The 282,016-nt window shown below is 41.4% G+C and overlaps 10 protein-coding genes across 10 annotated transcripts in view; 6 read left to right on the forward strand and 4 right to left on the reverse strand.

Moving 5' to 3' along the window:
- The window catches only part of asic1b (acid-sensing (proton-gated) ion channel 1b), a 500,510-nt gene extending 442,870 nt beyond the window's left edge, over window positions 1-57,640 (reverse strand). The window contains exons 1-2 of the mRNA XM_079579290.1: window positions 57,059-57,640; window positions 27,577-27,772 (exon numbers count right to left, since the gene is read on the reverse strand). Of these exons, the coding sequence (XP_079435416.1) occupies window positions 27,577-27,772; window positions 57,059-57,420 (558 nt within the window). The 5' untranslated portion in view covers window positions 57,421-57,640. The remainder of the gene's footprint in view (window positions 1-27,576; window positions 27,773-57,058) is intronic.
- Window positions 57,641-119,471: 61,831 nt separating this feature from the next.
- On the forward strand, window positions 119,472-139,713 carry LOC306979505 (transmembrane protease serine 9-like). Its single transcript, XM_079578463.1, has 16 exons — window positions 119,472-119,553; window positions 121,187-121,284; window positions 122,507-122,607; window positions 123,194-123,319; window positions 123,414-123,550; window positions 123,705-123,847; window positions 125,614-125,763; window positions 125,845-125,849; window positions 132,457-132,503; window positions 133,617-133,714; window positions 134,436-134,536; window positions 135,420-135,545; window positions 137,639-137,775; window positions 137,930-138,072; window positions 139,370-139,519; window positions 139,609-139,713. The coding sequence occupies exons 1-16, from the start codon at window positions 119,514-119,516 to the stop codon at window positions 139,618-139,620; spliced, it is 1,614 nt and encodes a 537-aa protein (XP_079434589.1). The 5' UTR covers window positions 119,472-119,513; the 3' UTR covers window positions 139,621-139,713.
- A 7,097-nt stretch (window positions 139,714-146,810) lies between these two features.
- LOC306980103 (elastase-1-like) lies at window positions 146,811-153,184 on the forward strand. Its single transcript, XM_079579343.1, has 8 exons — window positions 146,811-146,917; window positions 147,153-147,253; window positions 148,185-148,285; window positions 148,367-148,492; window positions 149,220-149,356; window positions 149,570-149,712; window positions 150,536-150,685; window positions 153,089-153,184. The coding sequence occupies exons 1-8, from the start codon at window positions 146,878-146,880 to the stop codon at window positions 153,098-153,100; spliced, it is 810 nt and encodes a 269-aa protein (XP_079435469.1). The 5' UTR covers window positions 146,811-146,877; the 3' UTR covers window positions 153,101-153,184.
- Window positions 153,185-163,569: 10,385 nt separating this feature from the next.
- On the reverse strand, window positions 163,570-181,725 carry gls2b (glutaminase 2b (liver, mitochondrial)). The gene is made up of 19 exons (XM_079578424.1): window positions 181,680-181,725; window positions 181,274-181,421; window positions 179,210-179,309; window positions 179,004-179,125; window positions 177,581-177,710; window positions 176,150-176,229; window positions 175,683-175,846; window positions 174,884-174,942; window positions 174,448-174,480; window positions 174,310-174,368; window positions 173,047-173,113; window positions 172,652-172,702; window positions 171,028-171,204; window positions 170,811-170,942; window positions 169,047-169,139; window positions 168,910-168,971; window positions 168,764-168,840; window positions 165,888-165,951; window positions 163,570-163,848 (listed from the first exon to the last, which is right to left on the reverse strand). Exons 2-19 carry the CDS (start codon window positions 181,408-181,410, stop codon window positions 163,704-163,706), a joined length of 1,752 nt encoding a protein of 583 aa, XP_079434550.1. The 5' UTR covers window positions 181,411-181,421; window positions 181,680-181,725; the 3' UTR covers window positions 163,570-163,703.
- Window positions 181,726-183,680: 1,955 nt separating this feature from the next.
- rdh5 (retinol dehydrogenase 5 (11-cis/9-cis)) lies at window positions 183,681-191,575 on the reverse strand. The gene is made up of 5 exons (XM_079579331.1): window positions 191,441-191,575; window positions 189,530-189,852; window positions 187,174-187,432; window positions 185,339-185,502; window positions 183,681-183,970 (listed from the first exon to the last, which is right to left on the reverse strand). The coding sequence occupies exons 1-5, from the start codon at window positions 191,470-191,472 to the stop codon at window positions 183,750-183,752; spliced, it is 999 nt and encodes a 332-aa protein (XP_079435457.1). The 5' UTR covers window positions 191,473-191,575; the 3' UTR covers window positions 183,681-183,749.
- Window positions 191,576-196,019: 4,444 nt separating this feature from the next.
- bloc1s1 (biogenesis of lysosomal organelles complex-1, subunit 1) lies at window positions 196,020-200,379 on the reverse strand. Its single transcript, XM_079579365.1, has 4 exons — window positions 200,174-200,379; window positions 199,602-199,674; window positions 199,073-199,205; window positions 196,020-196,368 (listed from the first exon to the last, which is right to left on the reverse strand). Exons 1-4 carry the CDS (start codon window positions 200,238-200,240, stop codon window positions 196,258-196,260), a joined length of 384 nt encoding a protein of 127 aa, XP_079435491.1. The 5' UTR covers window positions 200,241-200,379; the 3' UTR covers window positions 196,020-196,257.
- A 6,200-nt stretch (window positions 200,380-206,579) lies between these two features.
- Window positions 206,580-227,669, forward strand: LOC306980032 (E3 ubiquitin-protein ligase Itchy-like). Its single transcript, XM_079579246.1, has 24 exons — window positions 206,580-206,717; window positions 208,494-208,553; window positions 208,774-208,915; window positions 209,205-209,329; window positions 209,818-209,949; window positions 210,384-210,420; window positions 210,502-210,680; window positions 213,465-213,765; window positions 214,119-214,214; window positions 214,653-214,827; window positions 214,915-214,987; window positions 215,057-215,141; window positions 217,079-217,207; window positions 217,298-217,370; window positions 219,015-219,086; window positions 219,158-219,246; window positions 219,395-219,554; window positions 221,093-221,226; window positions 221,377-221,517; window positions 223,742-223,862; window positions 224,009-224,113; window positions 225,000-225,096; window positions 225,191-225,263; window positions 226,228-227,669. The coding sequence occupies exons 2-24, from the start codon at window positions 208,529-208,531 to the stop codon at window positions 226,325-226,327; spliced, it is 2,664 nt and encodes an 887-aa protein (XP_079435372.1). The 5' UTR covers window positions 206,580-206,717; window positions 208,494-208,528; the 3' UTR covers window positions 226,328-227,669.
- A 7,211-nt stretch (window positions 227,670-234,880) lies between these two features.
- LOC306979506 (protein-glutamine gamma-glutamyltransferase 5-like) lies at window positions 234,881-243,322 on the forward strand (the record flags this gene model as incomplete). The annotated part of the gene is made up of 14 exons (XM_079578464.1): window positions 234,881-234,900; window positions 234,940-235,122; window positions 235,812-236,045; window positions 236,543-236,661; window positions 236,980-237,108; window positions 237,446-237,623; window positions 238,538-238,673; window positions 239,384-239,487; window positions 240,084-240,323; window positions 240,411-240,461; window positions 241,104-241,319; window positions 241,420-241,577; window positions 242,789-242,925; window positions 243,160-243,322. The coding sequence occupies exons 1-14, from the start codon at window positions 234,894-234,896 to the stop codon at window positions 243,320-243,322; spliced, it is 2,055 nt and encodes a 684-aa protein (XP_079434590.1). The 5' UTR covers window positions 234,881-234,893.
- A 9,840-nt stretch (window positions 243,323-253,162) lies between these two features.
- Window positions 253,163-256,940, forward strand: pxmp4 (peroxisomal membrane protein 4). Its single transcript, XM_079579346.1, has 4 exons — window positions 253,163-253,298; window positions 253,483-253,545; window positions 253,635-253,833; window positions 256,336-256,940. Exons 1-4 carry the CDS (start codon window positions 253,186-253,188, stop codon window positions 256,600-256,602), a joined length of 642 nt encoding a protein of 213 aa, XP_079435472.1. The 5' UTR covers window positions 253,163-253,185; the 3' UTR covers window positions 256,603-256,940.
- Window positions 256,941-269,759: 12,819 nt separating this feature from the next.
- LOC306980040 (protein-glutamine gamma-glutamyltransferase 5-like) lies at window positions 269,760-281,169 on the forward strand. The gene is made up of 14 exons (XM_079579257.1): window positions 269,760-269,780; window positions 269,865-270,047; window positions 271,286-271,519; window positions 272,981-273,099; window positions 273,404-273,532; window positions 273,952-274,129; window positions 275,252-275,387; window positions 276,536-276,639; window positions 276,750-276,989; window positions 277,077-277,169; window positions 277,914-278,129; window positions 278,227-278,384; window positions 279,773-279,909; window positions 280,779-281,169. Exons 1-14 carry the CDS (start codon window positions 269,774-269,776, stop codon window positions 280,930-280,932), a joined length of 2,088 nt encoding a protein of 695 aa, XP_079435383.1. The 5' UTR covers window positions 269,760-269,773; the 3' UTR covers window positions 280,933-281,169.
- The last annotated feature ends 847 nt before the right edge of the window (window positions 281,170-282,016 follow it).

Genomic DNA, 282,016 nt, shown 5'->3' on the forward strand with positions numbered 1-282,016 from the left:
GCCGTGTTTCAATTGTCTTTTCTACTGTATGTTGTGTTGATAATGCACGCATGGAGTGTGTCAGGTGAAATTAAGAAGTCTATTTTTGTTCATATTATTGCTAGCTTCACCAGCAGGAAGGGAAGGCTCTTAATTAGAACGGTGCTCAAAACATCTGTAAGCCCTGTGCGAGTAATTAGGTGCTTCCTATACAACATTGTATAATCTAAAAACACACAGTCGCAAGCTGGATTACCTTTTGTGGTCCTTCTAAGTCCAAATGCATGGAGATGATGAGCCAGGAAGCGCATGCCAAATCAATATTGATATCTCCACTTTCTAGGAATCTGATGTCATGTCGACAGCAGAGGTGAATTTCTGCCAGAGATCAATTATATATTTGTAAAAGCAATCATAGAGAATGTGGTAGGTTAATATGTAAGTATGAAGACCAGGGCATGCCCACGGCTCCCTGCATATATATTATGTAATGTTTTACATAGAAATCTGACACCTGTATGATACGATGTGGCGCTAGTGTATCTTAGCAACCGAGCAACTGGCAATATTGTGTCTATTGGTTCCAGGCGACTGGTAAGTGGTAAATTGCCCACGTCCCAAGAGGAAAAATGCCTTGGAACGCCGCTCGAAGTGGTAATTACAACTTGTAAACTCGGAGAGCTCCAGACTGCTCCAAGTTCGTATACGAGATGAAGACAGTAATGGCGGCCCTCCCGTGGAGGAGCTCAGCTAATGATAAAACTGTAACAAAACCACTGCACCGGTGGTGAACGTTACTTATAGTCATAGGCTTTAATATAATTTTATTTAACATGCTTTGAATTATCGGTTTGTGGAGAAACATTCATGTCATGTTAGCATCGTATTAGCCAACTCATGTAGCATTAGCCACTTTGAAGAAAGAAAGAAAGAAAGAAAGAAAGAAAGAAAGAAAGAAAGAAAGAAAGAAAGAAAGAAAGAAAGAAAGAAAGAAAGAAAGAAAGAAAGAAAGAAAGAAAGAAAGAAAGAAAGAAAGAAAGAAAGAGAAAATGGAGTCCAATTGGCAGTTTTGTTTTCTTATTTCAAACATATGTCATCAAACAAGCAAAGCAATTCTGGTCTAATTGGGGAAAATATCTAAATTAGTGGAAACCACTCAAAACAAGATAAATATTCTCGATTCAAGTGATTTAAACACATATTTACTTTTTGCATTGTGTTGGGGGAGATTTTTGTGTTAAATGACACATTTATTTTAGTTTGAGCTGAGGTTTACTCATCAGGAACTATATTGTCTTTGTTCAGGAGTCATAACAGTAGAAACGTACTGCTGCTGAATTATCATTTGTAGTTGACTTAAAATGGCTGAAAGTAGGACAGAAGTCATGGTTAATTATTCAGATGTTCATGTCACTTTGAAGGTTATGATTTAAGGTATACTTCTTTGTCTATCTTAACACATTTGACACATCCTTCAGTGCTGCTGGGGCGATAGGAGCAGTGGGCAGCCGCAGTGCAGCGTCCTTGGACCCATGATCTTCATATAGGTTCTCGCCCTCAGATATCGCCCACTGTAAACCACACAGGGAGAACATGCAAACCCCCACACAAATGTTCCTTGAAACAAACCCAGGACGTTCACGTGGTGGAGAAAAGAACCCAAACCACTCAGCCACCCGACTGCCATGTTGCACAAATTGAACACACTGCGAAATATGAAAATGGTGGCACATACTTTCAAGTTGATGGATGTACCCGGGAGACAAAAAGACACAGGAATCATCAAAACATCCACAGTGAGATGAAAACACGTTCATCCATCTGGGAGTGACGGCTTCTTGAACTTGTGTTCTGTCTGTGTATTCCCTAAGCGGCAAAGCTTGGCTCATCAACGTGAAGTCAACTTAATTTGAAGTATCTTAACGGGTACATGTCAGTCTCGACCAACTTTTAAAACTTTTATCCATATTATAATGTTTTCCTCCAGAATCACATGCTTGTGTTTTGTTTCATGCATGTTCGAGTAATCTGCAAAAACCTTTGTAAAACTGCTCTTATTGCACAGCATGACAGCTATTGTTTTAACCCTTATTTTAAATGGGAACTGGTCTCGACTTATATAGTGTTTTTATCCAAAGCGCTTTAAATCAAGAAGCACAATAACTGTGAGCACCTTCAGGAGTGAGGGATTCGAACTCCCGACCTTCTGATTATAAGACGACCCGCTCAACCATCTTCGCCACTGTCGCCCAGTTCATGTCCCCTCTGCTGGTACAATGATCTTTTTATCCATAAATAAACATCACTTTACTGAAAGCCATTCTGTGTAACGCCTTGTCCGATAACAGTCCAATAATCCAATCACAGCCCCAGCGTCTCATGCTTTCTGATTGGTCGAGCCTTTGGGTCTTCTTCCAAATGCTTTATTCTGATAACAACTGTAAAAGTAGCATTCGAAGTGTCCAGCTGATACTAGGAACATGTTATGATATGTCTATTTTCAGCATTTCAGCATGCAGTAATAGTCAAGGTTGAAAACGCTTTTCCTTTATTTCAAGATCATTTACACTGTAGATTTTCTCTGAGGGCATTCATTTATGAATGAACATAAGGAAATATATTTCACCAAAAAAAGGAAATAGTTTATTCAAAAACGACTTTATGAAGCTCACTGAGAAAGAATAAAGGGAGGCAATTTAGATTTTTTTTATACAAAACATAGTTTGAGTTACTGCCTTGCACTTTTGACATTTTCTCAATGAGCTTCACGATAGTCACCAGAAATGGTTTCAAATGGTTTTCACTTCACAGGACTGTTGGAGACCATTGATTTTGGATTTTGATTTATTTTCACATAATCAAAACAGTAGCATGATTACATCTGGTTTCACAAATGGGGCTTAATGAGTGGCAACCTCCATAAGTTAAAATTAAAAGCAAATGTGAGGCATGCAATTGTCAAAAAAATAAAGTAAATTAAAATACATTGTCAGAAAACACAATCCAACGCACTTCAATGCTGGGTTTAGAAATGGATCCCAAGAGGAAAATGGCAATCACTCAGAAGCAAAGATTTAGATTTTCTAAACTGACCATCTCTGATGACGACTTTATGAAGCTCACTGAGAAAGAATAAAGGGAGGCAATTTAGATTTTTTTTTATACGAAACATAGTTTGAGTTATTTCACCCTTTTTGTTTCCTATAATCCCATGTGTTCATTCATAGTTCAAACTCTTCAAAGAGAATCACACAATGTAAATAGTGTTGAAAATAAAGAAATGCCTATACATTAACTCATTGACTGCCAATGACGTATATCGAACGTCAATTGAAATCCTGACGTTCACTTTCTACGGACGATTACTAAAGAATTGAATGAGGTACAAACACACTTTTTTTTTAGATGAAAGAAGCGAGTCTAGTCTTTGTCTCGGTGGGTTTTGAATTGACATAGACCTAGACCTACATTTTCTGTGGGTCTTGAAAAAACAGTCAAAATCTTGAAAAACCTCTGGTAGTGGGGAGCTCTGATTTGAAAATGGCTGGCAGTCAATGAGTTAAAAGTGTTTCCAAACTTTTGACCGGTACTGTACATAACCTAGAACGCTCAGAATGGCTTTTCATATTATAAACAAAATAGGCTTGCCATTGCTAAGGTCTCATACCTGCGAGAAATACTGATTATCATATAACAGGATCTTTAATAATACTGTTCAAAGAAACCAACACCGTACAGTAAGAAAAAGCCGGCTGCTCGCTCCTCTGCTCTCATCAATCATCTCCTGTAATTATGGGCATCAACTTTAAATGCCAAACCCATTCATCATGTTTCCGGAGAGTGCCCTCGGTGGATTCGGATGTGCTAATGAACTGAATCCTGGGCGATTGTTACAGGTTCATGATAAAACGTGTTAAATGACAAGGAAAGGGGAGGGAAACGCCTGCCTAATGCGACTCCAGATGCTAATTAGCTAACTAAAGCAGCAGAAAGCGTGGCATGAGCGATCACTGGGATCTGCGCTGGAGAATGAATCGAGAGGTATCGGTGACTCTCAAAACCAATGTTAAGGTCAAAGGGGTTAGAATGCACTTGGAATTAACGATTAAATGGAACTACATTGCTTGACTATTAATGAGTTCGTGAAAATACAAAACGATGGTGTAACATCTGCAGTTTTGGCTGAATGTATCAAAATGTCACCCTCATTCCTCTGTTTAATGGAATGTTTGCAAATCTCATCCATTTTAAGACCCATATATATATACTAGCTGAGTCCCGGCCTTCGGCCGGGCCTCGCTAGTCTCCACATTTGATATTCTGAGATTGTGAGTGATTACAAAGAAATGTCCAACCCGTCACACAGTTTAGCTGTAGACCAGTGGTTCCCAACCCATTCCAAAAACTATGGCCACTACAAATGTGTAAAAGAATGAAGGCAAAAAACAATTTCAAACAAACTGCAATTGGAGTGTTTGATGCACCCGTGCTCCTTTCTTACAAACTACGACAATATGTGTGCTAAACTCGGGGAACAGGATTCAAGAGACAGTGGAATAATTATTGATAAATATTAGGGGTTCAGCTTTAAGAGTTTGGGTCGCGGTGCAGGACCCGTGGTTTGGTGCATCACAGTAGTGTACAATAAAAAAAATAATGAGTAGGTTTTGAACTGAAATAGCCTAATGATCGTTATTAGACAGTATTTATAACCTTACAATAAAATTGGCAATGCTTTCAAAGCTGCTTTAGAATGAAATGTACCTCTGGGCTCACAATACGTGAAAGCAAAATAGAAAACAAATGGTACAGCAGCAAGGTAAAAAAAAAAAACTACGCAGTGCAGGCCATGCGCTCGTGAAGTTGTAGTGTCATTTTGGCTTTTACTCACACGGAGGATAAATCAGTCGGAGCAGCGCGTTTGATTAGAGGCTCGTGTTAGAGCAGGTTTTGGGCACGCACGCACACGCACACATACATACACACACGCACGAACACACACACACGCGCGCACACACACATCGCCCTGTTTGGATGCGCGCACACGCACGGCTGTCAGATCGCGTGCACTCGCGTTTTTGTGACAGCGGGTTGTCCTCGGACAGCAGCACCACCAACCACGCACACACTCAGTACTGTCGCCAGGCTTCCTGGTCTTCCCAAACGGTCTCCCATCCCAGTCCTAACCAGGCCCTTCCCTGCTTAGCATCGGAGGAACGGTCTCCCATCCCAGTCCTAACCAGGCACTTCCCTGCTTAGCTTCAAAGTCGGTATGGGAAATAAACATGGCGGCGCCCAGGCGGCGGCCATTGAGATAGCGTTTTCTATAATAGATACAGTGGGGAAGAAAAGTATTTGGTCGGTTTCACATGGACATTCTATTGGAGTTTGGCCAAATACTGTATATATATATATTTATGTACCCCTCCTGGAACCGCCACCTTAACGTGGTGGTGTGGTTTGAGCACCCGAATGATCCTCGGAGCTATATTGTCGGGGGCTTTGTGCTCCTGGTAGGGTCTCCCATGACAAACAGGTCCGAGGTGATGGCTCAGACAAAGAGCGGTTCAGAAGCCTCTTATGAGAGACCAACAGGCCCGGTTAGAACCATGAGGCCGTCCTTCTGTGAACCCACCACCTGCAGGAGGAGCCATAAGGGGCTGGTGCAATGTGATTTGGGCAGCCACGACCCGGAAACGGACAAGTGGAAGAAAATGGATGGATGGATATATTTATGTATATATATACTGTATGTGCTGCAGCCTTATCCACAAGGCCTTTGTCGAGCGCCTATATCTCTGGATCTTGGGCTCAGTTTGATTAGGATTATCCAGCTACCCATCCGATTATTTTCAGTCTTTCTATATGTGAGCTTTAAAGCACTGTAATGACCTGTTTCTCATTCTCGGCTTCTCGTGCTATAGTCTCCTCTCTGCTCCCTCTGTCCACCTTATCCCTCTCCACTGCTCGCTCCCAGGATTCACCCGCCTTTATCTCCCCTCCTCGGCCAAAAGCCACCCACAGCCTCTAATCTCAAGCCAACCATTCATAATTGATTGTCCAGGGGCTACATCTCCCATCTCTCCCTTTCCTGCCACACAATTTATCAGGAAACATATTTTTTCACAGACGTTGCAGAAGGGAATAAAAAAGGACATTAAATGACTTTGAACTGTTCTATGCTGTAAAGCCATTGTTTTCTCGTCATAACCAGACTGTGTGTATGATGAACTAATCTGACGCGGCTCCCCAACAAAATGTGTTTCATGCTGAAAATGGGATTGAACCACCAACCACCTGCACTGCTGTTTTCCCTGTTTGCACTTTTACAAGTAGGGTTACTCATTCGGTTTGAAACATATACTTTTGCTTTGAAAGATAGCAACCACTGCAGAAAAGGCAATGCGTTTCCTGTCAATTTTGAGCAAATCCTTACAGATTTTTCTTACTTCCAACGTAGCAAAGTAGGGAAGTGTGGAATGCTGCTTTTCACTCTCTCGTGCCGTATAGAGCTGCTAGTTAGGGCAGCCATTCCCAAAGCCCAAGGCATTAAGTATATCCAAAGATCCAAGGAAGGCCCCCAACAATATATTCCCTCTTAGGACGTGTAGAATACAGGCAACCCTCCTCTCTCTTGGTACAGCTGCATTTTTTGCCTTTTTCTGTGAACTGCATTTGTTGTTTCTGTGTTCCACATTGTTCTACTGGAAACTTTTGCATGTCTTTGTCGTGTTTTTGTGAGGTTCAGTGGATTATTTTCATTGCAGAGTCCATAATGATCCTGAAGAAAGCAGCTTTTTAAAAGTAAACAAACAGCTAGTTTATGAGTAAAAGACATTTGAGATCTACACATTTCTTCTTCTGAAGCACTGAAGAGGCACCAAGAGCCCCCCACACCTGCAGCACAAGAGGCACTACAGGAAACAAGGAAGGGACAAACGAGGAGGTATCCGTGCAAGACTCACAGCTCAGCCACACATGCCTTCTGTCCCTGCTATTGTTCTGGCTAATGGACGTTCACTAGAGAATAAAACAGATTAAACTGCTAAACTCTTCCAGATGGTGAAAGATTGTTGTGGAGCGGAGGGAGCTGCAGGAGGAAGAGGAAGGAGGAGGTGGAGCTGACCAGTGCAGGACACCACGCTCTGAAACAGGGACAAACCCAGGAGGCACCTGAACAATGACAAATAAAGCACTTACTTACTTTCTTCCACAAATAGGGATTAAAAACAGACACATTCAATTAACCTTTGGATGCCCTCAGATTGGAGAATATGGGGGCCAATGTCCATATCGTGAACCATGATGGTCAGGAGTACCTGGCCGGAAGGATTAGCCTGCAGTGTACATGTTTTATGTTGATAAGAGTAAGCGGACCAAGAGAAAACCTACTTGTAAATTGCTTTGAATCGCAATGGGCCATTCCTGCGGCCATCGCCCCTCTGGACCCTTCTTCATTAGCGATGCATCCATTACTCAGCTCTCAGTCAACTGATCCCTGTCTTTAGGGGCTCAATAGTAATAGTAAGTTGATTGATTTCCTCTCAGCAGCCACAAAGATGGAAGATAGACAAATTAGCAACGAGCCAAGATGGAACTTTTAATGAATCAAAGCATGCAGTGATCAGTGTGAATTGTTGTTGTGGGCCATTGTTGTCATTAACTAAGGTTTCTCTTTACATCGATATAATTCGCTCGTCTTCAACATTGTCAGGCTTTCACGTGAAGTGGGATATTATGACTTATGTATGTCAATGTCACAGAGGAGTGTCTTTAGTAGCTAGCACTTGTGTTACATAACAAGGTCATATCTGGGCCGGCTTGACCTTCTGCTGTTACTCTCTACGGGCTCGTCAGTTCCCACGTGAGCAGGCCCAGGTGAAAGGAAAGGGATGATGGGTTTCTGGATATGATAAAGGGCAATAGTGTGTTACTGTAAATATGCTCAGTACACGTCAAGAGCATTGATCCCTGCTCCGGATTTCTACAGTTCTCAACAAGCAAAGGAAGGGAAGAAGTTGAATTTACGCTAGACACGTCCAAGTTGTTTAAAATTTGAATACATTTCGCCTCTCAAAAAATAACCTTCTTTAGTTCATGGTCCTAATGTGCCGCATCTTTGTAAATCTTCAGTTCTTTCCCACTTTAAGCTTAGAGCAATACTTGAGCTGCGGATATAATGCAATATGAGATAGTGAATGGGTGCAATATGTTTCCAGCTGAATCGCTCAGGAAACTGGTGTTTGTTCAGCCTCTGTGAAATGTTTATGGAGCTTCTGTAAATCTGTCTAAGGTTATCCCTGCTCCAAGACAAATATCTCCTGATAAGGCAAGAATGGATGATCATATATTATTTTCATGGAACCTAAAAAAGGGGAACAACAAGGTGGGGCAAGTGACAAGTCTGACTTCTCCTCACAGGACGGATAATTGAAAATGTAAATGTCGTATGTCCTAAACAACCCTGTACAGATGAGTAAGTTTGAAAACCTTAGCTTCCACGGAAAGCACCTGTACAACCTTTACACTACTGTATTCTTTGCTCACCCGGTCACACTAACATACTCATGCCCTAAACACTTTTACACGTGCCTCTTGAAAATGAATTGGGTAAAGAAGTTAGGACTAAAGTAAAAAAATCATCAATAATAAATGAATAAATAGAACAAGAAGGACGAGAACGTCGTCGTCCCAGTCCTGGCGAAAATGTATAGTTTCAGTAAAGTTCCAGTCCGCAAAATTACCCATGTAAATTACATCGATCAAATCCAAATACTCAGTCTCCGTGAGTCTTCGTGAACTCCCGGAGACCTCATGAGCCACTTCCAACTCAGTTCCAGTCCAATTTACAGGCGGCAAAAATATCACACTGACCAAAATGCCATCAGAGATTCACACAGCTCAATATGTATTCATATCAGCATTACATACATTTACATTGGCAGTTTTAAAAGTTATGGATGGCTTTTAACGCCGGGTGATTTTTACCTGAGAAAATACACCTGATAAAAAGTACTTGTCATCAAAATATATGAAAACATGACAAATTTGAGTAGTGTTTTGAGTAAGTGCGTTTTATTTTAAACTGTGTCATGTCAACAAAATGAAAGAAAAGCATCATGAGGGGACCATATAAAAATGCTCCAAAATTACTGAAAAGCTAGGAATTTGGTAACAAAACATCCTTAATAAAATAATAGTAATGAAGATGGAAACTTGGTTTTTGGTCCACCCATTCCTGGGATATTTGAGACTTCCCTGGTGAAGGCTCTACCCTAACCCTGGGTAGAATCCACCTGAAACCGACTTTACCTTCTATCACTATTGCTGTGTGAGAATCACCCAAACATGTGCCTGTAGGAAAAAGTGTGTTTTGGATTTGGAAAACACCCAGGCCGTCAAAGATGTCAAAGACAATGCTGAAGCTGCCCAGAGACCCATGACACTCAGATAAACGCAGCATAATGAAAATCACACACATTTATTTGCTTGGGTGAAAACCACCCGGCAATGGTGTTCTATTCTTAACATGAATTACTATCCAGTATAGTCTCAATGTATAAATCTATTTGATTTCATTTTTAGACTAAACTTATACTGTTAATTTTATCTTAGATTCTGTCATAGTTTTAGTTATTTTTCCATTCCCATTTGATAAATCCCCACTTTAAAGGGGGCTATACGGAGTTCAAAAATGTTAAAATTATGTATTTTCCTCCCCCTACATGTTCCAGCAATGTGCTAATGTGTGGAATAAGCTCAGACCTGTTCACCACAACTGCCTCTAAAATCCTGCACTGTCACTCAAAAAGGTGTCATGCACGAGCTTAATATAGAGCCTGCAGTTACGCGTAAGACCTGAGGTGGCAGTAGTGGGTTTAAAATGAGCAACTTGCATCTCATCCCTTTTAGATTATTTATATTCCCCCAAACATGTTGAGTATTCAATATCAAAACCGTATAGCTAAATATAGAGATGCAATAAATATGGAGGGGAAAAGTCATTGAATGTACATACAAACTAATATAACTTCAAACTTGTAAAGCGGTGAAAAATGATCCCATCACTTTATATTTCCGTGACTGTCTTTCAGCTGTCAGGTCTTGAATGCGTGTTTGCTTTGGCCCTTCCAGACAAAAGCAGTTAGCTGGCAATACATTTCTATTCTATTAGGCTTTATATGGAGACGGATTGAACGCTGCCTGTCCGTCTCTTCCCCGCAGTCCGAGATGGTGCGCTCTCGTGGTGAAACGTGATCCAGCTTCAGCGGGCCCTCGCAAAGGCTCTTACTATCGATTCCGCCTATTTAGCGACACTTCAGCGTATAGCACCAAAGCCGCCCCGGAGAAGGTCAATGGAGAGCTGAAAAGGAGCCAATAGTTCAATCGAATTATCTCGGTAATTACGTAAGCGTCTGGGTTACGCTCGGATGGAAGGGGGGGGGGGGGGGGGGGTGACTAAACGGGTGGATGGGAATTACTTAAGGATTTGCAGTAATATATTCAACACGTCACGCTGCAGTCGGCCGGTGCTTCGTTTAAACAGCTTTTAACCGCTCCATGGATTTGTGCAAAGACATAAAGTCCATACCTCCCCTGCCATGCCTGAGGTTCGCCGCAGGAACACAATCAGCTGTAATGACATGTCTCGAGTGGACAGGAAAAAAACATCACTTTAAAATCCACTGCCGTCGTCAAAATGGATTTTCCTTTGTGGGGCGACCGAATCAAATCATCTTCCTCCCGTACAGCACAAAGCCATTAGAATATTATTTTGAAATGTGTTTAAGAGATTGGAGACGCTGCAACCAGGTGCTCGTCATATAATATCATGAAAAAGTGCATTTACTTCTGTTATTCAACTTAAAATGTGAAACTTATATAGGATATTGACTCATTACATGCAAAGTGACCTAATTATGTCAAACCTTTGTTATAATTTTGATGATTATGGCTTACAGTCCATTTTCAAAATATTCTAATTTTCAGAGATTTTTAGTTTGGGTTTTTTAGAAGTTCCCCCTGGAGCCGCCACCTTAACGTGGTGGAGGGGTTTGAGCACCCGAATGATCCTGGGGGCTCTGTTGTCGGGGGCTTCGTGCCCCTGGTAGGGTCTCCCATGGCAACCAGGTCCTAGGTGACGGGTCAGACAAAGAGCGGTTCAGAAGCCCCTTATGAGAGACCGGTTAAAATCATCTTCTGTGGACTCACCACCTGCAGGAGGGGCCATAAGGGGCTGGTGCAATGTTATTTGGGCAACTCCAACAGCTGCCCCCACGACCCGGAAACGGACAAGTTGAAGAAAATGGATGGATGGATGGTTTTTACAAGTTGAGCCATAATAATCAAAATGATAACAAAAAAAGGCTACACATCTCACTTTGCATGTAATGAGTCTATATCTTATATAAGTAAACAGAAGTAAATACACTTTTTCATGATATTCAAATTATATGACGAGCACCTGTATGGCACCTAATTGGTTTGGACTCTTGTCTCTCCAATAACACATTTGGTGGTAGGTTTGTTGTGTTCTTAGGCAAGAAACTGCATTCGACTAGTGCAGCAACTATCGATCGCTTGAGTAGTTGACTAGTCAGCAATTTGGAATGAAACGTGTCTAGCAATTAGAACTTTTTTCTCTCATGTTCCTAAGATTAGATGGTGCTGGGATCCCGGGCCGGACAGGGCATTTCCTGGGCCTGGGATAAAATATTGTTTTGCAATGTATCACAGTACGTCTTTATTGTGATGCGCGTATCATATTGGAAGTCATGTATCACAATACTTTTGATACTAGACTCAGTTCTAGAAATACAAACACACACAAATGTTTTTGGCTTAAATCTTCAATGAAGGTTCTTGATTACTAGCTGAAGTGTAGGACGTTTGGCTTCTCATTCAAAAGGCTTCGTCAGCAACACGTAAGTTTCCAGCTCAGATGGTGGACAAGGAAGAGGAGGAGCTTAGCTTGACTCAGTCCCTGCCCTTTATTAACAGGTACTCTCACCTGTGGGTAAACCACTATGTAGTTCTAAGTCCTAACGACCGAACTCACACCTGAGTTTCAAACTGAACGGCCCTACTCTCCCCTGATCACTGCTAATTACCTGCCTTTTAATGTGTCCTGGGCTGAGTTTCAGCCTCATCAGCATGACGGCGCCCTCCAGGCCTGGGGCGCAGGAGGCTGCTGTACACAGAGGACAGGTGGAATCTCAGACCTCCATTCCTGTTCCTGGAGGGGTTTTGTTTCTTCACAAAAGTTGACTCCTCTTTCAAACCTCCCTGCCCTCAGAGGAGTGGTTGGTGGCTTTGAGGTGGAGGTGGACAGCCGGCCAAGCTTCAAAGCCTTAGAGTTATTTTCTCCAATTATGCATATCCACATCTCAATGGTATTGACAGAAGCGCTTACAACCTATGCCAGTACCTCATTTCAAAGCCAAGACCTTTTAGTTTTCTAAAAATATGTGTACGATCTGTGTGAGGGAAACACAAGTTACATCACATTTGCCGTTCCAAATCCTAATCATAACCCCTGACCCTAAACCTTACCCTAACCCCTAACCCCGTGATCAGGGGGATGGTAAGTAACAGGTTAATCTCAGTGGGACTAGTTATTTTTGAAGGGAATATACATGTCCCTTTATCCATTGTACTGTCCTCAAAGATATTTGGGTGAAAGCTTGGTGGTGGCTAATAATAATAGTGCTCATGAACTCACCATCAATCAAGGTCAAGAAATGTGTTAGGAAATACAGTGCCTTTTATTGGTGCTACAGACTAGTATTATTTTATTCTTCTTACTTCAAGGGACGTCTCTAAATCTCTAAAGAGTCTGAATTGGTTTCCACTTTCCTCCATCACTTAAAACATGAACAAAGCTAATCCTCTTGCTGTGGGTACTACTAACCAGAATTGTGCCATTGTGCTTTTACTTTTTTTTTTGGGAAAAACTGTCAAAGACATTGTAAAACTGCAGGGAAACGTGGACCAATTTCTCTCTATGGCCCTTTGAGGTTAACAAAGCACCAACCTGTGCGCCTTGAGATAATCGTGTCATTGTAGTAACAAAAACAGCTCCTATTGTGTTTCTTTGGACCCCTATGCGCCATTTGACCATAACGTTAGCTTACCACTGTTCATATTTCTATCTGTCTCCACCACACGCCGACTCCTTTGTTCTCCGAGCGAGTCACGTGCTCCCGGTTTCCTATTCTTCGAGTGAAAAGTCTCCCGAGTCTCAATTTGAAGTTTCTGTCAGAGTTTTTCCTGGGGGATTGGAGACAGCCGCGAGTCGGTTCGCGGCTTCGAAAAAGGAATAACTTAAAGGTTGCGACATCAATCACACATCAACATTATCTACATCGGGTCCGCGGAGACGGGAGGCGGGTGAGGCAGACAGCTCAATCACTTTCCGCTCATAGATCCAATCTGTGTTTACCAGGCACACGTGGTGCACAAGGATGTACCAACCAGATGTCCCTGATCCAAAAACAATATATGTGCCTCTCCGATAGTATCCAGCCGTGGTCTCATACGAGTGCTTACAGCCTTCCTGCAGAACATTACATCCTGCTGGTTTGAACACAATCATCTATTGTTTTATTAAAGGTGTTTTTAACTGGTGAAAAGTATCTAAAGAATTAATTAAAGGGACTATAGGGAGTTTAAAAATGTTAAAATGATGTATTTTCCTCCCCCTACAAGTTCCAGCCATGTCCTAATTTTTTTTTTTTTAATTTATTTATTGGTTTATTTGGTCGGGACAGTGCATGTTAATGAACATACATGCATGTAAACAAGCCACACCGGATTGTAGCCTTGGGCTAATTTCCATCCGTCGTCCCCCATGCACACTCTCAAACACACTCACATTCATCATGGCCTATTGTACATGTTTTTAGTGGTAGGGGAAACCGGAGTACCCGGAGGAAACCTACGCAGACACGGGGAGAACATGCAAACTCCACACAGAAAGGCCCTGTCCCTGGTGGGAATCGAACCCGGGACCATCTAGCTGTGAAGCCCGAGCGCTAACCGCTGTGCTACCGTGCCGCCCATTCTAATGTGTAGAATGAGCTCAGACCTGTTCACCACTGCCTCTAAAATCCTGCACTGTCACTCAAAAAGGTGTCACTTCGGGTCCGAATTGCTGTCATGCACGAGCTTAATATAGAAGGTGCAGTTACAAATGTGACCTGAGGTGGCGGTAGTGAGTATAAAATGGCGAACATGCATCCAGCCCCTTTGAAGGAATAGGCCACCGTTTTTACATACTGAGATATGTTCTTACCTAACCTTAGATGAGTTAATATATACCTGTCTGGTCTTTGTCCGTACGCTCTGCCAGGCAAACGGAGCACATACGCAGCCTCTCCCACATGTCATATAGCTCCAAAAAAGCTCACGATAGAAGCTACCAAGCTCTTCCACGTGATCCCTATTTAAATAAAGTTACGTGAAGTGTTTTCATGCGAAGTATATTTACACAGAAATGTAACATGTCGATCTTTGCGTGACAGAGCGCACGGACAAAGACCATGCGGGTATATATTAACTCGTCTAAGGTTAGGTAAGAACATACAGTATCTCAGTATGTAAAAACGGTGGCCTATTCCTTTAAGTACCTTTACTGTGTTCCATGCGGCTCCCTTCTCCTCAGACCTGACTCAAAACTCTGCTGGAAGCGAGACTTCACCAACTCATCCAAGGAGATGTTTCTAGACTTTATGACATTATGAAGAAAAACAAGATATTCAGAATTTCTGCATTTATGTTGCTCTTGTGACATTGTAGAACATTATCTGGAATATTCAGTGTGGATTTGGAAAAAAACAATGGTGCAAGAGAATATACCGAGCGATCCCACTTCAAATTCAAACATAGAAATCATAAAGACAGTCAAAGTGGCCAAATGGGTTTAACTAACTCTGATCTGGGGCTGCAGTTGCTCAGGTCTAAGTGCAGCAACACTGTGTGCCCAAAGAATGAGATCATCTGACGACTTCAACATCCTGAATGACCAGGCTCTTCTTCCCTGATGGCACGAGCCTATTCCAAGATGACTATGCCAGGATTAATCGGGCATGAGATTACATTTCCAGATGTTAACCACATTGAGAATCGTTGGGATGTGTTGGAGGAGGCTTTGCACAGAGGTCACACTTGGACTAGTGGATCTTTTGATATTGGAAAAAATGCCACAGCGAATGTGTGCTGTGATCAAAGCTAAAGGTGGGCCAACGAAATATCAGAGCAGCCGTGGTTCTCAACTGGTACAGCTTCAGGAACAACTATCACCTTATTTTGACAAGCCATGACCAAAATTACAATTTAATAAACATTAGATTGGCTTTTAAAGAGGAAAATTATCAAAACAACAACTGACAAAAGAGCATTTTAAAAGGGAATATTGAAAGAAATGCTCCCAGGGAAAGCCTTGTTGTGACCCACTGAACATGGTTCAGCAACCCACCAGTTGAGAACCAGTGTATTATACTATATGACAGTCCCTCCAGGATTACATTATGTTACGATCGCAAATATTAATCAAGCAAACTCTGCGAAATCAGTGCGGCGTTGCAACTTTTACAAAAGCCCACAACTTTCCTGCAACTATTCCAATAATCCGCAATTTCCTTCAGAGCTATTCCTGAACTCCGCAACTTCTAGTGAGTTTCTGATAAGTGTAATCCATTTTACTTGTTATATTTGCAGGTAGGAAGTCCCAGCACCTCTGGGGACAGTGGTTTAAGTCATTCGGATTGAAAGCGAGGGCTGCTGTTTCTGCTCCTGCACTCCGCTCACTTGCCTGGGTCCGCCGTGTGTGTCTGTACGAGTTTCGTTTCTCTGCTCCTGGATCTTTGCAAACTTTCGGAGTCACGGTTCTTTTGAATGGGAGCTGTAGATCAACATCGGTGTGTGAAATAAACAGTTCTCCGTGCACATGGTTATACTTTTTTTTTTGACTATTTAAATAACGGCCATTTCATCCCCAGAGTCTCTTTGGTTAAAACTGATGTAAAATGCAAAGAAGGGAGAAAATATTGAAACTTTTCCTCGCAACTTTTCAAAAAATGTCCTGCGAAATAAGGCCTTTTAGCCCGCAACAATCACTAAAAATGCCTATGAAATCCTGGAGGGACTGATAGGACTTTTTTAATTGTGGCAACATTTTTCAGATCAGGCAGCGTAAGGCAAGGCAAGGCAAGTTTATTTGTAGAGCACAATTTATACACAAGGCAATTCAAAGTGCTTCACAGTTGCATAAATACAAGAAAACAAATAGAATCAATAAAAACATCAACATAAAATTAATCAATTACAGTAAAAGGCAAGAGTGCAGATAAAATACTGTCATATGCATCGGTAAAAAGAACTGTTTTCAGCCTGGATTTGAACATTGTCAGAGTTTAGGCCCGTCTCACATCCTCGTGAAGACTGTTCCAGATTTTAGCTGCATGAAACTGAAACGCAGCCTCACCGTGTTTATTATTGACTCTGGGAACCACCAGGGGACCCCTCGCTGAAGTTCTCAGGGCCCGAGATGGTTCATACGGCTGTAACATGTCAGAGATGTACTTTGGTGCTAAACCATGAAAAGACTTGTACACAAGCAGAGCTGTTTTAAAGTCTATTCTCTGAGCGACAGGAAGCCAGTGCAGAGACCGGAGCACTGGACTAATATGGTCTTATTTCCTGGTTCTTGTCAGGACTCGAGCAGCAGCGTTCTGGATGTACTGTAGCTGTCTGATAGTGAGCAGGCCGTTACAGTCGTCTAACCTGCTGGAGACAAACGCATGGATCAGTCTCTCTAGGTCTGGTTTTGACACTATTCCTCTGATCTTAGCCATGTTTTTCAGATGGTAAAAAGCTGCCCATGTAGATACATTCATCCCCAGTCCCCCTTAGTTCTGATGTGTCTCCTCCATCAAAAAGGTCGGTGCAGCTGATGCCATCGCTCGGTACACAGTCCAAAGGAAAGACCACAATACCGCCTCTGTCAGAGATACATCTATAAATAGCACCAACTGTTTACATTCTGCCTTTGCTTCTCCCGGTGCACTGACAGGAGAAGAATTCAGCCAAGGAAACGGCGGGCGGAACACTGCGCTCGCTCTTTTAGCCAACAGTCTAATCTCCTTAATTAATATAGCAAAAGAAAAAAAAAACAGCCTCATATTTTCATTTGCTTCTCTTCAAGTCAGTCCAAGTTAATCATCATTAATCTTTCACTGTACTGAATGTTCTCTAATAAGTCCCAGAGTGCTTCCCTCGGCCCGAGCCAAAGTTTGGAGCAAGCTACAGCCAGCACCATGCAGCTTCTTAATCTGCTAAAACCATCCTATAAGAAGACAAAACAAGACAAAAGAATCCTGTTTGGTTTTAATCAATTACTTTTAGACAAGAGTTCATGCTTTGAAGATCTAGAAGCTGTGTTTAATGTGTGCATCTGTTTTCCTTGAGAATACAAGACAAAACGAGGCCAGTATTCCTAGTTTTACATTATTTGGGTCACACCTTAAAGGCACACTGCGTAACATTTTGGACTATACTGTACCATCAACACAAAACGTGCTCTCAATGACCAGCTCAACAGATCTACCTACCTGGGATTCTGAGCCACAGTGCTGCGTTGGACCCTCTCTATAACTGCCTTCACACCATCAAACAATGGCTATCCCAGAATTTCCTTCACCTGAATGAAGGAAAGACTGAGTACATCCTGTTCACCCATCCTTTTTTGACAGTTGTGAAAGCAAGCTTTTACCAGCTAGGGCTACTTAGTAAGATCAAGTCTTTCTTGTCCCGAGCTGACCTTGAAAAGGCCATCCATGCCTTCATCAGCTCGAGGATAGACGACTGTAACGCCCTCTACACTGGACTTAACCAATCACTCCTCGATCGGCTTCAACTGGTACAAAACGCAGCAGCTCGTCTCCTCTCCAACACCTCCAGACGCTCACACATCACCCCAGTCCTCCGCTCTCTCCACTGGCACCCGGTGGCGTTTAGGGTGGACTTTAAGGTCCTGATGTTTGTGTTCAAGGCCATCAATGGTCTGGCCCCGGCCTACCTTGCCGAATTAGTAACGGTCTACGAACCAGCCAGAGCTCTGCGCTCCTCTGAACACACCTCCCTGGTCACTCCCAAGTTCAAATACAAAAAGTTTGGAGGCCGGTCATTTGCCGCGCAAGGCCCAAAGCTGTGGAACGCACTTCCGGTACAGCTTCGAAACATCACAGAGTTGAGTGTTTTTAAATCACAGTTGAAGACACATCTTTTCAGAAAAGCTTTCGATACATAACCACCGACTCGACTGCTGTTTTTATGTGTTTTTGTATTTATTGTTGTCTACTGTGATTTTTGTTTTTATCCTGGAAAGCGCTCTGGGCACCTTCTGGTTCTTGTTGGGCGCTAAACAAATAAAATTTGATTGATTGATTGATTGAACACAGAAAATGATATTTTTGCAGTGGATAATGAAAGAATTGATCTGGATCATGGCCTAACCTGTTTAACTCTCAATTCTGCTGACTTTAGTCGACGTCTCCATGGAAACGAGCTGGAGCCGTACCCACTCCTGGTAAAGTTATAGTCATGTTTTAGTAGAGGTGAGCTGCTCAGAGCAAAAGCACTTGTTTGTTTGAGGGATTTTTCAATGGTGAAAATATCTATCATAAAATAAATGCTTGTATTTCAGTTTTGTTTTTTGGGTAAAATCTTGCGCAGTGTGGCTTTAAATGTTCATCTCAGTTATCAAGCCCTTTATTATCTGCATAAAATTACCTGGTAGGGTTGTTCCGATGACGAACATCAGAAACAGGCACTGATCTTCTGTAGGTCTAGTAAACCTAAAACCTTTTTAGGGCTTGCACTGCAGACTGCAGGGCTTAACACTCAACTCCAATTTATTGAAAAGAAAGTAGTGAGGAAGTGAACAGAAAAAAGCGCAGCGGATCTGGCAATGTAAAAGAAGCTAACGGAGCAAGTACATCAATAACCGATTCATTCTGAGAAGGAAGAGAGACGTTTTTTTGGACTATGGACTTTTGTGGAGCAGAGACTTTAACAAGAAACGTGCCGCTTTGGATTTCAGCCATGAGCGGTGAGCGGCTTCACACACGATGAGTTCATCATAACAAGTGCACGTGTATAGTTTCCCTGTCTGCTTTACTTTACAGCAAAATGAATGGTACTTGTAGCGCATCGATGACGTGTAGGTCAGATAAATGCAACCTGGGCGTCCAGACTGATGTAGCATTGCAAAAGATCAGAATTGGGGTCGTTTCAGCCTGCAGTCTGAACATACATCAGTGTTAATTTTGACAACATATTTTAATTTAGTTTTAGTCTTTTGCCTAAAATGCAAATTTTAATGTCAATTTTAGTCTAGTTTTAGTCGACTAAAATTGCAAGTAAATTTAGTCGACTAAATTTAAGACTAATTTAGTCGACTTTGCATTTATAATATTCATTATAATCATATTTAATCTGGTTCCTCTGCTTCATGGAGCTGCTCCACATGAACAAAGCTCAGAGCTGCTCCTTTAGCAGTGAATTTACATGATCTGAGGCTCTTTCAGACGGTCAGAAGAAGTTTGGATGATTTTAGTCTCATTCAGTCATTTTTATTTAGTCTTGTTTTAGTCGGCTAAAATATCTGGACATTTTAGTCATAGTTTTAGTTTTAGTCCAATTTTAGTCGTCAAAAATATCACTTTGACTAAAATTAAGACTAAATATTTTTGGCGACGAAATGAACACTGACATACATGCTAGTTTAAGTGGCCTGCCAGAGACACAACGTGTTAGTCTGTGAAAATACCATTCATTCTAAGCAACCAAAGCCCCCACCCCCGACATCCATCATACGAGTCCATCACAATGATTCTGTAAACACGTCAACTGCCAATTAAGCGGACATCGCCCAACCCCATTCCCCTGACCCACAAACAGTAACAGGGGAGTGAACCTTCTTAAATAGGGTTAAACATGATAATTGATATCTAATAGATGCAGTAGTGGAAGCAATTTAAGTGCTGAAGGTCTAGTGTAGTTGCTAGAATTGAGAAACACAGAGGAGCACAACGTGACATCAGCAGGTGTGTGCGAGTGTGTTTTCAGTTATTGAGAGGAGGATGGACTGAATAACAAAATATTCACTCAGCACGACTCAGGGTATGTTTTTTATGAGTAAACCACATTATAAGACTGTTTATGGGATGATTCCCCTGGTGTCTCTGGCCAGAAAACCACAATTGCAACTTCGCTGCCACTGGGTCGTAGCCACCAATACACACTAATGGAATCACAAAGAAGAATCTAACAGGTTAATGGGCAAAGCTAACTGCGGGCTAGCGCCACTTAAACAGTATACAGCCAAGTTTGAGTGAAAAAAATGGTCTCCATTGTGTATTTGGATATACAATATCCCTCTCTCCCTTTGTCTTTTCTGTCAGCTGTTGTGACAAGTTTGGTTAAAGTTAAGGCCGGTAACCAAGTTGGCTCAATGCGGGCCTGGCTCCCTGCAGGGTGACCAGACCGGTTTCTTCCTGTATCCCAGACGGACAATAGACAAGGTGGGCCATCTCCTAACGTATCACAAAAGATCCTGGGCATGGTCGTTTTGCAACTAAAAGACAATAGGCCAAGGTGGCCCAGCTTACAAAACATGACAAAGATCTCCTTCTGTCTCCAAACGCCACCTTGATGCATTACCATGCAAAGCGCCTTTTGGTTGCCTGCATTGACATCCCCAACTGTATTACCATTTCTATGTGTTTCTGTGCTTCCCTTTGTTGTGTATGACCCCTGTCCTGCTGCTCTGTCTTTGGTGCTCACCTTATAAAGGTGATGCCAAAGCTGACTCGGGCAGAGCTTACCATGAACTTGCGTCATGCGTAACCCTCTCGGCAATGCATTGTGTAATAAACTTCACATCTTGACTAGACAAACATCTCCTAAGCTTTATTAAGCCAGAAAATCCACAACACAGCGTAGTATTTATTTCCACGGACAATTAATAAGTAAAAAAAATGCAACATGCTACGACAGCTGCAGTGGCGCTTATGGCCTCTAGGGGCATGAGTTACTTAGTACTGCTTTAACTGTTCTGATCTGGGGTTGCTGCAGTTGTTCAGGTCTAGGTTCAGCAACACTATTTATGCCCAAAGAAAAAGATCAGTTATTCAATGGATTTCCTCTTCCCTGATGGCGCAGGCATATTCCAAGATGACAATGCCAGGATTAATCGGGCTCACATTGTGAAAGAGCGGCTCAGGGGAACGTCATTTTCACACATGGATTGGCCGCAACAGAGTTCAGATATTAACCCCACTGAGAATCCTCGGGATGTGCTGGAGATAGCTTTGCGCAGTGGTCACACTCTCCCACTATAAATACTTGGTGCGCTCGGCTCAGTCTGTAGACGAGTTTAAAACCAAATTAAAAACTCATCTTTTTGCTTTGGCCAGACCAGACAGTTTGTGCCTTTATATATTACCTGTGTTTAAGTTTTTGTGTGTTTATTGTACATATTGTTACTGTTCTTGCACAGCACTTTGGTCGACAATGGTTGTTTTTAAAATGTGCTTTATAAATAAAATTGACATTGACATTGACATTGGTGTTCTTGGTGAAAAATCAATGCACCACTGGGTCTATTGACATTGCAGAGGCTTATGAAATATTGCCACAGTGATGTACGCTGTAATCAAACCTAAAAGCACTCCAACGAAATATTAGAATGTGCAACCTTTTCTTAAGTGGCGATATTTTTTATGCGCCCAGTGTCCGTGTTGTTTCCTTATCGTCCAATAGCCAAGGGTTTGAAAATCCTAATAATGTATTTTTTATTTTGCATTTATTTTGTCTGGACAATAACAACAGGTTAATTTGACATTTTGATTATCAGCGCGCTTAAGTGTACTTCCACAAAGGACAAAATGAAATGGATCGTAATGACAATGGGGTCAGCGACAAGGAGAAAGGCATAATTGGTGAACATTAGTAATTCAGCGGCGTGTCCTTGGGGAGTTTGTAAGACGTTTGATAAAGGTAGTTCTGAAAAGAGTGGACATGCCGCAGGCTTGTGATTGGGTAATGCACTACACAATGTCAGATGTGCCCCGACAGAGCAGACGGTCCCCAGTCCATTCATTCAGCCGGAGATTAGATAGCTTTACTCCAGGGAGTCTCCAAAACTCACAGGAGAAAAACTGGCCATAAGTCAGTTTATCTCTGGGCTTTATTTTTCATCTTTATCAATGCCCTGATGAAATGATGTTGTTCACACAGACTCCTTGAAGCTTTATGTGAAACAAGGCAATGCACACAGTTGGTGAAAATAAATGGAGTCAATATTTATTGACTAGGTTCGGGAGCAGGACCTCGCCTCAGCCAATCACCTTCTGCATACCAACCACTCCTGCTTTCACCTTGCCACGCCTCTAATTACCCACAAGCCTTATATACACACCAGGCCAAGTCTCTTCATTCATGTTTGCTCGAAACTGTCGACATCAATAAATTCTTCAACTGCAATTTGTTGTGGCGTGGTCCTTGCTAGTGAATATACCTGTATATTCATTCATTTTAAGGACAATTTTAAGGAAAAAAAATCAGTATTTATGATAAGCAGCACTTGCCTTATACTTTACAGTAGAATATTTGCTGCTTTATTCAACCTTTTTATTTGATGAAATCTATGACCAGATTCTGAAAATGAGATCTGGGTAATGACCAAAAGGACAAGATTGCGGATACAAACGGCCAAAGTGAGTTTCCTTCCTGGCTGTGCACACCCTTCGAGATGGGGTGAGGAGCTCAGTTACCCAGGAGGAGCTCGGAGTGGAGTCGCTGCTCCTTCACGTCGAGAGGAGCCAGCTGAGGGCATCTGTTCTGGATGCCTCCTGGTCGCCTCCCTCGGGATCCTATTGGGAGGAGGACACACCCCGATCCATGCAGGAAGTCTGCATGGAAGCGTCTGGGCATCTCTGCTCAGACTGCTGCCTCCACGACCCGGCCCCGGATAAAGTGGAAGAAAATGGACGGAAGGATGGACATGTTCTTAATAATAATAATAATGAAAACAATAGTCTTATATAGCACTTCTCCAGACGCTCAAAGTTGCTTTATAATTTTGTGCATTATTAATTCACACCATATTCGGTGATGGTAAGCCACAGCTGCCCCAGGGGTAGACTGATGGAAGCGAGGCTGCCAATCTGCACCGTCGGACTTTCCAACCACTAGGGCTGAATGATTAATTGCATTTGCAATTTTATTGCAAAATTACACAATGTGATTTCCAAATTGCAGCGCTAATCACTCCATTCACAGTCCCTCACTGCTGCTACACGCTCTGATGCACTGATCACAGAAACTGTCTCACCTCAGACTGTCTCTGCCTCCACAGAGATGAAGGTGAGTCGTGTGCTGCTTGTAAAGAGTCGTTTGCAGCTCAGAAGGGACCTTTTAGAACCTAAAAGGAGGCTTATGTTTGGGAATGTTTTGGATAAAGATAAGAACTTATCTCATAAGCACTGACAAAAACACAATTAAGAGGCAAATAGCAAGAAATTATGTAAATGGATATAAATAATGTAGCTTACAAGATGCAGTCATCAATCGTCTACAGATGGCCAATTAGCATTTATTTCAGAGATCTAGAGTGTTTTCTAAAGATGTATCCTCAAATAATATATCTCAAGACTTGACCCTCTGATCAGACAGACCTCTGTGCCCCATCTGCAATTCCAGACGCCTGCCTCCCAGGTCGTAACTACAGCACTACAGCGCTGAATACAAGACTATCTCCCTCAACAGTACTCCGTTTAAAAGCCCGCTGTGAGCCCCAGGACCTGAGACCAGCGGATCTTCTCTCTCCCAGGTCTCTTTCCACGCCATTAGCCCTCTCTGCTGAGCTGTTTCCTCCCAGTCCACTGAAGAACCTAACACAGCCGTGCCCCAAAGACCCACCATCTGGCACCAGCACGAGTAACGACAGCAAATGTGGGCACATCAGCACAATAGGGGGGTTAAACCATGTATGTTATAGCCCGCTGCAGTATCATAGCCTTTTATGGGCGACACGGGACAGAAGGCAAGGCTATACGGAGGACACAGGATACATACAGAGTAATGGATTTTCAATTTAAAATGGCCTTGTGCAATAAAACAGCAAGATTGCAACGACACACTAGAGTATTTACACATATACAGTTGGGCACAAATGATGAATGAATGAATAACTAATTAAAGTTGGAATAGTGTAATAATGGTGTTACAACAACAATTCAAGATTACAACATCCACAAGTGAGGTGAAGAATTTAAAATTAATCCATGGGTTATTGCCCGTATCAGTGTTTCCCAGCCTTACTGAGCAAAGGCACTCTTTACACAATAGAAAAATCACCCCAACAAACAAAAATATCACAAAAAGTGTATTTATTACAATGAAGTGAACATCTAATCAAAATCTAATTACTTTGAGTGAAATTGTGTGGGTGCCAAGTTCAGTTTGGTTCATATAGTTTATACAGTGTTATATTGCTAATCATATCTATTGTGTTTATAAGTAATTGAATTGGTAAATTCACAGTGGGCAAATTAAGCTAAAAACTATTTTACTGCATTTGGGTTCATTTGGTTAATTAATTATGTGAATAACATTGTTTTAGGAGCTGATTTGTCGTTGTGGCTTTATGCAAATGAGTGCACACCAACGGGAGCAAAGAAACAGAAAGGAGTTTTGAGCCGACACGAGGCGCGGCAATACAGATGTAAGTTACATGGTTTTCCTGAGGGAAGAACTAGGAAGAACCTCCTCGAAGAAGTTTGACAAACTGTGGGATACATTTTTGTTTGAAACTGTCGGAGTCCAGTGGACGTTTTTTCCTCATTGAACAGGAGTTACGCACGGGAAACTCGCTCACACTGTGCCTGCACCACACATGCGGGTTCCAGTTACCAGAATGCATAAGTAGGGCTGGGTTCAGTTTTTTTTCCGATACCTCTACTTTAACGACACAACGTGCAAATTTCCACCCTAAAGTTGGGAAACGCTGGTCTAGAAGAAACAGCAATGCGATGTGAAATTAGGTTTTGACGAATATTTTATATTAGTTTCAATATGAGTGAGAAACTTGCATTTGCACAAGTAATAAAATTCCAATTCCATAAGAAATGACATTTTGCAATGAAAAATTCCTGTAAGATGTTACATATCATTAGCCACATAGCCTCACTCACTTATTTGCTTATTTACTTATCACTTATTGCCATTTTAACAATACAAAATGACTTAGGCAGTTATGCTATGTGGCTACCGACATATACCGTAAATGCTCTAATATAGGCCGGGGCCTTTATTTACTCAAGGGCATCTAGGACCAGGCCTTTATTGGAACCAGGCCACAATTAGAGACAGGCCTTTATTTCTATTTGAGCAAAACGGACGACCAGGAAAACGAAGAAAATAGAGATTTGTGTCCATTTGCACCAAAAATATTAGGTTCATTTATTAATTAACATTTCAAACCCTCTCCCAGCGGCTGGAAAATTGACGCCTTTTATTTTGTCGAGACAACAGGAAGTGTTTCGTTGCTGTTAGTGGAGCATTGACATCAATGTCACTGCAGGTTTCTGTTTCGTTTTTACCGCGGACCAGATTATTTGTTGTTATCTTGTGTAAAAGTTGAGTTTAGTCGGAGCTTTTGTGTTTGTGATCAATCATAAAAGACTCGAGAGAAGACGAGACGCTTGCGCTGATCGGAGGAGTTATTTTGAGGCGTGGGACTGACCTGCACATGGAGCAGCTGGACGTGCTTTGAAGACGCGATGGTGACTTTATTAAAACCCTGGAGCTTCACACAACATTTGTTGTTTGCCCTGTTTCCAAATATAGTCACAGGAGGTTTGAAAAGTGGCTAAATCTGTGTCAAAGTTACGCTCGGATCAGCTCCTCCGCAGCGTCCCCCATCGGCCCAGGTCCCCGTTTGTTTACTTCCTGCACGTGAGTTTTCATTTACACCAGTATGAGACAAATTCCGAACATGGGGAATATTTCTACCGCTATAGTTTCTAATAAAAGCCCCGGCCTGTTTTAGAGACCGGCTTTAATTTGCCTCCGCCAGCCGCGAACTCGCCACTGTTAGAGACCCAGCTGCTAATGGAATACAGGCCAGTACTAGAGAATTTACTGTCAGGAAGCCCTGTGTTCAATCCAACAGAAACATACATACTGAAGTAGCAGAAAGGCACAAGACACTGTAGTATAGATAGCTTGACCAAAGGTGCACTGAAAAGTTTTCTTTTTGTTTGTTTTTGTTGTTGATTTTTCATAGCTGCACAGTGCGTATCAATATACATGACCTTTCCATATTTCTTTAGGTACACAAGGTGGTGTTAGCATAAACAAATGGAAACGCATTCTTATGACATCTTTGCAACACTTCATTATAGCTTTGTTTCTCTTTCAACACAACTTAAATGTCAATCTTATAGGAGTACACCTCACATACCATCAACGGCCACCAGCAGAAGAAAAATCACTAATTGCAGCACTAATAGAAGTGCCATTCCACTTTGTGTTGCCAGCTCTGACCTTGTGCTCTATTCTGCTCGATGCCTGCACAGTCGGGTCAAGAGTGCACTTTCTATCTGCGCCTCCATCCCATGAAGCTGTGTACAAGCGTGGAGGTCACACAGGCTGCACGTAATAACTGGATATGTGCAACAGTTGACAACACTCCCGGGCAATCTCCCAAGCAACTCAGCTTTGAAAATAAAGCGAGCGTTGTAGCAGAGAATGCACGAAATTTACATACCGGATTCAAGCGTACAATAGTCTGCCTTTTACAAGATCAAAAGTAGACATAGAAAACATGAGGATTAAGTGTGCACTGAGCAGCTTTTAACCTGCATATGCGCTTGAAATAGGGGACCATCTAAAGAAAGATAGAGGCGCAGCAGCAGCCATTATAGTTAACATGAAGGTGGAATTTAATCATGTGTTGTCAGTTTTGTTTTTTTCAAAGCTTCTTTTCAAAGCCATTCCTACAAGAAAAGGGCTAGAAAAGACCACGGCATATCTTTCTCACAATGTGAATTCTGTATGTGACATGAATAGGGCTGAAATTTAGATCCAGCCCTGACAAAGTAAACATTCTGTAGACCACATGAAAATCCAATGAATGTGTAAAAAATGGAAAATAAAGGTCAACTCTATTGAAACAAAATGATCCTCTAATGGTGCCCATGACGGATTGTAGGAGCAGCTAATAGGCTTTGAACAATTTTACTTACATTTAATCTATTCCATTAATAGTCAAGTTGCTGTTTAGGCAGACAAATATTCAGAGATCATGTGTAGGCCGACAGGGCAAGTGTGATGCTGAGCAGTCATAGACCAGGAAGTGTTTTTTACCAAAATTAGCAGAAGATATTTGTGAGACACAATGTTCTATGTTCTTTCTTTCCTCAGTGAAAATGCTGAACCACTTTGTCACAAGCAGACATGTTATCATTCCCTCAAAACAGCCACAACTCGCTGAACATCACAGGAAACCGAACTTTCTGAAGATGAACTCACCACTTTGAAGTCTTCTGCGTTGCACTCGGCGCCTCTGTAGTAGCAGGACAGCAGCATGTCCTTGATGTCGTGGCCCGTCCTGTCGTAGAACTCGCGCATGTTGAAGGGGCGGGGCTTGTAGTTGTCAAAGTCGGCGCGCTCTTTCAGAACCTGCAACACGTTCTCCTCCACCATGTGAGTGTCACGGATCTCATACCTGCAAACAGTAAGACAATGCATGTTTGAGTAATTTACTTTGGTCATTACTTTTTCTACGACACAATTGTGATTCTTCTGATTTTGTCGTGTAATAGATAGAAGTCTGAAGTGTCCTCACTTTTCAAGGCCCCAAAGTTTTACTGGGCCTGTTCTGAGCAGTGCTAAAAATGGTGGCTTGTATTTTTATGTCACCCCTGCTGCCGGAGAATCCAAAACAAGAGGGTGAAAGAACTACCTTTTCTTTTAGTTATTTTACAAATTTTACATTGCTATATACATTTGCACATTGTCCCTTCAAGGAATGGCATGGAACTATTGAAAAACTATCTGAAAAAAATTACATTAAATGCCTTGATAAGTCTTGAAATTAATGTATGAATTAATTAATGAAATGCATAGGAATCCCACAGGGCTAAGTCATTGGACCCATATTATTCTCATTATAATGTACAAGTTGCTTATTGTGAGGTAGGTAGGACCAATACATGAATGTACAGTTATTGAACTTTTTTCCCCAGTGCCATTGGAGGCCAAACACAGAGGACTAAATTAAGATAATCATGTCTACCTTTGTTTACTTTAGGTTACCATGACGACAAAACCTTGACAATGGGCCTTCACCTCTGGAAAAGGGCAAAGATACTGGTACACTACCAGACAAACTGGCTACATTATACATAAATATATATTTTGAAAAACAATATGAAGCTTGTATTTGCTCATTTGTTCAGATCATTTTGCAAATGGTAAATAACTCTCCCCAACACTGACTAAATGTCAAGTCAAACACGATGTTGCAAACCAATTATGCTATGATTTCCATAAATTCCAGATGTTATTGTGGAAAAAAATGACTTCAATGCCCCCCACCACGTCTCTGACTCTTTCCATCATTGTAATATGTTAACTGAGCCATGTATTCTGCTACTTATAATCACAACCATTACTCCTACGTCCCATTACTCAAAGGCTGTTATAATTCAGCCGCATGTAGCTGCAGGGAGAGCCACAGTGTAGATTTATCTATGAGCAAAATTATTTGACTCTTTGTGTTTAGGAGCCGGTAAAAACTGCAGTGTTTGTGCGTGCAGACAACCCGTTTCATTTGTCACACGTGCAAAGAACGTTAAGCTTTAAATCAAAAGGGGAAGCAGAATTTAAAGGGCTTTTAGTACCTCTGAACAAACACAAAGTCATTTCTTTGATTTGTTCGAGAAACTGTGTATTGTGTCCTTGTGCAAGACAAGACTTTGAATGCGTACGTATAAAGGGTAATGTTTAATCACAAAACAGTGAGTTTGGTCTTTGTCTTTGGCCATATCCCCAGATTAGAGTCTTAACACATTAGTCTTTTATTCAGTTTATAAGTCTTGGAAAATCTGCACAAATTAAGCCGATTCCTGAGTCCACTTCACGACGTAGACCAAGCCTGAACAACCTATGCAGGGTTTAAACTTGAATATTTGCATACTAAAGTTCTCGCTAAAAGAATATGCTATTTTTGGAACAATATAATTTCAGCGCATTGTTTCCCCTCCTCTAGTGCTTGAACACACTGAGCGCGGCGCATAAGTGTGTGACTACAGTCTCATTAAAATTCAGTGTAAGACACAGAGAGCGCCCCGCACCTGCTCATAGTCATTCACAAATACAAATTAACCTCAATTAACTGCGGCGGCTCGGTTTGGAGAAAAGACAGGCCCCGCACCGACCTCTCCTCTCAACAATGGGCCATCAGCGCAGCAGTTCCCAAATTATGGAGGGCCAAGATTAACAGCTACTGACAGACACTTATGAGCCTAATTTGTCATGACATTCAGCGTCTGCCTATCACTGGCAATAGTCCTGTTAACGATTGTAAATGGCTTGGTGAATTTAGCAGGTAAATTTGTCATTTTACCTAAAAGGGGTCCATGATGATTATAGGTACTAGATCAGGGGTAGGCAAGTTTGCGTCGTGGAGGGCCGATTTTCATCATTGCCAAAACACCAAGGGCCGAACCTCACCATTATAGCCTGAAGTAAAGAACTTTTTTTCTGCAAATGCCAAGTGTTTCTGGCTTCGGGACCCGCCATTACACTCGGATGACAAGCCAAGACCCAAATACAACTGTAATTTGTCATATATCGTATAAAATATTGTATTTTAAACGGTTGATATGCTTTTAAGAGATCAAAACAACCCAATATTATTCATTTTAACAGACTCTGGTGTGTTTCCATGCAGGTTCAGATGGAAAATATGGAAGAAAAAAAAAGGTTCCCATGACCCACTGAAAATGGTTCCGCGACCCACTTTTGGTTCACTGTTTTACGTTATATATGTCTAAGTGGGATGTTCAGTCAGGACATTTTAACCTCACCTGAACCGAGCACATTTTCTCCAGTTCGGCTTCTAAAAGCTTCTTTAAAAAAGTGGCAAATAGTGGCAAAAATGAGACAAAAACGAGTATGAAAATGCAACAAAAGTGCAATAAAAAAAGTGACAAAAAGCTATGAAAATTAGGCAAAAATGTGTAAAAATCCCAACAAAAAGCAATTAAAGAAAGGTCCAAAAAGTGACGTCAACGCGAGGAAAAATATCCATTTATATGAGTTTTGTAGGTCTTAGCTTTTAAATGAGGTGTTACACATGGCTTATAGGCTGTAACCTTTTAGATATGGGTAAAGCTGAACCGGAGAAAATAACCTCGGTTAAGACGGGGGTTAAGAGGTTAATAATACTGCATTTTTAGAGTACTTTATCATGTATTTGATCTCTTATTTGCATAATCATATTTCTCAAAATCATCTTAGGGGCCAGAGGTTCTGTCCTGGAGGGCCAGATTTGGCCCCCGGGCCTGACGTTGCCTACCCCTGTACTAGATCATATTACCACCTGGACTGGTGTAACGGACACTTTAATAACCAACAGTACAAAATAACAAGATATCGTGTTAGTCCGCTTCAGACACATGCAAATTTGAATATACGCCTCCGGTCCAATTCTAATAATCTTAGACTACTCGATTTACATTTGCAAACACTGAAAATGATCTCTCGACTGAAGACAAAGGCAGTGCTTCTTCTTTCTCCATAAATTCTGGTGACTTTGTTCCTGCCGACAGTTGCTCCTTACCAGTATATGGGCACTATTTCAAGCCATAATTGGTGTTAAATCTTAATGTGAATTTCCCTGTTCTTCTTCACAAGGTCGTACTTTGTCAGTGCCGGTGAGCGGGATGGCGTCCCCCGGCTGTAAGAATAATGTAAGAACCTCCATGAATAATAAATGAACGATTGCTTTAATTCTATGGTGCAGGAGAGCGTTAATATGCAACTGGTGTTAGGTTTCAGCGGACGGGGAATATACGGTGGGATCCCTCAGCTGGTTTTACTGTTTACATATAGATATCATGGTTGAATTTCTGGAGAACGATCTTCGGAATGACAATGGTCAGGTCTTGCGGTGCTCTCCCAGAACAGAGAGCGGAGAATTGTCATGCATCGCTTGTTTGACAGAGACGACTATTTTGCTATTCCAACAAGCTACGCTCAAATTTTAAAGGGATACGTGCCAATTTTATAGCCGCTGGGAACAAGATTTTTAAAACAACATGACCACATAAAGTGAAAGCAAAAACACTAGGATTAATATATAAATTACAGGATTGCAAGCCAAGAAAAAGGCGAGTCGGGAGGTTATATTGTGTGGTTGTGGTACACTGTTGCATGCCGAGGAAAGGATGATTTGCCGAAGGCCAATATGAGAAGATTATCAGGGATTTTATGTAAGGTGTTTACATGTGTTTGGACAATATTGCTGCATGACATTTGATTTTTAATATAGTCTGCTTTATTGCGCATTAAATGTGCAGTGTAGATAGATGTTTTTGACACATGTAATGTCACCATGTATTTTTGAATCATCTGGAGTCGCCTCGAGTGACAAGGGCAGACAGAGATGATCCTTTTTATTTGAAAGTAATAATTCTACACAATCCTAACATAACAGCTAACATTTTATTGTGAGACAGAGCTGGCATGAAGGGTTTAAAGGGATATTTCAGGATTTTTGACACAGGGCCTCATTTCCTAGTTATCCAGAGTGTTGCTGGTACCTGGAGATATTTTTTTTGTAATTCGTGCAGTTCTTGTGTTTGAAGAGTTTCGCGGCGCTAGGCTAATGCAAGGCTAGCGCATTTCTACAATGTCAGCTAGCCTGCATTAAAAACAGTCTTACACACTCCACAGTGCACCTGAGGCAAATCACTTATAACGCCAGACTAACCATATAAATGTCTGTGTCGATAGAATCATTTTTGGAATATAACTGACCTAGCATCACATGAATGATCGCATTTTGAGGGACTATTTTCTAGCAGATCACTCCGCCTCTGCATAGCTTATACAACCACGAAGCTGATGCTGCTGAAATATAAGGTATTTTAAATGCAAAATGGTTAAAATTATTCTATCGACACAGACATTTATATCGTCAGTCTGGCGTTATAAGTGATTTGCCTCAGGTGCACTGTGGAGCGGGTCAGACTGTTTTTAATGCAGGCTAGGTGACATCGTAGAAATGCGCTCGCCTTGCATTAGCCTAGCGCCACAAAACTCTTCAAACAAAAGAACTGCATGAATTACAAAAAAAAATATCTCCAGGTACCAGCAACACTCTGGATAACTAGGAAATGAGGCCCTGTGTCAAAAATCCTGAAATATCCCCTTAAGTATGAATAAAGGTATAGGGCACAATTTAAGGTTTTGTAGTACTAAAGGTTTTGCAGTATTGACCAACGATCTATGTTTAGTACTGCAAACCATAGATCGGTGGTTTTGCAGAACTAACCACCGATCTATGGCCCTTCTCCCTGTGTACACTTCAATATGCAGCGTGGTACCGCAGCAATGTCAGCCCCCCGCCACTAGGACCAAAGAGAAGCGCATTCCTCGCTCATAAAGCGTAACCGTATCGAGTCCAGACTTACAACTTCTTGTTTCAGATTGTCTGAATTAAGAAGTGTCCTGCCGTCTTAATTCATCTGCCTTTGCCTTTTCATCTCCCTGGTTGTCTGCTAATTCATATTTAATTGAAGTAGAATTTGGCAGAGTTTGACTGTGGGCAATCTTCAACACCTGACCGTGAAACGCTGGCTGCCTGAATCAAGAAATGTCCCGCTGTTTGATGACAAAAAAATGAAATAAAAATGACCTGTTCTACACATGTGGATGTATTGTTCACCGTGCAGGTATCCCTAGCGCATGCAATGACCTACTCCTGCTCACCACTCTCAATTAGACTCCGGTCTAGACTTAACAAATCAATAATGAAACATTTAAAAGTACAGACCTGCGCTTGACATTTTAAATCACTAAAAATAGCCCGCCGTATTGCACTGGGAGCAAAAAAAGCGGCGTGTTTTTACATTGAGGGACTACATTTCCAAATTGTCATGCTTTATTCTAATAAGGCGACGCAGCTTGTTGTGGCTTTCTAAACTTAATTGAATTGTGTATCTTCTAAGCAACACAGAGCTGCCAGGAGAGCACTTAACTGGGGTCCCAGAGTCTTGGAGCTTTAGCGGAGGAGCGTGCAATCACAATAATACAGGCCACATTTTTAATATCGCCCCACCGCCGCTCCCTAAAGCAATCACAGACGGCTCACGACACAGGGGCGGGGGGGTAGGAATTGGATTATGGGCCACAAGCACTTTAATTTTCCTCACAGAAACACAAACGAAGGAAGAAGGAGCATCTGGAGAAGTTTGCCTTTTCATGAGCAGGGTGAGGGAACACAGCGAGATAGGAATCTGTCGCCAGAGCGAAACACATGTTTATAAACTGCGCATAAAGACAAAATGATCACAGAGCAAGCAGAAGGAGCAAATGAAAGCTTGTGCGCAATTTGACAGGCTTTCAATTGACTTTCCTTAATCGACAACAACAAAAGAGTCCCACAAAACACGACAGCGAATGTATTCCACGTGTGCTCTTTCTTTTAAAAACCCAATATGCTCCAGAACATTTCACACCTGAACACCGTGCCCAAACAGACGTCTTAATCTTAATAAATAAACAAGCTGATGTCGTACTAATCAAATATGAAATTAGATCTCATTTAACTTAATATGTTTATGCTGCATCCTGAAAAAGAATTATCCCAATTATTTCATCACACAGATTAAATGGCTTTTAAATTACGCTGCACCTGGGACAGTTAATGCGGTACTTTTGGAGGCAGACAGAAGAGAGATGAGAGCAATTGCAGGTCCTATTTGCTTTAATCAAGTTTGAAATGTATGAAAACATTACAATGCCATTATTGCCAGCAGAGTTAAGGAGAATGAACAGTGATTAATCTTTTTTAAATAGGGCTAAAGGACAGGAAACTGCATCTCGGACAAAATTGCCATGAACTGTGGAGTCCCCCAGGGGTCAATCTTGGGACCCCTCTTATTCAACCTGTACATGCTTCCATTGGGTCAGCTAATTAAGAGCAATAATGTGTCCTACCAATTAAAACAGCTCTCTGGTTTAGCACCAAAGTACATTTCTGACATGTTAGAGCCGGATGAACCATCTCGGCTCCTGAGAACTACAGGGAGGGGTCTCCTGGTGGTTCCCAGTGTCAGGACTAAACACTCTATTTTCTCCACTTTTTATACTGTTTTAGCTCATGTTATGGTGCGTTCCAGGCAAATGGTAACTGGTAAATTTCCCACCTCCCACTTGGAAAAATGCCTTTTTCCAACGCCGCTCGAACTGGTAATTACAACTTGTAAACTCGGAAACCTCAAGAGCGCTACAAGGTCGTATATGAGATGAAGACAGTAATGGCGGCCCCATTGGTGGAGCGCAGCTAATGTTAAATCTGTAACGAAACCACTGCATCGGTAACATGACCATTACTTTTGGTCACAGCTTTCAATATAACGCTATGTTGCATGTTTTTAATAATATCTGGTTTGGAGAAACATTCATAAAACGCTAGCATCGTATGAGCTAACTGTTGTAGCATTAGCCGTTTCATTTACATACTAATTTAATCACCTAGAACGCTCTGAAATCATAAGTAATGTGGGAAAAGTGCACTGCAAAAAGTATTTAACTAGATCAGTATAAACATCTCAATTTGAGCATAATAATCCAAATTTTAGTTGTTTTGACTAATTAAGAAGTTGTTGGGCATTTGTCCTAGATTATTTCACTTGTTCTGAGATGTTTCTGACTCGTTTCGATACATTTCGTCCTTATTTCAGGTAATTTTCTTTGCCAATGGGGTAAGAAAATTGGTCTTATCTCATTGGCAATTTCACTTTCTTATTTCAAGCGAGATTTACCCTAGAACTGGTCTGAAATGTCCTCAAACAAGCAAAGTAAACTAGGTCCGATCAGGAAAAGTTTCTAAATGAGTGAAAACCTCTCAAACCAAGATACATTTCCTCAATTCAAGTCCTTTAAGCCAATGCTTGATATTTACTTTTTGTAGTGTGGCAGTTACCAGTTGCCTGGAACGCACCATTGGTCTACGGGAAATGTTTGCTAGCGCCCACAAACAGGGCAGATTTCCTCGGTAACAGTGAATAAATTGCATTCCATCCCAAACTCTATATGTGAAACTCTGCTGCCTTGCACTTTTAATACAACTCTCTGCTGAGACGCTGATGTATGACATGGTCAGGACATTTCGCAGTCTCAAAAAAAAGCTTGTTCGCAAACTCAGGAACTTATGTCCTAGAACTTGTCTAAGCAGAAGTCTCGCCTGCGTGATTTTTAGAAGCTGATTTCACAGTTTAAGACGGCGCACATGCATTTCACAAAAAAGTCTGTTCTCTTTCTCTTGATTATCACATAATTGCCTTTGCCATAGAGTAATAATAAAGCTAAGCTGTTTACTCTTAGTGTCATGCACAGCGGAGTGTGACTTCGTTCACTGAAAATGCAATTACAAAATAAAGCGAAGGTGGAATAGTATGGACTTGGAATGAAGCGCTTGGCTGGTTTTCCTATTGCTGGTGTCAAGTTTCCTTTACATTATTTTTGCCTTTTTAAAAGACTTTACACCTCTGCATTGATTTTTCCCAAAAGGTAATGTTTATATATGGGAATTAAGTCTGAAACAAGACAGACATGGAATAAAATGTTGGTAAAAGTGCATGGATTTTAAACACGCAAGCAGGAGCACTTCTACAGGGATTTTTTTTGCTGATCAAAGATGGACTCGCAATTATTATTATTGTGAGAATGAAACAAACTCAACAATGCCTTCTAAAACCTTACTCTTGATAGAAGACAACAGCTAGAATAATTTAAGATTGTGGAAAGGAACCAGAAGCAAACTCATTCTTCTTTAAACCCCACTCATCCGACTGCTAGATGGTGTGGGGCCTCTCTGTGGAATTTGCATGTCCTCCTCGAGTGCGATATGTTTCATCTGTCTCGGCTTTGCTTTTTTTTTATCATAAAGTAATAGGCAAATCTTCCAGTACTAGCCAAGACAGCTCAGAATCGGAAGAAGGATCAATGGGCGTGAAGAAAAGCACACATTTATGAGTAGAGCTGCGGTACAGTTAAACTATACTTGGTTTACAATACCAATACCTGAATTCTACTTTTTTTCGATAGCTATGCAACAATATTTGTCATCTAGAACCAGAAAACAGAGCAAATTTGTATCATTCACTTGAGCTGAAAGGGTCCCTGGACCAACAAAATTCAAGTTTTGCATCAATGACAGCTTGGAGTCTTTTGTGATAATTGTGGAGAAGGTTCTGTTTATAATCTAATAGTAAAGCGGCCCCTTCTTCTTGTCAAAAAGCCTCCAGTTCATCTCCAGTGGCACCAGAGAAGCACCTCTATATTTCACAGTAGGTATGGTGCACTTCTCATCATAGGCCTTGTTGTCAACTAGGCCTATTTTCATGCAAGACAGCCCTGGAATTTACAGGAACTGGAGGCTTTTTGTCAAGAAGAATGTTCCGCTTCACCATCATATACAGAACTTTCTCCACAACTACCCAAAAAGACTCCAGGGGGCAAACCACGATATTAGGAACATGTGTAAACTTTTCAACAGGGTCATTCTGGTACTTTATTTTGTTATGGTGATTGAAATGAGTTCACACATTTTTTTTTTCCACAATAAATGGCTTCACAACATCACTGACCATGAGTGAAATTTTATGTGTGTGTTTTCATTCATATTCTTTGAGAAATGGCCACATAGTCAAAATAAAAACCCACCAGGCTGTGTAAACTTATTGGCAACAACTGTACATGTTTTCGGTACCTGCTTTCAATGCTTGTATTTTTTTTTAGATACCAGTAGAACCTAAACTTTTTTTTTTTTTACAGTAACCCATTTACGAGGAACTGTAAAGAACCTAGATCCCATCTAAACCATTTCAATCTGGCAACTCTGACTTTCTTTTCGAAACACATAACATTAGCTGTCAATCTGATGTGCTCGTGTCTAATACTATCCTTCCTTAGGACAGGATAAAAAGAACAGAAACATCCACAACTCTTCACGTTTCCCCCAACCCCATTTTCTCTCCCGTACAGAGCTTTTACAGAGTTGCAGTTTAATTTCAAGTCTATATATTTATCGAGTCTAATTCTTTGACTGAAATTCACCTTTAGGGTGTGGCTCGCTCCTTCATCGATATCTTTTGACGTTTGAAAATCAGCACTTGTCATTTCCAAACGCACCGGGGGCATACCAATGAACTGCCTTAAATCCAATCAATGATTTATTGTGAGACTCTGTAAGCTTTAAGTACTTTTTATCTCAACCCACGGCCTTCCAATTACTCTGGTTTTCCCCTCTCGGCTCTTATCGCTCCGTTCTTTTCCTTTTTTTAAATCGGAACGGCTGTCTCTAACAAACAAAGATTTCTGACTTCTTCTCCTACTGTTTGTGGATTTATGGGCTGTGTCCTCTCGCACTGATCACAAAGGCAGGGGAACGGGAGAGCGGAGGAGATGGAGAGGGCGCTGATCAGAGAGACAACTGTGTAGCTTAACAAACAGTGCTAATTACAAAAGGATAAGGACGTGCTCATCAGCGGGCTTACGCAACACAAGTTAATTGCTTCTCTGTGCTCGGCCCGACGTTTAAATTCGGGCAATGTCACAGGGAGCACCGGCTGCGCTCCTGTTGCTTCCTCGTCGTGTCTTTATTCAACTTAAAAGGTCATATTGACTTAATGGTGGACAGTTTTTTAATTACTTTTAGACATTTTTGCATCATAATTTCTCAGTTTTTTTTCTGCCTAATGTCTGGTCTGCCCAACCAAAAATTAAAAGCAGGGTCTGTCCATATCTAAACAGACTGCAAATAAAAAAATGTCCACCTGGATATAGCTCACTGTTCTGATCTGGGGTTAATGCACCATAGACAAACACTGATGCGCAGATAGTTTCTTTATTCCAGGTCTCCACTGATTAAAAGTCTGTATGATAAGATGCAGACAGAGCTTTGATATTGAGCTGTACAAAGGATACAGGAGAGTATGACTAATCTTACTTTACTTAAAGGAATAGGTCACCGTTTTTACATACTGAGATATGTTCTTACCTTAGCTTTGACGAGTTCTTTAGGACCTGTCTGGTCTTCACCCGTGCCTTCAATCACGTAAACACAGCGCAGACGGCGTTAGCATTTAGCCTCTCCCTCTCTCCACTATAGCTCCAAAACTGGTCAAGATAGAAGCTACTAAGCTCTTCCACGTTTTCCCTATTTAAATATGGTTACGTGAAGTGTTACACTACAAAGTATAATTACACAAAATTAAACAATGTGGATGTTCTAAGCGGATAAAAGGGGGAACTATATTGTAAGGCGTAGTAATACCAGGAGTAATTTGGCATCCGCACAGTAAAGTGAAGATTACTGCGCGGATTAAATGCTAACGCCGTCTGCGCTGTGTTTACGTGATTGAAGGCACGGGGGAAGACCAGACAGGTCCTAAAGAACTCGTCAAAGCTAAGGCAAGGCAACTTTATTTATACCGCGCATTTCGTACACAAGGCAACTCAACTAAGGTAAGAACATATCTCAGTATGTAAAAACTGTGGCCTATTCCTTTAAAGGAACAGGCCACCGTTTTTCCATACTGAGATATTTTCTTCCCTGAGCTTAGACGAGTTGATGCGTACCTGTCTGGTCTTAGTGGGTGCCCTCAGTCACGCAAAACGACCAAAGATGTTGTTAGTATTTGGCCTCTCCCAATGTATTCCTATAGCTCCAAACGGGGGTGAAGTTGGAAGCTACCACGCTCTTCCACGGGCACAAAGACCAGACAGGTACGCATCAACTTGTCTAAGTTCAGGTAAGAACATATCTCAGCATGGAAAAACGGTGGCCTGTTCCTTTAACCTTAACCGAGCACATTTTCTCCAGTTCGGTTTCACCCAAATCTACAAGCTTCTCCACTGGAGTTTACGGCCTATAGACCAGTGTGACGCCTCATTTGAAAGCTAAGGTCTACAACACTGATAGTAACTTTTTTTGTCATGTTTTGCATATGTTTCACTTCTTTTTTTGGGGGGGGGGCTTTCTTGTTGATTTATGCTGCTTTTTCATCACTCTTAAGTCATGTTTTTGTCATTTTGTCATTGTTGCTTTTCCTGCATGTTTTTGTCACTCTTTTTGGCCATGTTTTTGTCACATTTTGGAATTGTTTTTGTCGTGTTTACTTCTTTTTTAATCGCTTTTTGGTGTGTGTTTTTGTTGCTTTTTCATCACTCTTCAGTCGTGGGTTTTTGTCGCTTTATTATTGTGTTATTGTTTTTTCAGCTCGTGTTTTTTTTTTTTTTTTTTTCGCTCTTTCGACACATTTTTGCTTTTAACTGTAGAGAATGTGCTTGGTTCAAAAGGGGGTTAAGAGTTAGTAACAGGGCTTCCGTCTTTTATAGAGACATGGACATGAGTGTGGATAGTGAATTTTTCAAACCGTAAGATTCAGATCTGTTTCTGTGTTCTGGCTCGCAACACAGTGGGGAAACTAAGGTGGACAACAAAATAATAAATACAGCAATCTTAGAGCTGAAAAATTATTAAAATGATCTGTTTTGGTAGGCAACTCAGCATGTTTGCACAACACTTTCCTAATGGGTCAGCTTCTTGTGCGTAAACAACATGGCCTTAGTAATGGCCTGGTAATCCGTCTTATCCAGAAAATCATTTGCTTTGTATAGTTCATGCTTAAAACTATAGATGATTTAAGCACAAGAGACAACAGACCACTCCACTTCGCTCACATCAAACTCCACAGACGTCTCTCTCTCCTCGGGCTCAGATCCACCTGTTTGTGTGGCGGATTCGGCGGAGTATGACTCATATGACGTGGGACCAGCTATCAGGCAAATGTCAAGGACTGTTAATCTGACTTCGCACTTCCAGTTTTTGCTCAGAGTAAAATCTGTCCCACAAAATCAAGCAAATGTCTCAAACCGCAACCGACTTCTTCTGTCAAACTTTTTTTCTCACATTCTGGTGAAGTTATTTCATTTAATTTCAACAATATGAGTAAAAATAGACCATAACATTGCATTTTAAGGTGAGACACTGCAGGTAAAGTCACAATTTAAACGGATCCCTGGAACTGGTTACGGCACCGTTACTTTCGAACACAGTGGCCTCTACAACGATCCAGGGTCAATTGTTTTGTTTCTTGTGGGTGGGTCCATCGGCAGTGAAAACATCCAAGAAACTGATTTATCCTGGAGCCACCATGACGGAAAGAAAAGGGGCCATGCAAACTAGAGGCTAACCGATATAGCGCAGGAAAAAGACGATATTTCCAGGACTGAATATGATAGAGACTTGCGTTTTTTTGCATTGGAAAGAGCAAAGTCAGAAGTCACAACTCTTTAGGGCTCAGGGGAGGTGAGAAACATCACATGAAAATCGGTTTGCTTCAAGTTTGTTGAACACAAGTTTCACTAAACCTCCGTCAATATGGACATGCTGCTTGTCATGTTCAAGTGCAGAATCTGGAGAATTCAATCGCTTAGTTAGTTAGTTCGTTTTAACCTCCACTATTGTATTTTTGATTGCCGCACAAAATGCCCAGGGTAGTAACAAACATAAGTAACATATTCGGCCACTGCTGGAGCGGCCAAGTATTAGAAAAATCATAAAATATCGGCCAAGCATATTAGCATCGGCCAATTAACATCCCAAAATATCGGCATCGGCCTTAGACAAAGCCATATAGGTCGGCCTCTCATGCTAACCACTCATGCATGGGTCATGCTGGGTCACTAAAAGGTTAAATAAGCAAGAATAAACCATTTTTTTCTCACAGAAATGTTCCATGATGCGCCTTCAAAGTGGCCAAATTAGATGTATGAAATAAGCCATGGTTTAATTTCCTGACAGATACAAAATTAAGCAAAGCTTTATGTTAATGTTAAAAAATAAAATACATTTGCCTGAATTTCTTGGCGATTAAAGTTCAATAAATCAAGCTCGGAACTAGATAGTGGATCGATACTAGATAGGAAGTTCGGAAAAATCCACTGTTACCATGGAGATCCGCCATGTTTGTGGGTGTTATATTTTCCATAGACTAATATTAGCTAAAAAGTGGAGAAAAAAGCGGTGGAACAACGAGCTGTTGAGTCACAGCTGGTAAATACATCTAACACACAGTAGCGTCCAAGTGTTTTTATGTGAACAATAACTTTAGTATATTTCCTTTTAAAATCTCCATCAACTTATTATTGCTGCAAATCTCATGATGCTTAACGATACGACATCCCAGTCCTGAACTCTATCACCTTAATCCTGGGGTGGCTCATTGGTTTTCTAGGGTGAGTCTTCGTTTCCCATAGCGTTTTATTTAAACATTTCAAGATGATTTTCTAAACAATCGGCCTCCGTAACATTTCAAAACATGTCCTTGCGAAGCTCAGGAACATCTTTTGCTGTTCGCGGATGAATTAAAAAACAGATAAAACGGCATTTGTGGCTCTGGAAGATGGAGTGTTTGGAACATGCGCCTGGACTAAAGCTGGGCTTACACTGTGATACGATTGGGCCGATTTTGAACATGCTAAACGCGACTGACTCTGATATGAGGAGAGCCTTAGGAGGTGTTTTACACTTTGAAGAGACTGACCTGCTCACACTGTAGGAGTCACATTAATAGAGCCCCGTGAGGCAATTCAAGCTGAGCTGGGTCTGAACACATTTTACATGTCTTAGTTATGAAAAGAGAATTTAAACAATTTTCTGGTGGTTTTGGTACAAGGCGTGTTTCCGCCTAATGCGCTGCATGTAATGAAGCTTCATAAACAGACTGTGGCTCAGTTGTAATATGAAAATGTGAAGATCTCCACAGATATTTGACCAATCAACAGGAAACAAAAAGTGTTTTTATGCTGAAAATCAGGGGCGGACTAGGACTAAAAAAACGGCCTTGGACTGACTTGTTGTCACAATCACAATTTTGCTTTTTCATTCCTTTTTTTGTGGCTTTTTGGCATGTTTTCATCACGTTTTTGTTGTCACTTTTTGTTGCTTTTTTTCATTGCTTTGTTATTGTGTTTTTGTCACATTTTTGTCACTTTTTCATTGCATTTTTGTTGTTTTTTAATCATGTTTTTGTTGCTTTTTCATTGCTTTTTTTTCATGCGTTCATTCTCATTTTCGCCGCTATTTGATGCTTTTCTTTTAAGCTTCAGATTTGGGTAAAGCTTGGTTAAGGGGAAAATTTAAATTCCAGACCAGTGGCCCAAGAGCCAGTGGCCCTTCTGTGCTCTTCCAGAATGGACATATTTTCAGTCCACCCATGCTGACAATCCATTCTCTAAGCCTAAAGTACCACATCTGAGTAAAGTCTTTGTGAAAGATCGCAGAATTAGAAGATATCCACAGAGGTTAAGTGGAGACAACTTGGCCAACACGCCCACGGGTCAGAAAACTCATCAACGGTGCCATTTTCATTCATGAGGTTATTCTGAGCAGCTAATCGCAGCTTGTAGTTTAGCTTCGGCTCGTGTTCCCACATCGTTTACTTCTCGAAAGCTCATAAAAAGTGGATTATAGCGAACGGTCTACATGCAAACAAACAGCGGTCCCGGCCATTCCTAGCCTGGTCTTACCATACCCTCATACTCACTTTGTACAGAGGGTCTGGATCTTCACAACTGAGCTCTGTTTTCAGGTGGGAGGGGGGAACTCCTTTTAAAGCTTGAAATGATTAGCTAGCATTTAGTCGTGACTTATGTAATGCGCCTGAGTGAGTGAAGCAAGCTGTCAGAACTCTTGGGGGGCAGCAGCCTTCGATTTCAATTTCTGGATATTTGGGAGCCGAGCCAGAATGGATTGAAGAGCTTCCTTTACTTTCGCATCCGCCGCCATTTCCAACCTACAACCAGCAAATCCGGCGCAAAAGTTTGACGTCACCTACAACACCTGCGCTCCCTGAATGGTAGGCTGAAATTCAACCGATGTAACACGGATACTGAGATCAGACCCAGACGTAACATGTAGGGAAATGATAATTGACCAGAGTTTCCAGATGGCTAAGGCCAGGCTAGGTCATTCTAGAAATCCGTCCGATACTTCACGCAAAGGCTCATAGGGCGAAGGAATAAGGTGTATAGGGCCTTTTAACCAGTAGTTCTCAACTGGTGAGAACCGTTTTCAGTGGGTCATGAGCCTTTCCCATGGAATTCAATCTCCCAAGACTTCCATCTCTCCGTCGATGGCCACACAGTAACCACCTCTCCCCAGATCCGAAATCTTGGTTTCATTTTCGACCCCACACTCACTTTTAAGCCCCACATCCGCCTAGATCACCAAAACTGCCTTTTTCCACCTCCGTAACATTGCTCGCCTCCGGCCCACCCCTCTCCACATCTGCTGCTGAAACACTGATCCATGCATTTATTACATCCAGACTCGACTACCGCAACAGCCTCCTGTACGGTCTCCCCTCCTCTGATTTACAAAAACTGCAATATGTTCAAAACTCTGCCGCCTGCCCGCCTCCTCGCCCACACCCGCTCCACAGACCACATCACCCCCGTCCTCCAACAGCTTCACTGGCTCCCCGTAAAACAGCGCATCCACTACAAAGTTCTGCTCATCACCTACGAAGCCCTCAATAACCTGGCCCCCCCCATACCTCACAGACCTCCTACAACGCCACCGCCCATCCCGTCGCCTCCGCTCTGCCGACTTAAACCTCCTCAAACCCATCACCAAATCAAAGCACCGAACCCTGGGGGACCGAGCCTTCGCCATCGCCATCGCCACCCCCACCCTCTGGAACTCACTCCCCATCCACATCAGAAACTCAGAGTCACTGGCCACTTACAAAAAACTGCTCAAAACCCACCTGTTTCAGCTCACCTACAACCAACAATAGCTCTGCCATCTTTGTTTGTCTGTCTCACTTGTAAAGCGTCTTTGCGTCTCCTGAAAAGCGCTATATAAGACTTATGTATTATTATTATTATTATAACACCATCTGAGTCTGTTAAAACACCTGTCATCAGCTTATTTTCATCATGATGTCAATTTTTTAGGCTTATCTAACGCTTATTCAACAATAATGTGTGGGAAAAATTCAATATTTAGCATTTTATGAGAAAAATTCTATTCTTATTTGAGTCGTAGATCGTCTTCCTTGCGTGATATTGGGTCCCGCAGCCAAAACAGTTGAGAGCCACTCCTTTAAACAGCCTGAAGTGAAGCACCATGATTCTACCTTTCTCATAATCTCATATTATCTCTATTGTTTGCTGTTATGTTTTGGAAATTGGGGACATAGTTTCACTTTTCGATGTGTTTTTGGACATTTGAGAGTGTGCTTGAATGCGGATGCTCTTGAATATGCTGTTGTGTGTTTCAGAAATGGGTGTTATTGTCCTTTCACAGTAATCTAGCCTTCTCAAATCCTCCCATATCAAATTCTCTCAAATGCTTATAATACAAATGCATTCGTTCTGCAGAAAAACAAAAGCCTCCTGGCCAATATTCCCCAGCACTAGCAGGTGCCTCAATACTCTGTGTCACTCGCTTCACCCGGTAACAATCACAATGCTATACCCGGCCTGCGCATAGTTACAGTACACTATTCCGTCCCCCAAGTCCCTGCGATTCCTTATCCAGAAAATGTCACAGGGAGACATTTCTCATACAGGCTGAATGATACAGGAGGAGCAGCGAAAACACAAGCCTAATACAACCGCCCCGGGCTATACTCAGTCAGCTGTCATACAGAGCAGTCACGGGCCAATACAACACAGACTGGAAGTGAGACATTGAATTTATGCCATTCTAATTTGTTCCGCTGAGACTTTATTTAAGTGTGCCCCAAGCTCCAGATCAATATGCTAAAAATACACTGGATACAATGTGGTACAGCCAGTGCGCTTGGATGTTTTAGCACGTTGTCACTGCTGTTGCATTCAGATGTTGTAAGAGAAATGGAATCGGTGTGAAAAAGTAACTCTTAAATCGAAAAGGCCCCAAAGCTTGCTGTGTTATTGACTCATTCCATCTACTGGTGTAACAAAGCTCTAAAATCAGTTTGAGTCAGGGTTCACGACAAAGCTGCAGATGGAATAAATGCATGACTGACAGGATTATATTAGAAAACAGATACAAGGTGACAGGTTTTTTCTCCCCCGAGAACTAAATGTTGATTAAAGGAATAGGCCACTGTTTACGTACTGGAGTCGAGACGAGTTGATGCGTACCTAACTGGTCTTTGTGTGTGCGCTCAGTCACGCAAAAAGACCAAAGACGTTGCTAGCATTTAGCCTCTCCCAGCATATTCCTATGGTTCCAAACTGGGGTGAAGTTAGAAGCTACCAAGCTGTTCCAAGCTGTAAACGTATTTAAATAGGGAAAACGTGGAAGAGCTTGGTCGCCCAGTTTGGAGCAATAGGAATATGATGGGAGAGGCTAAATGCTGACAACGTCTTTAGTCTGTTTACTTGACTGAGCGCACGCACAAAGACTAGACAGGTACGCATCAACTCGTCTAAGCTCAGGTAAGAACATGTGTCAGTATGTAAAAACAGTGGCCTGTTCCTTTAACAGAATAGACTCAATTTGTTATACACCATTTAGTGCCTCTGCTCTTGATTTTTCAATCCTAACTACTTTTACTTTAGGGCTGGGACGATACGCTTTTGTCACGATGCGATATGTATCACGATACTCAAGGCCCGATCCGATGCGGATTGCGATACAGTAAGTAACTATGATAAATAATTTGAAATTTATTCAAGATTGAAAAGTGCATGAACACAAACTGTAACAAAGTGTTGTGTTACTGGAAAACAATATAGTGCATGATAAAAATGCTTCCAAACACAAGTATTGAAAGTATTGCAACACTTGATAAAGTATCAATACTTGGTATTACAGCAAAAAGTATACCGATCCAATCCCATATTTTGTCCCAGTAGTTTACATGTTGTCAATACTGAGGTTAAGGTCAATATTCCAGTTTATGAAACATTGGGAACAGCACGTTTATGAGCAGAGTTACTCCTGTATACACGATAATTGTGATCAACTGGGATACAGGACGTCATGAAACAAATACAGGCCACTTCCACTTCCACAACAGCAACAACAACAGCACAGCGGATAATGAACAGTCCTGGGCCGAAATCAGTCGCCTTTGTTTGGTCTTTAGTGCTGGTCCTGACCCACCAGCAGGTCTTGACACTACTGTGCCTCATGGTCTTCATTAATAGAGGGAGAACAACTTGCAGAAGGCGCATACAAGTACTTTGTATACTCAAAAGGAGCTGGCCTTCCATGGGAGGTGCTCAGTAAAGCACACATGCACAGAGTGGAGGAGAATGCGCTCTGGACCTGCCTTTCTCCCCAGCACGCACAGAGGAGCCACCATAGAATCACTTTTATGTTAACCGGGGAGGGCATACTGTGCGTGCCCCCGTGTGCCAGAGGAGCAGGTTCTCGTGAATGTGTGGCCGAGCGCGCTCACGCCACAATCTCCCCCGACACCGTGCGTCCTTCAGCAGCTTCTATACGACCAAGTCGGCTTTCAACGCTGAAGCTGTAAATGTTAAAGCTGAGCTGCGCCTTAACCATACAGAGAAAAGTGGAGCTCAAACATATGGAGCACACATGGTTAACCTTGAGCTGCCTGATGAGTTCCCGTGAGATTTGTGATTTCACAAACTCACAAAAATACATCTGGAAAGAGTCCAAGTGGCCATGCGTGTTTTTAAAAGCTATAGCGCTGCGGAAGAGGCAACCTTAGATTGAGTAATAACAAAATCTTCTTCCAACAGATATTGTTTCAATGAGCACTGAACACTCCTTCAACTTCTTGTCCACAGCAGCATCCTTTATAACTGAAATGATAAATGGAAAGCTGAAACAGTGATGAGAAATCTTCATGTCAGTTGCTAAAAGACTAATGGATTCATCTGTCAGAGCACCATATGCTTGCTCTGAATGCACCAGCCTCCATCATGCCTCTTGACTGGTATAAATGGCAGCTCCAACAAAAACAACGTGGTATTTTAATTTAAAAAAATAAAACCTGCAAATGTTTTACCGACTTATTCTAGTAACACAAACACAAAAGCCACAGGTGATAGAAAACATGTTTATGATCGGGTCCGTTACTGTCAAATGTCTATATGCATTGATAAACCTTTTTTTATTGAAGCTGGAGTAGAAGAATCCTGTCAGTGTTACTTTGTTCTAGCTTTTAGATTCCTGTAGACAGTAGAAACTAGACTTATCAACAATAAAATCCTACTGTACTTCTCGCCATCATGCCTATTGTTAATGGGGTGGGGTACTACGGTTTTACAGGTATTGAGTGATCCATTAAATGCATTTTGTTTTCAATATCTTACATTTTGTTTGTTAGAAGTAGTTTCTTTCTTGTAAAAATATCCACGCCATGTTCAATGAAGGTTCTTGAGTCATCTTCTGTACTCTGTAGTTGAAGTGTCGAACGTTTCGCCTCTCATCCAAAAAGCTTCTTCACTACGGTTCAGCTCGGCCCACAGCCCAGATATAGACCACAGGGAGGAGTTCAGCTTGGCTTAGTTACTCCCCTCTATTAAGAGCTTCTCTCCCCTGAAGGTAAACACCTTTGCAATTTAAGTCTTTGTAGTTCTAAGTCCTAATGACCTAACTGACATCTAAGTTTCAGCCGGAACGACCCTAATCACAGCTGATCACTGCTAATTACCTGCCTATTGATCTGTCCTGGGCTGAGCTCAGGTGAGAATAGCTCTTAATAGAGGGGGGGGGGGGGGGGGGGGGACTAAGCAAAGCTGAACTCGTCCCTGTGGTCTATATCTGGTCTGCGGGCTGGGCCAGGGGCGGACTGCGACTGAAAAACAGCCCTGGACTCTGACCAGCCTGGCCCAAATTAGCGCAATTGTGCACTTCCACAAATACATATTTTAACCTCTTACCACCCGCCTTAACATAAACAAGTGCATTTTCCCCAGTTCGGCTTTTTATTATTATTTTTTTGACTGGTATCATCAGCAAAAACGGCGGGAAAGGTGGTCGTAGAAACAGAAGCAAAATCATTAATATAAATAATGAATAATAACGGTCCCAAAATTGAACCTTGTGGCACACCATACTCCATGGAATTACTTTCAGATTCATGTTTTTTTATACTGGGCTTTACCCAAATCTAAAAGCTTCTTGACTGGAGATCAACAATGTAACGCCTCATTTGAAAGCTAAGACCTACAAAAGTGATGGAAACTTTTCGTCACGTCGCCACATTTTGTCATATTTTTGTTGTTTTTTTCTCACGTTTTTGTAGGGTTTTTTGTCTGTGTTTTTCTCACGTTTTTGTTGACTTTTCATCCTCTTTTTCTCGCTATTTTGATGCTTTTCTTTTTAGCTTTTAGATTTGGGTAAAGCTCGGTTGAGGCGGGACTGGTGGCCCTAGAGCCAGTGGCCCTTCTGTGCTCTTCCAGAATGGGCATATGGCCAGTCCGCCCCTGGGCTGGGCTGAACCTTAGTGCGCTGACAAAGCCTTTTGGATGAGAGGCGAACCATTCGACACTTCAGCTACAGAGTACAGAAGATGACTCAAGAGCCTTTATTGAAGGTGGAGAACTCCTGTACGACTGAGAGCCTACATACACACATACCCACACTATGGTGAGTTTGCTTATTAGCCTCTGTCGTGCCTTTAAACTCTTGGGGATTTTTACTTCTGGCAGCCGGAGGAGGCGGAACAGTTGAGCTCCATTGCCTCCGTCACTGCCCACTTTCACCCTCAGTCAACCCTCCCTCCCACCCGAACTTGACTGATGCCAGACTCAAAACACAACTGCATGTTTTATATGATGGAATAACCAGCTCTAAAACATTACTTCTGCATAAACACCACCCTTTAATGATTTCAACACGATCACATTTTCACTGTCGCTTCAAACCCGTGTTGCTTGTTTACGTTCGATTACCTGGAAGCTGCGTGCCCGAGTCCAGTGTGGCGGCTGTGGCCCTAAAAGCTTTTTCCTGCTGAGCCCGAAGCCCCCACGGTGGAACAACAGTGACCAGGTGCAGACAGGTGTTAAAATGTGACTGCACTCTGCGCTCCACTGTGACAGATGAAGCCTCACCTTTATGGCATTTCAAAAAAAACAACCTACGAAAGGGAGTTTGGTGTAATACGAGGGTGGCTGCACAAGAATTAGAGGCACAGGGTGAGAAGCTGAATGATAGAATTGCACTAAATGGTTTCTGACCTGGCACGAGTGAAGAACATCGAATATATATAGAGAGAGATTATTCAAAACCAAGGTGTGGGTGGAGCAGTTTCTGATATAATTATGTGGGGGTGGGGGTGAAGACACAAGTGTTCTGTCCTTTAATGTTTTCATATAGAAACAAGACATTTCTTCTATATGGGGGGGGGGGGGGGTCAAAGCTCAGTAAATCAGGCTGGGGATTAGATATTAAAGAGGGGGTATTATGCTTTTTTCAATCACATAGCACCAGTCTATATCTCACTGCATTGATGACGAAACCTTCTGTTGGTCTGTAAATGCAGTAAATTAGAATAACTGCCTTGTATAAAATTGCTCTCTCAAAATGGCTGCAGCGAATGTCTTGAAATAGGCCTCTGTCTCTTTAAGAACCTCTGACCCTTTCCGACACGCCCCCTCCACACGCTGTCTGTGGCATCAGTGGGGAGGGGGCTCTGCTGAGGAGCAGTGGTTGGTTACTCGGCTGGTTACGAAAGCTCGGAGGCGTCTCCAGGAGGTGGGGGCGTTCCTAGGAGGACTCAGGCAAACCTAACCCTAAAATGGCCGCCATCAGAGTTTTTACAGATCACTCAAAAATACGTGAATGTGCCAAGGCAACACTTCAGGCATGTTTTTAATGAGGGAATGACATAACAACATGATGTAAAGTTTGAAAAAGTCGATTTTGCATAATACCCCCCCTTTAAATAATCCTCAGAGGAATCCTCGGAATATTCTTAAAGCTACTCTATTGTTAAAGCAGTACTAAGTAACTCTTCCCCCCTAGAGGCCATAAGCGCAACTGCAGGTGTAGTAGCAAGTTACGATTTTTTAACTTATTAATTGTCTTGGAGAGTAAATACTACGCTGACAGAAAAGGCGAAGGGAGCGAGGGATATTGTGCATCCAATTATACAATGGAAACAATTTTTTTCACTCAAACTTGGCTGTAAATAATAAATGATGTTAGCCCACATTTAGCTTTGCCCTTTAGCATGTTAGCTTCTTCTTCGTGATTCCATTAGTGTGTATTGGTGGCTCCGGACCGGTGGCAGTCAAGTTGCAAACATGGTTTTCTTGCCAGAGACACCAGGGGGAGATGAAAGACCCTCCAATCATCCCATACACACTTGTATTACCCCCACAGGGACTACGAAAAGGATTTATTAAGGTAAACACGTTACTTAGTACGGCTTTAAAGCTACAGCGAGCGAACTTTTCCCTGCAAAAGTAGACAAGCGCCACACCTCCTCCTCCTCACAGGACACCCCCGACACACCCCTCACCATGTAAACACCTTTCCCTGCTTCAGGCACTCGAAGCGCTTTACATAAAGGAGCCACTCACCCATTCACACTCTCATTCATACAGCAGTGCGCAGACACTGGAGGCAAGGTGAGTGAAGGGTGAGCCTCCGACCCTTCAGTCACAAGACGTCCTGCTCTACAATCTGTCCTGAAAGACGCTACTGAGTGAGAGGAAGTTTAGATCGTTTGAGCGCTATGAAAGGCCATTTACTTCCTCCACTTGGTTATATAAAAAAACTAAGCTGGAAGTTCATCTGATCAACGTATAAGTTCAGATGAGGATGAGCCGGAACCACACAGAGAAATCAGAAAGAGTTCCATCATGTGCCTAATGAACTGAGCATTACAGCCCTTAATGAGAGATGAGAGAACGTCTAAACTTAGCACCGAACAACACTTATTTCTATTTAAAATTTGAGTGACACACAGGTACTGTAAACAACAGGGATTGGACCGTGCTAAAATGACATTGTGGAAAGCATTGGCTACGATTCCACAGGGCCAACCTTCAAAAGGAAAGTAGAAGCGGCCACATTTGCCCTGGGACTGACCGTCAATCTGTGCCGACAACCTCTATTACCTCTACAACCCACACCACTCACACATCGCTGGCACAGATGATTTCTTTATTGTTGGGCACTACTATAATTGGTTCAAATCATTTTGCTGAGATTAATCGGCCCTGACTGACCTCAGGCTGATGTAATCCCAGTTTTTGTTCATAAATGATGCTCTTGCCTCACTGTACATTTTATCATCTCATGGAGTTTAGTGTACTTGACATGAGCGCGTGTTGCAAGCTGTGGCGGTTTGTTCTGCAGTGGTCCAGTCAAAAGGTGCGTTCACACAGATGGGCTGCCCTCAGGCTACATGCTCATCGCTCAGCACCCAGAGGAACTGTTTCAGAGCCTGCTGTTGTACCAATGGCCGCTGGCTGCCCTGCTTTTTGACCACAAACGTGGGGGCCGCCATTGCTCCGCCGTTGCTGTAGTACCTCCATATCGCCGCTAGGCCCCCATTGAAAAGCATTGGACTTTAGACACGTTAAAAACTACTTTAAAGCCTGGTTTCAATTGTTTCAACACTAGACTAGGATAGATATTCCTCCTGAGATAACGCTGGGTTAATAACAATATATGAAACCAGGCTGGTTTTCGTAATATGAATTTTTGAAATCTCGTACTTAATGAGGCTCGGACTGTTAGCATTGGAGCAGCGCGAGCTACACGTCGCGCAAGGGCCGAGTCTACGGTGAAAATCCCGCCCGTATGTCCTTTTTAGGAACATGCTTCGTCAGAGCTGGGGAGGGGGAGCCTGTAAATCCGCCATGAATTGCCCCACGGCCGTGGTCAATCTGGTAAACGGGGAGAGGTGAGCATAAGACGTCCATTTTTTTTTACAGTCTATGTGTTGTACACAAGTGGGGGACGCTGGGAGTTTTGGATGACACAATAAGCAGGTATCACAAAGTATCTTCACAACAATCCTTGACCTGAGTAACATATGTACCCTATGAACACAGTGATTCTCTTATGTATTTTGCTAGATACATTTTGACACATTTAGAAAGTCCACAGTTCAATTCCCTGATGGTGTCCTTCTGTGCATGTTCTCCAAGTGCCTGCATAGGTTTCCTCCGCTTATTTCTGTTTCCCCTACCACTAAATACATGTTCAGTTTCAGTTTATTTCAGTCAGTATCTTCACACAGACATAATTGACTACAAATGTCATTTACAATAGGTCAGGTTGAGAGGAAATTAGTCCATAGCTCTAAAATTCGGCGTGGCATAATTACATGCATGAGAACCATGCGTGTTTATTAACATACACTGTCCTGACCCAAAACAATTAATTTCCCACAAAAAGAGCAGCCCTGATGGTCTTTGATTTGAGGTTTGACATAAATTATTAACGTTTTTAAGACGAATTAAAGCAGTACTCACAAATAACTTGTTTACCTTAATAAATCTTTTCCGTAGTAATACAACTGTCAATGGTATGATTGGGGGGTCTTTCATCTCCTCTGGCCAGAAAACCATGTTTGCAACTTGACTGCCACCGGACCGGAGCAACCAATACACACTAATGGAATTACGAAGAAGAAGCTAACAGGCTAACAGGCAAAGCTAACTGTAAATACTTAAACAGTATTTACAGTCAAATTTGAGTGAAAAATTATCTCCATTGCGTCATTGGATGTACAATATCCCTCTCTCCCTTTGTCTTTTCTCTTCAATGAATGAGTAAAAAAACGCAACATGCTACGACACCTGCAGTAGCGCTTCTGGCCTCTTGGGGCATGAGTTACTTAGTACTGCTTTAACATGTTTCATAAAAGTATTGATATTGATAAAATATCGATCCCTGGTATCACGGCAAAAAGCATCACAATAAAATGTGGTCTATATCTGGTCTGAGAGGCAAAACATTCAACACTTTGACTACAGAGTACAGAGGACGACTCAAGAACCGAAGAACTGAAGATCAACAACTCCTGTACGACTGAGAGCCTATACAGACACAATACAAAACAATATTTTGTCCCATCCCTAGTAAATAGCATATGAAATTACACTTTGATGACTGAAGGTAATTAATTCCTGATGCATCCAGTACTTCTTATATGGAGTACAGGTGCTGCTGTCTGTGTCACCTCACTTAAGCCTGGACACGCATGGATAGCTGCATTGTGAATCTTAATTGCTTTGGTAAGAGAGTGAATGGTCTGTCAGGGCTATCCTATTATTGACTGATTATTGTCAAGGATGCATCTCTCCGGCTCACAATTAAAGGGTACGTGTTCAATGGTTATTGCAATCATAATGAGTCATAATGAAAATATTTGAGAGCATCAAGTGCCCTATTCAAATATTTACTGATGTCACTGAATCCCTAATCGCCGATGATTGGAACCCACAGACATTGTGTGATTCAAACATGTCTGCGATTTGTAAAGTCAAAAATCTCCCTGTATTTCTGCACTCAGGAAGAGTCCTCGGGAAACTCTCGTCCTGCGAGAATCCCCATGTCTGTGATTTGGGCTGTTTTTAGTTTGTGTGATGAAGGCGACATCAAAATTTATGTTCCTATTTAAACTACGATAATAAAAAAAGCCTTATGCCATGCCAAGAATAATGTATTTCCTCAAATATAAAAGCAAATTAGAGAAAACAATCTATAATAAGCAACATAGAGGTGTTTTTCAAGCAAATGTGGATGCTTTTGGTGCAACATTAAGATGGAGGGGCTGTACCTTTAGCAAATGGATTAAAATTAAAGGGTTAAAGGTTCTTGGAGCAAAATCTGGAATGCTTCATGTGAATGCCTTTCATCTATTCTAGCCTGCCATTCTATAGTCAGTAAAAAAAAAACGACATTGCTCAGTCCTAGGTAATTCTGTGTCTTTTCAATGTAGATAATTTTGGAAAGGGTTATATTTGCAATAGCCACTTAAATCGGAGTCGATTTTGGTTCAAGTTCGTGAGTCGTTCAAAGGCAAGTCTAGACTGATTGTTAAGTGCGTTTATCCACCTATGCGATTGACAATCATTGTGAAATGGTTCAGTCCATTATTGTAAATGGTGATGGTAGACATAATCAAGGTCTTATGAAAGCAAGAGCTTTTATGTGTACAGCACAATACAGTAAGTGGGTGATAGAAAGTCAACCTTAATCTCTAAACTCAAGCAGGCAGGCACATCCTCACAATAAGATAAAATCTCAAAAGTATACGTTTAGCAGCCGAATATGGCCCATAAACTCCAAATATAAAATAAACTCAAACATAATATACAGCAGTTCCAAGATTTTGTGGGTATTGCGTTATTCTTTCAGTAGAGGAGATAAAAAATGGCTAAGCAACAAGTATGTCACTCTTATGTAGGCTGCCAGAGGTAGTACTGAGTTACATTTTGGAGAAACTGTACTTGTTAGTAGTTATATCACTGGGTCCTTTTTACTTCTATATGAGTAATATTGTAATGAAGTATCTTTGCTCTAACTTGAGTAAAAAAAATAGTTACCTGTGGCACAATGAGTATATGTTAAAGTTACAAAAGCTTCAAGTTGCCCTAAGATATACTGTATGTAGTTTGTGTTTTGCGCCCACTTTCCTTCATAAATATATACGTTTTGTAAATTTTTATAGCGTTGTGTTTGGAAATATAAAAATTTTCACGTTACAAGTTATATTTCTCATAATGTTTAGTTTAGTTTCTTATTTGCTGTCTGATGTATGCCACAACTGAAACAAACCAGACTTTTACACTCAAGTACTCAAGTAACATTTTCCCCGAGCACTTTTTTTTACTTTTACTTGAGTATTTATTTGGGCCACTACTTTTCTACTTGAGTAAAATGATTTCAAACTCACGTTACTCTTACTTGAGTAAATATTTTGGCTACTCAACCCATCTCTGCTGCCTTTTGAGATACCCAAAACTGACTTCTGTTGTTCACTGACTCTGCCCTGGAGTAGACTGACAGAGACATGGCTGCCCATCTGTGCCAACAGCCACTCCGACAACCCCCCAAATCCTTCTCTCACATCACATGCATGCATAAGTGTCTTGCCCAAGGACACTGTTCTGGGGACAAATGCTCTTCCCAATAAGATGCTGTTGCTTTGGAAGGGTGCTAGGGTGACCACATCGTTTCTGTTTCACACAATTATGTATCCAATTTACCAAATATCCAAATGTAACTCCATTCCTCTGCTTAATCTATGGTTTCCAAATGTTGTGAAAGGATAAATGTTTAGATTTGTTGCATTTGAGGCATTAAAAAAACCTTAATCTTGCATTGATGTAGACTCTAGTGTCCTACAGGGGCGGACTGGCCATATGTCCAGAGGGGCCACTGGCTCTAGGGCCACCGGTCCCGCCTCAACTGAGCTTTACCCAAATCTAAAAGCTAAAAAGAAAAACATCAAAATAGCGAGAAAAAGAGGATGAAAACAAAACAAAAATGTGCTGGAAAAGTAACAAAAAAGTGACCAAAAAAATTTGATGAAAAGGCAACGAAAACATGAGGAAAAACACGGACAAAAAAAACTACAAAAACGTGAGAAAAACACAAACAAATAAACAAAAAAATAATGAAAAAAACAACAAAAATATGACAAAAATGACGTGACAAAAAGTTTCCGTCACTTTTGTAGGTCTTAGCTTTCAAATGAGGCGTTACATTGTTGCTCTCCAGTCGAGAAGCTTTTAGATTTGGGTAAAGCCCAGTATAAAAAAACATGAATCTAAAAGGAATTCCGTGGAGTATGGTGTACCACAAGGTTCAATTTTGGGACCATTATTATTTATTATTTATATTAATGATTTTGCTTCTGTTTCTACGACCACCTTTCCCGTTTTTTTTTGCTGATGATACCAATCAAAAAAATAAAAAATAAAAAGTCGACCTGGGGAAAATGCACTCGGTTAAGGCGGGTGGTTAGAGGTTAAAATATGTAGGGCTGCAATTAACGATTATTTTGTCATCGATTAATCTATCGAATATTTTTACGATTAATCGATGAATCGCTTGGCTGTGAATGGTGCAGGGAAATTTGATTTTTAAATTTAATTTATCACATAAAGCTAAAGTGGCGCCGCTTGAGGACGTGTTGATGGAGGAAACTTAAAGTAAATGTTTTTTGGAGGCTCTTGGCGCTAATTCTGCTTCTGATTGGATGAGACACAAACGGATATTTATGAAATCTACAATGTACAAAACACTACAGACCCTTACTATGAAAAACAAAGTAGGTTTTCATCAAAAATACTATACATTTTCATGTCATTTTTGCTCTATTTGAGTCTGTGTGAACCAGAAAACGATTAATCGATTACTAAAATAGTTGTCGACTATTTCAATAATCGATTAGTCGTCGATTATTCGATTAGTAATTTGGGCCAGGCTGGTCAGAGTCCAGGGCTGTTTTTCAGTCTCCTGGTCTCCTGGTGTCCTATAACTTTCCGGATTTGAACATTTTGTCGCCCATTTCTGTCTGTGTGATTTGGATCAACATAGTAAAGGAAAGGTTTCAGCGCTGATCATGCAATCTAAGTTTGAATTCCTCATGTCCGTCCCTCCTTGTCCCACTTCCACTATTGAGGTGGTCACTATAGCTGTAGAACTTCATACAGACATCCTCAGAAGTGTACAGTGCAGCTCTTTTGCAACACTCAAACATGAAACATTCTGACTTGACGGGCGCTCACTCCTTCCCCCCTCCATCCATCTTCCTTTACCCACCTGCCGTTGAGCAGGGCCAGCAGCTCCCCGGCGTGGTACAGGTCGTTGCGCGTGACCCGGCTGAAGCGGAACGAGTTGAGGTTGCAGAAGGTGACGGCGGGGAACTGAATCAGCGCCGCCGCCACCTCGTCCAGCTTGGTCACGTGGGGGTACTGGAAGTAAAACTGCACGCGGTCCACGCACACCAGCGCCAGCACCCCGAGCGAGACGAGGAAGAACACGATCCACAGGGTGCGCTTGATGCACATCCGCTCGTACGTGAACATGTGGGAGATGCCGTGCAGCGTGGAGCGGCTGGCGAAAACTTCGATCGGAGCCGGGCGCTCGTATTCCGTCTCCTCCGCGTCTGCCTTGATATCCATGGTTGTTATTCCCCACACAAAAAAAAAAATCGTAATGAGACCAAAACAAAAAAGGAGCCGAAGTGAAGCAAACTGTCGCTTCTACTCAAATGAAAGAAGCGCTGCGAGTTCACGCCCCTGCACGCCTGTGTTTCTCATGCAGTCTGGGGAAGAAGAGGTTGCGTCACTGACAGCTGGACAAGCACCAAAACAGCCGGATCATTTTACACGGGAAATCGCCCCCCAAAGCGCGCTCGTGCTTTTTCCTTTTTGGAGGAATAAGCATGTGTTGCGGGCTCGAGTACCTCAGCTGGGGTCACACATCCATAATAAATTGCCCGGCTTTGGAGCGCGCGTGGACAGATGCCAACGTTGTCCTCTCCTCCTCCTCCTCCTCCTCCTCGCACACTTTCTGGTGATTATACCCGAGTTGGTGTGCAGGCGACTCCACGCTCCAAAAAAGCAAAACAAAAAGGATAAACTCACACGTACACGGGGGGTCGCTTTTTACCAACAAGACAACGCAGCGTAGAGAGAGGCAGATCTATCCATTCATCTGCGGTGCCTTCACGCATCCACAATACACGTCTCCAACAGCGTCTCCTCGCGTAATCCAAAAAACACACGTGCGGAATGCCAAATATCCCCGGTCGAGTGTTGCCGTAGCGTTTTGTGAGAGAAGCGTTCGCCTCCGGGGTCCCGGCTAGTCCACGTTCTCGCACAGCTGCATCACACACGAGCCTCTGTCATACAGCCGCCGCTGCGCGCCTCTGCCTCGCATCCATCTCTCCTCCGCGAGCTGCCTGTGCCTGGAGTGGGGTGCCCGCCGCCGCTCGCGCTTCCACAACGATGCAGGCTGATTCTTCCTTCTCCCCCCTTTCGCCTTTTCTGTTGTTCTTTCGCGAGTGCACGGGCAGATAAACAAGGCGCTGGAGGCAGCAGGACACCATGCGCCTGAACGTCTCTCTATGCGCTGGGAGTCCAATAGGAATCACTTCAGTGTCGCGGACGTGGTTTTTGCGCGGATCAATTAAATTCGCCCCCGAAAGAGGAGAGAGGACGCCGTGTGTGGACTGCTGAGCAGGCTGACATGGGCCAAAAAGCACTATCCAATGATTGTATTACTTAAGAGTCTAGCACAACGAACATAGAAGTAATGTCCGATATGGCGAGGATGTTGATGGTGCTTAATGCATTTCTCGAGGCTCTGTATCAACTTGCAAATAGTCAGATAATAGCATAGTTCAAGTATGACAACATAACCGAGTAAAGTGCGGCTTCACTTGTATCAAATCACTGGTGTGGATGCGTCACAACGCTGTAGATACTGTCCGACTGTACGACATGTGGCTCAGGTTGACAACCAAGCCTAGGATGAATTAAATTAGGGGAGACTACAATATTAGGCAGATTATGTTTTAGTTGTAATGTGACAAGGCAAGTTTATTTATAGCAGATTTCATGCACAAGGCAACTCAATGTGCCTCACCAGCAACACCATAAACACTAAAAACACAATAAACAAATCCATCAATACAGGGGCGGACTGGGACTGAAAAACGGCCCTGGACTCTGACCAGCCTGGCCCAAATGAGCGTAAATGCGACACTTCCACAAAGGCGTTTTCGTCACATTTTTGTTTTTTCATTACTTTTTTTGTGGGGTTTTTGCTGTGTTTTTGTCGCTTTTTGTCATGTTTTCGCCATATTTTCTGTCACTTTTTAGTTGCTTTTCCAGCACATTTTTGTTCTGTTTTCATCCTCGTTTTCGTCCCTATTTTGATGCTTGTCTTCTAAGCTTTTAGATGTGGGTAAAGTTGGTTAAGGCGGGGGGTAAGAGGTTAAGGATAAAATTGAGAGGACCGGTGGCCCTAGAGCCAGCGGCCCTTCTGTGCTCTTCCAGAATGGACATATGGCCAGTCCGCCCCTGCATCAATATAGGTCATAAAAATATAACAAAAAACACAAATATGTCTAGGGGAGACTGGTATGGTTGTAACACTTTTTGCTTCAGCACCTGTAACTCACTGATTTTTTTTTTGCTACAGTTCTCAAACCGTTATACAAAGTACCCACATTTGTTAACAACAAATGGCACCAATTCAAACCTCTGCAAGAATATCACAGACCTCGTGAGCTGATGTCAAATACATGGTGTTCCTGTGTTACAACCTACCGGTGTAGTTTGTAACACATGCTGGGGTAAGTTGTAACAGACCAAAGATGTGATACGTGATATGATTCAAACAGAGGTTTATTTAAATAAAAGAACCATCCAGAACAATGTCTCTCTCTCTCTCTAACCTGTCATATGCTAAACTTCACGTGGAGTCAGTCCATAATACAGGTCTGCTGCCGGAGTCAAATAGTCCGCCAACACTTCCTCCTGCACCTCAGAGAAAACTCTGTTGATGCTTCAGTGACCGACACTGGGATGATCACTGGACTGGACTGTATCTGCTCAGTTTTACATGGCAGATCCCATGTGCCTTCACAACTGATCTGATTTGCTCTTCTTTCTGACCAGACGCTTTTGTTTTAAAACATGAGCTGGCACAAGTCTGTAAGTCTTTCTTTTCCACTGCCTAGGCCTTCTGTGAAAGTATTAAAATCAAGTAAGTGCTATTAATTGTATATAGGGGATGATTGTGTTACAACCATCCCAAGCCATTGTTTCACTAGCTGTATCAGCATAATTCTTTGAAATTAGCAGGGGAAATGTGCATCACATTTTGTACTTTCTTACCCCAAAATATTTTTTTTCTCTATAGAATCTGCATGCACCTTTTTACAACCTTGACAAACACCATGTGGGATCAGGGAGGAAGTGGGTAAACTCTGATATGTTCATTTGCCTCCTATTTTTCTTTTTTTTCTTTTTTATTGAAAAGTATGTGAATATACAGAGTATGCCAGGGGTAACAGAATTGTACAATACAATTATTCAGTTACAAATATATTGTATTTTGAGCAAATACTGATAGTTTTTAGAGCCTTTTTGTTATCAGAACCTTCCAAAATCTTGATATATGAGAGAGTATCACTAAAAAAATGTATAATGTTGGGTTTCTGCTTAGAATATTTACATTTGTGAATATAAAATTTGGACAAAAGGATAAGTAAATTAATAACAAAATAGACGAAACAAAATTTGCCTCCTGTCTTACCCCTGGATGGTGGAATTGGCGGTGTTATAACTCTGCCCATGTTACAACCATACCCAGTCTCCTATATTAAAATTCTATATTAAAATTAGTTAAAATACCGTCAATTGCCATAGGCAGCAGTAAATAGGCATGTTTTCAGCCTGGACTTAAACACAGTCAGGGTTGAGGCTTGTTTCACATCCTCACGTAGGCTGTTCCAGACCTTTGCTGCTTGAACCTGACATGCAGCCTCACCGTGTTAAGTGGTGACTCAGAGCCCGAGGTGGTTCATATGGCTTTAACATATCAGAGACAGACTTGTACTCAAGCAGTGCTGTTTTAAAGTCTATTCTCTGAGCAACAGGAAGCCAGTGCAGAGACCATAGCACTGGACTAATGTGGTCGTATGCCCTGGTTCTGGTCAGGACTCGAGCCACAGCATTTTTAATATACTGCAACAGCTCGTTTAGAGAGGCCAGTGAGCAGGCCGTTACAATAGTCTAACCGAATGGAGACAACCGCATGAATTGATCTCTCCAAAGCTGGTTTAGACACTATGTTTTTTTTATTTTAGCACTGTTTTTATATTCTTTATTCTAGTGTAACCTATAGGAGCTAAGGTTAGACTCAACTCTGGATCCCCTTCTGTAAAACGTAATTGCCATTTGAAATTTAAGGAGCAAATCATTCAAAATCTGAAATATTAATGTATGTTTCAATACTATCTTTTGATATTTGGCTTAATTACGCTAAAATATACTGTTCTCAATCATTAATACACCAAATTCAATGTTACAAATGAACAACCCCCACTTTGGGATCCCCGGTTTAGGACAGACCTTTTCAATCGGGTACGGAGACCCCTGGGGGTACTCGAGGACTTAGAATGTACTTGGAATGAGACCTTTTTAAATTTATTTTTAAGGTGAACTTGTCAGAAGCCCCTTATGAGAGACCAACAGGCCCGGGTTGAGTCATGAGGCCGTCCTTCCGTGGACCCACCACCTGCAGGAGGAGCCATAACGGGCTGGTGCAATGTGATTTGGGGAGATCCAACAGCTGCCCCCACGACCCGGCAATGGACAAGTGGAAGAAAATGGATGGATGGATGGATGGATGGATGGATGGTGAACTTGAATGCATAATTCATCATTTTAAAGGGAAATCTATTTCAATGATATTTAGCAGTAAAAGGTATTATTTTGAACAAAAAACATTAACTAGTTTTAATTGACTATTTTTGTAGATGATTGTGAACACCATTTAGGGGGTACAAGGGATACAAATAGAAGTTCCAAGTCGAGTATAAGACACACCAGCCAAAATATGTGTAACATAAGTCGCTCAGGAGTAAGACGCACTAGCCAAAAAAAAACAACAGGCTGAATAGGCATATGGTATTCACCTTATTCCGTCCCGCCCACTTTTGTCTCTTTTTGCTTTGTCTCGGCTATTAGACTTCCGTTGTACAGACACTTCCGGTGTAGCGCAAAGCCAATATTCTCCGCTCAAATCTGATGTTTAGTCGATTGATTTGTGTAAAATGTCCAATGTTCATTTGCACCAACATGTCAACACTGCACCGTTTTTCTCCGCGGCCGAAAAACGGCTTTGTTTTCGTGTAGTGAACTGATTTTATCTGGACTTCTCCGGTCCCACGTTAACAGATGGGAGAAAAGGGGCGGGCACAATTCATGGCGGCGCCCACGCGAACTTCCGGAATAAGGTGAATACCATACTTAACGCAACACATTGATGGTTAGCTACATGAAGTGTAAACAATGAACTAAATAGGTGTCTGGTATGTTAACGTTACATAAACAGCTCAGATAATTATAGCATAAAGAAAAACATACATACATGAATCGCCTTGGCAACGACCTGGGCGGAGACGTAACTGCCCCGTTGACAAGTCTCCCGTTCCTCAAGCTGTGGCCATCTAGCTTTTGGCCCGTCATATGTTTTGTTTGTGGTGGAGTAACATCCGCTTTGTCGCTCACTCCAAACTTTCTTACTGCTGCTCGATTAGCCTGTAGTGCCCTCTGGTGGCATGTGAAAAAAAAAGAAAAAAATCACATAAATCGCTCTGGAGTATAAGACGCACGTGACTAATCCACCGTTTTCCTACGCCTCATGAGCCTTTGGGTGAAAGATGGGGGGGGGGGATTTCTGTGGTGCAACAATAGGTGTGTTTGAGATGCTGTTGCGGCTCGCCTGGATGGTCGGCGAGAGTAGCCGGCGCAACGGGGGCGGAGAAAAAAAGTCTGAATTCAATCCGACCACTCCACATGCAGAGAAGAGCGAGAGTGGCCTCAGATCACGCAGCGTCTCGTTCAGATATCGCGTTCATTTAAAGTTTATCCTAAATAAAAGTCATTCACCTCCTGCTCTGTTTCCTTTACTCCAGAGACATCATTCTTCATCAGAGGAAACTTTCCCATTCGTTTGTTTGTTCAAGTTTGTGAGATAAAACACGTCCTTTTAAATAATTAGTTTGTTCTGTAAGAGCATCAGACATGAGCTCTATTTTAGGGGGCGATGCATAACTTTAATAGTTTCAGTCATAGTTTATTTGTTCAGATCTAAAGAGGAGAGGGGAGGGGGCGAGGAGCACGTTTCTGATCACACAGACTCGTATCCAATCACCTGAGCGTGAGCCGCGGACAGGTGGGTGTTTTCCCGTCATGCACGGGGCCGTGGAGCCGCTGCAGTTGCCTCTGGAGAGATGCAGCGGCTGATCAAGTCGGCTGCTCTCGTTGGGGTCTCAAGATCTTTCCGTGCCCCACGTGCCCGTGACATCAGAGCCCGTCTGGAGCAAGTCGGACAGAAATCTAACCGGCATGCACCGTGCGTCTGCAGTCGGCTGTCAAAACTGCGTCCGTCTGGCTCATCTCAAACACACCTAATGTTTTTCCTTGGATAGTTGGTAGATCAACCAGTCACAAGTCATGACAGTGAAACGTCACATCAATCAATCAATCAGCTTCACCCTGACCCTTCCCTAGCCACTAACCTTAAGGATAGTGGGCTGGCGCATAGTCTTAATACGTCTCTGATTGGATGATGAATGTCCACCGTTTAACTATCCTAGGAAAAATATTTTTCAGCGACCGGCACTGCTGTTTGTTTGCATGGAGACCGTTCGCTTTAATCCACTTTTTATGAGCTTGAGGTGTCACAGCTGAGACGAAACTACGAGCCGTGATTAGCTGCTCACAATAAACTTTTGACTGAAAATCGCTCCGTCGAAGAGTTTTCTGACCCGTGGGCGTGTTGGCCAAGTTGTCTCCACTTAACCTCTGTGGATCTTGTTAATTCTGCGATCTTTCACAAAGGCTTTACTCAGATGTGGCACTTTAGGCTTAGAGAATGGACTGTCAGCATAAGAAACAGTCTTTTTGTTTCGTGTTTACAAAGCCTCATTACATTTGCAGCGGAAACAGGCCATATCTGTAGTTTAATTAGGTGAAAGGACCCAGTTCAGCTTGTGTCGCCACACGGGGCTCGGTCCATATCACTCGTACATTGTGAGCAGGTCAGTCAGTCGAGTGCTGAAAGTGTTTGTTTACCTCCGTGTGAGTCAGTAGCATTGAGCATGTTCAAAATCGCCCGAAACATGTCAAAGTTTAAGCCCGGTTTTAGCATGTTCCAAACACTGCTTGTACCGAAGCCACAAATGCCACTTTCTCTGTTTTTTTTTTTTTATTTAAACGTGTTCCAGAGCTGCGTGAGAACATCTTTTCAAATTATACGGAGGCTGATCGTTTAGAAAATCATCTTAAAATTCGGAATTAAACCCCTATGTAAGAAGAAAACTCACCAGGGAAACCAATGTAAACCAATGGCTCAGAGCCACTTCCGGCATCTCACCGGAAATTCAACCCGTCCTCGTTCCTACACGAGCCATCCCAGGAATAAGGTGTGTCCGGTAAATACGGTACGTAAGACAAAAACGTTGAGATCACTGATTAATAGTATATATTCTATTAATATTTATTTGCCTCTAATATCCATACTGTACTGTGTGTACTATACATGGAGACAGTACGCAAGCACTAACCTTTAATGTATTTATTTTTGATTGTGTTTCTTCTTCTAGTGATTCTACAGATGTTGTGGTTAATATATAACACAATTAGTAGCTCATATATGCATACTGTGTATATATACATCACACATCTTATTTACACAATCATTCAGTGACAAGATATTCTGCTGTGTGGGCGACACCATAGTACAGCGGTTAGTGCTTGAGTCCTGAGTTCGATTGACACCTGGACGGGGCCTCTCTGTGTGGCGTTTGCATGTTCTCCCTGCGTCTGCGTAGGTTTCCTCCAGGAACTCCGGTTTCCCCTAAAAACATGTACATTAGGTGAGTCCTTCAGCCAGGTGATACTGACCATCAGGGTAGGATGCAGAGGACACATTTCCCATGGGGACAATAAAGTAAACCTTAGCTTTTTACCATATAGGTGCAGTATGCAGGGGCGGACTGGGACTGAAAAACAGCCCTGGACTCTGACCAGCCTGGCCCAAATTAGCGTAATTGTGCACTTTCACAAATATATATTTTAACCTCTTGCCACCCGCCTTAACAATAACGAGTGCATTTTCCCCAGTTCAGCTTGATTTGATCAGTATCATCAGCAAAAAGAACAGGAAAGGTGGTCGTAGAAGCAGAAGCAAAATCATTAATGTAAATAATAAATAATAATGGTCCCAAAATTGAACCTTGTGGCACACCATACTCCACGGAATTCCTTTTAGATTCATGTTTTTTTATACTGGGCTTTACCCAAATCTAAAAGCTTCTCGATTGGAGAGCAACAATGTAATGCCTCATTTGAAAGCTAAGACCTCCAAAAGTGATGGGAACTTTTCGTCACGTCGCCGCATTTTTTGTTGTGTTTTTCTCACGTTTTTGTTGACTTTTCATCCTCTTTTTCTTGCTATTTTGATGCTTTTCTTTTTAGCTTTTAGATTTGGGTAAAGCTCGGTTGAGGCGGGACTGGTGGCCCTAGAGCCAGTGGCCCTTCTGTGCTCTTCCAGAATGGACATATGGCCAGTGGCCTGGCAGTATGCCACTTTTTATGTGAGAAAAAAAAGTTGATGTTTGTGTGTGTTTGACCTTGTAGTGACCCAGCGGCTGTATGAGTGATCAGCATGTGCAAACCTTCCAAACAATTGATCCTGGAGCATCCTAGAGAACACTGTGATTGAAAGTAAAGGTGCCATGCTGACCATTCATACAGCCACTGGGTCACTGACAGGTCAAATACATACAAATAACTTTTTTTTTCCACATAAAAGTTGTATAATGCACCTTTAATCTTAACCTGTGTGCACTCAGGCCACATACACACACATAAAATGTATATGGCCATAAACTCACATATCTTTTCTTCCATTACATCGTATTACGTTCGTATCAGTGGCAGCATTCAGTGTTGCATCGAACCACACTGTTGAGCTTTTGTGATTAGTTCTGGTCTATTTCAGATTTATAGTCATACGAGTGTTTACATACTGCTTATGTACAATTTCACACATGCATACTCCACTGCAGACTTTTTTTTTCTTTTTTTTTTACCGTATTTCAGTTTGTTTTAGGTTTTATGTATAATTTATGATTATTTACATGAGTTTAACTTGCTCACAGGTTAACATAAAAAGTAAGATAGATATAAATGAGAACCCACCTTTAAATGAGTGAGCTGACGCACACTGACTATATTAAATATAATCACACAATTTGTCAGAAGCGAGGTGTAGATATTAACTCGGAGGGAAATTATGACTATGATGGATGTCTAATTTATATTTGTGCCACATCATTATGCACCCATTTCAATGTGTATTTTTGTTCAAACACTTGGTACAGTAATGCCAAGACGTTGGGGCGGCTGCTTAAGGTTTTGGTGAATAATTGATGATGTTTTGTAGGTGACCAGGCGTGTCCTTGAGGTCACAGCCCCCTGAGGAGCTGAGGAGGAGGTGACTTTGTAAAACTGATACAGGAGCAGCTGTGGCTCAGAGTGATCCACGTGACTCAACCTTAAAGCTGTTACACCCCGGGGTACAGATAACAGACTGAGAATTATACTCTCTCTCATGGTGGGGGATAAATACTCGAAGCGTGTACAGCACCATACACAAATGCTAGGCTAACACCCTAAAAGCTTTTGATTCCTGTAAAATGAATCAAATAAAGAATATTGTATTATAACCTCTTACGATACATGAAGGCTCTGTTTTCATTGTCCAAAAACGAAGCAGCAGCAGCACATTTTCTCCTTAATCACCTCTCTAACCATTCCTTTAAGATTCTTTCTTATCTCCTTTTCTCTTTTTTCCCCCTCCAAAATAATTTGCTGTTGAGGTGCCAGCCCGGCGAGATTCAAGGCTTCGTATTTCTTTTCAGTAAAGTAATGGCTCGCGCATCATTTCCTAAGAAGTTTCTGCGTCCTTGTTGCAATAAAAGTATTCTTCATTTCCAATTGATTGGATGCGTTTTCATTTGCACTCATCATGTCGGTGCTTGAATGTAAGACCTCAAGAAAAAAAAATCCTGATTGCATGGAAATAGTCCAAGATAATGGAGCCTGCAGCATCATTTTCACATTTATACCCTTTACATTCTCCACATAAGCGAATGTAGTGTGTGTGTGAGTGAGTGGTTGGTGGTGGTCGGAGGGGCCGATGACTGGTTGCCTCGCTTAGTCTACCCCAGGGCAGCTGTGGCTACAGTAGTAGCTTACCACCACTGAGTATGGAGTGAACGAATAGTGCAATGTAAAGCGTCTTTGAGTGTCCAGAAAAGCGCTATATAAAACCAATGCATTATTCTTATTATTATATTAATCCCTCAACAACAAGCTTTCTTTTCCTTTGATATAAGGTTGGCTGTTCAGGCTGACGTGTCTTTCTATTCATGATCCTGAATAGATCCAATGTCTTGCCTCTTTACATTCAGGAGATGTGTTCTTTTTTAGGTAATGTAATAAAGGGGGATGCATGTAGGCAATGTGCGGGATGCTGTCATGACCGAAAGGACAAGATCACAGATACAAGAACTGACTTTCCTTCGCAGCACCCTTAGAGACAGGATGAGAAGGACCTCAGTCACCCAGGAGAAGCTCTGAGTAGAGCCACTGCTCCTTCACCAGCGGAGCGTCTATTTCAGATGCCTCCCTGGGTTGTTTGGGGCATGTCTCTGAGAGGGCCTGGAAGAAAATGGATGCATGGATGTTATATATTTATCTCAGTACAATTACACCTGTGTTTATGCTTTGAGGACAGATGGAAAAGAAACATAATCCTCATAAGAACCTCCAGAGTTCAGTCAGCATTAATTTGGCGTTAGCTTGACCTTAATGTTTATTTCTACACTGGTTTTGCCATTTCTTTATAAAAGGTTCATACTGTCTTCATTGGTTAAGACTATTATTGTTTTGTTCTTTAAGTAAGACAAAGTTTACCTGCTTTACTAGTTTCGATCACTTCCTGTGATCTTCCTCGTCACCTGGTGGTGGAAAGTAACAAGTACCACTGCTGGAGCAGAGAAACCATCGAGATCAGGAAACGTGCAACAACATCTATGAACCGGGACGACGGAGTGTACACCTTATCCCACACCTGGGATGCCGTCCTGGAGAAGGCTCCAGTCAGTAAGGGGAAAATCCATGTAAGCCGCCTGCGACAGGTCACCTCCACCACCAGGTGACGCTTCTGAGGAAGATCACAGGAAGTGATCATAAAGCAGGTAAACTAAACCTTCTGTCTTACTAAAAGAACAAAACAATAATAGTTTTGCCATTGATAATCATCCTGACTGAAAATCAAAACAAACATTTGTTGCGCTGTTGACAGAGCTTTCCAACATTTGTCTAAAACAACCTCCTGTGACTGAAAGCTTAAACTAAAAAAGCATCTAAGCAAACAACTTTTACATCATGTAAAAAGTTTTTGTTACCGAGAAATCATTACAGCATTACTCATCAGGATGAACAATATTTGATTTGAATGAAAGTCGAGAGACACAAAGAGTTGGATTTTTTGGTAGATATTTCACATATATCAACATAACCTTCACTGTGTTCCCAGGTACATAGTATAATGTTTCCCTTATACACCAATAGTGTTTAAATGAAAAAGGATTTCAATGATTAAATTACAATGTAGATATGTTCTTAATTACAGGAACATATTTATATTTTCTTGTTCAGAAAGAGTCTTTGGGTTGCAAGTTTTCAATAATTCTAAAAAGACGTTCATAGTTCAGAAATTGTCTCTAATCAAGCAGGAGTAAATCACTGTGACTCCGTGAATGACCCATATTGTTTTTGCGTCCTCAATATGCAGCTTAAGGCAACACAGGACGATCACACCCCACATACCCGTCCTTTTTAAATGAAATGAACACTGCACACGTGGCTCACTTCTCCAGAGCACAATTTCCCTCAACGTTTCCTCATTTGCTTTACAAATATTCCATTCACGTCACAGATGGTTGAGTGAATCCCCTCGTATACGCAGAGAAATCCCCAAACAAATCACCCCGTCTCCCTGACCACCTCTCGCTCGGTCCACTTGAGTTGGAAGCTCCACGTGGATCAGCGTGAGTAAGTGAGCCAAACGCCGGCAATAAGGCAGATGCGTCGCCGGATCGGTGCTGCCAGATCCGTCACCGAGACCCCAATTGCCAAGAGGCGACGCTTGCTCACCCGTGAAATTGTCCATAATGCGTACATAATTGCAATTTGCCATAGTATCGACTGCAACGATGTGGTAGTCATCTCTAAAACCCTCGCATCTCGTATTGATCGGCGGCACCGGGAAAAGGGATGAGCGTTTTCTTCTGGGTAGAGATGGCGCAGTCGTGACACATGTGGGTTTGATATTACAGGGAGTATTAAATGACTGAGGTGATCCAGGGACGTACGGCATGCTTACTCGATGTTTTATTTTAGTGGACTCCTGGAAAAGCTCACCGACAGCAGACGGAGCTACAGTACATTGCGAGAGAAAAAAAAATAGAAGCCGTACGTCTTTGCAGCATATATTTTTTTCTGCGGTGCCCTTGAAAATAGACACCATGAGTCAGCGTTTCAGTTCTCTTCCAGGAGATTCTTTTGACTGTTTACGCCAACTGTTGAAACAAACTCCACCTTATTACTCAAAAAATAGCTATAATGAGAAAGAGTTAAGTCACAATCGCACATTACTCCTTTTCGCCTACAGTGCATCTGGAAAATATTGACAGCCTCATACCAAAATATAAAAGAATCAATCTACACACAATACCCCACAAAGGGAAAAAAGTGTACTCAAGCATTGGCACCCTTTGCAAAACTGAGCTCTGGTTTTTCCACTGATCGTCAAGTTGTAGATGGTTCTTAATTTGACTTGTGGTAAATTAAATGGATTGGAGGTGACCTAGAACCCGATGGCCACTCTGACAGAGCTCCAGCGTTATTCTGAGGAAATGGGAGAACCTTACACGACGGACAACCATCTCCACAGCACTCTACCCGTATCACTAAACCGTGGACAATAGGTGAATCCCAGCATCAGCTTCGTGGTTGTATAAGCTATGCAGCGGTGGAGTGATCTGCTAGAAAATAGTCCCTCAAAATGCGGTAATTCATGTAATGCAAGGTCCAAAAATTACTCTATCGACACAGACATTTCGTTAATCTGGCGTTATAATTGATTTGCCTCAGGTGCTCTGTGGAGCGGGTCAGACTGTTGTAATGCAGGCTAGCTGATATCGTAGAAATGCACTAGCCTAGCGCCACAAAACTCTTCAAATATAAGAACTGCTTGAATTACAAAAAAAATATCTCCAGAAATCAGCAACACACTGGATAACTAGGAAATGAGGCCCTAGGAAATGAGCTGGTGATCAGACCTTTCATCACCAGCTGAGGACTGAGGCCTATTTCAAGACATTCACTACAGCCATTTTGAGAGAGCAATTTTATACAAGGCAGTTATTCTAATTTACTGCATTTACAGACCAACAGAAGGTTTGGTCATCATTGTAGTGTGATATAGACTTGTGCTATGTGATTGAAAAAAGCATAATACCCCCTCTTTAATGTTTAACCTTTATATTGTTATGCGGCCACAGCCCCTCCAAAAGTGTCTTTCCTATAAGGACTTCATTTTAGTATACAGTCTACTGGTCCAAGGAATTGAACCGTCAACATTAGGGTTTGAAAGTTATAGCTTGCTGTCATAATAAATTGCTTGCATTTTTGATCATAAAAGGCCATTGTTATATGACAACATAAATTACATTGTTTTTTCCTCATGTTTATTCCAGTGATCTACAGCAAAAGTTTCAAAATGATATCTCTAAATTTAAAACATTTCCCTGCAGCGCAGCTTTTAACCATGTTGTGATACTTCATTATCTGTCATTATAACACGTCTGAGTTTGCTGTTGTTTGAGTTTTTCCTTGCCGTGTCGGAGAATCTAAGGACAGAGGACGCCCACGCTCTTCACCACCTGCTGCCAACGGGCTTTCGGACATTGTGTTTGCCTGGATACTTCATTTGCCTGAACTTTACACTGTCTTGTTTGTTGCTTTTTTTTTCCGTTGTTTTAATGATTGCACAGTCAGGGTAGGCAACTTTCATTGGACTACACAAAAATGTATTGATTGATTGATAAAGTTCCTCTGTTTTCACACACATTTCCCAAACTCTCTGATTAGCATTACTTCGCTCTGCTGCCCTCTGCTGGCGTGTTGTTTAACTGTATTTTATGACATTTTAAAATCTAGGGGTACTTCCTCGACGGATACACCACAAAAACAAGGCTGAGGTTTCAAAAGTAGAGGAAATTAATGTACAAATGATGAACACTTTCAGGCCATAAAAGTTGTTGTTGTTTATAATAAGACAAACAAGCTCATTGTACAATCCATATGTGACGGTGCACCTTACATCTTGTCTTCATGAAGCGTAATAACTGAACATAATGTAGGTCCATGCTACTGTTTGATGCCGTAGTTTGGCATCCGCACAGTAAAGTGAAGATACTACTGCGCGGATTTCGAACTACTCCTGGTATTATTACGCCTTACAATATAGTCCCCCCTTTTATCCGCTTAGAAAATCCACATTGTTTAATTTTGTGTAATTATACTTTGTAGTGTTACGCTTCACGTAACCATATTTAAATAGGGAAAACGTGGAAGAGCTTGGTAGCTTCTATCTTGACCTGTTTTGGAGCTATAGAGGAGAGAGGGAGAGGCTAATTGCTAACGCCGTCTGCGCTGTGTTTACGTGACTGAAGGCACGGGTGAAGACCAGACAGGTCCTAAAGAACTCGTCAAAGCTAAGGTAAGAACATATCTCAGTATGTAAAAACGGTGGCCTATTCCTTTAAGCTAAAACTACAAAGAGAGAACTAAGAAATTGGTAAATGGTCTTAACTTATATAATATACCTTCATTAGGCCCAAAGTGTGAACCACTCACTCATTAACTCTCTCATTCATACACCAATCCATGTAGACACTGGAGGCAAGGTGGGTGAAGTGTCTTACCCAAGGACACAAAGACAGTGTGCATCTTCAGGAGCTGGGATTCGAAACCCCGACCTTCCCATCATGAGACGACCCGCGAAGAAAAGGAAAATAAGAACAAGAAAAAGAGAAACAATATACAAACAAATAACATATTTAAAGAATGGAACCTGCCTTTGTGTTCATAATGACTTACCTGTGTGCGTTTGTGTGGTTAACCTCGTAACCCCCACCTGAACCGAGTGCATTTTCTCCGGTTTGGCTTTACCCAAATCTAAAAGCTTCTTGAAGAGCATCAAAATAGCAACAAAAAGGAGACCGAACAAGGATGAAAATGCAACAAAAGAGCGACAGAAAAAGGACAGAAACGCGACAAAAATGTGATGAAAATGTGACAAGAATGTGAAGAAGATGTGACGGAAAAGCCAAAAATGGAACCAAATAGCAACAGAAAATGTCAAAAACGTAACCAAATAGCAACAGAAAAGTGTCAAAAATGGAACCAAATAGTAACAGAAAAGTGACTAAAACGCAAACCAAATAGTAACAGAAAAGTGTCAAAAACGTAACCAAATAGTAACAGAAAAGTGACAAAACCAAAACCAAATAGTAACAGAAAAGTGACAAAAACGTAAGCAAATAGTAACAGAAAAGTGACAAAAACGTAACCAAATAGTAACAGCAAAGTGACAAAAACGTAACCAAATAGTAACAGAAAAGTGACAAAAACGAAACCAAATAGTAACAGAAAAGTGACAAAAACGTAGCCAAATAGTAACAGAAAAGTGACAAAAACGTAGCCAAATAGTAACAGAAAAGTGACTTAAACGCAAACCAAATAGTACTAGAAAAGTGACAAAAACGTAGCCAAATAGTAACAGAAAAGTGACAAAAACGTAACCAAATAGTAACAGAAAAGTGACTTAAACGCAAACCAAATAGTAACAGAAAAGTGACAAAAACGTAGCCAAATAGTAACAGAAAAGTGACAAAAACGTAACCAAATAGTAACAGAAAAGTGACTAAAACGCAAACCAAATAGTAACAGAAAAGTGACAAAAACGTAGCCAAATAGTAGCAGAAAAGTGACAAAAACGTAGCCAAATAGTAACAGAAAAGTGACAAAAACGTAACTAAACAGCAACAGAAAAGAACCACATGGCTGTAGCGATGAAAATGTGAAAAAAAATGTGATGAAAACGCAAGAGAGAGCAATGTCAAAAAAGTGACAGAGCGTAGAAAAAGATCAGTCAAGATGAGTCTTGTCGGTCTCAGCTTTCAAATGAGGTGCTACACTGGCCTATAGGCTGCAACCTCTGAGATTTGGGTAGAGCTAAACTGGGGAAAACGCACTTGGTTAAGGTGGGGGTTAAGAGGTTAATGTAAAAAAAACAGCTATGGTTAAAACAATACAGTATATCGGTTACACATATGCGCCGGCTCTCGCTGAAGTCCTCACTGCTGACTTGCTACATTACATGCCACACTTTAGATCACGCACTGTGGAGCTCTGTGTCTCTGCATTTTCCACACTTATTATTTAAGACTCAAGCAGCAAAACCTCAAAAACCAGCGCGCCTTAACCTGTGCCTTTCAAATCTCACAGCAAACGCACTATGGGCCAGAATCAATAGTCTCACTTACAGAAGTCCAATAGAGCCGTCAGTCAGCCATTTATGTTTAAGTTGAAATAAGCCGTTAAAAGTGTACCTGGGAAAAACGCCAACTTCGCAGCTGTTTCTCTGTAGCCAATACCTCAAACAGCAGGGTCTGGTGACTCAATTCCTACTCGGTAAAACACTCGGATTGTTGCACTGATCGGCTGCCACATCCCCATCAATCTGCCTCCATGATTGTGAGGAAAACCGCATCCCGCCACCGTGGCAACACAGACCATCCTGCGGTGGTTTATTAAGCGCTAATGTCTAATTAAATGTCTTTGCGCGGCTAACCACATCCCCCACTATGCGAGAGAACGTATATAAATCTTCAATTTCACTGTGCGCTACAGCTATATCATTAGGAAACCACAAAGGCGTACTGTAATAGATAAGATAGCTCCATTTCCCGCCTTATAGCTCCCCCGCGTGAAACTTTTACCTGTATTCTCATTTGCCTCTGTCTTGCACGACCGATCCCGCTCACTTTTTACTGCCCTCAAGCGCCGGCGCTCCATGAGATATCCGCAGAAGTGGGGAATGCCAGACCTTTGCACCTTGCGCTTAATGGTGTTGACATTTTAACAAATTGAGGCGGCGGGCAAAAAAAAAACGTGTTAAAAGGTTTTTCTCGCTAATGTGCTGTTGCAAGTGTTTTGCCTCACAGCGAGATCTTACGTCTCGTGTTGAGGTTTTGGAGGAACGCGGCTACATTCGTGTTATATTAGACGGTAATGACGCTTTTGGTTTGTTTGTCGTTTTCAATGGCGACTAATTGCACATTTGCGTTGTGCCGGGAGCTTGCTGTTTTAAGTGATTGGCCATTGTCCGCGGAATGGGAGCAGCGTTGTTGAGTGAGGGGAGTTCATGGCACTGTCCCATGTGGAAGGCATTCTCGTAATAACGTTAGGACAAGCTTTAAGAATAGTAATCCAAATGACTCTTTAAAATATAGTTAACAATTAAAAACTTAAACCCATAGAGGCCACACTGCAACAACCTCTTTTGCAATAACCATTTTCTATATAGTGGGTTAAACATGTTGGATTAGCCCACAAGCTCCATGTGTATAAGGAACAAAAAAGTAAGTACAGGTAATTACACATTAAAGCAATGCTTTAAGGGATATTTCAGGATTTTTGACATAGGGCCTCATTTCCTAGTCATCCAAAGTGATGTTGATTTCTGGAGATATTTTTTGCTTTTAATCCATGCAGTCCTTATATTTGAAGACTTTAGTGGTGCTAGGCTAGTGCTAGGCTAGTGCATGTCTATGGTAACTAGTAGCCTGCATTAAAAACCTCTTCAAAATCATTGGGTCGTCCTCCAAACGTCGCCATATCTGATTTGTAGAAAGCTCCTTTGTGAATTCCACGTGTAGTAATGCCGGCCACAGGTAAACAAACTTCCCTCGATCCGGTAAACTAGCACAGTGGCTCTCAACCTTTTGGGGCCGCAACCCCATTAAAACAGTTAAAGGGGAACATTAGCCTACATAATTCTTAACAAAGAACAAAGAAAAAAACAAATGGCTAAAACAAAATTCAACAAATTACAAACATATAATGGCACTCTGGTAAAATAGCACACACATGCGACAATAAAATCAAGCTCTAGATAGTTCCAAAAAAATTGGGACCAGGCTTTAAAGTTGTTTTTAACGTGTCTAAAGTGCAATGCTTTCCAATGGGAGACTAGCGTAGCGGCGATATGGAGGTACTACAGCAGGGGTAGACAAGTTTGTGTCATGGAGGGACGATTTTCTTCAATGCCAAAACACCAAGGGCCAAAACTCACTATTGTAGCCCAAAGTAAAGCACCTTTTTTCTACAAATATAAGTTCTGCACATAATATATTACCTAATGGCGTGTTTTGCTGGGAAATGTGAAAATACTGACAGTATTTTCCACATTTTAGAGTCCTTTTCACGTATTTAGTCTCTAATTTATAAATAAATGTTTCTTCAAAATTCTCTTGGGGGCCAAATTTGGCGCCCGGGTCTGACGTTGCCTACCCCTGTACTACTACAGCAATGGCGGCCCCTAGTGTCGTTGTCAAAAAGCAGAGCAGCCAGCAGCCATTGCTTACAACCAGGAAGCTCATGCTGCTCAAAGTTCTTTCAGATGCCAAATGGTTATATTTCATCATGTTTTTTCGTCACGTTTATTGTCAAATTTTTTATGTCATGTTTTTGCCACGTTTTGTGGCGTCATCCAAGTTACATTACACGAAATGTAGCCAAAGACCTTACACCTTAGCTTTCAAATAAGGCCAATATGCTGTAAGCTCCAGTCGAGAAGCTTTTATATTTGGGTAAAGCTGGACTGGAGAAACTGTGCTTAAGGGGTTAACAAATACCTGCAGAAAACACAATACCCCCTCTTTGAAAGATCCCCAAATGCTTCTATAATGCATACAGAATGTCACTTCAAGAACATGGAAAATGAGCATCTCCATCTCTTCAGGCTTGGATGGACTTTGGAGTTATAGCCGTCTCTTCCACATCGGCTTCATGGTCATTTCCTGATCCGTGAACCCATTCTTTACATGTGCGGCCACACACTAACAAGGTTAAGTGCACTCCATGTGAGCGATCGGTTCCAAGTGTAGGTTTGTGCATTGATTTGCTGCCAGTCTGTGAAACAACTGTCTCATTACAGACCGAGCTCCCCTCTGCAGTGCGGCTGCCTCTCTTATCTAACTTTTTTTATTTGGCAAATACACACGCATTTTGTTGTTGTAAAAGACACCAAAACATCACAGCTTCTCTGGCTTTTCACGGTATGAAGACTGCAGTCGGACATGAAAGCAGCACTGCACAGACGAGAGAAGCTTTGAGGTTGCGTTTTTTTTTTGGCTTCAGAGCTAAATTGTGATGGAAAGAAAAGACACAATGAACGCTTTGTCTAATAATAGTGTCAAATGATATTTCATTTTCATCAAGCTGCCGTCCAAAATGGCCTATTATCTTACAAAGCATGATTTAATACAGTACATTCATAGCCAAAACGTTTTCCACTCAAACCTTACTAACCCGCGCATTAACCCAACACATTTTCTCCAGTTCGGCTTCACCCAAATATAAAAGCATCTTGGAAGAAGCTTTAAAACAGCGACAAAAAGTAGACAAAAAAGCCTCACAAAATTGATGAAAAAGTGACAGAAACGTGGCAATATAAGCGTCACAATAGCAACAAAAACTAGATATAAATGAGGCTCAAAAGAGTGACAAAAAAGCAAAGGTGATTAAAAGCGACAAAAACTAAAGCAATATGCAACATAAAAATTGACAAACGTAGCACAAATGTAGCAAGACAGGTGACAAAAAGTGGCAAAAAATACATCAAAAATATGTTAAAAAAGTGACGACAACACAGCGACAACGTGAGGATGAATGTTAGATCAGTTTTGTAGGTCTTAGCTTTCAAATGAGGCGTTGATCTGGCCTATAGGCTGCAAACTCCATCCTGTGCGGAGTTATGATTTTTTTTTTTAAATGACCAGAATGCTCACTCTAGCCAGTAGGGGGCAGCTTAAATAAAAATAAAAGGAAAGAATTCCACAGTCATCCAGCAGAGGGCACTGACACAATAAGAAATCAGAATATAAACAACACATTGTAGTCAAGTGGGAAATGGACAGTCTGCAGTCCTATTATTATTCATTTATTATTGTTATTGTTGGTGCGGCCCTCCCCTGGTCTAGAAACTTTTAGATTTGGGTTGAGCCGACCTGGAGAAAATGTGCTCGGCGAAGGCGTGGGTTTGAAACATCCACAGTTTTACTCCAGCTGACCGTGAGTTTATCTCCAGGTCCAGGGCCGGGTCCCTGGGAGCTGCAGAGTGGTCGCTGACTGTTTCTGACATTGTCCCCGCGGCATCGAGGGACAGGTCAAATACAGAGGACAACGTTCCCTCAGGGGACAATAAAGTGCACCACAGACTTAATCTTAACTGATGGACTAGGCTGCATCCACACGGTGCACTTGCAGAGGAATCACATGCTTACTTACTGTAGGTGTATGTAATAGGATATTTAACAAAGGACTAGTCTTGAAAATAAAGCTGTATCTGATATTAGACCTGGAGATATCAATAATAACAGCAAGGCTCTATGAACGCAGGTGACATGTGACATTCGAGTGCGATTTTCCGCTGTCCTCGCTGTTTTCCCAGTTAGAATTAACATGTCTTGCATAAATCACTGAAAAATAAGAAAAAACCTTATGGACATTGAGTTACTGATGGGAAACCTTACGCTGCATGAACATTACTGTCACGTAGTGATGGCAAGATGAAGCCCCATGAAGCATTGAAGCCTCACAGCCAATTGCATCACACATGGTTCGAAGCATCAAGGTGCTTTATTTGCTCCACTACGCCATCATGACAAGAAATGTATCAATCAGTAAAAGTTTATTTATATAGTACTTTACAACAACACCAGGAGGACCAAAGTGCTTCACAGAAAGATAAAAACAATTAAAAAAAAAACACACCAAATGTTTACAACCTGGACACAATTCAGTGTGCTCTAAGTATTAAAAGCAAGTTTGAAAAGATGAGTCTTTAATCTGGATTTAAAAAGTGACAGGTCCGCATGTATAACATGCTGAGTGCTTACAATAAATGGTGGGGCTGAAAGACTAAATTTGCAAATGTATAGAGTTGTGATGGAAAATGTGCTTGTGTTACTTTGTTTATGTCCAACCCAAACACACAAAATGTCACTGTCGCTTTTGTTTTGAATCGCGCTTCAAACCCGCGAATCATTTCCTGAATCAGTCACGTGGTACGGCCACTTCCCGAGGCTTCGAACGCCACCACACACCTGATCAACACACGCATCGATACGAGCTTTAATAGACACACCTCTAGATTACTCGGCACACGCTTCGAAGCCTCGACACGATCGGCACATCACTACTGTCATGGTTGTGGTGGAGTGAAGAAAATAAAACCCAAAATGCAGGACTGCAACAAAACTAGTGATGTTTAATGGACGAAAACCAAAATAACAAAATCCAGAGATAACCAAAAACCGGGGCTGACGAAGACAATGACGCGACAAAGGACAAGCGAAACACTGGGGTATAAATACAAGAGGAAACATTGCACAGGTGAAACACATCAGGGCGGGGCAGGCAGGTAACGAGGGAAGTCGAGCAAAATCACAAGGACAGAACACATGTCAAAATAAAACACAGGACGAGACCAGGAAACAAACTAAAAACAGGGGACAGAAGACAGTTCATGACAATTAAAGCAGTATTAAGTAACTCTTGCCCCTAGAGGCCATAAGCGCAACTGCAGGTGTCGTAGCAAGTTACGATTTTTTAACTTATTAATTGTCTGTGAGAGTAAATACTACGCTGACAGAAAAGGTGAAGGGAGAGAGGGATATTGTGCATCCAATTATACAATGGGAATAATTTTCACTCAGACTTGGCTGTAAATACTGTTTAAAGCGACGCTAGCCCGCTGCTACCTTTGCCCGTTAGCATGTTAGCTTCTTCTTCGTGATTCCATTAGTGTGTATTGGTTGCTCCGGTCCGGTGGCAGTCAAGTTGCAAACATGGTTTTCTGGCCAGAGACACCAGGGGGAGATGAAAGACCCTCCAATCATCCCATAAACACTTGTATTACCCCCACAGGGACTACGAAAATGATTTATTAAGGTAAACAAGTTACTTAATACTGCTTTAAACAACTAAAAAGCATTTATACTGAAGACAGGTCGATTATTTTTGGAGCGGCTCATTCATAATCTTGGTGCTATTTAAATGTTTAATTCAAGACAAAAACATCATGATGTGCATGGAAGTATTCTCTAGTGCAGCCATTCCCAAAGTGTGGGGCCTCGGAGGCACTGCAGGGTTGCCTCCAAAGGTTGACCACACATTTAAAATGGTAAATGGTTTCAACTTATATATATATTTCTACCTTCATCAGGCCCAAAGCGCTTTAAAGCAAGGAACCAGTCACCCAATCACGCTCTCATTTACACATCAATGTACGCAGACACTGGAGGGTGAAGGGTCTTCCCAAGGACACGACGACAGTGTTCGCCTTCAGGAGGTGGGATTCAAAACCTCCGACCGTCTGATCATGAGACGACCCGCTCTACCAACTGCACCACTGTCGCCTTGTCAACCTTGAAAATGGCTGCTGAATTCTTTGCTCCTATGCGCAATGTTTTAACATGATGCTGTGACTGTAGACCAGCACCAGTAGTAGTAACTCACTGCCTGCCATGGAAACTTTTTTACTATTTTGGACAAGACACCGCTACAAACTCACAGGGGAATAACGGGACAGGCAGAGCGGCGCCCCCTGAGGATCCACTCGCCCATTGTCGACTTTACACCACAGTAGAACAGGAACCAGCTGCAAAAAGTCTTTGCACTGAGCCAGGCCAGGATCTTTTTTTATACGGTATGTTGTATCCCGTTAGAGAATGACAATGGCATAAGATTTTCTGTAGCAATTTTGATCCCCTGTCTATGCCCCAAATGTAGAACATGTACTATTGGTGTTAGTAGCCGTGTGACCATGTCTGCGATAGGCACTGTACAAATAAAGTCCTTTCCTTCTTTTCCTATCATTATCATCAATGGGGATTGTATGAGGAGAGAGATTTCCACTTGGCAAGAAGAACCGATTTTGGATCTTCTGTTGTTGTCGTGGAGCAAAAAGAAGTTTCGAAATGATCAGGAAATAAGACTTTTCCTCTTGTTTTGCGGGTGTAAATGCTTTCAGTATCAGCTCTGCCAAGGAAACCTAAAGGCAGTGAGTGGTGAGAAACCTATAGCTACCGGCATTATATCCTTGGGCACTACACTTCACCTCTGTCTTCTCCTATATCGATCATTTTTACTCTGGAAAAAGCCCTGCGAAAACCCCTGAAGGGACAGCGAAAAGGCAAAATGTGTTAGCACTCAATAATTCATCGCGTTTGCACATGATTTGTAAGCCATTAGATCCATCTTCCCACAAAGACACTGGTGTTGTTACAAAGCCATGCTAATTGACACATAGTTTTGCCTGCGCTCCTCGGGGGAATAATTAGCTCGACAGTCAGTGGCAGGTATAAATGTGCTGCGCTCTGAAAACATGCGTTGCCAAACAGCTGCATAGGCCCCGCGTGCTATGTGCAAAGAGGATTAATTAGTTTTCTTCCCGATAACACTGGCAACAATGCGTGCGCCGTATCCGGGTTTATGCTTAATAGGACGATACGTAACACTTGTCATTTATATATTCGTTTTATAATGCTTGTGCTTGCAGGTTGCTAAAGATTGGAGCTATTCCCAGACATTTATGGGGCGTAAGGAGGTCTGACACAGCATGCACCTTGGAATATGGCCAGGTAATTTCACTGCTGACACGCAACAGCATTCAGATCGATCATAGGAGATGTGGGGACAATTTCACTTATCTGACTTTAACCATTCTGCTAGATTTACCAATATGTAACTCAGTCATTTGGTTCATGAAGATGAGACTTGGCACATACACGAGCGGCCAGGACTGCAACAAAATAAAGTGACGGCCTTGCAGAAATGGACTGGAGGTTGGAGACCTCTGCCTTAAGTTAATTGGCCAGCGCTTTTTCCGTCACACAGTGCTAAAATTACATAAGTCTCCTAACCACCATTTCTCACCGTTACAAGCTACAACCCATTGAGTATGTCTGCCTCTGTAGTGTCCTTTTCCACTCCAGTAGACCTCGCGAGTGGAGCGGAGGGCCAGGACCCTGCAGCAGGCTGGCAGCTGTGGCCCAGAGCCGTGAGAGGAGTCTGGGCAGGAGCAGCTGGAGCGTGGGCCACTGGAGGAGGGAGATGGATGAACACTAGTGCACAGGATCAATCAGCCACTCCAGGCACAGCAGATCATCTTTCTCCAGTAACAGCAACCAGAGTGCCACTGCAGCAACTGCTGCCGCTGTGATGGAGAGGGTGAGAACTCAGCTCTGTTCAAAGGCACACTAATAGGTCGAAGAAAAAACACCTGGAAACAAAGAAATAGCATCTTCACAATAACATGTTTAGTTATTGCACTTGATTTATATGGGAAGTTGTCATCTCAGGGGACATTTTCTTAAAAGTTATTATTCTCACATTGGTGTAACAATATCTCCATGTAAGTAGCTCTTTTTTTAGAGATGTAGAGATATAGAGATGTTTTAATCTATTTTCTAGCTTGATTTATTGAATATTGATTAAATTTCTTTTTTTTTCTTTTACAGATTTTTCCCATTATTAAAGGAATTGGCCACCACCATCCAGAGAATTGTTCTCACTTGAGCTTAGACGAGTTGATACGTACCTGTCTCTGTGCGTGCCTGTGGAAGAGCTTGGTCGCTTCTATTTTCAACCCGTTTGGAGCTATTGGAATATGCTGGGAGAGGCCAAAACATCTTTGGTCTTTTTGTATGACTGAGGGCACACAGTATCACTTTATGGGTTTCTTTTTGTCAGACACTAGGGCTAGAGATGTTGAAAATCTTTTACCTTTACATGTTTCAGCCGCCATCTGCAGGCCGTCATCAGAAGTATCACCGGCTTGCGGTGACGTGTCTCTTATCAGCTGTTCTTACTTCCGAGGCGTGACCAGTCTGACGGTCCCAACAGGTACGACAGACTGGCCACGCCCCCTGCTGCCCGGTGGATTCAGGGCGACAGGGGGCGTAATCATTGGAGGAGGGTGTCCCAGGTGTGGGACAGGAGAAACGCTCCTTCGTCACGGTTGATGGTGTCGGTGCTCCGTTTCCTGATTTCTATGGCTTCTTTTATCCAGCGCTTGAATTTGTTGGTTTCCGATCTAATGACCCGAGCCTCAAGAAGTAAGAACAGCTGATAAGTGACACGTCACCGCACGCCAGTGATAGTCCTGATGACGGCCTGCAGATGGCGGCTGAAACATGTAAAGGTAAAAGATTTTCAACATCTCTAACCCTAGTGTCTGACAAAATGAACCCAAAAAGTGATACTGTAACACAAGTAGACACAATGAACGTTACGAAGTTTATACTGTTCTTACCTGAGCTTAGACGAGTTGATACGTACTTGTTTGGTCTTTGTGTGAGCCCGTGGAAGAGCGCGGTAGCTTCCAATTTCACCCTCATTTGGAGCTATAGGAATACATTGGAAGAGGCTAAATACTAACAACATCTTTGCTTGACCAGACAGGTACGCATCAACTCGTCTAAGCTCAGGCAAGAACATATCTCAGTATGTAAAAATGGTGGCCTGTTCCTTTAAGCAGCTTATTTGAAAACTTAACTAAAGATATCTAAAATTCCCTCTGATAAACCATACCAATAAAAGCATACATTTAACCCTTGCTTGCTCTTTAATTCAGATTTTGTCGCTGAAAATATGGGAAAGGGGCATTTTTAGTCATGAAAGGCCTTATTTTTATATGAAAACATAAAATGACAGAAAACTTGCAATACATTTTTTACTCATATTTATGCCAATAATCTACAGCAGGAGCTTCAAATTGATATCTCTAAATTTAAAAAGTTTACTGATTCACCTGTAGCGTCTCACAATGTGTCTTGTTTTTGTCACATCATGTTACTTGAAACAGTATGAAAACTTGTTCAATGGCCTGGCCCCGGAGGAGACACTATTGTACATGTTTTTAGCCGAGGCCAAAGCATCAAAAGCAGAACCCTTTTTCCTCTGAGGCAACAGCTCCAACCCACTGTGCCGCCCACATTGTTTCATTGTCCCTCTCTCTCTCCTCTGTTCCATCCAGCTCCATCTACCTCCGGCTTGCCACTGTTTTGCCAGATGTCTGGGTGCCGACGTGCAGAGCGAGGGAAACCGGAGAGTGCCACTCATTTTGTAAGAGGAGAGTTGGGAGTTGGGAGCTGCCCGGGCCGCAGTGGCTGAATGTATCGATTGTTTTCACTGTGGCGTGATTGCAATTAAAGGTTGCAAACAGCTCAGTGGATCAGTTTCGCTCCCGTCACGCAGCAGGGAGCACACACAGAGATCAGCTAATACACTGGAGCACCCTGAAGAATGCTGCTGGGGATTAGTGCCACTCTGGGCTTCGACACTGGGGAAAATAAACCACATGCTATATAGATTTATTTTTGTGAATAGAAATCTCAGACTGCGGTTTGCAAAGTTCTCAAACTTTACCACACGCCGAGAACTACTGATCTCAGATAGAGTTTTTGACTTGGAATTGTCAAAATTACATTGCTGTTTGGTGAAAGTTCACATTAGGTATCATTTGTTCAATGAATATGCGTAATTGCTAACCCTAAAATGGCAGGTAACAGTGTTAAAGGGTGGGTATTATGCTAAATCGACTTTTTCAAGCTCTACATCATGTTATTATGTCATTCCCTCATTAAAAACATGCCTGAAGCGTTACCAGAGGGCCATTATTTGTTTGAAATTTTATGAAAAAGTGGCAAAAATGTCACAAAAATGTCACAAGAAATTGACAAAAAATGTACGAAAAATGTACGAAAAAATGACAAAAATGTGACAAATAATGACAAAAATGTGACAAAAATGTGACAAAAAATGACAAAAATTTGACAAAAAGATACAAAAATGAGTTGAATACCCAACAAAAAAATGTGATGACGTGAGGAAAAAGATCCTCTCAGTTCAGGAGGGAGTTAAGAGGTTAAGAATTATGTAGGCTACTATTTCTATTTCTCACGGTGTGACCCGAGCGAAGGTCACGAATCCCTTTTACTGTTAAAATGGGGGTTGCGGCGCCAAAAGGTTGAGAACCCCTGCTATAGACTGGTGCTATGTGATTGAAAAAAGCACAATAATCTTTAAGTAGTTTTCTCTTAGAAATCCTGTGCACCCTATAACAGTGGTTCCCAATCTTTTATGTCTTGTGGACCCTTTGGACATTTCATTTATAACCTGTGCACCCCATAGGGCGACACGGTTGGAGCTTGTGCTTCACAGCTCAAAGGTCCCAGGTTCGATTCCCACCTGGACGGGGCCTTTCTGTATGGAGTTTTCATGTTCTCCCCTTGTCTACGTAGGTTTCCTCCAGGTACTCCGGTTTCCCCACTAAAAACATGTACAATAGGCCAGGATGAATAAGAGTGTGTTTGAGAGTGCGCATGGGGGACGACGGGTGGAAATTAGCCCAATGTATGTTCATTAACATGCTCTGTCCCAACCAAATAAACCAATAAATAAAATATATAGATAAATACCACCAGGGTGTTGCATATCAAGCCTGTGTAACCCTGTAGTCATTATTCATTCACACCATCCTCGGTGGTGGTAAGCTTCTATTGTAGCCACAGCCGCCCATTAGGGTAGACTGACGGAGGCCAATCTGTGCCATCGGTTCCTCCGACCACCACCAACCACTCACTCATTCACTCTCATTCATTGTACATGTTTTTAGTGATAAAGGAAACCAGAGTCCCCAGCGGAAACCTACGCAGACACAGGGAGAACATGCAAGCTCCACAAGACCCCTCCGGCCGGGGATCGAACCCAGGACCTTCTAGCTGTGAAGCACGAGCTCTAACCGCTGCTCAATCTGAAATCAATACAAATACTCCCTGCTCAGTCTTAGCGCAATCTCATGGGTCCCCTGGTTGGGAAACACTGCCCTATTGCAGCTCCAGGGGTAACTTTATATGTGGAGCTTCATCCACCAGGCAGTCAGGAAGAAGCTGAACTCTTCCCCTTCCCTCACTCCCTCTGGGCTAACTGTGATCCACTGCAGCCCCTCAAAGACCCCAAAGAACCAGGACAAAGGCTTGTAGATCACTTCTGGGAAATGAAACAAAACCGACCCTTTGAACGGATAGATTATTATTCATGAGAAAACAAAGCCTTCTGTGTGATACTGTTAATTAGAAACATATGGTTGACAAAGCATTTGAAGAACATTCACATAAGGTTGAAAGCATGGCCACATCTTTTCACATCTCAAGTGTATCAACAAAACCAAGTTATTTTGACTGGTAACTTGAATGAGTATTACCACAATTTTAATACCATGCAGCCCTTCACAGAGTCGAGAACGATGAGGCCCAGGTCCAACAGACCCCACGCCAACAAAAACATATCACTCTGAGAGGATATGAGCTGTTTCTTCTACTGATAGTACTGTTCATCTAATGTTCACTTTAATCTATTTTATGTAAATGATGTGGACAACGTTTGGAACCACCCCTGAATAGTGCCTTTAGGACCTTGTAGTGTTTCTCTGTCTCGTCAAAGTGTGTAAATCGTGGATGGTGAAAATATCATGTTTAAATAGCCACGGCTTGTCTCCTCACTGGACGAGTTATAGCCACACCCTAAACCAACACTCAGCCACACTGAAGGCTTTACACCAGGAAACTAACTCGGCCCATTTTTGCTGTGTAGACAGATTGATAAATGTCTACTATACATTTCACCTCTTCTGGACGTGAAGACTTTGGTGCGCTACAGGTGTGCGCTTAGTACTTCCCCCTCCCCGAACAGTCACAAATCCGTCCTGGTCTTGTCCCGGCTGCACGGGACCCGCTGCGGGGCTAGCCTCAGCCTGGCTAACCTCTCTGGCACTGTCGGAGCGGACTGGGCCTACGGTCCCTGTCGCTATCTGACTGTAGCTAACGCTAGCCTTCACCAAAACTCCGGCCAGCCTTATAACTTGGACACCCTGGCCTCCAAAGCTACCACTACACTACACCTAACGCAACTACTCCTATCGTCTTTGAAAGAGGCAGGGTTCTGACTCGACCTACGGCAAACTGAGCAGAACAGCACTAAAGAGGCAGAAGTAGACGGGGCAGCCATGGCTAGGTTTAGTTTAGTTTAGTTTGTTTATTTGAGCAACAGATGCATACAGGTATAGTATACATATAGCATACAGAATTATTCACAACATAAGAGGTTAGTGCTGCTCAAAGGGAGTAGGAAGAAGTTAAGAAACAGGCTAGTGGGCCAAGCGAGCCAGCGAGCTACCACGTTACGGAGAAGAGAGAGAAGGGAAGTGTTGGTTCAAGCAGAGAATTGGGTCCGCGGAGATAATGGGTCAAATTAGATCTATAACAAGCTAGAGTGGAAGCTGCGTTTAATACGTGGATTAACAATAGTAACAGAGAGAGCTAAAGTTCTAACTTGCTCACAACGAGCGTCAACACAGAATACACTCACCGGATGTGACGTTGACCAGCGACGTCGATTTCATTTTTCTTCTTTGTTTTCCCTCTGGCTGCCTCGAACATGACCATATATGGGCGATTCCAAAGCTGTTTCTATAGAAGCACAAACTTAGCTTGAACATTCCGTGCACGGTCTACTTCCTGTATTCTGACAGTGTTGCCAGGAGCAACGGTGAGGTCATCATTCCGTCATCACCCGACACCTTTGAGATTGAACACATCACACGTCAGTTCGAAACAGCCTTTCCAAACGGACACTGCTTTCACAGGAACACTCGCGTTTTACAAACCGATCTCAGCTAAAGACATTCTTTGCTCGTTCTGCCTTGTTCAAACTCGTTAACATGGACGCAGGCAAATACTTCATCGCCCTCGTCACACGGGCAAAAGAGTGCAATCTCACCCTGCACTTAAAGGAGTCGTATGAGACGACCGACTCATATAACCTCTTTTCTCGTATTGAGGCCGGGGATTTCTGCGTAGAGGCACGAGGGACGAGCCTAACGGCTGCCCGGGAGGAGGCCTCTATCCAGATGTTGGAGAAATTGGAGAGTTTCGCTCCCATCTCCAACAAAAACACTGTCGACAAAAGCCCCACAGAACTGGAAAGGTCTTCATCTGTCGACAAAAGCCCCACAGCACTGGAGAACGGCACGGTTAACCCAAAGCCCCACGATCGTCCAGACTTCGGCTTAGGAAAGGACCCTTCGATGCGTCTGTCCGAGCTACAAATGGCTCGTAAAAAGCCGTACGCGACGTATCGCCAGATCCATGGGCAAATTAAAGGAGCAGATTTGCTTTTCTCCATCGAGGCCGCCTTAGACAAGGTCAGCGCTGTCGGCACTGGCTCCACTAAGAAGGAAGCAAAGAGACGAGCGTCCACAGCTCTGCTCCAGAAGATGGGCTATCAGGTCCCAGAAACAGACCTTCTGGACTTGACTGCCCCACAAACCAGCTCCCCTCTTCTCCAGACGCTCAGAGAGGAGCCAACTCCAGTGGACAGGTCACTACAGAAGCAAGATAGAGCGAACCAGCCCCAAACAACCGCCCCACCAACATCCAAGAGGAACAAGACGCCTGTCCACATTGGGCCGGACTTTGGTTTAGGAAAAGATCCGTGTTCTCGTCTGTCAGAACTTCAAATGCTCCGCAGGGAGAAGTACGCTGTGTACCGCACGCTGGAGGAGAAAGCGTTGGAAAACAACAGCTATATGTTCACCATCGAGGCGTCGCTGAACCAGTTCAGAGCGACGGGAAAAGGCTGCACAAAGAAAGAGGCGAAAAGAAGAGCTTCCACAGCTCTGCTCCTCACGATGGGCTTCACAGTCCCAGAGGAGGAACTTCTTAGCGAGAACGTTAACCAAATACATAAGGTCACATCTGAACCCCCCTCTAGAGAAGAGCAGTGTTCAGAAGACACATCACCTTCACAAGAGCAAGCAGAGAACCTCGACTGTTCAGAGGTGAACTCCCAAGACCACCAGGATTCAGATGAACACATCGAGAGCCAGGCAGACAAAAAGCTGAGTCCACTACACGGTTCAGAGTCTCAGAGTGAGCAGCAGACGCTTGAGGAGAGAGAAATATGCTCCTCTGAGAACAGACTGGATGACGTTACGGCACCAGAGAAACCAACAGAGGTCAAAACGCCAGAGGGACTCAGAGACGATGTGGATGAGTCTGTCACAGAGGAACCACATGTCGCCCCACTGTCCACTGCAACATCAGACGACTCAGGCACTTCAGAAGACTCTCAGACTGGAATCCTCGACCAGGGTCCCGAGGAGACCAGTCCCGGAGTAGTCCACACTTTGGGAGACAGTTTGAACGACACTGAATATCCTGACCAAAGCCCAGTGCTCTGGTCAGACTCTGAGACCAGCCCAACCTCAGAGGAGCCAAGTTCAGCAGATTTCTCCTGTTACCCAAACAGTTCCAGATGCGCTGACTATCTCTGGTTAGACGGGATTTCAAAAATCTTCCAAAGCCCAGAGGGGAGCCAAATATCGGAAGAACTAGAGATCTTGATCTCATCCGAATCTCGCTGGTTAGACGGCCTGTCTAACATCTTCCAAAGCCCAGTGGAAGCCCCAGAAGGAGAGATTGTGGTGAAAATACCAGAGACATCAGACAGCAGCTCTGATGTTCACCAAAGTCCATCAGAGACCCAAAGTGTAGGGGAACAAGAGAATCTGGATGAAAACACCCAAACCGCAAAGGATGCCACAGTCCCAGAGAAAACACAACTTCCAGAAAACTCTACAGAACCAGAAGGTCAGGAGGAAGTCACAGAGACCACTGAAGCTGGAGAGATTCTCCCAGACCACTCAATGGAGACAGACCCTGATTCTTCAGTAGACTCGGAAACTAGACTTGATGTCGGAAGTCTAGAGGAGACAAGTCAGGAAGATCTCTCATGTCCAACAAACACCATCTCTGACGGCCACCAGATTCTGCAGGAGATCTTTAACATCGCATTAAACAGTCCACTGTGGGCTGAAACTCGTGAAGATATGAATGAAGATCTTGCCACAAAACACATAGATACAGAGATCCCTGAACTCTACCACAAAGATGATTCAGTGGACAACATCTCTGACATCTATGAAGACTCTTTGGAAAGTCCAGAGGAGCCTTCATACCCTGAAGACATCTGCTCTGTGGACAATCAAAGCCCATCAGAGACATCACGTCCAGAGAAACAAGACATTCATGACGATGACACAAACTATAAAAGCGCAGAGAGTCTTGTTGAGACTCAAAACGAGACCAGGCCCAAAGACACCATCACTGAAGGCCACCAGATTCTTCAGGAGGTTCTAAATCTCGCATTAAACAGTCCACTGTGGGCTGAAAGTCTAGAAGATGTGGATGAAAACATCACAACAGAGGAACCAGGTGAAGATTCAGAGCTCAAAGAACTCTTACACACGGATGATTTCTTTGACATCTATGAAGACTCTTTCGAAAGTCCAGAGGAGCCTTCATGCCCTGATGACGTCTGCTCTGAAGGCCACCAAAGCCTGGATGAGAGCCAAGATTCCGCCTCAGAAAATCAAATTGAGACCAAAATCCTACATGATCCCAGAGAAGATCTGTGTGACGAAGACTCCATGGAAGCTCCAGAGACCATCTCCGACCGCACTTTGGAGAGATCCGTGATCTGGGTCATGGTGAAGAAACTTCTCAAGGATCGGCCGGCCCACCTGAGGTACTACCATGACAAGCTGGTGGACCTGCTGGTGAAGGCCTCCCTGGACCACTTCAAAGTCCCTGAAGGAGTCCACCTCAAACCAAAGAACGTGGGGAAGCTGGGCAAGGCTGCCGCCCGGGACCTGATCCACGAGTACGGAGGTTCCCTGGAGGTTCTGCTCGCTGCTGTGGGAACAAAGACCTTGGAGTTCCAGGAGGATGCTGTGAAACACCTCAACATCCGCCTCAGCGCCTTCAAGAACCGGCCAAAGTCTGGACTGAAGCGATTCTTCTCCAAATGGGACAAGCCGTATTATTAGACAGCGGCTCAGAGCTTTAATTTATTTTTTTCCCTTTTTTCCTTTTCTTAGCTCTACATGTTGTTTGGTTTATTTAATCTCTATTTAATCTATTTCATTTAATTTGGATTGGTTCGTCTCTGTAGAGGTTTTCTTAATTATTAGTTTAGTGTAGTTTTTCTTAATTTAGTTCTAGTTTCTTTGTTTAAGTTTATTTTGGCAGATCCAGGGACCTTCTTCAAAGTTACTTTGGGGGAGACTTAACCCTGTGTTCTCTGAGTTTTAACACTTTATAATTAACCTTAACCTTATTTAGCCTTTATGACTGATGAGTTAGCACTTAATTCATCGTGAACATTCACTCATTATTTATTAGTTAAGTGTGACTGACACTTCATTACTACTTAACAATATATTTGTAAAGTATGTGGAGAACTATTCCATTATTAGTTAGGCATTAACTGCATTAACTGTAGTGGTTTAGTTATTGTTAGTCATACTTCACTAATGACTTATGAGTGAATGTTCACGATGAATTAAGTGTTAATTTGTCTTTTATTAAGGCTGAAAAAGGTTTAGGTTTTTATAAAATGTCAGTTTTCTTTATTGTTATTTAGTTTGTTTGTTTATTTGGTTATGTTTTATTCTAGTGTAGTTCAGGTTTAGGTTTAGTGTAGTTTTTTTTCTTAATTTAGTTCTAGTTTCTTTGGTTATGTTTATTTTTGGCAGATCCAGGGACACTTTATAATCAACCTTAACCTTATTTAGCCTTAATGACTGATGAGTTAACACTTAATTCATTGTGAACATTCACTCATTATTCATTAGTTAAGTGTGACTGACACTTCATTACTACTTAACAATATATTTGTAAAGTATGTGGAGAACTATTCCATTATTAGTTAGGCATTAACTGCATTAACTGTAGTGGTTTAGTTATTGTTAGTCATACTTCACTAATGACTTATGAGTGAATGTTCACGATGAATTAAGTGTTAATTTGTCTTTTATTAAGGCTGAAAAAGGTGTAGGTTTTATAAAGTGTTTCCGTCTTCTTTATTATCATTTAGTTTCTTAGTTTATTTGGTTACATTTAAGTCTAGTGTAGTTATTTATTTAGTTCCAGTTTCTTTGATTAAGTTAATCTCGGCAGAACAGGGACCTTAATTTTTTATGAACATTGAATAATTCTTACTTTTTTACTTCATTACATTTCTTTTTATTTACCTGATCATTCACAAAATAAACAATAAATAAATAAATAAATGAATGTCATTTTTGTTTTTCTTCTCTGAACTAATAATTGAAAAGACTTTGTTGTCGTTGCAGACACGTACGGGCGCCTCTCGCTCCTGAACTCCATGGGGCAGGAGATCTCTCACTGTAAGACATCAGTGCGACGCGGACAGCCCAACCCTGTTTACAAGGAGACCTTCATGTTCCAGGTCCTGAATCCATCCATCCACCCGTCCATCCATGAATCGATCCATCCATCCACCTAGTGCCAAAAACTCAACAAAATGTGACAAAAATGTGAAAAAAAAGGAAAAAAAAAACATAAAAGGTGACATAACACAGCAACAACGCGAGGAAAAAGATACGTTTTGCGGGTCTTAGCTTTCAAATGAGGTGTTACACAGGCCCATAGCCAAAGAGGACAGCATGCATTCGGTTTAGGCAGGTGGTAAGAGGTTAATATAGAAGCTGCAGTTACACATCTGACCTGAGGTGGCAGTGGTGAGTAAAAAATGGCAAACTTGCATCTAGCCCCTTTAAAGGAAGTTTATTAGTTGTTTCACCTCAAACAAATGATACAAATGCAAAAGAAATTAAATGGAAGTAAGTCATGTTTATTTATATAGCACCTTTCACAGACAAAGAGTCCTGGTTTCAGCCCCGCCCCCGAGTCCTGGTTTCAGCCCCGCCCCTGAGTCCTGGTTTCAGCCCCGCCCCTGAGTCCTGGTTTCAGCCCCGTCCCCGAGTCCTGGTTTCAGCCCCGCCCCTGAGTCCTGGTTTCAGCCCCGCCCCTGAGTCCTGGTTTCAGCCCCGCCCCTGAGTCCTGTGGTCCCACGGAAAGCACCTTTTGTACTGAGTTGTTGTTGCAAATAAAGATTCTACTGACTTTACTTTACGGCAGTTTTCACATCATTTTTTATCGCACAGACGGGACTGCTCTTTTTAGAGATTCCGGCGAGTTCAAAGTTCAACTTCTGTAACATCTATCCACATCAGTGCCACCAAAAGAGGCAAAAATGTGAGAAAAATGTGAGAAAAATGTGAGAAAAAGTGAGAAAAATGTGAGAAAAATGTAAGAAAAATGTGGCAATAAAAAGACCAACAAAAAAAAGTAAAAAAAAAAACAAGTGGCAAAAAATTGAGTAAAATGTGACAAAAATGCATCAAAAAAGTGACGAAAAAGTGAGAAAAATGTGGCAAAAAAATGTAAAAATGTGGTAAAAAAGTGACGAAAAAATGGCAAAAAAGTGATGAAATATGACAAAAACTGTGACAAAAATGCAACCAAAAAGTCAGAAAAAGTGACGGAAAAGCAGGAATAAAAAATATCATCAGCCCTGTATGTAAAACAGCGTCACATTAACTCATTTCCACATGCAAATAAAGGGAAAGGTCACTTTTCCACAGAAACATCCTGCACATAATGAGGACGTATTAAGATGGGATTAGACTGACTATAGAGACACAAAAATGTGACAAAATATTGACAACAAAAGTGACAAAAATGCATCCTAAATGTTCAAAAATGTGACAAAAAAAATAGGAAAAATGTGTGAAAAAGTGAGAAAAATGTGGCAAAAAAATGACAAAAATGTGTTAGAAAAGTGACAAAGAAGTGTCAAAAAGTTTAGTAAAATGTGACAAAAATGCATCAAAAAAGTGACAAAAATGTGGCAAAAAAATGTGACAAAAAGTGGCAAAAAAGTGATGAAAACATGACAAAAAATGTGACAAAAATGCATCCAAAATGTGACAAAAAAGTGACCAAAAACTGGCAAAAAAATGACAAAAATATCGTAGAAAAGTGGCGAAACAAGTGACGTAAAAGTGGAAAAAATGTGTGGAAAAAAAGTAAGAAAAAGTAAGAAAAATATTGACGAAAAAGTTATGTGGCAAAAAAAATGCAAAAATGTGAGAAAAAGTGAGAAAAAATGGCAAATTGAAACAAAAGTGGCAAAAAGGTGAAAAAAGTGGCAAAAAAAAGAGAAAAACTGACAAAAAAGTGATGAAATTTGACAAAAAGTGACAAAAATGCGACAAAAATGTGACAAAAAGTGATGGAAAAGAAACATCATCAGCCCTGTATGTAAAACCTCACATTAACTCATTTCCACATGCAAATAAAGGCAACGGTCACTTTTCCACAGAAACATCCTGCACATAATGAGGACATAATAAAACCTATTTGTCTGGGATTAGACGGACTATAGAGACCTCCGGTAAAAAACAGGAATGACTGAGCTCCTCAGAGTTTCTGCACATGTGAAATACGCCTCCAACGTAAAACCTCAACACAAAGGTGTTTTTTAATGTCTTTAATAAGAGTAAAAACAAAGGTCATTAGAGCCTCAGAGAAACAATAGCCCTGTATATAAAACACAGAAAGTCTCTGCATGCAAATAAAGGCAAAGATGTTCGGGAAGTCAGTCTGTGAACGAGCTTTTTGATTGGATGTCAAATTGAGACGAGAGGCGGGACTAACAAGCAACTTATGTGAATGTGATAATGGTCCCCCCCCCAACGGCCCAGGCCGTCACACCATCTGACCCTCCCTTTCCATACGGGGCAATAAAGTTCACCGTCACCTTAAACCTCCGCCACCAAAAGCTCTTTATATAAAACAGCCTCAGACAAACTCAGCTTTAACTTTAAAAGTAAACTGCTGGACTATTATGAAGAATATACTAGTGAAACAAGTGAGGAAAAGAAGAAGGAAATGGAAGAGGAGGGAAAAAAACATAATAAAAATAATGTTCAAATAATCGTGCCACAATCTGAAGTATGAAACAATTTCACTTAATTTAAATTGAATCTCATTTTATTTTCAATTTACATAAAAACTGGAGATGAGATGGATTTAGAGGGCAATGTTTCATACAAGGAGGCGTGGCCTAAGACTCAGCGTTTTTATTTTGTGTGCTTTTTTTCGCTGTTTTGTGGCGGACTATAAACATTTATCACAGTAAAATAAAGTCAAGTCAAAATCGGGCCCATGTGGATGTTTTATTCTGCAATCCTAGTTAGCGTTAGCATGTAGCATAACGCTAACGTTAACTTCCTGGTTAGCATAGTCAGTTTTTGTTTATGTATTTATAGGCTGTTGGCCCTCTTTGCCCCTCTCAATGTGTCTGTATCTTTGTTTTATATATTATTTGTTTTCCCTCTGGCTGCCTCGAACATGACCATATATGGGCGATTCCAAAGCTGTTTCTATAGAAGCACAAACTTAGCTAAGAACATTCCGTGCACGGTCTACTTCCTGCATTCTGACAGTGTTGCCAGGAGCAACGGTGAGGTCATCATTCCGTCATCACCCGACACCTTTGAGATTGAACACATCACACGTCAGTTCGAAACAGCCTTTCCAAACGGACACTGCTTTCACAGGAACACTCGCGTTTTACAAACCAATCTCAGCTAAAGACATTCTTTGCTCGTTCTGCCTTGTTCAAACTCGTTAACATGGACGCAGGCAAAAACTTCATCGCCCTCGTCACACGGGCAAAAGAGTGCAATCTCACCCTGCACTTAAAGGAGTCGTATGAGACGACCGGCCCCGATAACCTCTTTTCTCGTATTGAGGCCGGGGATTTCTGCGTAGAGGCACGAGGGACGAGCCTAACGGCTGCCCGGGAGGAGGCCTCTATCCAGATGTTGGAGAAATTGGAGAGTTTCGCTCCCATCTCCAACAAAAACACTGTCGACAAAAGCCCCACAGAACTGGAAAGGTCTTCATCTGTCGACAAAAGCCCCACAGCACTGGAGAACGGCACGGTTAACCCAAAGCCCCACGATCGTCCAGACTTCGGCTTAGGAAAGGACCCTTCGATGCGTCTGTCCGAGCTACAAATGGCTCGTAAAAAGCCGTACGCGACGTATCGCCAGATCCATGGGCAAATTAAAGGAGCAGATTTGCTTTTCTTCATCGAGGCCGCCTTAGACAAGGTCAGCGCTGTCGGCACTGGCTCCACTAAGAAGGAAGCAAAGAGACGAGCGTCCACAGCTCTGCTCCAGAAGATGGGCTATCAGGTCCCAGAAACAGACCTTCTGGACTTGACTGCCCCACAAACCAGCTCCCCTCTTCTCCAGACGCTCAGAGAGGAGCCAACTCCAGTGGACAGGTCACTACAGAAGCAAGATACAGCGAACCAGCCCCAAACAACCGCCCCACCAACATCCAAGAGGAACAAGACGCCTGTCCACATTGGGCCGGACTTTGGTTTAGGAAAAGATCCGTGTTCTCGTCTGTCAGAACTTCAAATGCTCCGCAGGGAGAAGTACGCTGTGTACTGCACGCTGGAGGAGAAAGCGTTGGAAAACAACAGCTATATGTTCACCATCGAAGCGTCACTGAACCAGTTCAGAGCGACGGGAAAAGGCTGCACAAAGAAAGAGGCGAAAAGAAGAGCTTCCACAGCTCTGCTCCTCACGATGGGCTTCACAGTCCCAGAGGAGGAACTTCTTAGCGAGAACGTTACCCAAATACATCAGGTCACATCTGAACCCCCCTCTAGAGAAGAGCAGTGTTCAGAAGACACATCACCTTCACAAGAGCAAGCAGAGAACCTCGACTGTTCAGAGGTGAACTCCCAAGACCACCAGGATTCAGATGAACACAGCGAGAGCCAGGCAGACAAAAAGCTGAGTCCACTACACGGTTCAGAGTCTCAGAGTGAGCAGCAGACGCTTGAGGAGAGAGAAATATGCTCCTCTGAGAACAGACTGGATGACATTACGGCACCAGAGAAACCAACAGAGGTCAAAACGCCAGAGGGACCCAGAGACGATGTGGATGAGTCTGTCACAGAGGAACCACATGTCGCCCCACTGTCCACAGCAACATCAGACGACTCAGGCACTTCAGAAGACTCTCAGACTGGAATCCTCGACCAGGGTCCCGAGGAGACCAGTCCCGGAGTAGTCCACACTTTGGGACACAGTTTGAACGACACTGAATATCCTGACCAAAGCCCAGTGCTCTGGTCAGACTCTGAGACCAGCCCAACCTCAGAGGAGCTCAGTTCAGCAGATTTCTCCTGTTACCCAAACAGTTCCAGCTGCACTGACTATCTCTGGTTAGACGGGATTTCAAAGCTCTTCCAAAGCCCAGAGGGGAGCCAAATATCGGAAGAACTAGAGATCTTGATCTCATCGGAATCTCGCTGGTTAGACGGCCTGTCTAACATCTTCCAAAGCCCAGTGGAAGTCCCAGAAGGCGAGAGTGTGGAGAAAATACCAGAGACATCAGACAGCAGCTCTGATGTTCACCAAAGTCCATCAGAGACCCAAAGTCTAGGGGAACAAGAGAATCTGGATGAAAACACCCAAACCGCAAGGGATGCCACGGTCCCAGAGAAAACACAACTTCCAGAAAACTTTACAGAACCAGAAGGTCAGGAGGAAGTCACAGAGACCACGGAAGCTGGAGAGATTCTCCCAGACCACTCAGTGGAGACAGACCCTGATTCTTCAGTAGACTCGGAAACTAGACCTGATGTCGGAAGTCTAGAGGAGACAAGTCAGGAAGATCCCTCATGTCCAACAAACACCATCTCTGACGGCCACCAGATTCTGCAGGAGATCTTTAACATCGCATTAAACAGTCCGCTGTGGGCTGAAACTCGTGAAGATATGAATGAAGATCTTGCCACAAAACACATAGATACAGAGATCCCTGAAATCTACCTCAAAGATGATTCAGTGGACAACATCTCTGCCATCTATGAAGACTCTTTGGAAAGTCCAGAGGAGCCTTCATACCCTGAAGACATCTGCTCTGTGGACAATCAAAGCCCATCAGAGACATCACGTCCAGAGAAACAAGACATTCAGGACGATGACACAAACTATAAAAGCGCAGAGAGTCTTGTTGAGACTCAAAACGAGACCAGGCCCAAAGACACCATCACTGAAGGCCACCAGATTCTTCAGGAGGTTTTAAATCTCGCATTGAACAGCCCACTGTGGGCTGAAAGTCTAGAAGATGTGGATGAAAACCTCACAACAGAGGAGCCAGGTGAAGATTCAGAGCTCAAAGAACTCTTACACACTGATGATTTCTTTGACATCTATGAAGACTCTTTCGAAAGTCCAGAGGAGCCTTCATGCCCTGATGAAGTCTGCTCTGAAGGCCACCAAAGCCTTAATGAGAGCCAAGATCCCGCCTCAGAAAATCAAATTGAGTCCAAAATCCTACATGATCCCAGAGAAGATCTGTGTGACGAAGACTCCATGGAAGCTCCAGAGACCGTCTCCGACCGCACTTTGGAGAGATCCGTAATCTGGGTCATGGTGAAGAAACTCCTCAAGGATCGGCCGGCCCACCTGAGGTACTACCATGACAAGCTGGTGGACCTGCTGGTGAAGGCCTCCCTGGACCACTTCAAAGTCCCTGAAGGAGTCCACCTCAAACCGAAGAACGTGCAGAAGCTGGGCAAGGCCGCCGCCCGGGACCTGATCCACGAGTACGGAGGTTCCCTGGAGGTTCTGCTCGCTGCCGTGGGAACAAAGACCTTGGAGTTCCAGGAGGATGCTGTGAAACACCTCAACATCCGCCTCAATGCCTTCCAGAACCGGCCAAAGTCTGGACTGAAGCGATTCTTCTCCAAATGGGACAAGCCGTATTATTAGACAGCGGCTCAGAGCTTTATTTTATTTTTTTCCTTTTTTTCCTTTTCTTAGCTCTACATGTTGTTTGGTTTACTTAGTCTCTATTTAATCTATTTCATTTAATTTGGATTGGTTCGTCTCTGCAGAGGTTTTCTTAAGTATTAGTTTAGTTTAGTTTTTCTTAATTTAGTTCTAGTTTCTTTGGTTAAGTTTATTTTGGCAGATCCAGGGACCTTCTTCAAAGTTACTTTGGGGGAGACTTAACCCTGTGTTCTCTGAGTTTTAACACTTTATAATTAACCTTAACCTTATTTAGCCTTTATGACTGATGAGTTAACACTTAATTCATCGTGAACATTCAGTCATTATTCATTAGTTAAGTGTGACTGACACTTCATTACTACTTAACAATATATTTGTAAAGTATGTGGAGAACTATTCCATTATTAGTTAGGCATTAACTGCATTAACTGTAGTGGTTTAGTTATTGTTAGTCATACTTCACTAATGACTTATGAGTGAATGTTCACGATGAATTAAGTGTTAATTTGTCTTTTATTAAGGCTGAAAAAGGTTTAGGTTTTTATAAAATGTCAGTTTTCTTTATTGTTATTTAGTTTGTTTGTTGATTTTGTTATGTTTTATTCTAGTGTAGTTCAGGTTTAGGTTTAGTGTAGTTTTTTTCTTAATTTAGTTTTAGTTTCTTTGGTTATGTTTATTTTTGGCAGATCCAGGGACACTTTATAATTAACCTTAACCTTATTTAGCCTTAATGACTGATGAGTTAACACTTAATTCATCGTGAACATTCACTCATTATTCATTAGTTAAGTGTGACTGACACTTCATAACTACTTAACAATATATTTGTAAAGCATGTGGAGAACTATTCCATTATTAGTTAGGCATTAACTGCATTAACTGTAGTGGTTTAGTTATTGTTAGTCACACTTCACTAATGAGTTATGAGTGAATGTTCACGATGAATTAAGTGTTAATTTGTCTTTTATTAAGGCTGAAAAAGGTGTTGGTTTTATAAAGTGTTTCCGTCTTCTTTATTATCATTTAGTTTCTTAGTTTATTTGGTTACATTTAAGTCTAGTGTAGTTATTTATTTAGTTCCAGTTTCTTTGATTAAGTTAATCTCGGCAGAACAGGGACCTTAATTTTTTTTGAACATTGAATAATTCTTACTTTTTTACTTCATTACATTTCTTTTTATTTACCTGATCATTCACAAAATAAACAATAAATAAATAAATAAATGAATGTCATTTTTGTTTTTCTTCTCTGAACTAATAATTGAAAAGACTTTGTTGTCGTTGCAGACACGTACGGGCGCCTCTCGCTCCTGAACTCCATGGGGCAGGAGATCTCTCACTGTAAGACGTCAGTGCGACGCGGACAGCCCAACCCAGTTTACAAGGAGACCTTCATGTTCCAGGTCCTGAATCCATCCATCCACCCGTCCATCCATTAATCGATCCATCCATCCACCTAGTACCAAAAACTCAACAAAATGTGACAAAAATGTGAAAAAAAAGGAAAAAAAAAACATAAAAGGTGACATAACACAGCAGCAACGCGAGGAAAAAGATATGTTTTGCGGGTCTTAGCTTTCAAATGAGGTGTTACACAGGCCTATAGCCAAAGAGGACAGCATGCATTCGGTTTAGGCGGGTGGTAAGAGGTTAATATAGAAGCTGCAGTTACACATCTGACCTGAGGTGGCAGTAGTGAGTAAAAAATGGCAAACTTGCATCTAGCCCCTTTAAAGGAAGTTTCTTAGTTGTTTCACCTCAAACAAATGATACAAATGCAAAAGAAATTAAATGTAAGTAAGTCATGTTTATTTATATAGCACCTTTCACAGACAAAGAGTCCTGGTTTCAGCCCCGCCCCTGAGTCCTGGTTTCAGCCCCGCCCGAGTCCTGGTTTCAGCCCCGTCCCCGAGTCCTGGTTTCAGCCCCGTCCCCGAGTCCTGGTTTCAGCCCCGCCCCCGAGTCCTGGTTTCAGCCCCGCCCCTGAGTCCGGCGAGTTCAAAGTTCAACTTCTGTAACATCTGTCCACATCAGTGCCACCAAAAGAGGCAAAAATGTGAGAAAAAGTGAGAAAAAAGTGAGAAAAATTTGAGAAAAAGTGAGGAAAAATGTGAGAAAACTGTGGCAATAAAAAGACCAACAAAAAAAAAGTGGAAAAAAAACAAGTGGCAAAAAATTGAGTAAAATGTGACAAAAATGCATCAAAAAAGTGACGAAAAAGTGAGAAAAATGTGGCAAAAAAATGTAAAAATGTGGTAAAAAAGTGACGAAAAAATGGCAAAAAAAGTGATGAAATATGACAAAAACTGTGACAAAAATGCAACCAAAAAGTCAGAAAAAGTGACGAAAAAGCAGGAATAAAAAATATCATCAGCCCTGTATGTAAAACAGCGTCACATTAACTCATTTCTACATGCAAATAAAGGGAAAGGTCACTTTTCCACAGAAACATCCTGCACATAATGTGGACGTATTAAGATGGGATTAGACTGACTATAGAGACACAAAAATGTGACAAAATACTGACAACAAAAGTGACAAAAATGCATCCTAAATGTTCAAAAATGTGACAAAAAAAATTGGGAAAATGTGTGAAAAAGTGAGAAAAATGTGGCAAAAAAATGACAAAAATGTGGTAGAAAAGTGACAAAGAAGTGTCAAAAAATTTAGTAAAATGTAACAAAAATGCATCAAAAAAGTGACAAAAATGTGGCAAAAAATGTGACAAAAAGTGGCAAAAAAATGATGAAAACATGACAAAAAATGTGACAAAAATGCATCCAAAATGTGACAAAAAAGTGACCAAAAACTGGCAAAAAAATGACAAAAATATCGTAGAAAAGTGGCGAAAAAAGTGACGTAAAAGTGGCAAAAATGTGTGGGAAAAAAAGTAAGAAAAAGTAAGAAAAATATTGACGAAAAAGTTATGAAAATGTGGCAAAAAAAAATGCAAATATGTGAGAAAAAGTGAGAAAAAATGGCAAATTGAAACAAAATTGGCAAAAAGGTGAAAAAAGTGGCAAAAAAAAAGAGAAAAACTGACAAAAAAGTGATGAAATTTGACAAAAAGTGACAAAAATGCGACAAAAATTTGACAAAAATTGATGGAAAAGAAACATCATCAGCCCTGTATGTAAAACCTCACATTAACTCATTTCCACATGCAAATAAAGGCAAAGGTCACTTTTCCACAGAAACATCCTGCACATAATGAGGACATAATAAAACCTATTTGTCTGGGATTAGACGGACTATAGAGACCTCCGGTAAAAAACAGGAATGACTGAGCTCCTCAGAGTTTCTGCACATGTGAAATACGCCTCCAACGTAAAACCTCAACACAAAGGTGTTTTTTAATGTCTTTAATAAGAGTAAAAACAAAGGTCATTAAAGCCTCAGAGAAACAATAGCCCTGTATATAAAACACAGAAAGTCTCTGCATGCAAATAAAGGCAAAGATGTTCGGGAAGTCAGTCTGTGAACGAGCATTTGGATTGGATGTCAAATTGAGACGAGAGGCGGGACAAACAACAACTTATGTGAATGTGATAATGGTCCCCCCCCCAACGGCCCAGGCCGTCACACCATCTGACCCTCCCTTTCCATACGGGGCAATAAAGTTCACCGTCACCTTAAACCTCCGCCACCAAAAGCTCTTTATGTAAAACAGCCTCAGACAAACTCAGCTTTAACTTTAAAAGTAAAGTGCTGGACTATTATGAAGAATATACTAGTGAAACAAGTGAGGAAAAGAAGAAGGAAATGGAAGAGGAGGGAAAAAAGCATAATAAAAATAATGTTCAAATAATCGTGCCACAATCTGAAGTATGAAACAATTTCACTTAATTTAAATTTAATTTCATTTTATTTTCAATTTACATAAAAACTGGAGATGAGATGGATTTAGAGGGCAATGTTTCATACAAGGAGGCGTGGCCTAAGACTCAGCGTTTTTATTTTGTGTGCTTTTTTACCTGTTTTGTGGCGAACTATAAACATTTATCACAGTAAAATAAAGTCAAGTCAAAATCGGGCCCATGTGGATGTTTTATTCTGCAAACCTAGTTAGCGTTAGCATGTAGCATCAAGCTAACGTTAACTTCCTGGTTAGCAAAGTCAGTTTTTGTTTATGTATTTATAGGCTGTTGGCCCACTTTGCTCCTCTCAATGTGTCTCTATCTTTATTTTATATATTATTTGTTTTCCCTCTGGCTGCCTCGAACATGACCATATATGGGCGTTTCCAAAGCTGTTTCTATAGAAGCACAAACTTAGCTAAGAACATTCCGTGCACGGTCTACTTCCTGCATTCTGACAGTGTTGCCAGGAGCAACGGTGAGGTCATCATTCCGTCATCACCCGACAACTTTGAGATTGAACACATCACACGTCAGTTCGAAACAGCCTTTCCAAACGGACACTGCTTTCACAGGAACACTAACGTTTTACAAACCAATCTCAGCTAAAGACATTCTTTGCTCATTCTGCCTTGTTCAAACTCGTTAACATGGACGCAGGCAAATACTTCATCGCCCTCGTCACACGGGCAAAAGAGTGCAATCTCACCCTGCACTTAAAGGAGTCGTATGAGACGACCGACCCCGATAACCTCTTTTCTCGTATTGAGGCCGGGGATTTCTGCGTAGAGGCACGAGGGACGAGCCTAACGGCTGCCCGGGAGGAGGCCTCTATCCAGATGTTGGAGAAATTGGAGAGTTTAGCTCCCATCTCCAACAAAAACATCGACAAAAGCCCCACAGAACTGGAGAACGGCACGGTTAACCCTAAGCCCCACGATCGTCCAGACTTCGGTTTAGGCAAGGACCCTTCAATGCGTCTGTCCGAGCTACAAATGGTTCGTAAACAGCCGTACGCGACGTATCGCCAAATCCATGGGCAAATCAAAGGAGCAGATTTGCTATTCTCCATCGAGGCCGCCTTAGACAAGGTCAGCGCTGTCGGCACTGGCTCCACTAAGAAGGAAGCAAAAAGACGAGCGTCCACAGCTCTGCTCCAGAAAATGGGCTACCAGGTCCCAGAAACAGACCTTCTGGACTTGACTGCCCCACAAACCAGCTCCCCTCTTCTCCAGACGCTCAGAGAGGAGCCAACTCCAGTGGAAAGGTCACTACAGAAGCAAGATACAGCGAACCAGCCCCAAACAACCGCCCCACCAACATCCAAGAGGAACAAGACGCCTGTCCACATTGGGCCGGACTTTGGTTTAGGAAAAGATCCGTGTTCTCGCCTGTCAGAGCTTCAAATGCTTCGCAGGGAGAAGTACGCTGTGTACCGCACGCTAGAGGAGAAAGCGTTGGAAAACAACAGCTATATGTTCACCATCGAAGCGTCGCTGAACCAGTTCAGAGCGACAGGAAAAGGCTGCACAAAGAAAGAGGCGAAAAAGAGAGCTTCCACAGCTCTGCTCCTCACGATGGGCTTCACAGTCCCAGAGGAGGAACTTCTTAGCGACAACGTTACCCAAATACATCAGGTCACATCTGAACCCCACTTCAGAGAAGAGCAGTGTTCAGAAGACACGTCACCTTCACAAGAGCGAGCAGAGAACCTCGACTGTTCAGAGGTGAACTCCCAAGACCACAAGAATTTAGATGAACACAGCGAGAGCCAGGCAGACAAAAAGCTGAGTCCACTACACGGTTCAGAGTCTCAGAGTGAGCAGCAGACGCCTGAGGAGAGAGAAACATGCTCCTCTGAGAACAGACTGGATGACACTACAGAGAAACCAACAGAGGTCAAAACGCCAGAGGGACTCAGAGACAATGTGGATGAGTCTGTCACAGAGGAACCACATGTCGCCCCACTGTCCACAGCAACATCAGACGACTCAGGCACTTCAGAAGACTCTCAAACTGGAATCCTCGACCAGGGTCCCGAGGAGACCAGTCCCGGAGTAGTCCACACTTTGGGAGACAGTTTGAACGACGCTGAATATCCTGACCAAAGCCCAGTGCTCTGGTCAGACTCTGAGACCAGCCCAACCTCAGAGGAGCTCAGTTCAGCAGATTTCTCCTGTTACCTAAACAGTTCCAGATGCACTGACTATCTCTGGTTAGACGGGATTTCAAAGCTCTTCCGAAGCCCAGTGGAAGTCCCAGAAGGCGAGAGTGTGGAGAAAATGCCAGAGACATCAGACAGCAGCTCTGATGTTCACCAAAGTCCATCAGAGACCCAAAGTCTAGGGGAACAAGAGAATCTGGATGAAAACACCCAAACCGCAAAGGATGCCACGGTCCCAGAGAAAACACAACTTCCAGAAAACTCTAGAGAACAAGACGGTCAGGAGGAAGTCACAGAGACCACTGAAGCTGGAGAGATTCTCCCAGACCCCTCAGTGGAGACAGACCCTGATTCTTCAGTAGACTCGGAAACTAGACTTGATGTCGGAAGTCTAGAGGAGACGAGTCAGGAAGATCTCTCATGTCCAACAAACACCATCTCTGACGGCCACCAGATTCTGCAGGAGATCTTTAACATTGCATTAAACAGTCCACTGTGGGCTGAAACTCGAGAAGATGTGAATGAAGATCTTGCCACAGAACACATAGATTCAGAGATCCCTGAACTCTACCACAAAGATGATTCAGTGGACAACATCTCTGACATCTATGAAGACTCTTTGGAAAGTCCAGAGGAGCCTTCATACCCTGAAGACATCTGCTCTATGGACAATCAAAGCCCATCAGAGACATCACGTCCAGAGAAACAAGACATTCAGGACAATGACACAAACTATAAAAGCGCAGAGAGTCTTGTTGAGACTCAAAACGAGACCAGGCCCAAAGACACCATCGCTGAAGGCCACCAGATTCTTCAGGAGGTTTTAAATCTCGCATTGAACAGTCCACTGTGGGCTGAAAGTCTAGAAGATGTGGATGAAAACCTCACAACAGAGGAGCCAGGTGAAGATTCAGAGCTCAAAGAACTCTTACACACGGATGATTTCTTTGACATCTATGAAGACTCTTTCGAAAGTCCAGAGGAGCCTTCATGCCCTGATGACGTCTGCTCTGAAGGCCACCAAAGCCTTGATGAGAGCCAAGATCCCGCCTCAGAAAATCAAATTGAGTCCAAAATCCTACATGATCCCAGAGAAGATATGTGTGACGAAGACTCCATGGAAGCTCCAGAGACCGTCTCCGACCGCACTTTGGAGAGATCCGTGATCTGGGTCATGGTGAAGAAACTCCTCAAGGATCGGCCGGCCCACCTGAGGTACTACCATGACAAGCTGGTGGACCTGCTGGTGAAGGCCTCCCTGGACCACTTCAAAGTCCCTGAAGGAGTCCACCTCAAACCGAAGAACGTGCAGAAGCTGGGCAAGGCCGCCGCCCGGGACCTGATCCACGAGTACGGAGGTTCCCTGGAGGTTCTGCTCGCTGCTGTGGGAACAAAGACCTTGGAGTTCCAGGAGGATGCTGTGAAACACCTCAACATCCGCCTCAACGCCTTCCAGAACCGGCCAAAGTCTGGACTGAAGCGATTCTTCTCCAAATGGGACAAGCCGTATTATTAGACAGCGGCTCAGAGCTTTATTTTATTTTTTTCCTTTTCTTCAGCTCTATATGTTGTTTGGTTTATTTAATCTCTATTTAATCTATATCATTTAATTTGGATTGGTTCGTCTCTGCAGAGGTTTTCTTAATTATTAGTTTAGTGTAGTTTTTCTTAATTTAGTTCTAGTTTCTTTGGTTAAGTTTATTTTGGCAGATCCAGGGACCTTCTTCAAAGTTACCGACTTTTGGAGGAGACTTAACCCTGTGTTCTCTGAGTTTTAACACTTTATAATTAACCTTAACCTTATTTAGCCTTAATGACTGATGATGACTGCACTAAATTCATCGTGAACATTCACTCATTATTCATTAGTTAAGTGTGACTGACACTTCATTACTACTTAACAATATATTTGTAAAGTATGTGGAGAACTATTCCATTATTAGTTAGGCATTAACTGCATTAACTGTAGTGGTTTAGTTATTGTTAGTCATACTTCAATAATGACTTATGAGTGAATGTTCACGATGAATTAAGTGTTAATTTGTCTTTTATTAAGGCTGAAAAAGGTGTAGGTTTTTATAAAATGTCAATTTTCTTTATTGTTATTTAGTTTGTTTGTTTATTTGGTTACGTTTTATTCTAGTGTAGTTCAGGTTTAGGTTTAGTGTATTTTTTTTTTAATTTAGTTTTAGTTTCTTTGGTCATGTTTTTTTTTTTTGGCAGATCCAGGGACACTTTATAATTAACCTTAACCTTATTTAGCCTTAATGACTGATGAGTTAACACTTAATTCATCGTGAACATTCACTCATTATTCATTAGTTAAGTGTGACTGACACTTCATAACTACTTAACAATATATTTGTAAAGTATGTGGAGAACTATTCCATTATTAGTTAGGCATTAACTGCATTATCTGTAGTGGTTTAGTTATTGTTAGTCATACTTCACTAATGACTTATGAGTGAATGTTCACGATGAATTAAGTGTTAATTTGTCTTTTATTAAGGCTGAAAAAGGTGTAGGTTTTATAAAGTGTTTCCGTCTTCTTTGTTATTTGTTATTAGTTTCTTAGTTTATTTGGTTACATTTAAGTCTAGTGTAGTTTTTTATTTAGTTCCAGTTTCTTTGATTAAGTTAATCTCGGCAGAACAGGGACCTTAATTTTTTATTAACATTGAATAATTCTTACTTTTTTACTTTATTACATTTCTTTTTATTTACCTGATCATTCACAAAATAAACAATAAAGAAATAAATAAATGAATGTCATTTGTGTTTTTCTTCTCTGAACTAAAAATTGAAAAGACTTTGTTGTCGTTGCAGACACGTACGGGCGCCTCTCGCTCCTGAACTCCATGGGGCAGGAGATCTCTCGCTGCAAGACGTCAGTGCGATGCGGACAGCCCAGCCCTGTTTACAAGGAGACCTTCATGTTCCAGGTCCTGAATCCATCCATCCATCCATCCATCCATCCATCCATCCACCCACCCACCCACCCACCCACCCATCCATCCATCCATCCACCCACCCACCCACCCACCCATCCATCCAGCCATCCATCCATCCATCCACCCACCCACCCACCCATCCATCCATCCATCCATCCATCCATCCATCCATCCATGTCAGCGTACTATTTACTCTCACGGACAATTAATGAGTAAAAAAAGGTAACATGGTACGGCACCTGCAGTGGCGCTTATGACCTCAAGGGGCATGAGTTACTTAGCCTTGCTTTAACCCCGCTGCTCCGCTCACTCTAGACGCTCCTCGTACTTTGTTCGTGTGCAAAATGTCAAAGTACCACCGGCTTTTTCTCACATGTGTTTGTCAAGGGCTTTTGAGAACTACCGATCTAAGAAACAGCTTTTGAGATGGAATTGTCAAAGTTGCATTGAAGAAACTTCGCATCATTAGGCGCATTTGTTCAGTCAATTGTATTTAATGTTTTGCTTATCCCTGTATGCCTTAGCGAAACTATGAGCAGTTTTTGTCCCTCCAGACTTTCTCCTGGCAAAGTGTTACATTTCTCTTTCTTTTTACAGCTGAAATAATTACAAATACCCCCTGCTCAGTCCGAGAGAGAAGAAGCTGAACTCTTCCCCCTCCCTGCCCTCCCTCCCTCGGCCTCCATCTGCAAAGTGTGATCCCCTCCAGCCCCTCAAAGACTCTGAACTCAAATGCACTGACGCTTGTGTTATTCAAACTTCAGAACATAATGGTTTCCTCAGCATCCTTTGACCCAGAGATACTTCTTTAGGGAATATGCTAACTTTAAAGAAAAACAAATGCATCCTGTGTTTATTGGAACCAGGACAAAGGCTTGAAGATGAATGAAATGAAACATAACCTCCTTTGAATGGATGGATTGTGATTCATGAGAAAACAAAGCCGCCCGTGTGTTACTGGTAATTTGAAACATATGGTTTACAAAGCATTTGAACCAAGAACATTCACATAAGACTGAAAGCATAGACGCATCCTTCAACACTTCAGTTCAACAAGTACTGCATCAAGAAAACCAAGAATCAACAAAACCAAGGTATTTTGACTGACAACTTCGATTAGTGCTGCCGCAATTGTAATACCAAGCAGCCCTCGCAAAGTGGAGAACGATGAGGCCCCCCAAGTGATCCCACCCCAACAATAACATATCACGCTGTTTGAGAGGATGTGTGATGTTTTTCCTTTATACATGGGTTTCCAATGACATCACGCATAGTTCCGGCGGCCATTTTGAATACCGAAGTATCATTATGCAGTACTACAACATGTAACAATATCTCCACTCAGGATGAAAATGAAAGACAGGCATATTTATGTGATATAACCAGCAAATGTGGCACAGACGTAGCAGCGCTGTATGTGGAGCTACAGCAGGATTTATTTCAGACTAAATTAACCCATCAAAGAGGAAACAGAAAATCTTTCCCTGTCATTTCTAAAGTTTGTCATGTCAACAGAGTCTCAGTCTGAATCAGTGTTTAAGCTGCTCAAGATGTTAGCATGCTACCGGTTAGCAACTGACATTGGCTTCAACACGATACACCCATGTGTGGCTCACATCTATGACAGTGAGGGAAATACTACAGTAACAGCTCTGACCTCTGTCACATGTTGCAGCCAAGGCGAGATGTTTGTGGATGTTTGGAGAGGTCGGCGCTGAGCTGTTGAAGCTAAATGCTAACCGGTAACATGCTAACCCACTGGTTTGTAATAAACGTGCGTCTCTGGGGCCGTGTTGGTATTCTTGACATCTATGTTACGTTCAATCAGTTAAAGGCAAAGGTGAAGGCATTACCAAGTATAAAAATGTGTAGCATTGTGAAAAAAAGTTACAATACAAATTTGGCATTTTCATGTCTGTTGTGAAATCCTCTGTGCCCAGTGATGAATAGTGTTCACATTGCAGTGAATACATTTGTTTTAATTAAAAATCCTGTTTTTGAAGAGGTCTTATTTGAAGATAATGTTGTGAGCAAAAATGTCTTACGCTTTTCTTGAATCTAGAAAACTTTGCTTAGATCAAGACTTAGATCAAATTATTCAGATTTTCTTTCCCAAAATAAGAATCATTTCCTTAAATAATAGTATTTATTAAGAACATTTTGCTTAGAAATGTTATAATTTACATGTTGCTTAAATCAAGCAACATTTAAGTAAAATACCCCACAATTTTTCCCTAAATAAGAATGTTTTTCTGAAATTATTCAATTTTCTGAGGACATTTTGCTTAATTCTAGCAATTTATTTGCTTAAATCTAGTTTTTCTTTCTTGTTTTATAACAAGAAAAATATTCTAGAAATAAGAATTCTTAGCAAGAAAAAAAATGCTTACCCCATTGGCAGATTTTTTTTGCTTAAAACAAGACAAAATGTCTTATTTTAAGATTCTTTCCCCTGTTTTTAGGAGGGTACTTTTTGCAGTGATCTTCTTGAGCAATGATTATGAGTACATAAAAATGCCACTGTCAATCAGCTGTCTTCTTTTATATCCTGACTAGAGATATTATTGTTACATGTTGCAGTACTGCATAATTCTACTTCGGTATTCAAACTGGCCGCCATAACAACAAAAGTCACATGACAGACAGGCATGTATATAATGTTCACTTTAAACTAAATGATGTGTACAACCTTTGGAACTACCAGTGTGTCTCTGAGGACCCTGGAGCCCTTTTTAAACATGCATGTTCAGACTTACCCAAGCCTCCGCAGTTTTCCCGCCCGGGGGAGATACTTCCAGGTCCCTATAGTGCCGAGTGCCGCATGGACCATTGTTTGCCTCCTCACTGTGCGTCACTGCCTTAGAGAGGAATAAGCTCTTTGTAAAACCCTGTGCGCTGCACCACGTGTTTGTGCATGTTAATTGTGTGGTTAAAGCTGGTAGATCGGGGATGTTTGGTGAAAATATCAGCGCTTAAATCGCCATGACACTGAAAAGCGTTGCTAATTTCTTTAATTAGCTGTGAATTGCTTCCACCGCACTACTGAAGCGTCATCCCCCACATCTCTATTAACCCCGCTGCTCCACCTGCAGGCGTTCCTCGTTTAAGCTTAGTTACATTCATTGTGTCTTCTTCTGTTACTCGTATGACTTTCAAGGTTCATTGAGGCAGACACTAGGATCTGAGATGTTGGAATCTCTGACTAATTAAACCTTGAAAGTTACATACAAGCTCCTCGTGTGTTCATGCAAAAAACGCAGGATTTTCTGGCATGCTTGAATAACAAAAGGAGGAGAATAGCAGCAGGCAACACAAAAGCCACAGATGAACCTTTTGATAACTATTGAGCTAAACGAAAAAGCTTTTGAGATAGAATTGTCAAAGTTTCATTGAAATTTGGGAGCTACTTCATTTCTGCTTTCTTTATGCCACTTTATTTTCATGCCGGCAACCAAGTAAGTTAGTGATTTGAGGCAGGAACCTCGAGCCAGATCAAAATTTCTGAATTCGTATTGTTAAAATCCTTCTCCTTGAAAATGTTCTTGTGGTGGGTTAAAATGTGTTTTTTCTTGCCTCTGTGGAGTTGTTGCAGCTTATTGAGAAACTCACTTAAAGTCACTTAAACTAGGACTATTTGTAAGTAAAAAGACAAAACCTAAAGTACTCCCAAAACGACACATTTACTGCAAAAATATAGCTTTTCCTTTTGATGTTATGTTCGGCTCCACTGTCTTGTTAAGTAAGGGCTAATGCACTCCGAGGTGTCCATTATCAGAAATAACTGGATGACGCGGAGGCGAAGCTTCTGACGCGAAGCTTCTGCAGAGTCCAGTCATTCTGATAATGGACACCTCGGAGTGCATTATCCCGCTTATACCATGGTACCGCAAACTCTGTTCATTGGGGCCTGTTTGCTTATTTATTCATTTTTTTAAGTCCAGGGCAGGTTATCTCACTTTTTAAGCTGTTTTACCTGAAGCTAGTTCCAGCTCAATTGTTTATTGTTGCTATGGAAACAGCTGCAGTGGAGTGATATAGGACGAGATGTCACTGTTAATTAACTGTTGCCGGACTAGGTGTACATCATGTAAGGGATAATGTAGAACGCTGGTCATTATCGGGAAAATAAGTACCTACATGGCGAACTGTCTTGTTCCGCCCTGAAGGAGCTTATTTTCCCGATAATTACCAGCGTTCTACACATTATCCCAACTGTGTGTTGCTAGCCTAGCTTCTTAGCTGAAGGTTGTTACGACCCGGCTCAGCTAGTTAAAGGAAGTAACAAAAACCAAGATGTAAAATGGATAAATAAAGTTGTAACTTAATAAAAGGAGTGTAAAAGGTAAATTTAACAAAGGAGCGACAAAAATAACCAAACAAAGGCTATTTTTCACAGTATTTACAAAAAGGTTAACCAAAACAATATTTGTCAAACTAAACAGACAAAATCAGGCCTAACAAAACCAAACAAAGTCATGACTAGACAACGAGTGTCACTTGATTCCACGTCACTACATTATAGTGAACATCCCAAGAAGTGACACAAACGAAACACAACACACAGAAGGAGTGGTCCCTGGACACACAACATCCTTAACTACACAAAGGGACACAACACAAAATGGCATACTGGCCACAAAGACCAGCAGCCAGGACTTTCAGTGCACTCCAATCACAGCCCAGAACCATAGCAGCAAGTGTACATGATGGGAAAAAACAGGTTTAGGCCACACAAACAAAAATATGCAAAAAGGAGGGAACCTGGAGGCCTGGGGCTGTAACAAGGTGCAGTTGGAGGAATGGTGGTGAATCTCTGGGTAAGTTGAAAGTCGGACTCACGTTAATTCCCTCAACTTCTCTCGCAGGGACGGGGACAGAGATAGTGTCCTCTACTACGTACGTGCGGAGTGATATGAAAGACCTGTATTACAAACACGAACTCCGTTGCCATTGGTAGCGGTCATTATTTTTTTCAGAGGTCCTCGATCAGAAAATAATGACCGGTAGAACGTTGGAAAATCCCATTCAAATCAATGGAGCGTTGTGAAGAGCCATAGATAGCCTATAGACGGGTTCTCTGGAATCACCCATATATGTTTGAAAACAGTTAAGGGGGAAAACAATTTGGAGAAAAATCTAAACTTTCTCTAATTATTCAAAAACTACTTTAACAAATGCTGGATTATGAATAAAGTTTTCTACTAAATAAAGATAAAAAGACATGGGAAGGAGCAAAGTGGTTAAACAGCCCATAAATACATAAAAAAAAACGGATAATGCTAACATGATGCTACACGTTAGCATCGTGCTAGTGCTAACGTGAGCTAGCGCTTGCTATGACTGCCATTTTGTCACTTCCACAGAACAATCTGTTGTGAATAAACATCCATATGGACCCGATTTACACTTGGCTTTATTTGTATGTGATAGATAAGTTCATATTCCACCAGGAAATGGCTAAAAAGAGTGAAAAATTGTGTTTCCCAAAAGATTCTATTTTCCTCCTTGGCGCGGCCACACGAGATGCCGTCTGTATCTGTATAACATTTTTATACAGACACTCTTCAGCCGATCAGAATCGAGTATTCACCCAGACCATGGTATAAAACTGAAATAGTTCCTGGTACTCCCTGCTAAGTCAAGTCCTCCTATTCGGTTCCCGTACCTCTGCTTTAGCATATCGTAAAAGCAACATTTGTTATGGAAGATCTCTGTTATTTGCGCCGTGCAATTATAAAGCCTTTTAATCAGTTATGAATTAGCAGGCAATTGTTGTTCACATTACCATGCTCCATTACCGAGTTGTAAAGCGTGCTTGCGAGCTCATCCCTGTGACGAATTGGAACGATAGAAAAGTGTTAGGATTCGCTGGAGTTTGGACACGACAAACAATTTAAAAAGGTTTAGATATAGGGCTGTTAAAACCGTTCCCACAGAATGCTGATCCATCTCAATTAAAATGAATGTAACAATTATAAGGTTAACGTTGAGACCGTCGCGAGAAAACCCTCTGGTCTGTGACTCGATTAAAACATTTCAGCAAACCAGCGTATTCTGTTTCGGAATGAGCTGTATCTGCCACAAACGACTGCATAATCTGGGTTCGAGAGAGACGCATCTGCAAACACTCGTCAACAGCATGACTTCCCACTGTCAGCTGCTAAATTTAACCCAGCAAAAGGGACCCGATCGAGTGACACTGACATCTTTCATAAACCCTTTTTCTCAGATCCAATCACAGCGGCTTATTAATCGCTTTTTTCTGGGTGGGTGGGGGGGTTTTCAATTTCCTGACCCAGCACGACGCGAACTCAAATCAACTTTTCATTAGCGTGTCACTAATCAACATCTGTAATTAACACATCCATGGCGTTTCCTGCTCCCATTTGATTTGCGCGTCGTTTTGAGCTGGCACAAAACATCGGAGAGCGTTGGACCTTAGGCTTAGTCATGGGATTTGTGCCTCTTTAATGGCAGCGGGATCTTTTGGGAATCCGTTCATTCAAAGCCCTCATGTGCGCACAGAGGGACCACAGGAAGTCAAGTCAGTGCTGCAGTCAGGCTGTAGGGGCCAGAAGGCGGGGCGTCACGGGACACTATGGTGGGGGTCACGAGAGGATTTCAAGATAACATGTATTTTTTTTATTATTATTAGAACTGTAAGTAAGACATATATATGAAACTATCAAACTTTAATAGGTCTATTTAATAGGTCATTTTTAAAGAGGGGGTATTATGCTTTTTTCAATCACATAGCACCAGTCTATATCACACTACAATGATGACCAAACCTTCTGTTGGTCTGTAAATGCAGTGAATTAGAATAACTGCCTTGTATAAAATTGCTCTCTCAAAATGGCTGTAGCGAATGTCTTGAAATAGGCCTCTGTCTCTTTAAGAACCTCTGACCCTTTCCGACACGCCCCCTCCACACGCTGTCTGTGGCATCAGTGGGGAGGGGGTTCTGCTGAGGAGCAGTGGTTGGTTACTCGGCTGGTGACGAAAGCTCGGAGGCGTCTCCAGGAGGTGGGGGCGTTCCTAGGAGGACTCAGGCAAAGCTATCCCTAAAATGGCCGCCATCAGAGTTTTTACAGATTACTCAAAAATACGTGAATGTGCCAAGGCAACACTTCAGGCATGTTTTTAATGAGGGAATGACATAATAACATGATGTAAAGCTTGAAAAAGTCAATTTTTCATAATACCCCCCCCTTTAAATATTTTGCACCTGAAATTTTATAAATGCTAATTCCATATTACAATACGGGGTCCCAAGTTGTTGAGCTGATGATTTTGGGACCCCGCATTGTAAAATGTAATGAGAATTTACTGTATAATCATTTATGGTGCAAAAGATGCTTTTCACTAAAATATACTGTTTTCATTCCACAATACATCATACATCATCATCATACATAATATTAAACAAATAAAAAAAAAGTTTTGTTTCTTATAATTTGTGTCACTACTGAAACATAAATCCGACTTTTAAGGCATCTCCTCCTGGTGTCTCTGGCCAGAGAACCGCAATTGCAACCTTGCTGTCTCAGGGTCGGAGTCACCAATACACACTAATGAAGAAGCTAACAGGCTAACGGGCAAAGCTAACTGCGGGCTAGCGCCACTTACACAGTATTTACAGCCAAGTTTGAGTGAAAAACAATATCTCCATTGTGTATTTGAATGTATAATATCCCTCTCTCCCTTTGTCTTTTCTGTCAGCGCAGTATTTACTCTCATGGATGGAATTAATGAGTAAAAAAATCATAACATGCTACGACACCTGCATTGGCGCTTTTGGCCTCTAGGGGCAAGAGTTACTTAGTTCTGCTTTAAGTACTAAGTTGTTGTTTTTTACTTGAGTTATTATTTGGTCCACTACTTCTTGCTATTAATGTTGCTTTTACTTGAGTTAATATTTTGGCTACTCGACCCAACTCTGGTCCCGACCCCCACCTTGAGAACCACTGCTCTATCTCACTCTAATGTAGATCACATCACACAAAACATTTAAATCTGGCTTAGTAGTGTGTATTTTCATTGTTTACTTGTTATTTGAGGCCTGGTTCACTAATGTATGCTGTTTTGTATTAGAAGAAAATTGTTATGAAGTTTATTTTATCTCTTGAAATGATCTTGGGACCCGCAGCTCAGCGTTCGCGACCCCCACATTAGAGCCAATAGTGTGGAGGGGGCTGTGGAGTCTTCGGGTCAGGTCCAGCTGACTGAGGGACAGTTTAATCCACCAGGGCGCCAGGAAGCTGAACTCTCCTCCCTTTTACTGGAAATCTAAGACAGTTTGATTTATTCAATTGTGACATCTGCTCTGGCAGTTTCTTGTGCTGGTTTGTTCTGATTAAAATTGCATAAAAAAAGAGAAAGAAGAGCTGTTGAAACTGTCCATATTAAAGAGGAGGCGAAGGGTCCGATTTAGTTATGATTCATGCACGTCACATCACTAAATCCTGCTGCATAAGGACCTTTAGCTCTGGCGTCGTGGGGCCAGCTCAATTACAAGTCAGCGCTGCTATCTCTGTAATAGCCCGATAAGGCAATAATCCAAAATCCATAGACTTTTAATGACTTTCCCACTAATTAAAGCGCCTTTAAAAAAGACAGACGCATCAGCGGGATCACTCCTTTGTCCAGCGGGCCGTGGTTTCAAGTAGAGAATGGCTTTTATAAGGAAAGTGTTCTGGCGTCGACATATCTTTTAGTGATCAATCGGTCAATGTCAGCGGGGTCGCGGTGAGGCAGGGAGAGAATACTCCTCCAAGGCAGTTCTCACACCAGATTTACATATTTCCATTTGGAGAGATTGTGCAAGACTCCCTCTATCCCTCTGAATGTTTCCACGCCGCCCGCTCCGTCAGGTTAAATGGACTGTTTTGCTGATATTTAAATGAAAATCGCATGGGTGTATTTCATGTGGGTTTATTTCACGTGTCTGCTGTAACAGAAGAAATGCTGGTGAATGGTGGCCCTGTAATGCCTGTATCATCATCATCATCATCATCATCATAGCACAGTAGGGAAGCATGAGACTTTAGCACCACCTGGTGTTGGGACGGAGAGCTGCCCACGTTATGCATGGATTGGTTTAATGCAGGGTTGTCTCGCACAGTGGCTCTACAAGCGTGAGGCAAGTATTCATTTCAGATCATGATATGAAAATGTTTGTCCTTTTAGTCAAAATGTCGAGTTCTGTTCATTCAAGCTTTGACTAAAAAACTATGAAAACAATGTATTGATCGTTTTGACAAAGGTCTGCCACAGCACAGACTTTTGGGTCCCATCCCACCAGTTGAGAACCACTGATTCAGCATAAATATGTATGATTATTATTATTTTTACAGTAGAACTGATTTTAATATTTGTTAAATACTTGCCCGATTAGCATTTGTTCATCAAATAAGTTTTTCTGCAGTGTCTGGAGGAAGGAGGAGGAGGAGGAGGAGGAGGAAGAGGAGAAGAAAGAGAAGAAGGAGGATGAGAAGGAGGAGGAGGAGAAAGTGAAGGAAGAGGAGGAGAAGAAAAAGGTGAAGGAGGAGAAGGAAAAGAAGAAGGAAGGGGAGAAGGGGGAGAAGAAGGTGAAGCGGGAGGAGAAGGTGAAGGAGGAGAAGAAGGAGGAGAATCAGGAGGTGAAGGAGGAGGAGGAGCAAGGGGAGAAGGAGGAGAAGGAGAAGAAGGAGGAAGGGGAGAAGGAGAAGAAGAAGGAGAAGATGAAGGCGGAGAAGAAGGAGGAGAAGAAGTTGAAGTTGTTTCATTCATATAGCACCTTTACATTAACATAGAAACCATCATAAGCCATTGTCAACTAAAAGCTCGTTCAAACAGTGCCACCTTGACACTTTAATCGCCCCCCATAATCATTTGTTTGTTTTATTTTGTTGCACTAATGGATTTTGGGCTCCTTTAAAAAAAAAAACTATTTAACTGTCCTTTTTAAATACTCATCGTATATAACATAATATCCCTCGTTGATTACAGACACTTTATCTTACTGTCAGTCTGTTCTTTGCAGGAATATAGAGCTGCCTTTATTAAAAGATGTTTATACTTTATCTTAATCACATCAATTAGCACCACATTCCCACATCTGTATCACAAATCCACTATAACACAAATTATTTCCACAATGCCCGCCGAGCAAAACCTTGTAAGATAGGTGTTTTTATAACTGTTGCACAGCATTGCCATATTACCGGGGCTTGATCGACTAACAGTCAAAGTGTCAGTATCCCCCCCCCCTCCTCACGGCAGTACAGACTCTTTACTTTGTTTACTGACACTGTGTTGACCATGGCAGCCTGTTCCTCTGACACAGAAGAGGCGACAGCAGAGCGTTTCCCACGCCTCCTCCATATTCATGCCTCTCGTCCACACATGATCCGACTGTGAGGGAAAGTGCTCATAACAAGTTGCATTCAATTACATCAGACCGGCATTTTCCACTGAGCAGCGCAGGCAATAATCGCTCCATAGGAGAAGCTTAGTCTGGTCTTTACGTTTGAAGAAAATTACATCACCTTCAATGATGCGAGATTGATATCACTAACTAGGCCTTCAACGATTTCTTCATACATGCTTTTCATACATGGCTTTAAAGTCTTATGCAAGTACTGACTATCACTGTTGATATCACTTTGACTTGTTCCCCTACGATACTAGTACAATCCCTAGTTAATACTTGACTAATGAACTCTGGAACGGTGACTCAGCACTTAGAGCTCTTTCATCTCAAGAAGGTCCCAGGTTCGTTTCCTGGACCGGAATTTTAGTCGAGATTTAGTCAAAAACATATCTTCAATTTTAGTCTTGTTTGTCGACTAAAATTGCAAGTAAATTTAGTCGACTAAATTTAAGGCAAATTTAGTCGACTTTGCATTTGCATCGGTGCTTGGATGGGAGACCGTTTAGTAACACCAGGAAGCCTAGCGAATGTAGTGTGTGAGTGAGTGGTTGGTGGTGGTCGGAGGGGCCGATGGCGCAGACTGGTTGCCTCGCTTCCATCAGTCTACCCCAGGGCAGCTGTGGCTACAATAGTAGCTTACCACCACCGGGTATGGAGTGAATGAATAATGCAATGTAAAGCGTCTTTGAGTGTCCAGAAAAGCGCTATATAAAACCGATGCATTATTATTATTATTACTATTATAAATAAAGCATGTTTAAGCATGCTTTATTAAACATGCTTTATGCTTAAAGCATGTGCTTTGTTCATTTGTCCCACATGAACAAAGCTCAGAGCTGCTCCTTTGGCAGTGAATTTACATGATATGAGGCTCTTTCAGACGCTCAATAGAAGTTTGGATGATTTTAGGCTTTCATTTTCATTTTTATTTAGTCTTATTTTAGTCGACTAAAATGACACTTTAGTCATAGTTTCAGTCTCATGAAAAATGTTTAATTTAGCTCTAATTTTAGTGAGCAAAAATATCACTTTGACTAAAATTAAGACTAAATACTTTAGTCGACAAAATTAACACTGCCCCTGAAACATCAAAGGATGAGTCAAATGAGGACAAATCTCCCTTCAGGGACAGTGAAGTTCACCTTAACCTTTTGTGCGGAAATAAAAACTTGATATTTGTGCGTAATTGACCTATTGCCTTTACTTTCTGTCACAGTGGCCTCGACTCTCCCGAATCAATCGCTTTGTAGGTTTTCTGAGAGGGTCCGTCAGCAGTGAAAACCTGCAGAAACTGTAAAAATAATTGATCTTGGAGCAGTAGAGGCCAGTGTGACGGTAAATAAAGACAAAATGAAGGCTGCTGTTTTGTTTTTTCACGTAAAAAGTTGCATAACGCGCCTTTAAAATACAGATACAAAAAAGCACAATTTACCAAAGTTGTGGGGTACAGAGCAGGGGGTCGGCGAAGTCAGGCCTGTGGACCAACTGGGATCGACTATCAGGCCTCTCTGTTTCCCATGACAAGCCTTTGCTCTCTCAAGACATATACCCTAATGTTCCTCTTACAAGTTTTATGTTTTAGGAAATTCACTGAACATGTAGTAAGCGTCTGACTGAATATTGTAATCTTTGACGTGTTTTTTAGTGATACGCTTGTGCTTGGCTCCGGTCAAACAGGGCTGATAACAGTGGGTATGTGAGAGAGACCACAGGTGCATTCTTGGCTTTTGTCGCTCGCACCGCCTCCGTTTTTTTTTTTTCCATGTTTCGAAGGTCGCACTCAGGTATAAGAGCGCGAGGGGCTTTCTGGCTCGTCGCTGAAGTGTTTTTTTTGACGCAGTGCAGACATGCTCAGGTTCCTGTTGTTGACGAGCCTCGCCGCCTTAGGTAAGACCGACAATCGCAGCCGCTGATTTCTGACTGTCAAACTTCAGCCACTCGCTTTCTCAGCCGACGCTTCTCATCAACGAATGCATGAATTTTCAAAGATGATTCACGGGTTTGACAATAACTGCACTGCAAAAAGTAAATATCAAGCATTGGCTTAAATGTCTTGAATTGAGAAAATGTTACTTGTTTTGAGCAGTTTTCACTCATTTAGACTTTTTTTCCTGATCCGACCAAGTTTACTTTGCTCTTTTGAGGACGTTTACGACTAGTTCTGAGGTAAATCTCACTTGAAATAAGAAAGTAAAACTGCCAATGAGATAGGTCCTATGTTCTTACCCCGTTGGCAAAGAAAATTGCTGGAAACAAGGACAAAATGTATTGAAACGAGTCAGAAACATCTCAAAGCAAGTAAAACAATCTGGATCAAAAGCCCAACTATATCTTTCCCTGTCAAAACATCTCAAATTCTGATTATTATGCTAAATTTGAGACCTTTATACTAATCTAGTTCATTAGTTTTTGCAGTGTGGTTCTAAAAGCTGGCACGTTCACAGACAGAGACAGGAAATGGCCCAGGAGTTGTTGCTAAGGAGCTTCCAGTGCAGCCCTTTTCAAGTGCAGTTCCCTCAAAGGCTTTCTACGTTTCTACATGAACGTGATTGATTATGCTCTTGGCAGAACAACTCTATGTAGTATCAAGTCACATGTACAGATGCATTTTTTTCCTTATGCATCAAATGAATTAGTCATGAAGACACTGAACGCAATCTAGAAATGCATTTTTTTTCCTTGGTGTTGAAAATGAATTTGTCACTCGCGTATATCCTCATAGCATATTAAGTAGCTCTCTGCCTTTTTCTATGTTGTAAAATAAGATCACAGGAGAGGCAGAGCTGACTTACCAAGAATGAAAACAAGACTGAACAAGCTAGCATTTGAAATCAAGTGTGTAAAGGAATACTTCTAAAATGCATACAATAGGACAGGGGTGGGCAACGTCAGGCCCGGCCAAATACCTCTTACAGTAAAATGCGAGAAACAGTGTCCTTTTATAGTTTATTTTTTATAGTTTATTTTTTAAAAGTCCTTGCAGAACATCCCACTTGGTCATATTTAATGTAAAACAGTGATTCTCAACTGGTGGGTCAGGACTCAAAAGTGGGTCGTGAACCTATAGGGAACTTTTTTTTCCAACATTTTCCATCTGAAACTACATGGAAACACTTTGGAGTCTGTTCAAATTAATGTTATTGGGTTGTTTTTTATCATAATTTCAATCTTAAAAGCAAATCTACGTCTTGAACATGAATGGTAAATACAATATTTTATACAATACATGATAAATTACAGTTTTATTTGGGTCGCAGCTCGTCATTAAGGTAATGGCGTCTCGGAGCCGGACCACTTTAGAACCACTGAACTTTGGCATTTCCAGAAAATGGTTTGTAACTTTAGGCTACACTGGTGAGGTTCGGCTCTCGGTGTTTTGGCGGTGATGAAAACCGGCCCTTCATGACGCTTCAACTTGCCTACCCCTGCAATAGGATGTGAATTCGCTTTTCGCGTCTCAATTTCGCATCTAATTCAAGTCCTTTACTAGGCCCTATTTCGATGTTTCTTTTGTCTTTAGTGCTGGCTGAGCTGCATCCCGAGCCCAGGTATCTGGAGGAGGTGAATGAGCGAGTGGTGGGAGGAGAGGACGCCAAGCCCAACTCCTGGCCCTGGCAGGTAATGTCCCTATAGTAGTTTTTACAGTCTGCAAGCAATAATAAAGCAAAAACGACAACTGTGGTGTGATGTTGTGGCAGACTGTTCTTTCATGTTATGTGACGTGTTCTTTGGTTTGCCTTAAAGAGGGGGTCTTATGCTTTTTTCAATCACATAGCACCAGTCTATATCACACTACAATGATGACCAAACCTTCTGTTGGTCTGTAAATGCAGTAAATTAGAATACCTTCCTTGTATAAAATTGCTCTCTCAAAATGGCTGTAGTGAATGTCTTGAAATAGGCCTCTGTCTCTTTAAGAACCTCTGACCCTTTCCCACACGCCCCCTCCACACGCTGTCTGTGGCATCAGTGGGGAGGGGGTTCTGCTGAGGAGCAGTGGTTGGTTACTCGGCTGGTGACGAAAGCTCGGAGGCGTCTCCAGGAGGTGGGGGCGTTCCTAGGAGGACTCAGGCAAACCTATCCCTAAAATGGCCGCCATCAGAGTTTTTACAGATTACTCAAAAATACGTGAATGTGCCAAGGCAACACTTCAGGCATGTTTTTAATGAGGGAATGACATAATAACATGATATAAAGCTTGAAAAAGTTGATTTTGCATAATACCCCCCCCTTTAAAGGTGCGTTCTGGAACTTTAAAACCTTAATATTTGTGCGTAATTGACCTGTATGTGACCCAATGGCCTTATGAGTGGACATCATGGCGCCTTTACTTTCCATCACAGTGGTGTCTTGGACGCTCCAGGATCTATTGTTTTGTTGGTTTTCTGGTGAGAGGGTCCATCACCAGTGAAAACCTTCTAAGCAATTGATTCTGGAGCGTCCGGGAGCCCACTGTGATGGAGAATACAGGTAAAAGTGTCATGCTGACCACTCATAGAGCCACTGGGTCACATACAGGTCAATTATACACTTTTCTTTTTCTCGCATAAAAAAATAAAATAATGCACCTTTAATAAGACGATCATCAAACCATATAGACAGAAATGTAGACAAGGGGATATATTCAAAGAGTCCCTATCAAAAACAGATTATGAAATAGAAGATGAAAAATATCCTTCCTTTGCATTGACAACAATAAACAGTGTAAAAAGTGCATGGGATAGAAACGTCCAAAGTGCAGTCTGTTTGCCTTTCTTCACCACTATTGCCATCATGTCGATGTCTTCTGCTTTATTCATTTTACTTGCAACTTAACAATGATGAATAATTGTCCTTCCAGATTTCCCTTCAGTATCGCTCCGGCTCTAGCTACTACCACACCTGCGGAGGCACCCTGATCGCTCCTGGATGGGTCATGACCGCCGCCCACTGTGTCGACAGGTATTAATAAATATCAGTCTTTTTTTCCCCTATGGATTACTGTCAGATGCATTAAAGAAAAGAACTGTAAAAGTTCTGTTTAAAGCAGAACTAAGTAACTTGTTTACCTTAAAGGTACAGGAGGATTTTGCCGAATTTTAGGAAAGAACCGCCCTCTCCACTTTTAAAAAAAAATGCGCATGTGCAACGCTCTACCTGCCTCCGAGGAGGAAGAATCTCCCAAAAACACTCTGGTCTTGTTTCTCTCTTCTGAAGCCTTTCTCTTCTTCTCATACACTTCGAAGACACTTTTTCTCTTGCGACCCTCTGGCATTTTCAAACAACTCGGTGCGTTCTGCGTTTTTTTTAACCTCTGAAATCAGTGTCATGTTAGGAAAACAGGCTTCAACTGTCTTACCACGTCATTTATTTGTGCAAAAGACATTCACTCGTGGTTTCTGCTCTGTTCTTGTGCGGTTTTCTTGTGTTTAGTTACAAAAAGACCGAAAAAACATACAACTCTTTTCAATAACGAGATCCAGTTTTGAACTATGTCAAAGAGCTGTTCAAAAGAGATCACCGTTTCCTGCTTGTTCTTTCCCGTCAGTGGCATGACCTACCGCGTTGTGATTGGAGAGCATAACCTGAAGGTGACCAGCGGACACGAGCAGATCAAGTCAGTGGCCAACATTCACATCCACGACAGATGGAACAGATACAACGTCGCTGGCGGGTAAGTTACACACACGAAAATATACATTTGTGTTTGGATTTTTGGGAGGTGGTTCCTTGAGTCTCTTGGTATGATGTGTTGGCGTTTTCCACAGGTTTGACATTGCCCTGCTGGAGCTGTCTTCCGATGCCACCGTGAACGCCTACGCCCAGCTGGGATCACTGCCCCCTAATGACCAGATCCTGCCTCACAAGAACCCGTGCATCGTCACCGGCTGGGGACGCACCTACAGTGAGTCACAACTCTATGCCAACAATTAATTAAAACTTTTACACCTTGATACTTTTCAAACCACCTTATAAAGTATTATTTTGTTTAACTTTGATGTATTTATTACTGGATGAATGGACCTTGTTCTGACCGAGTTGTTGATGTTGATGTGTAGCTAATGGACCCCTCCCCAGCATCCTGCAGCAGGCTGAGCTGAACCTGGTGGGTCACAAGGAGTGCACCGCCTCTGACTGGTGGGGCAGCACCGTGAAGGACACCATGGTGTGTGGTGGCGGCGGAGACAAGGCTGGCTGCAACGTGAGTCCATCCGAAATAGTAAAGAGTGAAATCTTTCCGTCATTATGAAGAAGCAAATGGTTTACAGTGACAACTCAAGTTAGAAAATAGCAACACGTATAACATGGAGTCTTAATCCATGTATCCTGCACTTAGAGGGTCCACTACAGCCCAGTAGAGAGGACAGAGAGCTCATCATCAAAACAAAGTGTGTCTCTAACCCCACATACTTCCCATTTAAATGCGCTAAGTCTGGAGTGGCAAAATGTTACGCTATAGCATGCATTTTGAGACATAAGATCAGGCCCACAGTCTGTAAGTTTAAACGTTTTACAAATGTAATTCACCTTATTCCGGAAGTTCGCATGGGCGTTGCCATGAATTGTGCCCGCCCCTTTTCTCCTACCTGTTAACATGGGACGGGAGAAGTCCACATAAAATCAGATACTACACAAATACAAAGCCGTTTTTCGGCCGTGCAGAAAAACGCTGCAGTGTTGACTTGGTGAAAATGAACATTGGCCATTTTACACAAATCAATCGACTAAACCAGTGTTTTTCAACCTTTGTTGAGCCAAGGCACATTTTTTTCATTGAAATAATCACGAGGCACACCACCAGCAGAAAATGTTCTCATCAAAGTGTCTTGGCTAGGAACACCGTATAGTCTCACTAGCCACAACGCCCCAATGCCTCACTAATTCTCTTGTCTCAAAGAAATTAACTACCTGATATGGAAGACTATAATATGGTTACTCTGCTGATCACTAGACAGCATAGACACTCGAAAACGGTACATTATTTGTGGATAATAATGCATTTGTTTAAAAAAAAAAAGAACTAGGTGAGATTGGATAATTTCCCAAGGCACACCAGACAATATCTCACGGCACACTAGTGTGCCACAGCACATTGGTTGAAAAACACTGGACTAAATATCAGATTTCAGCAGAGAATATTTTCCCTCATTTTCCGTATAAATGAACGGGCTTCGCACTCGACCGGAAGTGTCTGTACAACTGAAGTGCTGAGACAAAGCAAAAAGTGGCAAAAGAGGGGCGGGATAATATACTTGACTGCTTGGGTCTGAAATTTGACGTAGCATTTGTAAACAATTACATATTTTCTTTAGTCCCTCCCTTTGTTGATTTCAGCAGCTAATCAGAATTGCCTGGCTATCACTTTGACCAATGAGGCGAGCTTTCCTGTGAACCGACCTGTCAGATCCAACCAGGAGAGCTGGAGGGGGGAACTTGATTGTTACTTTTTTTTTTAAATGTTCTCTCTCTCATCATTTTGCAAACTCAGAAGTACAGCAACCTTGACTGAAGGAACTTGATTGTTCACTTTCCATATTTCACTCCAAGTCTCGCCTCACTTTGCAATCTTACCGACTATCACTCAACAAACAGGAGAAATGGCAACATCATAAATCCCTATAAAAGAGGAACAAACTGGTTACAAGAAGGGAGAAAAATCCTTCTCTTAATTGAACCCGAAAAGTTGTCTCTCCAAAGGCGTAAATCCAAAAGGTTTACCTACAGTACAGATATGTTTTAGAATCCAACTCACCTTTGTGTATTTTTGGAATTGGGAATTGCCAATTTTTTTTGAAAACTAGCCACTGGATTTCAAAGCAATCAACTCGACTCACCGAGTACACACTCACTTTCCTCTGACTGGTTTCCACTACCCCTGTTAGCCACACCTTGAAATTACATCCAGTGGAAGCAGCACCGGGCGACATCATTCCAAGCAGAATAGCACTGACTAATGTGTTTCCTCAGGGTGACTCTGGCGGCCCCCTGAACTGCATGGTCAATGGCAAGTACGTGGTGCACGGTATCGCCAGCTTCGTCTCTGGTTATGGATGCAACTACCCCAAGAAGCCCACCGTCTTCACCCGCGTCTCCGCCTACATCGACTGGATGAATGCGGTCAGTTCACTGCTCTCATACATAAACATGTCGTTCAGCCATAAAGTGTCGGAGTAAAACAATGTCTGCTCTTCCCTACAGATCATGTACTAAAGAGCATAGAGGATCTTCTGCAAAACAGATCTTCACAGCTGCACATCTGGCTGACTAAATAAATCACATCAAAAATTGACCGCTGAATGTTTATTACTTTTGACCTGGGTTTAAAGGGACTATGCAGAGTTTAAAAATGTTAAAATTAAGTATTTTCCTCCCCCTACATGTTTCAACTATGTCCTAAGGCAGGGGTGTCAAACATACGGCCGCGGGCCGAGATGATTTAACCCTGCCCTGTAGAGCATAAATTCCAGAGTATCTAAAAAAAAAAAGTAAGTCTCGAGCCCATTCCTGTGCGGAGTTATGAATTTTTAAATAATAACCAGAATGCTCATTCTAGCCACTAGGGGGCATTAAATAAAAAAAAAGGATAGAGTTCCACACGTGTCCAGCAGAGGGCACTGACATAATAAGAGCTCAAGATATGAACAACACATTATATAGCCATGTGGTAAATGGACAGTCTGCCCCAGGGCGGCTGTGGCTTCAATAAAAGTTTACCACCACCAAGTGAATGAATAATGACGACTGCACTTTCAGGAACTTGTGACACAGGCTCGTAAAGTGCAATACAAGTGTAAGCCGTTGTCATTGATGAAGCTACAGTCAAGTTGGGGCTTTGATCAAATCACAGCTTATTATTATTCATTTATTGGAAACATTTTCTCTATTATATGTGGCCCGCGACCCGCCATGGGAGCTGAATTTCGGCCCGCGACCCAAAATGAGTTTGACACCTCTGTCCTAAGGTGTAGAATGAGCCCAGACATATGCACCACAACTGAAGCACGAGCTTAAGATAGAAGGTGCAGTTACGCGTATGACCTGAGGTGGCAGTAGTGAGTATAAAATGGCTAACTTGCATCTAGCTTTGACAAGAAAGGAATGTAGGGATATTTTGCTGCATTTTTGTCATCAGCAAATGTTCAAATAGAGATATCTGAACAAATGCAAATACTCTGAATCTGGAAAAATATGTTTTCACCAGGAGAGCCAAAGCTACTGCCATAACAATATGAGGAAGCTCTAGAAACAGAATGTGTTATAAAAAGACTTCCATCTGGTGTATTTTTGCAGCTTTTTGTTGTTTTATTTTATTGTGTGAAAAACCTTCTTTGCGACGTATTGTGACAAATTCAGAGAAAGTTTTGTGCCAGTCAGATTCAATTGAAAGCAGCCTTTAGTACGTCAACGTCAATTTATTTATTTCGTCTGTAAATCAAGCCGGAGGCCACATCCTCTCTAGCTTATGACTGTGTGGTCTGTGAAGGATGGACCGCCAGACTGTTGCTGCTGAGCGGCCGGTCCTTTCAGAGAGGGAGGTCAGCTGAGGATACACCAGACTCTAAACGCCCCCTGAGCACATGCACTGAGCTCTGTGCTGTTCTCTGCAGACACACATGGATGACACTTTGCTCAATAGCACTGGGTGATGGATGGTTCAAATATGGAGGGCACCTTTCTTAATCAAACATTTCAAAATAGACCCTGCACAATGACCTGTTCTGCGTATGGGTCAAATACATTCAGTCGACTTTACTTCCCTTCATCTTCTCACAGAAAGTCACATGGACAGGCCAGTCATCGGGAGAATTCATAGTTTGCGATGTCAAGCAACGTGTTTACCTTAAAGGTCCTATATCATGCAAAATCGACTTTTTGGAGCTTTTAGCCATGTTGTTATGCTATTTCCTTCTCAAAAACACCCCCAGAGTGGTTTGTGGCTTCATTCACGCAGCTCTCAGTAATCCTCCTGAATCCTGCTCTCTGAGCAGCTGCTCCTCCCTCTCCTGGTGAACGACTGAGTGTTCAGTTGTGTCGTAACAGCGGAACGGAAGTGCTCGACGTCTGTAAAGCAATGTCTTGCAGCCTGATTTTAATTTGTAAAACAGCTTTTTCATTATTTCTGTCGTAAGAGAGATGAAAGAGAAAAAAAAAAGGAAAAAAAAAAGATGTGCCGAGGTGCTTCCAGGTCAGCTGTGGCCAAAACAAACACATCCCCTGAGTGTCTGAACAGATCAGTCATGTTTGCGCTGCAGCTGTGAAGATGGAGCTCGTTATAACTGGACACACCTGTTCTTTACTCTTACCTAACGATAATGTCACGGACGGAGAAAAAGAAGCGCGTTTGGCTACGAGGACGGGAGTTTATTCAACTTTTTTCAAGAAGAGGCCAATCGAAGTTGTTTTTTTCTCTGGGATTCAGCGACTATCACCAACATATTATTTCTCTGTAACTGTCTCTGATGGATGTTTGGTGAACCTTCACAAAAGTGGATTAACTTTTATAACCAACGCGAGTCCCACAATGTAAACAGCGATGGACCAGAGGGTGAGTCAATCCAAACGTGTGTTAGCTTGTGTGTTAGCATATTAGCATGTGTGTTAGCCATTTATCAAGCTGTGTTGCAGATGTCAACTCCGTATAACTGCATCGTGAAGTAACTTCACTTATTGTTGTTTATTTATATTACAGTAAAGTTGTATGCGCGGAGAGAGGGGGCGGAGTTAACTGAATCGAAGCGTTTTGTCTTCCGGGTTTGAAAAATACCTCCAGAAAACACTTATATTTATCACAAAAATGAGTGCTCCATAATGGTAGAGGTACAATATATCATATAAATGCCTATACTTAACTTTGGAATGGCTAAAATAGCATGATATAGATCCTTTAATAAATCCTTTTCGTAGTCCCTGTGGGGGTAATACAAGTGTTAATGGGATGAGTGGAGGGTCTTTCATCTCCCCCTGGTGTCTCTGGCCAGAAAACCATGTTTGAAACTTGACTGCCACCGGACCAGAGCCACCAATACACACTAATGGAGTCACGAAGAAAAAGCTACCTGCGGGCTAGCGTCACTTCAAACAGTATTTACAGCCAAGTTTGAGTGAAAAAAAAATATTTCCATTGTATAATTGGATGTACAATATCCCTCTCTCCCTTCACCTTTTCTGTCAGCGTAGTATTTACTCTCCGAGACAATTGATAAGTTAAAAAATTGTAACTTGCTACGACACCTGCAGTTGCACTTATGGCAAGAGTTACTTAGTACTGCTTTAAAGCCATAACATAATAGTTTATACTTTATTGTGCTTTACCAGTGTTGGGGGTAACGCATTACAAATGTAACACATTACAAAAGTATAATACTTTTTTCAGTAACTAAGGAACATAACATATTACACAAAATACGGGAATATATTAGTCATTACATTTCAAGTAAATCGAGATACAAGAGCATTTAAATGTAAGGGGAAAAAAACAAACTCCCAACCAAAAATATAGAGTATAGCAGCACCAGATCAAGTTGGACACTGGTGTATAAGATCTGCAGTTGCATGTAGTTAATGTCCTCAAAACAAAATATAGGAGAATGAAATCTCTGATTGTACTTTTGCTCTGTGGCATCATTACTACTATATTCTGTTTATATTTTGCCAAAAGTAACTCAAAGTAACTCAAAGTAGTGTAACTCAGCTACATTTTTGAAACAGTAATATGTAATACAAACAATTACACTTTTTAAAGCTGTAGCTACTACTATAGACTTTATTAAAATGTTTAAAGAGGGGGTATTATGCTTTTTTCAATCACATAGCACCAGTCTATATCACACTACAATGATGACCAAACCTTCTGTTGGTCTGTAACTGCAGTAAATTAAAATATCTGCCTTGTATAAAATTGCTCTCTCAAAATGGCTGTAGTGAATGTCTTGAAATAGGCCTCTGTCTCTTTAAGAACCTCTGACCCTTTCAGACACGCCCCCTCCACACGCTGTCTGTGGCATCAGTGGGGAGGGGGTTCTGCTGAGGAGCAGTGGTTGGTTACTCGGCTGGTGACGAAAGCTCGGAGGCGTCTCCAGGAGGTGGGGGCGTTCCTAGGAGGACTCAGGCAAACCTATCCCTAAAATGGCCGCCATCAGAGTTTTTACAGATTACTCAAAAATACGTGAACGTGCCAAGGCAACACTTCAGGCATGTTTTTAATGAGGGAATGACATAATAACATGATGTAAAGATTGAAAAAGTCAATTTTGCATAATACCCCCCCCTTTAGGTAACTTTCCCAACACTGTGCTTTACAAGCCTGTATCACAAGTTTTTCAAAGCGGGACACTCATGATTAGCTGCTAATGTAGCCTTAGCTGCCCGCGGTAGACTGACGGAAGCGAGGCTACCAATCTGTGCCATCGACCACCACCAACCACTCACTCACAAACACGCACGGCCGCCATACAGGAGGTAGGTTACAGAGCATATTAATGAATAGTTGCACATGTGTACGAGTAATATGCCGGATTATAGCAGAGATGTCCCAATGTCATGTTAATTCTTCTGTTAAAGAGGGGGTATTATGCTTTTTTCAGCCACATAGCACCAGTCTATATCACACTACAATGATGACGAAACCTTCTGTTGGTCTGTAAATGCAGTAAATTAAAATAACTGCCTTGTATAAAATTGCTCTTTCAAAATGGCTGTAGCAAACGGCTTGAAAAAGGCCCCTGTCTCTTTAAGACGCTCCCTGACCCTTTCCGACACACCCCTCCACACGCTGTCTGTGGCATCACAACACTCCGCTCGTGGAAGAAGAAGGAGGAGACGGAAAAGGAGGAAGGGGAGAAGGAGAAGAAGGAGGAGAATCAGGAGGTGAAGGAGAAGAAGGAGGTAGGGGAGAAGGAGAAGGAGGAGATGAAGGAGGAGAAGAAGGAGGAGAAGAAGAAGAAGTTGAAGTTGTTTCATTGATATAGCACCTTCAACATTAACATAGAAACCATCATAAGCCATTGTCAACTAAAAGCTCGTTCAAACAATGCCACCTTGTCACTTTAATCGCCCCCATAATCATGTGTTTGTAATCTTTTGTTGCACTAATGGATTTTGGGCTCCTTTTTAAAAAAAAATCTATTTAACTGTCCTTTTTAAATACTCATCGTATATATATATATATTTCAGAAGTTTGGATGATTTTAGGCTTTCATTTTCATTTTTATTTAGTCTTATTTTAGTCAACCAAAATGACATTTTAGTCATAGTTTCAGTCTCATGAAAAATGTTTAACTAAGTTTTAATTTTAGTGAGCAAAAATATCACTTTGACTAAAATTGAGACTAAATACTTTAGTCGACAAAATTAATACTGCCCCTGAAACATCAAAGGATGAGTCAAATGAGGACAAATCTCCCTTCAGGGACAGTGAAGTTCACCTTAACCTCCATCCATCCATCCATTTTCTTCCGCTTTATCCGGGGCCGGGTCGCGGGGGCAGCAGTCTCAGCAGAGATGCCCAAACTTCCCGATCCACACACACCTCCTCCAGCTGTTCTGGGGGGACCCCGAGGCGACACCAGGCCAGCTCGGAGACATAGTCCCACCACCGTGTCCTGGGTCTTCCACGAGGCCTTGTCCCACTAGGACATGCCTGGAACACCTCCCGCGGGAGGCGACCAGGACCTTAACCTTAACCTTAACCTCACCTTAACCTTTTGTGCAGAAATAAAAACTTGATATTTGTGCGTAATTGACATTTTGCCTTTACTTTCTGTCACAGTGGCCTCGACTCTCCCGAATCAATTGCTTTGTAGGTTTTCTGAGAGGGTCCGTTAGCAGTGAAAACCTGCAGAAACTGTAAAAATAATTGATCTTGGAGCACTATAGAGGCCAGTGTGACGGTAAATAAAGACAAAATGAAGGCTGCTGTTTTGTTTTTTCACATAAAAAGTTGCATAACGCGCCTATACACATACAAAAAAGCACAATTTACCAAAGTTGTCGGGTACAGAGCAGAGGGTCGGCGAAGTCAGGCCTGTGGACCAACTGGGATCGACTATCAGGCCTCTCCGTTTCCCATGACAAGCCTTTGCTCTCTCAAGACATATACCCTAATGCAGTGTTTTTCAACCTTTTTGAGCCAAGGCACATGTTTTTCATTGAAAAAATCACGTGGCACACCACCAGCAGAAAATGTTTAAAAAATGTAACTCTGTAGCCTATATTCAGTCGTTCTCATCAAAGTGTCTTGAATAGGAACATCGTATAGTCTCGCCACAATGCCTCAATGCATCACTAATTCTCTTGTCTCAAAGAAATTAACTACCTGATATGGAAGAGTATTATATGGATACTCTGCCGATCACTAGACAGCACAGACACTCGAAAACGGTACATTATTTGCAGATAATAGAGCATTTGTTTTCAAAAAGCCAACTAGGTGAAATTGGATAATTTCCCAAGGCACACCAGACAATATCTCACGGCACACTAGTGTGCCATGGCAAAGTGGTTGAAAAACACTGCCCTAATGTTCCTCTTGTTTTTCCTAAAACAAGTGTTTTAGGAAATTCACTGAACATGTAGTAAGCGTCTGACTGAATATTGTAATCTTTGACGTGTTTTTTAGTGATGCGCTTGTGCTCGGCTCCGGTCAAACAGGGCTGATAACAGTGGGTATGTGAGAGAGACCACAGGTGCATTCTTGGCTTTTGTCGCTGGCACCGCCTTCTTTTTATTTTCCATGTTTCGAAGGTCGCACTCAGGTATAAGAGAGCGTGAGGGGCTTTCTGGCTCGTCGCTGAAGTGTTTTTTTTGACGCAGTGCAGACATGCTCAGGTTCCTGTTGTTGACGAGCCTCGCCGCCTTAGGTAAGCCCGACAATCGCAGCCGCTGATTTCTGACTGTCAAACTTCAATCACTCGCTTTCTCGGCCGACGCTTCTCATCAGCGAATGCATGAATTTTCAAAGATGATTCACGGGTTTGACAATGATTATTAATTATTAGTGACCGAAAGGACAAGATCGCGAATACAAGCGGCCGAAATGAGTTTCCTTCGCAGGGTGGCTGGGCGCACCCTCGGAGATCGGGTGAGGAGCTCAGTTACCCGGGAGGAGCTCGGAGTAGAGTCGCTGCTCCTTCACGTCGAAAGGAGCCAGCTGAGGTGGCTAGGGCATCTGTTCCGGATGCCTCCTGGTCGCCTCCCGCGGGAGGTGTTCCAGGCATGTCCTAGTGGGACAAGGCCTCGTGGAAGGCCCAGGACACGGTGGTGGGACTATGTCTCCGAGCTGGCCTGGTGTCGCCTCTGGGTCCCCCCAGAACAGCTGGAGGAGGTGTGTGTGGACCGGGAAGTCTGGGCATCTCTGCTGAGACTGCTGCCCCCGCGACCCGGCCCCGGATAAAGCAGAAGAAAATGGATGGATGGATTCACAGGTTTGACAATAACTGGTTCTAAAAGCTGGCACGTTCACAGACAGAGACAGGAAATGGCCCAGGAGTTGTTGCTAAGGAGCTTCCAGTGCAGCCCTTTTCAAGTGCAGTTCCCTCAAAGGCTTTCTACATTTCTACATGAATGTGATTGATTGGGCTCAAGGCAGAACAACTCGTATGTATCAAGTCACATGTACAGATGCATTTTTTCCTTATGCATCAAATGAATTAGTCATGAACACACAGAACGCAATCTAGAAATGCATTTTTTTCTTGGTGTTGAAAATGAATTTGTCACTCGCGTATATCCTCATAGCATATTAAGTAGCTCTCTGCCTTTTTCTATGTTGTAAAATAAGATCACAGGAGAGGCAGAGCTGACTTACCAAGAATGAAAACAAGACTGAACAAGTTAGCATTTGAAATCAAGTGTGTCAAGGAATACTTCTAAAATGCATACAGTAGGAAGTGAATTAGCTTTTCGCGTCTCAATTTCGCATCTAATTCAAGTCCTTTACTGAGCCATTTTTTGAATGTTTCTTTTGACTTAAGTGCTGGCTGAGCTGCATCCCGAGCCCAGGTATCTGGAGGAGGTGAATGAGCGAGTGGTGGGAGGAGAGGACGCCAAGCCCAACTCCTGGCCCTGGCAGGTAATGTCCCTATAGTAGTTTTTACAGTCTGCAAGCAATAATAAAGCAAAAACGACAACTGTGGTGTGATGTTGTGGCAGACTGTTCTTTCATGTTAAGTGACGTGTTCTTTGGTTTGCCTTAAAGGTGCGTTCTGGAACATTAAAACCTTGATATTTGTGCGTAATTGTCCTGTATGTGACTCAATGGCCTTATGAGTGGTCAGCATGGCGCCTTTACCTGTACTGGTCTCTTGGACGCTCCAGGATCTATTGTTTTGTTGGTTTTCTGGTGAGAGGGTCCATCATCAGTGTAAACCTTTCAAACAATTGATCCTGGAACGTCCGAGAGACCAATGTGATGGAAAGAAAAGGCGCCATGCTGTCCATTCATGGGGCCACTGGGTCACATACAGGTCAATTACGCACACTTTTTTTTCTCGCATAAAAAGTTACATAATGCACCTTTAACAAGATGATTATCAAACCATATAGACAGAAATGTAGACAAGGGGAGACATTCAAAGAGTCCCTATCAAAAACAGATTATGAAGTAGAAGATGAAAAATATCCTTCCTTTGCATTGACAACAATAAACAGTGGAAAAAGTGCATGGTATAGAAACTTCCAAAGTGCAGTCTGTTTGCCTTTCTTGTTGATACCACTATTGCCATCATGTCGATTTTCTTCTGCTTTATTCATTTTACTTGCAACTTAACAATGATGAATAATTGTCCTTCCAGATTTCCCTTCAGTATCGTTATGACTCTATCTACGAACACACCTGCGGAGGCACCCTGATCGCTCCTCGATGGGTCATGACCGCCGCCCACTGTGTCGACCGGTATGCACATGGAAAATAAATAAATATCTTTATTTAGGGAACCAAATATGGTGACTCTTAACTATTTTTTCCCCCATGGATTACTAGCAGATATATTAGAGAAAAGAACAGTAAACTTGTTTAAAGCAGAACTAAGTATCTGGTTTACCTTTATAAATCCTTTTCGTAGTCCCTCTGGGGGTAACGCAAGTGTTAAAGGGGTGATTGGGTAATGGTATCACGAGGAAGAAGCTAACAGGCTAACGGGCAAAGCTAACTGTGGGCTAGTGTCACTTCAGCAGTATTTACAGCCATGTTGGATTGAAAAAAAAAAATCTCCATTGTGTAATTGAGTTGTGGCACAATGACCAATATCTCTTTTTCTCTTTGTCTTTTCTGTCAGCGTAGTATTTACTCTCACGGACAATTAATGAGTTAAAAAAAACGCAACATGCTACGACACCTGCAGTGGCGCTTATGGGGCAAAAGTTACTTAGTTCTGCTTTAATATGATCTAATGTCATGTTCCATTACAAGGGCCAAAATTTTGCTTTTAAATCTATTGGAACAAAATGTATAAGGGAAAATATCTTGAACATACTGTTAAGGAATAGAAATGTGGTGTGTAAGGGAAAATATTGTCCCCAAAGTGTGAGTGTCTTTTTAACCTCTGAAATGGGTGTCATGTAAGGAAAACAGGCTTCAACTGTCTTACCACGTCATTTATTTGTGTATAAAATATTCACTTGTGGTTTCTGCTCTGTTCTTGTGCGGTTTTCTTGTGTTTAGTTACAAAAAGACCGAAAAAACATCCAACTCTTTTCAATAACGAGATCCAGTTTTGAACTATGTCAAAGAGCTGTTCAAAAGAGATCACCGTTTCCTGCTTGTTCTTTCACGTCAGGCGCTTCCCCTACCGCGTTGTGATTGGAGCGCATAACATGAAGGTGACCAGCGGACACGAGCAGATCAAGTCAGTGGCCAACATTCACATCCATGAAAGATGGAACAGATACAACGTGGCCGGCGGGTAAGTTACACACACAAAAGTATACGTTTGTGTTTGGATTTTTGGGAGGTGTTTCCTTAAAGGGGGGGTATTATGCAAAATCGACTTTTTCAAGCTTTACATCATGTTATTAAGTCATTCCCTCATTAAAACCATGCCTGAAGTGTTGCCTGGGCACATTCACGTATTTTCGAGTAATCTGTAGAAACTCTGATGGCAGCCATTTTAGGGATAAAACGCCTGATTCCTTCAGGAAACGCCCTCGACCTCCAGGATACGCCTCCGACCTTTCGTCACCAGCCGAGTAACCAACCACTGCTCCTCAGCAGAACCCCCTCCCCGCAGTGTCTAGCCCTAAGATGTAAACAGAGTCACCATGGAGGATTAGCTTCATGTGTTGTGAACCGGAGCCACAGCAGACTTTTACAAAGACACACATCAGTGTTTCTGTTACCTAAACACCCAGGATTAAAACCGATGACAAGAACACTTATTTCAGTGTCTGGTTCTGCGCTGGGCCTTGATGATGCACAGAGCCTCCGGAGAAAGCTAATGCTAAGCTAAACCTCGAGTCATCACGTGGAAACGAGAAATATGCACACATAAAGTCAATAAAACCACCACACACATAAAGAACCGTTTAACAATGATCACACACGGAGCCGGGCTTGTTGATTTCGTAGTTTATTGCTCACATTTCATCTACAGTGAGTCGTAGCCGAGTGGTTTTCTCCCGGAGCTAAGAAGCTAGCCGCGATAAGCTAACGGGGAAAATTCACTGAATACAAGCAGCATATTATGCATTGAAAACGTCACTAAAACAGGCAACTGCTTGAAGCAGCCTTTATGATGATGACACACGGAGCCTGGCTTGTTGATTGTGTAGTTTATTGCTCACATTTCATCTACAGTGAGTCGTAGCCGAGTGGTTTTCTCCCGGAGCTAAGGCACTATTAGCCGCGACAAGCTAACAACCTTCACCTTCACAACATTCATTGAAAACAGGCAGCATATTATGCACAAATAACGTCAATAAAGCAGCAACTACTCGAAGCAGCCTTTACGATGATCACACAATGAGCCTGGCTTTACACATTTGTGGTTTATTGCAGACTTTTCATCAACAATGAGCTGTAGTCGATTATAACAAGCTAACGGGTAACCTCGAAAAACCATTGTCCACCTGCACAGATAATGTCCGTCTTTTGAATCGTATGGGCTCCTGCAGATCCTGGTGTCGTCCATGGGGGTATAGTTAGAGATCCATAGGGCATGGCAGATGCAAAGAGAAGCCTCCAAACAGCAGTTATTTTTCAGGCAAGAGCCCCTTCCAAGCGTCCGGTGTGGAAGGTTCGTCTTCAAATAATATCCTGTGTGGCCATTGTTCACAAAGTGATAAACAGTAGCTCCTTTCCAACAATAAAAATTAAAATGCACCGATCGTAGTTTCAATACTGTTGAGACAACGAGCGCAGTGTTGTTGTGATGCCACAGACAGCGTGTGGAGGGGGCGTGTCGGAAAGGGTCAGAGGTTCTTAAAGAGACAGGGGCCTATTTCAAGTCATTTGCTACCGCCATTTTGAAAGAGCAATTTTATACAAGGCAGTTCTTCTAATTTATTGTTTGTTTGTTTGTTTGTATACTTTATTGTCCCCGTAGGGAAATTTGTCCTCTGCATTTAACCCATCCTTCGATGCCGCTGGGGCAACCCGTAAGGAGCAGTGGTCGACGGCAGTGCCGCGCCCGGGGACCCATCTCCATGATGTAGAGCCAGGCTGATGGTCAGAATCACCTGGCTGGAGGATTCACCTATTGCACATGTTTTTAGTGGTAGGGGAAACCGGAGTACCCGGAGGAAACCTACGCAGACACGGGGAGAACATGCAAACTCCACACAGAAAGGCCCCGTCCTGGTGGGAGTCGAACCCGGGACCTTCTAGCTGTGAAGCGGAGGCGCTAACCGCTGCGCTACCGTGCCGCCTTTACTGCATTGACAGACCAACAGAAGGTTTCGTCATCATTTTAGTGTGCTAGAGACTGGTGCTATGTGGCTGAAAAAAGAATAATACCCCCTCTTTAAGTCTCTTGGTATGATGTGTTGGCGTTTTTCACAGGTTTGACATTGCCCTGCTGGAGCTGTCTTCCGATGCCACCGTGAACGCCTACGCCCAGCTGGGATCACTGCCCCCTAATGGCCAGATCCTGCCTCACAACAACCCGTGCTTCATCACCGGCTGGGGACTCACCTACAGTGAGTCACAACTCTATGCCAACAATTAATTAAAACTTTTACACCTTGATACTTTTCAAACCACCTTATAAAGTATTACTTTGTTTAACTTTGATGTATTTATTACTGGATGAATGGACCTTGTTCTGACCGAGTTGTTGATGTTGTGGTGTAGGTAATGGACCCCTCCCAAGCGTCCTGCAGCAGGCTGAGCTGAACCTGGTGGGTCACAAGGAGTGCACCGCCTCTGACTGGTGGGGCAGCACCGTGAAGGACAACATGGTGTGTGGTGGCGGCGGAGACAAGGCTGGCTGCAACGTGAGTCCATCCGAAATAGTAAAGAGTGAAATCTTTCCGTCATTATGAAGAAGCAGATGGTTTACAGTGACAACTCAAGTTAGAAAATAGCAACACGTATAACATGGAGTCTTAATCCATGTATCCTGCACTTAGATAGTCCAGTACAGCCCAGTAGAGAGCACAGAGAGCTCATCATCAATACAAGTGATTTTCAAATACCCAGAAGAACATCTATACTGTACAATTAAATGTAGATGCACACGGAGTGGGGCAGGCTCTTGGCGAATTATTTTCTGAGTGGCGGAGCTATGTGCTTTGCATCTTTGCCTCTTGTGAGAGGGCGGTACGAGAGGAGGTGACTGCTCTGATGGGAGCACCGCTGACATTCATTTCCTCGTTTACGTCGCGCTGCCTTGTTTTCTTCCTTAAGCCTTAGGACCACAGGCCACAGGTCAAACTAAAAACTTGATTTACCCATCGTGAGCTAACACCCCCATAACCCCTCTCCAGGCCACGCAGTCGATCTGGTTGGGGGAAAAAGTGTGTGTCCAACCCCACGTACTTCCCATTTTAGTCTGGAGTGGCATAATGTTACGCTATAGTCTGCATTTTTGGACATAAATTCAGGCCCACAGTCTGTAACTTTAAACATTTTACAAATTTAATTCACCTTCTTCCGGAAGTTCGGGAGAAGTCCACATAAAATCAGATACTACACAAAAACAAAGCCTTTTTCGGACGCGCAGAAAAACGGTGCAGTGTTGACTTGGTGCAAGTGAACATTGGCCATTTTACACAAATCAATCTACTAAACATCCGATTTCAGCGGAGAATATTTTCCCTCATTTTCCACATAAATGAATTTTTTTTTAAATGTTCTCTCTCATCATTTTGCAAACTCAGAAGTACAGCAACCTTGACTGAAGGAACTTGATTGTTTACTTTCCATATTTCACTCCAAGTCTCGCCTCACTTTGCAATCTTACCGACTATCACTCAACAAACAGGAGAAATGGCAACTTAATTAAAGAGTTGTCTCTCCAAAGGCGTAGATCCAAAAGGTTTACCTACAGTACAGATATTTTTTAGAATCCAACTCACCTTTGTGTATTTTTGGAATTGGGAATTGCCTTTTTTTTTTTAAACTAGCCACTGGATTTCAAAGCAATCAACTCCACTCACTGAGTACACACTCACTTTCCTCTGACTGGTTTACACTACCCCTGTTAGCCACACCTTGAAACTACATCCATTGGAAGCAGCACCGGGCAACATCATTCCAAGCAGAATAGCACTGACTAATGTGTTTCCTCAGGGTGACTCTGGCGGCCCCCTGAACTGCATGGTCAATGGCAAGTACGTGGTGCACGGTATCGCCAGCTTCGTCGCTGGTCATAGATGCAACTACCCCAAGAAGCCCACCGTCTTCACCCGCGTCTCCGCCTACATCGACTGGATGAATGCGGTCAGTTCACTGCTCTCATACATAAACACGTTGGTCAGCCATAAAGTGTCGGATCACCGGAGTAAAACAATGTCTGCTCTTCCCTACAGATCATGTACTAAAGAGTATAGAGGCGGAAAACAGATCTTCACAGCTGCACATCTGGCTGACTAAATAAATCACATCCAAAATTGACTGCTGAATGTTTATTACTTTTGACCTGGGTTTAAAGGGACTATACGGAGTTTAAAAATGTTAAAATTAAGTATTTTCCTCCCCCTGCATGTTCCAGCCATGTCCTAATGTGTAGAATGAGCCAGGGGCGGACTGGCCATATGTCCATTCTGGAAGAGCACAGAAGGGCCACTGGCTCTAGGGCCACCGGTCTGGCCTCTCACTCTACCTTACCATTACCCCCGGGCGAAACCGACCTTTATCCAAATCTAAAAGCTTAAAAGAAAAGCATCCGAAAAGAAAAATGTGCTGGATAAGCAACAAAAAAGTGACAAAAACACAACAAAATGTGACGAAAACGTAATGACAAAGCGATGAAAAAAGCGATGAAAAAACAACAATAACATGAAACCCCCCCCCCCCCCGAAAAACAAGAGACGAAAACATGACAAAAATGCAGCGACAACGTGACAAAAAGATACCATCATTTTTCTAGATTTTAGCTTTCAAATGAGGCGTTACAATGTTGCTCTCCAGTCAAGAAGCTTTTAGATTCGGGCAAAGCCGAACTGGAGAAAATGCTCTCGGTTAAGGCGGGGGGTAAGAGGTTAACATATGTATTTAAGGAAGTGTCACATTTACGCTAATTTGGGCCAGGCTGACCAGAGTCCAGGGCTGTTTTTCAGTCCCAGTCCGCCCCTGGAATGAGCCCAGACCTGTTCACCACAACTTCCTCTAAAATCCTGCACTGTCGCTAAAAAATATGTTAATTCGGGTCCGAATTGCCGTCAAGCACGAGCTTAACATAGAAGGTGCAGTTACGCGTATGACCTGAGGTGGCAGTAGTGAGTATAAAATGGCTAACTTGCATCTAGCCCCTTTAAGGAATTTGACAAGAAAAGAATGTAGGGATATTTTGCTGCATTTTTGTCATCAGCAAATGTTCAAATAGAGATATCTGACCAAATGCAAATACCGTGAGTCTGGAAAAATATGTTTTCACCAGGAGAGCCAAAGCTACTGCCATAACAATATGAGGAAGCTCTAGAAACAGAATGTGTTATAAAAAGACTTCCATCTGGTAGATTTTTGCAGCTTTTTGTTGTTTTATTTTATTGTGTGAAAAACCTTCTTTGCGACGTATTGTGACAAATTCAGAGAAAGTTTTGTGCCAGTCAGATTCAATTTAAAGCAGCCTTTAGTACGTCAACGTCAATTTATTTATTTCGTCTGTAAATCAAGCCGGAGGCCACATCCTCTCTAGCTTATGACTGTGTGGTCTGTGAAGGATGGACCGCCAGACTGTTGCTGCTGAGCGGCCGGTCCTTTCAGAGAGGGAGGTCAGCTGAGGATACACCAGACTCTAAACGCCCCCTGAGCACATGCACTGAGCTCTGTGCTGTTCTCTGCAGACACACATGGATGACACTTTGCTCAATAGCACTGGGTGATGGATGGTTCAAATATGGAGGGCACCTTTCTTAATCAAACATTTCAAAATAGACCCTGCACAATGACCTGTTCTGCGTATGGGTCAAATACATTCAGTCGACTTTACTTCCCTTCATCTTCTCACAGAAAGTCACATGGACAGGCCAGTCATCGGGAGAATTCATAGTTTGCGATGTCAAAGCTGAAGGAAAATTACAAAATAATAATAATAGTAATAAAGCAAATCTGCAATTAGTTATAGCATCTGATTATAATTCAGTCAAATGTTAGCAGCATTTTTCATTCACTTTGTAATAATTAGTTAAAACCGCACTAAGTAACGTGTTTACCTTAATAAATCCTTTTCGTAATCCCTGTGGGGGCAACACAAGTGTTAATGGGATGATTGGAGGGTCTTTCATCTCCCCCTGGTGTCTCTGGCCAGAAAACCATGTTTGCAACTTGACTGCCACCGGATCAGAGCCACCAATACACACTAATGGAGTCACAAAGAAAAAGCTAGCTGCAGGCTAGCGTCACTTTAAATAGTATTTACAGTGAAAAAGAGTGAAAAAAAATATTTCCATTGTCTAATTGGATGTACAATATCCCTCTCTCCCTTCGTCTTTCCTGTCAGCGTAGTATTTATTCTCCAAGACAATTGATAAGTTAAAAAATTGTAACTTGCTACGACACCTGCAGTTGCGCTTATGGCCTCTAGGGGGAAGAGTTACTTAGTACTGCTTTAAAGCCATTACATAATAGTTTATACTTTGTTGTGCTTTACCAGTGTTGGGGGTAACGCATTACAAAAGTAACACATTACAAAAGTATAATACTTTTTTCAGTAACTAAGGAGCATAACATATTACACAAAATGCGGGAATATATTAGTCATTACATTTCAAGTAAATCGAGATACAAGAGCATTTAAATGTAAGGAAAAAAAAAAAAACTCCCCCCAAATATAGAGTATAGCAGCACCAGATCAAGTTGGACACTGGTGTATAAGATCTGCAGTTGCATGTAGTTAATGTCCTCAAAACAAAATATAGGAGAATGAAATCTCTGATTGTACTTTTGCTCTGTGGCATCATTACTACTATATTCTGTTTATATTTTGCCAAAAGTAACTCAAAGTAACTCAAGGTAGTGTAACTCAGCTATATTTTTGAAACAGTAATATGTAATACAAACAATTACACTTTTTAAAGCTGTAGCTACTACTATAGACTATATTAAAATGTTTAAAGAGGGGGTATTATGCTTTTTTCAATCACATAGCACCAGTCTATAGCACACTACAATGATGACCAAACCTTCTGCTGGTCTGTAAATGCAGTAAATTAGAATAACTGCCTTGTATAAAATGTCTCTCTCAAAATGGCTGTAGTGAATGTCTTGAAATAGGCCTCTGTCTCTTTAAGAACCTCTGACCCTTTCCGACACGCCCCCTCCACACGCTGTCTGTGGCATCAGTGGGGAGGGGGTTCTGCTGAGGAGCAGTGGTTGGTTACTCGGCTGGTGACGAAAGCTCGGAGGCGTCTCCAGGAGGTGGGGGCGTTCCTAGGAGGACTCAGGCAAACCTATCCCTAAAATGGCCGCCATCAGAGTTTTTACAGATTACTTAAAAATACATGAATGTGCCAAGGCAACACTTCAGGCATGTTTTTAATGAGGGAATGACATAATAACATGAGGTAAAGCTGGAAAAAGTCGATTTTGCATAATACCCCCCCCTTTAAGTAACTTTCCCAACACTGTGCTTTACAAGCCTGTATCACAAGTTTTTCAAAGCGGGACACTCATGATTAGCTGCTAATGTAGCCTTAGCTGCCCGCGGTAGACTGACAGAAGCGAGGCTACCAATCTGTGCCATCGACCACCACCAACCACTCACTCACAAACACGCACGGCCGCCATACAGGAGGTAGGTTACAGAGCATATTAATAAACAGTTGCGCATGTATAGGTGTAACATATCAGGTTAATTCTTCTGTTAAGGTTATTTTATTTTCACAATTTCACGCATACAATCAGGGATACAACTTAAAAACCGCCATGTAACGCTGCATTGTGAACAAAATGGATGCCCAAAATGCTTCAAGCTTATCAACAGGGGCATAGATATATATAAAGGCTAGATGTCTCATATGCGCTGCTAGCCAATGGAGGGCGACGTCATTGTGTTTAATGGTGCATGTACTTTTAAATAACCATAACTTGCTCAATTTTCTACGGATTTTCGATCGGTTTGGTTTGTCATAAACCTCAGAAACGTAGGTATGACACTGCATACATATGGGCAAATCCGTGAAGATTTGAGCGAGATTTGTGTTTGTGTTAACTTACTTACTTACACTTACTTGAGCTTGCCAGAAAGCTTCCCTGTGGCAAGATGGCCGACCGTTTTCCCGGAAGTGACTCTGCCTTAAGACATCTAGCCTTCATATATACCTATGAACAGGGGTACATCACCCCCACAGCTCTGGGCAAACTCACTTTACACAATCTGAACCTAGGACAGCTCACAAACCGAACTAGCTCAATTCAATGTCCCACTAAAATAACTTCCCCAAACACAATCTCAAATCCATTCTTTATCTTCTTTTTGGATAATTACCGTTTTCATGCGGTTGATAAATATGCTGACAGTAAATTCAATCAAAACATGCTTATCATGAACTGAAGCCCTCATTTTGAGTTGTCATATAAATGATAATGATTTACAATTGCAATCATGGCTGTTCGTGCCGTAGTGACAAAGAAACCAAATTGTTTTCTCGATTTGTTTTTGTTCGCGTCGCTCGTCAAAGTTGTCATCAAAAACATTTCTTCAAAGCCGCGTGAAAATGATTCGTCTCCCTTGTCTCCGCCTGTCATATACATATCTCTCCTCGGCACTAACTGCTCTCCGAATCTCTTACAGGAGTGACATTTTAGTTTACCGCGCTGAATAAAACAGCGACGTTAAAGAAAGCCGTGTCAACCTGTGGTGGAAATCACATCACAGACAAATGCCTTGACACGGCTCCACAAACTCTTTTGCCCGTGGAACCTGTCAGTGTTTTTGGTGAGTAAGAGCAGTAGCGGCGATGACAGAAATGGGACTTTGGGGTCTTGTGACAAAACTATTTTCAGATGCAAGGTACAGTGGGGAGATTTTGTATTCTGCGTTTGACTCCTCCGTCAGTGTCGCCGTGGCAACCTGTCAGGAGCAGCGGGCGGCCGCATCGTAGCACCAGGGAACGCATTCCCAGATCTTGAGCTCGGCGTGGGTTGCTTTTTGTGTGTTTTTTAATGCACAGGAAATAACAGTACTCTATATACATAAAAAGTACAGCAGCCCATTGATGGCTCGCAAAATACAGACCTTTGATGTATACTTGGTCTTTAAAGTTTGAAGCCTTCTGTGACATAAAGGACAAAGCCATTTGTGTGGGAGATGAAAGTCCTTGATGGAAGAGAAAGAAATGTTATAGGCGTGAATTGTGTGCCGAATGCTTATTACATGAAGAAAACGTCACTTGAAAGCACTGGTAAATTCGACTTTCTGTGACTTTCTGAGGTCTCATTATTGTCGTTAATCTGTCGAAGCTTGTTGTCTAGTTTTTTGTTTCCTTCCGTCTTTTGGTCTGGTTTACTGGGGACGTCCAAGAGATCCATTAATTTTATGTAAAGTTTCTGTTATTAGAATGCCTGACCTCATGTGTGTTCAGAGGGAGCTCCTGTGTGAGAACTCTAGGCGCTGTTAGCTTGGGATGACAGCTGCTCATTGGGCTAGAGCAGTGGTTCAAGTGGTGCGGCTTTGGGACCCACCATTACCCTATGATGACAAGCTGTGACCCGAACAGATAATAATATTGTATATTTTTGAACAAGAAATAGATGTAAGTGTACAAGCCTTTCAGTCATGTGACTTTTGTTGTTATGGCGGCCATGTTGAATACCGAAGTAGAATTATGCAGAACTACAACATGCAACAATATCTCTCTACTCAGGATATAAATGAAAGACAACTGAAGTGATTGACAGTGGCATTTTTAAAGGAATAGGCCACCGTTTTTACATACTGAGATATGTTCTTACCTTAGCTTTGACGAGTTCTTTAGGACCTGTCTGGTCTTCCCCCGTGCCTTCAGTCACGTAAACACAGCGCAGACGGCGTTAGCATTCGAAATCCGCGCAGTAATCTTCACTTTACTGTGCAGATGCCAAACTACTCCTGGTATTATTACGCCTTACAATATAGTTCCCCCTTTATCCGCTTAGATAATCCACATTGTTTAATTTTGTGTAATTATACTTTGTAGTGGAACACTTCACGTAACCATATTTAAATAGGGAAAACGTGGAAGAGCTTGGTAGCTTCTATCTTGACCTGTTTTGGAGCTATAGTGGAGAGAGGGAGAGGCTAAATGCTAACGCCGTCTGCGCTGTGTTTACGTGACTGAAGGCACGGGTGAAGACCAGACAGGTCCTATAGAACTCGTCAAAGCTAAGTTAAGAACTTATCTCAGTATGTAAAAACGGTGGCCTATTCCTTTAAGTACTGGTAATCATTGCTCAAGAAGATAGCAGAAAAAACACGGCCCCAGAGATGCACGTCTATGTGAAGAAACCAGTGAGTCGGTGTTTAAGCTGTTCAAGATGTTAGCATGCTACTGGTTAGCATTTAGCTTCAACAGCTCAGCTCTGAACTCTCCAACAGAAAGCCCTGAACCAGACTCCAAACATCTAGCCTTGGATACCACATGTGACAGAGGTCAGAGCTGAGCTGTTACTGTAGTATTTCCTCAGTGTTCATAGATGTGAGCCGCACATGTGTTTTTTGTGTTGAAGACATTGACAGTTGCTAACCGGTAGCATGCTAACGTCTTGAGCAGCTTTAACACTGGCTCAGACTGAGACTCTGTTGACATGACAAACTGTGAAAATGACAGAGAAGGTTTTTCTGTTTCCTCTTGGATGTGTTTCTTTAGTATGAGGAGTGAAGCAGATCTTGAGTAAATCCTGCTGCAGCTGCTACGTCTGTGCCACATTTGCTATTTAGTTCAATGGTTATATCACATAAAAGTGTGTCTCTGGGGCTGTGTTTTAATTGTTATCCTCTTGAGCAATGATTACCATTACATAAAAATGCCACAGTCAATTAGTTGTCTTTCATTTTCATCCTAAATAGAGATATTGTTACATGTTGTAGCACTGCATACTTGTACTTCGGCATTCAAAATGGAGGCTGTGGCTATGTGTGATATGAACTAGATTAGACTCTAACCTAGTGATAAAGTATTCCACCACAAATCTCATGGTTGAAATCCAGCTCTGACCTGTGTGTACAGTTGAGTCCTTGGGTAAAACACTGCACACACTTTGCCTATAGGCCTACGTATAAGTGATCGGTGGTGGTTGAAGGCTCTGATGGCAGCACTATCTACCCCTGGGCAGCTATGTTGTTGAGAATGAGTGAAAAATCGTGAATAATGTGGTAAAAAAGCTATAAATTAAATTCTTTACCAATTCTGCGCTTTCATGGAAAAATACACATCTTCTGCCACACATGAGAAGAGATAGATTATGTGGCCTGAGTGTACAGTATTTCAAAAGCTTGTGGAAAATTCAAGGCCTAGTTTGACTCAGCGTTTCCCAGAATATGAAGCGGAGATAAGTGTGAGAGAGGAACAGGTGGAGGCAGAAGAAGCAGATGTGACAGGGCTATATAAGAACAGAAGATACAACAGTCTGCACTGAGGAAAGTTCAGCCGACCGCAGACATGCTCAGGTTTGTCCTGTTCGCCACACTCGCAGCCCTTGGTAAGATTTTCCATTTTTTTTCTCACTACTGTGTTAACTTTTACCTCATTTCAGCTGTGACAAATGTAAAGCACTCAAACGACCCGAGTGCTCTATCAAAGTGAGAACAAAGTTTTAGGAACATTGTGCAAAGCATGTTTTTGATAAATCACTCGGTGGCTTGAGGCAGTGAATGGCATTTAGTGTCTAATCAATAGAGGAAAAACTCATTTATTTCTGTTTGTGTGTCTGTCAGTGCTGGCTGAGCTGGAGCCGCAGCCCAGATATCTGGAGGACTCTGTGGAGGAGAGGGTGGTGGGAGGAGAGGTGGCCCAACCCAACTCCTGGCCCTGGCAGGTACGGTAATGCATTTCATATGTAAATGTAATTGGCTATAACGTGATGAGGGATTTAAAGCGCTTCACTGAATTAGGTGTTGAGAGTGTAAAGCTAATCATGACGCACTTTTTTAACACCGCTATGACTTGTTATTGCTAATGATTGCAACGCGGCACCAGTAATTCCTCAACTGCATTTAAATAAGCCCCACATGCTCCAACTATCGCTAACACTACTGTAATTGCACCCCAAAGGATCGGATTTTTGGTTTACATGAAATGAAAATGGGAGCGCGAACCCTTGAGCATGTGTCCTCTGTTCCTAAGAGAATGTTGAGAGACATAATTACTACTAATAGTTATTTAAACACCTAAAAGTTCCCAAAATAATAATTAAAAACGTACTTTCTTAAGTATAAATCCATGGGGGAGGTACCCTATCTATTCGCTGTACAATACAACTACTATTTTAAGTTTTAATAGTTTATCATTTATCTCCCAAGCTTTATATTATATATTTTATGTTTCATGTTGCACAATTGAACCAATGTTTGCTATTGCTAATAAAAACAATTCTGATTCTATAAAACTGGCTCTTGCTCACCATGAGGAGGCTATGGACTATCGAGTGTAGGCAAAAATTGGCTTGATCCTCCCCCATTTCAATGCTTTATCATCTCTTAAAATCCTTCAGTATTTAGTATGATTGGCCTGTCTCCAATTCTTCTTTGGGATGAGTTTTATAAGGAGGCTTCACTACTTTTTAGGGGGCTTCATAATCATAATAAAACAGCCAATTCAATATTTTTTCCACTATCTGCATCTGCACCAAACTGAAAGACAAAGGAAAATGCATTCCAGTGCATTGACTGCAAGGGGAACAGGTCAGATACAGGGCCCAGTGAACCCCAGGAAAACTCCTTAACTAAAGAAGATTTTGGGTTCTTCAGATCTCCCTTCAGTACAGAAGTGGATCCAGCTACTACCACACCTGCGGAGGCACCCTGATCAGGACAGGATGGGTCATGACTGCCGCCCACTGCGTCGACAGGTAACTAGCAATACCTCCATCTCACAAACCCTTCTCTGAGTCTGTGTGACTAAAGAGAACACTGTGTGCTGGTGTGCTCAGTTCTAGGACTTGGCGTGTCGTCCTGGGGGAGCACGACATCTACAACCAGGATGGCTCCGAGCAGTACATGAGCGTGAGCCGCGTCTACATTCACCCCAACTGGAACTCCAACAGTGTCGCCGGAGGGTCAGTGAGCTTTCATTCTGTCAAGGGGAGACACTGCAGGCTAAAAGTTTACTATTTATTCATTCATTTATTTCAGTCAACATGCTAACTTTAATATACACTAAATAGATTTTAGGAGAAATTGTAACTTCAGGGGACATTTTTTTCAAAATGCATTGCCATCTATAGGGACAACGTCAACACTTAAAGTAGCATCTACAGACACTGAGACAGCACATTTTTCAGTCTAGTAATAAACAAAATATAGTTTGTTTTTTGTTTGTCTTTACAGAAGGGTGTGCTGATATCCAATCCCTTGCCTATTTAAAAAAAAAAAAAAGTTTTGAATGATAGTTTATTCAAAGACTTTAAGTCCCATTTATATCATGCTATATCAAATATGTAAACCAAATTTATTTTATTTTATTTTATTGACCTTTATTTAACCAGGATTATCCCACTGAGATTAAGAATCTCTTTTTCAGGGGATGAACACATACATTTAGAAATTTGGGGTTGTCGCTCAAAATATAGACAATGTTGGCAAAAAATTGATAAATAGGTCTTATTTATATGAAATCATTAAATGATAGAAAACTCAATACATTTTCTCATATACATAATACGTAAGTAGTCTACAGCAAAAGTTTAAAGGTGATTCAGTATCTGCAGCGTCTTACCTTCAGACATGGCATAGAGAGAGAAATGTACTGTATTTGTGATTATATCTTTGCATTATGGCCTGAAGTTATGACATCGCCCTGCTGCGTCTGTCCTCTGAGGCCACTCTCAACAACAAGGTGCAGCTGGGAGCTCTGCCCCCCTCTGGACAGGTCCTGCCCCACAACAACCCCTGCTACATCAGCGGATGGGGACGCACCCAGAGTAAGACTTACCAGCTTCAACACTTGAGCAATGTCAGAGGTTTTTAAAGTCAACAGGATTTGGGCACATTTGGCTTCTCAAAGAACTCATAAACAATCTACAATAAAAGCTGTTTTTTTAAAACTGAAACAAGCCACAAATCCTGAATGACTGAGAGCTTACATAAACTTAAATCATATGTAACATGCACGACCATCTCCTGTGTGTCTGTAGCTGGTGGTCAGCTGTCTGCCAAGCTCAAGCAGGCTTACCTCCCCGTGGTGGACCACAACACCTGCACCAGCTACGGCTGGTGGGGCAGCACCGTCAAGAGCAGCATGGTCTGCGCTGGAGGCGGCAGCGAATCTGGATGCCAGGTGGGCTTTGGCTTTGGAAGGGATGCATGTTCAAGAGAAAACACAGTAGAAAACACAGATAACAAACAAGCTCAATGCACATCCCCTGTATCAGCACGGCTGCTGATGATCAGCCTGGTTGTTTACAGGTTGCAAATTAAAGTAAATGACCTATAATTTGCTCTTGCAAAATATTATTGTTATAGCTAATTTATTGTAACCTTAACTTTTATTTACTTGTTAAGATACCAGTCCAATTAGATTCTTCTAGTAGCGATGACAGTATGTTCGTGTAGTCAGACCTGTGTGTTATTTCATATGTCATAGCCCTGCCTTCCTCAGAGGTGCCATTTCATGTCACGCTCTTCAACACCTCTGAGGAAAGCCACAGTGCCAGCTGAAAATATCAGGTATGAAACACACAGGTCTGACTACAAAAACATATTGTCATGGTAAGATAACAATTGAATAAAATAGATTTAAAAATGCATGTCACCGGTGTTCTCCATCAGTTTCCACCCCACATGAAAATGAAACATCAAATCAATCATCTATACATGTACGTATGCTTTCAGTGAAGAACAGCTGTGGCTGCCTGTCCTATGCTTCAGTTAATGCCCCCTTGAGCCAATGGTCTGACCCCATCCTGCCATAGTTGATATTTAGTAGTGCACTTTCACACTCCTCTCTAGCAGTGTGAGCAGAGGCCTTTCACTGCGGGCTGCTGCTTAAACCGCACACAGTGTCAAAGTCGAGCACACTCAAGTTCTGCTAAAGACTCCTGAACATAAAGGGCCCATGAGATGCACGTGGGAAATAAGTTTAAATTCCTTTTACGTTTCAGGGTGACTCCGGCGGCCCTCTGAACTGCAGCGTGGGAGGCCGCTGGGTGGTCCACGGCGTGACCAGCTTCGTGTCTTCCTCTGGCTGCAACGCCTACAGGAAGCCCACCGTCTTCACCAGAGCGTCTGCCTACATCAGCTGGATGAACAACGTACGTAAAGACACATGTTTATACGCAACAATATGTGGCACAGGGGGTAAAGCAAGTGCACATAAACCGGAGCTATAGGGGTGTGTCATGTATCAGGGTGAAATAACAATTAGGCCTGGTTGTAGCTGGTTGTAAACTTTATATAGTCAACAAAAAGTTGGATCATTATGACATTTGAAAGTCCCAATAGTTTGTCAAACAACAACTTTAAAATGAACTACTTTCTTTGCCTGAAAGGTTGCCCAAATGGAAGCATGAAAGCAGAAAGATCTATTTAGCTTGACCTTTTGATAGAAGAAAAGGTCACAGGCATATGGTGTTTGAGCCCATCCCTCTACATTATGTTAAGATGAGGTAATTTCAGACCTCAAATAACCACTAAATAACCATTCAATTATGATGGAAAAGAGAAGCATTAATTCAATGGTATAGAACAACTCTTTTGATTTGATCCCAATGCCATTGATCCAATAACACAAACAAACTACACATTATTAGCTTAGCCAAATGACACCCTGGAAAGTGCTGCGTTCATGTGGTCCTCTGGAACTTGGAAAAACGTTTTCCCCAGTTGGAAAATGCACATGAACGCTCGCTCAACTGGTGCGAACGACTACGGGGGAACTTGGGTCAAAACAAGCCCCCGACTTACACACCTGACTGTGGAAAGCTGCTGTTTTGTTTTTCTGGGGCGACGGTGGCGCAGATGGTAGAGCGGGTTGTCTCGTGATCGGAAGGTCGGGGGTTTGAATCCTGCCTCCTGAAGGTGCACACTGTCGTTGTGTCCTTGGGCAAGACACTTCACCCACCTTGCCTCCAGTGTCTGCACACATTGTATGAATGAGAGTGTGAATGGGTGAGTGGCTCCTTGCTGTAAAGCGCTGTCAGTGCCTAATGTAGGTGGAAAAAGCGCTACATAAGTTGAGACCATTCACCATTTCTTTTATCGTCTAATACAAGCTTTTTGTGAGTGGAGTGTGAGCTGTCGTCATCCTCGGAGTAATACATAAAACATAGTTACGAGTGAAATACCTGACATCAATGCTTGCAAAAAGTAAATTTACGTGATATTTAATAACTCACAAATTACCGTTAAGCTTTTGAGGTGCTAGCAACACATTTAAATGATTATCTGAACTGAGCGCTAATCAGTGATAAAAGAACGGTTTTAATTAATAAAAAAAAAAATCCCCACTTTCCACATAAAAAGCACATGAACACAAACCAACTGGGGCCAATGATGTCACATCTCGGGAAAACGAGCCTCAGGTTCACATGAACGCTGCATAGATACAGACGGCATCTCGTCATAGAAGGGGGCGTAGGGGGAAAATAGAATCTTTAGAGAAACACAATTTTCCACTCTTTTTTGCCATTTTCTGGTGGAATATCAACTTATTTATCACACACAAATAAAGTCCAGTGTAAATCGGGTCCATATGGATATTTTCTCACAGCAGATTGTTCAGTAGAAGTGAAAAAACGGCAGTTGTAGCAAGCGCTAGCTAACCGTTAGCATTAGCCCGATGCTAACATGTAGCATCAAGTTAGCATTCTCCGTTATTCATGTATTTATGGGATGTTGAACCACTTTGCTCCTCCCCATGTCTTTGTATCATTATTTAGTAGAAACTATGTTCATATTTCAGCATTTGATACTGTAGTTTTTGAATAATTAGAGACAATATACATTGTTTCAAAATTGTTTTCCCCCTTAACTGTTTTGAAAAATGACCATATATGGGCGATTCCAGAGATGCCGTCTGTATCTATCAGCTGACAGACAACATACATCTCAAAACCATCCATCCATCCATCCATTTTCTTCCGCTTTATCCGGGGCCGGGTCACGGGGGCAGCAGTCTCAGCAGAGATGCCCAAACTTCCCGATCCACACACACCTCCTCCAGCTGTTCTGGGGGGACCCCGAGGCGACACTAGGCCAGCTCGGAGACATAGTCCCACCACCGTGTCCTGGGTCTTCCACGAGGCCTTGTCCCACGAGGACATGCCTGGAACACCTCCCGCGGGAGGCGACCAGGAGGCATCCGGAACAGATGAACGAGCCACCTCAGCTGGCTCCTTTCGACGTGAAGGAGCAGCGACTCTACTCCGAGCTCCTCCCGGGTAACTGAGCTCCTCACCCGATCTCGGAGGGTGCGCCCAGCCACCCTGCGAAGGAAACTCATTTCGGCCGCTTGTATTCGCGATCTTGTCCTTTCGGTCATGACCCAAATCTCATGACCATAGGTCATCTCAAAACGTTTTTATACATTGTTTGACATTATTAGCATGAAAAAAAAAATCCAATATGGCGGCGGATGGCGTTTATTCACATGACTCTCAAAATGATACTTCTCTACCGGTCATCACAAATACCTTTTTCCTTCTTTCCTTCTCCAGATCATGGGTTGAGAAGAAGAGCGATCGCCATGGAGACGCAACACCAAGACATCTCCACCTCCGTCAAACTCCAACTAAATAAAACCATTTCCAAAGTACATGCTGTTCATTCTTCTTTCATAGAACAAATATTAACAATATTTGTGAATTTAAAGCTAATGTAACATAAAATTAATTGGTAGTAGAAGCTGAATAAGTGGCAAATTGGCATTAAAAAGGAAGGTTGCGACAAAAGTCCAGGATTGACAGAGCACAGGAGCTGTTGTAAACAAAACAAACTAACTCTAAAAAGACAGCTTGCAACTATCTACAGTTCTACAACCCCAAATGCCACAGAAAAGCACATATTTACTAATAAAAATGATGGGGAAATATCTGTCAGCAAGAAAAATAGAGCAACATATGAAAAATCCCATAAACACCAAGTAAAAAAAGACCCAGGACTGTCTATGTTGAGTTATGGCCCTGACTGGAGATAAGCATGTGACTGAAAACATTTGGTTCCCTGTAAATGGAAAACTTCTGTTATCTCAGGGCTATTGCTTAATACTGCACCCACCTTTGACATCTGCAGCACCCACGGGACACCATGAACACTTACTCTCCTCTGCGTCTTTATCGCAGGCCAGCAAATCTTACAGGAGGGTGGATGAATGTGCACACGGCGAGGCCCGGTAACCTTGGCTCTGTACAGCTAATACATTTACCTATAGAGACATAGTATCCGCACAGGGCGCCTTGAATTATTTACGAGTGTGTATTGGGAGAAGGGGGTTTTCAATGAGCACCGATGTGGCAGACGTAATAAGATGAAGCCGTAACTCATTCTCAAGTTTTATTTCCTTCATCTCCCAGCCACTGTAATGCACAGTTTAGCTCATTTTAAAAGTTCCATTTGATTTATTCAGGATTTCTAAATGACCTAGATGACTTAGAACACAATGATAGCTGAGTGCGCAAAGCTCCCAGTCTCCCAGTCAATATCTCGCCATGATAAGAAGCCTCCAAATTGGGCTGTCAGTTAGGAGGGAGTTAGGGAAAGGAGCATCAATGCAAACTATCATAGCCACTTTAGCATAAGGACCTCTGATGCTGACTAACCGGTGATTAGGAGCTATGTGCCATCCCATAAGCCAGTGGTTCTCAACCTTTTGGAGCCGCGACCCCCATTATAACAGTAAAAGGGGTTCGTGACCCCCCCGCCCGGGTCATACCGTGAGAAATCGGAACATTAACCTACATAATTCTTAAAAAACAAAGAAAAAAACAAATGGTTAAAATAAAATTCATCAAATTACAAACATATAATGGCACTCATATAATATAACATATAATGGTAAAATAGCACACATATGCGACAATAAAATATTATAATATACGCTAAAAAAAGTATGTATATTTTATCTACATGATCTGGCGACCCCCCAAATTCGTCTTGTGACCACCCTCGAGTGATTCATGCAAAACCACTGTTGATTGACAGGCGCACATTTAATAAAATATGGAATAAGATTCTGCCCAAGCCAAACTTTATAAAAGTGACAAAATACATGTAATCACATACATACATGTACATAGTAATCACAGCTGAGTCACATGTCAGTGTGTTAAAGAGCCGCCTCAGTAAATGGCTTAAATGAATGCAGTTTGTGCTTTTGTGCATTTGCTTTCATCTAGTAGAAACTTCAGCCACACGGCTAATTTGCATAATGTAGCTTTATGAAACAGCTGTTGAGATAAAATAAGGCTAAAAGGAAATGTGATGGCTCATCTGGATTTTTCTTTTTTTCTCCTTAAAGGGGCTAGATGCAAGTTTGCCATGTTATGCTCACTACTGCCATCTCAGGTCATACCTGTAACTGCACCTTCTATATTAAGCTTGTGCATGACGGCATTTCGAACCCGAATTAAAACCTTTTTGAGTGACAGTTCATGATTTTAGAGCCAGTGAACAGGTCTGGGCTCATTCTACACATTAGGACATTAGTCCCTTTAAATGTCTTTAATTGGACACTATGTTGTTGCATACAGTTGGTGGCAGCATGCGCTTTTTTGCCTGCAGTCTGCCAATAACCTTAAAGGGGGGGTATTATGCAAAATTGACTTTTTCAAGCTTTACATCATGTTATTATGTCATTCCCTAATTAAAAACATGCCTGACGTATTTTTGAGTAATCTGTAAAAACTCTGATGGCAGCCATTTTAGGGATAGGTTTGCCTGAGTCCTCCTAGGAACGCCACCTCCTGGAGACGCCTCCGAGCTTTCGTCACCAGCCGAGTAACCAACCACTGCTCCTCAGCAGAACCCCCTCCCCACTGATGCCACAGACAGCGTGTGGAGGGGGCGTGTCGGAAAGGCTCAGAGGTTCTTGAAGAGACAGAGGCCTATTTCAAGACATTCACTACAGCCATTTTGAAAGAGCAATTTTATACAAGGCAGTTATTCTAATTTACTGCATTTACAGACCAACAGAAGGTTTGGTCATCACTGTAGTGTGATATAGACTGGTGCTATGTGATTGAAAAAAGCATAATACCCCCTCTTTAACGAAGAAGAACAGCAGCTGTTGGTGATGTCACTTCCCCTTCCCCTGGGTAAGGACTGTCGAATTGGGAAAATGCTGCTGAAGCAAAAGTTCACTCACTGCATAGAGATCTAACAGTTGACCCCATGAAAGGTGAAGGATCAGGAGCAAGGGATAGGGCATAGAGGCTATAATTTGATGGTTTTGGATGCAGCCTAAGAAGCTGGGGACACCAAGAGATCACGCCCCCGTCACCTGGGGACGTGGCCATGTTTGATGGACATGACAGGACCGCCAGACTCACCATCATCATATCAACATCAGAATAGCCTACATTACAAATCCGTCATGTAATCATGTAGGCTCACATGTAAGCACAGCATAGTGGCTTATTTCCATTTCCTAGGTTTTAACTTAATTCTTAGACAATTCTCAGTGTTTATGCTGCTTTTACCTGCGCCTCCAGAAACATCCCCTCTCTCCTCCTCCGTTAGTCTCGCTCTCTTCCTCGGATCATCTGTGCTCCTCTGAACTGGCTCATCCTCGTTGTAAATCCAAAGTCTGAGGCAAAGTAACTTTCGATCCTGAGGCGTAGTTGATTCCATGTGAATAAGTCCGTGTGAGAGAAAAAGTCCGTGTTGCACAATGGGCCGTGGTTTGGCTGAATATGTCCTGAAGATACGCAGGCAAAATGTGGCGCACTAACACTTTTACGGTTAAGGTTAAGGTATACTTTATTGTCCCCGTTGGGAAATATTGTCCTCTGCACCCATCCTTTGAGGCAACCTGTAAGGATGTACATGCTCCTCTAACAATCAACGGTGCTGCAGTGGAGAGGGTGACCAGCACTAAGTTCCTGGGTGTGCACATCACAGAGAAGCTCTCCTGGACCATGCGCATCGTGAGAGCGGCAGAGAAGGACATGTTCTCCACCCGTCTCACCCGCAAAGCCGTCAACATCGACAGGGACCCTTCGCACCCATCACACGGTCTCTTCAAGGTGATGCCTTCAGGGAGGAGACTGCGGAATCTACGGGTCAGTTCCAGTCGACGAAGAACAGTTTCATACACAAGGCCATTGGGAAGCTGAACTCCCTTTTCCTCCCTCCCACCCCTCTTCCGCCTCCCCCCTGCTCCACAATCAAGGATGAGAGAAATATAACAAATAAAAAATCTTGAATCTTGAAACGTATGGGGGAGAACATGCAAACTCCACACAGAAAGACCCCATCCAGGTGGGAATCGGACCAGGGACCTTGCTATGAAGCACAAGCCCTAACAGCCAGTGTTAATTTTGACAACATATTTTATTTTAGTTTTAGTCTTAGTCTTTTGACTAAAATGTAATTTAATTTTAATCAAGATTTAGTCAAAAAAAACGTTTCAATTTTAGTCTAGTTTTAGTCGACTAAAATTACATGTCAATTTAGTCGACTAAAATGAAGACTAATTTAGTCAACTTATATTTATAATATTCATTATAATCATATTTAATCGTGGTCCTCGACTTCATGGAGCTGCTTCCACATGAATAAAGCACAGACCTGTTCATTTGGCAGTGAACTTAAATGATATGAGGCTCTTTCAGACTGTCAATAGAAGTTTGGATGATTTTAGTCTCTCCTTTTTATTTTTATTTATTTATTATTTTAGTCGACTAAAATGTCTGGACATTTTAGTGTTAGTTTTAGTCTCATGAGAAAGTTTTAATTTAGTTTTAGTCCTATTTTAGTCGTCAAAAATATCACTTTGACTAAAATTAACACTAAATATTTTAGTCGACGAAATTAACACTGCTAACAGCTGCACAACCGCTGCGTTTTGCCGGTGTAACACTGATTATTGTCCCACCAAAACGCAGGAAAGGGGTTCCACCTTGACATTAATGTTACAACTAGGCAGCAAGAGAGAGGGAGGAAGAGAGAGATTAACGCGACTCGTCGACTCGTCTAAAACCACATCGACTAGTCCTGCAGTCGTCGACTAGTCTGTAACAGTTAAACCCCAGTACACAGTAAAGGGAGGGAAAGGGAGAGTTCACTCCGTAGCATATGAAGCTCATCAGTCATTCAATTCCAAGTGACATTTTTCCTAATGTCCCAGTGTAAAGGTTGTTTGAAAGTCTGTGTCATAATGAGAAATAATTCACTTGCAAGGATTTTTGTTAACAATTCATCATTCTTGATGAATCAAAGTCTTAACCTCCCAAATCTACTTTAGCATGCATATAATTAATATAAAAATGACTTCGGGAAACGTTTCTCTGAGTCACAGGAGTCCACTTTTCTGAGAACCCTCTGCAGTGTTTGAACCATGAGTAATGGATCGATGTGGACAAAACAATAACAGCAATTCTTTTGGCACCGGACGCTGAGAATATTCACAAACCACAGCACCGCGCTGTTTGTGCGTCAACTCAGCGGTGACTCGTGAAAAGCCAGTTGTGTAAGGCTTTTGTTTGTCTTTTCCGGATAAATTCAACATTTATCTGCCTAATGTTTTTTTTTTTAGCACCAAACAAAACACCCAAAAATGAAGTCAAATACTGAGATGTTGTGAACCCTTCACCAACAAAATAGAAAGTTACCACTATTAGCACTTATAATTAAAGTCACATGGTCTTTCCCTCTGTAACATCTCGTCTACTGCTTTTCCCTGTGAACTAACGATACGCAGCTTAAGGCAGATCGAATTAAAAGCTTTGCAATGAAACGCACATATGCAGAGAGTTGAAGTATCAGTCACGTCGCTAGATCAACAGGAAGCCGACTTGAACTTCGCCAGTGTGCAATCTGTTCAAGCATTTTCAATCAAATCACGTTGAGAAGAATAAACGTGATTACCTTTGCCATTGTGAGTGTGGCGTGGGAATTGATTGGCATCCATGTTTCCGTCAGTAGAATAAGCCCCAGGGACATCATGTTGAGACCGTTTACCGTCATCCACATATCCGGCCTCTTTACGTCGACAAACGCTTTATAATCAAAATCACTCGTCGCCATTTTGTGCAAAGGCTCAAACCAAGGCAGGTGAAGGTTCTCAGTCAAAAACATGCGCATTTTCTACAGCAAGAAAAAAACAACTTACATTTCATAACTGATGCGGTTGATCAATAAAATGGAGTTATATTTAGAAAACGTGTTCACTTACGTTCAAAAACTGTCTTGATTTTGCAAAGAAGAAAAATGGTTAACATGTTGACAACATCATATTTATGTTATTTTGTTTTTACACAATAACCAAAGCAAAAAGTGGATCACTTTACCCGCTCTCCCACCACAATTACAATACAATACTTTATTTTTTTTATCTTCTGTTGTTACACGTTGAATTACAGTAAAATTATCATCAATCTCTTAACCCCCACCTTAACCAAACACATGTTCCCCAGTTCGGCTTTACCCAAATTTAAAAGCTTTCAGCCTAGTGTAACGCTTGCCTGGCTTGCCAAACTACATGCTTTTTCATAGATATTTCAAATGATCCATACATTTCCCTTTAGTCTTATTTTATTTTTAACAGCTGTTTCATAAAGCTACAGTAGCAAATGATCCATGTGGCTTAAGTTTCTACTAAATGAAAACAAAAGCATTTAATCTGTTTACTGAGTTTACTCTGGGATGGCACATAGCTCCTAATCACCGGTTAGTTAGCATCAGAGGTCCCTATGCTAAAGTGGCCATGATAGTTTGCATCGAGGCTCCTTTTCCTAACTCCTTCCTAACTGACAGACCAATTCGGAAGCTTCTTGTCATGGCGGACACTGACGCACATCCGGTTTGGCGTAAGCGCTCTTACCAATCTGCTCGAAACGGTCAAATGGTCTTTTGTGGCTTATTTGTTGCGTTTTCATCACTTTTTTTGTCTCTCTTCTGTTTCTCTTGTGTTTTTATGTTTTTTTTTGTCACTTTTTTTGTCCCTCTTCTGTTACTCTTTTGTTCCATTTTTGTCACTTTTTTTTTGCTCTTTTGTTGCATTTTTCATGTTTTTTTGTTGCTCTTTTGTGGCTTATTTGTTGCATCTTCATCTCATTTTTGTCACTTTTTGTTGCATTTTTTATGTTTTTTTTTGGTCACTTTTTTGTTGCTCTTTTGTGGCTTGTTTGTTGCGTTTTCATCACTTTTTTTTGTCCCTCTTCTGTTACTCTTTTGTTCCATTTTTGTCACTCTTTTGTGGCTTATTTGTTGCGTCTTCATCTCATTTTTGTCACTTTTCTGTTACTGTTTTGTAGCATTTTTGGCTTCACTTTTTGATCACATTTTCACCCCTTTTTTGTTGCTCATTTCCCGCATTTTCATCCTCGTTTTCATCTCATTTTTGTTGCTAAATTTCACCCTTTTTTTCAAGAAGCCTGGCTCATTTGTCTGACAGGGACACAGTGACACCTGGTGGCCTCTTTGAGAACTGCAGCATCTCCTACCACGCATGCAAATCCACCTACTAACACGATAACTGTCACGAGTCCCGTCTTAATTGAGAGCCGTTGTTGTTTTTTTTGGCATCCGTTTTGCAGAATAGAAAATAAAGCCTTCACAACTAATTCAATATCGACCTCCTCCTTGCCTCGCTGCCTTTCAATCACGCATTCTTCCTTTTAGAGGCTGCTGAATATTTCATAACTAATTACAGGCGGCGTGAAGCACCGGCTAATGTAATAAAATGGAGAACAAAGCCACGGGTGACTCGTTAATCACGTTTGGGCAAAAGATTGTGACTGGTTCAAATCAATTTTACGGAATAATTACTCCAGAGATTTTTTTTTTTAAAAAATTTTATGCAAATGTATTTATTAGGAAAGAAATATGCAGCAAAAATATATTATCATAAATTTGTGGTCTAATCTGTTCCCTTTTTTATTCCTCCCAAAAGAACAAGGCACTTTAATCTTTCACAGTACATTACTTTAACAGGTGAAAAAAGATACACTTGATATAAACAAAAGCAAGATTTCTTTTTTGTTTTGTTTTAACCTCTTAACCCCCACCTGAACCTGAGCAGATTTTCTCCAGCTTGGCTTTACCCAAATCTAAAAGCTTCTTGGAAAATAGTGTCAAAAATAGTGACGGAAACGTGATGGAAAAAGTGGCAAAAGGGCGACACAAAACGGGCCAGGAAAGCAACAGTGACACAATGGAAAAGCGGTGAAAAATACGACTAAAGGGGGATAAAAAAGCAACAAAAATGCCACAAAAGAACGACGAAAAAGTGACAAATTGCAATTAAAAAGTGAAGAAAAAAAAGTGATGTTATAGCAACGAAAAAAGAGTGATCCAAAAAGTACAAAAAGTGTGATAAAAACGCAGCAAAAGCTTTTAGATTTGGGTAAAACCAAAATGCGCTCAGTTCAGGCGGGGGGTAGGAGGTTAAAGCAAGACCCACAATTATAATGACATAAGATATGATGCATATTCAACATACAATCGAGGTAAAGTAGCTTATAAAAACACGATTCTGTAAAGACGTTCGTCATCGTAGAAACACAGAATAGGTGGTGTTCACGTTCTAGAATGTGATGATGTCATAGTGTCAGGTGGAGGACAGGGGCCGATACAACTCTATGGGAGAAATACAGTTTTTGTAAGAAATCTCCAAAATGAAAATTGTCAAATGATTTTCCCTCATCAGTATTTGATCGTGAGTGGATTCACAAATCTGGCGTAATATTTTTATGTCTGAAAGTCCTTTCTACTGACCAACATTTCGGACGCCTTTCAGAGAAAATAATTGGACATTAGTTCATATGCGCTGACAGAGGAGAAAATGAACTTTGAAACCGTTTTTGTTTCATGTAGATTCTTCCAGTATCCATGAGATATTAGCCAAAAACTCAGACAAAAAATCTGCAATTCTCCAGTTACCACAGTTACAATAGTTGCCGTCATAGAAGTTTCAGTTGCTCTCCACAATTTTAAACTATAGATACAGACGGCATCTCGTCATAGAAGGGGGCGTGGCCTCGCCAAGGGGGAAAATAGAATCTTTTTTTGGCTGTTTTCTACAAACACAAATAAAGTCAAGTGGTCCATATGGATGTTGTTTATTCACAGCAGACTGTTCAGCAGAAGCGAAAAAACAGCAGTCTTAGCTAGCGCTAGCAAGCGTTAGCATTTGCACAATGCTAACATGTAGCATCAAGCTAGCATTCTGCGTTATTTACGTATTTATGGGCTGTTGAATCACTTTGCTCCTCCCATGTCTTTGTATGTTCACTTAGTAGAAAACTATATTCATAATTCAGCATGTGTTAAAGTAGTTTTTGAATAATTAGAGAAAGTTTACATTTTTCTCCAAATTGTTTTCCCCCTTAACTGTTTCCAAACATGACCATATATGGGCTATCTATATCTATAGATACAGACGGCATGTCGTCATAAAAGGGGGCGTGGCTTCGCCGAGAGGGAAAATAGAATTCTTTTATTACATTCATTATGTCTTCTTGAGTAATAAACTTTAGTTTTTTGGTTTCTTTTTGAAAGACACTAGGTAGAAACAAACAAAGCGCTCAGCTTTGTTTGTTTCTACCTAAACTAAAGGGAAAATAGAATCTTTAGAGAAACACAATTTTTCACTCTTTTAAGCCATTTTCTGGTATTTTCTCACAGGAGATTGTTCAGTAGAAGTGACAAAACGTTAGCCGTCGCTCGATACGACTTGTGAAAGTGTAATGCTGTTAATAGGAAAAACTGGCTCCTGCCCCAAACTGAGTCCTGTGACATCATCACATGCTAGAACCTGCAACCCAGCAATTGCATGTATTGTAAAAATGTACAAACTGCCCAGAAAGAACCGTCAAGTTTGACTTTAACATCCAAGTGCAACAGTGTGGGCGCACATCTGGCTCCAGAAGCAAAATCCCCAAACATTTTTCTACCCTGGACTTTCCCAATAATTCAGATGTTTAGAGTTTAATAGTAGGATGGGTAGGTCGTGACCAAAACACAGTAATATCTACTCAAAGAAAATCTGATAAATGGCTATATCACAGCCCGATCTGCACCACCTGATGATGACCATGTTTGTGGATACAACATTAGCTAAAAACAGTATAAAAACAGGAGATTGTTAGCTGCTGAGTCACTACTAGGGCAGGGCGATGTATGGCGTAAAATCTACATCCTGATATAAAAAAGAAATATCATGATAACGATATAATTGACAACGGACAAATTACTTCAAAATCCCAGCCTATTGGGAAGATTAATTCAGTGATACTTAATTCTTTTTTGTTTTGAACTGCATGAAAATATGATCTACTCAAGCAGTTTACATCCCTCATTTCATTTTACTTTTTAAGCACCTGCTGAGCGTAACATAAATTATATGGTGTCTACAACCATATAAAAAAATACAACAATATATGATATGGGTCACCCCTAGTCACTACTGGTAAATACATCTAACTCACTGTGGTGTCGAAGTGTTTTCATGTGAACAATAACTAATGCTTACTGCTTATCTAATGCTTATAACTGAATTGAAATTCTTAACGATATGACATCACAATCCTGAACCTGGTTTTATCCATTTAGGGTTGATAAAGTTCACACAGACCTCTTGCTGTCCTGCCATCCCTACAGCCAAGGTATGGGTTTAGCAAACTTTTTGTCAGTTTTAGCATACGTTTCGGCTTATTCCTTGAGAGCACAGTGTTTGTCCACAGCCTATTGGAGCACTCACCTTTCAGTATGTTTCTAAAATAGCAACATCTCCATGGAGACGAGCTGGTGATGTCCCGCTCCCGGCAAAGATAAGAAACACCCACATAAAATAAAATGTAAAATACTTTGTTCCTTTATGGAGTAAAATGTCTCGCAGAATGGCTTAATTATTAAAAGTTCTCAAAACAAGAGCAAATGTCACCCTAATGTATCTGTTGTACGGGTCATCCCATAGCATCTATCAAACGTTTTCTTTACGGATTGATTTATTTTAAAAGCCATTAGAAAAATTGGATTGGAATATTACTTACGGAACCAGAAGTGCCGGCCAACTATAGAAGTCTATGTTATGCACAAGAGAGATTTCCCTTTGGTATCGTCTGCCCTTACTATGACTGGCACGTCGGGGTTTTTAGGCTGACTATCGAGACCTCACACCATGTCTTCGATGGCGTCCATTTTGTGCGAACGCTCAGACTCAGAGTCCAGACTGCAGACTTCCTGGTACTCCTTTAGCACAGCCACTACGTCGTCGTGTCCGAACTGCATGGCGTCATCGATCGGCTGGTTCCCCCATCTGGTTCGATACAAAAGCCACACATACAGTAAGAAGCCGGGGAGAAGCTCATTAGATACAACAGAGGGTATGAAAGTGTGCAGACCAATTTCATTGGTTTCCTTTCATTATGTAAAAGTCTCTCCTCTGTAGTCGACTGATGGTTTGACTTTTCAGGTCAGGACCCACAACATAACCTTTCAACAACAAGCCAAAGACTCCCAAGAACAATTTAGACAATATAAAGAACAAAAACATTTACGATCTGTTTTAGTAATATGTCTTTGCTTTATTTTGTTATTTTACCTCAATGTATTATTCTAAAATATTCTATGCTGAATAAGAATAAAGGCGATAAGCTTTGCCATTGTGGATGTGGTGTGGAAATGGATTGATGTATTTGGAGAAGCCATTGGCTGCAGTGTTTGCATCAGAACAGCACAATAAGCCGCAGGGACATCATCCATGTATCCAGCCTCTTTTTGCCCCAAAATATTGGTGAAAAATATCAAAATCCCCAATAATCGACATTGGCCTTAGAAAAACCCATATTGGTCGACCTCTATTAGAGTTATTTCTATATATTTCTATGATTGAAACCTCTACTATAATAATAAATGTTCATTGTTTTTTTGAGAGACGGTTGCGCAGATGGTAGAGCGGGTCGTCTCATGATCGGAAGGTCGGGGGGTTTTAATCCCGCCTCCTGAAGGTGTCTACTGTCGTTGTGTCCATGGGCAAGACACTTCACCCATCTTGCCCCCAGTGTCACAGGTGTACACTGGTGTTTGAATGAGAGTATGAATGGGTGAGTGGATCCTTGCTGTAAAGAGCTTTCAGTGCCTAATGTAGGTGGAAAAGCGATATACAAATTAAGACCATTTACCATAAACAAAATATTACATCAAATGAAATCACTTAAAATATTGGCCTATATTTCAACTATCGGCCAACCCCCTTCATATTGGTATTGGACCCCAGAAATCCATATTGTTCAGGCCCAGCTTTATGAAGCTTATGCGCAAATTCAACCTGGAAGACATACCAGCTGCATTCATTCATCTCCCCATCACCGGCAGCTCTTCAATTATCCAACCACAGACCCAGCTCAAGCCGCACCTACACGTCAACCAGTCAAAGCGGCATTCGTCTCCGCTCCAGCCACTCGTCGCACAGGATCTCCTTCTTAAGCTCCCTGGTCAATCACTCAGAGTTTCCCAGCCGTGCTACGAACCTCCTCCACCCCCTTCTCCGCCTGGCTTTCCTCTGCTCATCGACAGGCCGACCCGGGTCTCCTTCTACCACCACCAGCGTCCAGGCTCCGGGGAAGATACTGGCGTTCAATGCCAGCAGCTCATATCGTTCAATCATTCATCTTCCGCCGGGGTCTGAGCCCCAATAAGGATTCATATGTCAATAAAACGTTATAATGCCTGTTCTGTCTTGAAGTCTTTTCAGGTTGAATTGCATCAAGGCAAGGCAGGTGACGTTTATTGGCCACAAACATCTGCATTCACTTTGGGAACCAATGGATCTGTGTTTGACAAAACCGCTTAGGTCAAAGGCGAAGTGTCCACTACTCTAAACCAGGGGCACTCCTGGGGGTACTTGGAATTACTTAAGTTTATGCTTGCTGAGTAGATGCTTGGATGTTAAAGGGACTAGATGCAAGTTGGTCATTTTTATACTCACTACAGCCACCTCAGGTCTTACGCGTAACTGCAGTCTCTATATTAAGCTCGTGCATGACGTCACTTCGGATCCGAAGTGACACCTTTTTAAGTGACAGTGCAGGATTTTAGAGGCAGTTGTGAACAGGTCTGAGCTCATTCTACACATTAGGACATGGCTGGAACATGTAGGGGGAAGAAAATACTTAGTTTTTAACCCAAACCCTCAACTAAATACAGAAGTTTAGTTCATTGTAAAGCTTCTGGAAGGATCTTTGAGATGGGCTTACTCGGAGAGTAAATGAATGACTCAAGGGTACGACAATGGGAACCAAGACAACAAAGTCATACATAAAACAAAATAAAAACAAAATAATAATAAATGCTTACCTGTCTTTTGTAAATGGATCAACTTTACAGGTGTTCGTAAGAAACTTGACCACATCTATGTGACCTGGACGGAAAACAAGGAAATGTGAGTAATTTACCTAAACATGAAAAATACAAATGTGTAAAACTATGGTTCTCCAAATGGACCAATGCATCTAATACCCTCCACAAATAGTTTCTGTAAAGCCATTTCATTTGTCTGGAAATCCATTAGGCAGTAAAATACAACTTAATACAAAGACAATCTTCTTCGGAATCAGATTTGAGGCTGCACTTTTCGGCTTTTATCACTCCAGACAAACAATTACTGGTCCCAGTTTTATCTTTTGAACAAATGAGTTGCTTGCGGGGCTTTTTTAAAGGATGTCGCCGAGCAGACTAACAACTCCGCCGAGGATAAACTTTATAAAGTGAACAAATAATGAGCATATGGTGTTGTGTAGGGATCATTAGTGACTTCTTTAGCTCAATGCAGACGTACTGTGTCTCGACATTTGTCAGGGAAATAAATGGAGTGAAGCCTGGCGCTGATTACAGCTGTGAGCACAAGGATGGATCATTTTCACTTTCTCATTTGCAGATAAAAACAGGCAGCCTATTTGTCAAGTTTGGCAGAAGTATTACACAGAAACATCACAAACATGTTCCTCGTGTGATATTGGCTGCGTGTATCTTCATCCATGCCTTTGAAGACAGTGGAGTCAAGAAGAAAAGACGGTTCGGTGCAAGTGCGAAGGAAGCTCTATTTACATTTTCTTCTAATCTAAAAGGTTACAGCCAATAGGCCAGTTTGATGGTTCATTTCAATCAATCAATCAATCAAATTTTATTTATAGAGCCCTTTACAACACTCAAGGCGGCCAAAGTGCTTTACAATAAAACCACATAAAATCCATTAAAAACAGTCATACAACCAAACAATAAAACAGCTAAAATGTACTAAAAGTGTCGCCGTGCTACTTAGTGTTAAAAGCCAGTCTGAATAAATGCGTCTTGAGCCTGGATTTAAAAAGGCCAAAATCAGTGATGGTGCATATCAGGGGGCAGCTTATTCCAGAGTCTGGGTCCAGCTACACTGCAAGAAGTAATTAACTAGATCAGTATAAACATCTCAATTTGAGCACAATCATCCAAATTTTAGTTGTTTTGACTAGTTAAGAAGTTCTTGGGCAGTTGTCCTTGATTATTCCACTTGTTCTGAGATGTTTCTGACTCGTTTCAATACATTTCGTCCTTATTTCAGGTCATTTTCTTTGCCAATGGGGTAAGAAAATTGGTCTTATCTCATTGGCAATTTTACTTTCTTATTTCAAGCGAGATTTACCCTAGAACTGGTCTGAAATGTCCTCAAACAAGCAAAGTAAACTTGGTCCGATCAGGAAAACCGCTCAAAACAAGATACATTTCCTCAATTCAAATCATTTAAGCCAATGCTTGATATTCACTTTTTGCAGTGTACTGAAAAGGACCGATCACCCCAGTGCTTGTACTTGGTCCTGGGCACTTCTAGCAGGAGCTGGTTTGACGACCTCAAGGATCTGCCCGAGTCACGAATAGTTAATGGTCTTGCCCCTTCGTACTTGTCTGAACTTTTGAGGGTTTTAAAAACAAAAAGAAGGATTTTAAAATCAATTCTAAAAGAAACTGGAAGCCAATGCAACGAAAAAAGAACTGGGGTGATGTGCTGACGTCTGGGTGTGTTTGTTAAAAAACGAGCTGCAGCATTTTGAACCAATTGAAGACGATTAAGACAGGACTGGGAAGCTCCAAAATAAAGGGCATTACAGTAATCAACTCGAACTGATAAAAGCGTGGATGGTTCGCTCCAGGTCTGAGCGGTTTAAAAAAAGGCTTTACTTTAGTTAAAACACGCAGCTGATAAAAACTTGACCTGACCACACTGTCATTCTGTTTGCCAAAGACAACCCCGAGGTTTCTGACCATTGGTTTAAAATAAGAAGACAGCAAACCAGGAAATTCTGGTGAAAGCAAGACCTACAAAACTTGTCCAAACTGATATTTTTCCTTGTGTTGTTGCAGCGTTGTTCTTTTCATTGTCTTTTGCTGCGTTTTTGTCACATTTACAGATTACACATTTTTTGTTGCTCTTTTGTGGCGGTTTTGTTGCTTTTCGTCACACAATTTTGTCACTTTTTTGTTTATCTTTTGTGGCTTTTTTGGCACAGGTTCATCGCTTGTTTTGAGACTTTTCTGTTGCTTTTTTGTGGCATTCTTGTCGCGATTTTGTCACATATTTTTGTTGCATTTTCATCCTCGTTGTGTCGCTATTTTGGCACTTTGTTCAAGAAGCTTTTAAAATTTGGGCAAAGCCAAACATTTTCTCCAGTTCTGTATGACCCAAATCTAAAAGCTTCTGGACTGTGTAATGCCTCATTTGAAAGTTAATTTATTCCTTTACCTTCCATTTAATTTCTTTTTGCATTGGTATCATTTATTTGAGGTGAAACAACCAAAAAAACCTCCTTTAACTACAAAAGGGCGGAGAAAACACATTCCAAATTGTTTCCCCACATTTTTTTTACATTTTATCCCAAATTTTCCATATTTTTTCAAAAAAATTCCCCAAATTGTTCCACTTTTCCAAATTTTTCTACATGTTTCATCCCCATTATATTTTTTCCCCATGTTTTTTTTTTTTTCCTCCAATTTTCGGCCCAAATTTTCCCACTGTTTTTCCCAAAGTTTTGTATTTTTTTTACCAAATATTTCCCAAATGTATCCCATTTTTTCCACCAGCATCAAAACTTGAATATAACGATTTTATATACTTACTTATATACTTTTAATTTGTCAATACCATCAGTGCCTAAACCTTTTATTCGATGCCATACTGGTATCATTTAACCGTCCCTCACCTTCAGCTGCTGCGATGTGAAGAGCCGTTCGAGCATCATAGTCTTTCTGGTCCATATCCATAGAAGACAATGCAAACCTAAGAATACATACACACACGTTCAGTATCGATGCTAGAGATCAGCATTAAAGTGATGCAATGAATTACCGTCTCAAGGCCGACACGTCTCCGCTGTAAGCCGCAAACATCAAGCTAAACACGGATTTGTTCTGCAATATCGATGAGAGAACAGCTTGAATAAAGAATAAATAAAAATGCAATGGAATAAAAGCCTGAAGACTAACCCTGTCGTCTCCGTGTTGCCTGCGGGGGTCCTCTTTCTTCACAAAGTGCCGCAGGTTGTCGTAATTGTGGAAATTGAAATGTGATACAAGCTCCTAAGAAGGATGAAAATAAAGAATAGTCACACTTTACACTTAGGCAGAAACACAAGACTGAACGTCTAGTGGAAGTGTGTAATGTTTAGTTATAATAAAACTGCATTGGCTTTTGTATCTTGCCATTTTCATGTCGTTACCAAGCTTTCAATGCGCTGTGCTACACGTAAAAGTTTCCTTCAGTTACCAGTATCTTAAATCAAATGCTTTTAAGGCACTATACCTGAGTTTTGTCCTCCTTGAGTATATTGTGAACAATTCAGGGGGAAACACAGTGCATCTAACTATAAAGCATTTGTATCAATTTCATGAACCTAGTTTTCTTATATTTCTGTGAACGTGACCCTGAAAAGTGCCCATAAACTTGTCCCTGTGGAGAATTGTATTGCTATAAATATGTTAGGAATGAGTTTTGACACAATTAAGGTTTTCATTCAGTGGCTCCTCTTTCATTGTTCGCAATAAGGGCCTTTAAAGGGACTGTACAGAGTTTAAAAATGTTAAAATTATGTATTTATTTATTATTTTCCTACATGTTCCAGCCATGTCCTAATGTGTAGAATGAGCCCAGACCTGTTCACCACAACTGCCTCTAAAATCCTGCACTGTCACTCAAAAAGGTGTTAATTCGGGTCCGAAGTGCCGTCATGCACGAGCTTAATATAGAAGGTGCAGTTACGCTTAAGACCTGAGGTGGCAGTAGTGAGAATAAAATGGTCCACTTGCATCTAGCCTCTTTGAGTACTGATATATGTATAAACTGTACCCAGGCCTGGTGCTTGCAGACTTCTTAAAGGAACAGGCCACCGTTTTTCCATACTGAGATATGTTCTTACCTGAGCTTAGACGAGTTTATTTTATTTATGTGATAGAGACAATGCACATTAATGAACACCCGCATTGAAACAACAAAAACAGATGCAAACATGCTGGATTATAGCCACAGGGCCATCAGTAGTCCCTTGGCAGATATACAGTAGAAAAATACAGCAATACAAAAGCAAAAGAGTCACTTAATGGTCATAAGACTACATTCTACCTGTCGGGTCTTGGTGCGTCCCCGCAGTCACGCAAAAAGACCAAAGATGTTGTTAGCATTTAGCCTCTGCCAGCATATTCCTATGACCCCAAACAAGGGTGAAGTTAGACGGGCCGCGCAGTAATGTCTTCACTCCTAAAGAATTCTGGAGATATTACTGGGCAGACGTCGAAGTGCTCCTAAGGTGTTATTACGCCTTACAATATAGTACCCCTTTTTATCGGCTTAGAAAATCGACATGTTTATTTTTATGTAACTATACTTGGATTGTGTAACTACTCATGTAAATGTATTGAAATAGGGAAAACGTGGAAGAGCTTGGTCGCTTCTAACTTCCCCCCATTTGGGTCCATAGAGGAGAGAACGAAAGGCTAAATGCTAGCAACATCTTTGGTCCAGACAGGTACGCATCAACTTGTCTAAGCTCAGGTAAGAACATATCCCAGTGGTCTGTTCCAGTAAGAGCAGCTGTAATCTCTCCATTGTGAGATCAATAAAGTCTTATCTTAGCTGTCTTGTCTTTACAGAATGAGTGATTGTGTTCACTGACTGCCACCCATTTTGCCAATGATGATAACAATCCCTGCAGAAAAGATGATTGAAGTTTCAGAGTAGGACTAAAAATGTCTTGCCTGACAGAAGTGGATCCCCCGGACGCTGTTCCCGACCCTATCAAGAGGCGGAGACCAACACATGACTCCCATGACGTTCGGTATCACCAAAAGTATGGCACCAGACACTCCCGATTTAGCAGGCAGGCCCACCTTCGGGAGGGAAATGCCACAAATCATTTTCTTTTTCGCCGGTGGGACAGTTTAAAAGTGGGATCGCCCTTGAAGCGGCACTCACGTGGAAAGCCATTTCTCCAGAGAAGTCGTACATCCCGCAGGAGTACATGAGGCTCAAGGTGTTCCTCACGGCCTCCGCGCTCAGGACACGCTCGCTCGTGATTGGACAGATCCCTCCATTGGCCAGAGTGGCGGCCATGATGCTTCCCGATTCGCAGTTCACCTCGATGGAGCAAAGCTGAGAGATGATTTTTAACAAAGTGATTAGCATCATATAGGCAGGTTATGAAGTTTTAATCCTATAAATGAATGAATGAAATGGATATAAACCGGATGTAGTCTTTAAAGGTGCATTATGCAACTTTGTATGCAGGTATTTGACCTTGCAGTGACAAAACATCTAAGTCATGTTTACCAAAAACTGCCAGCAAGTCATATTACTTTTGGAAACACTTTGTACCTGCCAAATTTAGCACATAATGTAATAAGACTCTAAGGGTCTTGTGTCTTATTTCATTATGAACCACCAAGTACTAATACACATTACTCCATTAAGTATGTACTATATAGGTACAAGTTATTACAGATTGTTACAGAGCAGATTGCAATGTACTAAATGTAGTTTGGTACAATGAATCAAGGTAGTGTAAAATCAAAAGTGTGACCTTACTTTTCACACTCTTTCCAAATGATGGCGTGTTACTTTTACAAAGGAGGGATGAACCTGACAGGTCCGTCAGGTCTAAGAAAAGCAGCTGACGAGAGGCAGGTCACAACCAGCTGTCATGTGACGCTCTGTGACAAAGGCAGCAGGAGCTCCACAAAGTTGCCTATTTCTCCAGTGCATTTCCTCCAGTTTGGCTTTACCCAAATCTAAAAGCTTCTGGACTGGAGCTTACACACAGTGTAACACCTCATTTGCAAGCAAAGACCAACAAAACTGAGCTAAGATTTTTCCTTTCTTTTTGGTGCCACATTGTCGTTACTTTTTCGTCGTATTGTTGGTGCTTTTCTGTCACGTTTTTGTTGCTTTTTCAACACTTTTATGCTGCCCGTTTTGTTGCGTTGTTACAGCTCTTTTTGTTGCGTTTTCATCTGAATTTACATCTCATTTTTGTCGCCATTTTGGCACTTTTTTCAAGAAGCTATTAGATTTGAGTAAAGCCAAACCAGAAAAAATGCGCTCAGTTCAGGTGGGGGTTAATAGGATAAACAAATACAGTAAGTACCCATATCAAACTAACAAATTAAACATTTAATACTGTATGTACACTAAATATTTGACCCTGTATATACTAAGCAAAAAGAACATCATATCTGACATATGCACTGCAGTGATGGAGTGATTCCATGTAAAATTACTTTATATTTCAAATGCAGTACTGCTTTGGACAAAGATGTAGAAATGTGTTTATCAGGTGAACAGGACTTGAGATCTATTGTTTTCCTTATTATCTAGAAGTAGTATTTAAAAGCCCACCCGTAAAGCACAATCGGATGTGACTTGTTTATAGACCATCAGATTCGAACTGCTTTGGCAAACCAGGAGCCCATATGTGCACCGTCTTGCACAGAGCCCTGCTTTCTGTTCACTTTACAGTCCGCAGGAAGCAGATTTATGGGCTCTCCAGAGCTGTGCGCATTAAAACGTATTGATAAAATGTTAAGACTTCACATACAAATACCTGAAAGTAGAAGTCTAGGGCATCGATCATATCTGCTCCAGGGGGGAAGCACTGGGAAGAGAAACACGATCAGCTTCAGACTCGGTAAAACGAGACCTGCCTTCAGCAAATCCACCAGATAACATCAACCTCAGGGTCGAATCAGAGGCACTGGGATGGGATATTGCTTAGACAGTGGACTAAAGACTGAAAACTCACAACTTGGAACTACAAAGTTAGCAGAATGTAGACCGAATGCGACTTTAGATATTTCATTAAAGCAAATGACATTAAAGGGTCTGCTGTGTACCATTTGTTTGTAGAGGAACATCCATAAATTGCAAAAAAGAACAAAAGTAGACAAAGAGGTAAAGATGATTATTGTGCGTACATAGCGAACATGTTCCTTAGCTGACCTTCTTCTCTTTCATGTAGTATCCAATAGCAAAATTTCTGTCACCCGTTTCTTTTTCTGACTGGAACCTGAGACAAACACAGAGCAGGTCAATACTCACATAAATAATGCAACACAACAGTGCACAGATCGAGGATGCGCTAGTGCTCGAGAGACACGTGCTGCAAAAAATGTGCTGTGGTCATGGCTGTAATTACTAGCTCAAGAGTAAACAAGAAGAAAATAGCGTTGACAATGTATTGCATCCAAGTGGCTCCTAATTGAAACAGAGGGAGATTCAATGCGATTCAATACAAAATGTCTTGCACAAAAGAAACATCAGTTTGATTAAACCGAAATCACTGTTCAATGTAAAATGTTGTCCATGAAACTTTTACAGCACTGACACTATGTGCTAAATACAAGGGCTCTCCCCCGATGATGTTTTTTTTCTTTTCGTAGGATAGTTATACAGTGGACATTCATCATCCAATCAGTAATGTATTAAGATTAGGCACCCGCCCACTATCCTTCAAGGGATATTTCAGGATTTTTGCCATGGGGCCTCATTTCCTAGTTATCCAGAGTGTTGCTGATTTCTGGAGATATTGTTTTTTGTAATTCATGCAGTTCCTATATTTGAAGAGTTCCGTGGTGCTAGGCTAGTGCAAGGCTAATGCATGTCTATGGTATCAGCTAGCCTGCATTTAAAACAGTCTGACTCCACAGAGCACCAAATCACTTATAACACCAGACTAACCATATAAATGTCTGTGTCGATAGAATAATTTTTGGAATATAACTGACCTTGCATCACATGTTGCATCCGTGCAGTAATCTTCACTTTACTGCGCAGTAATCTTCACTTTACTGTGCGGATGCCAAACAACTCCTGGTATTATTACGCCTTACAATATAGTTCCCCCTTTTATCCGCTTAGAAAGTCCACATTGTTTAATTTTGTGTATTATACTTTGTAGTGTAAGACTTCACATAACCATATTTAAATAGGGAAAACGTGGAAGAGCTTGGTAGCTTCTATTTGGAGCTACAGTGGAGAGGGGGAGAGGCTAAATGCTAACGCCGTCTGCGCTGTGTTTACGTGATTGAAGGCACGGGTGAAGATCAGACAGGTCCTAAAGAACTCGTCAAAGCTAAGGTAAGAACATATCTCAGTGTGTAAAAACGGTGGCCTATTCCTTTAAGATGCTAACATTATCAGCAATAGACTCTCAACCCGCACAGACCGATGACAAGCTCATTTAAATAGATGAAAGATACTCACGTTGCATTGCTGAAGCCCACGTACTCCTGCCCTGCCATCTTCTTCACAAACTCCATCACCTTGAACGCAGAAGATTGATGTATTATTCAGAGGCCGACACGACGCTCATGTAATTGCCTCGCGTAGCACAATGCTTACATAGTCGAACTTCTCTGCCTTGTTTGCACAGGGCTGTGAACAGAGCAGAAAGTGATTTGCCTGCGTACAAATACACTGATTGATTTTTCAAACAATATTGAAGAGTGGCTGGATTGTGCAGGAGAAATCACGCGGCGCGGCTCATGAATGTGGCTGATTGCATAATTTAGAGCACACTATCTGAGTACAGTGAGAGGGAGAAGTGACATGTCGCTGAAAAACACAAGCAGAGAAAGTATTTGTTGTTGGTCAATACCTACAACAAGCACTTTTATCAAACCTTGTCAATTTGGCAGGTTGTAGAGCTGCACAATTTTGGTTGAGCTACAAAGCTAATGGACTGATGTGTCGCTGTGTAAATGTTAAACCGTTCTAAATCTCTTCATTCAGATCTGCTGACTCTGCTGCATTCACACATGCCCTGTGTAGTGTTTACCTTGATAAGGGAGCTGACCACTATAGCGCCTGCGTTCACCATAGGGTTGTGTGGTTTCTCTGGAACAAAGACACCCAAGATAAGATACTGTGTTGTTCAGGGAAAGAAGTTCAGACAAGACACAGGGTTATGGCTGTTATGACGAAGGTTATTCCAGTGGGGACACAAGTAGTACATGGGTGATAGGACAAAATGGTGTAAAAGAATAATGGGTAATTAAGCTGAAATTCTCTGTGTTTAATAAGGGCACAAGAAAAATAGGTCCCACACTGACTGCATATTGAGACATCCATATTTCTAGTCCTTAAAGGAATAGGCCACCGTTTTTACATACTGAGATATGTTCTTACCTTAGCTTTGACGAGTTCTTTAGGACCTGTCTGATGTAATTTGGCATCCACACAGTAAAGTGAAGATTACTGCGCGGATTTCAAACTACTCCTGGTATTATTACGCCTTACAATATAGTCCCCCCTTTTATCCGCTAAGAAAATCCACATTGTTTAATTTTGTGTAATTATACTTTGTAGTGTTACACTTCACGTAACCATATTTAAATAGGGAAAACGTGGAAGAGCTTGGTAGCTTCTATCTTGACCAGTTTTGAAGCTATAGTGGGGAGGGGGAGAGGCTAAATGCTAACGCCGTCTGTGCTGTGTTTACGTGATTTAAGGCACGGGTGAAGACCAGAGATGTACTAAAGAACTCGTCAAAGCTCAGGTAAGAATACATCTCAGTCTGTAAAAACGGTGGCCTATTCCTTTAAACATTACACTAGATTCAAAATGTTGAGCGCCACCTTCATCATCCAGTGAGAGCATGTTGAATTTGACTCCGCTGGGCTCCATGCCGACATATCGGTGGACTGCGTCCCCGCCCTCCTCGTGCACGGCGATGGCGTACTGTAAAGGCTTCACACAGGACTGCAGACAGAACGGCTGCTTTGTGTCGCCCACTGAGTGTCTGAGGGGAACCAATGAAAACAGCCACAAGAGCACAAATAAAACACAGTATAGGTGTTAAAAATATGGCTGCCAATTTATGTTAATTTCTAAAGGGGCTGATATTAGTATTTACATGAAGTTTAAGCTGCTACACAGCAATATCGATGTCCAAATTTCCCACGCTTTATAATGTTTCACGTAATAACACTTGTAAACAAAAAGGTATGAGCATGGGAAGTTTCCTCTACTCATTTTTGGCATAGCTACAGGTTACACAAGTTAGATCGACGTAACACACAAAGTCCACATGTGTTTGCTTTACCTCTGACCATCCACTGTACACAGAGAAACACCCCACAGCTCGGGATTGAACTTGGCCAACTGCGGGATGTAGTCTGCAACCTAAGCACAAATAAAACAGACTCTGGTAAAGAAAGATGGTATTTCAGATGACTAGTGTTGCTGCAAGGTGTGGCAACTTCATTTATCTACTGTAGTTGCCTTAGTATGTTGTGTAAATGAATAAATATTTTGCTCAGAACTAATCTAACAGTACAGCTATACAGTGGCACATCAGGTAATTGACCTCCAATACAATCTGGGTGGAGAAATGTCAAGCTGTCATTGGACCTGACAGTAGGGATGGGCGGATCGATTCCAAAGTATCGATATATCGATACCAAACGGCTATTTTTAAAGCATCGATATTGGGCAAAAAGTATCGATACTAATTTGCATATTCTAAAAGAAGGCGGGGCAGCAATTATCAACACAAAAGGATGATTTATTTCTTTGTTCTGACCCAAAACAGTCCACAACTGCAAAGGATTGAACTGAGCCAGGCATATCATTCTGTTTTAGGTTCTGTTTGTCATTTAAGTATTAATTTAAAATTTTGTTTATGTATTTAATTTCACACTAGTATTGTTTAATTAACCAGTTAAAGCAATATAATTTTAATTGACCAGTTAATTGTATAAAATAACCAGTTTTAGAGATGTATATTGATTGAAATATATTCACCCATATGAAATGACCAGTATCGGTATCGACAAAAATGACCCCAAAAGCATCGGTATCGTATCGATTCCAAAAAACGTGGTATCGCCCATCCCTACCTGACAGGACGAACATTTAATTTTATAAGATTGATTTAACAACCTGGATGACTGAGAATCTACTCCATTTTACGTTTTAAACTTAAAGGTGGGATGTGTAGCACTTTTTAAATGGCCACAACAAAAACAACAACAACAACAGCAGCAAACTAGGTTGTTCTATATTTAGGTTGTGGCTGGTTTTAGCCACAGGATGTGTTGGTAACATAAACCAGGGGCTCTGTGGGCTTTCTGATTGGACAATGGGGGGTGGGTCTATACAGAAAATGAAAACATCAACTTTACATGATATACAAAGATGGAGCATAGTTAAAAGAAAATGTTTGATTTGTTTATCTCATATCTGCAAAAAATGTTTATGAAAAAATATAAGAAGATCAAGAATGTCCGCATAACTCGAAATACTTCCCAAAGGTTTTTTTTTTATTAATGGCACCACAAAGTTACGTTTACCTTCATCAGACAGACACCCTTTTCGAGTTGTGTGGACATCCTGATCGTCTCATCTCTGCTATTTTTGTTCCAGGAAACTCATTTAGACAGAGATGTGCGGGTTTTTTAGTTATGCAACAAATATAAACCCCTTCAAACCCAACCTTTAAAGTTTATTGTCGAGGTATGTTTTTGAGACTTACTTTTCCGTCGGTTTGCTTCTCCACTTGGTAGTAAATTTCATTTATTTGCTTTGCGAAAATGTCAAACTCTGGGATGATGAATTTCTTCCTGAAGGCTTGTATCAGCAGGACGATGCTTCCTGCCATGCACCTGAAAACTCAAAGAGACAGAACAATCTCAAGAACAAGTCAGAGTGTGTTTTAGAAACCACTCACTGTGTGGGTCTGGCTGCTTTAGATGTTTTTTTAAGTTCGGGTTTAAACCCTTGATGGTAGGTAACACATGTCTTTAAAGCTTCAGACAATACGAGATGAAAATAATAAAAAATACACAATGAAAATCACATCGGCAACTGAACATTGTAAAACAAGAACCACCAAAAATCTTGCCTAACTTGTGTTAAGCAGTGCAAACAAATAGGGTTCAAGAGAAATCTAAAAACATTCAGACTGAGCTGTTCTGATGCTCAGGGTTAGACCATAGCAAAGCCTGGTCGCCTTTCGCTTTCAGCTGTGGTTTCGGGGCATCTAAAATGATTAGATATTCTGACTTTACTGTACTTGGGACATAAACAGAGAGAGGCTCTGACAGGTAAGAGGGAGTCATCCCATGCAAGCATTTCAAAACTATCAATAGAATCTTAAATACTTCCTGTAGCTAATGGGGAGCCCATACAAGGAGCCCAGAACAGTTGTCAATTCCGTGAGTCAGTGGGCAAGACTGCAGAACAACTGAAACTGAAGTGTGATATTGACAATGGGGAGATAACAGGGCAGACAGAGGCTGCAAATCCATCATTAAAATAGATTCTTGTTTAAGGTCAGACTAAAAATAGTCCAGTTCACATGGGGAAAAGCTAAATCACATTCACATGTATTGTAACGGGACAGTTTAACACAGATTATGCATCCTAGCAACTACAGTCATGTCTTGAAATAGAAACAGCAAGTCCACTGTTCCATGTCATGTTGCCAAGTGGGGCTTTTTTATCTTGGGGTAGACTTGAAACAGTTCTAGTAATGTCTGTAAGTTACTACTACTACCATCATAGTCAGGTTTGACGGTAAACATTTACAGAGGCTTAGGTTCTTCCCTCCCCCAGCTGTCCCATATTGTTGGTGTTCTCTATATAGGAATGCAAAATGTTGAGTTTGTTGTCCTTTTCACTAGGTGTTAGGTAATGCTATTTAGATTCTCTGTATGTGAGCTACAGTGTGAACAAAGCATATTTCCATACCTTTTGATCAATGCTCCTGTACATGGTCCCCGTCAAATAAATCAAATCTAAGCTACCTAAACTAAACTTTACTTTTTATATTCTATTAGTAATAATGACATATATTCTAAAACTATGTTCAGCTTCAGTTCTGCTTCCTTGTTTGTTCACAATAACACGCTTATAATAACATTAGTCAGGCCTTTGTGCCTTTGTCCCAGTGTTACCTGTGGAAGAGGTCCCGGTCCATCATGATGTCCCCGACTGACTTCCGTGACGCTTGACGGAGCTTCTCCATACACTCCTTCAGCCGGGGGTCCGACGGGTGCAGCCCCGTTCTTTTCAGGGCCTAAACAGCAGATAACAGACATTTATTTCCCTCATTCACGTGTATCAAAGGTATATGTAAATGCACAAAGCTTTATCTACCTACTGATGTAAACTGAGCAATGGGGACTTGGTCTTTCCCTCCAGTGATTGTGTAGAAAAGCATGTCCTCCACTCCGGAGCTGGGTGACTTTGAGTTGACATTTCTGGTGGATAAAATGAATCAGTGATTAAAACACTATTGATACATGAATGGAGAAATGTGATTATTTTGGTGAAATCTTAAGACACATAGTAATAACAATAGTGATACAGTTTCATAACAGCATATTATCCATTATCCATATAACTGTTTGGTCTTTGTGCATGTGCTCAGTCACGCAAATGTTGTTAGCATTTAGCCTCTCCCAGCAAAGGTATAGCTCCAAACTGCGGTGAGTTAGAAGCTACCAAGCTGTTCCACGTTTTCCCTATATAAATACAGTTATGCATTTAAACACCTGGAGTACTTTGACGATATTACTGCGAGGATGTCGAAGTACTCCAGGTGTTGTTACGACTCACAATATGGTGCCCCTTTTTATCAGCTTAGAAAATCGACATGTTCAATTTTGTGTAATTAGACTTGGATTGTGTGAAAGCTCACGTAACTGTATTTAAATAGGGATAACGTGGAACAGCTTGGTAGCTTCTAACTCACCCCAGTTTGGAGCTATACCTTTGCTGGGAGCGGCTAAATGCTAAAAACATTTGCGTGACAGAGAGCACGCACAAAGACCAGACAGTTATACATCAACTCGCAAGCTATAGGTAAGTACATATCTAACACCTCCTCCTATTCCTTTAAAGGAATAGTTCACCGTTTTTCCATACTCAGATATGTTCTTACCTGATCTTAGATGAGTTGATGCGTACCTGTCTGGTCATTGTGCGTGCCCTCAGTCAGGCAAAAAGAGCAAAGATGTCGTGAGCATTTGGCCTCTCCCAATGTATTCCTATAGCTCCAAACAGGGTGAAGTTGGAAGCTACAACGCTCCTCCCTGGGCACGAACAGAGAGCAGACAGGTACGTATCAACCCGTCTAAGCTCAGGTAAGAACATATCACAGTGTGGAAGAACTGTGTGCCCTCATTCACGCAATAGGACCAAAGATGTTTTTAGCATTGGCCTCTCCCAGAATATTCCGATAGCTCCAAACGGGGTGAAGTTAGAAGCGACCACGCTCTTCCACGGGTGAGCACAAAAAACAGACAAGTACGTATCAACTCGTCTAAGCTCAGAAAAGAACATATCTCAGTGTGGAAAAACGGTGAACTATTCCTTTAACAGCACAATACTTGCAAATAACAGATAAGTAATAGTAGTACTTACATAAAATAACTTGTAATTGGTTGCACACTAAGTTTTTCTTCTGGAGTAAATTACAAAAGCTTGTGCACCTTATCTTAGATTGAGTGTATTCTGTCAGATCAGCACTAACATGAACCAGACTTCTGTGCAGGCACTCACTACAGTGGAGCCAATTTCAAGCCCAATCTTTACCCAAATCGTTCACTTTCTGATATGGGAGCTAAATTTGGCATAAATGTGCTTCAGAAAATCCACCCCCCAAAAAATCCAATATGGGCACTATTGTCCAAAGAGAGTTTCAAATGATACCTCCTGTAAAACTGTACTAGACCTCAGCTCATTACATGATGATCATCTTTGAACTTGCCCCTGTTTGACCAGATAACCCCACAAATGTTTTTTTCCCCTGATCTGCTTCATTTGAGACACTGTAACATTCACATAATACTTGGCACAAATACCCTGAGGTGATGAGAATAATAATTATACCATTATTGAGTCTAGTGTTTTTACATTTTATCAGCAATACAAACGAATAACATAACATCTGCACTTTTATCACAAATCTGCCCCACTTTGTTTTCACCTAATAGCCCCGCCCCTTAGCCTACATTTCCCTCTTGCTTCAGACTATTTTTGGATATTGGCCTACTAACTTAGTAACTACAAGTGGTAACCAGAAGCCTTCTTAGTTGAGAAATACTACTACTGTGGTACTTTGCAACATACCAACTCGAGCGGCTCATGTTACTTGCCGGCTGTTGCTTGTAATGGCAGCTTTGTGTGAGCAGAAAGAACCCCATTATTAATGAACACTCACAGTCTGAACAGATCCAAGTGAGCGGCGGGTCGTCGCTGGTATCCATCCGAGTTCGAGCTCTCAACACACCGCGAATGGACCAAGAAAGCCCTCTTGGCGAAATCCACATTTTGGCGCAGCGCTCTCAAACAGTGCATGGCGACTGTGTCTGTGTGAGAGACAACGTGGACAAATAGTTCAGTCTGCAAACCAGTCAAGGGGTCAGGAGCGGACCCAGAGTGAAGTGCGTTGCGTGGGGCATTTAAGAACAGCCAGGAAGATTTACCCTTCAAACTTATTGTGAGAACATTATTGTGCGTAAAAGCGCGCAAAAGGCCTTGTGCGTAAAGTTATCTGTGACAGGCATAACTGAGCAAACTTTTTTAAATTAGATTATAGCAAGAAAGCATGTAAGCCAGAGTTTTACCAGTGTGTCTTCTTCAGAGAGCAGCATCAACAAGTCCAGGCAAGGAACAACCTTTCACATGATACCCCTAGCCAGGCAAGAGCGCAGCCATAACATTAGGCCCCACGTGCAGCTTCAAAGAGGGCGGTGCGGCAGCCAATCAGCGGGAGCGTTTCTATGACGCAAACATGACAACTTTCAACACCTGTCTGTCTCAGTTCTTAATGATGTTTCAGCAGGAGAAGAAAGCCTTTGACCCGTTGCGTAAAGTCCCATTCACTTTATAGGCTAATGGTTAATAAATATTGCACACTAGTTGAACCGGAGGACAATTGCCCAACACTGTAGGCTTTAGTTTGGGTTATGAGGTAGAATTGTTTGATAAAATGTAGCCTGGTTTTCAAACTGTGGTTACAAAGGGGGGTCATCTACAATATTAGGCTTTATTAATTTGGATTAGGGATCATTCATGCGCTTAGGTGTTCAGGAATGGTTCACACCGTGCATAACAATTTAGGTTGAGACCATTTTTAGACCCGGGTTTGTCCTCATTTTGTTCCAGATCAAATAGAAGATCGAATATTTGATGAGGTTTTTGAGCCACTGAATTTGCTTCCTTATCATTTTGTGTGGAGAAGTTAATCCCATTGTATACTACGGTTAAAGGTTGCTTTTGTTGTTACTAAATGTGATAAGTACAGTGATGTGTGGCTCCATCTAGTGGTAGCATTCTTGTGCAGCCTTTGCAAACAGGTTATCCACCAATCCAACACGTTTATATATACTCTTTTAATTGTGACACATACATATACAATACAATAATACAATTATTATTTTTTGCATAATAGTGTGGTCATTGCAGGCCTAACATGCTAATTAGAAAACAAACAGGTAGGCCAGGTCTGATCCCCATTAATAACAAACATAAGAAGGCACTGAATAGCTTTGAGAACATATTAGACATTGACACATCGATAAAAGGAAGGAAATATGAGCATTTTATGGCATTTAGGTATGGGGGTCTCCAACAAGTAGCTTTGGAGATTCCGATTGTGTCTTTCTACATATTCTTTTTGTTCTGCGACATTTAGGACAACTTGTTTTTTATGAGGGAACTACATACATTTTCTTTATTTTGTTAAAACACCATCTAAGCCAGTAGTTCTCAACCTGGGGGTCGGGACCCCCAAGGGGGTTGCGAGACAAATTTGGGGGTCACCAGATCATTTAGATAAAAAATACAAATATTTCCATTAGCATATAATCTAATGTTTTATTGTAGCATGTGTGTGCTATTTTACCAGAGTGCCATTATTTGTTCGTAGTTTGATGAATTTTTTTCCGCCATTAGTTTTTTTTCTTTGTTTTTTTAAGAATTATGTAGGCTAATGTTCCCATTTCTCACGGTGTGACCCGGGCGGGGGGTCACGAACCCCTTTACCTGTAATAATGGGGGTCGCGGCTCCAAAAGGTTGAGAACCACTGATCTAAGCAACAAACTGCCCAGACTTGTACTCTGTCAAAGTCAGATATTTACACAAGATAGTCAAAGCAAAAGTGTCTCTCTGCTGGTATAATTTAGAAAAAGTAGTTACACAAAAAAGAAGTTGGAGACCCCTGATTAGCCTTAAAGTGCATATGACAGGTTTTAGTGCTTTTGAAAATATGACGTATTTCGATGGCAAGTTCATCAGTTGCACAATTGTCATTTTATTTCAGTGAATCTGCAATATCAATGAAGAAATGTTGGGCAGAAAAGTTATCAGTTTCATTTGCTGACAGGAAGTGACATAGATAAAGGTAAAGTTCTACTGCAGTTTGACTAATAATTTCCCATTGACTTAACATGGTTGGCACGGCAACAGTTTAAAGTTGTTGTATGTACTTCTATGTCACTTCCTGTCGCTGTGTCCAATAAGGAAGTGAAACTGTAAACGTCACAAAAATGGTCAGGCTAAAGAAAGCTGGGGACAATCTTTAGCAAATTCTTAATCATGTTAACTATGATTTACCAAAGTGTCTAGTGTGTCATATGCACTTTAACCTCTGCTGCAATCAGAACAATATGAAACAGCAACTCAAAATCACGAGTTAAACACTCTTTGAAGGCCTCGGCAGCACCAGCTTGAGCCCCAGGTCCACGACGAAGGAGGGCATGTAAGACAGGGGGATCCACAGCAGCTTGGCGTCCCACCCGGCGCTGTACCTGGTCCTGGGGTAGGCCGCGGACACAGCGTGCTCCATACAGTTTGTGACTTTGCTCAGGTCAGAGTCGCACACCGCATTCATGATCAGCCGCTGGACCTTAATGTCTAGAAACAAATAAAGATTCTTAATTTGATGAAGGGCTTTGTTATTACAATTACTGAGAATTGACCACTTGAATTCCAGCTTTTTTATGCTTTTGCTTGCTTATTTTGTGCTATCTGACCATATTATTTGTATATTGATTATACAATTATAGGATATTTTATGAGTGATTGATTGATTGAAAATTTGAAAAAAAAAAACAGACGATGTATATAAAAACATCAACAATGGTTAGAATTACTTAAGTCAAAGTGTCAATATGAATTGGAAACATTATAGTGTTCTCCTATGATGCAGTACTAAGTAACTCGTACCCCTCGAGGCTATAGGTGCCACTGCAGGTGTCATAGCATATTACGTTTTTTACTCATTAATTGTCTGTGAGAGTAAATACTACGCTGACAGAAAAGACAAAGGGAAAGAGGGATATTGTCCATATTATCCAATTACACAATGGACATATTTTTTTCACTCAAACATGGCTGTATACTGTTTAAGTAAGTGCAGTTAGCTTTGCCCACTAGCCTGTTAGCTTCTTCTTCGTGATTCCATTAGTGTGTATTGGTGGCTCCGACCCGTAGGCAGGAAAGCTGCAATTGTGGTTTTCTGGCCAGAGACACCAGGGGGAGATGAAAGACCCCCCAATCATCCCATTAACACTTGTATTTCCCCCAGAGGGACTACGAAAAGGATTTATTAAGGTAAACAAGTTACTGGCACTCAGCACTGCTTTAAATGGCCTTTGTCACCAGAGAGAGGAAGACTGCTGTGACTGGCAGTTTCCGCAACTCGGACTGATTTCGCACATACAAGTCACAAAGATGTCTCCGTGACGTGCTGTGGCAATAAGGCGAGTCTCCATGTAGTCCCGGTGAAAACAAACAGGTTTGATTTCAGCAGAGTCTCCGCGTGGTCTCTAAGAGGTCTACGCTGTCTCAAGCAGCTGTGGCAATGTTACGAACAATACAGCTTTTGCTGTCCTCAACCTGTGAGACGTTTCTGTGATGTCCCCGCAATGGAGTCTCTTTGAGATCTCCTTAGTATCCGACAGGTCTCGGAGACATTGCAGGGACGTCACAAAAACATATCAGAGGTTGAGGACAACAAATAGTATTCACGACACGACTGCTTGAGCCCATGTACACATTCAGAGATCATGCAGAGACCACATGGAGACTTGAAAAGGTCTGAAATCTAATCTGTCCCGTTTTTATCGAGGCTACCTGGAGGCTCGCCTCATCTCCAGGGGACGTCTCTGAGAAATCTCCGTTACCAGCGGCAACTCGAGCCTCCCACTAGTCTCCAGGCCGGTGAAATAGGCCCTAAAGAATTTTTTTCATTTCCTCCATACTGGTTAAAAGTGTACTCACACTTGTCCAGATACTTGTCTCCGTAGCTGGCCTTCACTTCAGGACTGAGCTGGTCCCAGAGGCGGTGCAGCTCTCTCTCCAGAGGGTCCAGGCTGGTCACGGCCGTCTTGAAAAAGCCGGGTTCAATGATGCACACGTTCACTCCAAAGTAGTTTATATCCCTCCTGGAAACAACAAGAGGAAAAGGGGAAATTAAGTGGACAACAATGCCGTGCCAAGTTTAATAACGCGCAGAGCAAGACCATTCATGCGCTACAAAAGGATATTGAATTTCATTTTGAGATGCGAGATGGGCAGATAATCAGCTTGGTCAAGTTTCAACAAATAACTACAGTGGAGGCCGCACAAATTCAGTTTTCCAGAAGTTACAATCAGTTCAATCTTAAGATTCTAGGGGCGCTGGTACAACTTTTGTTTGATCATTTTAATCAAACTTGTTCAACTCATCCTTTGGATTTATGTAGGTAAATATTTCTTCTTCCATACAGGTTGTTAAGTCATTTTACTGAAGTGTCTTGTCAGAGCTTAGCTTGAACCAGAAATTTTCTAATAAAAAGGTAAAGTGGTTTATTTGTCATTATTCAGTCACTTCAAATAAAAATGCATAGATCAGATGGATGGCTACAGTCCTGAGCCACTTTGACTCTCCGTGCCCCCACTATGGGCCAGCCTGACCAGCATGTTTTTGGATGTAGGGGAACCTTGGGACACTTGGACAAAACTGGAGCAGACGAGGAGGCTGACCCTGTCCAGTTCAGGATTCAAACCCAGCCCTTCTTGTTAACAGTCAGCCACCAAAAAAAGACAAACACTTCATCCCTTTCCCAATGTGACTGATCAATAGAAATTGGGGATCATTAGACTAAAACTAAATTAAAAGTTGTTCATGAGACAAAAACTATGATTAAAACTGATAGTTTTGTCGACTATGCCGAGTGCCAGCAGCTCACTGCTCCTACAGGTCACCCAGCGACATTGAGGATGGGTCAAATGCAGAGAACTTATTTCTCTACAGAGATGAATAAAGTATAACTTAACTTACTAAATAAAAACGAAAAAAAAACAAAAAAAAGACTAAAATCATCAAAACATCCAATAACAGTTTGAAAGAGCCTCATATCATCTCAATCTTACAATTAGTCAACTAAAAGTAGACTCAAATTTAACGGAACTATTTGACTTAATCTTGACTAGGACTGGCAACCGTTAAATGATACCAGTATATTATCGGAAAAATTGTACTACTGGTATAGAAAACTAAAAGTGTAGAAAGCAGGTACTGAAAAAAAAGTTTTGATGTTGTTTGGTCCAGGAACAGGATTAAAGGAAGTGACTTGGTTGTTTCAGCTCAAATAAGCTATATATTTCCCCCATTTTTGCCCTTTCCCCGCCTACTTTTACCAACTTTTTTTGGGTGGTAAAAATAGGAATATTTGACCCATTTTCCATTTTTGCTCAAATGTTTCCCCTCTACTTTTTGCTCATTTTTAAAAAACTAATATTTTCCCTATTTCCCCTCATTTTCCCCGATTTATTCCCCTTTGAATTCCTATTTTTCCTAAATTATTCTAAATTGTTCACATTGACATTGGAGATGAGCCTAATATTGTAAATTTGCAGATCTTCCACACATTAATGTTCTTGTTCTTGTTGTTTTCTGGTTCTAGACGACAAATATTTCAGTATAGGTATCAGAAAAAGCATCGTTCAGGTATAAGCATCGAAAACCAAGTATTGTTAAAGGGCTGGTATTGGTAAAAAAAAAAAAACGGTACAAGCTCTAATCTTGAATAAAGCTAAATGACATTAACGCTGATACCGGTTTTGTACTGTACCTAAGGCAGTCAGAGAAAGACTCCACGGCGAACTTGGAGATGCAGTATCCTCCCCCGTTGGCTGCCACCCGCCCCAGCACCGACGCCACATTCACGATGCGACCCTGGGCCTTCTTGATCAGGGGCAGAAAAGTCATCGTCATGGCGATCACTCCTTCCATGTTGACTTTGAGCGTGCACTGGAAGTCCTCAATCCTCATCCACTCAGACGGGCCCATGGGCAGCGCCCGGCCCGCGTTGTTCACAATGCCCCAAAGTCCTGAACGGCAATTGGGAGATTAGTAAAACACTTCAACTTTGCAGCAGTTTTTGTTTTTTATGTCGATACAGTTGCAATAGATACAGACGGCATCGCGTCATAGAAGGGGGCGTGGCCTCGTGTTCTGGCTAAATATAAGCGTATTTATCACATACAAATAAAGTCAAGTCTAAACCGGGTCCATGTGGATCTTTATTGACAGCAGATTGTTCAATAGAAGTGAAAAAAGGGCAGTCGTGGCTAGTGCTAGCAAGCGTTAGAATTAGCACGATGCTAACATGAAGCACCATGTTAGCATTCTCCGTTATTTATGTATTTATGGGCTGTTGAACCACTTTTCTCCTCTCCATGTCTTTGTGTCTTTATTTAGAAAGAAAACTATGTTCATAATTCAGCATAATTTTGTAGTTTTTGAATAATTAGAGAAAGTTTACATTTTTCTCCAAATTGTTTTCCCCCTTAACTGTTTTCAAACATGACCATATATGGGCGACTACAGAGATGCCGTCTGTATCTATAAGAAAGCTAATAAAGTGTGATAATGGCATATTCTTCTTGATACTCTTAACAGCTTTTCAATCTTATATAAGAGCTTAAGATTCTTATGACATAATGTAAAAACAATCAGTTACATTAAAGCCGTAACATTCCATGTTGTCACAAGAGCAACGGCTGTAAAGCTTAAACAAATATGCCAACAATACCAGACATGCTTCTTATGATTAGTAAGGCATCACCAACAGGGCTTTTGCAGTGGGTTATCAAAATAAAACCTTTGGAAATGGATCTAATGTAGAGCAACATCTCCAAACAAAGTTATAAGTCAGGTCTGAGGAGAGACGAGCTTAGGCACAGTAAAGACAAATGTTTGAGGAGATTTTTTATCACCAGGAAAGCCTCCCGCCACTATGGAGTATGGAGAGAGAAGGAATAATGTCCTACTGGCGTAATGATACGAGGAGCACAACGTCCGCGCAGTATCTCCTAAAGACTTCCCCCCGCTCACTTCCGTCCTTTAGGAGTTACTGCGCGGACGTTGTGCTCCTCGTATCATTACGCCTCACAATATAGTACCCCTTTTTATCTGCTTATGAAATCGACATGTTACATTTCTGTGTAAATATACTTCGCATGAAAACACTTCACGTAACTTTATTTAAATAGGGAACACGTGGAAGAGCTTGGTAGCTTCTATCGTGAGCTTTTTGGGAGCTATATGACATGTGGGAGAGGCTGCGTATGTGCTCCGTTTGCGTGACAGAGCGCACGGACAAAGACCAGACGGGTATATATTAACTCCTCTAAGGTAAGGTAAGAACATATCTCAGTATGTAAAAACGGTGGCCTACACCTTTAAGTACGGTGAGAAACTGAGTAACCGTTTGAGCGTAAAAGTCGTGACACTTGATAAATAGAAGCTCTGCACACCTAAGAAGGCGACAAAGAAAATACCATAAAAATATATAAAAATAAATAATTATGAAAGAATTTAATAATTCCGAATGTAATAAAACACAAAATACATCTACAGTATATTATGTCAATTAAGGTTTGTCACTGAAAAATGTACTTACAGTGTCATGAGAAATTTTCATTTTCACTCAAGTAAGAAACAGATACTTAATTTTAATATTACTCGAGTAGAAAAAAACTAAAAACTACTGTATGAAAAGTTACTTAAGTTACTTAAGTTACTTAAGTACATATAGCGTATTATCTGGACTATAAGTCACACTTTTTTCATAGTTTGGCTGGGGGTGCGGCTTATACTCAGGTGCGACTTATCTATAAAATATATATATTTAACATTGATAGCCACTAGAGGGAACTCTAGGCTTGTGTACCAGTATCTGCTACTCCTGTACGGTTGTATAATGACAAATAAACTTCGTTTGTTCTAATCGAGGGCTGAAAGCTAGATGGGCACAGCTAGAGGAACGAGTTTCTTTTCTTGTTCATTCTGCATTTTCTGACTGGTGCGACTTATACTCCGGAGTGACTTATAGTCCGTAAAATACAGTACAGGACTTGTGTAAATGTAATTGAGTACTGGAAGGGTTTTCATTTGTGTTTTTATGTTGAAGTAACCTCTCTTACCCTTTTCTCCAACTTCCTTCTTGGTCCACTCCATTGCTTTCTGGATGCTGTCCAGACTGGTCACATCTAGCAGGACGGTCTTCAGTTTAGGACTGGCCGACCTCCTCAGATCATCTGCCCCCTTCTCCGTCAGACAGCCAGCCAGGACGCGGAAACCTTTACGATCCAACTTCTTACACAGGAGGTTCCCAAAGCCCGAGTCACAGCCAGTCACAAAAACATACTTTTCACCGAGGTTTTCGACCTCAAGGCTGTCTTTGTAGAGCCACACAAAAAACCATAGGACTGAGAAGGTGCCCAGGATGTAATACCACGCATTTTCCCTGTAGATAAAATGTACAATTAGTGCCGTAGACTAGTCAATAGAGTTGGGGAAAACTCACTGTTACCATGGAGATCTGCCATGTTTGCGATTGCTAGCATGCATTTCCCATAGACTAACATTAGCTAAAACAGTAGGAAAAGTGGTCCCAACTAGTCAAAACATCTATGGTGTCCAAGTGCTTTAATGAACAATAACAGTATTTTACGTTTTAAAATCTCCATTAGTTTATTATTGCTGCAAATCCCAGTGAAATTATAACCTGGCTAACGCCATGCTGCTGTGTGCACTCGAATCATTTCGAACTGCACAGCAGCCTGGGGACCATGGCCGAAATTTTCGCATGGATTTGGGAACCAATCACAGAGCGAGGAGGGACTGCAAGATGATGACGCGCTATTCGATATACGGAAGCTTGTAGTTTATTTACGGATTAAAAATTTTTTTTATTTGCGGATCAAACATGACAGCAGCAGACACGATGGTATTTTTTGATCAAGCTTTAGACCTTGTTCTAAATAGATTAGTTCAAAAGTTTACAGCAGGTAGGTCATACATCATCTGATACGATGATACGATACGCCATGGCTACGAGCAGACGCAAGATAGACTTTTTTTTTCTTTTTCGTATCGCCCAATAAACGACTATGGACGATCGTAAACCACACCTCTCCTACGAGAAAATGAATTGGTGGTCCCCAGACTAAATATCCCTATATATCACAACTCTATATCTGTTTTCTTACGTTGTAGTCTGTTATTTAAATTATTTGTCTTTTTTTATCAGTAAAAATGTACAATGACTGCAGAAAAACAATAACATAATAGCAGAAAATTTCAAAGTTCCATTAAAGGGGCTAGATGCAAGCTAGCCATTTTATACTCACTACTGCCATCTCAGGTCATACGTGTAACTGCACCTTCTATATTAAACTCGTGCATGACGGCACTTCGGACCCGAATTAACACCTTTTTGAGTGACAGTGCAGGATTTTAGAGGCAGTTGTGGTGAACAGGTCTGGGCTCATTCTACACATTAGGACATGGCTGGAACATGTAGGGGGAAAATACAGAATTTTAATCTTTTTAAACTCTGTAGAGTCCCTTTACGTATTAAGACCCCATAAATCAACTGTGCTGTTTTGGAGAATTCATGGACATTTAGGGCTGTGGTGCTGTGGTAAATTCAATTCATTGCCCATGATCAGAGGTGGTCAGTAACAAAGTACTTTTACTTCGCTGTACTTTAGGACAGTTTTGAAGTAATGTACTTTGCTATTTTTGTTGAGACCCTTTGCTCCTGCACGACTGAAAGATGAATATAATACTTTCTACTCCGCAACAGTTCATTAAAGGCTCTAAAGTTGTGTTGATTTTATTCTACTTCAAATACTTAGACATTTAGTCACCATTTGCTTGTCCTGAAGTAATATTTGACCGGTAGAATCTATTACTAAACTACTTTGACCACCTTGACACAGAAAGGTACAGCCTTTAAACATTTCTTGTATCAAACTTCAATAAAAGGAGATCACCGAGGAGAACAGGGGAAAATAGATTTTAAAAAATGAAGGTTTTGTTCAGCTTACCCGAGTAGCTCATAGACAATCTGTGCGTCCATGCTGCTCACTCAGTCCAACGTGGGTTTGGGGCAAAATTCAGGACCTGCTGCAAAAAAACATGTTGTGCAAGTGCAGTTTTGGTGATAAGGCAAGCTTCAAAAAATCCGATCGGCTGCACTGAAAAGTACAAAAAACACTCTTGATTTCCTAATGAAAATATTGAACGCAGCAGTTGTTACTCAATGAAAAATGTGGCCACAATATGTAACTGCATTTGGCACATGAGAGATCTTTGGGTAATGCTCTTACGGAGGGGGAGAGGTATTTGAGAAGGAGGGGGGGGGGGGAAGCCACAGGGAAAAGGCAGCTTTGTTTTGAAGCATAAATGTAAGGCCTGTGACAAAAGCAGCTTAAAGCGATCAAGGCAAAGACCAATTAGTCTGTTGGGCGTTTTCAAAAAGAGAAAATGCATCATTGAGAGAACTAAAGAAATAAACAATATGATCCAAATGTGATCCTAATAGACCTGTAGAGAGTCGGATCTACAGCGATTCAGAAAATGTTTTAATATAAGTAAGTAAGTAATCTTTATTTATATGTTGTTGCTGCAACCAGTTGTGTCATTGCCATCTCTACAAAACAAGACATAAGTAAACCAGGGAAGTTGAGACACTGAGCTGTTGGTCAGAGTCATAAAGCCTTGTCCTTCTAATGCATCCCACAGAACAGGATACAAAGATCAGCCATAAAGTTGTAAGATAGGGTCGCTGGGTGAGGGCTTGTTGAGTGGGGGCTATCGCCAACTTGCAACAGACCCATTATACACCCCAGCTTTTAACGCACTACACAATACAGGGAAAAAGGAAAAAAATGGGAATGAAAGATGGGAATGACAACAGGGAAACAGCAGGACCAAAAGAGAATTATAATAGACTAAAACAGGCCTGTTCCTACGCAAGTAATCTCGAATTAAGTAAGATTAATAGCAATTCATTTTAGACATACTTCGTCCTTCCAAGTGTTCTGTTTATTGTGGTTCATTCTACAAACATCTGTAACAAATGTACAAAGCTGCTGTGTTATGTATTTAAATGCTCTTCATGGCAAATTTTGTGTGAAGCTCAAAACGTATGATTGTATAGTTAAAAATCAGTATCTGCTTAGCTCAGGAAGGACTTGCATCAAAAGTCAATGTGATTTAGACCTAATAATTGATTATGTTGGGTAAATGTACATTGAATTGAACATGGGGTCGGCACTTATAAGCATATTGCTTCAGCCGACTCCATTTTGAGCATCCACACTGTATGAATTTTGGAAGATAAGATGAATGTAAAATTGCTCAAATAAACTTAAACTAAACTGTATATAGGTGTGATATAAATTCACGCCTTACCAGGGACCACAATAGCTTTAAACCGAAAACCGGTGCATTTACAGAAATTTCTGAAGTTGCATTGTCCTTGTTAAAATAAACTAAAAAAAAAACACATTTATATTGATATGTTCAAGCCCTATACAATTATAGCAAACCCCCCTGTCCTGTTCTGCAAGCCTGAATGCAGACATGTATATATTAAAATGGTTAGATCGGTCTTACCTTTTGATGCCTCCTGGTACCTCCACACCTTTCCCTTTCTGCGCCTCAGCTCCGTGAGGCTGGGTTCATGGAGCCTTTATCCCTTTGGTTGATCCCTTAAGACAAGTCCACGATCTGTAATCCACAATCCGAAACACCGGGTTTGTGAAAAAGGGGGACGATGCATTGGCCCCTGGATATGAAAGGGCTTTTGTATGGTCTTACTATATTACGCTGTGAGTTTTACGGTGGGTTCAGGACCGTGCTCAATATATTGTATCGGCAATACATTGTATCGATGCACCTGTATCGTGATACGCAAATATGTTTGTCTAACCATAGTCTTTATTCAGACTATATCACAACACACACTCAAACTACTCCAATAAAAGACTTAAAGACACAGGCCACCGTTTTTACATACTGAGATATGTTCTTGCCTGAGCTTAGACGAGTTGATACATACCTGTCTGATCTTTGTGCGTGCCCTCAGTCACGCAAAACAACCAAAGATGTTAGCATTGGACCTCTCCCAGTATATTCCTATAGGGGTGAGGTTAGAAGTGACTAAGCTCTTCCACAGGCCAAGACCAAACAGGTATGTATCAACTCGTCTAAGCTCAGGTAAGAACATATCTTAATATGGAATAAAATGGTGGCCTATTCCTTTAAATTGCACGCCCTTATACACCTTAATAAGAAACCTCCATTTTGTGCATATCCTTTTGTTATGGACACTATACACTTGAAGCTCGATAAATATCGTACTGTGATTTCTGTATCGTGAAGTTGTTGGCAATACCCAGCCCTAGTTTAGGGTATATTAATACAAGTTTAATTATTCCTGTCACAATGTTTATGTCAGATACGGACAGTGTTCACATTCTTGTATTCACATTGAATAGAATTTACCACAAACCTAAACTTTAATGAATGTTAAACATGACCGAGCAGTAGAATGGGTATGCACTTGGGTCTATTTGTAAATTAAAAAAAATAGTTTTTCCTTTTTCAGGTTTTATGCTTTATTTTCAATATTGCCATCTGGTAATCAGTGTGAAATTATTATCATTCAAAGGAAATATTTGAGAATTTTAGAATCTCTCTGTTACACAAGAGGTTCAAAGAGGTCTAAAAACTCTAAATCTTATCTTCTTGGCTGAGAAAGCTTTTACAAAGAATTATGCTACTATTATTGATGGCCAATGTAAATCTTCACTTCCCAGATGGCTGTAAAAATTGCACAAGAAATAAAGAAACACACATGGAATCTTGAAACTCATTATTTCTAATCCCCAGTTGAAATAAAATTCTTGTTTACTTGCCAGAATATGATTGAAACATGTGAGTTGAATTAGTGACATACAACTCACAAAAGGGACTATGTTCTGATAAACCGAACCTTCTCCCTCTCTCGCTATAAAGTTGTTCCTTCTTCAAAAACTCTTGGAATTAGGGGTTGGTAATGGTATCTATAATCTATAATAGAAAACGCTATCTCAATGGCCGCCGCCTGGGCGCCGCCATTTTTATTTCCCATACCGACTTTGAAGCTAAGCAGGGACGGGCCTGGTTAGGACTGGGATGGGAGACCGTTTGGGAACCTGGCGACAGTAGTGAGTGTGTGCGTGGTTGGTGGTGGGGGCTGATGTGCGCAGTGGACTGAATGAATACTGCAACAAATTGTACACCGACGAGCGTCTGGAAAAGCGCTATATAAGACTTGCCATGTTCATTTCCCAAAAATCCGCGGCCGGCCCCACGTCACCGTCCCACCGGCCGCGGGCATTGGTCACGGGTCCATATGGACCGCGGTGCTGCTGTCCGAGGACAACCCGCCGTCACAACAACGCGAGTGCACGAGATCTGACTGCCGTGCGTGTGTGTGTGTATGTGTGCGTGCGCGCATCCAAACAGCGCGATGTGTGTCATCGTCACTCACCCTAAACTGCAGCTGCAGACGCTCCGCAGGTACAGGTACATCCTCCAAAACACATCTACGCGTCTTTGTTTAAGTCTCTCCTGCAGTGACCGAGGCTGTGGTTCATTACAGATCCAGTGCTGTCATGTCAGAAGCTCAGACACATGCGTAAGATCCAATCCTGCTCATATTCCGTCTCCAAAGTTTTGTCTCCGAAAAAAAGTACACGCAGAAACACGAGCTTCAAATGAAACGCGCTGCTCCGAGAGCTTCAGCCTCCGTGTGCGGAAAGCGAAAGTGAAACCACTTAACGAGCGCATGGCCTGCACTGTTGCTTTTTTTTTTATTTATGTTTTTTTTTTTACTTTGCTGCTGTACCATTTCTTTTCTATTTCTTCTTTACATTCTATAAATCCGCTTTGAAAGCATTGCCAATTGTCTTATAAGGATATAAATACTGTCTAATAAAAAACAACTTCTTATTTTTTAGATTGCACCAAACCACGGGTCCTGCACCGTGAACCGAACCGTTAGAGCTGAACCGCTAATATTTCTCCATCAATATTCCACTGTTTCTTGAATTCTATTCCCTGAGTTTTGCAACATATTGTCGATGTAGTTTATAAGAAAGGAGTACGGGTGCAAACACTCCAATTGCAGTTTGTTTGAAATTATTTTTAGCATTCATTATTTTAAACATTTGGAGTGGCCATAGTTTTAGGAATGGGTTGGGAACCACTGGTCTGCTTACTGTGGGTCTACAGCTGTACTGAGTGACGGGTTATAGGGACTATACTGGACATTTCTTTGTAATAACTCATAATCTCTGAATATCAAATGTGGAGACTAGCGAGGCCCGGCCAAAGGCCGGGTCTCAGCTAGTAAACTATATAAAAATGACAATTACTTCACTGTGATTGGTTGAAGCCCCCGTCACTCACACTGATCATTCTAGGCTCACTCTGCCAAGGCCCGTTTTTCTAATAACTCTCTTTTTAATACTGCTTCACTTAAGCATAGAAAGAGTCTAGGTGTTCATCTTTATTGAATTCACACAAAGAACTGATATCATCTAAACATTTATTTAAAAAAAAGATTCAAGCATTATTCAAAACATGTTATGGTAACATTAGGCAAAGTGTTAAAATCACATCTAACTCATTGTTGGCTGAAGGTTAGTTAAACCTGATGGACACAATATAATAAGCAGTAGTCGGGTTCACATAATTGATCTGACGGCTTCCAAAACCTCAAAAAACAAGCAACAATGAAATTCTCCACAGTTAATGAAGCAACTGCATTCATTTGATGTGCATTTAAAAAAGATCTGTCTCCTTTGTGGCACTACGTGGACGCTGCTTGGAGCTGACCTTTGTGCACATACTCCAGAGCTGTTGCAATGGTTCTCATGTCCATCTCAATACTACGAGCCCAGTTCTCCACGTCGCCAATTTCCTGTAAAATAAAGTGACAACAACAGATCAAAGGCTTATCAATACTGACGGGAGAGAGTGGAATAAAATGGCAGCACACAATTAATGAAATGTTGGTTAGGTCTGATTATGAGACTCAACTACAGAGCTTTTTTTTTTTTAATTCTCACCAAACTTTTATAAAGACCTGCATAGTGTGAGAATAAAATGCGATATTCAAAAACTGTTGAGATAGAAATCCGGGATGATTTAACCCGGCCCCTGACTTCATTCATCTTTTGTATTTGAGCATCTGAGCTCCACAAAGTTATTCATAGGAACAGAGTTCAGCACAGTAATCAAGCAAAAGAAAGGTACATGCGTAGGTGAATAGCCAAATAGATAAATAAATAACGTGGATATGATGCTCAAAAGGAGTAGGCAGAAGCTTCAGCTTGTTAGCGCCTACTCCCTTTCGTACTTAAGAAATAGATACATTAATTTACTATGGATAAAGAAGATATGACATATAGTCATTTTGTCCTATTCCAGTGACTATACAATCATCAATATTTACGTTACAACATTCTGCTGGTTCCAAGACAGGGAAAGAAAACTCAATAATTAAATTAAATACCCATCACTGCCAATAACAACGAGTCACCAATCTTTTAAGTTGAACATTTGTTCCTTGTTGTTTTTTGTTTTTAGTTAAGTGCTTTTAATGGACACAATATTATTGATTGTGTTATTTACGACCACATTATATGATTTATTAATAAATGTAATTTATTTCATATTTTGTGCTATTATATCATTATTGATTAATTTATTATACTATTATTTTATTATTATTGTTGCTATTAATTCATAATCAGTCACTTCATTGTCACCATCTACAGCAGACTATGTGGCAGTGAGAACCCTATTCTGTGAGGTGCATTAAAAAGCAGAGTGTGGGTCAGTTGGGAGGGGGTAGTGACCCCCAATCAACCGGCCCAACCCTGCTGCCCTGAGTAGTTGACTTTACAAGTGAACGTTGGTAATCTGTGCTGGATGATGCTTCACATGATGAGTTTAATGAGCCCATTGGGAGGAGGGGGGTTGGCCCTTCTCTCCAACAGGTCCATGTCTCGCCTGCCCTGATCCTTTGTATAGTTGAGAAGCAGTGATGGTGACAACAAGCAGCCACAATATTGAGTTACTTGAGGTTTGTCTTTGTTACACTTTGTTTAGTTATGACACATCAGAAAAAGTATTGGTGATAAACGATCTAAGTAGATCTAACAGCGATCTGCATATGTACTTATAGCCAAATATAGCCATATATATAGTCCTATATAGCTTTGACTTCAAATTCACATAGCTAATACAAAACAGAGATATGTGAATAAGACAAAACAAACAGTTATATACACTATATATACATACATATACATAAGTGGATACAATCTTTTTTCTTTCTTTTTTTTAATTTATTTTTTTATTCCCCCTCCTCTGCAAAACTACAGAGCACAGTGTGATCAGATAAATAAACAGTGATGCTTCAATTTTTAGTTTGTCAGTTACAGTACTACAACATAGATAGTTTACTGCAGTTATTTCCATTTCCACACTCAAGGACATTCCTCCGTCCTGTACGCAGACAGTATGAGTTGTTTATACTTTGATTTGAATTGATAAACGGATGAGCATTGCTTGAGTTGGGCTCCCAGTTTATTCCAGAGCCGGACACCAGACACAGACACACACATTCGTTTCCTCGTGGAACTAATAGCTGGTAATTTAAGTTGACAACATCCCCTCAAATTGTAACAGTTATCTCTTTTTGTGAACAGTCACAACGACTTGAAGAGCACAAATCCCTGAGTATGTAAAAAAAAAGGTCTCTAGCCCATTCCTGTGCAGAGTTATGCTTTTTTTTTTTAAGAGATCAGGATAAAAACACCACATAATAGCCACGTGATAAATGAAGCTTAACCACCACAGAGTGTGGAGTGAATGAGTAATGACTACAGTGCACTTTGAGAAACTTGTGACACAGGCTTGTAAAGCACAATACAAGTGTAAGCAGTTATTACTTTGGTCACATTATGCAATTATTTTTTATTTGGAAATAAAAATAAATGGAATACCTGTGGTATTTCAAATTAAAACAAAGAGTGAAGACTTGATTACTATTTTTGCAAACCACTACAGCTAAACAAATATGTGCCTGGAATCAAGTGTTGATCTTGTGGATATATAGCAGTGGTGATGACTGTGCCAGGCGAGTAATCTCTACTTCACAATGAGGCCTGCATCATTTTGGTCTGGGTCATACAATTCTATGTTATAGCCGACCCGGCCCGGCCCCCCCATGACAGGAACGATAATGTGGCCCCCAAAGAAAAAAGTTTGAGGACCCCTGCTCTAAGCAGTCTACTTCACCAAACTTATATCAAGCATAAATAAAGGTCACAGAGACCAGGCTGAAAAGCCCTTGTCAGCCCAGAAAGGATTGTGTTGTGGTGTATATTAAATTACTGTTGCACCTGCCAAATCCTCTCAGACCTACAGGCTACAGGCTTCAATGACACTAATCTGATTTTCTTATCAAACAGCAGTCCCTTCTGACTTTAACTGAACACTCATCACTGATATTATTTTCCGATACAGTCTTAACTATTTCACAATTATAAGCTTTAAATATATGTCTCATTTATTCAAACATTAAATACAGTATGTATACATGTGTAACTCTTTACCTTTAGGGCCTGGTTAAAGCCTTCCACCATACTGATCCACTGGGCAGTCTGCTTTGAAAACTGGCTTGCTTGGACCTGTAGTGTCTTAACCTCATGATCCAGCTTACGTTGATTCACATACGCCTGGGCAACTCTGGTTTAAAAGAAAACAATAGAAAAAAAATCAATATTACACACTGATGCAAAGTGGATTAGGTATTAATACTGTATGTCAGTTGTATTACAAAACCAACTCTAGTCCTCCTCTCCAAACATGGGCACATTCTACACATAATCTTTGTTCCAGTGTTCATAAGCCGATTTTCAAACTTGCATCACAGATTTTTAAACCTCAATGAACTATTTTTAGTTTTTACACATGGCCACTCGCGTCACATTACGTGATGTAATCAATACACTCTGGGATTAGTACAAACAGGGTTGGCTTTATGAAGAAAATAACAGAAATGCTTAAGCCTTACTAACTGAAACAAACAGGATTGTTTCATGGATCAATAAAGTTGTAACTCAGAATGAATACTTTTAGTACCCGACATTGAGATGGTCAACCAGGGCTTCTGTCAGACATGTGGCTGCAGCTATAGCCTCACGCCTGCGTTTCTCTGCAAAAAAAGAGGAATAATACATTGATAAATAATAAAATTAGTAAATAAGATCAGATGAGAAAATGATTATTTGTCCCATAGTAGAAGATTATCCTTGATACAACAGCAACGCAAGAACAAGAGTAAACAGAGAGTAGTAAACAAGCAGCAATCTGTGAGATTAGTAAATTATGCAAATAGTTTTCATACCACATTAGCATATTTAGCTAAAATAAGGATATTGATATGACTTCAGAATAAATACAATAACACAGTATATTAATGTTAATAGCGAATCACAGTCTGGAACTATTATATGGATATACACAGCATATTATTATCATATTATTATTATTATTATATCAACATAAATATAATATAATAAGAAATAAAATCCAACACTTAAAAATGACTTTCATTCAAAATCAGCGAAAGTGTACTACAGCTGAGTATATATTTTGAGATGGCAACATTTGTTTTTAGCTTCCTGGGCTGTTAGCATTAGCCGCTATCTTACCTTGCAGCTCTTTCCGCTCGTTTTGCTTCGCCTGATGCTCCTTCAGTAAGCGGGACAACATCTTCATTGGATAAACAGTATGTGGCAAAGACCATCAAACTCGGATGATAATCATTTCCTTTAAATAATAGCGATCTTTCAGCAGCAGCAGCAGCACAGGACGCGCTACCAAGTCGGGACCATGGACAGAGTCACGGGACCGGGGAGAGGTGACGTCAGCTGTAGGTCTCGCGGGACATGAGCGCCATCTGCTGCTGGATTTTGTTTTGGCGTGCGCGGATATATTTTAACCCCTTTTTTTTTATTTTTTTATTTATTTATTTTTTATTATAAAACGTTTATTACAAAATCTCGTGAAGACAGCAAATAAAACAGGCAAGGCAAGTAAACTAAGTAAAATAAAATAAGGCATTGTTCTCAGATAAATGACAATGTGTTCAAAAACAATTCAGCAGCATTGCAAATTTCTTCAACAGTTTGGTTGGATCTTCTTACAAAATTTAAGCAGGATAACAACATACAAATTTCATTTTTAAAACAGGTAAAATTTGGCAGCTGCTTTTTCCATTTATTTTTGTGAATGTGGTATTTACCCATAATGATTATAAGGTTAATTAAAAGTGGAATGTCCCTTGTCAGTTTGGAGTTATAGATAAGAATATCTTCAATCGTAAATTGCTCAAGATCATTAATTTTAGTATTTAACCAGCCATGAACATCCTGCCAGAACTTTCCACTAACTGGGCAAGAGAAGAATAGATGTTCTGTTTGTTCTGGATTTTCATGACAAAAATCACAAGGGTCAACTTCAAAACCAAATCTACCCCTTAATGTCGCCGCAGATGGATAGTAATTATTAAGAATTTTAAATTGCATTTCTTTTACTTTGGGTGTGCTGAAATTGTTGGATTTTGTAATATTGTAAGTTTGATATTCCGACCTATCATAATCATGATAGATATGTTCTTTAAAAGCTTTAATTATATTTTAACCCCTTGTCCCCATGGATCTATTATGCTTGTCCCCCACCTGAACAGAGCACACTTTCTCCAGTTTGGCATTACCCAAATCTAAAAGCTTCTAGCGACAAAAACAAGGATGAAAGCGCGACAATACAAAAAGCTACCAAAAAAATACAAAGAAAAAAAATACTATAACAAAATACTAAAAGGCTACAGAAGAGCTACACAAAATTATAAAAAAAAAAAAACTCTTCCTCACCCTCCGCGGGCGGTCTCTCTTTTTCCTCCTGCTCGGGTCCTCTACCAGAGGCCTGGGAGCTTGAGGGTTCTGCGCAGTATCTTTGCTGTTCCTAGAACTGCACTTTTCTGGACCGAGATGTCTGATGTATTTCCTGGGATCTGCTGGAGCCACTCCTCCAGTTTGGGGGTCACTGCCCCGAGTGCCCCAACGACCACGGGCACCACAGATGCCTTCACCCTCCAGGTTTTCTCCAGCTCTTCTCTGAGCCCCTGGTATTTCTCTAGTTTCTCATGTTCCTTTTTCCTGATGTTGAAGTCGCTTGGTATTGCTATGTCGATCACAACGGCTTTCCTCTGCTCTTTGTCCACCACCACAATGTCCGGTTGGTTCGCCATTACCATTTTGTCCGTCTGTATCTGGAAGTCCCACAGGATCTTGGCTCGGTCATTCTCGACCACCTTTGGAGGTGTTTCCCACTTTGACCTTGGGGTTTCCAGCCCATACTCTGCACAGATGTTCCTGTACACTATTCCAGCCACTTGGTTATGGCGCTCCATGTAAGCTTTCCCTGCCAGCATCTTACACCCTGCAGTTATGTGCTGGATTGTCTCATTGGCCTCTTTGCACAGTCTACACCTGGGGTCTTGTCTGGTGTGGTAGATCTGGGCCTCTATTGCTCTGGTGCGCAAGGCCTGCTCCTGTGCAGCCATGATGAGTGCCTCTGTGCTGTCCTTTAGTCCGGCTCTGTCTAGCCATTGGTAGGATTTCTGTATATCCGCCACTTCAGTTATGTTTCGGTGGTACATGCCGTGTAGGGGCTTGTCCTCCCATGACGGGACCTCCAGCACCTCATCTTCTGTTCCCCATTGTCTGAGACATTCACTGAGCACGTCATCTGTCGGAGCCTTGTCCTTGATGTACTTATGGATCTTGGATGTTTCATCCTGGATAGTGGCTCTCACACTCACTAGTCCTCGGCCTCCTTCCTTACGGCTAGCGTACAGTCTCAGGGTGCTGGATTTGGGGTGGAACCCTCCGTGCATGGTTAGGAGCTTTCGCGTCTTAACATCTGTGGTCTGTATCTCATCCTTTGGCCAGCTTATTATTCCTGCAGGGTATCTGATTACTGGTAGGGCGTAGCTGTTTATTGCCCGGGACTTGTTCTTGCCATTGAGCTGGCTTCTTAGGACCTGCCTTACTCGTTGGAGGTATTTGGCCGTAGCCGCTTTCCTTGTCACCTCTTCGAGGTTGCCATTTGCTTGTGGGATTCCGAGGTACTTGTAACTGTCCTCAATGTCTGCTATTGTTCCTTCTGGGAGTGAGACCCCTTCTGTGTGGACTACCTTCCCTCTCTTAGTCACCATCCGACCACACTTCTCTAGTCCGAATGACATCCCAATGTCTGCACTGTATATCCGGGTGGTATGGATCAGTGAGTCGATGTCTCGCTCATTCTTAGCATACAGCTTGATGTCATCCATGTAGAGGAGGTGACTGATGGTGGCCCCGTTCCTGAGTCGGTATCCATAGCCAGTCTTGTTGATTATTTGGCTGAGGGGGTTCAGACCTATGCAGAACAGCAGTGGGGACAGGGCGTCTCCTTGGAATATGCCACATTTGATGGAGACTTGTGCAAGTGGCTTGCCATTGGCTTCAAGGGTGGTTTTCCACAACCTCATCGAGTTTGCAATGAAGGCTCTTAGAGTCCTGTTGATGTTGTATAGCTCCAGGCATTCAATGATCCAAGTATGTGGCATTGAGTCGTAGGCTTTCTTGTAATCAATCCAGGCAGTGCTCAGGTTAGTGTGTCGGGTTCTGCAGTCTCGAGCGACTGTTCTGTCTACCAGGAGCTGGTGTTTGGCACCTCTGGTATCTTTACCGATTCCCTTCTGAGCTGTGCTCATGTATTGATCCATGTGCTTACTTATCTTAGCCGCTATGGTGCCGGACATGAGCTTCCACGTTGTGGAGAGGCAGGTTATTGGCCGATAGTTGGATGGGACTGTACCCTTTGAGGGATCCTTCAGGATCAGGATTGTGCGCCCTTCGGTTAACCATTCAGGGTGATTCCCATCCCTCAGCAGCTGGTTCATTTGCGCTGCCAAGCGCTCATGGAGAGCCGTGAGTTTCTTAAGCCAGTAGGCGTGTATCATGTCAGGGCCTGGTGCTGTCCAATTTTTCATACCTGAGGCTCTTTCTTGGACGTCTGCCACTGTGATGGTAACTGGATTCTGTTCAGGGAGGTTGCTGTGGTCCTCTCTCAGAGCCACCAGCCACTGTGCATCACTGTTGTGTGCTGCCTCCTTCTCCCATATGCCTTTCCAGTACTGTTCAGTTTCCAGCCTTGGTGGGTCTGCTCTGTTATTGTTACCCTGCCACTGAGCGTACACTTTCGCAGGTTGAGTTGCGAACAGACGATTTACTCGTCTGGCTTCGTTGTCTCTCGTGTACCTCTTTAGGCGGCTGGCCAAGGCTTGGAGCCTTTGTTTGGCAGTTTCCAATGCTTCAGGTATGGGCATCTGGCTGTACCTTTTGGGTACTTGCTTTTTCATTGCACCTTTCAAGGCCTCTGTCAATTGACTCACTTCCCTCCGTGCTGCCTTGATGTTATCCTCCAGCCTTCTTTTCCATGGTGGGTATTTCATCTCATGGTTGCTCTTCCGATAGCCAAGTGTCTCTAGGATCACTGCTGCTGTGGAGTATATCAGCTCATTGGTTTCAGTGATGGTTGATGTAGGAATTGCTCTCAGAGCTGCATTCACATCTTCTAGGAGACTTTCTGACAGTACTTCTCTTAGCCTCTGTAATTGGCTTCGGGGTTGCCTGCTGGACATTTTTTCCATGATCTTATTTTTCAGGTCAGTCGCTGCCTCGTTCAGCGTGATTGCGCTTATTGGGGCTTCGTACCCAATCTCCATTGGGAGGGCTGGTGTTAACTCCCCTCTAACCTGGTGTCCTGGCTCCCCGTTGCCGGAGCATTGGTGTTGTACCTCGTCAATCTCAAGTTGTGATAGCAGTTGCCGTTTGTGGATGTTGGAACACTGAGCTACTAGTTGTTTCGCCGTGAGTTTGGACTGTGGGTTTCGAAGTAACCATTTCTCCCACATCCTCTGCATGTAGCCCCTCTGGCTAGGGTTACTGGAGTAGTAGCATTCCATCAGAGCCCTGTTCTCGCATCTCTCCCATTTCCGCCTTGTTCCAGTAGCCCATTTTACATCGAGGTGCTCTGGTTCCCCAGCACCTGACGCAGACCTTGTTTGGCCGGGCGACGTCTGAGCCGGCATGTCATTCATTTCATTGTCTCTCATCATTGTATGAGGTAGGCAGTAACGTGAAGGGTCTTGCCTAAGGACCCACACTTGCAGCCCATTTCCCCAACGGGGATTCGAACCGGGGTTTACTGTGTGCAAGTCGGGTGACTTACCACTTGAGCTAGCCAGCCGCTATATATATATATATATATATATATATATATATATATATATATATATATATATATATATATATATATATATATATATATATATATATATATATATATATATATATATATATATATATATATATATATATATATATATATATATATATATATATATATATATATATATAACAAAATACAAAAATAAAGCTACAGACAAAATACAATACAGATAAAACGGAGATGATTGTCTTTGGCCCACAAAAACACAGAGAGGTGTCATTGGTCATCTTCAAGCTCTTTCACTAGAACCTAAAAATCAAGTTAGAAATCTAGGGGTAATCATGGACTCAGACCTGAATTTTAACAGTTATATTAAGTGCATTACATCAGCACCCTATTACCAGCAAAAAACATTGCGAAAATAAAAAACGTAGTATCTAAACTGGACTTGGAGAGATTAGACTATTGCAACGGCCTGTTCACTGCCCTCTCTAAACGAGCTGCAGTATGTTCAAAATGCTGCTGCTCGACATGTTAGTCCAGTGCTCCGGTCTCTGCACTGGCTTCCTGTCGCTCTGAGAACAGATTTTAAAATAGCTCTACTAGTTTACAAGTCTCTTCATGGTCGGGCACCAAAGTATATAGCTGATGTGGTACAGCAGTATGAACCATCTCGGGCCTTGAGATCCTCAGGGAGGGGTCTCCTGGTGGTTCCTAGAGTCACCGCAACAGCCTCAGCGAGGACGTGTAACAGGCCTCAACCCTGACTGTGTTTAAGTCCAGGCTGAAAACATGCCTATTTACTGCTGCCTATGGCAATTGATGGTATTTTAACTACTTTTAATATATAGTTTTAATATACCCATATTTGTAATTTTGTATTTTTTTTCACGACTGTATTGATTGATTTGTTTTGTGTTTTGGGTGTTGCTGTCAGGCACATTGAGTTGCCTTGTGCAAAAAAAAGCAACGACAACACGGTCGAGGTGCGAGGAAAAATCAGTTTTGAATGTCTTAGCTTTCAAATGAGGCGTTACACAGGCATAGGAGGAGCTCAGGGCTGCAGAGAACGTTCATGTTTTTAAGAGCAGCTCAAGACCCACCTTTTTAGCTTAGCCTTTAACTGACTAATCTATTTATTTAATCCTAATATATAAAATGTATATATATGGGAGGTTGTCCCAGGCGCATTGTTTAAAATGTTGTAATCTGTAAAGCACTTTGTGATACCTTTCGGTATGAAAAGCGCTTTATAAATAAAGTTTGATTGATTGATTGATATTGGCACTATGATGTAAACCTGCACTGCTAACACTGACTTTAACATTTTTTGTTATAGTCTGTTTACATAGTTATGTACGGTTTATACTTTTGTCCCCACAAAGTCCTTGGTAGTCATTGTACATAAGATACCACTATTTTACTATTTATTTTTTCCCCCCCTCACATTTCCTGTGTATTTGCACACCCTAAGTGTTTCTAAGAGCTGAATGCAACAAGTAAATTCCTCCATTGTGAGCTCAATAAAGGCTCTCTTATCTTATCCATGTATCTTATCTTATCTTTTAGATTTGGGTAAAGCTGAACTGGAGAAATCACACCTCCTATCCAACAATTTCTCCATATCTTCAGTTTTGCCTCACTAATTTAACACATGTTCACAATCTATGGCGAGAAAAACACCAAAACCCCGATAAAAGGACACACCATCATGTCCACACGACCGCACGACTGTCTCACAAAAAAACACGATATAGTTTTATTGTGAAAATTTACCTACCGGAAACTCGGGTCTGATGTTTGCCCTGTAGCGGAAGTCGGGTCTGTGCTGATGACAGCGGCAACCTGTCAACAACATGATCAACAATTTCCACACAACTGACGCACAGCCTTAACCTTTGGCCGTCTATTCATTAGGTATGTCTGTGTAACTAACCTCAATACATGTAAAGACCTCGGATTCGTCTCCGTTGTGTGTAAGATTTGGATTAGCTATTAGCTCTTAGCACCTTGTTCGATTTATGCTTAGCTAGCTAGCCATACTAACCTGTGTGTCCAAAGTTGGTGCTACTTGTACTTATCGTTGAGTTGCGTTATGTAACGTATTGATCCTGATAAAAAGGGGACTCGGAAAGACCTTTGAGACCCATTCATTGCTTTCGTACATCCTGCTGATCTGTCAAAACCTCTTAACAATTAACCAAGCCTTCCATTATAACGCTATTTAAACCATTTGATACGATTTGTTAATGGGCTTTTTTTAGGTTTACCCTGATGATAGCGTTTAATAATGTCAGGAAATTAAATATCAACCTATGTAGTTACCAATCCATGTGAAACTTTGTCCATACAGCCGTCTCACTCAACTTTATCCGTCTAATTTTTTCTGCAATTACACGCATTTGTTTTCAATACAGTTAACTACAAAATAGAGGATCCATTGCTAATAATTGCTTCAGTCACTGTCAAAGAGGAGTAGCATTACTAGGCCGATGCAGGGATTGTGTGTTATGGAATAGGCTCTGTGGCTTGCTTTTAATAGCCATAGCCCATTATAGGCTTGGACTATTTTTGACTCTGTTTTAGACTATTATTATCCACACATAATATTTAAATGCTTGTTTTCTGTGGCTATTGAAAGCTTTTAGTTCAGATCTGTCTGTAGGATCATCAGTCATTCGAAATGTCTTGAATCGATGCACCAAATTGTCTAATGTCCATGAGTGACGTAAGTTTATATTGTTCTCAGTCATTAAGCTGTGGTTGTCTGAGCCCTTTTTAATGTGGCTACTACAGTGGAAATAAGAGACGACGTACAAGCAGCCTGCATTGCCTCTATTGTAATTATTATTTCGAGCAGAGGACTGTAAATTAAGTGTGATATGGCCAATTTCCTATTTAGGGTTTAATGATAATAATAACTTTACTATAACCCCTCACTAGTTTCTTTAAGCATCCCTTTCGAAACATATTTTGACCTTGTGCAGAAACACTTTAAAGGGATATTTCAGGATTTTTGACACAGGGCCTCATTTCCTAGTTATCCAGAGTGTTGTTGATTTCTGGAAATATGTTTTTCTTAAATTCATGCAGTTCTTATATTTTAAGAGCTTAGTGGTGCTAGGCTAGTGCATTTCTAAGGTATCAGCTAGCCTGCATTAAAAACAGTCTGACCCGCTCCACAGTGCACCTGAGGCAAATCACTTATAACACCAGACTAACCATATAAATGTCTGTGTTAATAGAATCATTATAACTGTTTTGCATTTATATTTTAGCATTATCAGCTTCGTGGTTGTTCAAGCTACGCAGCGGTGGAGTGATCTGCTAGAAAATAGTCTCTCAAAAAGCGGTAATTCATGTGATACAAGGTCAGTTATATTCACAAAATCATTCTACATTCGACAGACATGTATATGGTTAGTCTGGCGTTATAAATGATTTACCTCAGGTGCACTGTGGAGCGGGTCAGACTGTTTTTAATGCAGGTAGCTGATACCATGGACATGCACTAGCCTAGCGCCACTAAGCTCTTCAAATATAAGAACTGCATGAAATACAAAAAAAAAAATACCTCCAGAAATCAACAACACTCTTGATAACTAGGAAATGAGGCCGTAGTCAAAAATCCTGAAATATCCCTTTAAGTAGGTCACCTGAATGAGGTCTCTTTAAACATGTGATTGTTTACAGGTTTTTCAGTGGAAATGCAATGTTATGGATGAACCATGAAGGCACAATTACAAGTCACAGGTGAGATGCCTCAAAGTAGATGACTGTAACAAGTGAATTTCTCTTTTGTGAGATCAATAAAGGTTTATCTTATCTTATCTTATCTTATCTTATCTTATCTTATCTTATCTTATCTTATCTTATCATCTTATCTTATCTTATAATGTTGCACTTTGATAGTAGTTGGATGTTGTTTTATGTATTTTAGAATTTAATCATGCTATTTTGTTTTGGTTTCCAGTGATTTCAGCCAAGTTAAAAGAAAACAAAAAGAACTGGTTTGGTCCCAGTCCGTATGTTGAAGTAACAGTGGATGGACAGTCGAAGAGGACAGAGAAGTGTACAAACACACATACTCCCAAATGGAAGCAGTCATTGACAGTGTGAGTACAGTTTCCTGTTGCTGAGCTGACTCTGTAAATGTTCTTCTTTTGTCTTTGCTGCTTTTACAACTCTACTCATAACTTCTGCATTCTTTGCCTTCTTCTAATCAATCAGTCCACTCAAATTTTATAGTTTATTTTTTCATCAACATACACACATGTTCCTTTTACAGCAGCCCTTTTCTCTTGAATAACATCTTAATCCTCACCACCTTTAGTTCTCAATCTTTTTGTCTGTGTTCTTAAATTGTCATGCTTCTAAAGTGTGATTGTTTTTCATGTTCCACAGAATTGTGACCCCAGTCAGCAAGTTGTTGTTCCGTGTTTGGAGCCACCAAACTTTAAAGTCAGACATTCTTTTAGGAAGAGCTACCCTTCATATCAATGAGACCCTTAAAGCCAATGACCTGAAACGTGAGTTCTCTCTGTTAGTCATTTGTTTAATAGACATATTGTGTATTTTGATTGAGTTCAGGGTTGGGTTTGAAGAAGTTGTTATTAAAAGTTAATTGTTCATGCACTTTGAACACCCTGAATTAAATGCGTCAATGCCACTGGTCTTGCCTAAGCTGGTGGAATTCCCTCTGAGGGTGGTTACAGCCCAGGACAATGCCCCACTTGAACCAGCATGTGCATAACATGTGATTTACAAATCTGGTCTAATTTCGATGCTGCCCCTTGAGGCTCACAGTACATTATGTCATATCTTTGATAGAGTGTTTTTTATATGTGATACAGTCCAGATGGTCATAAAGGTGTATCTTTATATTTACAGTAGATTCCAAGAAAAAGTTAAAGCTTATATGAATGGATTTGTTTTAGTTCTACTGTGTTTGTTTTATTGATTAGTTACATTTTAACTTTGAACTCACCATTCAGCCATTCTGTTTTTCTCTGCCCAGTGTTTGAAGTGGTGCAGACTCTTCAGCTGTGCGCAGACAGAGATCCTCAGGATGTTGTGGGCGACCTGTCTGTGTGTCTGGACGGGCTCCAAGTGGATGCTGAGACACTCACCAATGCAGAGAAACAATCAGGTACACAGACATGTTTAAAGGTTCTTTCATTCACCCAAATAGGACGGGGCATGGGTTTTAGTAAGGTAAGTTTCACAGGGCGAGTGTCTCTGTATTCTAAACATACTAGCTTAACTTTGATATATTCTAGATTGATATATTCATCTACTCATTCATAACACATATTTTCTATAATAATCAATTGCATGTATGTAATCCATTTGACTTTACATCATTTTCTGTGAGCTACTTCTGCTTTGAAGTCACACTCACAGTTGGAAATGTCCCGATCAGGTTTTTTTTGCCCCGAGTCATTACTAACTGTTTGACTTAGGCCGAGTTCACTCTGGAGAGTTAGTCGCCGAGATGGTAGTTCAAATATTGTTTACTCGACCTCACAATAATAGATTAATGGTTTTACTGTATTAATATTTAATCCTTTCCCTTCATGGCAGTGTTGAATGGGAAACAAAATGGAGAATCAGGCATTAGGTGATTATCCATCTAAATATCCGACTAAATATATTTCGACCTCGCCCCCGTCCTCTGCTAAATGAATCTCGTTACCCTCAGGTCGAGCCGAGACACCTCTCCGTCCAGTGGTTCCGACGAATGGGTGATTGTCCCGAAAAGCAGCGCTGTAAATGGCTCTCATTCTCCGTCCCGCTCTCCGAGAGCCTCCGGTGCCTCGCGACCCTCGCGACCAGCCCGGACGTCTGCGCCGGCCTCATCCAGACCTGCAGCCTCACCGTGTAAGAAGCCGATACGATCAGCTGGCCAATAAACAGAACAGTCCAGCATGCAGCACCAATATATACGGCTCCCAAAAAAGTAGTATCATAGTGTCTTGTTAGGCTGGGTATTGGGTAAATGATACCAGTGTAAAAAAGTGTAGGTACAACTGGTTTATTTTTTATTTTATTTTACCTTTATTTACTACTGGTATTGAAAAAGAAATATTTAGATCCAAGTTTTGATCCTGTAGTAGGGCTCCAGGGACCCCCACCCATTTTTCCCATTTTCCCTATTTTTCCCCCAATGTTTGTCCAATTTTTCACATTTTCAATTTTTTCTTATTTTTCCCCCATGTTTTTCTTCTTTTCCCAATTTTTCCCCTCATTATTGCTTGCTTGTTTTACCTAATATTTTCCCCATTTCCCCCCAAATTTCCCCCCCAATTTTTTACATTTTCCCCCTATTTTTTGCACAATATTTTCAATTTATTTTCCCACAGTTTTTCTTTATTTTTGCCACAAATTTCCCCCGAATTATTCCCAAGTTTTCACACATTTCCTGACACTGGAGATGAACCCGATATCGTAAATTTGCAGTTCTTCCTCACATTATTGTTCTGTTTTCTGGTTCTAGCCCTAGTGTCTTGCCTTTGTCCTAGATCGCCTGCCTCTATTTGACTCTCTCTTTGCCTTAAAGGGGCTAGATGCAAGTTAGCCATTTTGTGCTCACTACTGCCACCTCAGGTCATACATGTAACTGCACCTTCTATATTAAGCTTGTGCATGACGGCTATTTGGTAGTAATACCGTTTTGAGTGACAGTGCAGGATTTTAGAGGCAGTTGTGGTGAACAGGTCTGGGCTCATTCTACACATTAGGACATTGTCGGAACATGTAGGGGGAAGAAAATACATAATTTTAACATTTTTAAACTCCTTATAGTCCCTTTAAGTTCCCCTCAGCTGGTGGGCGTGCCGTGTATAGTATGTGGGCAAGGTGCACACCTTTTTACTTTATTTTCATCACCTGCATAAACAATATACATAATACAAAACTTTAGTGCTGCTTCCTTTACACAGCTAATATTTAAACTCGCTCACTGAGGTTTTCTCCAACATTTCACACATGTAATTAATCAGCAACCGCGTCTCGGTGACTCATCCAGTCTCCTTACTCTATATTAAAGCCATATTGTGCTGCACGATCGGCCAAGTGTTTTAGGCTACAGTATTTGAGCAAGGTTAAGTACCAGCTTCAGCTTCTTGAGTTTGAATTCGGGTCCTGACAAATTGGCTGAATGTCTCTCCCAGCTGCTCACCCCTTTTCATGCTGACCTACAGTACCTACAAGCCAAAACAATGCTGTTATGTGTGTTGTTTTTTGGCCAATCCCAATTAATGCCAAATCGGAAAATTCACTTAGATCAGGCTCACGTTCATATTATTCTGTTGGAAAAACCTTTCACTGAACATATCTGAGGTACGGAAACTCTGAGCTGCCAGTGTCACTGAAACATTTTTGACTGCGCTTTCTCGTTCGAACGTAATAACGATAATAATATCGTGTTCTCGCGTGTGGCCAATGTAGTCTGAACGACTTATTAAAGGAATAGGCCACCGTTTTTACATGAGATATGTTCTTACTTCAGCTTAGACGACTTCTTTAGTACCTGTCTGGTCTTCACGCGTGCCTTCAATCACGTAAACACAGTGCATACGGGATTAGCATTTAGCCTCTTCCCCTCTCCAATATAGCTCCAAACAAGGTCAAGATAGAAGCTACCAAGCTCTTCCACGTTTTCCCTATTTAAATATGGTTACGTGAAGTGTTCCACTACAAAGTATAATACACAAAATAAAACAATGTGGATTTTCTAAGCGGATAAAAGGGGGAACTATATTGAAAGGCATAATAATACCAGGAGAAGTTCGAAATCTGCGCAGTAATCTTCACTTTACTTTGAGGACGCCAAACTACTCCTGGTATTATTACGCCTTACAATATAGTTCCCCCTTTTATCCGCTTAGAAAATCCACATTGTTTTATTTTGTGCAATTATACTTTGTAGTGTAACACCTCACGTAACCATATTTAAATAGGGAAAATGTGGAGGAGCTTGGTAGCTTCCATCTTTACCTCACTATAGAGGAGAGGAGGAGAGGCTAAATGCTAACGCCGTCTGTGCTGTGTTTACGTGACTTAAGGCGCGCGTGAAGACCAGACAGGTACAAAAGAACTCGTCTAAGCTCAGGTAAGAACATATCTCAGTATGTAAAAACAGTGGCCTATTCCTTTAAGCCCAACGCAGACGCTTGACGGTGCGGCAAAAGAATCGCCTCCTGTCTTATTTTAGTTACGATGAAGGTATAGATCACGTGTTTAAAGCACCACATGGTTTGAGAAAAGCCTCTGAACTGAAGTGCCCTGACGTGCCGAGCTCCAGGGTGTGTTGAAATCCCACATGGACTATGGACTTGCTTCCGATGATGTGCCGCAGCCCACTGCGCTCTGGTCTGCGTTGGGCTTTTGGCAACTCGCTAAAACGACATTGGCAACACGTTAAAGCGAGTTGGTATTACGGTCACGTTACGTTCAGAGTCACACTGGCAGTAGTGAGTTACCATACTCAGGTGTATGATTAACGCATGCATATCATTTTTTATTATTTTTACTGATAAAACAAGACTGGGCTGCTATATAAAAATGTTTATTCTGCGGTGGCCTGTCATTGTTTGTTCGGCCAAAATTCAGGCCAAATTTTGTCACTATTTTATATTTATTGATCTTTATTCCTTGTGACAGCCTCCTCCAGCAACTCCTCTCCCAGTGAGTTGAGTGAAGCCCCGGTGTCTGATGGGTCGTCTCAGATCTCAGATGAGCCGGAGGAGGCTGGAGCCGGAGCTGGAGCCGGAGCTGGAGCCGGAGCTGGAGCTGCCTCTTCACAGACGACAAGCACTACTACTACCACTACAGCAGCAGCAGCAGCAGCAGCAGCAGCAGCAGCAGCAGCAGCAGCAGGAGCGGCTATCCCCAAACCAGGGCCTTCGGCTGCAGCCACTGCTCCCAGAACCGCTCCAGTCAACAATGGCCCTTTGCCCCCAGGGTAAACAGTAATCTCCTTCACACACCAGTCTGCAAAACCATGTCTCTTGACAGAAGCACTCGGTTAACGCGGAGGGTTAAGAAGTTAATATAGGTTTCATTTTGTCGATTTTGATACCGAGCTGTGAACTATATTTACAGCTTTATTTACATGGGCAAAGTACTTGAGAAATTATGTGCATTATTCAAACATTGAACATGCTGTATTTAATTTTAGTATTTTCAATGGAAAGCTTTGTAAAGTTTTTTATATAGCCTCTTGTAATGAAACTAGTAAAGAAATAGAATAGGCTTTTTAAAGAACGGAAATCTAGGGTATGTAGATTGATTAACTTTTTGCATTGGTTTCCTCAGATGGGAGCAGAGAGTGGACCAAAATGGACGTGTGTATTACGTGGATCACATTGAAAAAAGGACCACATGGGAAAGACCGGATCCTTTACCCACAGGGTACTAACCAGAACTTCAACTTTTTCCCCCTAGCATTTATTATACTGAGCGTGTGTACATACTGCATACTATTTCACTACATGCACCACCATAGATTTCCACAAAGGTCGGAGTCTAGATTAAAATCATGTCATCATATTTCCTTACACTCCACCTTTTATAACTGGATAACTAGAACCCATCTTCTTCATCTGAGATTGCACATTTCAGTAAGATTGGTTAAACCTGTCACTCAAACATGACAGAGGCTGATCAATAGAAGGAGTAGGTGAAAGTCGAATGTCTGTGTGTGTGTCGATAACAGAGCTGCATTTAACAGAGAAAGTGTTGAATTAAACGTGATGATTTTTCAGATTGCCACAGGGTCAGCTGTGGTATATTCTCTAACATTTTGCTGCTGCTGCACATACTATAGTCTTATCCGTGTTGCGTGTGCAGGTGGGAGCGTCGAGTGGACCCGATGAGGAGGGTGTACTACGTGGACCACATCACTCGGACAACAACATGGCAGAGGCCTACTGTGGAGTCAGTCAGAAACTATGAGGAATGGCAGCACCAGCGCAGCCAGCTGCAGGGAGCCATGCAGCAGTTCAACCAGAGGTTCATCTATGGGGTAACAATTCTTCAAACTGTAAAATAAAACGAGACTAAAATTCCATAGATTTTCTTTTAATAGAAATGTCTGTCCCGTCTCATTTAGTTCCAGGATCAGCTTGCCGCGGCGAGTAACAAACAAGAGTTTGATCCGCTTGGACCTCTGCCACACGGCTGGGGTAAATATGAACCAATATCTATGTTTGTTCTTTTGAAAATTATACTGAACTCCTTTTTTTTCTCCTCAGAAAAGCGAACAGACAGTAACGGCAGAGTGTACTTTGTTCATCACACAACTCGGTCGACACAGTGGGAGGATCCCAGGACACAAGGGTGAGTCCAGGTGACATCAAGGATTTTGTGCAGTCACGGTTTGTATAGCGGGATCAGAGAGTATTCGTCTCTATTTTACCATATTTTGATATCTCTTTATTTACACTACACTTACACTGTATACATTGTACACATTGCACCTAGCTAGATTTAGTACAATGTAATGTGCTCTGTAACAATCTGTACTAACTTGTGCCTATGGGTTAGATACACAATGAAATATTATGTATTAGTACTTTGTAGGTACATAATGTAATAGGACACGAGAACCTTAGGGTTAGGGCTTAAAGTTAGGGTTAGAGTTATGTCTTATTGCATTATGTACCTCCAAACTACAAATACATATTATTCTATTGTGTATCTAACCCATACATGTTATTACACATTGTTACAGTGAACATTACATTGTACTAAATGTAGTTGGGTCCAATGTATCAAGGGTAGTGTAAAATAAAGTGTTGCTCATATTAAATATATATTAGGCAAGACAAGGCAAGTTTATTTGTAGAGCACAATTCATACACAACACAATTCAAAGTGCTTCACAGTTGCATAAAATGACAAGAAAACAGATCAAATCAATAAAAACATCAACAGAAAATTTATCAATTACAGTAAAAGGCAAGAGTGTAGATAAAATACTTTCAGTCATATGCATTGGCAAAAAGAACTGTTTTCAGCTTGGATTTGAACATTGTCAGAGTTGAGGCCTGACTCACATCCTCATGAAGACTGTTCCAGATTTGTGCTGCATGTGCAGGCCACACCCTATTTAAGGATGGCTTCTCATTCATTAAAAACATTTTGGCTGACGAAGGCCACTGGCGGAAACGTTGCATTAATAAAGGAACACTGGTGTTGCAAGTATACAGTGTGCAACAGATTTTTCCTGTTCTCCATTTGGCCTCTATGCCTTCTCTTACGCAGCTGTTTAATTTTTGCTGCATGAAACTGAAACGCAGCCTCACCGTGTTTATTATTGACTCTGGGAACCACCAGGAGACCCCTGCCTCAGGTTCTCGGGGCATGAGATGGTTAATTCGGCTGGAACATATCAGAGATGTACTTCGGAGCTAAACCATGTACCACCAACAATAATATTATTGTTCATACAAGCCGACCTGGGGTAAACAGTCGGGCTGCACAATATATCGCAAAAAATATTGTATCGTGATATCAGGTGATGTAATATCCGTATCACAAGAAGCCACAATATATCGCAACATCACTTAAGTTTTCATCAGTCTTTTTGAAAACTCCGCCTAAAACAAACAATGCATTGAACTGAAATATGTACAAGTTCAGTTTTAGTTAAACATTTACTAACCTAGCTCAATATTAGTCTTGTTGTGGTGCTGATGTAGGTTTTTTTTTAAAGTCTTGTTTTGACACAATTTGCTGAAAAACGAGTTCCTTATGATTTGTGTCAAAGCAGAACATATTGTATTCAGTGAAATATCGCGATAAAATCGTTGTCGTGACAATGCACAGACATATCGCAAGGCAAGGCAAGACAAAGTGTTCATTTTGACAACATATTTTAATTTTATTTTAGTCTTTTGAAGAAAATGCGATTTAGTTTTGGTCAAGGTTCGTTTGTTCTTTTCATTATTTCACATTTTAGTCGATGGAAATATCTGGACATTTTAGTCATAGTTTCTGTCTCATAAACAACTTTTAATTTAGTTTTGCTCTAATGTTAGTCAGCAAAAAAATGACTTTGACTAAAATGATGAGGACATATTTTTGTCCACAGAATTGACACTGGGGGTAAATTAATTGGATTGGTCTTGATTAATAAAGATACACGCGTTTCCATTAAGGCTTGTATAAATAAGAGAATTTATGGGAGTGAATGAATACATTAATAACCAACTGTTGCTACGATTGTGCAGCTTGGTCTTATTTCCTCTAAGTGGCGCTGTTGTGCTTCCCAGGCTCCTGAATGACAAGCCTTTGCCAGAGGGATGGGAGATGAGGTTCACTGTGGAGGGGATCCCCTACTTTGTGGACCACAACCGACGGACCACCACCTACATAGACCCTCGCACGGGGAAATCCTCACTGTGAGTGTTATTTATAGATCATCTTGATTTTTCACAACTTGATTATTCTTGCCTTGTATTTTCATGTTTTTCTCCGTTATATTTTAACAGAGAAAACGGACCACAGATAACTTACGTCAGGGACTTTAAAGCCAAAGTGCAATATTTCAGGTTCTGGTGTCAGGTATGTGCGTAATGTTGGAACTGATCACAGAATAACGACCAATAATGTGATAATTTTGGACAATTTCTTTCAAGCCAATAACATATGAGTTGAGCCTGGATTCTAATACATTTCTTTCCTATACTGTGGTAGTTAATGATTTTATTTGCAATTATTACAGATTGTTGATGTAAATGAATGAATTTGAGCATCACCGTGTTATAACGGGGCGATAAAGAAAAATAGTCCAGTTGATTTATGGCTGGTCTGATGTAGAATGTTTGTGTTGGATTGGTTTATTATATGAACTTTTTCCCTTTAATCAGTAGGGGGCGCAATGGCAGTTCTTCTGTGCTAATAAGCCTGTTCAGCTTCGGACTGTAATGTAAATTTAAAATAAGTCTGCCATTCCTTAAAACTGGTTAATAATGTAAAAACTGCCAAAATCATCTAATTTCCAACAAAGTCACTTTTTGAAGAAACTGTACCTATTACAGTAGTTATGTCAATCAGTGCTTTTTACTTCAGTTTGAATACATTGTAAGGAAGTATCTTTACTCTGACTTGAGTAAAACATTTTTTTTCTTCAAAAGCTTCATGTCGAACTAAAATATTCGTAGTTTGTGTTTTGTGCCCATTTATATATATTTAATACATTTTTATTAGAGGTGGGATGATCCACTTTTGTCACGATCCGATACGTTTAACGATACTCAGGGGCCGATCCAATATGTATTGCGATACAGTAAGTAATTATGATAAGTAATATGTTTATTTCAAAATGTGTCAAAAAAAAAAAAACAGTCATGTGTCAAAAGTTTGTAAACCAAATGACATTTGACAAAGTGTCACTGGAAAACAAAGGAGTGCAGGATAAAAATGCATATAACACAAGTATTGAAAGTGTTGCGATACTTGGTACTGCAGCACAAAGTATTGCCATCCGATCTGATATTTTGTCCCAGCCCTAATATTTATGGTATTTTCTTTGGAAATATATATTATTTACATTATTACATGTTTTATTTCAAACAATTTATGTCACAACTGAAACATAAATCAGACTTTTACGCTCCAACATTTTCTCTAAATACTTTTACTTTTATTATTATTAATATTTTTTTATTGACCTTTATTTAACCAGGATAGTCCCACTGAGATCAAGAATCTCTTTTTCAGGGGAGTCTATTGTACATGTTTGGTAGGGGAAACCTACGCAGACACGGGGAGAACATGCAAACTCCACACAAAAAGGCCCCGTCCTTGGTGGGAATCGATCCCGGGACCTTCTAGCTGTGAAGCAAGAGCGCTAACCGCTGCGCTACCTGCCGGCCTTAAGTGTTTATTTATTTGGGCCACTACTTTTTATTTGTAGTTGAATAAGATTTTTTCTAAGTAACGTTACTCTTACTTTAGTAAATATTTTGGCTACTCTACCTACCTCTGGTTATAACATATAATAACGTATCACATTAAAGGCTTTTTATTTGCATCTGATTCAGCATTTGTATGAGGTTAGTGGTTATTACATTACTGCCTTATGACATTTGAATTTGGACAAAATTATTACATTACTAGTCGTTATTACATTACTGATTCTTACAGACCTTCCTTCTCGTTATGCTGCAGCACTCAGTCATTTCCTTTCTCTCCTCATCTCTACAGCAATTATCGATGCCACAGCATATTAAGATCACTGTTACCCGGAAAACTTTATTCGAGGATTCGTTTCAACAGGTCAGAGCGCAGACGAGCTTGTTACAACAATAAATCAGTGTTCAGATTGAAACTTGTGCCTCTTTTCAAAGATCATGAGCTTCCACCCTCAAGACCTGAGGCGAAGGCTCTGGATCATCTTCCCGGGAGAAGAGGGCTTGGACTACGGGGGCGTGGCCAGGTTTGTTTTCTTCTGAATCATTAGGCGTGTTCATGTAAGTGACTCCGCCCTGACGCCGCGAGCTGATTCTGTTCTTACACATTTCTCACTTAATTGGTAACTGCCACCCAAAACCAGAAATACAACTTCTCTCTGTTTTATTTTTCAGAGAATGGTTCTTTCTGCTGTCTCATGAAGTGCTGAACCCCATGTACTGTTTGTTTGAGTACGCCGGTAAAGACAACTACTGTCTACAGATAAACCCCGCCTCCTACATCAACCCAGACCATCTCAAGTACTTCAAGTTCATTGGACGCTTCATTGCAATGGTACCTGCTCCGTTTTTCTTCACTTAGAGACCCTTTACCGATTTTTTGGTTGTTATAACAATGAACTGACCTGTTAGTTATGGTCCAAACTCATTTCCAACACTCTAGAGGTGAGATCGGGCCTGAAAAATCCAGCCCGACCCGAACCCGACCAATTAACTTGAACTGTAGGCCCAAGCCTGAAATAAACCCGACGCAGATAATTATTTTTTGAAGGTATTAAAGGGACTAGATTAAAGTTGGTAATTTTATACTCACTACTGCCACCTCAGGTCTTACAGGTAACTGCAGCTTTTATATTAAACTTGTGTATGATGGCACTTAACAACGAGTGACAGTGCAGGATTTTAGAGGTAGTTGTGGTGAACAGGTCTGGAAGAAGATCTTTATTTTCTATAGCGCCTTTCACAGACATAGTCACAAAGCGCTTTACATGAGACAATTGTACATTCACTCCATTCTCGGTGGTCATAAGCTCTGCTTCAGCCTACTCCTTTTGAGCATAATTGTGATGAAATATTTAAATAACTGTAAAAATATGAATGTAAACAGCTCAAATAAACAGCTCAATCAATCAATCAATCACTCTGCGCCCCTGGCCTGACCGAGAGGTTGTGCACGGTTACGCACCAAGCAGCAGCAGCAGCTCCTCTTTCTCCTCATATCCTCCCTTGTTGTTCACAAACATCGCGGAGCATTTACATTACTTTTTACGCACAAACGGGAACTGCTTCTTTCATCCACTGTAAGTTAAACACGGTCCTGACAGAAAGAGCAAAGAATGACTGTTCTCTGTGTAGCGTCGTTGTCAAAGCGCTGGCCTCGCCGTGCTTCAAAAACATGACCAACACGAGCACCTCCATCCCCTCGCTGCAGGAAAAAAGGCCACACTACGGGACAACTCCTCTACAACATTCCCATTTCTAACATCCCAATTTGTTGCTGGGATGAGTATATAAACAGCGCAAGTTTAATTTTTAATGTTGCTCCCTCAGTAAAGCTAAAACAAACTTACCTGCATGCTCACTATTGCAAATAAAATGCGTAAAGGTCCTACATGTATCAGATTTTTTTTAAATTATTATTACAAACTATGAAAATGGAAGCCACTAAATTAAAATGTTGGTTGTGTCCAAACTCATTTCTGACTTTTCTAACATATTTGTAGCTCAACAATTCTTCACAGGGACAGGTTTGTATGCAAAGTTCACAATTTGCTGGGTCACTTTTTAGCGTCACTGTCACACATACATGACAAATGTGGTATGAAACTCACCTGCAAGTTCATGAAATTGATGCAAAAGCTTTATTTTGATTTGCACAGAATATTTTCTGTAAATGGTTGAGTTTACACGATACTGAAAGAAGACATAACTCATTTAATTTCGCTATTACCGATATTTGAAAAATGAAAAAGTACAGGGCGAATCCTAGCACTACTTTTGGGCAACGAACATTTCTCAGTAAACAATTCCAAAACAAACCAAGAACCCAACAGCGGGAAAGCAAAGGTTAAATGTTCCTCTTGTGTCTTACAGGCCTTATTCCATGGTAAATTCATCGACACAGGTTTCTCTCTGCCTTTCTACAAACGAATCCTGAACAAACCTCTGGGGCTCAACGACCTGGAGTCCATCGATCCAGAGTTTTACAATTCTCTCATCTGGATAAAGTAAGGCCTAGTGCTCTGTGGAAGTGGGAAATACTTAAATATTATTTTCACTTCACCTCTTTGTGTTGGCCGTAAACAAGTCAGAAAACTAATACGTGTACAGTTGACTTTAGATTTTAACAGTTCGGTGTCTTTCACCTGCTCCATCAGGGATAACAACATCGAGGAGTGTGGTCTGGAAATGTTCTTCTCTGTGGATAAAGAGATTTTGGGGGAGATCACGACTCATGAGCTGAAGCCAGACGGAGGAAACGTTCAAGTAACTGAGGAAAACAAGGAGGAATACATCAGGTACTTTTTTCACTGTCTATTGCTCCATTTGCACAATACAGTCTTCTGAATTACAAGTACAGAGAGTCTACAGGTTTAAAATGTCTTCTTTCCCAATCTTGATTCAAATGTAATGCTGTTTTTAATGCCCAGACACTATATTTTAATGCCACAAATGCATAAGATCTGCAAACATTTCATTAAACAGTGGAAAGAGACTCGGACAAAATGGGAAACTTTTGAGACAAAAATGTAATCAAGAAGTGTGATCATTTTAAGACAATATTTTTTACATGGCCAATACTGTAAACAATTAAATATAGACAAGTGACAATTTTACTTATATAATAATAATTATAGTAATAATACATTTTATTTGTATTGCACTTTACACATGAAAAACACATCTCAAAGTGCTACAGTTGCCACAAAAAAGAACAGAACATATCAGTAGCAAAAACACGAGGCATATTAGCAGTACTTAAGCAGTTTAAAGGATTGTCATTGCCACCATCATCAGAAGTCGTTGGGTAGGCTTTCCAGATAATCTTGACGTTCATGACCTAAGAGAAATACATTCCTTGCGTCTACAATACAGCACTTGTGTCTCTTCTGTTGAACCGTTTGATTTGAATCATAAGAATAATGAATAAGCTATATCTGCTATGATGCATTATGTAATCTGTGTATTGGTGGGAATAATCTGGTTTGTTTGAAATCATTGCTTGTGGGGGAAAAAAATGCTTCTATGATAAAGCACTGAAATCAGGGTTCATACAGGCAACAGCAAGTCAAGTTTTTAATGCCCAAACACTATATTTTAATGCCACAAATACTGTAAGTGCCCTCTTCATTTCTTTAGTTTTGCAAACATTTCATGAAACAGTGGAAAGAGACTTGGATAAAATGGGAAACCTTTGAGACAAAAATGTAATAAATTTCAGCTCAGTATGTTTTAGACCAGCGAAGTGGGATCATTTAAGACAATAATTTTTACTTGGCCAATTACTATATTTCAAGAAGAACACCATAAACAATTAAACATAGATAAGTCACATAGGTTTAAACTTTTAAGATCGTCAGTGCCGCCATCATCAGAAGTCTTTGGTTCACTCTTCTTTTCCATTTAACTCTGCAGTTTTACCTTTAGGCGTTTCAGAAAATCAAACTTTTATGACTCAACCTTTTCAGTCAGTGCTGATTCACCTCTTCACACTTTTACCTGCCTGTATTATGGAACAGATTTGACAATTGAGAAACACTTTGCTTGTGTCTGCAATACAGCACCTGTGTCATTTCTGTTGAACTGTTTCAGTCTGATTTGAATCATCTTAATAGTTTGAATAAGCATTGTCTGCTATGATGCAGTATGTTGTCTGTGTATTGGTGGAAATAATCTGGTTTGTTTGAAATTATTGCTTGTCTTTGGGCCGAAAAAAAATTCTTGTATGATAAGGCACTGAAATCAGTGTTCAGCAGCAAGTCAAATGTGATGCTTTTTAATGCCGTTTTTAATGCCCAAACGCTATATTTTAATGCCACAAATAAGTGCCCAGTTCATTTCTTTAGATTTGCAAACATTTAATTAAACAGAAATGGAAACCTTTTCTGTTGAACCGATTGATTTTGCTTTGATACTTTTTACATTTCTGTAATTTAATTTGATGTGTTTTTGATTGAAAATATCATATTTTTGTCACATTAAGCCAAAATACAGTATAAAAACACAATAAAGCCAGAATTTATAGGGTTTGCAAAATTACATTTTACAGAAGGGGGTCCGGAGTTGTTGGTTGAGTGATTGTGGGGCTTCCAGCCTAATAAGTTTGTGAACCCCTGTTATAGACCATCATTTTGGTCATTTCGATGAACTTATACAGTAAAAATTGTTAAGTGATGGCATAAATTTCCAATAAATTTAGATTTAATGCCAGTTTGGATCCAATTTAATGCTTTTTAATAACATTTAAAGATGCATAATGCAACTTTTTATGTGGGAAAAAGTAGTTATTTGTGCAAATACCAGGGTTGTCCAAACTTTTTTCACAGAGGGCGGTATATTTGACCTTTTTGAGTTCAGCAGTTCATATTTATTTATTTTTCTTCTCCTCAAGTTTGCACAGTGAGTGAAATCTTGATTGAAAAAAACGGTTGCAATGCTATTTTTACCACCCACAACACACAATATACAAGCACAGAAATAAAACCTGCACTCTGTTTCACAATGTTGTTATTGTGTTTGCAGATTAGTGGCAGAGTGGAGATTATCCCGAGGCGTGGAGGAACAAACGCAGGCCTTTTTCGAGGGCTTCAACGAAGTCTTGCCCCAACAGTACCTGCAGTATTTCGATGCCAAGGAGTTAGAGGTACAATAGACGAACCCACTTTCGATCATGTTCAACAGCGGCTTATGTTTGGTCTCACCTGTGAGCCTTTAAAAGCTCGTGGAATGCTGCTCTTGTATAAACACTTTTTACTTTCCTGCAATAAAGACTTGTTTCTTCTTTTATAGGTGATGCTGTGTGGCATGCAGGAGATTGACCTGATGGACTGGCAAAGACACACTATCTACAGGCACTACACGAGAAACAGCAAGCAGATCGTGTGGTTCTGGCAAGTGAGTGCAGAAAAGAATACAGTCTGGAGATGTTATTAAGGTGTTACTCAGATTTACAGTGGATTCAGACCTCTTTTAAATATTACATGATTAATGCCTTAACTGAGCGCATTTTCTCCAGTTCTCCAAACTTGACAACAAAAAGGAGGAAAAAGCTTCGGCCTTAGCTTTCAAATGAGGCGTTACACTGGCCTATACATGCTTTTCAGTCATGTGACCTTTGTTGTTATGGCGGCCATTTTGAATACCGAAGTAGAATTATGCAGTACTTCAACATGTAACAATATCTCTTCTCAGAATGGAAATGAAAGAAAACTGATTGACAGTGACATTTTTATGTACTCGTAGTCATTGCTCAAGAGGATAACAGTAAAAACACGGCCCCAGAGACGCACGTTTATGTGAAGAAACCAGTGAGTCAGTGTTTAAGATGTTAGCATGCTACAGGTTAGCATTTAGCTTCAACGGCTCAGCTCTGACCTCTCCAAGAGAAAGCCCTGAACCACACTCCTACATCTAGCCTTGAATACAACATGTGACAGAGGTCAGAGCTGATCTGTTACTGTGGTATTTTCTCAGTTGATTGATGACTGTGGCTAACCGGTAGCATGCTAATGTCTTGAGCAGCTTAAACACTGACTCAGACTGAGACTCTGTTGACATGACAAACTGTAAAAATCACAGTGAAAGGTTTTCTGTTTCCTCTCTGATGTGTTCATTTCAAAGAAAAATCTACTCAAAATAAAAGAAGGAATAATCGGAAAAGACTCAAATCTTTCATCAGTATTCAGGCCCTTAACAGACCCAGTAGACTTCAGACTACGGAAACTCTGAGCTGCCTGTATGACTGAAGTGTGACTAACACTATTATTTTTATTTGTAATAGTTTGCAAAGGAAATGGACAACGAGAAAAGGATGAGACTCCTGCAGTTTGTCACTGGAACCTGTCGCCTCCCGGTCGGTGGATTTGCTGACCTCATGGGTGTGTAGCACTGAAACACTGAATCAGCATCCAACGGCTTTTTGTTATTGTTGTTTTTTCAATCTAATAGTGTGCGTGTTTTGATTATCCATAGGGAGCAACGGACCTCAAAAGTTCTGCATTGAAAAAGTGGGCAAAGAGAATTGGCTTCCACGAAGTCACACGTGGTAAGTCACGAAATGCAATCATTCTCTATAGCTCAGTGTTTCCCAATAATATGAGAGTGGTGACCCCCCCATTGTCTTAGTTCCCCCCCCCCCCCCCCCCGTCAAATGAACTGTGCCAATATTAAAGGTGCATTATGCAACTTTGTATGTGGAAAAAAAAAGTTTGGGATTTTGCATATTTAACATTGTAGTGACTCACCGGCTGTATGAGTGGTCAATGTGGTGCCTTTACTTTCCAACACAGTGGTCTCTATGACGCTCCAGGATCAATTGTTGGGAAGGTTTTGCATAATGCACCTTTAAGGCCTTAAATGTCGTGAAATTGGATTCACACACTAGTATTAAATAAAAAAAAATTGGGGAAATTAATGCCATTGTTCAACTATTTTCATTGTAAAAGAAAATTAAAAAAAAAAATCCAAAACTCATTAATTGAATATCAAATTTACCCTGTTAAATCTTTAAAAAATCGAATTTGCACAGATTTTTTGGCTTGTGTTACACAAGACATTAAAAAGGCATTAAAAAGCATTTAGTTTGACTTGCTGCTGCCTGTAGAAACCCTGATCTAAAAACCAAGCTGACCAATAAATGGGTATATAAATTTTACTTTCATGTGTTATTACAATCTGTAATAACTATATTTTGAAATGAAGACGGTAAACAATTAAATATAGACCATAAGTGACAATGTTACTTAAACAATGTAAAGGATTGTCAGTGCCACCATCATCAGAAGTCGTTGGGTGACTTGCTGAGTTTTAATTCCAGATAATCTGTCTCAATTACAACAGATCAGACTTTCATGACCTAACCTTTTGAGTCATTTCTGATTCACCTCTTCACCTTTTCCCTGCCTGTATTATATAACAGATAACAGATGCGACAATTGAAACGTTTGATTTTGATTTGAATGTTGATTGTACAGGTTTAAAAGCTAACACACGTTTATGTTTTCCTGCAGTTTTAATCGCCTGGACCTCCCTCCATACAAGAGCTATGAGCAGCTAAAGGAGAAGCTGATGTTTGCCATTGAAGAGACAGAAGGCTTCGGGCAGGAATAGCCCCCATCAACTTGGACCAATTTTCCTCTTGTTCACCACTTCTCACTATCCACGCAGCTGCTAAGGGACGTGTCTAGCGCTATAGCAATTTTAATTTCACATTCAAGTGTTTCTGCTTTCAATGTTTAAGAACTCTGATTACCAGTTTCAATCACACTAAACTCACTGACTCACACAAGACTTGAACTATAGAAACTGGACAGTTTCTTCGTGCCCGATCATGTCTGCTGTCTACTATTGTCCCGCGTTTCTATGCTCAAATTATTTCTCCGCAGCCTCCACGGGGGCCTATGCACTAGACATCATTGAAAGGAAGTGTTGGATTCTCACTGTTGACATATCTGACACGAAAGAAAGATGAAGGCACATGATTTGAGGATTTCAGTCTAAACGTTTCGATGTTTTGTTATTATTGTTAGCTGGGTTAACCGATTCGTGTAGCGTCTAATCAATGTAATGTGAATTCCACTTACTTTGACTTATCTTTTTAACGATTCTCTGACTAGTTTGCACACGTAGTATGAGCCGTCGGAGTCGGTCTGTTTTTAAAAGAGGTATTTTTATGTGCAATAGTTTTTATAGACGACACTTTTGCCAATTCTGAGCCACTAAAGGTTCGTTTGATCATTTTTCTGAGACTTGGGTAGGGATCGCTACTGATTGATTTCAGCGTAGGATTTATGCAAAATTTGAGTTGTGTTGGAGAAAATGCCTTGCTTTTTGTGAACTGTGTCTATGTATGATTTTGAATAATGTTCTTGGGCTGTTACCAATGAAGAGGGGCACATCTCTCGGAACGATAGCCCAATGTTAAGTGTGTGACCAATAATGAGATTAAGTCCTGCTGTTAACTGTGATAAAATGACAGAAACTTGTAAATGTAAATAGACCAAAGTATGTTAGTTATAAGATATACAGTGGGGCCGTTAAATTTAGAGGAAAACGTAACTAAAAAAAAAAATATCAAAATTAACCAGGGCCCTAGTTTTATAGGGTAGGAGATTGAAGTGTATGTGTCTTTTTGGAGATGATTTCTTGTGATCAGGCAGAAACCATTACCAAAGTATAGCTGCACGTGGTTATCTGTTCAAAGTAAAAATCAAATATGCATTTGCGAACAGTGAGTGGTAATTACAGATCTCCCTTATGAAGATCTGTAACAAACAGAAAGCGAGAACGTGCTGAAAGTCTTACACACTATAGTAAACTCTTTATTTTTGTGTGTTTGTATAATTCAAAAGGCTGTTTGCTGTTACAATTACAAACTACTTGTTAAGCTTCAGATAGCCTAGCCATTTATAATGAACATTGTGTGCTTGACATCAAACTATGGGAAAATCTGCCTCAGATTATTAAAATGTTTTGCAATTGCATTTCTGGGAGTATTTTGTTGTGGTATTGTTATTTTTTAAGATGACTGTAGTCTACATAAATCCCGCCACTTTTCGAATGTGGGGCACAGATAGTAGAGCGGGTCATCTTGTTTCCGGAGGGTCGGCGGTTCGAATCCCGCAGGTAAGTACAGTGGGGCAAAAAAGTATTTAGTCAGCCACCAATTGTGCAAGTTCTCCCACTTGAAATAATGACAGAGGTCTGTAATTTTCATCATAGGTACACTTCAACTGTGAGAGACAGAATGTGAAAAATATATCCAGGAATTCACATTGTAGGATTTTAAAAGAATTTATTTGTAAATTCTGGTGGAAAATAAGTATTTGGTCAATAACAAAAATTCAACTCAATACTTTGTAATATAACCTTTGTTGGCAATAACAGAGGTCAAACGATTACTATAGGTCTGTACCAGGTTTGCACACACAGTAGCTGGAATTTTGGCCCATTCCTCCATGCAGATCTTCTCGAGAGCAGTGATGTTTTGGGGCTGTCGCCGAGCAACACGGACTTTCAACTCACTCCACAGATTTTCTATGGGGTTGAGGTCTGGAGACTGGCTAGGCCACTCCAGGACTTTCAAATGCTTCTTACGGAGCCAGTCCTTCGTTTCCCGGGCGGTGTGTTTAGGATCATTGTCATGCTGGAAGACCCAGCCACGTTTCATCTTCAAAGCTCTCACTGATGGAAGGAGGTTTTGGCTCAAAATCTCACGATACATGGCCCCATTCATTCTTTCCTTAACACGGATCAGTCGTCCTGTCCCCTTAGCAGAAAAACAGCCCCAAAGCATGATGTTTCCACCTCCATGCTTCACAGTAGGTATGGTGTTCTTGGGATGCAACTCAGTATTCTTCTTCCTCCAAACATGACGAGTTGAGTTTATACCAAAAAGTTCTACTTTGGTTTCATCTGACCACATGACATTCTCCCAATCCTCTGCTGTATCATCCATGTGCTCTCTGGCAAACTTCAGAGCCCGGACATGGACTGGCTTAAGCAGGGGGACACGTCTGGCACTGCAGGATTTGATTCCCTGTCGTTGTAGTGTGTTACTGATGGTAACCTTTGTTACTTTGGTCCCAGCTCTCTGCAGGTCATTCACCAGGTCCCCCCGTGTGGTTCTGTGATTTTTGCTCACCGTTCTCATGATCATTTTGATCCCACGGGATGAGATCTTGCGTGGAGCCCCAGATCGAGGGAGATTATCAGTGGTCTTGTATGTCTTCTGCACCATGTCTGGTGCAGGTCTACAATTCTTTTCCTGGTGTCCTTCAACAGGTCTTTGGTCTTGGCCATAGTGGAGTTTAGAGTCTGACTGTTTGAGGCTGTGGACAGGTGTCTTTTATACAGATAACCAGTTCAAACAGGTGCCATTAATACAGGTAACGAATGGAGGACAGAAGAGCTTCTTAAAGAAGAATTTACAGGTCTGTGAGAGCCTGAGATCTTCCTTGTTTGAAGTGACCAAATACTTATTTTTCACCATAATTTACAAATAAATTCTTTAAAAGTCCTACAATGTGAATCATCATCATTATTTTAAGAGGAAGATCTTGCACAATTGGTGGCTGACTAAATACTCTTTGTAAGTGCTTTATTGTCATTGCACAAGCGTACAACGAAATAGTGTTCAGGTGTGAAGAAACCTGGCTGGCGGCCCTCTGTCTCCGCTGATCCTCTGAAATGGTGTCTCTGTTTTAGAGCATGGTGTCCTGCACTGGTCAGCTCCCCCACCACCTCCTTCCTCTTCCTCCTGCAGCTCCACAACAGTCTTTCATCATCTCGTTTGTCCCTCCCTTGTTTCCTGTAGCTCCTCTTGTGACGCCTCCAAACAAATCCACCAAACCTCCACAAAAACACAGCAAAGATGTGCAAAAGTATCCAGGAAAACAATGTGGAGCACAGAACCCACATACGCGGTTCGCAGAAAAAGGAAAAAAAAAATCAGCTATACCAAGAGAGAGGGAGGTCGCTTCCTGTTTGACAACGTTTGCCGTGCACACTGCCGTCGCATCCTTGGCAAGACACTTCACCACCAGGCCTCTGGTCCAGTGTCTGCGTACAATGTGAATGAGAGTGTGAATGGGTGAGTGGTTCCTTGATGTAAAGCGCTAAAGTTTGAGTGCCTAACTCAGGTAGAAAGGCACATTTACCATTTATTATTATTATTGACAGACTCCAGATAGCTCAGAATCGGGCCGCTAGACTTGCCCTGGGTTGTCCTTTTCGAACAAATACAATTGCTATGCATCAAAAACTGTCATGGATGAAAGTCAAGGACAGATTGGACTGTAGCTCTGTGTTGCCTTTGCATAAAATCTGGACCTTACACAAACCCTTTACCCTGTTCTCCAAACTGCAGCCCACTTGTAACAGACATGGCTTTAGTACAAGACAAGCCTCTAATACTAATTTTACTTTGCCTCGGCCAAAATCTAATGCACTAAAAAGTACATTTATATACCGAGCCATCTCACACTGGAATATGCTGCCTCAGGAAATTAAGAGACTAAAAAAATCATCTTTCTTTTAAAATAAATCTAAAGAAACATGTAATCAGTCAAATACAAATAAATAACCTGACTTAATGTTGCTTTGAGTACTGTAATACGCCTTGTTTTGTTTTTTTCTTACCTCAATTACTTGAATGAGGAACTCTGTATTGTCGATGTGTGTTGTATAAATAACCCTTTGACTGTATAATGTCTTTTGAATGAGAATGGACCCCAGGAAGAGTAGTCTTTGCGTTGGTAAAGACTAATGGGGATCCTTAAATAAAGAAATAAAGAAAGAAATAAAAAAAATCAAGTTTAAGTGCAACAACTAACCCCTACGTTTTTTTATTTACAATGTAAGCTAGCTAAAAAACATCTTTGTTTGTCAGATCAGTGTCATCATGGCACTAACAAAAGGAAAGCTCTACAAAAACAATCCAGACATTAAAGTTTTCTAATCATGTCTTCAGTCCAAATGAGAACACTATTATTGGAAGATTCACATATTGTATATCAGTACCAGCAAACAGCGCCCTCTAGTGTGGCTATAAAAAGCAATATGACAAATAGCCCCAGTCTCCCCATAACGTCCAAAAAGGGTTATTTATGAATGCAATATACTGGTTTTCAAATTCTCAACATGTCTGTTCTTTTACCCCCCTTCATTAATAAAAGTGCCATGATTGAACAGGTAAATAGGAAAAAAAAAAAAACTGAATGCGTTTCCTACACGTGAAGCCAAAACCAGAACTGCGTCAAGGAGCCAAAGTCAGCCAAACAAATTTCGTCACTGGGGTTGACTGTTTACCAAACTTTGGCTTTAGTCCCAGTTCACTCACGCAAACCTGATTCCTGTGAAAGTCAGATTATTTATTTATTTATTTATTTATTTATTTATTTATTTATTCATGAACATTTTATTGGAGGATCAGCCCCAAGAGATGAATCATCTCGTTTTCATGCGGGGTCTTCAAGATATGTCCAAGAAAAATAGAACAGAAAACAGCAGAGTCGATGCAATCAAATCAAACAAAATGATAATAGTAATAACAATAAAATAAAAAAGCAACAGCAGCGAGACAATTTTCCTCCTTACCTGAAAGTTAAAACAGTCTATCGATTGGTATACTGTTTTGAGACTAAAGTTAAGTTTATTGGTAAGGGCGTGTGCATGAGCTTTGAAAGAAAGATCAGTTTCCAGCCAAACGCCGAGGTATTTAAATTTCTCTCTGTTGGCTCCAGAAGAGAGGAGTCCAGAAAATGCAGATTAAGATTATTTCTATCTTTCTTCTGTAAAAGCATACTATTAGATTTTGATTTGTTAAGCAAGAGTTTATTAAACGAGAGCCACTGCCGTACAGAATCAAAGTCATGTTGTAAAGAATAATTTCATGTTGGGAATATTTGGTTTGGAGCAATATATAATTGTATCATCTGCGTAAAGATCACATTCTGAACAGCAGAGTGGCAAGTCAATGATAAAAATGGAAAATAACAAAGGCCCAAGTGAAGAACCTTGGGGTGCGCCTTTGTCTACACCTGTAAAATTCGACTGACTGCCCCTGAAGGACACACACTGGCGACGGTGATGGAGAAAAGAGTTGAACCAGAGATGAGATGACCGGGAAAGGCCAATAGAAAATAATTTATCCAGGAGCAGGTAGTGATCAACTAAATCAAATGCTTTTGCAAGATCTAAGGCTCAATCCGAAACCATCAAATTGTAGCCTCTAAGCACTAACACTGGCAACTAACTCCTTAACCTTTCATGGGGTCAACTGTTAGATCTATGCAGTTAGTGAACTAGACCTTCAGCAGCATTTGAACAATCAGTCCGTCCTTAAACAGGGGAAAGGGAAGTGTCATCACCAACAGCTGTTTTTCTTCTTCTTTAAAGTTACTGGTGCAGTGCAGGCCAAACAAAAGTGCATGTCGCCCCCTAGTGTCCAACAACAACATAGTGTCCAAACAAAGACATTTAAGGAGAAAAATAAATCCAAATGATCCAAACATTTCCCTTTAGTGTTATTTTATTTCAACAGCTGTTTCATAAAACTACATTATGCAAATGATCCATGTGGCTCAAGTTTCTACTAAATGAAAACAAAAGCATTTAATCTGTTTACTGAGTTTACTCTTTAACACTGACATGTGACTGAGCTGTGGGGACGACAACATGGATTTTGTCACTTTTATAAAGTTTGGCTTGTGCAGAATCTTACTTTTTAATTATATTATTTTTATTATTAAATGTGCTCCTGTCAATCAACAGTGGTTGCGCATGAATCACTGCAGGGTGGGGGCGAGGGGGGTGGGGGGATTTGGCGCAGTGGCTTGTGGGATGGCACATAGCTCCTAATCGCCGGTTAGCTAGCATCAGAGGTCCCTATGCTAAAGTGGCCATGATAGTTAGCATCAGAGGTCCCTATGCTAAAGTGGCTATGATAGTTAGCATCAGAGGTCCCTATGCTAAAGTGGCTATGATAGTTAGCATCAGAGGTCCCTATGCTAAAGTGGCTATGATAGTTAGCATCAGAGGTCCTTATGCTAAAGTGGCTATGATAGTTAGCATCAGAGGTTCCTATGCTAAAGTGGCTATGATAGTTAGCATCAGAGGTTCCTATGCTAAAGTGGCTATGATAGTTAGCATCAAGGCTCCTTTTCCTAACTACTTCCTAACTGACTTACCAATTCGGAAGCAACTTGCCATGGCGGACGCTGACGCACATCCGGTTTGGCGTAAGAGCTCTTAGCAATCTGATGGTTTCGGAAGGAGCCTAAGAAAATGGCACCAGTACACAGATTGTTGTCAAAACTAGAAAACATATCATTTGTAAATTTCAAAAGAGCAGTGGTGGTTGAGAAGTGTTTCCTGAAGCCTGACTGGCATTGAGAAAGTACATTGTTCTGAGAAATATAGTTAGATAATTGATCAAAGATAATTTTCTCAAAGATTTTCACAACACTCTTAATCATTGAGATGGGTCTGTAGTTGTTCATGTTTTGGGTGTCCCCTCCTTTATGCAATGGAATGACTTTTAAAAATGACAGATTAAAGAGGTCAGCCAATGGAGAAGATAGTACATGTGAGCAAAGTTTGATAAACTTACCCTCAATGCCATCAGGCCCAGGTCCACTACTCGAAGATAACCTGCTAATGGCCTGCAGGACATCAGCTCATCAGATCATTAACAATGTCATTACTGATTGTCATGTTACGCGTAGTACTGTTGGAATTACCAATTAAGGCATTCATTTTTTTTCCAAAATTCTTTAGGATTATTGAAATCATTTGACAAACTATTTCTGTAATAATTGGCTTTGGCATTTCTTGTTTCGGTGGTACACGTGTTTCGCAGCCGTTTGTATTCCTCCCAGTCACTTGGCAGTTTTGTGTGTTTGTGTTTATTCCAAGCCCTGTCCCTCTGCTTAAACAGACTGATCAGATCCCCATTTAGATGATGGCCTTTGACCTTTATAGATGTCCATGGAGCATGTTTTATCTATGACCTGCACAAATTCAGTATAAAAGAAATCCCAGGCAGCTTCCGCATCAGGAATTAGGCTGAGTCTATTCCAGTTTATCCTACTCACATCATTTATAAATAAATGATTTCATGTTGCGGATTCTTATGTATTTAGGAGGAAGATGCGGAGTTGAAATTTTCCAAATGCAATATATGATAGAATGGTCGCTGAAACAATCCGAGAGAACACCAGATTTTATTGTTCTGTTGGGGTGTGTGACTAATATCCAGTCAAGAAGAGATTTACGACTTGGACTGACTCTTGTAGGCTCTTTTATCATTTGTGTAAGGTTTGAACCATTGAACATGTTGCGTTCTGTGAGAGTACAAGGATCAGTCCAATTTAAATTAAAGTCCCCCAACAGGATAATCTCTGATGAGTCTCCAAGCAATGAAACAGTGGCTAAGATGTTTCTAACAGACTCTAAATTGGGAGATGTTGGTGGGTGGTATATATTGCCAATTATTAATTGTTTGTTTGCATGAAGAATGATTTAAGCAAAAATACCTTCGAAAAGCTCAGGTTTCACTTTAGGTGTAATTAATTGAATGATTTCAAATTTGATGAAACATAAGTGGCGACCCCACCTCCCCTGGATCCTCTATCTAACCTATATATGATGTAGTTATCCAGTTTAGCATTGTCGTCTGCTGTACTTTCATTTAGCCAGGTTTCAGATAATGTTATTATATTGGGATTATTATAAGCAAGCCATGCCCTTAGTTGATCAATTTTAGGAACTAAACTACGAATGTTTAGATGAATTGCATGAAGACCTTTACCCATTGAGTACAATTTGACAGTGCAATGCTAAAGTAAAGCCAACTGGACATGTCAGGTTTACAGCACTGGTACTGACTGGGGTGAGGTGAACATGAGAGCAACCAACATATAAACCTCGCACGCACATGCAGGCACACCCGCACACACACACACACAGACCAAAAAAAAAAAAATGCATCATTATTCATGCTCAAAGATTCATTTATGACATGTGACTGAAGCCTGCAAGGTTTGAATGAGCTATGTTCCTAAGAAACTGTTGCAAGAAAAGTTCTGGAATGGGCATGGTTTCAGAGGGTGGCGCGTGTTATAAAAGCGCAGAGTGGAGGTATGGAGAGTACAGAACCGCTTTGAATAAGACACAAATGGAAGGTAAAGTTTGCCAGAGGAACTTGTGTCTTTCTTTTGCAGAGTTTAAACTGCAAAATGTTAACTTGGAGATATCGGAGAACCTGTCCCGACACAGGACAGAGGGACTCGGCAGCTCCAAGGCGCTGGTGGTGCGGAGAGGAGCCCCATTTCGGGTCAGCCTGCGACTCAAAGGGCGGCCGTTCAACCCGAAAACTGACCAACTGAAGATCAAGATCATGCTGGGTAATGTCGAACACCGTTAATTCTCCATGTTGTCTTTGGCTATAGTGCAAAAATGGAGTGACAGCTATAGTCTGAGCAGTATGCATTTGGACATATTACACAAAGGTTGAGATTTAGGTTGAGATTTAACTTGATATTTGTAATTTACTTTTTTGTGACCTGTCTGGCTGTATGAGTAGTAAGTACAGCGCCTTTACTTTCTATCACGGTGGCCTCAACAACGCTCCAGAATCAATTGTTTTGTAGGTTTTCTGGTGAGAGGGTCCGCCAACGGTGAAAACGTTTAGGAAAAAAATAATAATAATTTGATTCTGGATCCGTCAGAAAGGCCACTATGATGGAAAGTAAAGGTTGCCATGCTGACCACAGGATCACTAGAAGGTCTAAATAATTTTGTTTTTAACATAAAAGTTCCATAATGCTCCTTTAAGTTATGACATGTGGGGTGCACCTAGATTGTTAAAAGATAGAGAACAAAAAAAAGGTCATATTTCTTATCTGTATGATTTTTGCATCATTACATCATTCAGTACTACTCACCTAAAAAAGGAGAGTCAGATATATTACCTTTTACAAATGTCGTGTTGTGAATAAGTATTTGAAAATGTAAAAAATACATCAAATTAAAATTGCTGCATAAAACATAATCTATTATTGTGCTAATGTCTTTGCTGCTCTCTCTCCTCCAGGTCGTCTGTACGCCATAGCGCCCGTGACCTACAACCCAGACTTTTCCCCCTCTAAGTGGACGGCCTACATGGACCTGGCCTCTGTAAACCCTCAACAGCCGTCTGTGCACATCTGCGCCCCCACTTCTGCCCCGGTCGGACGCTACAGACTCGTGGTGGTCGCCTTCACCAGAGACGGACAGAGGGTCAGCACGCTCTACAAGTTCACCCTGCTCTGCAACCCCTGGTGCAAAGGTCAGTGGATACAACGCACTGCTCCACAGATTCTATTGCTTTCTGTTGTGTTTATAAATGTGAATTCTTTTATCTGTGTTTTTGTGTGTTGTTTATGCAATGCAATTTAAAGGTGCATTATTGAACTTTTGATGTGATTTTTGTTCTAAAGTAGTGCATATTTGACTTTTTAGTGGCCCCTTTATTTTAATCACAGTGGCCTCTATGATGCTCCAGGATCAATTGTTTTTTGGATTTCTCGAATGTTTTCTCTGCTGAAGCACGGTCTCACCACAAAAGCTACAAAACAATTTATCCTGGAGCATAGTAGAGGCCACCTTTAATGGATTTTTCTTCAGACATATATTTAAATAAAACCAATAGGAATATATTCTTGCTTCATTAGCATTTAATTGACAAATTGTAATGGATAAAAAACAACATCAATGAGCAAATTCATAATGTGCACTGAGAGGAAATCCAATTTAATTTTGACCGATGTGAACTGTTTTTTGCAGAGGACTCGGTTTACATCCCGTTTGAAGACCAGAGAGAGGAGTACATCCTGAATGACTCGGGCCTGCTGTTTGTGGGAAGCGCCAGGAACATAGCGTCGCGTCTTTGGTCTTTTGACCAGGTAGGAAAAATAATCTGCCTCTATCATCAATGCTACTGAGTGAAATGACTGAGTAATCCCTATGACTTTTAAGTTATTTACTTCAAATCCTATAAAAGTGTGACTATATTGTCATCAAAATTAGACATTGCTTTGAGATTTGAGCTGCATGTAATATCTTAGTGCTGTATCTGGGTTTAGGTTTGATCTGTCACAAAGCAAAGAAACACATGAACTGAAGTCATTTTACAATTTAATGCATTGTTCATGTATCACAATCTGAGTAAAATAGATTTCACAGCCCACTTTTGTCCTAATTACATTATGTTTTTTCTGTAGTTTGAGTCGGGCGTCCTGAAGGCTTGTTTGAATCTTCTGGAGGTGAGCCCCCAGCACAAACAGAACCAGCAAAAGGACTACATGAACCGCAGCAACCCTGTGTACCTGAGCCGTGTAGTGTCTGCCATGGTGAGAAACAAATAAAACAAATCATACACCATCCCGTAACATGTAAAATATCTGATAGTACGCCACTACATTCAAAGTATTCCCACACGATCGAGACCTGCCAAGAGCAATAGATGTTGCCAGACAGACTGGTAGATTATCATTTGAGAGGGTAAAAGCGGCAACAGATCATCAGAGGTGGAGACATGTCTGAAAATTGGCGCCATTCACTCACTCACTCAGAAGAAAACGGAGACTAACAGAATATATTTTGAAAGGGTGAATTGGATAGGCAGACTGTACTGTATATTCTCACTGTCACCGTAAATCTAACTGTATTTCTAATCATTCATTGCAGATTAACAGTAACGACGATCGAGGTGTGCTCACAGGGAACTGGACTGGGGACTACAAAGAGGGCATGAACCCGTCCATGTGGACCGGCAGCGGGGACATCCTGAGGCAGTGGGTCAAGTCCAACTACAGCGCGGTCAAGTACGGGCAGTGCTGGGTGTTCGCTGCCGTCATGTGCACAGGTAAATGCAGGGAAAAGTTGAATCTCGATGCTTATGCTCTCTTATGTGTCGTTAAACAGCCTTGAGAATTAACATTGTATGGACTAGAACATGTATTTATGTGGCAGCAGTGATAGAAACTAGATAGAAGTGCATTAAAATAAAAGTGCATTTTTTTAATAGACAATATTCTTCCTCAAGGGCAAAATGAGGAAAATAGCAGAAATAGTTCTGATAGACGTTGTAAAACCAGTTGTACAAGGCTATGGCCATTGTGTCATTTGAAAAGCACACGATTCCCATAGTAAATAATAACGAGTTCAGCTTTAGGCCAGTGTAACGCCTCATTTGAAAGCTAAGACCTACAAAACTAAGTATTTTTCCATCACTTTTTTGTTGGGATTTCATCTCATTTTTGCGACATTCACAAAGTTTAAGTCGATCTTTTGTTGCATTTTCTTCCTTGTTTTCGTCACTCATTTTTTGTGCTACTTTGACACTTATTTTCAAGAAGCTTTTATATTTGGGTGATGCCAAAGTGATGTGTGCTCGGTTCAGGTGGGGGTTAAGAGGTTAATGTTGTTACTTGTGTCTAAGAAATGGTTTTCTTCCACTTGACACTGTGTGAAGTGGTTTCTTTGTATCATTATCCTTTGTGTTAGCATCAGAATTTCTCTCTTATGTTACTTTGACAATGGCCATGTTAGCTTAACAATAGTGGGATTATGCCTTCATACAGTGCAACAAATAGAATATGAACATAAAACTGGATTACAAAGGTTTTCATCACTCTTAAATAGAACTACAGCACAGTACAGATGCCGCTGTCAAGTTGTTCTCATATGAATCATTCTTGTGACTGTTTACGTAATTCACTTTTCAGTCACGACACACGTGTGATTCCTTTCTAACCGCTCTGATTGCGTGGGTTGCAGTGATGAGGGTGCTCGGCGTTCCCTGTCGCGTCGTCACCAACTTCAACTCGGCGCACGACACCAACAGCAACCTGGTGATCGAGGAGTACTACACCAAGACGGGGCTCAAGGTCAACGGCAGCAAGGACAGCATATGGTGAGACATCAGCCGGCATTTGTAGACTTTTATTCATTTTTTTTGTTTCATGTTGCACAATACGCAAAAGGAGTGAGTGTACCTGCAGAGCAATGTTTCCCAAGCCGGGGGTAAGGGGACCCTAGGGGGTACTAGAGCACTTAGCAGGGGGGCAACGTGGAGGCATGAACTTGCTTTCACGGATTCCATTTATTTCTGATAATAATAGACACCTCGGCGTGCATTATCCCACAAACTGAACTGGGCCGGTTTCTTTCTTTTTTTTAAGTCCCGGGCAGGAGTTATGTCACTTTTTAAGCAGTTTTACCAGAAGCTATTTCCGGCTCAGTTGTTTCTCGTTACTATGGAAACAGCTGCAGTGGAGTGATATAGAACGTGATTTAACTGTTGCCGGACTAGGTGTACATTATCACTTTTTAACAGACACCGTCCAGCCAATCAGAATCGAGTATTCACCCAGACCATGGTATAATTCAGATCTAATCTAGAGCTAATGTCTGAGTTTGTTTTTTTTTGGCTGCACCTTGAAGTTTTTGGGTACTTTGAGTCGAAATGAAAGACTCAAGGCGAGACAAAAAAGGTTGGGAACCTTCTTGTTGAGTTACTTCGAAAAAATATTTCAGAATTCACCAAAAAAAAAAAAAAATGTATAGGTGACATTAATGCTGTATTTTTCTAAGTAAAAACATGGCCATTTCTCTTCTCTATAGGAACTTCCATGTGTGGGTGGAGTGCTGGATGTCCCGGCCTGACCTCGGATCGGCCATGGACGGGTGGCAAGTTCTGGACCCCACCCCTCAGGAGCGAAGCAGAGGTTTGTCGCTCGTCTTGTCAAACTAGTTCCCTTAATAGCCTTCTTTCAAAGCGTCTTAAAGAGGGGGTATCATGCTTTTGTCAATCACATAGCACCAGTCTATATCACACTACAATGATGACCAAACCTTCTGTTGGTCTGTAAATGCAGTAAATTAAAGTAACTGCCTTGTATAAAATTGCTCTCTCAAAATGGCTGTAGCGAATGTCTTGAAATAGGCCTCTGTCTCTTTAAGAACCTCTGACCCTTTACGACACGCCCCCTCCACACGCTGTCTGTGGCATCAGTGGGGAGGGGGTTCTGCTGAGGAGCAGGGGTTGGTTACTCGGCTGGTGACGAAAGCTCGGAGGCGTCTCCAGGAGGTGGGGGCGTTCCTAGGAGGACTCAGGCAAACCTATCCCTAAAATGGCCGCCATCAGAGTTTTTACAGATTACTCAAAAATACATGAATGTGCCAAGGCAACACTTCAGGCATGTTTTTAATGAGGGAATGACATAATAACATGATGTAAAGCTTGAAAAAGTCGATTAATACCCCCCCTTTAAATCCCTCAATTATATTTCATTCTTTAACGTTCTCTTTCTGCTGCCTCCAGGCGTGTTCTGCTGCGGCCCCGCCCCGGTCAAAGCCGTGAGAGATCGCCGCATAGACCTGATCTATGACGTGCCCTTCGTGTGCGCGGAAGTGAACGCAGACGTCCACACCATTATCTTGGATCAGGGCAAGGTGCTCGGTGTTAATAAAGACACAGAGAGAGTGGGCGCCCTCATCTGCACCAAAGCTGTAGGCTTCCCCAGGATCCAGACCATCACAGGGGACTACAAGCACGTCAAAAGTATGCAGCTGTTGTTCTTGGTCAATCTTACATGAAGCTTCTTTATGAATACGTTTGGCTGATGTCTTTCTCTTTTGGGTTTTGTAGGTCCAATGTCAACCATTTCATCGAGAATTTCAGGTTCAAGCCAAGAGACAGGTAACTATTTGAATGAACATTTTTCAGGCTGTAGCCACATTTTGGGGTGCCTGTAATAATATGTAATAATATGTCAAACTAGTGCCTGTAATAATAATAATAATTCTAGAAAAAAGTTTGCAGTGAGTATAATATTTTAGGTATTTTTCTTCATCTTTACAGGGCGTATTACTTTTTTTTCTAGGCACCTGGCAGTAGTAATGCAAAAATACTATTTAAGTATTTTAATGGATTTAAATGAATAAAATAATTATGTGAAAATACTTATTTCACATATTTTAAGTAACATTAACCACAAAATACAAGTATCTTTTTTGAAATGTCAGGTCCAATCAGAGGGAGGGGGAGGAGCTTGATTGTTTCCTTTTAAAACTCTGTTCCTGTTCTCCTCATTTTGCAAACCTAGAAGGGCTTTCTGGTTAAAGACTGGAGGAATTTGATTGTCTACTTTCACACTTCACTCTACCTCTCCTCACTTTACAATCTTACAGACTATCACTTTAACCAGAACAAATACACTGCAGATTCACTTGTTCTCAAAAAATTCTGAAAATCCTGTAAATCAAATGGAAGCTACTACATATGCCAAAAAAACCTCCTTCATTATTTCGTCTCACCTATTTCACTTTTGTGTTCTTGCAGCATCAATGACCTTAAAGGGAGTCCTGGTCTTCCTGACTTTAGACAAAGCTCCTGTTTATGGACAGCCCATTCTCTTCACGGTCAAGATCATCAACAAACAGAACAAACCTAAGCGCCTCCAAATTCACCTCAACGCCCAGGCCAAAGAGTACAACCAAAGCCCCTCGGACACCTTCTGGGAGTCACACGGCCTTATCGACATGGGCCCTGGTGAAGGTACATATCAGCTTCTCCAAGTCAGATAAAGTATTCTGCAGCCTTGCTTTCTGCGCTTGGGAATGGTAGTTTTCATCATCTCTCTCTTGTGCGTCCACAGTTAAGGTTGTGCAGCAGCAGATTCTCCCCGTGCAGTATGAGGATGTTGTCGGGGATGACCTGGTAAACCTGGCTGTTGTGCTGGAGGACGTGGCCTCTCAGGAGCAGGCCCTGGCCACAGAGGAGTTCAGCATCGCCAGCCCAGAACTCACTATTAAGGTATTCTTTTCAAATACACTGGAGTCATGAATTCCTTTGCATACAGAAAGGAATCTTACAACAGTGACGTTTAAAGCGCATGTGGCACAAAATCACATAGTCAAGATTTTGACTAAATTTGCACCCAGCTTTCTTTAGTTTAACCATTTTTGTGATGTTTACAGTTTCATTTCCTTATTGGACACTGACAGGAAGTGACATAGATATTATATAACTATTATATTTTAAACTGTTGCATTGCCAACCATGCTATATCAAAGGGTATTGAGTCAAACTTTACCTTTATCGATGTCACTTCCTGTCAGTAGCTTAAAAAAAATCTAATAAAAATAACTTTTCAACATTTCTTCATACAAATTAGGGCTGGGCGATTTATCGATATTTAAGATCAATCGATATATTTTTTAGTGAGATATGGAGTTGGACCATATCGCGTATATCGGGATATTTCAAATTCAGATAAGCTATTAAGTTACCAAGAAGGAACAGGTAATCTCGTTTAAGTGTATCTTATTCTTAAACTGAGCTCTTTATATATAAATATAAATAAATGCTGCCTATTTTATTTTCTAGGCTATTTTAATTTAAATGTTACTTTGTTAGACAGTGTTCATGTTTACAGTTTATAGTGAATTTTCAATAAAACTACTCGTATTTGGCTTTGACTCTGACTGAACATTTCATTTCACAGCTCACTTTGCAGAAAAATATCGGGATATATATCGTATATTGATTGATTGATTGATTCAACCAAAATATATTGGGATATAACTTTTGGTCCATCGCCCAGCACTAATACAAACAAGTCATATTTTAAAAGCATGAATGTGCACTGTAAAGAAGTGTGTCAAATGGAAGTCATAAATCTCTGAAGCATAATGCAAAAGACGTGCAATTTCAATAATGCACTGTTTGAAAATGAATCAGTGTCAAGTTCATTGCCACTGATTTTGTGACTATATAGCGACATCTAGTGGTAGCTGTGCTCTAGTGAGTGGCTCAGTGCCTTTGATTTGTTTAAAAAAAAAAATAATAATAATAATAAATCTATTTAAAGTGGATTTTTTTCTATTGTGAGATCAATAAAGTCCCATCTTCTCTCATTATAAGTAAGAACAAGTTAAAAAGGTATATTCTGTGCCACGTCCCAACCAAAATATCTTTGTTAAATTCGAATCTTTACATCAATAACGTGATCATTTTTCTTTCAGATCGCAAATACGAACTCCGTTGTGGTGCACAGGCAGCAGACTGCGACTGTGACCTTCACAAACCCCTTCTCTCACCCTGTCAGCGGAGTCCTGGTCATTGCTGGGGCGGGACTCATTAAGGAAAGGGTCACCTTCAGGTCAGTGCTGCAAATGAATTCAATCACTGTCACCGAAAACAAACGAGCTGCATGAATGACAGGAGTGCCTATGTTTGAGGAAGTAATCATGAATTGATGCAGTAACAGAAAAAAAGAGCGTGTTGATCATTGTTAACCTCTTAAACCGAGCACATTCTCTCCAGTTCAACTTTACCCAAGTCATGACATTTGAAAAGTGCAAAAAGCCTAAAATTCCTCTTTTTTGGTCATTAGGATGCCTCCCCTGAGAGCTAGAGGAACAGTGCAACAGACCATCGCCTTCACTCCCAGGATGGTGGGGAGCAGGATGTTGCACGCAAACCTGATGCTCCCAGACGTCAAATGCACCGCCAGAGGATTCAAAATGGTCGCCGTCAATAGGAGCGGATGTTTTTGAGGCTGTGCAACCAGCCCGAACGCACTTCTTTTGTTTTTGTGATTTCATCGGGTACGCTTTTATTTGCCGTGTTTGAATTTGTGTTTTATTTATTTTTTGGATATGTTGTGTGTATGTACAATGTGCTGCCTGAAACCCTATACTTGAACCCGCTTTGTTGAGTGTATTTATGTATCAACACTACTACTATGTTATTACAGCTTGTTTACCGGGAGAGGGCGCTGTTTGCTCACAAAACGATAGTATTACGGTATGCTGTATCATGGTCTGAGCCACACCAAATAAACTGTTTTTTTTACCCCCACAATGCACTTAATTTATTTGTATTAGTCTACAATAAATCAACAATAGAGCATTATATACATACCGGTATAAAAAATGGTTGAAGGCCTTCCCGAGACCGTCCCGGGTAGGATTTCATCTCGTCCCGTGCATTTTTTTTCCGTCCGTCCCCAGGACAACGGGACTGCGTCCTGCACTATGTTTTAGACCAGCAAAATGGGATAATTTTAAGACAATTTGTTTTACATGGCCAATAATTATTTTTCAAGAAGAACACCGTAAACAATTAAACATAGACAAGTGACATAGGTTTAAACTTTTGCCTTGAACTCCAAAGTGTCTCAGCAGAACTCTGTCACCTTTGTCCAGCACTTGTTCTTTGACGTGCTCGTCGTTGTTTCTTTGGTGGTTCTTGTCTGATGTCCCCGTAGCAAGAGGGTTGGCTCTGGTTACAAACTGATGGTAGGACTTGGTCTTTGAACTTTGATCGGCCACGCCAAAACAAATGTCAACAGGTAGACGAGCTTCTCTGCCGAACGTTAACAGATAGGACAAGTAACAAGTAGCTTCATTCTCATTGTAGGCATGAACCAGTTCACTGATCTTTTGACTCCACTTTTGCTTTTGATCAAGATTGCCCAGCATCGACAAGAGCGTACGGTTGAATATTTCTGGTTTAGGATCCCCCTGAGGATGGTACGGAGAAGTTTTTGATTTTCGAATGCCTAGCATCTTCAGGAGGTCTTGGATCAGCTTGCTTTCAAAATAACGCTCTTGGTCTGAATGAATGCGGGCGGGAAGACCATAGTGTACAAAGTACCGCTCACACAGGATCTTGGCAACAGTGATTGCTTTCTGGTTTTTAGCTGGAAAGGCTTGAGCGTACCGGGTCAAGTGGTCTGTCACTACAAGAATGTTGGCATAACCTTGAGAGTCTGGTTCCAGTGACAGGAAGTTGATACACACGAGGTCTAGAGGGCCTTGGCTGGTTATTTGGTTTTTGGGGCAGGGCTTTGCGAGTGATGCACTGGCCACAATTTTTGACATACTGCTCCACTTCACACCCATCTTCGGCCAGTAAAGTCGATCTCTGATAAGTTCAAGAGTTTTGTCCATGCCCAGGTGTCCAGACTCGTCATGTAGGGATTTCAAGACCATGGCAACATACTCTTTGGGTAGAACTAGCTGGTGTACTTCAGACCTTTCTCTTTTAATATTTCTGCAGAACAGGTTTTTTCGGACGACAAGCTTGCTCACTTCTTTATTCAGCAGTGTGGAAGTCGGGTTGTTGGAAGATGCAAATGAAGGACCACCACTCAGTGACTGCTTGACTGGAGCAATAGTGGGGTAACGGTATTGGGCTTGGATGAGGTCTTTACGACTGAGTTGCGTGGGAGTATAACCTTTGCACAGCTCAGTTAGCGAATGAACGATGATGGAGTCGTTTTTTTTTATAAATCTGCGGTAAAAGCCACAGAACCCCAAGAACAACTGGAGAGATGTGAGGTCTGTACGCTGCTTCCACTTGGTCACATATTCAACTTCGGCACTTATCGAGGGACAGCTTGAGGCCAGCTTCTTCAAGGTGGGTAATGACTTTGATGAGTCGTTGTTCCTGTTCCTCTAAAGTGTTGCCAAACATGATCCGGTCATCCAGATAAACAATGACCTTGAGCATGTGCATGTCACCAACAGCCTTCTCCTTCAGTCTCTGGAACATGCTGATTTTTCTTTGTCCTCGTCGGCCATCAAGATTTGATAGTAGCCGCTGCACATAGCCAACACCAAAAACAGACAAGCAATCAAGGGCGTCATCAATGCGAGGCACGGTGTACTGATCTGGAATGGTTCTGCGTTTAAGGGTGCGGTAGTCGACAAACATGCAAAGTTGGACATTCTTTTTACGTGCAAGGACAATCGGTGAAGCGTATGCATTGATTCCTTTATGATTCCAGCAGCCAGCAGACCTTGTAGGTGACGCCGGAGATCATCCAAGTCAGCAGGAACAATGCGACGAGACCGCTCTCTGAAAGGAGTGTTATCATTGACATGTATGTGATGCACCAATCCTTTTGCCAAACCAACATCCCACTCATCTGTGGAGAACACATTGGAATGCTGAGCAAACCTTGTACTGAGTCTCTCTTTCCATTCTTTGCTGATGGGTGAATCACTAATATTAAACAAGGAGGGGTCCATAGCTGGAATAGTGTGGGCATTAGAGCTTGGTGTATCAGGCACAACACCAGCGACATGCAAATGTGCGATCACAGTCCCCATCGAAATGGCAGTTGGCTTAAGAGACTCGTTGCGCAGAAGCACCGGGAACTTGTTAGGGTCTAACATCTTGGAGAAGAACACTGTTGGTTGGACTAGGACACTTGGCGGAAGAGCAGGTGAGTGAGCACGTTCAGTGATGAGGATACTGGGATTAGGATTACTTCAGCAGTAGGTAAATCGGTGTCGTCTTTAAAAATCTTTGTGTCAGGAGCAGGTAAGTAGCTTTCATCGTGACCTTGGACTTTGACTTGACGTCTTCCATGACTTTCTGTGTGGTTTTTGACTGAAAAGGCCTGACTCCACTGACATTGGTGCCGATAAGGACAGGTATTTTCTCGGAACAGCGAGGGTCAGGACACACCAGCGCCAGGACAGGAACCGACTTGACTTTGTTCAACTCCAGCTCAACTTGGATGTAGCCCTTATAGGGATAACTGTCCTTTGACTCACTGGCCCCCATATGGATAGGCCGGTCACATGGTTCAGCGGGATGTATGACAGATGTTCGGCGTACCAGCTGTCAAAGATGATGGTAACTTGGGAGCCCCTGTCCATGAGTGCAATGCAGGGGTTGCCATTTATAGTTACTTGGGCAGTAGAAGGAGGTCTGACGAGACCTTCTGGCAAACTGTGGGTCCGAAAGTTGACAGAGCTTCTTTGCCACACCGGTAACAGAAAAATTCACTTCTTTCACTCTGGGAGTGAAAACTCTTTGCTGTTGGGGCTTAGACTAAGTTTCTCTTTGGCGGGTCTCAGCAGCTGGACTGTACTTGGGCTTGACTGACATGACTGAAACTTGCTTTCTGAGCTTTACAACTTCTTTCTTTAGAGCTTGTACATTTTTGTCTTCTGAGCTCTCTGTTGTGGAAGTGACAGATGGAAGAGAGCTTGCCAAACTACAACTTGGCATTGGAGAGGACGTAGTGAGCTCACATACTTGAGTTCTGATTGTCATGACGTTCTCTCAGTCTGAGATTGAGGATCATTAAGTCAGATCTGGTGGCCCCTTTGATGAGCTGGTCAAGGTGAGCGTAATCTGTGTGTGTTGTCTGCCTCTATACCACCTTTTTGGACAACTTTATTAAGCACTCGCCCCATGCGCCTCAGAAACTCGGACAGTTTCTCACTTGGGTGTTGGCACAGCATTCTGAAGGTAAAATAGAGTTTTTCACCGCTTTCTACGGCAAATGTATTTTCGAGAATGTCCAGGTATTCAGTAGACGTTGCAACTGGGGTCATTGAATCGGACAGCTTGCAGGACCTCAACTGCAGGACCTTTTACACTTTCCATAATCCTCATCCTCTTTTCTCTTTCAGAACGTTCACATTCCTCAATCATGAGTCTGGCTTGTTTGAGCCAATTTTCCAACTGTTCTTTTCCTGAGGGTGTGGGCGTAACCCCCCTGGTGGCAAGAGACTGGAATGAGTTTGTGGCGCACTTGGACCATCACCGGTTGACTCATTTTCCGGTGCAGAAGCTCCAAAGATTCTCCATGGCAGATTCTCCATGGCACAGCAGAATCCTCGGGAACCCTCAACCCCCAAACAATTCCCTTTCTCTGAGGACATGCTACATATCTATGATTATCAAATTTTATTTGTGTGTTGTTGTTTTGTATTGATCTGTTCATTTATTTGTATTTAATCAGTTTAGCCTATACAGATTAGCTTGCATTTGTTGTTGTTGTTCTTTGTTGCATGCTCCTTAAATTCCAAAATAAATATATTGTTGATTAAAATAGCGGGAAGAATGTATTTCTATTTGAGACATGTATTACAATATAATAAAATTTTGAAACAGTGAAATGACAATTCAAAAGCATGAGAAAGAAACGGAAAAATTAACCGCTACTTAACCAGAATCACAATATTTAATTATTATGAATAATTTTACACATATTTACACACATATATATACATATTTACACACACATATATATATATATATTCAGGCTTACCGGGGGGAAATACAGTTATTACAATAATGATTCAAAAATAAAGGCCGTAAAGAAACAAAATACTGAATTTAAACTGGATTTGGATTGGATTTTTTTAAAACTCTTTTTTGGCTACTCTAATCACATCTGTACACAACATGCTCAAAGGTTCTCAAAATAACCACAGAGGGCGTCCCTTATGTCTGAAGAAACTCGGAGTGCAGCATTTGATTCACCTCTTTGTTCTTCCATCTGGATGTCTTCATACTCCTCTCTATGGTCTTCACAAAAATTGTGTGATTGTATTTATTTTGCTGACATGGTGTTGCACAGGCATAAACTTGGATGTTTAGCAACTTTATTCAGTCCAGTTCTGTTACCATTGAGGCACGCTAGGACCAGCGTCACCATAGCGCACACACCGGCTTCACTCACTACTCCGCGTGGGCGTGGGCAACTCACTTTTGTGAATGAGCCCCACTCCTGGACTCCACCCATTGCGGGCTCCGTGATCGTATAGTGCATAATTTAAACACTTTTTACCAATAATAAATAACAGTGACATTACATTTGTCTTATCAATAGATAAAATAGATGGGCTACACCAGTCATACGCACTATCTTCCCCTTGAGACGGTTGTTGAATATGGCCTGTGCTGGTGTGGTGTTGATCGCAGAGTATGGCTTCATTTCCCAGGAAAGCAGTGGGTATGCAGCATCTCCAAGAATCACAACTGGAACCTCGACCTCACCAAACCTCTCCGTTGTATTGGGAAACAGAGTGCCAGATTGGCCACACTCGAAAAGAGAGGAGTTGGCAAACACTCTTGCATCATGCACTCTTCCAGGCCAGCCCACAGTGATGTCCCAAAACCGCAGTCAATGGTCCACTACTCCCTGCAGGATGATGGAGTAAAACCCCTTCCTGTTGTAAGACTCCCTAGGGCTTTCAGAAGGGGCCAAAATGCCGATGTGAGAACCATCTATTGCTCCTACACACTGTGGAAAACCCCAGCGGTCACAGAATCCCTGGATGATGGCTCTGAGTTCAGGGTCAGAGGGGCAGTTGATGGTGAGGGGCATCATGTGCTTAACGAGATAGCAGCAACATGATTAACAACCATGACAGCGGTGGACTGACCAATGGCAAATAATTCAGAGATGGTGCTCGGGCCGCACTTTGGACACCCCTGGTATATACTGACCTTGTGGTGACCCAGCGGCTGTATGAGTGGTCAGCATGGATCACAGTTTTCTCCACGATCAATTGTTCAAAAGGTTTTCTCTGCTGATGGACCCTCTCACCAGAAAACTTACAAAACAATTGATTCTGGAGCGTTGTAGAGGCCACCGGAGTCACTACAAGGTCAAATATGGTCTAGTATCAACTATCCTTTTCACATAAAAAGCTGCATAATGCACCTTTAAGACCTTAATTTTGGCACAATTCATTTAATGACTGCAGAAACCCTGTGAAATGTATTATTTGACTGTAGTTATTGACTAGTTTATAGCCCTGTAGCTCTGACCTTTTTGAGTTCAGCAGTTCATATGTTAATCCTTTCTTCTCTTAAAATTTGCACAGTGAGTGAAATCTTGATTTAAAAACAAAAACAAAAAACAGTTGCAATGCTATTTTTACCACTCACAACACAAGTACAGAAATTAAACCTGCACTCCATGTTTCACTATTTTTTTTATGTCTGCAGATTAGTGGCAGAGTGGAGATTATCCCGAGGCGTGGAGGAACAAACGCAGGCCTTTTTCGAGGGCTTCAACGAAGTCTTGCCCCAACAGTACCTGCAGTATTTTGATGCCAAGGAGTTAGAGGTACAATAGACGAACCCACTTTCGATCATTTCGATTCAACAGCAGCTTATGGTTTGTCTCACCTGTGAGCCTTTAAAAGCTTGTGGAATGCAGCTCTTGTATAAACACGTTTTACTTTCCTGCAATAAAGACTTGTTTCTTCTTTTATAGGTGATGCTGTGTGTCATGCAGGAGATTGACCTGATGGATTGGCAAAGACACACTATCTACAGGCACTACACGAGAAACAGCAAGCAGATCGTGTGGTTCTGGCAGGTGAGTGCAGCAAAGAATACAGTCTGGAGATGTTATTAATGTGTTACTGAGATTTACAGTGGATTCAGACCTTAAAGCCTTTGACAGTTGATTGATTACAGTTGCTAACCGGTAGCATGCTAACGTCTTGAGCAGCTTAAACACTGACTCAGACTGAGACTCTGTTGTCATGAAAAACTGTAAAAATCCCAGAAAAAGGTTTTCCGTTTCTTCTTTGATGTGTTCATTTAGTCTGAGGAATGAAGCAGATATTTAGTAAATCCTGCTGTAGCTCGACAGACAGAGCTGTTAGTCTGTGCCACAGATACTGGTTATTTCACATAAAGGTGCGTTTCTGGGGCTGTGTTTTAATTGTTATCTTCTTTAGCAATGATTACGAGTACATAAAAATGCCACTTGTTTTTCATTTTCATCCTGAGTAGAGATACTGTTAGTAGTGTACTGTTGTAGTACTGCATTATTCTTCTCCGGTGTTCAAAATAGCCTCCGGAACTACTGTATGCGTTAGTTAAGTTAAGAAGCTTTTAGATTTGGGTAAAGCTGAACTGGGTAAAAATGTGCTTGGTTAAGGCGAGGGTAGGCAGTTAAGCCATTCTAATAAAGGAAGGAAAATCAGTACAAAAAAGAAAATACAGTAAAATCCTGTATATTTCTTGCTTATTGCTAAAAGAAAAATCTACTCGACAAAATAAAAGAACAAATAATTGGAAAAGACAAAAAACTTTCATCAGTATTCAGACCCTTAACAGACCCAGTAGTCGGCTGTTATTGTCTCCAGTCTCACAGTGGTCTCTATGACGCTCCAGGATCAATTGTTGGGACGGGTGTTGTAGAGACCACTGTGATTAAAAGTAAAGGCGCCATGCTGACCACTCATACAGCCGCTGGGTCACTACAATGGGAATTATGCACAAATGTCAACTTTTTTCCTCATTAAAAGTTGCATAATGCACCTTTTGACTGTAATGTTTTGCTCCAGAATTGTCGCCAAGTGACTTTTGAATATCAAATTTACCCTGTTAAATCTTTAAACAATTGGATTTGCACAGATTTTTTGGCTTGTGTTCGTATTTGGACATTAAAAAGGCATAACAAGCCTTTAGTTTGACTTGCTGCTGCCTGTAGAAACCCTGATCTAAGACCAAGCTGACCAATAAATGGGTATATCAATTTTAATCATTTGACTTTCATGTGTTATTACTATCTGAAATAACTATATTTTGAAATGAAGACGGTAAACAATTAAATATAGACCATAAGTGACAATGTTACTAAACAATTTAAAGGATTGTCAGTGCCACCATCATCAAAAGTCGTTGGGTGACTTTTCCATTAAAAGCTGAGTTTCAATTCCAGATAATCTGTCTCAATTACAACAGATCAGACTTTCATGATCTAACCTTTTGAGTCATTTCTGATTCACCTCTTCATCTTTTCCCCGCCTGTATTATATAACAGATGCAACATTTGAGAAATATTATATAATCATGTGTAGCTCCTGCAATACAGTACTTGTGTCATTTCTGTTGAAACGTTTGATTTTGATTTGAATGTTGATTGTACAGGTTTAAAAGCTAACACACGTTTATGTTTTCCTGCAGTTTTAATCGCCTGGACCTCCCTCCATACAAGAGCTATGAGCAGCTAAAGGACAAGCTGATGTTTGCCATTGAAGAGACAGAAGGCTTCGGGCAGGAATAGCCCCCATCAACCTGGACCAATTTGGTCGTGTTTGTTTAGAGACGTGTCTAGCGCTATAGCAATTTAATTTCACATTCAAGTGTTTCTGCTTTCAATGTTTAAGAACTCGGATTACCAGTTTCAATCACACTAAACTCACTGACTCACACAAGACTTGAACTCGAAACTGGACAGTTTCTTCGTGCCCGATCATGTCTGCTGTCTACTATTGTCCTGCGTTTCTATGCTCAAATTATTTCTCCGCAGCCTCCACGGGGGCCTATGCACTAGACATCATTGAAAGGAAGTGTTGGATTCTCACTGTTGACATATCTGACACGAAAGAAAGATGAAGGCACATGATTTGAGGATTTCAGTTTAAACGTTTCGATGTTTTATTATTAATGTTAACTGGGTTAACCGATTTGTGTAACGTCTAATCAATGTAATGTGAATTCCACTTACTTTGACTTATCTTTTTAACGATTCTCTGACTAGTTTGCACACGTAGTATGAGCCGTCGGAGTCGGTCTGTTTTTAAAAGAGGTATTTTTATGTGCAATAGTTTTTATAGATGACACTTTTGCCAATTCTGAGCCACTAAAGGTTTGTTTGATCATTTTTCTGAGACTTGGGTAGGGATCGCTACTGATTGATTTCAGCGTAGGATTTATGCAAAATTTGAGTTGTGTTGGAGAAAATGCCTTGCTTTTTGTGAACTGTGTCTATATATGATTTTGAATAATGGTCTTGGGCTGTTACCAATGAAGAGGGGCACATCTCTCGGAACGATAGCCCAATGTTAAGTGTGTGACCAATAATGAGATTAAGTCCTGCTGTTAACTGTGATAAAATGACAGAAACTTGTAAATGTAAATAGACCAAAGTATGTTAGTTATAAGATATACAGTGGAAAACATAACAAAACAAAAAAAATCAAAATTAACCAGGGCCCTAGTTTTATAGGGTAGGACATTGCAACAACAAAAACACAGCAAAGATGTACAAAAGTATCCAGAAAAACAATGTGGAACGCAGAAAAAGACACACACAAAAAAAATCAGGTATACCAAGAGGGAGGTCGCTTCCTGTTTCCATGTCACCATGACAACGTTTGCTGTACACACTGCCGTCGTGTCCTTGGGCAAGACACTTCACCACCATTTTCTCTAGTCCAGTGTCTGCATACAATGTGAATGAAAGTGTGAATTAGTGAGTGGTTCCTTGATGTAAAGTGCTTTGAGTGCCTAAGTCGGTTAGAAAGGTGCATTTACCATTTATTTAAAATTATTATTATTATTATTAGTAGTAGTAGTAGTAGTAGTAGTATTATTATTATTATTATTATTATTATTATTATTATTATTATTATTATTATTATTATTATTATTATTATTATTATTATTATTATTATTATAAATATTATACATATTATACATATTATAAATATTATCTTTAATTGTTATTATTCATTTATTTTTAGATGTATGAAATAGGAACCAAAGTACAGAACATTGCACCCCGGCGCCGCTTCTCTGTAGCACACAGTTCTTCAAGGAACAACGGTGCAACTGCTAATTGTGTCCCCTTAAGAAAGTCATGGCAGGATCGGAGATATTCAGAACTGCCCTTTATACGATAAATAACTTTCTCCAACAAGAACAGTACAGAGCAGCGTTAGCGGTCATAAAGGGCTTCAGAAATGGCGCTGTGTGAGTTAAACTTTCCACAAAATGAACTCTGTTTTTTTGCAGTTTGTACGCGCATAGTTTTCGCGGCGCGTCCAGATGCCAGCCTCTGTGTAATTGAGCGTGTCATAAATTAGTATTAGGTCATTGTCGACATGTTTTGACTTGTGAAATTGACTTAATCAATATTTGTATTTATTTATTTTAGATACGGGGCGAAGATTAGAGCGCCACACGCTTTGGTGATGACATTTCTGTTCAGAAGTGGCAGGTTAGTGCACACACAATGACACCTTTCTCCCCTTGAACCCAGTAACCTTTCCCCTAGTTTTTAATCCTGAATGTTTCATGTCATTGCAGTTTAAAGGACAAGCTCAAAGCCATTTTAAAAGCGACGTACACTCATTCAAGAAACTTGGCTTACTTTGTGTTCACGTACAAAGGGTTGAAAGCCCTGCAGGAGAAGATGCAAGGAAAGACCCTGCAGTCCCACGCGTTTCTCGCCGCCTGCGTTGGAGGGTGGTTAGTTTTTGGAGACAACAATAACATCAATAGTCAGGTACAGTGTGTGGAACCTGGATGTCTACCACGTGTTTATTTCATTTTGTCAGAACATGAGCATACAAGAAACCGGATTGTTGCCATGGAGACCATCTGCCGACCCCACATTTGAGCTCATAATATACACTTTATTTTATTTTTTTATTGAAATGTTGCACATACAGTTCATAATAAACAAGAGAGGTAATTATAATACACATTCACACGCTTGCATAGACACTGCTGAAGTGTTGTGCCCCAGGACACAACGACAGTTCACACAGGCTAAGTTTGGACGGCCACCTTTGAAATAGTGGACACATTTTCTGCCATTGAGTCACTTCTGCCCTTTGGACAAGCAAAAGCTCGCATGCAAGAAGACAATTACACATGATTACACAAGAACATGTGACTGCTCATTTGTAGAACCAATCATTTATTTGTTTGTTGATACAAACAACAGACATCTTGTTTGTTGATACTTAAAGGATCTATATCATCCTATTTTAGCCATTCCAAAGTTAAGTATAGGCATTTATATGATATATTGTACCTCTACCACTATGGAGCACTCATTTTTGTGATAAATATAAGTGTTTTCTGGAGGTATTTTTTGAACCCGGAAGACACAACGCTTCGATTCAGTTAACTCCGCCCCCTCTCTCCGCACATACAACTTTACCGTAATATATATAAACAGCAATAAGTGAAGATACTTCACGATGCAGTTATACGGAGTTGACATCTGCAGCACAGCTTCATAAATGGCTAACACACACAAGCTAATATGCTAACACACAAGCTAACCCGCGTTTGGACTGACTCACCGCTCTGGTCCATCGCTGTTTACATTGTGGGACTCGCGTTGGTTATAAAAGTTAATCCACTTTGATTCTGGCGAAGGTTCCCCAAACATCCATCAGTGACAGTCACAGAAAAATATATTTTGGCTGATAGTCGCTGAATCCCGAAGAAAAAAAACAGCCGAGTGGCCTCTTCCTGAAAAAGGTTGAATAAAGTCCTCGTAGCCAAATGCGCTTCTTTTTCTCCGTCCGTGACATTATCGTTAGTTAAGAAAGAGAAGAACAGAAAAGAACAGATGTGTCCAGAATAGATGACAACGAGCTCCATCTTCAGCTGCAGCGCAAACATGTCGTCTGTTCAGACGCTCAAGGCGATGTGTTTGTTTTGGCCTCAGCTGACCTGGAAGCACCTCGGGCACATCCTTTTTTATTTTTTTTATTTTTTATTTTTTCTCTTTGTTTCTCTCTTACGACAGAAATAATGAAAACGCTGTTTTACAAATTAAAATCAGGCTGTAAGCATAGAATTAAGACATTACATTACAGACGTCGAGCACTTCCGTTCCGCTGTTACAACACAACTGAACACTCAGTCGTTCACCAGGAGAGGGAGGAGCAGCTGCTCAGAGAGCAGGATTCAGGAGGATTACTGAGAGCTGCGTGAATGAAGCCACAAACCACTCTGGGGGTGTTTTTGATAAGGAAATAGCATAACAACATGGCTAAAAGCAACAAAAAGTTGATTTTGCATGATATAGGACCTTTAACTATGGATTTCCAACCGGACTTTGTGGATTATTAACAGCAACTATTAGTTATAATTATATCAGTTATAATTAAACAATGCTTTTTTCACATCAAGGCTGATCACGCTTAAACTCAATTAAGCTTGTTTTGGATTCAGAGTCACACTTAGATGAATATTCCATTGTCTTTAAGCAATAGATTTACAAATGTTGTGTTACAAACCAACTATTGTAGAGTATAATTTCTGTGAGCAGACTTTTCTGTCGAAGGGTCATTGTACTGTTTGTTTGTATTATTTCATACAAAATTCAACATTTAGTTATTGATTCCTGTAATGGTTATAAAGCCAGGTTTAAGGTTATAATGCATTCATTGCCAGTTTAATACCCCTAGTGTCTTTCTTTAGAGCAGTGGTTCTCAACTGGTTCGATGTCAGGACCCACCATAATCCTAGGATGAAAAGAGGCCAAAAAAGCAATTACATAATAATATTGTATTTTCTCCACAAATTGCAGCAGATAAATGTAATGCCTTTTAATACAATATCTTGAAGGCCTCAAATACATAAACAATCAGCATATTTAATTTCTTGAGATTTGCACGTTTCTATATTCATAAGCACAAACACAAGAGGCAACCTTGGAGAATTTGTGATGAATTCTGCAGCAGAAATGATCAAACAATGTTAGTATTAAAAAAAAATAATCTCCATTTTGTATACTTTTAGTAAACAGAGTGAAAGCATAAAGCAATGCTGCCTGGAAATGGTCACGACCCAGACTCGATCTGGGACTCATTTTTGGATCCACTTGTTGAGAACCACTGCTTTAGAGCATAATGCAATTATTTTTATCCCCCGAAAAGAAAATGTAATTCTGGTCCGTGGTCCGGTTCACATCATCTATAATGTATTTTTTTCCAATTACAAACTGTTCTGGGAAGTTACTAGAGATCTCTTTGCTCCTCTTCAGATTAACATGTACCTGCTGTCCCGGATCCTGTTCGCCCTGTCCCGCCTGGCGGTGGAGAAGGGAGTCATACCTCAGCCTAAACGCGACCCCTTCCCCCTGTTTGCCACTCTGGTCTGGGGCATCGTGCTGTGGCTGTTTGAGTATTACCCGCACACTCTTCAGCCGTCCCTGCAGTCCTCCATGAACTACCTGTACCACGACAGCAACACCTGGCACGACATCTCAGACTTTTTAGTTTATAATAAGCCCAGGACTTCTTCTTCCTAAATAAATCTTTTATCTTCTGGGGACCAACTACCAGCAGCGGCAGCAGTGTTCGCTGCCTTGCCTGTTTTGTTTTGAAATGTATCTTTTTATCATCATAGCTAATTATGGTTGCCATATTTAATTTATTATGTTTAAAATTGTCAACTCAATGTTTCAACCAAATGTCCAGAATGTTACTTCATTATTCAGTGCAATTTTACCGTTGCGGTTTACATGCAGGAGTTTTATGGATGTCCAAGAACACGCACTGACCAAATAAACTGTTCAAATCAATGTGATTTGTAAAGCACAGTAACAAAATACAATGTTATTATATGAAGCGTTTTCAAATTATTTACAACTTTTGTTCACAATTATGCTAGCGTGTTATTCGAATTATCTTCACACTTTATATTAAGGTGTGCTTATTAAGTATTAATAAGGGTTAATAAGCATTAGCTAATTAATTATATCTATTAGACAAAACATACTTTTTACTCTTGTGTACATCCTAAGAATGAGAAAATGTACCTTTTGTTTCAATAGATTTAAATAAAAGCATGAAGTAAGCAAATAAATGTATAAAGGTTAGTGATACAGTGAAAAGCCGAACCCCGACAAGAGAGACAAGTTATGTAATGAAGACTGGTCATTCCTCTTGATCAAACAGGTTTTTCTGTTTTTGGTCATGTGTTTAATCACCACCACTATAGCTTTGTAATCCATAATAATTATATATTTCTGCAGAAACATGGGCAGGGCAAAAAGTGCCAAAAAAAACAAAACTTCAGCTGGTGTATTTTTGTCTCACCAAATACAGTGTGTGGTGTGATCTGTGCTGGATCTGAAATAACACACTTTGAATGCAACTGCCGGATCATTTGTGTTGAATATTAATATGTATTTACAGTGTAATTTTTGTCCTTAGCTGATGCAAAGGACGTTTTTTTTTTAATCCTAGAGTTTTAGTTTGTGCAATAAAAATAAATGTTGCGTCATATAACTATTACTCATTATTTCTGTGTTAAACCTGCTTTTGCCTAGAAAGCATTTCATGTTCACAGTGCATGTGTATTTTAATCCTTTAATTACAGTAGGATTAATATTGTACAGCGTGGAAGACGTACGATGCGTGAAAGGTTTTTCGTGATCTTTTCAAGGCGAGGCGAGCCTCCATTGTCTTAGCGCAAAATGGAAAGGCAAGTTTATTTGTAGAGCACAGTTTATACACAAGAAAATTCAAAGTTCTCCACAGTTGCAAAAAATTACAATAAAATAGATCAAATCAATGCATAAAGCATCAACATGAAAATTAATTAATTACAGTAGAAAGTAAGAGTGCAGATAAAATACTTTCAGTGGTCATACGCACAAGTAAAAAACAAAAGTTTTCAGACTGGACCTGAACATTGTCCAAAATAACTATAGCTATACTGCAGTGATATGCATAAGTATACCCCCGCCCCCCCCTTCGGTTTGCCATAAAGGCCAGATTTGTGCAGTGTACAACTAATAGTTGTCCTGTGTGTAACAGTAAAATTATTGTATTCCACTTGATACTGGTGTTAATCGTGGGGCAGCGCCCTCTAGTGGCGGCAAACTCTATAAATAGTGCGGACGACGTGAGCCCGGCACCATTCTGTCAATGCGCAGCCGAGGTAAGGTCACGGTTGTTGGGGTGTCTGTTTAAGTTGTATTTCTACATTTAATTATCATTTGTATGAATGTCGTATGATTGTAGAATTATTAAGGACATGTTTTAGTTATATAATTTCTACATTTTTATTTGATTATTTGTTAAACCACCACTAACGGTTTATAACGTGTACCCCCCCCCCACTAGCTGCTATGAGTGTTGGTGTTCCAGGTTCAAGGCTGACCAGCCGTTTTTGTCTGTTGCACAGGTACATTTATTTATTTTTACATTTATTGTATTTATTTTACCATTCTGTCAATGCGCAGCCGAGCTGCTATGAGTGTTGGTGTTCCAGGTTCAAGGCTGACCAGCCGTTTTTGTCTGTTGCACAGATAAAGAACCCTTGTAAAACAACCCCGTCTCCTGACCGTTACTAAATAACACAACGCAGAGTCATCCACGTTACACTGGTGCCGTGACCGTTTTCTGTGACAACATCGAGCGGAGGTTAGCCTGTGGACACCGCGACGCAAAAGCCGCCCGGTAGTTACATCCAGGATCCAGCGGGACTTGCCAGCGCCAACTGCCCGCCCCCTACGCATCAACTCGGGGCCGCTCGGGCTGCTCGCTTCGGCCAACGTCTGGATCGTGCGTCAACTGGAGCGCGCGCCCTCGGAGCTACGCAGTACGCACCCGCCCTCTACGCATCAACCCGTGGCCGCTCGCACTGCTCGCTTCGGCCAACGTCTGGGCAGCGCGTCAACTGGAGCCAACTGGAGCGCGCGCCCACGGAGCTACGCAGTACGCACGGACTCGTTGCAGCTCAGAGGAGGTGTCAGTGATCTGCATCGGTCCTTGATGCTCTCAGGTTTTACCATTGATGAGGTTAAATGGTATTTGCGCTAATACTGAATGAGTTTATTTTACATGTGGCTGATGCGTTTTGGTCGCTATTTGCTTTGATGCAATGAACTTTTTTTTTTCCTTCTCCCCTACAATTCTGAGTGTGATTTGGGCCAATTTTGACAACTATTTTAGTTTCACCTCAAGTTTTGTTTTGTGAAGTTTTATATTGAATCATGGAGAGTACTCCTGTTGGAAGAGGGAGGGGGCTTCCAGTCTTCACCTCTAAGCCTTTAGCTAGTCTAGGCAGAGGTGCTCTTTTATTTTATCCAGAAGCATCCACACCAAAGCTGAGCTATGGTTTAAAACAACCTGGCAATGTTTCTTCTGTGAACCCAAACTGTAATGTGCGCCCTGATGCACAAGGAAATGAGGGTGTAAATGAACAGCTGCTAACTGATATAGCATCACACATTGGGCTTTCAATTGGTGAGAGTATTGCATCCTGCATTGAGTCACGTCTGAGCACTGCGCCTAGTGCAGTTGGGGCATCGTTAAATGACCCTTCCCTATTGAATGTCATTGTGCGCCAGGACGTTAAAGAGCCTGTGAGTTTTAAAGGGGATGGTAATGACACATGTTCTGTTCAGGAGTGGGAGGTTATGATGCTGTCATATATGAAGAAAAGGGGCATCCCTGTGTCTGATCAAGCTGATGAGGTGCTGTTGAAGCTCACGGGGAGGGCGCGTGAAGTGGTTAAAGTGGGCATACGTAGTAAGCGTGTGTTGACCCTGACTGACGGCCCAGAGCCCATTTTTGAGATGTTAAAGCAGCACTTCAGTGACACACTGACCTCTAGTTTACCACTAGCTGACTTTTATGCGACAAAACCCCACTCTGGTGAACAACCCCTTGACTACTGGCTAAGACTAAACAGAGCCCTAGAGGTGACTGAGGACTCTTTGAAAAGACAAAGCAAAACATTTGACTATCTATCACGAGATTTGGCTGCCATGTTCATTCAGAACTGTCCTGATACTGAACTGTCACTCATTTTCAAGTGCAGACCACTGCAAGAATGGACTGTCGCTGATATTCATGACAAGTTGGTTGAGCACTGTAGAGACCATAAGCAGGCATCTAAGCAGAAAATAAACACTGTCTTGTGTTCGCAGCGCCAGGAGGTTGCTGCTCCTGCCCAGAGTGTGAATCCCACTAATGCAAAACCATCACAAGCTGCTGTTGTGTCGCCGCCGTCTGTACAGCAGGCAGAGGGTTCACCTGACCGCCTGGACAGAGTACTTGCCCTGCTCGAACGTGTACTTGCTCAACAATCACAGCAGCCCAGATATGTCAGTAAGTACAATGCACGCGGCCAGCCCTCCAAAGTCAAGCCCCTAGCGCCCTGTGCCGTGTGCAGTGATAATGGCCACACTACTCAGTATCACTGCAGGTCCGAACGTCTGTGCTTCACCTGTTTTGCACCTGACCACACGCGCGCGGAGTGCCCAAATGCTGTCAGTAAGCCCGGTGTTGTTAAGTCCACAGCGCAGCAGCAGGAAAACTAGCTGGCCTGCATGTGGGAGGGGCAAGTGTTAGGCCTAAAAATGATTCCCCTAATGTTAATGTGAGTGATGAAGAGGAGTTTATCTATCAAAGTATTTGCAAAGAAAGAGAAATGGGACGGACACCCGTAGTTCAAAATGTTCAGAGACTTCAGCAGCATGATCAACTATTCTATGAGAATGTAACACTGAGTGGGAAAGTAAAAGTCTCTGCTTTACTAGACAGCGGTTCGATGGCCTGTACTCTAAGTGCTAGTCTAGTCCCCCAGTTGCTGCAGCAAGGTGTTATAGACCCCACCCTTGGTGAAACGGACGCTGTATTAATTGGATGTGGCGGGTCCAGAACTCTACCTGTGGGTGTGTGTGATCTCACAATGGAAATCTATGGCTGCAGTGTAATTGTCCCGACTCTCGTTGTCAATGGCCAGAGCGAAGACCTGATTGTTGGCAGTAACCTGTTACGGTACGTGATCAGTAGACTGAAAAGGGATTTCCAGAGCCAATGCCCTTCAGTGCTCACCTGCGGGAGTGATGCAGAACGGAGACTGTTGAGTTTAATGGCAGGAGTGGAAACTGAGAATGTCTTGGATGTGATCGGAACTCTCAAACTCAGGAAAGCTGTTACTCTGGAGCCTATGACAGAGCACCTAGTGTGGGCAAAGCTGCAGTACGTGGACAAACAGTTGGCTGGTAGTGAAGTTATTGTTGAGCCAACAAGTGCTAAATCCAGTCCGAGAACAGTCATAGTCGGTAGAGCTGTTGCACTTTTAAGAGCTGATGGCTGGCTGCCTCTCAAAGTAATAAACCCGTCCCACAAATATGTCACTCTCAAACGTAATGCTAAGATAGCTGACGTCTCTTTGTGTGAATCAGTGGAGAAGTTTGGTGCTCAGTCTGTTCAGCAACAGGTACAGATTCAAAGTGCTAGATCAAATGTGCCCAGTCTTGTTTCAGATACCTCCACTTTACCGGACTGTCCCCAATTTAAGTCGCTGTGTCCTGACTCTAGTTCTCTCCAGTCTAAGTTAAGTGAGCTGGGTCTGTCAGACATTGATGTTGAGTCATGTCAAGTTTCCCCTGAGTACAAAGCTAAGCTTGCTGAGCTCATTGTGGAGTACGAGTCAATTTTCTCCAGAGACAAACTTGACTGTGGCAAGGCTACTGGTTATCTGCATCGTATCAGAGTCCTAGATGAAAAGCCTTTTCGGCTCCCATGCAGGCGCATACCACCAACGCAGTATGAAAAACTACGGCAGGCCTTGGATGAAATGGAGGAGCGTGAGATTATAAGAAAGTCCAGCAGTGAATTCGCGTCACCCCTCGTGCTAGTCTCAAAGAGATCAGGAGACTTGAGAATATGCAATGATTTCCGCTGGCTCAATGCGCGCACAGTAAAGGATGCGCATCCGCTCCCTCACCCCGCCGACGCCCTAGCCGCTCTAGGTGGTAATGCCTTCTTCTCAACTATGGACTTGACCTCAGGATACTACAATGTGGAAGTGCATGAGGAGGACAAGAAATATACAGCTTTTTCATCACCATTCGGATTGTATGAGTACAATAGGATGCCGCAGGGCCTTTGTAATAGTCCGGCAACGTTCATGAGGATGATGTTAAGCATCTTTGGCGACCAGAACTTTATGAGTCTTTTATGCTATCTGGATGATGTTTTAGTGTTCGCCCCAAATGAAGATCTGGCCCTCGAACGTTTGCAAATGGTGTTTGATAGGCTCCAGTCCCACAACCTTAAACTCGCACCAAAGAAATGCAACTTCCTGCGACGCTCCGTTAAGTTCCTTGGTCATATCATTAGTGCCAATGGTATCCAGTCTGACCATGATAAAGTTGCTGCCATAACCTCCTTAAAAGAGTCAGACCTTATGGAGGATGGCACTTCAGTCCCCTCACAGCGTAAAGTCCGCTCCTTTCTTGGTATGGTTGTATATTACCAGCAGTTTATTGAGAATTGTTCAGCCATAGCCAAGCCGCTGTTCCGACTCACGTCAGGGTCCAAAGGTCCACGTGGAGCTGGTAGAAAACGCCACCAGACTCGTAAAAAGTTAAAAACTGACGACTGGACTGATGAATGTAAGCTGGCTTTTCACAAACTGAAACAGGCCTTATTAGACCAAGTCGTTCTGGCACATCCAAACTTTAACGACCACTTTTTGCTCTCAGTTGACGCCTCCACAGATGGGTTAGGTGCTGTCTTGTCGCAAGTTCCTCCTGGTGGCACAACAGCAAGGCCAATCGCATTCGCAAGTAAATCCCTCACTTACGCCCAGTCAAAGTATCCTGCGCACAGATTAGAGTTTTTCGCATTAAAGTGGGCAGTGTGCGATAAATTCCACCACTGGCTGAGAGGTCATAAGTTTACCGTGTGGACGGACAATAATCCATTGACATACATTTTGTCCAAAGCTCGTCTAGATGCGTGTGAGCAGCGGTGGATTGCTAAACTTGCGCCTTTCCAGTTCGATATAAAGTACATCCCTGGCCCCCGAAATGTAGTAGCTGACGCCTTAAGCAGAGAGCCGTTCGTACAGTCCAGTGCATCCCACCGTTTAACAAGGGTACCGTATAATGAGTTACTTGCTGAGGCTGCTGCTGTCGGTGCTAATGGCGTTCAAGATGCTTTTCGGTGGTCTGCTAACCCACCTGACACGACATCTGAGTGTGGCCAACCTGTTGTTCAAGGTGTGGCAGTTGCTAGGTCTGGCTCGTTATCATCGCTAGAGGTCGCTGCTGTGCTTAATGAACTTAAAAGCCGCGATTCAGACTTGTGCTCACACGCGTTGCTCCTGCCCCAGTTCACGCAATCAGTCCTGTTGCCCCCACAAATTGACTCTCAGGTTCTCTCCCACAATGAATTAAAGGACAAACAGAGAAATGACACAGATCTGAGCAAAGTCATTTTCTATGTGGAAAGAGGAAGGAGACCATCAAGGAGGGAACGTGCAAAGGAATCTGCTGGTGCAAACAAAATATTGCGGGACTGGGAGAAACTAACTATGAGAGATGGAGTACTATACCGTGTGAAAAAGGATCCCGTCAATAAGAGAAAAACATACCTGTTTGTTGTCCCCCTCTCATTGCGCCACAAAGTGCTAAAAGGTGTTCATGATGAGGCTGGCCACCAGGGGCAGCAAAGGACTTTGTACTTAACAAGACAGAGGTTTCACTGGCTAGGGCTCTCTCGGGATGTTATGGACTATGTTAAACACTGCAGGCGCTGTGTAGTAAGCAAAACCCCTGAGCCTGAAGCCAGAGCGCCTTTAGAAAATATTAGAACCTCTGAGCCCCTTGAACTTGTCAGTATTGATTTCTGGACAGCTGAAGATTCTGCTAATAGGTCCCTTGATGTGCTTGTTGCAACAGACCATTTCACTAAAATGGCGCACGCCTTCTTGTGTCCTAACCAGTCAGCCAAAGCAGTCGCCCATCAGCTGTGGAACAACTACTTCAGTGTCTATGGATTTCCAAAACGTTTGCATTCTGATCAGGGAGCCAATTTCGAGAGTGCTCTGATAGCGGAATTACTACATGTTGCAGGCGTGCAAAAATCGCACACTACTCCCTATCACCCAATGGGTAACGGCTCGTGTGAAAGGATGAACCGTACTATTGGCAACATGATTCGAGCACTTCCACCAAGAGCAAAACATCGTTGGCCCCAAGCTCTAAAATCACTGACGTTTGCATACAACTGTACTATACACGAGACAACTGGCTATGCCCCATTCCTGCTCATGTTTGGGAGAGTTCCGCGCCTTCCAGTGGACGTTATGTTTGGCTCTGTGCTCAATGATCCGGAGGTTGTGGACTATGACCGCTATGTTGAATCCTTGCGTCAAAACATGAGAGAGGCTATGGCAGTAGCACAGTCGACAGCAACAAAACAACTTCAGCGCCACACTGAACTGTACAATAAGAAAGTGCGCGGTGCTCCTGTTGAGGTGGATGATCGTGTGTTATTGGCCAACAAAGGTGAACGTGGCAAAAGAAAGCTCGCTGATCGCTGGGAGAATAAAATCTATGTGGTGGTGGAGAAAAATTATGAGAGCCACACATTTAAGATTCAAAACCCAACAAATGGACAGATGAAAGTCGTACATCGCAATCTGATAATGCCAGTGAACTTTTTGCCCTTACCCGAAACCGAACTAAATAACCAAGAGGAACAAATATTGTCCCCCGTGTCGAGTTCAGTGGACCTCAGTAGGTCTACAGTCGCTGATGCATCCTCAGAATCGGCAGAGTTTAGAACCAGAGCATGGGTGTCGGAGTTGCCATCAAATACGGGCAGTGTGACAAATGTGGAGGATGCTGTCCCGGACAATGTCCCTTTGAATGAGCCAGAGAGTGGTTCTGTGGACTCTAGCCTCGCACAAACCCCTGTCCCACACCCTGACCCAGAGACTACTGTGACCCCTGACTCTGACATGCCTATCGTCCCCACTGTGACTTCAGCTAACACAGTAACTGACCATAGGTCTAGAGCTGGACGTTTACTGAGACCAGTGACTCGACTTATTCAGATGATGCACCAAAAATCTGTTTCAGTCCTGTAAATTTTTTTACGGACTTCAGTACCCATTTCTTTGGGGAGAGTTTTGCAACATTTTGGTGATGTTGCCATTTTGAGTTTGTACTGTTTGTTGTACAAGCGTGATTTTTGTTTTATGTACTTCGAGGTGTACCTGCAGTTACATTTAACAGAATATGTAAGTGGGCATATTCTATTTACCCTATGTGTGTAGATGGGTTTTGGCCATTCCGGTCTCACACTGATCCCACGGGGATAGTTTTTTGCTGGGTTTTGTAGCTGTGTCAGGTGCTCGACATAACCTCGCTAGTACGGTTGGGAACTAGAGTGCTTTATATGTTTCCTGTACACATAAGTATGGATTTTACACGCTGTATTTTTTTTTTGTACCCTGTGCAGTGCTGGTCTATTTTTTTTTGTTTTTTGTTATGGGTCAAGTGGAATTCAGCAGAGGGGAATGTAACAGTAAAATTATTGTATTCCACTTGATACTGGTGTTAATCGTGGGGCAGCGCCCTCTAGTGGCGGCAAACTCTATAAATAGTGCGGACGACGTGAGCCCGGCACCATTCTGTCAATGCGCAGCCGAGGTAAGGTCACGGTTGTTGGGGTGTCTGTTTAAGTTGTATTTCTACATTTAATTATCATTTGTATGAATGTCGTATGATTGTAGAATTATTAAGGACATGTTTTAGTTATATAATTTCTACATTTTTATTTGATTATTTGTTAAACCACCACTAACGGTTTATAACGTGTACCCCCCCCCACTAGCTGCTATGAGTGTTGGTGTTCCAGGTTCAAGGCTGACCAGCCGTTTTTGTCTGTTGCACAGGTACATTTATTTATTTTTACATTTATTGTATTTATTTTACCATTCTGTCAATGCGCAGCCGAGCTGCTATGAGTGTTGGTGTTCCAGGTTCAAGGCTGACCAGCCGTTTTTGTCTGTTGCACAGATAAAGAACCCTTGTAAAACAACCCCGTCTCCTGACCGTTACTAAATAACACAACGCAGAGTCATCCACGTTACATGTGGACAGTTTCCCCCACCTGAGCTGTAGCTCTTTGCAGTTGATCCAGGGTCATCATAGGCTTCTTGGTAACAGCTCTGGTCAGTGCTGTCCTTGTTCGATCAGTAAGTTTAGGAGGACGGCCGAGTCTTGGTAGGTTTGCAGTGATGCCAGACTCTTTCCATTCCTGGATGGTGTATTTAACTGTACTTTGAGAGATGTTTAATACTTAATCTTTTTATAACCTAACAGTTTTATACTTCTCAATAACTTTATCCCGGACCTGTCTGGTGTGTTCTTGGACTTCATGATGCTTCTGCTCCCCAATAGTCTCTTCACAGACCTCTGAGACCATCACAGAGCAGCTGTATTTGAACTGACATTAGATTACACACAGGTAGACTCTATTTAGTCATTGGGTCAACATGTGATCATTCAGAAATCATCAGTGTTTATGGTCCATAGTATGGCAAAATGTCGAAAAGTTAAAGGGGGGCCGATGCTTATGCATACCACTGTATATACCAATAATCTGAGCTGCATAATTGTTTTAGTTGCAGGTTAACGAGGAAAATTAAACCAAAGAAAACACCTCAACAGCAATTAAAACAGAGAGCTACTGATATCCAGCAAACATGGAAAGAGGCAATAGAATATGCATAAAAAGATTAGGTCCAAGCACTAATCATTTGCAAAAATAGAAAATACGTATTTATACTTATTATCTAGGCTAATGCATAAATAACACAGGTGGCAATTAAAATTCATAGTCAAACTCAAAGTGGTTACGCTCAAGTCGGAGTATTTGGTATTTGGTTTAGGATCCTTTCATTTTAATTAGACCTATCTTTAAATTTCATTCCGAATAATTATGTATCTAATTATTCTATATTATTATTAAAACTCATCATACTGTTTAGTCCATTACATAATTAAGACACTGACTGGCTTTAATCTAAACCGTTGGCTTCCTGTGTGACTTTTATCCTATTTGTTCACTGACCAAATATGCGCAACACCCAATCCCTATTTACATTCCTAACATAATGAAACGATGAGAGCCCTGGTGCTTTCTATTGTTTTGCGCAACATTGCTATTTTCACTGAAGACATGTCTAAACGAAATAAGGGCGGCTAGTTTCAAACACTCCCACGCTTTTTGGGGGTGAAAAGTTAAAGGTTGGACTCGATGTAGCAACAGTACACCGCGAGCCCAAGGCAGTTCAGTTATTTGATAATAAAAAGCGCTTTTATATTTCAGTGGCAGTTTCAGTTTCAAAGAATTGACTGATTGCAATTCAAAAATCAGATTTATTCTGCTGAAAAGGAGATGCGCAACTTGTAAGTAGGAGACCTGGGATGTATTTGTCTCACTTTTTTTATTCTAGATTTCACTGCTCATCAACAGAAAATCCCCAAATCAAGACTCAGACCTGCATTAAATGTAGACCTCGTTTCCTTTTTTCTATTATATTGAGATAAATAGTCATAAACCTAAAAAAATAAATAAAGTGCCTCATATGCAGGGCAGGTTGTCACAATGTGTGGGGCTGGTTGTCACTATTGTTTTTAATGGAGTTTTTGGCGTTAACTTGAAATTTGATACACCTTTGTAGCTTTTTTTTCCTTCCTTTTTTTGATATAAGGAACACAAACCAGATGCAATGCCAGAACTGTTGATTTATTTTATTTTTTTTGCAAAATAGAGTGCGGGAATTTGATGTCATAGCACTAAGCATTATGGGTTTAGCAGCAATTATTAACTAAAGGACATTTTTAAAGTTAAAATACTGGACTTATTGTTCACGTGAAAATACTTGGACACCACAGTGAGTTACATGTATTTACCAGCAGTGACTTTTCTCCACTTTTTATACTGTTTTTTTGCTAATGTTAGTCTATGGAAGTGTATGCTAGCAGCTGCAGAAGCCTGGCCAGGTCTAGACCAGGTTACCGTGGGTACCGGAACTAAATAATTTCAGCAGTGTGGGGAATTTCAAAAGTTTAAAGGACACTTTCAAGGATTTCAAAAGTTCAGGGACACTTTCAATGACTTCAGGAGTTTTAAAGGAATAGGCCACCGTTTTTACATACTGAGATATGTTCTTACCTTAGCTTTGACGAGTTCTTTTAGGACCTGTAAGGCGTAATAAGGAATAATAAGGAGTAATTTGGCATCCGCACAGTAAAGTGAAGATTACTGCGCGGATTTCGAACTACTCCTGGTATTATTACGCCTTACAATATAGTCCCCCCTTTTATCCGCTTAGAAAATCCACATTGTTTAATTTTGTGTAATTATACTTTGTAGTGTAACACTTCACGTAACCATATTTAAATAGGGAAAACGTGGAAGAGCTTGGTAGCTTCTATCTTGACCTGTTTTGGAGCTATAGTGGAGAGAGGGAGAGGCTAAATGCTAACGCCGTCTGCGCTGGGTTTACGTGACTGAAGGCACGGGTGAAGATCAGACAGGTCCTAAAGAACTCGCAAAGCTAAGGTAAAGAACATATCTCAGTCTGTAAAAACAGTGGCCTATTCCTTTAAGGATTTCAACCATTTAAAGAATTGAACCAGTTTCAAGGATTTTCTGGAGCTTCACAGATTTCAACAGTTTCAAGGAATTCGGGCGTTTCAAGGACTACAGGAGTTTCAATTCTTTTTCAAGTATTTTAACAGTTTCAAGGCATTTTCAGTGATTTTTCTGGCAATTTCTGCAGCAACACTATTCCGCAGTCAATCGCAAACATTTCTAGTTTTTGGACGATCCACATATTATACATCAGTACCAGCATGCCTCTAGTGTGGCAGTAAAAAGCAATGTAACAAATTACCCCATATGACAAGAATGCCCCGGTCTCCCCTATAACTTTATAACCTCTGTCCGAAAACAACAGCAAACAAGAGTGAATAATGAAATAAAATGTTCACATGTCTTATGCCAAAGATCCGTAATATCGCAGTACTCCTTGTCCTGTTGAATTTCCCCGTAGGGTTCTTTATGAGAGCAATATCATGGATTCAAATTCTCAACATGTCTGTGCTTTGCCCCTTTCATTAATAAAAGTGTCATGATTGAACAGATTAAAAAAAAAAAACCTCAATGCATTTCCTACAAGTGAAGCCAAAACCAGAATGGGGTCAGGGACATCAAGAGCTAGAACATAACTGCATCAAGGAGCCAAAGTCAACGTCAGCAACAAATTTGAACCATGTCGTCTTGTCGCTGTGGTTGACTGTTTACCAAACTTGTATTCTTTGGCTTTTGTCCCAGTTTACACTATTACAAAATGTTCTCTACGCTAGTGGCATCACACCCAACTCACTCACTCACTCACTCACGCCATAAACCTGATTCCTGGGAGAGTCAGATTATTCATGCACGAAAGCTTCATCCATGACATAAATGACAGGGGGTGTGACCGAAGCCTGCAAAGTTTGAATGATCTGTGTTACTTAGAAACTGTAGCAAGTAAACAGCTCTTTGTCCCGAGCATGCTTTCAGAGGGTGGGGCATGTGGAGGGGGGACCTTATAAAAGCGCAGAGTGGAGGCATGGAGAGTAGAAAACCGCTTTGAACAAGACACAAATGGAAGGTAAGGTTTGCCAGAGGAACTTTTTTTTTTTTTAATTACAGCCTCATCTGATGCATTGGACTAACGAGTGTCTTTCTTTTGCAGAGTTTAAATTGCAAAATGTTAACTTGGAGATATCGGAGAACCTGTCCCGACACAGGACAGAGGGACTCGGCAGCTCCAAGGCGCTGGTGGTGCGGAGAGGAGCCCCATTTCGGGTCAGCCTGCGACTCAACGGGCGGCCGTTCGACCCGAAAACTGACCAACTGAAGATCAAGATCATGCTGGGTAATGTCGAACACCGTTAATTCTCCATGTTGTCTTTGGCTATAGTGCAAAAATGGAGTGACAGCTATAGTCTGAGCAGTATGCATTTGGACATGTTACACATAGGTTGAGATTTTGTATTATGCAAAATGCAACTCTTCTCTTAAAGCTGCATCCAAAAATAATGGACTTGATATTTGTAATTTACTTTTTTGTGACCTGTACGGCTGTATGAGTAGTTTGTGCAGCGCCTTTACTTCCAATCACAGTGGCCTCAACAAGAGAACCAAGTAATTTTAACGTTATATATTTTTTTGGAACATTTTCAAATACTCTATACTATTCAGAAGTTACATGACATTTGTAAAAGTTAATATATCTGACTCTCCTTTTTTGGGTGATGATCATGGAAAAATCATACGTATAACAAATATGATCTTTTTTTTGCTCTTTAACTTTTAAGAATCTTGGTGCTCCACATGCAATAACAAAACTCTTAATTTGTGCGTTTTAGACCCAGTTTTAGTGACATTTGCATTGGCACCCGTTACTTTCCATCACAGTGGCCTTTATGACGCTACAGGATCAACTGTTTTGTAGGTTTTCTGGTGAGAGCAGTGAAAACGTTCAGAAACTTTAAAAACAATTAATCCTGGAGAATTTTCCCCAATAAATAACATTGAAATACAAGCATTTATTTTATGACAGATATTTTCATATTTGAAAAATACCTCATAAATCTACAAACAAACATTTATGAGGCTCACCTCTCTGAAGATACGACTGTAATATTTACCGGGAGTGGGGACGTCTCCAGCTCGTCTCCATGGAGATGTTGACTAAAGGCAGCAGAATTTGAGATTTAAACAAGTTAGATTCTCATCCAAATCCATTCGTTGATTTCCCTCTGCAGTAAGAGCATTTTCTGTGTTGAGCTGGTCAATAGGAGCATGTTTTGTCTTGCCGGCAACATAGTCCAAAATGTTTCGCAATGTACCTTTAAGTTATTACATGTGGAGCACACGAGATAGAAAACAAAAAAACATCACATTACTTATATGTATGATATTTGCATTATCATTCAGTATTACTCATCCATAAAAGGAGTCAGATATATTCGCTTTTACAAATGTCGTGTTGTGAATAAGTATTTGAAAATCAAAAAAAAAGTATAAAATTAAAATTACTTCAATCTCTCGCTGCATAAAACATAATCTATTATTATTGTGCTAATGTCTTTGCTGCTCTCTCTCCTCCAGGTCGTCTGTACGCCATAGCGCCCGTGACCTACAACCCAGACATGTCCCCCTCTAAGTGGTCGGCCTACATGGACCTGGCCTCTCTAAACCCTCAACAGCCGTCTGTGCACATCTGCGCCCCCACTTCTGCCCCGGTCGGACGCTACAGACTCGTGGTGGCCGGCTTCACTAAAGACGGACAGAGGGTCAGCACGCTCTGCAAGTTCACCCTGCTCTGCAACCCCTGGTGCAAAGGTCAGTGGATGCAACGCAGATTCTATTGCTTTCTATTGTTTTTATAGATGTGAATTCCTTTTTCTTAATCTGTGTTTTTGTGTGTTGTTTATGCAATGCAATTTAAAGGTGAATTATGGAACTTTTGATGTGATTTTTGTTCTAAATGAGTGCGTATTTGACTTTTTAGTGACCGAGCGCCTTTATTTTTCATCACAGTGGCCTCTATGATGCTCCAGGATTAATTGTTTTAAGGGTTTCCGGAAGGTTTTCATTGCTTAAAGGGACTATACGGAGTTTAATAATGTTAAAACTAAGTATTTTCATCCCCCTACATGTTCCAGCCATGTCCTAATGTGTAGAATGAGCTCAGACCTGTTCACCACGACTGCCTCTAAAATCCTGCACTGTCACTCAAAACGGTGTTAATTCGGGTCCGAAGTGCCGTCATGCACGAGCTTAATATAGAAGCTGCAGTTACGCATAAGACCAGAGGTGGCATTAGTGAGCATAAAATGACTAACTGGCATTTCGCTCCATTAAAGGAATAGGCCACCGTTTTTACATACTGAGATATGTTCTTACCTTAGCTTAGACAAGTTCTTTTGTACCTGTCTGATCTTCCCCCGTGCCTTCAGTCACGTAAACACAGCGCAGACGGCGTTAGCATTTAGCCTCTCCCCCTCTCCTCTATAGCTCCAAAACAGGTCAAGATAGAAGCTACCAAGCTCTTCCACGTTTTCCCTATTTAGATATGGTTACGTGAAGTGTTACACTACAAAGTATAATACACAAAATTAAACAATGTGGATTTTCTAAGCGGATAAAAGGGGGGACTATATTGTAAGGTGTAATAATACCAGGAGTACTCCTGGTATTATTACCACGTGACACACGTACACGTAACCATATTTGAATAGGGAAAACGTGGAAGAGCTCGGTAGCTTCTATCTTGACCTGTTTTGGAGCTATAGTGGAGAGAGGGAGAGGCTAAATGCTAACGCCGTCTGCGCTGTGTTTATGTGACTGAAGGCACGGGTGAAGGTCAGACAGGTCCTAAAGAACTCGTCAAAGCTAAGGTAAGAGCATATCTCAGTATGTAAAAACGGTGGCCTATTCCTTTAAGGACTGTCTCACCAAAAAAGCTACAAAACAATTTATCCTGGAACATAGTAGAGCCCACCGCGCTCGAAAGTAAAGGCCACCCATACAGCTATTGGATCACAGAAAGGTCAATTACACACAAATTTTGTTCACTTAAAATATTCCATAGTGCATCTTTAATGGATTTTTCCATTGGACATATATTTAAATAAAACCTAGAAGAGAATATTCCTGCTTCATGAACATTTAATTAATTTAATTGTAATGAAAATGTAATGGATGAAAAACAACATAAATGAGCAAAGTCATAACCCTAACCCTGTGCACTGTGAAGAAATCCAATTTAATTTTGACCGATGTAAACTATTTTCTTTGCAGAGGACTCGGTTTACATCCCGTTTGAAGACCAGAGGGAGGAGTACATCCTGAATGACTCGGGCCTGCTGTTCATGGGAACTGCCATGAACATAGTGTCGCGGCCGTGGTCTTTTGATCAGGTAGGAACAATAATCTGCCCTTTATCATCAATGCTACTGAGTGAAATGACTGAGTAATCCCTGCTACTTTTAGTGTTTGACTGTATTGTCATCGAAACTAGACATTGCTTTGATTTGAGCTGCTTGTAATATCTTAGTACTGTATCTGGATTTAGGTTTGATCTGTCACAAAGCAAAGAAACACATGAACTATTGCTTTGCTGATGCTCAAAGTCATTATATAGTTAAATGCATTTCATGTATCACAATCTGCAGATTTCACAGCCCATTTTTGTCCTAATTACATTCTTTTTTTGTTGTCTAGTTTGAGTCTGGCGTCCTGGAGGCTTGTTTGAATATCCTGGATGTGAGCCCCCAGCACAAACAGAACCGGCGAATCGACCACATGAACCGTAACGACCCGGTGTACCTGAGCCGCGTTGTGTCTGCCATGGTGAGAAACAAACAAAACAAATCATACACCATCCCGTAATATGTAAAACATCTGAAAGTACGTCATGACTCTGCATTCAGAATGTTCCCGCACGGTCGAGACTTGTCGGCTGCCAAGAGCAATAGATGTCATGAGAACTAGCTCAGCTCTGTCATTAACTGTACAGTGTAATCATATTATGCACTTACTTTTATTGAGAGATGTTGCCAGACCGGTAGATTTTATTCGAGAGGGAACAAGCGGCAACAGATCAGAGGTGGAGACATGTCTGGAAATTGGCGCCATTCACACACTCACTCACGCGACCAAAACAAAGTTAGAAGAAGAAACAGGAGAGCAACATAATATATTTTGAAAGGGTGTCCTGTGCATTCTCACTGTTACGTAAATCTAAGTGTATTTCTAATAATTTGTTGCAGATTAACAGTCAAGACGATCAAGGTGTGCTCAAAGGGAACTGGACTGGGGACTTCAAAGAGGGCATGAACCCGGCCATGTGGACCGGCAGCGGGGACATCCTGAGGCAGTGGGTCAAGTCCGAGTACAGCGCGGTCAAGTACGGGCAGTGCTGGGTGTTCGCTGCCGTCATGTGCACAGGTAAATGCAGAGAAAAGTTAAATCTCGATGCTTGTGCTCTATTGTTTCTCAAATGTGTCGTAAAACAACCTTGAGAATGAACAGTGTATGGACTAGAACATGTACTGATGTGGCAGCAGTGATAGAAAGTGCAGTGTTTTTAATAGACAAACAGAAAAAAGACCTTTCTCCTGCCAAAAAATGATCTAAATTCGAATTATTCTCCCTCAAGGGCAAAATGAGTAAGAAATAGTGATTGATAGAGGTTGTAAAAGTTGTTGTACAATGTTATGGTAATTGTGTCATGTGAAAAGCACAAATAAGGTTCCCATAGTAATTAAAAAGAGCAATACAATTTGTGATACCATTAACCTCTTAACCCCCGCCTTAACTGAGGACATTTTCTCCAGTTCACCGATACACAGATCCATAAGATCACAGCCGAGAGGCCAGTGTAACGCCTCATTTGAAAGCTAAGACCTACAAAACTCCTCTAAGTGGATCTTTTGCCTCGCATTGTTGCCACTTTTTTGACATTTTTTTCCCATCATTTTTTTGTTGGGTTTTCATCAATTTTTTTTTTTTTTGGTCACTTTTTGTTGCTCTTTTTAGGCTTTTTTTTTCATCTCTTTTTCATCAAATGTTTTGTGCTACTTTGACACTTTTTTCAAGAAGCTTTTATATACGGGTGAAGCCAAACTGGAGAAAATGTGCTCGGTTCAGGTGAGGGTTAAGAGGTTAATCAAGTAATAAAGAAAACTCCGTACTTGTTTCTTGTGTCTAAGAAACTTAACACTGTGTGAAGTGGTTTCTTTGTATTATTATCCTTTAACAAAACTGAGCTCTTATGCAAATAGGCACCAGAATTTCTCTCTTATGTTTCTTTGACAATAGCCATGTTAGCTTGACAATAGTGGGATTTTGCCTTCATACAAAGCAACAAATAGATAGAATACGATCCAACATAAATCTGGATTACTAAGGTTTTCATCGAATTACGTACAGTACAAATGCCACTATCCAGTTGTTCTCTTGTGACTCATTCATGTAAGCGTGACTGTTTACGTAATGATTCACTTTTCCATGATCCACGGCGACATACGTGTGATTCCTTTCTAACCGCTCTGATTGCGTGGGTTGCAGTGATGAGGGTGCTCGGCGTTCCCTGTCGCGTCGTCACCAACTTCAACTCGGCGCACGACACCAACAACAACCTGGTGATCGAGGAGTACTACACCAAGACGGGGCTCAAGATCAACGGCAGCAAGGACAGCATATGGTGAGACGTCGGCCGGCATTTGTAGACTTTGACTCATTTTTTTTGTTTCATGTTGCACAATACGCAAAAAGGAGTGAGTACCTGCACTGGCAACGGCAATACGACACTTCGAAGCACCGAACCCTGGGGGACCGAGCCTTCGCCATCGCCGCCCCCACCCTCTGGAACTCACTCCCCATCCACATCAGAAACTCAGACTCACTGGCCACCTACAAAAAACTGCTCAAAACACACCTGTTTCAGCTCACTTACAACCAACAATAGCTCTGCCATCTTTGTTTGTCTGTCTCACTGGTAAAGCGTCTTTGTGTTTCCTGAAAAGCGCTATATAAGACCTATGTATTATTATTATTATTATTATTATTACTTGATTCAAGAGCGTGTGGGGCTCACCTCTTCCTAAAACATGACTGTAGCTTTACTGGGAGTGGGTGCGTCTTCAGCTCGTTGCCTTGGAGATGTGACTAAAGTCAGAAGAATTTGAGATTCAAACAGGTTATATAGATCCTCTTTCTCTGTTGAGCAGGTCATTTGGTTTTCTGATGGCAACAGTATAGTCCAAAATGTTACACAATTTGCCTTTAAGTGACAAGCTCAAAAATATGATGATGAAGAATAATGTAACTGGATGAATAGGTAAATACTTCATCCTTTAGAGCCAGAATAATACATGTTTGTACTACCCCCTTGTGGCTGGAGTTAGCATCTACCCCTCGCTTATATTTCCCCTCTTGAGCTTGCCTTTGCTCGTTGTTGTCCTGAAATTTTCAGTCGTTGTAGAGAGTTTTGAATATCATGGACTGGACTGGGTTTACTGAGTAGAGCAGTGTTTTCCAACCAGGGGTAAGGGATCCCCAGGGGGTATTAGAGCACTTAGCAAATCTAATGTTTTTTTTTATAAGTAGTTGGCTGCACCTTATAGTTTTGGGGTGCTTTGAGTAGAAATGAAAGACTCAAGGTGTATGCGAGACAAAAAAAGATGGGAGCCACTGGAGTAGAGGACGTTTCGCTTCTGTCTCTTGTTGAGTCACTTCAAAAAAATATTTCAGGATTCAGTGGTTACTAAAGACAAACAACAAAAAAACGTATAGGTGACATTAATACTGTATTTTTCTGAGTAAAAACATGGCCATTTCTCTTCTCTATAGGAACTTCCATGTGTGGGTGGAGTGCTGGATGTCCCGGCCTGACCTCGGATCGGCCATGGACGGGTGGCAAGTTCTGGACCCCACGCCTCAGGAGCGAAGCGGAGGTTTGTCGCTCGTCTTGTCAAACTAGTTCCATTAATAGCCTTCTTTCTAAAGCGTCTTAAATCCCTCAATTATATTTCATTCTTTAACGTTCTCTTTCTGCTGCTTCCAGGCGTGTTCTGCTGCGGCCCCGCCCCGGTCAAAGCCGTGAGAGATCGCCGCATAGACCTGATCTATGACGTGCCCTTCGTGTGCGCGGAAGTGAACGCAGACGTCCACACCATTATCTTGGATCAGGGCAAGGTGCTCGGTGTTAATAAAGACACAGAGAGAGTGGGCGCCCTCATCTGCACCAAAGTTGTGGGCTTCCCCAGGATCCAGACCATCACGGGGGACTACAAGCACGTCAAAAGTATGCAGCTGTTGTTCTTGGTCAATCTTACATGAAGCTTCTTTATGAATACATTTGGCTGATGTCTTTCTCCTTTGGGTTTTGTAGGTCCAATGTCAACCATTTCGTCGAGAAGTTCAGGCTCAGGCTCAGGTTCAGGTTCCGGTTCAAGACATTCTGATGACTCTACATTAAGGAGAGGTAACTATTTTAATGAACATTTTTCAGGCTGTAGCCACATTTTAAAGGAATTACAATGTACTGACTAATGGGGTGCCGGTAGTAATGGCACAAGAAAAACGTGGTTCAAATTTTCCCTTTTTTATTGCAGTGAGTAGAGTATCTTAGGTATTTTGTTAAGTCTTAAGTATTTTGATGAATATTTATCAATACTAGATTAAAAATTATTACTTTTTTTTACATATTTTAAGTAACATTAACCACGCAATACAAGTATCTCTATTGAAATAAGATACGCTAATAGATTAAAGTGATAGTCTTGAAGTCTAAAATGTTTTACAAATTTTCTAAAATGTGCAAAATCGACCACCTAGTCCTGCAATATATACATATATTTTGGAAAGTCCCTCCTGCCCAGATCTCTAATCAGAGTCTAGTATCCTCCCGCGTTGACCAATTAGACGAGCTTTTCTGGTGAACCAGCCTGTCAGGTCCAATCAGGAGGGAGGGGGAGGAGCTTGATCGTTTACTTTCTAAAATTCTGTTCCTATTCCCCTCATTTTGCAAACTAAGAAGGGCTTTTTGATTAAAGACGGGAGGAATTTGATTGTTTACTACGAAATTTCACTTGATCTCTCCTCACTTTACAAACTTACAGACTATCACTTTAACCAGAACAAATACACTGCAGATTAACTTGTTAAAAAAAAAAAAAAAACTACTTCATTATTTCGTCTCACCTATTTCACTTTTGTGTTCTTGCAGCATCAACGACCTCAAAGGGAGTCCTGGTCTTCCTGACTTTAGACAAAGCTCCTGTTTGTGGACAGCCCATCCTCTTCACGGTCAAGGTCATCAACAAACAGAACAAACCCAAGCGCTTGAAAATTCACCTCAACGCCCAGGCCAAAGAGTACAACCACAGCCCCTCGGACACCTTCTGGGAGTCACACGGCCTCATCGACATGGGCCCTGGTGAAGGTAAATATCAGCTTCTCCAAGTCAGATAAAGTATTCTGCAGCCTTGCTTTCTGCACTCGGGGATGGCAGTTTCATCATCTCTCTTGTGCGTCCACAGTTAAGGTTGTGCAGCAGCAGATTCTCCCCGTGCAGTATGAGGATGTTGTCGGGGATGACCTGATAAACCTGGCTGTTGTGCTGGAGGACGTGGCCTCTCAGGAGCAGGCCCTGGCCACAGAGGAGTTCAACATCGCCAGCCCAGAACTCACTATTAAGGTATTAATTTCAAATACACTGGAGTCATGAATTCATTTGCATACAGAAAGGAATCTACACAGCTATATTGAAGATGTAGCTTTCTTTCAACTTTCTTTGGTTTGACCATTTTTGTGATGTTTATAGTTTCACTTCCTTATAGAGTTCAGGAATGTGATGTCATATCGCTAAGCATTATGGGATTAGCCACAATTTTAAAAGTTAAAATACTGGAGTTATTGTTCACATTAAAACACTTGGACACCACAGTGAGTTAGATGTATTTACCAGCAGCTAACAGAGCTGTTCCACTGCTTTTTTCTCCACTTTTTATACTGTTTTTAGCTAATGTTAGTCAATGGAAATATATGCTAACAGCTGCAAAGATGGCCGATCTCCATGGTAACTGTGGACTTTCCCGAACTCTATTGGACACTGACAGGAAGTGACATAGCAAGCAATTTTAAACTGTTGCGGTGCCAACCATGTCATATCAATAGATACAGACGGCACTGCAATCTTTTTAGCCATTTTCTGGTGAAATATAAACTTATTTATGACATACAAATGAAGCCAAGTCTAAATCGGGTCCATATGGATGTTTATTCACAGCAGATTGTTCTGTAAAAGCGAAAAAAAAAAAAAAAAAACAGCAGTCGTAGCTAGCGTTAGCATTAGCACGATGCTAATATGAAGCATCATGTTAGCATTCTCCGTTATCTATGTATTTATGAGCTGTTGAACCACTTTGCTCCTCTCCATGTCTTTGTATCTTTATTTAATAGAAAACTATATTCATAATTCAGCGTTTGTTAAAGTAGTTTTTGAATAATTAGAGAAAGTTCACATTTTTCTCCAAATTGTTTTCCCCCTTAACTGTTTTCAAACATGACCATATATGGGCGACTCCATAAATGCCGTCTGTATCTATGGGAATTGGGTCAAACTTTACCTTTATGGATGTCACTTCCTGTCAGTAGCTTAAAAAATCTAATCAAAATAACTCTTCTGCCCAACATTTCTTCACAAATAAGTCATATTTACAAGAGCATTAAAATCTGTCATGTGCACTGTAAAGAAGTTTGTTAGTCAAATGGAAGTCATAAATCTCTGAAACATAATGCAAAAGAAAATAATGCGCTGTTTGATAATGAATTATTAAAAACATTTATCAGTGTCAAGTTCATTGCCACTGATTTCGTGACTATATAGCGCCATCTAGTGGTAGATCTCCTCTAGTGCTTTTGATTTGTTTAAAAAATACTACTAATCTATTCATAACAAGTGGATGTTTCCCCTTGTTAGATATATTATTATCATAAAAAGGTATAATCTGTGCCACATCCCAACCAAAATATCTGTGTTAAATTGAATCCTTGCATCAATAACGTAAACAATTTCTCTTTCAGATCGCAGATAAGAACTCCGTTGTGGTGCACAGGGAGCAGTCTGCGACTGTGACCTTCACAAACCCCTTCTCTCACCCTGTCAGCGGAGTCCTGATCATTGCTGGGGCGGGGCTCATTAAGGAAAGGGTCACCTTCAGGTCAGTGCTGCAAATGAATTCAATCACCTGCATGAATGACAGCCATATATAACCAAGCACATTTTCTCCAGTTCAACTTAACCCAAATCTAAAACATTACAGCCTATAGGCCAGATTAACGCCTCATCTAAGACCTACTAAACTGATAACTTTTGTCGCACTGTCCCTTTTTTCCGTGTTTTTGTAGTTTTTTTGTTGTGTTTTGGTCACCTTTGCGTCACTCTCTCGTGGCTTTCTTGTTGATTTTTTTGTTGCTTTTTTCATCAATCTTTAGTTGTGTGTTTGTTGCTTTTTTGGTTGTGTTACCGTTGCTTTTCCAGCATGTTTTGCCACATTTTGTCGTGTTTTTTTTGTTATGTTTTAGTCATGTTTTTGTGGCTCTTTTGTTGATTTTTCATAACTCATTAATTATGTTGTTGACGCTTTTTTAAAGGGGCTAGATGCAAGTTGGCCATTTTATACTCACTACTGCCACCTCAGGTCATACATGTAACTGCAGCTTCTATATTAAGCTCGTGCATGACGGCAATTCGGACCCGAAGTAACAACTTTTTGACAGTGCAGTATTTTAGAGGCAGTTGTGGTGAACAGGTCTGGGCTCATTCCACACATTAGGACATTGCTTTAACATGTAGGGGGAGGAAAATATTTAATTTTGACATTTTTAAACTTCCTATAGTCCCTTCAACATATTTTTGTTGCTTTTCCGGGAAACGTTTTTTGTCGCTCTTGGGTAAAGCCAAACTGGAGAAACTGGGCTCGGTTCATGTGGGGGTTGAGTGGTTAAACCAGCCAGCAGTTGAAACCTTTACACAACCATTTGAAAAAGTGCAAAAAGCCTAAAATTCCTCTTTTCTTTTTGTCATTAGGATGCCTCCCCTGAGAGCTGGAGGAACTGTGCAGCAGAGCATCGCCTTCACTCCCAGGATGGTGGGGAGCAAGATGCTGCACGCAAACCTGATGCTCCCAGACGTCAGATGCACCGTCAGAGGATTCAAAATGGTCGCCGTCAAAAGCAGCTGATCTTTTTGAGACTGTGCAACCACCCTGAACGTATTCCCTTTGTTATCGTGACTTTATCGCTTTTATTTGCCGTGTTTGAACGATTGCAACGACTGCTTTCCGCCTCATCTCAAATCAATGTGAAAGTATTTATCTGCTTTATTTATTTTTTTGTATTTATGTTATGTTTATGTACAATGTGCTGCCTGAAACCCTATACTTGAACCCGCTTTGTTGAGTGTATTTATGTATCTATGTTATTACAGCTTGTTACCGGGAGAGGGCGCTGTTTGCTCACAAAACGATAGTATTACGGTACGCTGTATAAAGGTTTGATCCACAGAAAATAAACAGTTTTTTTTTCCCCCACAATGCGCTTAATTTATTTGTATTAGTCTACAATAAATCAACAATAAAGCATTATATACATATTATAGCTGAGGTGGACTCAGCACATGCAACTCTCATACCAGACCAGTCTATTTTACAAAAAGAGAAGGTAAAAAGTAAAGGAAATCAACACATACAAACATATACAGCCCATGTATTCCAACCCCAGCCAGTACAGCATTTTTGAGACATTTTACACGAGCACGTTTTTAGTCCTAAAAGGGAATGCTGTAAATTTGACAATAAATAGGTCACATTGTTACGTAAGTCAGGCTTTTTTTTTAATAACCTCAAACTATAGGGACTTAATATAGCACTAATGGAGGTTTGTTAAATCTAATTCTTCAACAAAAAAAATGTAAAAATTTAATAGAAATTTCACAAACAGATTTATTATAGTGAAACAATGGCCTTTAGAGCAGTGGTTCTCAACTCGAGCAGGTTCAGGATCTGAGCTCAATCCCACGACCACAACAAAGTAACTCAACCTTACAGTATAATATGTTTTTTTAATCAGCTCGACCCTGTTACAGCATGTTTGTTGTACTTTTATAGACTCAAGGCAAGTATTTATTACAAGGCTGTAGCTTGTGGTTTAACTATTGCTGGGTACAGTTTTTTTTTTAAACTGTTTTCGTTTCATTTACTAGAATATTTTCATCAGGAACAATACAACAGAATAACGTTGGTCTATTTAATGAATTGTTATTTATAT

The sequence above is a fragment of the Gobius niger genome (assembly GCF_951799975.1).
Source record: "Gobius niger genome assembly, chromosome: 20".
Classification (NCBI taxonomy): domain Eukaryota; kingdom Metazoa; phylum Chordata; class Actinopteri; order Gobiiformes; family Gobiidae; genus Gobius; species Gobius niger.

What these genes read in the sequence shown, in the direction of transcription:
- LOC306979505 (XM_079578463.1), top strand. Translation starts at nt 119,514, where the DNA reads ATGCTCAGGTTCCTGTTGTTGACGAGCCTCGCCGCCTTAG. An exon ending in CGGCTGGGGACGCACCTACA is followed by an intron (nt 123,551 to 123,704) that starts GTGAGTCACAAC and finishes GTTGATGTGTAG; the next exon opens with CTAATGGACCCCTCCCCAGC. An exon ending in GAGACAAGGCTGGCTGCAAC is followed by an intron (nt 123,848 to 125,613) that starts GTGAGTCCATCC and finishes GTGTTTCCTCAG; the next exon opens with GGTGACTCTGGCGGCCCCCT.
- LOC306980103 (XM_079579343.1), top strand. Translation starts at nt 146,878, where the DNA reads ATGCTCAGGTTTGTCCTGTTCGCCACACTCGCAGCCCTTG. An exon ending in CGCCACACTCGCAGCCCTTG is followed by an intron (nt 146,918 to 147,152) that starts GTAAGATTTTCC and finishes TGTGTCTGTCAG; the next exon opens with TGCTGGCTGAGCTGGAGCCG. An exon ending in TCCAACAGTGTCGCCGGAGG is followed by an intron (nt 148,493 to 149,219) that starts GTCAGTGAGCTT and finishes TATGGCCTGAAG; the next exon opens with TTATGACATCGCCCTGCTGC.
- gls2b (XM_079578424.1), bottom strand. Translation starts at nt 181,410, where the DNA reads ATGCACTGTTTGAGAGCGCTGCGCCAAAATGTGGATTTCGCCAAGAGG. An exon ending in AGGCAGAGAAGTTCGACTAT is followed by an intron (nt 174,369 to 174,447) that starts GTAAGCATTGTG and finishes TCTGCGTTCAAG; the next exon opens with GTGATGGAGTTTGTGAAGAA. An exon ending in CTGGAGAAATGGCTTTCCAC is followed by an intron (nt 170,943 to 171,027) that starts GTGAGTGCCGCT and finishes TCCCTCCCGAAG; the next exon opens with GTGGGCCTGCCTGCTAAATC.
- rdh5 (XM_079579331.1), bottom strand. Translation starts at nt 191,472, where the DNA reads ATGGACGCACAGATTGTCTATGAGCTACTCGG. An exon ending in ATTGTCTATGAGCTACTCGG is followed by an intron (nt 189,853 to 191,440) that starts GTAAGCTGAACA and finishes TTTTATCTACAG; the next exon opens with GGAAAATGCGTGGTATTACA. An exon ending in GAAGGAAGTTGGAGAAAAGG is followed by an intron (nt 187,433 to 189,529) that starts GTAAGAGAGGTT and finishes ATTGCCGTTCAG; the next exon opens with GACTTTGGGGCATTGTGAAC.
- bloc1s1 (XM_079579365.1), bottom strand. Translation starts at nt 200,240, where the DNA reads ATGAAGATGTTGTCCCGCTTACTGAAGGAGCATCAGGCGAAGCAAAAC. An exon ending in CGAGCGGAAAGAGCTGCAAG is followed by an intron (nt 199,675 to 200,173) that starts GTAAGATAGCGG and finishes CTTTTTTTGCAG; the next exon opens with AGAAACGCAGGCGTGAGGCT. An exon ending in GCTTTAACCAGGCCCTAAAG is followed by an intron (nt 196,369 to 199,072) that starts GTAAAGAGTTAC and finishes TTTATTTTACAG; the next exon opens with GAAATTGGCGACGTGGAGAA.
- LOC306980032 (XM_079579246.1), top strand. Translation starts at nt 208,529, where the DNA reads ATGAAGGCACAATTACAAGTCACAG. An exon ending in GGCACAATTACAAGTCACAG is followed by an intron (nt 208,554 to 208,773) that starts GTGAGATGCCTC and finishes TTTGGTTTCCAG; the next exon opens with TGATTTCAGCCAAGTTAAAA. An exon ending in ACCAGAGGTTCATCTATGGG is followed by an intron (nt 214,828 to 214,914) that starts GTAACAATTCTT and finishes CGTCTCATTTAG; the next exon opens with TTCCAGGATCAGCTTGCCGC.
- pxmp4 (XM_079579346.1), top strand. Translation starts at nt 253,186, where the DNA reads ATGGCAGGATCGGAGATATTCAGAACTGCCCTTTATACGATAAATAAC. An exon ending in GGCTTCAGAAATGGCGCTGT is followed by an intron (nt 253,299 to 253,482) that starts GTGAGTTAAACT and finishes TATTTATTTTAG; the next exon opens with ATACGGGGCGAAGATTAGAG. An exon ending in TTTCTGTTCAGAAGTGGCAG is followed by an intron (nt 253,546 to 253,634) that starts GTTAGTGCACAC and finishes ATGTCATTGCAG; the next exon opens with TTTAAAGGACAAGCTCAAAG.
- LOC306980040 (XM_079579257.1), top strand. An exon ending in GGCAGCAAGGACAGCATATG is followed by an intron (nt 275,388 to 276,535) that starts GTGAGACGTCGG and finishes TCTTCTCTATAG; the next exon opens with GAACTTCCATGTGTGGGTGG. An exon ending in AAGGAAAGGGTCACCTTCAG is followed by an intron (nt 279,910 to 280,778) that starts GTCAGTGCTGCA and finishes TTTTGTCATTAG; the next exon opens with GATGCCTCCCCTGAGAGCTG.